Source organism: Apteryx mantelli, chromosome 1 (genome assembly GCF_036417845.1).
Source record: "Apteryx mantelli isolate bAptMan1 chromosome 1, bAptMan1.hap1, whole genome shotgun sequence".
NCBI lineage: Eukaryota > Metazoa > Chordata > Aves > Apterygiformes > Apterygidae > Apteryx > Apteryx mantelli.
The window spans coordinates 80,804,365-81,092,722 of record NC_089978.1 but is presented as its reverse complement, the minus strand read 5'-3'; the positions used below and the strand labels follow the sequence as shown (position 1 = coordinate 81,092,722).

General features: G+C 37.2%; 2 protein-coding genes and 1 long non-coding RNA gene across 21 annotated transcripts; 1 reads left to right on the top strand and 2 right to left on the bottom strand.

Moving 5' to 3' along the window:
- Nucleotides 1–45,389: 45,389 nt before the first annotated feature.
- Nucleotides 45,390–52,868, bottom strand: LOC106491508 (uncharacterized). Its single transcript, XR_010884140.1, has 3 exons — nucleotides 52,830–52,868; nucleotides 48,736–52,009; nucleotides 45,390–45,473 (listed from the first exon to the last, which is right to left on the bottom strand). It is a non-coding gene; the product is annotated as an uncharacterized lncRNA (long non-coding RNA).
- A 62-nt stretch (nucleotides 52,869–52,930) lies between these two features.
- Nucleotides 52,931–201,399, bottom strand: STS (steroid sulfatase). 16 transcript variants are annotated; one of them, XR_010884107.1, is made up of 17 exons: nucleotides 201,181–201,396; nucleotides 200,183–200,329; nucleotides 196,506–197,603; nucleotides 189,750–189,845; nucleotides 188,948–189,034; nucleotides 175,183–175,335; nucleotides 173,039–173,160; nucleotides 170,189–170,311; nucleotides 164,770–165,193; nucleotides 155,968–156,104; nucleotides 127,781–127,918; nucleotides 116,757–116,916; nucleotides 113,485–113,606; nucleotides 84,199–84,629; nucleotides 70,285–70,440; nucleotides 61,416–61,556; nucleotides 54,120–54,194 (listed from the first exon to the last, which is right to left on the bottom strand). XR_010884107.1 is itself a non-coding variant. In XM_067296265.1 (14 exons), exons 5-13 carry the CDS (start codon nucleotides 175,326–175,328, stop codon nucleotides 54,052–54,054), a joined length of 1,515 nt encoding a protein of 504 aa, XP_067152366.1. In that variant the 5' UTR covers nucleotides 175,329–175,335; nucleotides 189,750–189,845; nucleotides 196,506–197,603; nucleotides 200,183–200,329; nucleotides 201,181–201,399; the 3' UTR covers nucleotides 52,931–52,948; nucleotides 54,015–54,051. The 16 variants fall into 16 exon arrangements, 4 of the variants coding, with proteins under 4 accessions (XP_067152366.1, XP_067152351.1, XP_067152357.1 ...); XR_010884106.1 differs by lacking the exon at nucleotides 188,948–189,034 and adding an exon at nucleotides 177,477–177,582; XR_010884111.1 differs by lacking the exon at nucleotides 188,948–189,034 and adding an exon at nucleotides 63,545–63,682.
- Nucleotides 200,337–280,098, top strand: PUDP (pseudouridine 5'-phosphatase). 4 transcript variants are annotated; one of them, XM_067296282.1, is made up of 4 exons: nucleotides 200,337–201,211; nucleotides 230,468–230,686; nucleotides 246,434–246,663; nucleotides 279,412–280,098. In XM_067296282.1, exons 1-4 carry the CDS (start codon nucleotides 200,686–200,688, stop codon nucleotides 279,586–279,588), a joined length of 1,152 nt encoding a protein of 383 aa, XP_067152383.1. In that variant the 5' UTR covers nucleotides 200,337–200,685; the 3' UTR covers nucleotides 279,589–280,098. The 4 variants fall into 4 exon arrangements, with proteins under 4 accessions (XP_067152383.1, XP_067152389.1, XP_013806462.2 ...); XM_067296288.1 differs by lacking the exon at nucleotides 279,412–280,098 and adding an exon at nucleotides 247,607–247,654; XM_013951008.2 differs by lacking the exon at nucleotides 200,337–201,211 and adding an exon at nucleotides 201,652–201,762.
- The last annotated feature ends 8,260 nt before the right edge of the window (nucleotides 280,099–288,358 follow it).

The window sequence follows — 288,358 nt, the reverse complement described above, 5'->3', positions numbered from 1 at the left end:
CTTGCAGGCCCCTCATCTTGGAGCCTTGCAACACTGTTCACCAGAGCAGAGGGTGGGCAGGGGCTGGGAGTTTTCCAGAAGGCAGCAGTGCACACAGGTACAAAGGTGCATTCAGAGCAGGGAGCTCTCGGTGACATGAAGTCTGGGGAGAAGGTGAGGAGAGGCCCGTGTGGCTCCAGAGACAGAATCAGGTCCTTGCTGGCACGGTGGAAGGGCTTTGCTGTATGGAGGCTGTCAGGGAGCAGCTCAGCCAGGAAGAGTTGGGGTCAGGAAGCATGCGTGACCTGGAAGAGGAGAGAGCAGCTTCCCACCCTGGCACACAAGCTCCCCAGACATCTGCAATTGGCTCCATGACTGCAATGAATACATTTGTTCTCTGCGAGAGTCTCCCACATGCTTCCAGAGGAGCTCTCTCCCTGAGCACTGGCCCAGCTCCCATCTGGGGTCCCTCTCCCCAGGGCTGCCCCCAGGCCACTGGGTCCCATTAGCCCCACTGGGGAGGTGAGGAGCCCACTGGCAGTGAGGAGCCTGGCGATGCTCCCAGAGCTGGGGCTGGCCTCTTGCCAAAAAGAGGCCTGGGCTCCGCAGTCACTGCAGCAGTGACAGTCAGCACCGGCTGCAGGAAGAGCTGTGTGTCCAGGCAGGCCAGAGTCAGTGGCGCTGTCAGTGCAGCGGGGGTTTCCTCAGCTCCACACATGAGGGAAGGTGACATGGGCGGCGGCCGTGGTGGCAGAGAGGTGTACTGGCTGGGGACATGACTGCACCGCGGGGACCGTGTAAATAAACACATTGGCACTTGCCTGGCCACAACCCAGTGCACAGGGCACAGGCAGAGAGACGGGGCAGGTGGGCGACCTCAGGAGCTCTGCCACTAGGGAAAGAGCCTGGGCACTGCCCCAAGCCCGTGCAGTGGTGCTCATGGCACCGGGGTGCTGCACCTCGGGGGCTGGCACCCCCCGTTGTGGTCAGATCAGAGCCCCGGGCTCTGATACAGGCAATAGAGGAGCCAACGAGGAGCGGTGTGCTGCTGGAACTTGTACTTGCAAAGGAAGGGCTGGTTGGAGCTGTGAAGGTTGGGTGCAGCCTTGGCTGCAGTGACCATGAGATGGTGGAGTTCAGGATCCTGTGAGGAGGAAGCAGGGCCAAAAGTAGGATCACAAGCCTGGACTTCAGGAGAGCAAACTTTGGCCAATTCAGGGACTTTCTTGGAAGAATCCCATGGTCCCAGAGGGAAGGGGGTGTCTAAGAAAGCTGGTTAATATTCAAGGATCACCTCCTGCAAGCTCAAGAGCAGTGCATCCCAATGAGCAAGAAGTCGAGCAAAGAGGGCAGGACACCTGCATGGATGAACCCTGGCTCATGGTTGCACCCCTGGCAAAATTCAAGAGACGAAGGAAGTGTACAGAGGCTGCAAGCATGGACAGGTCACTTGGGATAAATAGAGGGATGTTCTCTGAGTATGCAAGGATGGGACTAAGAAGTTCCAAAGGTGGAGTTTAATGTGGGAAGGACATTGGATGTGAAGGCTGTGAAGGACAGCAAGAAGGGCTTCTTTCCTACAAGGAAAAGCTGAGAGAGCTGGCCCTGTTCAGCCTGGAGAAGAGAAGACTGAGGGGAGATCTTATCAATGTGTGTAAATATCTGAAGGGAGGATGTCAAGAAGACGAGGGCAGACTCTTTTCAGAGGTGCCCAGTGACAGGACGAGAGGCAACGGGCACAAACTGAAAGTTCCACAACAGGAAGCTCCCTTTGAACAGAAGGAGAAACTTCTTTCCTGTGAGGGTGACAGAGCACTGGAAGAGGTTGCCCGTGGAGGTGGTGGGGTCTCCATGCTTGGAGATACTCAAAAGCTGTCTGGACGTGATCCTGTGCAACGTGCTCTAGCTGACCCTGCTTGAGCAGGGGGGTTGGACTAGATGATCTCCAGAGGTCCCTTCCAACCTCAACCATTCTGTGATTCTGTGATAATATAATAAATAAGAACACTCTGAAATGATGATGGGTCATATTAGTTTCCAAAATGTCACTCCAATCATCTTCAATGAGATGATCCCACTAAACCCGGAAGAGACATCTCAAGAGAAAAGAGGTTAAAAAGTCACAGGAGAAAGGGAAGGGGGGAGCGAGTTGTCAGAAACTGTCTGAAGAGAGATATTGACAGAGAGAAGGACTCCAAAAGTCTTGCAGTAGGGTTTTTACAGGAAATGGTGAACCTTAGGGAGAAAGGAATAGACATGTACTTTCTGTTTTTTTGTCATTTGTCTGCATGCTTTAAAAGTCAAAAGGCTTTTTGCTTTACATAAACTGTACTTTCCTGAAGGAGACTGTGCTGTTAGCAGATACCATTCTTGTATCTCAGAAAGAACAGATTCACAGCATTGGAGTTATGGCAGACCTACCTGGTTACAGGATTGAGTGCCAATATTTCCCTGGCATCTGATATTCAGGGGATCAGTTCAGAGAGCTGAAGACTACATACAGCTCAGCCTTCCTTCAAAGGTGGTGACTTAAAGCCTGAGACCATGAGAGTGCAGCTTATACTTGCAGTTCATCAAGAAACTGATTAAAAACATGCTTCCAAGACAGCATAGACATTCATGTCAAAATAATATGGGAATGACACCTTCAGTTTCACCAGTCCTCAGTTAGCAGTTTTTTGAGCAAGACACATAATCAAATGATGTATTTTCCAAAGATCTCATCTTAAGTATTTTTTCTATGCTCATTAAAGAGCTACCACTAGAAAAGCATATGCTAACTAAGAGTATTTAGTAATTTGAAAAAGTAACTGGAGTATCATCCTTTGATTAAGGACAATGGATTCTTTAGATAATTGCCTATGTAAGGTGCATCTGTATTTTGTAAGCAATATCGATGTTGTGCAGCTATTGCATTCCTTTGCTTTGATGTAGTGCTCATCTTGAAACCAGCCAAGTCTATTTCAAGAGAGGGTATCTTGTGAACAATGATCGAAGTGTAAATTTATGCAAATTCAATGCTTCACCTTAATTACCTTGATGGCGCTTGTCAGCAGCCTTTTCCATGGTTTCACTGATTAGCAAACTATCACAAATAATTATTATTTCATCTGCAATTACAATGATGCTGTGCACTGGCTTATTGCCCAGGCACTGTATTGCATCCCACCCCTCAGCCTGCTCTTCTGGAGTTATGCCACACTGCACATCATGTATTAGCAACCCTATTTTATTCAATCAATCACCATAAACTCCTGAACTTTATGATCCCATAAGGCAGGTTCTCTCTAAACTGCTACAAGTAAAATTACTACATAAAACTGTTAAATATAGCCTTGGATAGAGTGCAAGGGCTAGAAGGCACTGTCTTCTGCATGTTCATTTTGCATCAGCCCCACTTTCTCTTGGATAAAATCTATTCTCCCCTCCCCTTTCTTTCTCATAGCAATTTATCTCAGCAAATCATATCCAGCAAAGTTTCAGCAAAATCATATTATGCTATTATTGGCAACTGAAATCTGAATTTTAGAGGTTGGTCTAGAAAGATTTCAAGTGTGTTAGTGAGACATGCAGACTAAGTTACCAAATTGCTTCCAGGCAGCTCAAGTTTATAGCTGCAAAGAAGGCTGTACAGGAAGGGAAAGGATTCAGTTCCATAGCTTTCAAGGCTTTGAGTAAACCCCAATACCAGGTGCTAACAAAGAACAACCCAGGAAGGAAATGAGTGCCTATTTCTTCCTTTCCCAGTTCAGTGATAAAGCAGAAAAACTAATGTAACTTAGTTCAGCCCCTGTTTCAAACAGTTTATTTGCCATTACACTGTCTATGCCTGCATGTACTGAGAAGGGCATGAAGAATGTGGTTAAAAGGGAATGGCTGGCTGGGTTTCTTTATTCATGCTTATACATAATCTTAAATCACTAGCAATGGGGTAGCAAGTAAAAAGAAAGCTAATAAAAAAGAAAAAGCAATTAACTAACAACATATGGCCAAATATGCCATCTTTTAAGGAAAGGATACAAAAGAAAAAAATTGGTAGACAAGACTGAAGCAGTATTTCCATATTTTAACTAGAAAACAGTGTTTATTGACTCTTCAAGGTCAGAAGGAAAACATCTGAAACATAAATAAATGCTGCAGCTGCATAAATCCTTTGTAAGAAAAGGAAACTGAGCATGATACAGAGAAACTGGAGTGAGTAGCAGCCATCAGCCCTGAAATCATAAATGGTCACTAGCTACCAATCATAAGACTAAATTCCATAAATGGAGAGATCAGATTTTTAAGTAGTCTCTGAAACACAAAACATACAATTCAAGCAACACATTGGAATCACTAACTTTGTAATGGTCAGAGCAAAGGAAAGAACTTTAATTAAATCTGCCATAAATTAAGGCAAAAACATTCTAACTTAAGCCAGAAACATCTGCTAGATATTAAAACACACTGCTTACTACCACACATTTTGAAACTACAAATCAATGTCACAGAATAACAAAAACAGATCACAGGATGGAAAAGAGAGCGCTAATTTTGTCTAGAAAACTTGAAAAAAGCACAAAGCTGAAAAAAACCATACCTATTCATCAATTTGAACTAATAAAGTAGGATAGGGTATTTCCAAGAGGCATATAAAAAAGAAAAAAGAGCCTCTTGACCAGATTCATATCAGAGTTGGAAAAATAAGTATATTGAAGATTCTGTTAAAGACTATGAATGCCACTTAATAGTTTGCAACAGAACAGACTTAAAAATCAATGTCAGGTCAAGAGGTCAGGTAGAGCTGATGAAAATTTCCCATTTGAAAACTGGAAGACAGAAAAGGGTTGCAAAACAGCTCTCCTAGTATAACTTTAAGTGAAACAATACTATTTTCTGGTAACATCTGAGCTCAGCTGAATCCACTGGATTCAAGAGAGCTGTTCAGCTGACCAAATATATACAGAAGGATGAGTTGAATAACTGTCTATGCTCTAATGACTGCATTGACCAGATTTCTGCTGGACATAATGGGAGCTTCTAGCACACGCACAGGCATCTAGGCTGGAATTCAGTTGCCTAAACACAAATGTCTAGTGCCAGCCAAGAAATCTGCACAGTCTGGCAGATGCAACACAGGACCTACAGGAGACTTACACATTCTGTTTTGGTATCTGTAGGCCAGGTTGGATTGCCTGTGTGATCTAAAATAAACACCTGATGTCTATCTCAGCTTAAATAACTGACTCCCACCTCAGTGTTGTAGATACTGGACTACCAACATCCTAAGCTGCATGTTGAATCCCTTCTCAAACATCTATTGGATTAAGTCAAAACTTGTAATAAGCCAAATTCTAATGCATGGCTGTATGTATTTGCTGTCCCAGCAGTCCAATTGGGTGAAAGGCTCAAAGCAGAGACAGATTTTCAGATATAAACTTAAATTATCAACAGAAACAGGAAGACACAAAACCCTATGTACACAGTCCTCTATAAGGAGTGACTGTGTAAACAGGAAAGCCTAGAGGAGGCTGGCAGAAAACAAAACACTGTACTCCAATATCTAAAAATCCCTCTATGTGGCAGTGATATCCTTTCAAATTAATAGCTTTTAGGAACCAGCCAACCATTCCATGCATATACCCAGAATAAAAGAGAAAGGCAGTAAAGCTAACCTTGTATTTGGTAGCAAACTGCTGCCACATTATTAATTGAGAGTAGTAATAAATAAAGATTACCATCCCAAATGTGTTTTTATTGCCTCATCATTCTGAAGCCATGTCCAATTATTATTTGAAGGGCTTTCTCTTACTTGTTGGAAATACTTACATTGGAATCATGCCAGAAAGTATTTATGGAACTGTAGAAGAAAAAAAAATGAACAGAAAATTAATTTCCTTTCCTGCCCCTGGGCAAAATTGATGGGATTTGCCTTTTATTGATGGAGAGTAGAATCCATTCTATTATTAAAGTGTTCCTGAATTAGCGAGCTCAATTAGAATGTGCTGGTACTTAAGATTTGTTTTGTCTAGTGTAAAATGCAGCTATGCGGATTTGAAGAGCTTTACCAAAAGATCAGTAATTTTACTTCATATCCTAGAACTGTGAAGGTTAGCAATAGAAAAGAACTATATAACCTAATTAAGCTAATTCAGAAGTTTTCTCTATCATACATTAACTAGGACTGTGGTCAGCCTACCTTCAAATGTGTTAATTATCTGCTGTGTTGGAAAATATTCCATTAGCTAACAGGATACAGGCAGGAAGTTTTTCTGGCTATTTTTGCCTCCATCATGTCATCTCATTTCTTCACTGTTATGCCCCATCAACAGCCATGAAGTAAAACATGAAGGTGCGGAATATTACTGTAACGCAGTCAGCATGTGTTGTATACATTACTGAAACTTTGTCATCACCCTTGACAAACCAAAATGTTTGCAGCTCAAGTGTTGCATGCGGGTGATCTTACATGGCATGGGATGAGAAGCACACTGCTAAACAGCTTTGCCCCGCTAGACTTGATTTGTAAAACATCACTACTGACTGATGTTCTTTGCAATGTGTAGTAACATACCTGTGGAGAAGAATTTTTATTAACAAGACCATTTAGATTAATGTTTGGTACTACGGGTATTGATTATATAACAATTTGCACATAATAAATGTGATTGACTGTTTGCTAATGGGATAATTTATGCTACTGATGAAAGAATGTTGCTGACTAAATCTAGTTCAAATAAATCTGTTCATTAAATCTGCTTTTGACTATCATTTGCTCATGTCCAAGTGCAGAAACCCTATCATTAAAAACCTAGGAATTAATGTATCTTCTCTGTCATATGTTTATACTGATGGATTTTATCTGTGGTTCACCCGCAAGTCAACTTGCAATCAGTTTTGTATTCTGTAGGCTTCACCTTTACTAAAGACTACAATAGCATTATGTGTGAATTTACTATTGCACTTGTCCTTGACCTACTGTCTTTATCTTCCCTCATCATCTGAAGGCAGAATTTTTCTTCTTAAACACTTTCCAACTGAAATTCACTTCTATTTTAATCATACAAGTACAATTCAATTCACCCAGTTTCAAAGAAAAAAAGAACTAACATAAAAATATAAATTGGATAAATGTAAACATCCTGCTGTCTAACACTGGTACAAATAGAGAAAACCTAGAGACCTGCAGACAGAATTAGGAAGTAATACCTTCAGCATGTCTGTAAATTTCTGTCCATCTCTTGCTTGCTTTGTCACACTACCTTGAGTTTCCTCGGTCAGAGACATTCAAGGATTTTTATTAAATCATCCCTCTTCCTGACTGTCTTTAAAAAAAAATCCATTATGAATATAATATTTGACCAGTGTAGTTTGTTAAGCACTTAATATTTCCCCTGTATCCCATACACAGGCTACAAGGCTGCATCTGTTCTGTCACATTATCTTGGAACCAACTGAGTCCTGGCCCACCAACCACTTACACTACCTACATCTGTCTTCCAACCTGGACCCAGCATGAAGTAAGCAAATGGCCCCCAGGAGAGGGTGCACCAATGATGGTGTGCCCGGTGTCCAAGGCAGGACCTGCTCCAACTATGTGTTGCTGCACACACAAGTCTGAGTTTGAGCATGGGTGCCAGAGGCAGCACAGAAATACCTCACATCACCCCTTGGTCCTGTCCCTCTATGGAAAGTGGCAACTTCTATTCCAAACATTCGAGCCACGGTTTTAGATGAGTATTAAGAGGCTCTTGTTCTGCACAGTCAGGCTGTAGATGATGTTGTCTGGGCAGATTCTCCATGTTCCCCTGGCGAGCTGTTTGCCTAGAAACACAGATAAAATTTATTCATACAGCTAGTGCAAAGAAGTTCAGACAAAAAAAATACAGAATTATAACACAGATATCCAGAAACAGCCATCTGTCACAGACAGCTCCTGGAAGCTATATGAACACTGTTGAACCTGAGTATCTGTTATCCCTTCATTTTGCTGTACTATCACAAAGACATCCTCTAGCACAGGTGCTTCGTGATGCTAGCCATATCCATTGGGAAGCCAAAATGTTCAAAGTGGCCCTTAACAAAAGCCACAGATATGGCCAGCTGCTTTCTACTGAATGCTAAATTTCCTCTGAGAATATTGCTATGAAATTATATCAGAACAAATGTCTTATCTTTTAGTGATGCAAACATTCAAGATCCTCCAGGATCACTTTCTAGAGAGACTTTCCTGGTATCCAAGAAAAAAAAAAAAAAAGGAAACAGTTTACAAGATTTCTGGTAATAGTTCAGCAAACCAAAATATAGCCTAGAATGACCTTGCTGATTGATTCACAACAGCATACCTGAGTATCTTCACAAATAATGATTCTGCCATAGATTGCACGAGTGAGATGCAGTACATCTCCTTACACAAAAATTTGAGCAAAGATGATAAAATGGAAAAGAACTGAAACAGAAGGAAGCCCAGCCCATCAGCAAGTATTGTGCTTTGGAAACAAAAGGGTATACTACTACTAAACTAATAAAGTAGTCTTGCTCTTACACATTCACTGAGGTATCCTCAGAAGCAAAAGAAGTAAATAATTTCATGTAATGCTCTGAAAATACTCCAAAAAATGGCTTCTTCTGGGCTTATAAGGTGGTAGTTCTAAATAAGTCTTAACACAATGGAGTTCCACTCTCCATACAATGTCTTCAAAGAACTATAGGAACATATGGGTAGAAGAAAATACATTCTTTTTCTTCAATATAATCTACTTAGTCTACAATTATGCTAACAGCCTAATACTAAAATTTGTACCTGTCCTTCCAAAACTTGCAATAAAAAAAAATCCATCTGACAAGAAAAACATTAGACCCCCAAAAACAATTTTGAGCAAGCATTCTTATCATTCATCAAACTGAAAACATTTCACTACGACTATTCATATTCAGTAAACTCCAAGGAGTTTGGTGGCATACATTTCTGGATTTTCAAAGTCTCTGGCCAGTGTTTACATTTCCACTTCAAAGCTGGATTGAAAGGACAGTAATTTTTCTCCTTCCACTAGAATGAAAGTCTCTGAGAAACAGAAGTCCTTCTTTCCCTTCCTTTATAATAAAAAGCCCCTGACTAGATGAGGCTGGAAAACCGTGTTTGGAAAAAATTAGAAGAAATACCACAGGTCAAAGCCCTGGAGTATGTCAGAATCCCATCTTTCATTTTCTATTCTAAGTTACATGACCATTATTATTGTGGTAAAGAAAAGCCTAAAACTTTGAATTAAGAGTAATGTAGATTTTGCAGGTGGTTTGAAACGGTAGCTCTGAAAAACAATATATGCTGTGCTGGTAGTCTGGACTGCTCCATCTTTGCAGGGTCTTTGTGTTGGAGAAAGAAGAGGAATCCTTTCTGAGGCCATACTTCTCAGGTATGCATAGATAAGCCTGCAACTCATTTATTTATTTAATTTTCTTGTTTCTACAAGCACCTGTCATCCTGACAGCTAAATGCTCTAATTACAGAAAATTAAAACACAAAACAAGAACCAAGCAAAAACAGTTAATCAAATACTAAACAAAATGAATAGGTCTTGCCTCCTGCCCTGAATTCATTTAAATTAATCATTGATTAGAGCCATAGCAAAATATAAACTATTCTATTTCATTGCCACCTGCTTACCAGTTAACAAGGCAATCCTTAGCAATTTTAAATTTTCAAGTTCCCGTTCCTAGGAATGGGGTGCAGTAGGCAATAAAAAGCAATTTAGAAAGCACCATTATCTCTACTAATTTATTAAAGGTGCTCTTGAATAGGCTCCCTTATTTCCCTTCCCATTTTTAGCCAGGCTTCCTAAGAGAATGAGGCTTATGTAATTAGGAGAGGTCTGTGTTTTGGAGGAGAAGGGAGAAAGTTGATGTATCTTTGGGTAGACCAGCTATTGAACCTAGTGGCTTCCAAATAAATTTGACAGCATCTTCACATTGGAAATTACACTGAGACCCCCTCCAGGTCTGAGAGAGAGACTGCTGTGGAAACTTGTATGTTGTTAAATAAGTTAATGAGCTCACGTAGGCAGAAGATCTTATGCCCCAGAGATAGGAAAAGCTTTAATCAAAGTTCACAATTCCAATATAAAAATCTGTAAGAATGTAAAAATCATTCATTCTGATACTCATGAAACCACTTACGCATTAATGTTCTGTTATTTCACAGAATCACAGAATGGTTCAGAACTGCTGGAGATCAGCCAGGCCAATCCCTTACTCAAAGCAGGGCCAAAGCTATTCTTTGTGAGTCATCTGCAGAGGAAATTGGGCTGCAGCGTAAGGCACATGGCTCCTGGGACATGAGAAATGGAGCTGGAATTGAAATTCACCTGAAGTTTGTAATGAAAATTATGTTCTATATATGATAAGCAGAAGCCAGAATGTTCTGGTTTAGCCTGTTGCAGTTTGAAAGTAACCATTGATATCCAATTTTGAAGGTTTCATCGCCAAATGTATTTGTATGCTTATTAAGTATACTGCTGAGACAATCTGTGTTGAACATAAATTCATGGCATGCTAACTATTACAACCATCATTAAAATACCATCAAAATATAAGGCATCTGTAGTGCATTTTTGTCAACAGAACAAGCAATTAAAAGTCTGTCTCATGCAGTTTAACATTCGTGAAGTGATAATGAACAGCACGTTATAAACTAGCAAATTCTGAGACTGTAGTAAAAAGTATTTAAATATGAGTAACTTTCAACCACTGGAACACTGGTTGGATTATAACATTTTATTAGAAAAAAAAGAAATCAATACATAATGATCAACAGGTAAGGCAGATGCTAATTTTTTCTTTACTGACTTGTAAAGTAGAAGAACTGTTTAAAGATTAATGCAGATGTAAAAAATCTCAGATATCTTAAACAGATCTACCATTAAAATGATCTTCTGTACCAGAGAGATCACTGTCAACTTTATCTTCATCCCCTGAATGCATTAACATGCCTGAATCTTTATAACATTCATATTTTAGCCTGCTGTGGTCATAGTTCTTCCTTTCTAGGATTGTTTATAAATAATTTCCTAAATTCCTAAAGCAATGTATATATCTTACAAGAAAGTCTGAAAATTAGCACACATTCTTATAATCTATAAATTTATATATTAGTATAAATGGATTACCCTTCCTTTATATTGATTTTGTACAAGGTTCTAAAATATCCCTTAAAATAAAAATAATGCTTTTTTCTATTTCTTCCTTGGATTTAATATAGCTTTAGTCTTCAGACATCTTGTCTTTGGAGCTTAGCATGTAATTCTGGAAAGATTTTGTGGATAAATGAATTAAAATAAAATGGATTGCATGTAGGGAAACTAAAAGAAATCTCACAATATCAAGCTATAAATACTACATTAAGAATCAGCAGACAATAAAGGTTCTACTGCCTAGATTTGTCCTCAAATGCACTGAGGTGCTTTATTTTCTACTCATTAGTTTAGACTTTGTGAATAGAAAATATGCCCATGTGACTCTATTTTATTCAATGTAGTTGCACAAGTGAGAATGAGAGAATTTAAAGATAATGGGGTTGAACAGCTGGTCTATAACTTGAATTAACTAACAAATCCTCTAACAACATTGTTGGTATTATAGCAGACAGACCTATTTTTTGTTTAACCAAACAAGAGCTAGGTCCTGAAAATATGGTTATTTAGCATATCACTAGTATAGTCTGTTTTATCTCTGTGTCTTTCTTTCTTATCTTGATTCCTCATGTATGCTGCTGTCTACAAGACCCATCTGCACAAATATAACATTGCACAGTGTCCAGAAGGGAAATAATGCATTTTTCCACCCCCAGAAATTGCTAATACCCACAAAATCCTGGTGCCTGTGTCCACAGAATAGCAAAGTACTCTCTTGAATGTAAACTAATATCATCTCTGTTTGAAGAATGAATGTTTTCCAATAACACTCCCACTTTCTCTCCACTTCTCTCCTAGAAGACAGGCTCAGGCAGGAAGGGGAACTAGCAACATTTTACACCAGTTGAGGGTATGCTCCATAAAGTTGTTGCAGACTGTAATGCTTTCTACAGGCTTATTATCTTTTAAAAAAGCTAAATATACTAGATTTCTTCTCTTTAAAGCAAACAAAAATGGACAGAAAAACACAGAACCACTCAATTTACTGTGGATATTGAAGGGAAAGAGGGAAGTGAGTTATTAATGGTACTTTTTTCACTTGGTGCTTAGATAGGCTTAACATAGTGACATACAATTTACTCAGAAATTCATGGTGTGTGATTCAAGAGCTTGAGCTGGGTTGCTTCAAAGGATTTCTGTGCAGCCATAGCTGCTGCTAGCTCTGAAATTACTTGTCCTAATACAACTGCTTTGCACATGGCGTGGAGAGAGTCAACTTGGTGAGTCGTGGTGGAGCAGGCTCAAGCTGCGCTCTAAGGCCCCACGGCAAGGGAACCGGGTGCTGCAAGCTGAGGGAATCAGAGTGAAAACCAGTGAGTAAGTGTGCAAGACCCAGTGCATAACTTTTGGTAGGTCTGTGCATTCAGGGAGAAAAACTGATGACTAAGAAGGTGTTTTCCCGCAGACACTGTGGAGACAGCATTGTAAGTGTCTTTTGACTAACCTTGAGGACTGCAGAAGCACATTAGCTGCTAAATGCTGCTTGCTTAGGATGAGTAATAAGAGATATTTCTTGCATAATAGTCTTTATTTGTTCTGTTGTATATCCTATAACCTATAGGTTAAGTTGGCTTCTGGGCACAAACTGTGTCTGGTGTCTCTCAGTGTCTTCTCAGAGCTGATACAACTCAACTTACAAGAAAGTAATTCACACTGGTAAGTCATTTTGCACTGGAAGGTACATTCCCTAGTTTATACATTAGAAAAGAACACAACATGAAAACTCATTGGTGCTGAAACACTGAATTGTAACAACCATAAATTATATATAAAATACTTTTCAGCCAATCATGCGCTATTTAAATATATATTTTCTTTTTTTAATCTTTCTAAATGGTAGAGATCTTGGTTATGTACCCTACATTCTAGATTAAGGATGTCACCACTTCAAAACCTCCAAAATAATCAAATCATATATTTTATCACTTCAAGGGAAAATAGTAAAAGTAGATGTGCTTTCTATTACATATCAAAATATACCTTCTGTTGCACAGCAAAATGAAACCAGGGACTGTGATTTTTTACCATTTACAAACAAAAGTATCCAATTTCTGTTATTAAAGAGAAAGGATGAAACCAGATGTTTTTCAGCTTGCCAGCCTGAGGGTAGCAAATATGAAAGGGCAATACTGAAATCACTTTCTTATAAAAAAGTGGTACAATAGTCGATAAGAATGGAAATCAGCGAAGGCCAGAATGGTGATTCTACCCCAGTGGTTTCCCTGAATACATAACAGTGTCTGCATAAAGATTTTAAATCTTTAGAGAGTTCATAAAATGGTTCTTGTTATTTATTTAGGTAGGAACACAGTCTGGAAGGTGCTGTTCTAAGTCAGAAGGTAAAGTCCTCTGTGACCTGTGGAAACTGGCTCCTAGGATGACTCCCTCATGTGCCTCGGACCAGGGAGCCTCTCACCCTCCAGCAATAAACAAAAGCCCTGTCACATGAGAGCAAAAGCCAACACTGAAATGTGCCCTAGAAAGAGACTAGGAGAGACTGAAAGCCATCAGCTTCACACCAAGATCCTCCTAGGACACTAAGAGCTATATTGTTGCAAGGAAAGCAATACAGCTTATGATGATGAAGGGACTGGAGCACCTGTCATATGAGGAAAGGCTGAGGGAGCTGGGACTCTTCAGCCTGGAGGAGAGAAGACTGAGGGGGGATCTTAACAATGCATATAAATATCTGAAGGGAGGGTGTCAAGAGGATGGGGCCAGACTCTTTTCAGTGGTGCCCAGCGACAGAACAAGAGGCAGCGGGCACAAACTGAAACACAGGCAGTTCCATCTGAACATGAGGAAAAACTTCTTCACTGTGAGGGTGACAGAGCACTGGAACAGGTTGCCCAGAGAGGCAGTGGAGTCTCCTTCCTCAGAGATATTCAAAAGCCATCTGAACACAATCCTGGGCAATGTGCTCTAGGTGACCCTGCTTGAGCAGGGGGGTTGGACTGGATGATCTCCAGAGGTCCCTTCCAACCTCAGCCATTCTGTGATTCTGTGAAAGGAAACCTCTTCCAAAAGAAGCCCTGCAGGCTTGGGAGATCAGGCCTGAGAGAAACCCCCACTCTCAGCCTCAGATCTGGAGAATGCTTAAACCCCAAGCAACTGGCAATTGACTATCTGGAAGTAGGATAGTATTTAATCACATTTAATTAATTGTTACCTAACTTTTCAGTAAAAGACAAGAATAGATAATACAGGTTGGGGAAAAAAAAAGTCCTTTCACCAGCTGCCACTTTTAAGAAGCAGTGGTACATTATCAATGCAACAGTGTACTCTAAATTATGGTCAGACTCTTCAGAGGCACAAAAACAGCGTTCAAAGGTTGTGTTACAGAGGGTTAAACTACTTCTCAGCACTCTTTAGGTTTATTTCTGGAAATGTTTTTATATTTAAAATCAGGGTTTGAAGGACAGCTTTGGGTAGAGTGGTGAAATTTCTAAAAGTAGACAACAGCTTTCCACTACTAAGCTCAAACTATTAAATAAGAGCTATTACTTTCAGAAGGCTATTTCACGCTCCATGTTGAAATGCATTGAACTCAATCTGTTTTCTAGTGGCCCTATTTTTCACATCAGAATATAAATAAAAAATAAAAGAAAATGCTATAACAGTTTGCATTTGTTAATAACTTGCCTGGCTTTCTCAGCACAAAAGGATAAGATGACTGAATGAAGCTGAGGAATAATTTGCTTTCACCCTTCATAAGTTCTCATCATTAGGGCAAATCATGACAGTAGGTCAGCTGGGAGAATCTTAATTCCTCTTATTACCTATTAGACTTAAAAAAAAAAAAAAGCCCCACGTGTTCCAATGTGGCAGCTGCCACAGAAAACAAAATTTGCTTTAAAAACAAACAACAAAAAGAAGAAAAAAAAGAGTGATTTAGATCTCCATAAAAATGACACAATGGCAGGTCTCAGAAAATTACCAAGAACAATGATAATATGAATTTATCATTGCCAGAAAACTGTACAAGTTATTTATGGCCTTAATCTCCTAGTTTAACTTAAAGTTGTTACTTAAAGAATTCTTGAATGAGGTAATCAAGCAATTTCATGCATTTGTTAACAAGGAGATTTACACTGTTTCGGTAAGCCTTAAATAGGAAAGCTATATATTATTTTGTCATGCCAAACATAAAAGAGGAGCAGAAAGGAGCAGAACACTTTCATATGATTCTTAAGGGAACATTAACGAACTGACAGAGTTTAAATGATGATGTCTGTATGGATACTACATCAAACTAAAACCAAAACCATTTATTGACTTCTGTGTTAGCATCCTAAAAAAACACTGTTATGGAGTCCAAAGTAGGGTGCCACAAATGAAGAAAACGTACCTTCATTCACATTTCATAGCCCCATCTTTAAGCATGGTGTGAATATAATAAAGGTCTTCCTTCATTGTCTACACGATTTCTTCTTCATCTGTCTTGTCAGAGCGCCTTCAGCCCATGCATTAGTGCTATGAGTGCATTCAGTACAAAGATGCTGTGGTGCCTGAATCAGCATTTTTTGTCTCAACAGAGAAAAAGTGAGAGAAGTGTTGCTCCTTGTTCTGAATACCAGTTTACAAGTTTCATGAATCATTGATTTCTTTTCATTGCACCTAGGAAACCTTGGTATAATGTTGGTTTATACAAGGAATACATGGTATCTGGAGGTATGCTTCATACATGTTTAATTTTTACCAGTCCGCTGGGGTGACTTGCAACTGTTTTCTATTACTGTTCATGAAATCCAACTTTCCTTTTGGAGATTAATATTAAAAAAAGGTCAGTGGAATATATTCTAATAGCTATAACTGCAGTACACAGGCAGTTTTCTTGTAAAGAGATTGCCAACTTGTTTTCAAGCTAAAAGCTTAATTTAACAGTAAAGAGTGATACAAAGGTATTTTTTAGTTCTTACCAGGCTAACCTTTACATAATGCACAGGCATCCAGACGCTGCAAACTGAATCTATTTTTGGAACAACTGACAAGCACTGCACCTCTTTGTTCTTACAGCATTCTCTGATAGTCTGAACCTATAAAACAGAAGAAGTTGTGGAGCAGAAGTAACACTCCAAATTCTAAACCAGCCAGCAATACTATTGTTATATTGCAATGAAGTCATTAAGGTAATCTCAGCAAGTTATTACAGATTGTAATATTATCAATAAAAATATTTTCTCATGGATATTTTTTATGAGATGTAGTTTGTGAATAGTTATGAGACCAGAAAACATTTCTCAATGCAAATCATATAGTCTGGAAAGGGAAAAGTCAGATAATATGTTAATTCAATCAATTGCTTAAACTGCACAGTAAACCCAAACTGAGAAATACTGTATTGAACATATTTCAATATTAACATGTTGAAAAATCTTTGTATAATTCAGATCTAGACAGACTTGAAACAGTGTTTTAACTTGGATTCTCCTACACACCAGAGATAATCAAAAAAGCTATATGATGAAGCTGTCTACGTTTATTACTGAGAGGTTAGAAGAAAGGTAGGAGGGTGTAGAGATCTCCAGGAATGGCTCTAAAGATTTATTTGCACACAGTGACATCACGACGACTCTAAAGTAGGATAGAGTGGGATAAGAGAGCCTCAAAACCTGCCCTGTTCCTAAAGGCAGCACTCTAGGCATCCATTATTGTTGAGTTGTTTAGGGCTGAGAAAAATGTCCTAGAGAAAGCCTAAATAAGAACTGAGAGAGATTAGTTTCAGATAAGTTACAGGATCCTTAGTTTTTTGTTTTGTAATAGTCTTTTCAATTTTGTCATCAGGAACTGAACCCTGTCTTTGCAGATTTATTTCTTCTTTTGAGCTTTCCTAGTGGTTTCAATAAATGCAGATGTATCTGACAGGAGAAGCGATATTTTTTATTTCTTGGAAGAAACAAATTTATATCAAGCCATGCTACACCAAAAAAAGCCTGCTGCTCAAAGTAAGCTTGATAAGATAAGATATTCCTGGGGCTCCCTAAGTTTGCTTTATAAACAATAATGACAAATAATGTTTTCAATAAAACATGCTAATTTTGATAAAAAGGGGGCAATATCGGCAACAGTCTCTGCAGCTTTTTTTCCTTTCCCTGTTTGCTTATCTTTAAAAAAAGCATTTAGAAAATTAGTGAACAAATGGAGGTAGTTATACATCTGGTAAATCAGAAGCAGAACATTAAATATTGGCAGTGTGGTAGTATCTTCTCAGGTCCTCCACCAAAGGGGAAAAAAAAATCTTGCAGAAATATGAGAGGAAGTTTTAACCTAGTTTAATCAACAGCACCTTGAATAATGCCAGACTGCAGCTAAAAGTGATTATAGAAAGTTATGGGGAGCTAGAGGGAAGTATTTTAAAATATATAAATTACAACAATAAAGATCTTTGATACTCCTTTCCTCACTTTATCTGATCCTCAGGTCATCTGAGTGCAAAGAAGAGCCTATATCTTAGTAAAGCTTCACAAAGCCTTTCTCTTAAAGCAGAGATTCATATTTATCTCTCTTTATTTGCAGAGCAAAATGGTCACCCAACATGAATTTCTCTGAAAGATTTTTTTGATGTATATAGAAGAGAAGTAAAGGCCTTGAGGTCTTCTGACAGATGATAACATGCATATTTCATTTATTTGTTCTTAGGGTTTTGTTGCACAGTACTCTGTGTTTGGAATCATCTTTGCAAAAGATGCCAGTTTCTTGGGGCTGACAGCCAAAAAGATGCAAAGTGAGTGGAAATGTACCTGATATTACAGCGTTTTTGAGGGAGGGAGGGTTGCTAAAAGTGGAGTTTTAAACTGTGGTGCAATATGATAACCTACAGCTAACCTCTTGCAGTAAGGCAGACTCCAAAATTATAGCTGCTTGTGAATGCTGTTACCATTTCAAATGATGATGGTGCTTTAAACTTTGAATTTGAGGGTCTGACTGCCAAATTAAAATCTCCCTTTGATTCTTTTTGTTTTAAAATGCTTCTGTTTATTGAAAGGTTTTATTTTGGTTTCAACATCTAATGATAAGATTTGTGTGGATAAATTAACAAAGGAAATAACTACTTTACCTGTGAGAATTCAGGTAACGACTTCTCAGAAATATACTGTAACTGTTACTATTATCTTTGTTTTCCATAACATATTATGGTAGAAATTCAACTACAGAGATAAGCAGAAATTTCTGTCTTTTATGATGATTATTTTGATTTTCAGGGAAAAAAATCTAGGCCACAGTAATTTTTCCCTCTGATGAGTACATTAGCTCTTAGCTGTGGACAGTGTATTGCACTTGAGAAGGCAAAAGTATTTAATAATAAAAGGATGGGGTGGAGGCTGGCTGCCGGAAAAGGTGGGATAGCTGGCAGCTGTGATGGATGGCCTAGTAATGAAGATGAAGAAGTCTTAGCAGAAATGAACAGAAAGAGAGAAAAAACACAGGATGTAAGGAGAAGAGACAAAAGGAGGAGAATGGATCTGAAGGGGCAGAAGGACAGTATTCAAAGGAGTAAGTGAAAAAAAGTAACACTTTATTTTCAGCAAATCAAAGAACAGAGTAGGGAAAAGTTGTCTTAGGAAATTGCCATGATTTTTTTAATTAGTTTTACCGATAAAAAAATAATGAAGACTATAATCAGGGAATTTAAATTAGCAGTTGAAGACAATCCATTAATGAGAAATAGAAGTAGCCTGGTTCACGAATCACACATTGTGTCTGACAGACACATGCTAATTCTTTTGATAGTCTTAAAAAGACAAAAGATGTACACCAAGTATATATATACTTTAGTAAGATACTGCAACTAACTCTGTCATGTGACTTTGCACAAAAAAATTGCATTCTACCATTCTGGAGGATATTCTTAAGGAATAATTTCCATACACGAGAATTTTTCATATCTTTACAACTAACACAGATGAGGGAAAAACTAGCATAGCTTTCAAGCTAAGAGAGATTAACACACCCTCATCCATTATGGGGAAAAAAAAAAGAATTAAGAGCATCTGGAAAAAAAAAAGGCATTGATGTTTTCAATGCAACTATGTTTACAGATATCCAGTATAATACAAAATGACCTGCTCTGGTATAGGAAGCAGTAAAGTTGTATTAGATCAGCATCTTGCTCCAGGCTAATTTCCCCCAAGAGAAGGTGTGTATATGCAGTATTATGTGAAAGGAGTCAAGGAATTTCAGCCTCTGTCTTCCCCCTGCTCCTTCCCACTGGCTGATGCATCACACACATTTGTATCACGTCATTCTGTCTTGACCATGTGTTTGCTCACCCCTGTATATGAGAATGGGGTCCACCTCTGAGTCACTTTTATAAACTTCACTATTATAAACTTGAGTATTATAAACAGTCTGTGTACATACTACACTCTTTTTTTCTCCACGCTCATCACCATAGAACTCATTTCATCTGTAGGCTAAATGAGTAAGTTGCAAGCCATTGCAAGCTTTGTCCATGCTTTATTTTTCATAGTACTTTTCCTATGAAGACATCAATTTACAGTTTATAGTTCCACATAACTTTTAAAAGGAAAACTAATCAAGAACTTCAAAAACAAAAACAAAACCGAAAACAGTATTTTGCTTAGGGTATCTTCCCTTCCTCTTTGCAATTAAAAGTAAAATTGGCCTTGAAGCATCAATCTGAATGGAAAGAAGTCCAGAAGGTTCATTTGAAAAAAAGCTGAACAAAGCCTCTGAGTTTGCTTTTAAAAACACAAAAAGCAGAATTCTGGTCTCACCAAAATTATATTTTTTCAGAAGATTAGTTTTCCACTAATAGGAAGACTTACTCTAATTGTAGCTGTTCCCCATGTCTGAACAGAGGAACTAAGAGTTTGTGTCCTCCTACAAAAGGACCTACTACATCGTGCCGTACATTGTACTCATTAAAAAACACTTAAAATATACAAATTATTCTTCTCCTTGATGAAATACGTGTAAAAGTTCAAAAGAATAGAGAAAATAAATGTAAAATGTAATATTGTTTACTTTTAATATAATCAAATTTTAAGGAAAATACTAAATAACCAACAATCTGGGGGAAAATGTTCAATCAAGAAAACAATGAGCCACTGCTCCTTGGTGTCAGTGCTTTTGTTACTGTTCACCTTTACCTTTCAAGTGTTACTCTTGGTTACCAGGTCTAAACATGATAGTTATTTCTCCCGTGCAGAAACCAAATGATTGTCATATTGATCAAGGGGAAAGTGGCTGCCTGAAAGGCTATCATGCAAACACTTGACTATGAAGACTACGAAACTTACAAAAAGCAGAACTAAAACAGGGGTGTCTTAGTTCTGAGTACTGAACTTGAATATGTTGTACACCTGGGCCAGTCAGTGAGTTTTATAACAGCACAGCTGACAAATACAAATTGAAAATTCAAGACAGCTTCTGCAGATTGGTAATGAGGTGTCTCTTCAAAGTCCAGCTTTGGGGAATGTTTTGACATAGATGAGGGCTAAACTCTGTCCTTTATATAAATGTTAAGATTCTCAGAAGTCTGTAAGTCAATGTTTAAGAAGTATGTCCAAGTACGAGGAAATTCATAGAAAAATGTAAAGAACTAGCAAGACTGTAACGGATGAATGTACTAAAGTACTGAGGGGTTTTACAGAGTGAGGTGGCATCTTTCATTAGACCGACTGATTTGCCTAGAAAAATTGGCAAGCTTTTAAACTCAGTGTCTTTCCATCAAGTCTGGCAAGCTGTAACAGAAGGCTAAATTTGGATTAGACAGTGTTACTCTCAATAAAATCCAGTTATGTTGACTATATACACTAATTGTAGTCATAAGTTTCAGTGGAACTGAAAGGGAAAGAAAGTTATTAGGACTTCTGTCATAGGAAGATATCATCAGGAAATTATAATGCACTGTAAAAAAAAAGTGTCTAATAAATCTCTGATTTTCGTATCCACTAGAGTTATGGATTGTAGTTGACAGGCTCACCTTTTGAAAGTATCCCAATGCTGTTCATTTAAGATGAGGACTGAAAGATCAGAAGTGGTATGGCTGTGAGTTTCTGTATTTCATCAGTTGTCTGCATATATTCATTCTTGTGCCTGCTGATTGTTGTGCTTTACTCATCCTTCTTCTGTTTCAAAATTTTCATGAGAACATTTAGGAAAAGAAAAAAACACACAGTCACAGCTCTTCCACCTCAGGATTCTTTTACAGGCTGTCGAAGATCAACAAGCAAAGAAATCTTGACAGACCTGTTACATCTAAAAACAACCTGCCACCCCTCAATAAATACCAGAATTGAAACAAGCAACCCTCAAAACTTTCACTGCTCAGAGTGTGTCTTTTCTGAAGCCCAACAAACCTCTTCCAGAAATTACAGACTAAACCACCTCCCTTCTCATGCTGTGGTCACCACTGTGGAAATTACTAGCCTATAAACTAGCACTTCCTTCCCTGACGCTGTTATTGGTTGTCTTTGCTAAAGAGTAGCCAATTCCAGCACATTTCAGGACCCAGTGGGTTCTTCCCTCCCAGCCCACTAGAGCCGAATCTGGTGTGCTCTGGGACACAGGAGGTCTCTCCCATGCCATGGTGGGCTGACAGATGGATGCAGCTGCCGTTTCCCTCTGCAGCTCTGGCCAGCAGTGAGGCTGAGCATGTGCTCCAAGAGGCAGATACACACAATTTGCACAATACACACAGGGCACTACACAGTCGGCCACACAGGCCAAGCCCAGGTGCCTTTATATGAGCATCAACAGCACTCACTGGGCAGGGACACAGACAGCCTGCTCCTGCTGCTCCTCACTGGCTGAGCAGGACTGAAGTTCACCTGGGAAATGTGCACACATCCTCACTCTCTGCACTCACAGTACCTCACAGGCATGGGTCCCTTCAATATGAGCTCGGGCTCTAGGTTCATCCGATCTCCATGCTCAAACCCCAAGCCCCTTATCTGGTCACCATTTCTGACCTTGGGCCTTTCCTAATGTGGGTCTCCTCCTATTCACTAGCTTGTCCAGCATGAACTTCAGTAGCGAGTTGCACACACACACACATGCATGTACACACACACACACACACACACACACACACACACAGAGGGGACTGAAGTAAGGAGTAAAACTCAGAGTCAGGTCACTCCAGCTGGCTGCCAGGCCTATGGACTGCTGTGACCCACAGCTCCTTCTCCATTTGCTGGCCCTTAGATGTCTACACACACACACACACACACACACACACACACACACACTAGAGAATGAGATCACACAGAAAATAGTTAAGAATAGGATTTAATGTGAAGATAGGACAGACTGTTGTGATCATGTGCAGGGCCTCGCCAGAGAAGTATACTGACCACCAGCTCACTTACGCTCATCTGCCCATTTTGTTCCTCCCCCTCTACCTGCTCCCAGGCTTATTCCTCCCCCATCCGCTTTGATCCCTCCATTTCTTCACTCTTGTCTTCTCCCAAATAAACAACCTGCCCCTAATTACTTTTTCTCCAGTTTTGCTGTGTCCATATCCAAATTTGGTATTACTGATATCCTTACCTAGATCATCTCTGCCTTATGTGATATTACTGACAGGGTTATCAGGGCCCTGCTGGCCTTGCAAGGCTCTGCTCCTTAAAAGGTCTCCTTTTGCACATTAGGACTGAAAGCACGGACTTTCTCTAGGACTTGTGCAACATGAGCATAATCAGTTGAAAACCTTGCTCTGAGATTCCATCTTCTATCACTGGAAAAAGGGGCTTTCCCCCTGACTGAAAATTAAAAGAAGAGAAGGAAAAATGTGTTGGGGTATGTTTATACGTTCTGTACTCTGAACTGTAACTTCTTACAAGGAAGCAAGAAAGGTGTGACTGTATTACCAGGTACTAAGTCTTCTGTATTATCTCATGCTTATGTCTGTTTCCATCTATTTTCAGAGTCAGATACCTTTGTCTTAGTCCAGCCTAGGCTGAGACTAAGTAATGAGACCTTCAGTAAGAACTGTTTCTCTCTGTATTTACTGAGGATCATATCAGCTCAGAGAAAAGGGTTATTTATCCCCTTGCAATGCAAGATTTTTCTTCATGGTATATCTGCTGTAGTTTGCCAAGGCCTCATTATCTGACATTCCTCTTACTCCTGACCATCCATACATTTCATTTCAGACTGCTTTTCTTTTCCTTCTCTGCATTGTATTTTTGCCTGGTGAGATCACGCTCTGAGACTGTGCTCATTGTTTGGATAAGATTGTGAAAGGCTTTGGCAAATAAGATTAGTGGGGCTCTGTGGGAGACAAGTGTGTGCTTGAACATGCTGTCTTATTTAGAAGTCTCATTTTTAGATACATCCTGTCTCATCAGTTCTGTAACAGAAGAGTGTACAGATGTATCAGCTTTAGAAAAATGAAAGGTAACAAAAAATCCCTATGAATTTTCTTGCAGTATGTACTGTATAGATGAGAAAAATAATACTTTTGAGCAATTTTTTATCAATAAACAGTATGGTGAAGCAACATAATTTTTCCTCCAAAAACAGCAGAAATCACAGTATAAATGGACAATAAAAATAAGTATTCATTATAATAGCTTATTGTCAAAATTATAGGATAAAAATATTTTCTCTCTCTCTTTTTTTTTTTAGGGACTTCACTAAGGCATTTAAGTTAGAAGCCAACTTACCCTAGCTGCTTAAATAGTATATAGAGAGACTACAGAAACCTCTGAAAGGAGACTTATCTCCTAAGATCTGTTTAAAATGAGTTTCAATTTGATCACATTTCTCTTTTTTCCAGCTTGATTTTTAAGAAGACTAGGAAATAATGCTGACCCATGCAAACTACAAAGGAGTGTAGAGATTTTTAGCCGAGCACCCTGTTAAGATCTGTCAAGATATCTGTTAAGATAGGACAGAACTGAGGTTGCCTATGCTCCCTATACATGGTCACATGCTATTTTCCTTCATTGAATGCACACAGTGGATCTCCTCTCTTAAGAAAACAGTATTATGTGGTGAAGAAAGCTGTTGATTGTAGGATTGTTTGTTGCTGAATTTAGAAAGAGTGTACTGAGTGACTAATGTGATTGCAAGAAGAGAGAAAAGGTCTCATTAGTCAAAGCAAATGAATGGTTCTCTGGAAAATTCCTATGTCAAATCATTTAATCTATACCTTTCACAGATGGTCATTATTATGTGTTTCCCATTTTCTGAATGCTCAGCTTGATGACCTGATATCTAATTGATGGACATGCTGCTCAGTCACAGTAACAAATGGGAATGAACGGGAGCTAAGTTTTGGACATAAAAAAACATTCTGAAAATAGTAGGTGCTAGAAATCTCAAATTAGGGAGCTAATCTTGCAGAACTTTTTCACGCTTTTCTGTTCTTATCTTTCAGTGACAAAATGGAGGTTCTTCCTTGACAGCAAAGTTATGGTGATACATTAAAGAAGGTTTTAATTTTCAAATACAATAGTGGTGAGTGCTGAAGAAAAGTCCAGGAGACAATTTTGATTAAAGTACCATAGAAGAAGGGGCAGAAACATATATTGAACACAGAGGGTAGGAAACATGGACATGCTCCTCTAAATATAGCATATGGTCATATCATTAAAACTTTTTCACAGCACGTAAGCATCCTTATATAAGCACTACCTAGCTTTTGACTTTGTTAGCTCTGTGGTTTAAAAAAGTTGAATCTAAGCACAAGGAGCTGATTTCTATGTACAATCTATTTTGAAGCAAGAGAGACAATATTCGCAAATGTAACCTGACATAAAATGCTACCTAGATTCCTAAATATTTGGTCTGAAGAGCCAGCAACTCTCATTGGTTTGCATGTAGTGAATGCTTAAGTTCTTGAAAACCAAGACACATGCTTAAGAGGCTGAACATGAATTTTGCATTCTAACTTTAAGATCTTGTTGTATCAGACCTTGACCATCTTATGTAAAGATACAAAACAAAAACTACATGCTTACAAAATGCCACATCTATGCTCACACCTCATTTTATGATGATAAATCTGCTGCAAATATTTGAGCACCAATTATGTCTCAAGCTCAAATACTTAAGTTATTTTCTCAGAAGTGATAAGTTTTTCCATGAAGTAGACAAAAAAATAAGGTAAATAGTGCCTAATTCTCCTCACCTTCACCTTCTCATAGAGCAAGTCAAGGAGCTAGACAATGATCTGCTTCCACCCTTTACAGGTCTGATCAGTTCTTTCACAGACAGAAATGTTGATACGAAATAAGCAGTTAAATGCAATTTTATCACTGTCTCTCTATCTCTGTCTCTGTTTCTCTCTATATATATATACATTATCTCTTTCTGGCTCTCACACACAAACTGTGTATGTATATATATATGTTTTATATACATATTATATATATAATAGCTATTTATGAATAAAGTTTAGTGAAGTATTTCAAACACTTTTGCATTCACTGTGGTTAAAACATTCAAAACATTTAATTGGGTTAACCAATTGACTTTATTTCCTCATCCCAATACTAAGTTAGGTTCATTAAGCTTGATGACCTAGATTTCCTCTCTCCATACCCAAGTTCTGAAGTCATTCAAAACCTTTCTGCGAAATAGACTGATTATGACATTTTAAATTGTAGGACATCTAGGACACCATAAAGGACACTGAGTTTAAAAGTGGTGCCAATTATTGTGATGCTGAAACATAGACTAGCAATTATACTGTGAAGTGTCTTAGCAAAACATATAAAAAATACATCATTAGATGGCTCCTGCCAGAAAAAGAAGAAAAAAAAAAGGGGGAGAGAAATGTTTAACCACAGAAGCTGCCACTGTTTAGTCACAGAATTTTCTCAATAAGTGCTTTTATGTCTCTCAAGTTTGCTTATGCGAAGTTCACATAACAGGTATATAATTATGAGAATTATCCTCTCTGGTATGGTTCCCCATTAGGCATTTTAGGTCCTAAAAATTATGCATATGTCTATTTCCACATGAGGGCTGTCATCACCAAATATCTTTCATAGAGCTGGTCAGCGGGAGTTACCTATATCCATTAAGCAGTCTTCATTCTGGGTCTGCTGCCAAGATCATTAACTGAACAATGTATTTAATCTCATAAACATTTGCTATGCTTGCAATTTGCTAATGTTAACTTGCTAAAGACTATAAAATTGCTATAATCTGTCCTGGGTTAAGCAAGTTCTGTCCTATTATCCTTAATCCTCAAAGACTGTACAGATGAACAATAAAAATATGAGACCATAAACTGGAACCTTTGAATTTCCCTTGCCAGACAAATGCCCTAATTGGTGATCTAGTAAGTCTTGTACATACTTTTGATCTCTGATGTCCTGAATGCTTTGTGCTCTTTTGCAGAGTGGAGTGGCTTCACAAAGGAGGAAGGGAGAGCTGACAATATCCCTGCACTCAGAACGGGCCCCAGCTTGTGATTACAGTGCTCTGCAGTGAGTGAAAGCTAAGACTTGGGCAAGGGAGGGAACTGAATGTTTCTCCTATATTTGAACCAAGTGCTTCAGATTTAAAGGTGTTTAATAATGAAGTGTAGGATATTCCTATGCTTTATCTGTCTCCATTTTACAAAGAAAGCTTTGAAAAATTCTAGGCTATAAATCCAGGATGTAAAGGATCCTTTCTGAGGCTTAGTAAAGCATCCAGGTGCAAAGGAGGGGCATTTATCCCATAATGATCTCATCAGTATTTTCAGTCAGTTACTGTAACAGGCTCTAGTTCTGAGGAGGTTAATTTTGGTGGGAACTACTAGGGATGCCTAGGTCTCAAAGCTAAAGAGTGGGCCTCGAAGTTAGACACTGCTGCTTAGCATCAACACATTTGAATTCCTGTTGCACTTTGGGTTGGATCTGACTTCACTGGACACATTCTCTTAAATGTATTCATATGAATTTGCAGGGTTTGTGCAGCAGCTGTGAATTACAGATGAGATTTTCAAAGTTGTCAGATTTAGTGTGGTGCCTAGCAAAAAGCATGTAGTTTGGGGGTCAAGGCTGCTTCAAAAAAACCTCATTCTGTCTTAATACAGTGTACCCACCGTATACGAAATCTTGGGCTTACTCATGTCAATAGGATGTTTGCTGTTGACTTCAAGGAGGCCAGTTCTTCCACCCAGAGAATTTTTCCTGTAAGATACTCAACCATGACAACTGATCAGGAGAGGGCTTTGGAGGACTCTCCTAACTATATTTCATATGTTTATTTTGGAACAAGCATAGTTCTAGCTGACATATTAGAGAAGATAATGATGAGTCTTTGGAGCTGCAAAATTCATTTGTGTTTTAATATATTTAACAAACACTGACCATGATCTTTGTCTTATGAAGGTAAAAGTTATATAGAAAGTGCATATGACGGAAAGAAGGCATTCAGAATGTATATGCACACTCACAAAGCTATTTAGACTTAGAAACATCAAGGAAGTATGTAACAGAGAGGTTTTTAAAAATGATGCTTTAAAGTGTTTTAAAAGTAAATGGTTATGCAGTCCTCTGACCCTAAAACTAGGATTAAAATAAGGTTCAATTTACCAGTGTAATTGGCAGATACAGATGTTAGCAGCCCTAAACATCAGTTCTTATTTTAGGTCTTGTCTTTAATGCAATACAAATTTGCAGTTCAAAAAAAAATTTGCATGATTGTTTACTGAGCCTTTCCCATAAAAACTTATTTCTCAACAAAAACAACCTGACATATAAATCTGAGCACATTTATAATCACATAAAATTTTATTAGGCAAACTAGCTCTGTTACAATCTCAAGAACTTTGCTGCTTTCCCTATATATTTTCCCAGAGAGTCAAGTTTGATTTAATGAAATAAGACTTTGATGAGTTGAGGCAATGCATTCTATCACTCAGGAAATTTTCTGTAATGTGTTCCTGACTCTATCATGGTTTATTGGAGCATTTCAATGACTGGCTCATGTAATGAGTATGAAAAAAGAAAATACAATGCCTTTTAAATGAGAAGCATCCTCTAAAAAAATATTGATTTCAGTTCAGTTCGATCGAGGTGCTAATAAAAGGCTGGGTTCCAACAGGACAAATTTATTTGTGAGAGATTAATTATAACCAAATTTTGTCTCTCATACACCTTTCAATCTCACTGTCTAACTTCAATTACTAACGTCAAAACAAGTCTAATGAGGTTTTTCTTTCCTTGAACAAAGCCATCCAAACACACTTTGGAAATTAATCCTGGATATGCTTGAGCTGTGTGATAGAGTATGAAGCGGGCATGTCTAAGTGAGTGGCACTGGAGCTATTCTGAATTTGGAGCATCTTTCCACTTTGAACCATATAGACATAACAGCTCAGGCAGGAGTATGTTTGTTCTAACTTGAGCATCTCCACCTTGCACAGTGTAGACATGTCAGACACTCCAGTTTCCAGGGAGTTTTACTAGAGTAAAACAAACTTTTGACTTACATGGGTCTGTGTTCTTTGGTGTTGATAAAACATGCTACATAATTTTTGACATTTCTTTTTCAACTGATCCTTTTATCTGTAGTCTTAGATTTTGGTTAATTAATGGTATGTAAAATATTTTTTTCTTCCATACAATGTGAAACTATTGCAGCCATTGAACTGGATCTCTAACTCAGGATAAAAAAATCCTGCATTTAATAAGATCTATAGGTTCAAGCTGGCAGGCAACAAAGAATTGATTTGTAAATGTATGTGTACATTTACACAATAAAAAATGTTAAATATTATTAAACATAGTACTTTTTAAACTTCTGTATGATGCCTTGCTCCCTGTCAACCTTATTTTCAGTAAGTTTTGAATATTCTCTTATTAACGTTAAAATAGATTTGCTTTATTTCACATTTTGCCAACAAAATGCAAAAAATTCCTTCTGGCTAACCTGCTCTTTTATCATTCATATATTTTTGGTAGAAAATAATTTGGTCTGAAAATCAAGCAACAGCTTGATCCTCTACTTATGTCAGATGCCAATGACATTGGTCATTTCCCCAACATGTTTGATCTCAGGTTAAATTTTGCCTTTTTTAGGGTAGCATTTGTAATATAGACACAGTGCAATGCAAATAGGTTTCTACTTTTGCTGAATTTGTGAGAAGTATAATGCTTATTTATTCCTTCTCAAATATTATTTTTCTTCTTTTTTGATCATAAATGGTTTTTTTTGACACAGTTTTCAAACTGTGTCAAAAGCAAATGAATAAAATAAGTTTGTGTTCTGATCTAGAAAGTTAGAAGGAAATAGTGACAAAAAAAGATATCATTGTGTAGGCCTGGTATCTGTGGCCTAATATGAAAGCAAAAATCGCAGATTCCCTGCACTACCCCCAACAAGAACTCGAAAAAGAAACTCAAAACACAGAGAGTTTTGTCCCTGTCTGGCGGTCAAAAGGTGACAGGACCAATGGACCAGCCTGAAATGTCTGTTTTACATGTTCTGTTTTGTATTGTGATTGAGAGGCAATACTATTAAAAATGGAGTCCTATCATCAAATGGGGAAAAATTTCTAATTGCAGTTTTGTACAGGAATCTAGTCCATTAATCATGCCTAAATGTATGTGGGATAAGTGGCCACATAAGATAATAGCTTTTAGCATTAGAGTTCAGAGGTTAGAACTTAGAAAGAATTCAAGACTTGTCTTTCGTGTGACTCAAAACAAGGAAAAAAATGTTGAAGAATTTTGTATGCTGTGGAAGATTGGATTTTGTTTTCAGTCCTTCATGACTGAGAAGGACTTCAGGACTTCATGTTTGCTCATATCTGAAATAAAATCTATTTAGATCTCTGCTAGGCTAACTAGCATGGTTAGCATCAAGGAGTAGAGCAAGGAATGGCTAGAAAGATATGACTGGAGCAAGCTGCTAGCAGTATAAGGAACAGTAAGCAGAAGTAATTCGGCTCACTGCAGAATAAAAGCGGTGTGGTTCAAATTGGGTCTTGCTACCCAGGAAGACCTGATGATCCTAAACTCTGATTGAAATGTTGCTTCAGGTGCTGAAGCGAACAGCTAGCTTAGCAGGTGACCCACTAGGGGAAATTATACTCTAAATTCATTATACTTATGTGTTAGGAATTAGGCATCCTGTTTATTTACCTTGCTGAATATATCTCCTTTTAATAAAAATAATGCTTTTTAAGCTAATTGAATAATGTCTGAAAATGAAAAAAGCTATTCATTAAACACTGGAAAGTTTTGGTTAATTTTTCCAGATTTCTGATTTCAGGTTTAAGCCAGTTTGTTAGTAATCACCCCTTTAAATTTAAACCCCTGGACTTTATATACTGCCAGTTATATCCTACAGAAACTCTCCTGTTTCTTTGTAAAGCCTTTTGGGGAGATATATCCTATCGTTTGTAAACATCAAGACATAGTATTGCTCTTATCTCCTCTGTAGACTGCTCCATGTAAGCCTACTCAATACTTGGCAGTAATCTGTCTTCTAAAAGCGAATGTCAACTTCAAAAATCGTATCCTCTGGCAATTAACTGGGGTGCCTGCACTTGGAACCAAGCCAAAGTTTGTTCTCTTTATAGCCAAAGACAATAGCTGAACACTTTTATAGAGCATTTCAAATCTTACATACTTTCTCTTCACTGTCTATACAACAAAACGAGGGCCTGAAAAGAGGTGATATAAGACTTCTCCAAAAATGCGTACAATCACAACAGCAGATTGCAGGGGTTTATACCAAGTTCATGGAAGAAAAATCCACAATGATTTTAAGAAATACATTAAACCATAGGTGGCAGAGATGAAAATGATGGAAGATTGGTGAAGTATTGGGAAAAAAATCATAAATGATTCACCCATTCTTATATTTTTCCCTTAACATCCATTTTTGACTGTTTTCAAAGAGCGACTACTGGACTGAACAGATTTTTGGTCTGACCCAATATGTTTTTTATTTCTATGAAAGAGTAAATTGGGAGACACACAGGGTCTTTGGCAAAGTCTCTGCACTGGAGACTTTGTGATGGAGTATAAGCGTATATTAGATATGAAGTGCAGATCCCTGTGTGAGACACTTCTCTTCTAAGATCAAAGCCTAGTTTTACAATTATGCTAATGAAGGTATGATTTACACTCACCATGCTTTAAATTACCTGTCTTTACTGCTTTTACTTCCTTCAAGGCACTCAGATCTTAAATAGATCTTGTCAGCCTACCATCTGCTTCCAGTGGCAGCCAAGGGGCAAAAACATTTATAACCACAGCAGTGAGGCTCAAAAATGACATCTCTTCCATAAGTATTCAACAACAATTAGGAAAAAAAGCCTGAATTGCAAGAAGAAATATTTTTGTTCTGAAAAAGAGTAGCTACTCTTGTCACTGAGTCACTGAGTGCGTGTTTGTGTTTATGCTTATATGTGTAAAAGGCTGATGTGAGATATTATCCCAGAGCTAGTGTGGGGATAATATTATAAGGACCAAAAAAATTGTTGACCAGAACAGGTTTGAATAGAAATAATAAGAACTATTATAGAGCCATTTCTACTGGGAACACTGTGACTGGAAAAATATGGCTAGGAATTAGAATTTTCATCCTTCAGCGAGGTCTGAAATTCTGAAAAACAAATGTCTTCTACATATCAGTTTCAAATCAACTAAATTTAGTAGAGGTTTGCAGAGTAGGGAAACCTACCAAAGAATTTCAGATGCCCTAGGAACCATAAAAGTCCTACAAACTGTAGCCAGACAAAGATTACCATGGTGTTTGGGAACTGAGGCTCATATGTTTATGGGATCAAGAGAGAACTCAGGGAGAAAGATAAGAGGGCTCAAAGGAAATAACAGTACGTGGCAGCCAAAGCACACCACCCTTTTGCGACATGAGTAACGAACTAGCTGGTGGAGGCCAGACAGTTTGTTCCAGCTGCACGGCAGAGGAGGGAGCGATACGGAGGTATCACGGTCTGCCCCGACCACAAAGGGTTGCATCCCAAAAAATAATTGCTGCTCACGGACTAACTGTTGCCCTATAGTACCCCTAGCCTCATTATCCCTGCTTACCATATTAAAAATCACGCCCTTTGCTGCATAACGCTATGTAAATAAGGGGGGGGCATACCCCCAACAACCGCGCGAATGGCAATCTGGCCAATGAAGTATGTCTGCCGCGCTTCCACATCCCACCGTCAGCAGCTATAAAACAGAGGACAGCTCACTAAAGTTTTTGGAAGGGAAGAAAACTGAACCCCCGACCTGTTCACTGGAGATCGCTGACGAGCGAGCCTCCTTCTCCCTCCCCCAAACAGGGACGCCTCTTTGGTAAGACTTGTGCCTCCGACAAACGTCGGACGTTACCCGGGAAAATATATCATTATTGAAAGCGCTTAATCGTTAGTTTGAGCTCATAGAAAGAAAAGCTGTAGCAGCAAGTGCATTTATCAACGGCAATTCCGAACCTGTTGTATCTGTCGCTTTAATAAAATCTTATTCTCTTTTACTTTGCGAAACTGTCTCAGGGAAAGTCCTCAAACAGGGGGGCTCTGGCAGGCAAACGTAAATTAACAAAGATAAGGAAGGGCCTTCCGTCCCTCCTTTTCATGCGACAATGTTCAAGTTTTTAATTTAAAGAATACACTGAGCTACAGAGTAATAGTTAGATAAAGAAAATTTTGTGGGAAATCATTGCAGGATTTCTTCCTATTAAACAGGAGTCTTCCTATTAAATTCAGGAATTTTTTGCCCATGCTTCATGATATCTGTCCTGCTGTTTCTCTACCTGTTAGCTCACAGACATTAAACACAATTTCATTTTTGCAGTCATTTCTGTGTTAAAATAATAAATATTTAAAAAATAAACAATCAAGCAAAAAATATTGCCATGGCAAAAATATCTACCAAAAATGAAACATTTATTTTCTTCTGCAAAATAAGTAGGCATATTTGCTTGTCTTGTATCAGGGGGGATTGGTATCCAGACAGTGGAGGACCAACAGAACAATTAGCCCTCACTATTAGGAAATCACTACAAAGCCATATTATTATGGCAGAGAACCATTTCTCCAGAGATCTCTCTGTGATTTAATTTTAACTGAAAACTTTTGCTGGATTCACCTTGTCCTAAATGAGCAAAATATTTTTTCCGAAACTCTGGATCTTTTGGATAAATGCAGATTGTGGGCAGCTGATGATTCATTCAGAGTTTTGACACTGAGGCAGTATATGTACATTTCCTAAGACCTAGGAGGAGAGTTGGTCATACCTATCTTCCTTGGGGACTCTGGTAAGGTTAGGCATCTGTTTTCAATATGAAACTAGATAATGTATTATAAAAGAAGACAACTGCTCAAAAATTTACACAAAATGGAAAATAATTAAAGGAACAGTCCTGTGTACTGTGTAACTACTAGTAGAGAAAAAAAAACAGCTGAAAAATATGTATTTTTTTCCAAATTAATCAGTCTTGATAGATCTAAATGCTACTGAAAGCTTTCAGGAGAAATTATTCTTTTTGCCTTTGTTGCAGGCAGAGGATCATCTTCACATAATTTATAAAGATACCTCTTCTGATGGTGACTTTTTTTTACCCACTTTTATAACAAATATTAGTGAACAAAAACTTCTCTATGAAGTCTGACCTAAAGCAATGCTGCAAGGGCTATATTTTCAACTAAATAAACAAACAAAAATAGTCCTCAGCTAATTGTAATGCTCCAAACATACTTTATGAAGTGGTAGACAGAGCACAAGAAGATTTTTGCAAAACCTTGAAGTGCGGTCCACTTCTCAGGGCTTATCTACACTTGTAATTAACTGAATTAACTTTCTCAGGTTAATTGTCTATGATTAACTCCATGAGTATGCTCTTCTTTAAGATAAACCCTTAGCAATTAGACAAATATCTGGGGGACTGTGTTTTTTTCTTGCGTGCATGTAATGTTGATTTTTGTAACCTGAAATAATTGGTCCCAAGTCAATGCTCAGAATGAGAAGCTGGAAACAAAACAGAGTATTTTATCCGTATCTGCTGTTTTGGGACAATTTTGTTCATATTTTTATCTCCTACATCCCAAATTATTTCATAGTAAAGGTATTATTCAGTGTGAACCCGCTTACTATTACTTTCAAAAATATGAGAGAAAAAACATCCAGGATTAAGCAAAAAATATAATTTACTATTTGGTATTTCATCTTACATTTCTGGATTCTTTTGTGTTTTTAGAAGAATGACATGCTTCTATTGCTCAGATAGTATATTGTTCCAGGACTGAGGAATGCAATTTGTCACACTGAAAATTAAAACAAAACCTATATTTCTGTTTCACCATTGTCTCATTCAGTTTTCATGTTGCATTGTTTTACTAAAAGAGAGTGGGTGTGATCTCTCTTTAAGTTAACCACATTCAGTCACCTGGAAAAGCAAATGTTTGCATTATATTTAAGTATAAGTACATCAAGCACGATAGCATTAACAAAGATGTAATTCTTTTTTTTCTCAGAATTTAAGGCATTCAAAAGTTGCCTGCATTTGCAGTACAACAACACATAGCAATGCATATTTGCCTCAAGGTCACTAGACTCTTCAGAAATCTAAATTGTACAAACTGTAGATCTTGCACAGGGATTTGAAAACACTCAGATTATGAGATAAAACAAGTTTCCTAGGAAATCAGGTAATTTAAACGTAAGGCCTCCATTTGATGTCAGAGTAAAGTATAGGGGATTGTGAGTAGATGCTTGGTGTGGCAACTAGTCACAGCAGGAAAGAAGGCACGGATTTTTATTCAGTTTTCAAACTCGGAATGCTTATTTCAAGTCAAAAACAAAAGATAAGCTGTTATTATGGAAGGATTTGTTGAAGATCGTGTAACCTGGGTGATCCTTTGAGTTTTTAAACAGTTAAGATATGATCATATATACTCTCTCTATATACAAGAAAAGCCCCAAGAAACAAAATCAACTGTTCCATGAGAATGACACTCAGTCCCATACATTTTGGTGTGTTTTCTGCTATGAATCAGCTAATAGCTTCTACCACACAGTATTACTTCTGGGAATGCAATTACAAGTACCCCAGTGGTCAGAGACCATTTTGTAACGCACAGAAAAATGACTTGTATTTTGACCTGCAGAATCAAATAAATGGACAATTAGAGTCAAAAGCTTTTATGCAAATTTACCATTCACCTTTCCTTCTCCCACTTCCAGCCACTTGTAGATCACTTACAAAAGCATCCATGGGCTGGTTCTTCACTGAGTGAAACTCAGAGACTTCTCCCATAATAGGCTGGAAAGGCAAATATCAAAGGAAAGAGAGGTATTGGATCTATGGGATGTGTGCCAGGTACAAAAGGATACCATAAACGTTTGTGTTTTAGGAAAGGACAGAGTTCCTCAAGCTTTCTCTAAGAATATGCATCTGTGGTAACAAAAAGTACTACAGTTAGTGCTGGTCTGGGGTATTAGAAGCTCAGTAAACAGACTTCTTATAGCTTTTTAGGAAGTAATTGCATGCAGTGGAAGAAAGCTGGGCTGGCTACTTTGGAAGGTCCCATCTTACTCTATATTCCTATGTCTGTACCTGCATGTTCTGTTTAAAAAAAAAAAAAAAAAAAAAAAAAAACCACGGGTCCAATTCACAATACAGCTTAAACAAGACCAGCAGACAAGTGTGATATTATTTCAAAATCAACATGGAAATGGACCAGCCAATGCACATAACCTGTTCAGCCACCCTTATCATATCAAAGAGAAGAATAACGAGCCTTTAGTCACTCATCCAAATTGATTAGTCTCTTCCAGGCAGCCAGGAGGCAGAATTTTATATTGCTCACATGCACTACTCTAGCTCACCTAGTATATGAACACTGTTGTGGTAGACAGACATCTGTTTTTACGTATCTGTTGATGTCGAGGAGAGATTTTTGAGCTGGATGGGAGATGGGCAAAAAGAGAGAGATGTTCAAACTTTTCTGGTCACACTGAGCTCTCTGAATATATTTTCTCTCCCTTAACCTTCTCAAATTCTGTTTATGTCATATTCTCTATTGTAAAGATGTACTTCTGTGGATAAGAATCACCATAATATTTTATGTCATTGCATGTAAATTATTCTGTAAGTTATCTGAAGAACACATTTTCATTTTAAGCTTTTGTTTTTGTTGAAGGCAGAGCAGAGATGACAGTCTAATTCAGCAACATCTCCAGTATAGTTTAGGTTCACTAGTACAATCTGATAGAGCTTTTTTGATATTTTTGTTGTTGCTTTTCTCTGTTACTATTTCTAACTCACATAATTCCACAACATGAACTGGCAGATCTAACAGTCTAAATACAGACCAAAATCTACTGAAATCAATTGAAAAAAATTTAGATCTTGATGAATCATGCTGCTGGATAAGACCATAAATAAGATCTGGAGTTGACACAAAGAAATGAGTTCTGATATTTTAGAACTGAATTTGCCAGATATTTTACCCTGTATTTGCCACTAGCTGTGAGCATTGCTTCCTTATGGTATGGGGTAATCTGTGGTGTCACAGTAATATTACTGTGTGCCTCTACCCTGTGTCTGTACTTTACATGAAAGCAGAACCGCAGAAATGCAAAATTCATTGCACTGGTTGATGTTAAAGACTTTACAGAGCTTGTTGAACTCCAGGCAGAACCCTTTATGATTATAACATTATATTTAAATCTCATATCATGTGTGCCAGTCAGATTCTTACTGTTCTTTTGCATTGTTCTCTTTCTTTTTCAAATGCAGACAGCAGTGAATAGCATGAACATTGTTGCTGAGCACTATTCTTTAGGAAGATAATTCTTGCTCCTTAGTGAACTTTCTTCTAATTTGCTAACAATAACATGGTTTAAAAATAAAATGATACACAATGCATGTTTTCAAAATACTTTCCTGTTTTCCACGAAACTCCATGATTCAGCTTGTCTCGCATAAAAACTGTCATGCTCTGCAACAAGCATTCAGCAAAGGTCCATTTAGGTGGAATTTAGACACCTCTGTTCAAGAGACCAACTCTAAAAAATACCATATAGTTCCAGCATGTAAAGTTTCGGATAATAACTACAACTGTACTACTTGGCATGCTCATCAGCCCTGTGCTCTTGGCTGAGCTGACTAGGGGCCTGTCTCCTGCCAAAAGCTTTGGAACACAGAAAGCAATTCTTCCTTTTCTTCTATGACTTTTAAAGCACCACATTTGTTAGGTGTGCTCAGACATCCAGTTTAGGGCTGCTTTGAATTAGAATGTTCATTTTTTAATAATCTCCCAGGACAGAAGATTCCACTGAGGTGCCCCCATGCTAGCTGTGGCATGAATTGTGGTGCACCATGAGACCCCTAGAAAATTGTCTCAACTAGCCAAACCTAAGGTGGTTTCACACAAGGCCAAGTGAAGCATCTCTTCCCTTTGTATCCAGATAGTGATAGTGCTATCACTAGTGCTAGTGAGTATGGAGCACAGACATAAGAGCAACTCAGGATGGGTTCAGCCAGGTCCTGACATGGTTTTTAGCTTCATCTTTGTGCAATTCTGCTAAGAATTGGCAGCAAAAATCAATGGCAAGAGAAGACAAAGGTAGGCAAGGGAAGCAACACTAAAGCCAGGTGGATAAGGTGAAGATGCAACAGGGGAGGTCAAAGAAATTGCAGTGGCAGCTGAAGAGAAGGAGAGGAGGGGAGAAGATGGGCAAAGGGAGTGTGCAAGCCAGAGGCTAGGAAGAAGGTCAAGAAGGCAGCAACAATGGATTGAGGAGTGGTGACAAAGCAACTGGAGCAGACACCCAGGTCCTGAAAGCTGCCTCCAGGTACTACTGCGTGAATAGTCCCTGGACAGTTTTCTCCCCACATCTGGGAAACTGGGTCCGTTTTAGCCCCTGGAACAGACTGCCCACTAACAGTCTCCCAGACAATTCTCAGACGTGGTTTATTAGCTGGCCTGGGCAGAAGCCCATCCAAAATAGTCAGTTTGGTTATGGCTATCTTGCTTTGGAGGCTATAGGAGTTTCTTAGTATGGACATAGACTATTCCATGGACTGTTGACCACACTCCTAGACAATGGTTTGAGGCACTTTCAATTTACTAGTGTAGCTGTATCCTGTGGCTGAGAAGGACTTGCATCATTTCACTACACCTTGATTTTTCTCCATTCCTAACCATCTCAGACCAAAAAAACCCTATTTGGAGACTATTCCTAGAATGGTAATGGTTATGCCTATGAAGAGTTCTCTTCTTCAAGAAGTGTGTTATGCTTTCAAACTAGGGAACCCAGTTTCTATCCCAAAATCATCAATACTTTGCCTGCCAGAAACTGAACAAGATGCCAGGAGGATATTTTGTATGAGTGGACAAAATGCAAATACAGGCATTAAAGCCTGCAATTACTTCTTTAATTGAGTTTTCAGTGGTTTCTCTGTAGTAGAAGTCCTTCCATTTCATTTGTGTTCATTTTCATTACACACAATATATATTGATTCTGAATAGTATGCCACTTTTGCTCATTTTCTATCATTTAGATATGTCCGAAGAAGTATGCTAACATCAAGAACCCTGCTACATAAGTACCAGATGTTTCTTCTTCATAGAGAAAACTACCATCTTAGCATGAAGAAGTATGACTTATTATTGCCTAGGTATGATTTATTCAGTCCTTAATTTACTTCCCTGCATGTACATATTTCTTTTCTTGCTTTAATTATGTGTCTTGAAACAAAAGGATAAAGCTTGTTGGATACTAGTTCGTCCCAAAGGAGAACAAACATGCACACACATATGTATATATATTTAATTCTAAATAAAATATGTACACTATGGGAGTGTGTTCAATCACTAAATACAATGATTCCTAAATGTTAGTAATGATTTTTGTTATGCTTTCTTTTTTATATTCCCTCTTCTGTTACTAATTTCTCTACTCTTAGTGCTATAGACTTCTCAGAACAAAGACATTTACAGAGAGAAATACTATGCTATTTTCAGTATAAACAGTTCGTGCAGGATAACCATGCTTTTGATACAATCCCAGTCCATTAGATTTGCACTCTTTTTAAGTTGGATCATTTTTGCATTTATTTAAAAATATAGCATTATAATCCAGTTGCTAGCACAATCCTTTATTTTAAGCACAGAGCATCAAATGCAAAAGACAATTCCGTGCTGTTCCTAAGAGACACTTTTACACACCCGGACTCATACTGTTTTGGCTGATGACATCGGTTTTGTTTTGTCTGAGATATAAAGTATTATCCTAAATTTAACATTGTCACTACTTAAAAGAGAGGAGGTTCACCATTCAAAGCTCTTCAGAGATCTCTTCTACTTGAAACGAGTTATAGGTAATAGTTATTTTATTCAGTGCTACATTGAAACTTCTCCTCATGCTCTTTCTGTTGAAACTATTTGTGTGTGTTTGTGTGTGTGTGTGTGTGTGTGTGTGTGTGAGAGTCAGGATCCAGAGTTCATTTTATTCCCTTCCTTGTACTTGTCAGTCTGAAGTCAGAATGCTGGTGTTGACCTACCTTAATAGGTTATTGTATACTAGTGCTAAAATGAAGTGACATCTATATTTTCATTTTTTTGAATTGTCACTTTCAGGATTGATTAGTAGTATGCAGTGATGCTTAGCTACTATCACAAAGGAAAAGACTGCTCTGCTCTGCATTTAATTTCTCCCTTTTTGAAGCATATTACAGTGCCTGCTTTAAGGGTAGTAGGGCTACTAGCTTTAGATGCTTACAAGATAGACCTCAACATATCAGTAAGGTCTCTAGGTTTCCACTATAGCAAATACAGTCAGCTGAGATTATGATGCAACCGTCTTACCAAATGTAGATGTCTGTGTTACGGTGAAAAGAATAAATCTCTGCAGGCCATGGATGGCATGGAATGGGTCTACACTGAAGAAAATAAAGGTGTAGATACTTAGCTGGAATGTTACACCTACACTGGACGCATATTAAGGTAAATTTGATACAGATTAAGATGCCACTCTCAATACCACAGATAAAAATTCAATGCCAAAAGATTTGTATTCTTTGTAGATATACTAGTTCAGTGGGTCAGCAGCTAAAATCTTTACTCATAAGTAGTATGTATTTAGCTATTCATTCTGACATTTCTATGTAATATGATGAAATAACCTTTAGTAAAACTAATCAAATTTTTATCAAGTTTAGTTTGAAATAAATTATTTATCAATTTGTTTAGTACCAGATGGAGAAGTATTTATCAGACATGCAATTTTAAAGGATTCAAAGTGCTTAATTGCCACTTGGTCAGGACTATTTTATACTATTTTAAAGGTAGCCATCTTTTTTTTCATTGTCAAGTTGAAATTATGTCTTTTGTTAATTTCTTGTATGACACTGTCAGACTGTATAGTATATCTTCACTTGTTAAATCAAAAGGATTAATGGGAAGAGAAGACATAGTTCCCGTACATGAGGTGGAGAATTCTTGCCAAATCTTGTTTGCTGGCATTCATACAAAATCTTTCATGTTAATAGGACTAATAATGACATTTCCCTTTTCAGCATTTATAGTAGTACAAAAATTCGTGAACTTACATAATTCAAATTTTGCAACCTATTTACAGTATTGTGCTTTTCTTTGAGTTGCTGGTGAAGCAGCCTATACACGGTATGGGCAAACATTGGCCTAATTTACACATGCATACATACAGAGATAAATGCAAAATAATTAATGCTCCTGTAGAATAAAGAATTAAAACCATGCATTTAGAAAAAATTGCGGGTGTGTATGTATGCATATATAGTTTTAAAGACCATTGGAAAAGTAAAATATTTCTTTCCTCTATTCTTTATATCTCTTTTAAAATATGGCTCTTCATTAGGCTGATGAGAAATTTTTAATATTTTTAACATATAAAGTGTTAGTAATATAAGGTAAATAACCAATGTCCTACATATTTCTTTTGTATTATGTATTATCCCATTATTGCCATTGGTCCAATGCATTCCTCATTCTAAAGCACATAAATGCTACTCATTTTTGCAGCTTATGGTCTAGGACTTGGGGCTGGATGTTTCTGCTGTGAAGTTTAACATGAAATGAACCAAGATGCTTACATAATGTGTTACATTTGTATTGTCATAACCTTGGCATAAATGTGTATTGTTAATTTTATAACAAAGACATTGTAAAGTGACAGCTCATTCTCTCTATTCATTTTCACACATCTTTCTGAATTGACCTTGTTTTGAAAAAGGAAACTTTCAAGGAAAATAATAATTAGCTGTCGGAGTTATTTGTCAAAGACTTTGCTCCCTAACATCTATTTAATCAAGCTGACTGTCAAGAAGCAGGTTGCTGTTAATATCTTAGTTTAATTTCCTCTATTTTTCAGCCTAATGCAGAATTTTATTGTCAGATCTTAAAGCAATGAAAATGTGTTGTTCTCTAACTCTAGGAAACTTCTTAGACACTTTCTGAATTAAGTATATTTTATTGTCATATAACCTCAAATATTCATTGCACTAAGCCTTCTTTTGTCAGCCATATTTTTTTTTATGGAATTCCTTTAGTGAAAGCATGACATTGCCACCTTCTTGCAACCTTTTAGTTATTATCACACTCTAATTTCTTATGTAAGAAACATAACAGGAGTTATTTCGCTCCCAATCCACTGAGAGCACCATTGGAAGGGCAGAATAATAATACCTAGAAATTTGTTCTGTGGCTCTTTTTGCTGTCCTGGGACCATTTAGTGGAAATTCTACTTAGTGGAAATAGGAACAGATCTTGCTGACTGAAGGGACCTTCCCGGGCTCTGTTGTTGAACACTTATGCAGCACCACAGCAAGCAGCTCTGCTGCCCAGATCCACCTCAACACTTCATTTTTCCACGCCTTAAAGACTCCTGGGCATTGAAAACCAAGGCTGCCGACAGCTCACCTTTTTCACCTCTGCTCCCCACTCCTCGCTGTTCCCCAAGTAATGTTGGATCAGCCCACTTTGTGGGTGGCAGCAGCAGAGACGGTCAGTTTTTGTGCTTTTACGCCACCAGAAAGCAGGTACCACCTGCCTCCTGAGCTGCAAGGAGGGTAGCTGTCTTCTTGTGTTGTCATTCATGCAATGCTGAAAAAGAGAGAGAGCTGTCTATCTTTCAGGTGTGGTACCAAGCTGTACCCAGAGGAATAAGTCCACCCCAATTCTCTATAGAAAGAAAGAGACTTACCTTAGCTAATGAGATTCCATTTTGGTGTGTGCCTTATCAACTTTCCAGTGGAGGTTAGTCATTTTTGTGCGGATTTTTGATTCGTAAGATTTCCAATTTATCAAGCCCCCCCCCCCCAAAAAAATCAATGAAGTATCAAGGTGATTGACAATCTTTTTATACTTTTGGTTATAATTTTTTTCCGTATATTGTCTAGCTCTTCTAGGTTTTCAGTTAGTAGAATTTTAAAGTTTGCTCTCTGTTCATACTGTGATATATAATTTCCTCTAATTGCATCTAGCACACTTTGAAAACAGCTTTGGAGCTGCAAAAGAATCCAGGCAGGTGTATGGACTTCAGTCAGCAAACACTCTGGGTTAATTTACAAATGTTCTTTCAGTTCAGGATGAAAAGTTATCCCAAATGCAACCAACTTAACACATTCAGTTGATTTTTTTTTTTTCCTGACAGGGAAGACAGAAAGACAAAAAAACTGTCAATGTCATAAAGCTCTCTAGTGCCTGTGGTTAATATTCTATTAGCATAAAAAAAGATCAAGACATATTTTTTACTTGACTTCTTTCCTAATTTACTTCCATAAGCTACTTTTTTCAATAACGACATCTTAACCCTACCAGTCAATAACACAACTGTGGATTTAACTGGAACAAGGATTTCATCTACCATTTATTTATGTGCTCCTTGTTTAAGTTATATCAACTTTCTTGAAGTCAGTAAGAAAACTCTCTGTTATTAGTTAGAACAGAATAATTTGTCTGAGGTAAGTTAAAGGAGAATCTTGAGAAATCTTCTTGAAAAAAAGAAGAATTTCATTCCTCATGAGAATTATGTAACATTGAAGACCAGTTGAGAATACACCAGTTTGTCACAACCACACCTTTCAGTGGAACTGACTTTCACTGAAGAGGTTCTTCGGTCTAGACTGGATGATTTCCTGGTAGAACTGGAACAACTCTTCAGTACAGATCACCAGGTAAGCCAACTATTTAAGTATGTCTAAAGGATGTGGAAGATTCAGTTAAAAGGCTTTTTTCCCATTAAAGTTTACAAAGAAGGAGGAGAGCCTTACTCCAGAAAAAGCAGTAGCCAAGGGGTCACATAGCCTCTGAGAGAGCAAATCAGGAAAGGAAATTGGAATCAGATGAAAATATAATAAAGTCCACCACACTTACGTAGCTCCAGAAATCCTACTTAATCTTGATTTCAGCTGATCCATGTCAGCATTTCTAATGTCTAATCTTCACTGGCTGGTCCTTTGCATACAGACTAGCCCCATGTTTCCAAGCTAGATCAGAGTCTCTTCACAGGGAACAGTTTTCAGCAGCTACAGTGTCTGTTTTAACATTTTGGAGGAATCATTTTTAAAAGGCAGTCCTTTTTTCTTTTTGTATCACAGAGGCTTAGAGACATCAAGAGAGGGCTTGAGGGAACTTGCTCATTTTTCAGCAGTGTTTTGATTTAAAAACCTGTGGATGATTGCAATCTAATTCACAGGTCTCTCCCAGTTTTATTTCCATAGCAACAAATATTTGTATAAGGAAATACAATTAACCTTCAGAGTCTGTCATTTTGCTTGAAACAATTCAAGCTGATCGATAATATTCATTTTGATTAAATGGTCATTTTTCATTAATGTGGGTAAATGTTCTCATCAATTTCTCCTCTGTACACTTATCTGCTACCATCCTGAATTCTGCAAACAACTGCTTTTTTCCTTTATCCTTAAAGAACTTTGCCAAGCCCAGCCTCCAGCACTCTTTCCTAAAAGGATAAATGTCTTCCGACACTTTTCCCTCAAAGCTGCTGTTTGCAGGTTGAATTACCTCCTGGAAAGTTTTTATTTGAGCAGATAGTATATTCCTTATTTCCTTTTATATCTGTTCTCACACTCTGCCAGCAGCAGCAAACAAGGCTTTTTGGTAGCCAGTGTGCTCTATCCAGCAGAGAGCAGGACTAGTCACCAGGACATCACAGGAGCGGGAGAAGGGAAACATTAAATTTAAGACTGAGCCGGAGACTTGTATCCATGTCAGCTGTTACTCATAGTGGTGGATTTTATGATGTTGCCATTTTAGATTTTTCTGGTTTAAGGACTTGATACTGTAGATGTTGTTTCCTGTCTTAGTAGCCCCTGGAGTGTCTCAGATATTACTTTAGGTTATTGATAGCAGACTTGGCCACAGTCTCTGTGGTTTATGGGACATTTCTGGAGAAATTGCTGTAATTTACTATTAAATCTAAATTGAGAAAAGAAGCCAACAGCCTCACACATTGTGTATATATTAGAAAAATAAAGGAACCAACACACTAATAACCCAAAATAATGGAAATAGTAGGGTTTCTTCTGTGGAATCACAGACTGCTGAATTACAAGCCCTTTAAATTGTGCCCAAGCTCCCCAGGCACCAGGGGTCTTCAGAAGGCCCTGCTGTGAATTTTTCTACTGTGAAACACAATAAAGTAATGTTCTTAAAAACAATGAAACCAATGTATTTCAATTTTTGTAACACACTAATAAAAATACATTTCATTTCCTTTAAGGTTCAAGAGTAGCAGTCACTGCTATACAGAGAATTGGTTAGGAAGTCCATAATCAGTATTATGTTCTAAAAGGGAAGTTTCAGCACTAAATCAAATAAAGTATTGACAGTAGGTGCATCAAGCTTTTTGACTTAAAATTTTGGTCTTTCATTCCTTGCAGTCCTCCAAAGCCTATTAAACAATATCACAGGTGTTTCAATCCACTCCATTTATTTCTTGTACCACTTTCCTATAAAGATAATCTTGACAAAAAGCAGCAGAGTTTTTAATTATTGCTTTTTCCCTGGAGAAGACAGTTATCCTGATGATGAAAATTAGATATAAAACAGTCCAAATCTAAATGTCCCCCAACACCACTCGAGTTTCATCTGTGATTAGACCAGAAATTAGACCAAACATTTAATGAAGGTCTGAAATATTCAGATAACATTTTATTTTTATGTATGCAAATTTTCCTTCTGGGTTCCAGATGGAACTGCAAATGATGAAATACCAACAAGGGTTGCTGCAATATTTCAGAACCAACAGAAGAACAGCTGTATATTTCCCAAGAAAATCTCTTCTTGTGAGATGTCCAGATTTGTTTTAAATGCTCAGACATTCCAAAGAGTTCAGATAAACTCTGGCTGTTCATCAAAATTTATACTATTTAGATGAATGGAACCTAAAACAAGAAGATTTGTAATTTAACACACTTTAATGAAAATCCATGTTGAATGTGTTTCCATTATCAACCAGCATGAAAAGTGAAAAAAATGAGATGTGAAATGACATGGAAAATTGGGGGGAAGGGGAAGAAGTGAGAATAATGAAACACAGCATTAGTCATAACGTTCTCATAGAAATAGGGAGGGAAAAGCTCTTACTCTGTGTGTTGTTGTGGTTTAAACCCATATCTGTCAAAATTAATGAGATTCTTACTTTAACAGGTGCTCAATCAAGTTCTTAGTGAACAGGAAGAAACAGAAAAAGATACAGAAAAGTTCTACTATCTGCCTTGCAAACGGTTGTGTGGAGGAAAAAGGATGAGCAGGGAGGCGCTGTGGGGCGGAACATGGGAAGGTCGTAACGGGCGGAGCACTGCTGCCGGAGAAGAAGGCGGGGCTTTACAGCATTATAAAAGAGCAGGACGCGCTTCATTAAACGCCATTTTGCCACTCCTCATATTGGTGTCTGTGTGGTGATGGTCTGGGGCCTGGGGAGAAGGCCCCGTGCCTCCTCAGTAAGAACGAGAACGGTAACAAGTGGTGACCCCGACGTGATACCGAGGAGGCGGCTCGGCCGGCGTAGGCACCGGGAGCGTGAGGAAGGGATCCGGATCCGGAACCATGGAGGCCATATGTAAGGTAGTGATGGCCTGCGCCAAGGAATGGCGGGCGCCGCTGAAGGCGGGCGCGATACGAGCGTGTGTAGAGAGGCTCGTAAAGGAGGGAGCGATTACTTCTCCTATGGAGATTCTGTGGGAGGAACTGTGGCTGCAATGCACAGCAGCGCTGGCGGAGTCCCCGATGAACGGGGGATCCGCGAGGGAGTTAAAGGTGTGGCGGCTGATAAGAATGCTCCTGCGGAGCGCGAGGGAGGCCCCGGCAAAAGAACGGGAGAGTGGGGGCGGGGAGGTTCCAGTGATCCTACCAGTGGAATCCCAGGAGCCTCCTCCGGTGTATCCCTGGCAAGATCTCGCACAAGACAGAGAGGGATGGGGGGTCGACGGGACCGAACCCGAGGATTGCGTGCCTGGCGCAGTTTTGAGGAAGACGCTTAGTGAGGAAGATAGGACCCTGCTGCCGTGGGCCCCGGCAGAGGAGGGTGCTGTAGGCGGGGAGAGTCAGGCACTGCAGCGAGGGAGGAAGGGTAACGGCCCATCAGAGCGGAGAGACCAGAGTTCGACCTTGAAAGGAGGGAGGAAGGTTCGGGTGAGATTGCCGGTTGAGGAGGAGAGCGGAGAAGATAGCAGCGACGAGGAAGGCGGGGGCTTGCGAGAAGTTACGCGCAGGCTGCGGGGGTGTGCAATAGGAGAGACACAGCCGAAAGGGAAGCCGAAGGGCGGAGAAGAAGTAACAACATCCCCAGTCGACACCCTATTGCGTGCATTAGAGGAAATACGGCGGGAGGTCATGGCCACAACAGAGGCTTCGCGGGCCGCGTATGAAGAACTCGGGAAGCTAGTAAAGGTAGAGCCACCCTGGACAAAGATAAAACAGACACACGCAGAGAGCTTCACTGAATTCTGTGACAGGCTCCAGCGGGCCATTGCAGAGTCAGACTTGCCCCCTGAGGCCCAGGGTCCGGTCATGATGGAGTGCCTCTGGCAGCAGAGTGATGCCATGACGCAGGACATCCTGAAAATGATCCCTAAAGGAACACCACTTTCGATTGTCATCCGCACGGTACTGCAAAAACAGAATCAGGGAACAGCAGCAGCGCAGGCTCTTGTCACGGCGGTGGACCAGATGAGAAAGGGACCACAGCGTTGCTTCTCTTGTGGATATCACAGGGAAGAGGGTATGCTGCGGTAAAACGGGAGGAGCAGATAAGATGGGTTCCAATGAAATGCATAAAACCTGACCTAAATGCACGTACGGGAGGGTCTGGGGTGTAACTAATCATTCTTGGTGAGATTCCATCCTGAACAGGGCGACGCCAGACGGGATGCTGCTGCATGGCTGCATTGATGTTTATCGCCGGCTTCATGATTCCGGGGACCGCAGAGTCATACTGGAGGAGATGAGCACAGGCGCACAGAGCAGCTCACTACTGCATCCCGTTCAACCCCGAGGCGGGGCCGACAGAGACTTTCCTGACGGGGAACAAGTCAACACAGGGGCGTGGATCTTGTTATGGTTTGATTAGAAATGGCTTATAACACTAGGCTTGATAGCACTCACAGTAGTAATAGCGATATGCTGCGGCTTGCTAATTCTGAATTATTGCTTACGGCATGTACGGCTTAACTGCTTGATAGACATGAGCATAGAGTATATCAATTAATAGTACAGGAAAAAGAGGTTCTAGACAAGATATTTGCATGAGAAGCGGTAGACTAGGCGTAGCGGAAGATCACGCGGTGTGACGCGCAGCCTAGGGGTGGAAACGAAGTGCACCTGTATGTAAGCTTGCACGCAGCCCACAATAAGCGCCATTAGACGAATGGCTAACTAACCTGTTTGGCAATCTACCACAGTGGCTAATAGGACTGCTCGCTGAAGGCTTGCGCATTGTGCTAGTAATGCAAGTAACCACCCGACAGCGGTCCCGTCGCGGCACACCGCACATACAGTAACCTTGAGCAGTAGCAGCAGTGCTACCAACGCAAGCTTCCGCCCAGCGGCCTGCTGTAGGTCTGCCATGCGATCAATGACGTCCGCCGTTGCTGTCGTCCAGCTGCCGGAATAAGATGGGCTCACTTTCGCTTGTTTTGTTGCGTCCCGCTCGATATAACGAAACAACGTTGATGGGAGAGGGGGAGATGTGGAGGAAAAAGGATGAGCAGGGAGGCACTGTGGGGCGGAACATGGGAAGGTCGTAACGGGCGGAGCACTGCTGCCGGAGAAGAAGGCGGGGCTTTACAGCATTATAAAAGAGCAGGACGCGCTTCATTAAACGCCATTTTGCCACTCCTCATATTGGTGTCTGTGTGGTGATGGTCCGGGGCCTGGGGAGAAGGCCCCGTGCCTCCTCGGTAAGAACGAGAACGGTAACACGGTTGTCACTGAACAAGTGTTTTTAAGATCCAAAAACACATGGATGCAAAAAAAAAAATGCAAAAACAGCTCATCAGATAATTTGAGCCCTTTACCTTAGAAACAGAACAGCCACATGCTAGCAGTTACTGAAGGAATTGAAGCTTAAAGGTACCATTAATTATGTGTTTTATTACATGATCTGAGGACAAAGAACTTAATGAAAGTATGTGAATAATTTCTCACCGTCTCAAGTCAAGGAAGTGGAAAGGCCAGAAAATGTAAAACTCTATCAGCAGGGCTTTGTTGCCTTTGTATGGTACATCAACCTTCTTACTCAGAAGCAAAGAAGCATGCACGAATATAAATAAACCAGAGTTAATTTGGTGAATGCAACCTTGTTAACCATTTTTAAAATGTGATTAAATATTGTACCCTAAGAAAGAATCAAGAAATCAATGCATACCTTTTAAAATAGCGGAATGCCACATGCCCAAGAAAACTTTAATAGGGCATGACTGTGTAATTTGTTATTTATAACTCCTAATTCTCTTCCCGCTTTGTCTAGAAACTGGACTACCTTCCATTTGCTCTTTGTAACTTGGGATAATTAAAAATCTATTGTATTTCCCTCTATGCAATGACAGTACATAAATTAAGCCTCAGCAGCGTTGAAACACATACAAAAAAGCAATATAACCCTTTCAAAGTGTCACTTATTTGCAATGCAAATTTCTCCTGGGCAATCAGAAATTCAGCAAATATTTTTCATTCAAAACTCAACCTTTTACGGCTAAGTAGCGTTCATTTGTTGATTCACAGTTCAGAAGTTATTGAGGTGTTTATTTTTGTTAATCAAATGTGCAGTTCTCCAGTTATTTTTACATTTTAGAGGTCCCAATACTTCAGCCTCAAGGATGCCTCAGTGCTCTTCACCACGGAGATCTGCAGAAACATGCAGCCAGGCTTTCCACTTAAGAAAGTGTCCATTTTCAGCAACCCAGTAAGATACCAATATGACACCAATTCTGCTAACTTATATGTGGTACTTTCTTTTTTTTTTTTCTTCCTTTTTATTTAGGTATTTCTATTGCAGATGTGGGAAATAAAAATTAACCTATCCTGGAGCTCTTCAGACCCCTTTGATTGACTCAGACATGATATCATCTGATTGAATCGAAACTTGCAATTAAGAAGCTGTGTGAATCCAGGGCACATAAAAGTGAAAAAACACTTGTGGTGACCATAGGTCCGATGTATGTGTATAAATTTCACAAGCATCTACCATTCTCTCTCAGTTTTGACTATTGGTTTTCATTTCCTTTGAAAAAATTTGCTTGCCTAAGCTTTTTTGAAGATGCTGCACAAGCTTTCCACTTCTCATTCTCAAACTCTGGCTGGTGCTATATAATATTCGTTTTGAAAATAATCATAGAAATGTTATTTGGAAGCAACCTCTGGAGGCTGTCTAGTCCAGCCTCCTGTTCAAAGTGGGACTGACCCCTGCACTGGACCAGATCAGCAAGGGCTTTGTCTAGCCAAATCTTGAAAACCTCCAGGGATGAAGATCCCACAGCTGCTCAGGGTAACTTGTTCCCATGCTGCCCTGCTCTCCTAGGGATTATTTTTCCCCTCTGACATCCAATTTGAACCTGACAAGCTACAATTCATTATCATTATCCCTCATTATATATTCTTCCACTTCTAACAGGAGTTTATCCCTGACATCTTTGTAGCTCCCTTTTAAGTAGTTGCAGGCTACTATTAGGCTGCCTTTGGTCTCCTCTTTGCTAAACAAAACAAGCCCAAGTCCACTACACACTCATACGTCATGAACTCTATGCCTCTGACTGCCTAGGCAGCTCTCCAACTTTCCAAAATCTCTCTTTAACTGGAGACCCCAAACTGGACATTACTCCAATAGTAGTTTTGCCAGCACTGAGTGGAAGGATATAATTTCCCTAAACCTGATGGCCACCCTCCTCTTAATGTAGTCCAACATTACTTTGCCTTTTTCATGATAAGAGCACATTCTTGTCTGGCATTCAGCCTGATGTCCACCATAACCATATTCTTATTCATACAAAGAGAAACATACCAAAAATCTGGTTTTATTGTATTTAAAAGAGTTCACAGAAATTTTTTAATTTGCAATCAACTAATACCTCTTCTTTCTCCCCCTTAATTTAAATTCAGAACCAAATTAAGCCATACCTTCCTTTCAACATTGCTTCTTCTAGTATACATGCTTGTAAAGAAATCTCCAAAGCAGAACACTTCAGAGAAGTTTACTAAAGGATAGGCAACACATCTATATCAAGGAAAGTTTTTTTCAATACAGTGTGAACTTATTGGTGTGTTTAGTCATGATATGACAGGGTATGACAGCAAAGATGCATCAAGCTGAAAATATCAAAAAAAAATTTTCAGAATTTTCTTTTCTTGACAAACCTAGTAATTATGTAAATACTAATAAATATCCAATTTCCATTTTTTTGGCTGTTTTCCCCTCAAGTTTTGTTTGAAAATCAAGATGGTGCCTGCCAGGTACTCTTCCACTAATAATGAAGCATTTTGTTCCTTTTACTGACTATGACAAACCAATAAAAAGTGGTGGCTCCTTCTGGGGCCCACTGATTGCAGCCTTCCCATGACACCGGGGCTGTCTGCCCATGCTCTGGCCAGCTGGGTAACCTGGGATAGCGCTGGTGGGAAAGAGCTGGAGCAGAAAGATTTGGGAGACACCTTTTGGGGGTACCCCTTCACTTGGGAAATGCACGTAAGCTGAGGTGAGTGCCTTGGCACCCTCAGTGTTTTCCTGAGCTACGCGGTGGGTGTGCTTGTGCCTGGCCTGCCACCTTTCTGACCCCAGCCCACAGGCTGGACATCGGCCTGGCCCCATCTGGGCACCTGGCTAGGTGGTGGCAGGTGTTGGGCTGTCCCAGGTCACTGTCCCTGGCCCGGTCCTGCTCACCTTGCTCAGGGCTGCAGGAGACCTCTTTGAAGACCATTGATTTTTGTCTTCATAAATATAAAGTCCATCTCATATGAGATCATGGGATCTTTATCTGGCTTCTTATCACAGCTGTCTTCTTCTTCTTCAATGAACCACACAATCAACAACTCAGTTAAAACAAAAATACAGAAAATTAGCTAATTCTGTGAGCGACTTTCTTCTTTTGTATTGACAGGATCCTGGGAAAAAATAGGAATTTGAAAAACCAAAAAATAAGTTTAAAAACTATGAACATTCACATAAAAAAAAAGAAAATCTTTGAATGCTGTCTTCATGACTAACAGTTATAATATTTTTTTAACTTTGCTTTTTGTTTGTGTAAATATACGAATAAATTTATCTTAACATGAAATGGAAACTTCCAAGCAAGCCCTTTCTTTTTCCTTATTTCTTTCAGTCATTGGCTTGTATCTTCCCCAAGGGGTGACTTGATTGAAGTGTCCACATTATTTTCTGGTGTATCAAACTCCTTGCAGTACTGGTGTGCAGTTAGATGAGTAAAGGCTAAGGGTAAATCCAAAGGAGTAGACATTCCTTAAGAGGCACTTACATCACTGCTGAGTCTCTGAAAACATTGTGTTCACATTTGGAAAGTTTTCTCTACATTTATTGTAGCAGCTAAAACCTTTTATTTTAGTTTAGTTACATTGTTTATTTTTTAATTAAATCTTACATTCTTCAAAAGGAGTTCATTATTGCAGTTATTATTTAAATTATTTTCATTCACCTTCTCACTTTTTAATGAATCTGCTCCCTGGTCTCATAATATGTTTTGTCTTGATGTATTTGTAAAGAACCCTTGGGCAACTTTAATTTATTCTCATTTATTTTTTGCTGCTCTTCACCTTTTTTTTTCTTGCATACTTGAAGCAACTCTAAGATTTCAGATTAATCTCCAGTGTTCAAGCAGCTATTATGATGTTATTGGCTGATTCTGGCACCATAGGTAAGATTCACCTTCATTCAGAAAGAACGAATAAGGCCTTAGTAGTAGTATTGCTCTTGTGTTCTCTTATATGTGGGATTCACCTGACTAAATGTAAAACTCTGGCTCTACGTCTTAATTTCCTGAAGCTCACTTTCTAGCTAACTGACTGTAATAGGAACTTCTAGGTCATGATTCTTCTTACTAATTAGGTAAAAGAGATCAGATTAATAGGAGCCTAGAAGTGCCTCCTTTTCTCCACTGACCATAGAAGGAGCCAATGACAATCACTTCAGCTGTAGAAATATATTTCATGGATATCTAAATGTAGGTGAGAAGAATCTTGTCAGACATGAGTTAAATAAAAATGATTTTGAACCAATGGAGTCTGATACTCACGCCTGTGTGGGTTTTTTCTTTTCTTTTCTTTTCTTTTCTTTTCTTTTCTTTTCTTTTCTTTTCTTTTCTTTTCTTTTTTCTTTTCTTTTCTTTTCTTTTTTCTTTTTTCTAATTTGATTCTGTTTGGAATTAGGGGAAAAATGTTTTAAGTTAAAAACATTTAGTGAAGCACTAGAAAAGAGTACTTAGGTATGTTGCAAAAGCCCAGTCACAAGGTAGACAAATATTTTTCTAGGATAAACTGAGGGACAGAGAAAGCAAAAGCCTCCTATAATTCAAATAACATATATATGGAAGGGTGATAAAAATGTGTGGGCATATATGGGTACTTTAGCATTGGTACAGGGACACATTGTGCAGAATTCTTCTATTCTTCCCATATAACAGGAGATTAAAGAGACTGGGAAAATGACCATGTTTGCTATGTCAGATACTATGAAAGAATTTTTGTTACACTGGATATTAGGAGTCCCACATCATTCTCTGTATTCTTGAGTAGATCTTTTTTTCTAATACACTTCCAATCACAGTTCTTCAGGGAGCCAAAATGTTGAACACTTTGCAAGTGGAGACAACATGAATCTTATAAACTACACACCATCCTATGCCATTCAGGGATAAAGACTCATTTTATCTGACGAGAAACTAGGACATCCTGAAACCTGTTTCTATTATGATCTCAAAGCTGGGGAGAAAGTGAAATTAATGAGGATTTTGAGAAACAGGCAAGCTGACCGCTTAGTCCTGATAAGGGGTACAATGGCAAACTGGTCTATACTTCACTTTCTGTCTAATCACTCAGCCAAAGAGTTCATAAGGAAGCTGAAACCCATAAGGAAAAAAGGAAATAGATGGGGGAACTGTTCTTAAAGGAGTTATAGATTGGTTTCCTTTTACCAGTTTAAATTCTCCAGTTTGGGATTTCACAGAGCAAATGTTTTTTCTCAACCCTGGCTTAACAATTTTTGAAGTGGTGGCAGGATGTCAGGAAAGGGGATAAGGCAAAGTTTGTGAAATGATAGCCAAAGCTTTACCCTGTGCTACTAGGACATTGGGAAGAAAGGACAGGAAAGGACTTTCAAGCATGAATGTTCCAGTGAGTACCAGAAAAAGAGTAAAAAACATATAACACCCTAGTCTTCCCAGCTGAAAGTTTGAAGAGGGAGAAAAATATTTTCTTCATACCATTTCTTGGTTGTGTCAGTGAGTTTATAGGACCTTGTCACACATTCCAACATATAATGCCAAGACCCACAGATATTCCATTGTGTGTGTGCAAAGTAATGGTCTTCTGCAGAGAGTAAACATTTTTCATGTTCAGAGTTACTTTGTTATAACTTGCTGCCTGCAGCCACCAGGTATCTCCTGGGAAATTAAGCAAACAATGGCAACGGACAAAATATCAACAAAATTAGAATCAGTAAAAGCAAACTCTGCATGCTCCTCCAAATAAGTGTCCTTTTAGCTAATAAAAGAACCCCTGTCTTGAATTCCTCCAGCTCCAATTCCTTTCTAAGTTGCCTTTTAATTTTGTATGCTTCTTTTCCTTCCCCCATGATTGTTCCCTATGTGCAGCTGTTAAAGATATTTTTAGGTACAGACTGAGATTGCCTGTAGCACCGACTAAATGAGACTGTCACATAGGAAGGCTGTAAATGCACACAAATAATAAAGCAAAATCTAGGACTTTGGCTACAGCCACCTGTTCCTAATATTCTTTCATGGCCTCTGGCAAAGATAGGAACAGAAGACAGAAGCAATACTTTCAATTGAGTAAGAGGGGTAGTTTTGCCTGGGTGGTACTATGCAAAGGGTTTATCACAAGAATCATTTTGGGAGGGGTGTAGAAGAGACTTAATGGGAATGTTGGTCAGTGTAAAAGCTCCCAGATAAAGCTTATAGAAAAGACCGCAATACCCTCCAAACAGAAGTGCTAGCATTCAGTTTGTTTAAAACTGAAACATGGATTTCATTAATATACTGCCAGAAGGAACAACTGGGCACTTGTAGGAGAACCAGCATGAACCATTACTCCTTCTGTTCCAGATAATCAGTATGTGAACTCACCCTTGGGCGCTGCTCAATAAGAAAAGCCATAAGAGGCCACAACCTCTTGCTGTAAGGACATTTTGTTTGCTCAGGAGAAAAGGAAGGGCCAGTGAAGTACCAAAACATTAAAGAATGAGAAAGATACCAAATGTAAAGCACTATAGTTAGCTATTCCTTACATGGCCCACTTCCCCTACCTTTCCCTAGGAAAGACCCCCCTGCCCTGGCCACTGTCAGCACTCCAGGACATTTCAGTAGCTCTGCCCTACTCATAGCAATCCAGGTGCAGCTGCTTGTCTGCAGGCCCCCGCTGTCTGGTTCACAGTTTACCTATAGTTCTACCTCCTTAAGGGAACGCATTCATTTAGCCCTTGACCAGCTTGACATTGGTTTTGTCAGTCAGATTTCTTTATCTGGGGGCAGTTGTGGTTCTTTATAAGCCTATAAATAGATCTGCAATCAAACAGCACAAAACTGGGTCTCCTTGCTAAGCGATCCAAATACAAAGAAACAAAACTACAATTTCTCTTTATACGAGTGATCAGCTCCTATGCATTACACAATGCATTTCCTATTGGCTGTCATCTTCCAACATGCATTTTCTAATTAGTTAATTATGCTATTTGTGTTCTGAGTATGTGCATAAGCTCAGGTTATTAGTAGCACTCTATTCAGTACACAGTATATATCTCTTAACGCTACATTTGAAGATCTCCCTCCATAAAATATCATGCGAGTCTTGTGTAGAGCTTTGCTAGTCCTTTAACAAACTACAACATCCTGCTCATTAGGCTAGTGTACAACTATTTATAAGTTTACTTTCAAATTCCTCACAATAATTAGCCATCATATTTTTCAGACCTTTAGCACTTTGGTTTAGCATAAAGTCATTGAACAAAGGGAAAAAAGGTAATTATTATTCACAGTCCTCCCATATCAGGGCTGGTTGACTGGGAACTGCGGTAGCATCTGCAACATGTTTATATGCATTTCCTGGGCTCTTCAGCCTTGACTTTTCCGAAGTTGAAATGCCTGACACTGATATCAAAAAGCTGTGTTGCCTCTTTCAGCTTCCCACTTGTCTGGGCTTTCCCTGAAAAAAGGATAGTTATTTCAGCAACTGCAAGGGTGTGTGTAAGCACTCCAACCAGCTGTGGGCTAGCGCAGATGAACAGCTGTCAAGCTCCAGACGGGTGCCTCCTTGGGGGCAGCACATGTCTACGTCTAAACTCAAGTGGGCAATAGTTTCAGGGAAGTCCTCTGAAACCTGTCCTTTTGGCAGCAGGGGCATATCCTGCCAGATACCTCGCAGAGCTCTGCTGCACTCCTGCACTGTGCAAAAATAAATAAATAAGGTACATTTCCCAAACTGATAAATTCAGGGCATGGAAAGGAGCTATCACTCACAGTTGATTGAGCACTTCTTCAGAGAACAAAATTCCCTCTCTTTTCTGACATGCTTTGGTGAACAGTGAAATAGTTAACAGTCTTGACATTTATAGATTCCCAAGAACAAGTACACTTACAAGAGCATACTGCCTCATGCTGGCCTTCAATGTCAGCATATACTTACAAGCTTACCGTGTGTTTGCATGGAAGGATTATTATGAAATTAATGTGAAGAAAAAATGAAAAATTTGAATGCCTCTAGCAGAAACATTTTATACACATATATGTATATGTATATGTAATGCTCTTCTGTTATATAAATACAGACAATGCTTTTTTTTTTTTTTTTTAATGTCATTCCTAGAGATGAACTCTCTTCAGTCAGAACTCTTTTCTAATCACATAAAAATATTAAGATTCAGTGAGCTTGTGTAGAAAGAATTTAAGACAAATTCCTGTGTTTCATTGCCTTAAACATCTGCTGGAGCAAGAGCAAAATAAACAGGAATATGGAATAGAAATAACTGGTACCTAAACTGAAAAAGTGTGTATGTGTGTGTGTGTGTGTGATCAAGTCAGAGACAGAAATCTGTAATGAACCCACATCTGTTCATTCCTTGCCCATCAATTAAATCTTCCCCTAAATCTCAGAATCAATATTGTTCTTTTCAACACCAACCCAGTAATCTGCTCCTCATTTAACTCTGTTTCTCAAGTAGTACCTAGGATTCTTTAACACTGTTTCTAAGGCTGGGAAGCTAGCCTACTGCTTGGTCCTCTTTCTGTTTTTGCGGAGTCTATATATGAGCATTTATTAAGGGTATTGGTAGTTAAGGAGCTGTCCTGTTGCTGTCAGACAGATAGATGGAGGAGGGTGTGGCAAAACCCTGGTTTATGCTTTATTTTTTTCCCTTCTTCCCTTGAGGTAAGAATGAAGGGAACTCATTTTATACTTTATAAGGTCCCAAATTGGCTGTTCTTCCCCTGGAGGTAAGGATTTGCAAAAGCATGCAGTCAAATCAGAGGGAAAGAAAGTGACACTAAATGTATGCATGACCTTCAGAAAGCAAAGATCACTTTGTAAGGATTGTGTAAGGATAGCTCTAAGGATTGTAAGGATTGTGATGCAAGCTGATGAACAAGTAAGGTATAATGATGTCCTTTCTCTAGGCTCCTCCTGAAACCTGCAATGATAGCCGAATAGTCTGAGCATCCTCTTTTCCAAATGTAATTTAGGGGATGAACCACTGAAAACCATAGAACTATAGAAGAACTAAATCAGAGAGTATTAGGCTTATCTTGTACCCACTGTTTGAGATAACTGGAAAACATCTGGGATTAATACCAGCTGGATAGTAAGCATACAGACCAGACAGTAAACTAGACCCTGCTGTAGGGGTCTATCAAGCCCATCAATGTCACTTGGGAGACACCAGGGGTTCCCTGAACTGACTGTTCCCAGCCCAAACTGCCAGTAGTCCCAGCGAGTCACCTTTACCGCCCTGCCTTGAACTCAGAAAAATACTTTTTTTTTTTTTTTTTTGCCTTTTGAGCTCAATAAATACATGTTGTTTTCTGAAACTTTACTTTTGTGAGAAATTTTTGGTTTACTCTCATGAAGATTTACAAATCCCTTGCCAATTCGGCAAAGGCAAGAGGAAATATGATTATTGTAGGGAAAGCAATCCAGCAGGAAGTGAGAGGAGACATCTGATAAAAAAGTAAGTGAATGCAAACAGTTAAGGGAGTATGAGAAGAAAAGGACAAGGAAGCAGACATAGCACAACACTACAGTGGTGTATACTACAAATAAATGTTCTTAGAATGAATCAATCAATCAAAGTTGAGGGCATAATATGATTATCATTCATAACTCTGCAAGCCTGATTTAATAACTCCATGTGTCTCAGCTGCTAGTATATAAGTTAATATTCTAGTTAACTGAGATCATATGGTTTGCAATACAAAACAGAAAGTTTTCATTTAAATGACCTTGTAACCCCATTGTAATCAAGTGTACAAATAAACCCTTAAACATTGCATAAAAACACTTTTAACTGATCGTTTTACAATCTCCCACTAAAATCTGTGGAAGTTCAGACCACAATTAAAAAGCTAATTGCCCTTGTTCATTTAATAGCCCCTCTGATACACAGCTATAAAGGGACATACCATGTCGTAATGGTTTTGGATGCTTCAGAACTGTACTGCAAAGTCTGACAATTAACTGTGTCAGAGCGGACTAATGCAGATAGTCTTTAGCCATAAACAAAAATATATACTAGCTAATCAGATGTATTCTGGCAAGTTATGAGGATAGTCAGTCAAGTATTAAAGGTGAAATATGAACTGTATTTTGAGGCTTGTATTTGGAAAGCACAATGTCTATTAATATTTAATTTCTAATATTACTGTCTTATAATCTGTGTTTACATAAAGCAGTAAGATGCTACAGTATAATAAAGAACTATGTTATATTTGTAATACAGACTATTTTTACAAAGGAAATTGAGGGTATGCTTACAGGATCACAGTACTCATAGATATTCATGCACTGAAAAGATAAGCTGTGTTTTGTTTAAAAGGGGTGTATGACTATATGTGGATCACTGTTCGAATTTCTGAAAATATGTGCATATATTTCTGACCCAACATTTCACAGAAAAGATTTGCATAGAAAAGTGCAGGGATTAATACTTTTTTTTAACATTATCAGTGAAAAATATGATAAACAAACTAAAGGATGGGGTGGATCTACAACAAACATTGTTCACTAGTTTGATTGTCACTCCTCACAGTCTTTCAATTGCCTTCTGATTACACGACACTGTGGCATTTCAATATTCCTTGTATTTATTATTATTTGTTTTACGGTATACCAATTACAAGAACTAAATTATGTAGTGAATGCCCTTTATTACATAAATATTTATTTGACTTTGTTGTCACTAATGTTAATTTCTTTAACTCAGATGTTTAAGTGTTTAAGGGATGAGAAGAGAATCTGAGTTAGGTAGAAAGTGATTTTATTGTTCTATATATTTTCTTAAGACTCCTACAGACTTTTTCTCTTCAAATAAAATTGAAAATAAAAAAGCTCATGCATTTTCTTCCAGTAAAATCCTAAGGTTTCCATAATTTTGTGCAACATATTTGATACTTATATTGCAACTATTGGAAAAAACACTACTTTCTTGATCTTTGTAAGTACAGAACTGGAAAGGATCTCAGAAGGTCATCAGCTCCCTCTGCTACATATAAAATACCTGAAGATGTGCTCTGACAACTTTTTAAATTGAAAAATACATCTAAATTTAGGGATGTTATAATCCTGAATCTTGCAATGCTCAGAGTTCTTGAAATGCCCTTTTAGACACTCTCTCAAGAGGAACATAGTACCAGAGATTTGAGGAAGAAATGCAGAATGACATATCTATATGTACTTTATTTTCTGAAGCATTTGACCTGAGGGTTGGGATTCACATTTTATCTATGATACCTAAATTTAAGTGTCTACATGTGGATATTTCCCTTTTGTTTTAATCTGGATTATTCTAACATATTGAAGTCAACACTTTTGGTTGGAAAGGATAGGTTAAGATGGCTGATGATACAAAACTGGGAGGAGTGGCCAATACACCGGAGGGCTGTGCTGCCATTCAGAGAGACCTGGACAGGCTGGAGAGGTGGGCGGAGAGGAACCTCGTGAAGTTCAACAAAGGCAAGTGCAGGGTCCTGCACCTAGGGAGGAATAACCCCATGCACCAGTACAGGCTGGGTGCTGATCTGCTGGAAAGAAGCTCTGTGGAGAAGGACCTGGGAGTGCTGGTGGACACCAAGTTAACCATGAGGCAGCAATGTGCCCTTGTGGCCAAGAAGGCCAATGGTATGCTGGGGTGCATTAGGAAGAGTGTTGCCAGCAGGTGGAGGGAGGTGATCCTCCCCCTCTCCTCAGCCCTGGTGAGGCCCCATCTGGAGTACTGTGTCCAGTTCTGGGCTCCCCAGTACAAGAGGGATGTGGCACTACTGGAGCAAGTCCAGCGAAGGGCTACAAAGATGATTAGGGGATGGGTCATCTCTTACATGAGGAGCGGCTGGGCCTGCTCAGCCTGGAGAAGAGAAGGCTGAGAGGGGATCTTATTAATGTATACAAGTATCTGAAGGGAGGGTGTCAAGAGGATGGAGCCAGACTCTTTCCAGTGGTGCCCAGCGACAGGACGTGAGGCAACGGGCACAAACTGAAACACAGGAAGTTCTGTCTGAACATGAGGAAAAACTTTTTTGCTGTGAGGGTGACAGAGCAGTGGAACAGGTTGCCCAGAGAGGTTGTGGAGTCTCCTTCTCTGGAGACATTCAAAACGCGCCTGGACGCGATCCTGTGCAATGTGCTCTAGGTGACCCTGCTTGAGCAGAGGGGTTGGACTAGATGATCTCCAGAGGTCCCTTCCAACCTCAACCATTCTGTGATTCTGTGATTCTGTGATTATCAATTTAAAAGAATTGTCAGAGCAAATCTTCAGACATTTTATAAGTAATGTAGGGGGCTGATGAGCTCCTTTCTAACACTGTATTTATAAAGATAAAAAAGTTGTATTTTTTTTCCAAAAATGGGAGCCTGAGAAAGTCTCAGAATGATTTAAAGTAACTAAACTATCACTAGGATGTGAGAAGACCAACCTAAAATCTGGCATTTCTGTCCATAGCAAAAGAAAGCAGGGGGGGCTTGAGTGAGTTTTATCCTTTTTCTTGCAGATGCACTGGAAATGAGGAGATGAGATCTTAGCAGAAGACCTCTGGATATTAGTGTCCTAAAACAGATTACAGGTTAAGACTTTATGGATATTCTGCCTCTCATTGGACTGTTTTCCTCCAAATTTCAGTAAGGGAAAGGACAGAACACACAGAAAGAAGACTGTTTAGTTCAGTATGCCAGCAGTAAAATGATTCAAGATATAGGATGTAGTAGATGCTTTGCCTAGAGATGTTTGGCCCTAATAGCCTCTTTCATGTCTGAGAGATCTGATAAGAAAACTTGCCCATGCGAGGAAAAGCACGTCATTAGCTGTCTATGTAGAGGCCACCTGGCCACCACACACTGCAATGAATCCCCTGCCCCAGCTGACTAGGAGGAGGGGGATGCTGGCTGACCTTCTTTTTCTTCAGCCTGTGTTTGGGCAGAGTGATTTCGCATGGTTGCAGAGACGACTTTGTCCTTCTGGTCCACGATTATGAATCTCAGAAATGCTCCAGTCTGGGCCTGGAACACTTGCCAAGGGTCAGCCTAATGCCCTGGAAACCAGAAAAATAGACTGTTCACTGATCCCAAGCAGTTAGTACTAAATTTTCTCAACAACAGATGATCTTTTTACAAGCTGTAGTATTCTCCAAGTGTTTCTAAGCGATCTCATTTTACATCTACAAAGGAGTCCTTAAAAATCAATTATTTTCTATGAGAATCTTTGAAATTGCCATGTATCATCTTCTGTTGGTAGGATAGTGTTTGCTGGCTTTTTGTTTGCTTTTCTAGCAGGGAGTTTAGAAATGATTTGGAGATTGTAAAGCAACACAGAGATGAAGACCAGCTTGGAAAGATAGCATATATTGCTCACTATGTTTTGTATGAACTAATCTCTAATGCCTCTTTGGGAGAAAACATTATCAATGGAAGCTTACAGTCCATTGCATACATTAGCAATGACTAGTTATTAATCTTATAACCTTTTCTAATTAACAGAGTAAATTCTAAAATGAATATAAATTGAATGTATCCAAGGGTAAAATATATTCAGCTACTAAATGTGCCCTTATGTTTGCCGAAATATTTATGAAGTAAGTGGCATGCCATAGGAATCATCTGTTTTATTTCTTTTTTGTTTGCTTATAGTCAATAAGAAAAGAAGTGCCAGCAGCTGGCATTTTGTAAGTAACACATCTGTGTCAATCTTATATATTATTATAGGCATGGCTAGTAAAATTGCATTGTTGTTGTTGCTGCTGTTGCCACTGCAGCTGTTGTTATATATTATTTGGTACAGCACTTTCTTCCAAATGCAGGACCAATGGAAAATAGAATAGGAATGTGAAGGACAAATTTAGCACAAACATCTTAAAGACAAAGTGCAACATGCAAACTAATCCCTGGGATAAGTGATGTTTATGAAAAAGATGTAAGTATAAATTGATACTCCATGGAAATTCTGCCATGCATGTTTCAGCTGAAAGTTTGTTCCATAAAATCCAGTGCAGACAAAAGATATTACACCTATGTACCATTATGATAAACAGAGGTATAAATGCCTATAGAGATCAGTACATGGCAAGATGCAAAAAAATGAGCTACAGTTATTTCCTAGCAGGAATCAAATCATTATAGTCACATAAATATGAAGCTAAAAATATACAGAGATTTGACTTAGTGATGAACAAAATTTTTACAATTTTGGTATTTCAAAGAAAAGAAAGAATTTATGTACAATTCTTTAGAGGAACCTGACTCTCATTTCATTATCTATATAGGAAACACAGGGGTTGTGCTATACAAACTAACTGAATTGTTCTTTCTCTTCCAAGAACCAAATCAAGTTCCTGGAGCACACATGACGCAGCACTTCAGTTGGCACCTATTTAGGCAGACTGGATACTACTATAAAATAGCTACTCTAGAATGAAAGCACTTGTTTCTTTGGGGGACAATAACACAAATTCCAGTACACATCTGCAGAACCAAAATGAATATTATACTGGGAAAAATTACTTAGAGGAAATGGGAAAGATGAAGCATCCAAACATAAAAACAGAATTCATTTTCATTTATACTTGCCATTCTGAAACTTCTAAAATTTCCAGTTAAGACAATGTTGAATTATAGTGATTTGACAAACAAGATAGGCAGCAAGAGACATAAATCTGACAATAATAACTGTGGGTATATGTGTGTCTTTAAATATATTTATGTGAGTGAGAATATATGTATATATGCAGATAGCACCATTAAATCACACATGATCAAAGTAAATGTCTCTCTTTCTATGATTTAATGAAGTTATTTGCTTAATTAACATAAGCAACTTCCATAGGAATGCTAGAGAGCAAAATTATGACTCCTTTGCAGTTGAGTAAGTTTATCCCAGAGCCGTTTTACAGATGTTAATTTGTGTGGCTGAATGTAACTGTTAAATATGTTGAGTGTCTTTGATCCACATCCTCAAAGGTATTTAGCTGCTAAAATTCCATGGACTGAAATTGATGAAATTATGATTATATTGAAATTAACTGACTTTTCACTGCCTGAATATCTCTGAGGTATTTGAACGCCTCTCTTTGACAGAAAAACATGTCAAACAGGAGAAGTCCACCACTACATAATTGCCTTTGTACATCTCTTCTTTGTTGAGCTGTATGACTAACTTTGTGTTCTGTAAAAGTTAACAAAATGAAAAAAATGACATCAGAATAACTGGTTTTAAAACAGAATTTTCTCTTCTTACTACCCCCCAAAAGGAATACATTTATCACCAAAACAATAGCTGGAAATTAAAGTAATACAGTCAGTGCACACATAGCCTTGTATTTGTACTTTCCTTCAAATGAGCAACTCCTTTACAACTTTCCTTGAACACTCTAAAAACATTAACAGAAATTCTACACTAGAAAAAGATTAACTAAGCACAGAAAACAAGAAAACCCAGTGAAAATGAAAGCTAAAATACAATAAAATGAACAACTTCTTGAATTTATCTGGCTCCCAAAGCTCACAGCACACTGGGAGACTTGTTTATGTTTTCTTAAGACTGTACTGTATGTACTATTGTATTACCAAGATTAGATGAGCATAACCATGCAGACCAACATTAATATCTATTTAACAATTCATAGAAAAAAAATAATAATTTTTAAATTATTCTCCACAAATATACAGCCAATATTCGTTCATCAAAAACATTATTTTAGCTTTTATTGTAAGCTATTGTGTACTGTACCCTACCACTAGTTTGGGAACATTGGGTATATCTGACATAATTAAAGGAAGGTTACCACAGCATACTTATGTTGCTTAGATACATCTATTAAAGTATTTTATATTAATTTGCCATGTGAAATAAGTAAGAAGACAGAGCTTTGGATGGTATGAAACAACTGTCAGACACAGAGGTCAAAATCTTAATTTTGTTCTTTGCAAGATCCAAGCAAACAAGCATAAAAGCATATTATTGCAGATGAGTACTCCCTTGTCTGGAAAAAAAAAAAAGAGAGCAAAAACACAAAGACGCACATTTTGAATACAGAGTAGAATATCTGCTGGAGGGGAATCAAAATATGGTAAGTATTATTTTAAGCAATACTAAACCCAGGTTTTGTCACTCACTTTTTAAAATAATGGAGCACTAGACAGATCTGGAACTACCACCACAGTAATGTAACCATCTTCGTAGCAGTTATTAACTTCTGGCATCAGCCTGTCTCCTTCCCAGCTGGAACCATGGCAGGCAACACCATACACCACTAACTTCTTTCGTTTTATGCTTCAAATATGTCTTCACTCTTAGAAAGATCTGTGTTCTTGTTTGGTGTTTTTTACAAGATTTTTGTAAAAGGCAACTGACTGTGGTGAGACAGAAATGTGGCAATACAGAAAAATCATCTCTCTGCAGTGAACTCTGGTTAGCTTCAGCTCCAGAGGCAGAGGGATCTCATAGGCTGTGATTCCTGGCTGAGCATTTGTATGCTTGCTGACTGGCAGGATCATTTCAGAAGCACATATGTGGGTAAATAGAGTTAATTATTCTCTGAGTATCATCAAGCTGTAGCTCACTTAGACTCATCTCACATTTCAGGAGTTTTTGTATCCTCTGGAAATCTGAGCTGCAAAATCGCAGGCATCTCCTACTGTTCAGCAAATGTGTTTAAATAGGACAAAAGTATTGGAAACACTAACAATATCCAAGCACTCTGTTTCAGCATACTCTCCCATCTGCAGTCTGCCATCCATTTCTAGTCTACTCTTCAAGAATCTGTTTTTTAAACAACATTTCATTTTGCTCTTTTATATGCAAACTAGCACCTTGTGCATACAAATTACCAGTAACTGTTGTGCACTCAGTTGTTTAATTTGTCTGTGCAATTGCAATGACAAACCACGCAACTGAAGAGTAAAGCTCCACACCTCCATTTTTATTTAAAACAAAGTATTTTAATATTGTATGTTTGTTAATTCCTCCTTGCTTGCTGCTTCCTGAGTTTGTCATATAAGTACCTCATTCCCACTGAGATCAAATTTCATTAAAATTTGTGTTTGATTGATAATGGTCTCACACAGCTGGAAAGCTGATTCTTCTGTCTCTGGCATCTTTATCAGAAAATCAAGTTGCTCTTTCCCCCTATATTAAGCTTACCACCATGCAATTATCAGCATGCATGCTTTTCCCTACAACACAGTTATCCCATTTTAATGGACTGGGTGCATTCCACCAAACTAACAAACAGTTACTAATTAAAGTTTTCATTCTCACAGATTCTGTTTCACACTGTCCTTTTGAGGAAAGGAGAGTTAAATACAACTACTAGCTGCTATATAAGGTTCCTAAACTATCACACTACCACTATCACTGGAGTTACCTCTCTTACTGTCTGAATTCATTCTGTTGCTTTGGAAAGAAATTACAGATGGTATTTTAAAGTCTTGCATTTCAGGAAGCATTTTTCCTTTGTTCCTGAGGAAATAATACTTTTCTGTCATCTGCTTTTTGTTATATTTAAGACATTTCCTACTTTCCCTACCCTCATTTTCAGATTTCTTTCATACTTCAGTTAACCTGATGGATCCCCCTTCAAACATAGGGTCAAGTTTCAAAAAACAACCCAAATTCTTTCTGGAATATATCCCACATCTGTATGGTAAAACACCACACTTCAGAGTCACCAGTTCTTGGGGTCTGGTCAGAAGAAATAACGCCATTTTGCTTCCTTCTGCAGGCCTTCTCCTTGTGATGGGAAAAACGTCAACCTCCAGCACTTTTAGACTGTGCTAGCAAGAAATATTTTGGTTGCTCCTCAATCTGTAGATGATACACAGCCAGTGAGAGATCTGGTGCAAAGTGTTTCGCCTCCCCTGAGGAGGTGACAAATAGGCACAGGTGCAGGAGAGGATCAGAGTCATCAGCCGACACCTTTTCCATGCAGTAGGTAGGGCCAAACAGAAAAAGCCCCCTTAGCTTCAGAGCCCTCTGCTCCCTGCCCTGCATCCCTTCATTTCGCTGCTCTGTCACACGAGGCCTCAAGAGGAACAGGTGAGTGTGAAGCTGAATGCTTCGAACGGGGAGGGGGATGGGGATCCCCTGGAGGTGCCCGCTCCAGGGATGGGATGGGATGGGAAGATGCACAGAAGCCTCCCAGGGACCAAAGCTGGGGGCTGGGGCGGGGAGGAATGGGTCCAAAACTGACCCTCTCCAGAAAACAGAAGAGGAGGAGGAGGAAGGGCAGGGGGAAGCAGGCGACGGGTGAAAAGGCTGGAAGTCACAACCTTGACTTTCAGGCTGGAGAAATGGCCCCACCTCATGTTACTGATGACTTGTTATATGACAAAGCTGGCAATTGCAATTGTCATGGATAGAAAGGGGCTGGCAGGAGACTTTAAATAAATAAATAAATAAATGAAAAAAGCTAAACCTACAACTTCACCTTGTTTATTTGTTTTTTAAACTCTTATGGCTGGGATGGTAAAGCGCCTCTTCTTTTGGGAGAACCCTAGCACTGGAGCGGTTCCAGAGTTCATACTGCTGCATTTATAAGAAGGCGATCCTGTGCACCATATCTGAATTACTGGAAAAATATAAGTGATATCATGATTGCTTGACTGATTGCAAAGAAGGTTGTGGTGAGTAGGTAAGACACTCAGAGTTCCTGCAGCACAACATGGAAGATTAATGCTAAACATACTGATATTGACATAGGCAGTAAATTAAACATAATAAACTGTTTTAAACAGCCTCAACAGTAAAAAATGGAAATGACAATGAGATTGGTGGCAAGGAACTCGCACTAACTGATAAAAAGTTGATTTTCAGAAGTTCTTTACAGATCAGCTGCACCACAGTAACGCAGAATAGTTATTGTTCAATTAGGAACTTCATCTTTGTTGTTTCAGTACTATAACAAAAAGACTTGCATTCCTAAATAAAAAAAAAAAGTCCAGAAGACCAAGAAAAACTCCCACACCATCCCTTCTTTCTCATCATTAGGAATTGATATTGTATCTGATGAACTTTTCCAGAATGAAGAATACAGTTGATTGGTATCTTGTACGTTTTATGTGAGAGGCCTTTGTACACCCTATAAATTCAGAGAGATAGATGTGGTAAAAGTACTACATATGATAGTGAGTAATTTCTTAGCTATATAGTTTTGCTCTGCTTCTGTAATCTTGTTCAAGAATCTGTTATCTAACACTGAGCTGACTGGGACCTATCTGTGCTCTGGCAGTAACAAAATACCTTACTGAATGTTGACTGAAACAAAAATACATCTTAAACACTGAAATAATGTATGCTTCAAAAACTTTTAGAGAAGGGCAGACTCCACAGTATGTTTCTAAAAGTAAGGTGTAGAGGGCAGGGAATACTCACTGAGCAGTAATGAATATTACAAAAAATCCCTCATCCTTTGGCTGAGGCAAAACTTTGTTTTCCCTGGAGAATAGAAATCTAAACTGGCTGAGAGATGCCTTTTTGAGCATTGTGTCCATGTTGCATTACAACAAATGTTATATCTGGTAGCAGAACATATGGTATGTAGCTCTGAGAGTTAAGTCACAGATAGCTGTGAGTACTTAGGATCGCTGAAAAACGATTCCCTCCTACTTATGAGTTGATATATGGACTTATATCTCTGATTGTAGGCACCAGAAGTACATCTTCCTTTTTAACTTGAAATAATGCTTTCAGGGCATTCACAATAGCAATGCCTCACAGAAAACAGAGGAATAGCAACACTAAGTGACTTACCAGCAAAGTTGGTTTTATAATTTCCATTAACAGAAGAAGCTCTTTTGGCAAAAAAATAAAGTGTTCATTAAAATATGTTCATGTTTGTCTCAAAAAGAGAAGGAGATGAGAAAAAAAAAGGCCAAATTAATATAATGTTAAAAATAAATCTCTCAAGAAAAAAGAGAGGAGAGGTGAAAAGAAAGAAAAAGGGAAAAAAAAATCCAAGAAGGAAGATTAATTTTGACAAAATATTTCATTTAGGACTAAAAAATCCAACCGAATTTATTTGACTGTGTTTTAGTCTAGAATTACACTAACAAAGACTTTATAATGAAAACAAAAGACACCTAGTCAACCTAACCCCTCGTGCCATGTTCACATCTTGTCCACCTGAAAATGAGTATTCTGCTTCACTACATATAGTTCTTTGAAAATACTGTGATTGCTGGGAAATATTTGCCACCACCACCACATATCCCACAGTTTGAATCTAAACTAGTGTAGTAAACATTTGCAAAAGACTTTAAAATATTTGCTTTCTAACTAGCAATCATGACTTTACAATTACCACAAGATATTGCAAAGCTTTCAATCACCTCCTGCAGCTCCAGCCTTTCATAGAAAAATATTTTCTGATATATTTTAAATTCTTTTTTTTCTGCAAAGAAAAGCTATTTACATCAAGAATCAGTTTATGTTCGTAGATTCCTAACATATAACATACATTTTATTTTTGTTGTATTTTGTTTATGATATTTCAAAGAGCACTTCATTCTGTGTGACAATAGTACGCACTTTACCATTCTTGCATCTGACAGAAAGATAGGTGCAGTATTTTGTTAAGGGATCAAAATTATTGATGAAAACTTATTAGAATCATTTTTATCTATAGGTACTGTGGGTAAAATGAAAAACCTATTGTCAGTGTCACTTGTTCTGGCACTTTGCAGGAAGCAATTCAACAGCAACTGTGGAAAATGAGTTTATAAAGGTTAAGAGGGTAGAGATCATAACAATCATTTTAATGGAGTTTTGGAGATTCAAGGTCCCTTCCCTTCCCTTTCCCTTTTTTCCAGAGGATATCCTGAAGGTTTACAAAGAAAACTTAATGATGTGCATGCTTGTGCATGAAAAGAGTTTGTGCATCAGTATTCCAGAACAGAAGGCACAACCAAGGACACTTCTTTGGAATATGTTAATTGTTGGTTTGCCTTTAGGGTAAAATACTTAAATTATTTTATCTGGGAGTCATGGCAACATGAAGGTGCAAGATCAAGTACAGACTGAGTTCAAAGGATCAAGTTGTCATGCAACATCTTAAATGAACTCAAGTATGGCATAGATCTCCAGATATATCTATGCAAGTTAAACCAAGGCTTTTTAACTGTCAGTGTTATTTTTCCTTGCAGTAACAAGGACACTGAGAAAGAAATGAGGACAATGTAGCTGAAGGGGAGATGTCACACAATGGCTTTATTACCTGCTCTAAAAGGGCTCCTAACAATATATGTTTAAATAAATGACAATTATTTCTAAGATTATTTCTCATTAAATAGTCTTTATTGTATGGAAAGCTACAGAGCCTTTCTTCCAGAACTTTTAGTGTTTGATGGCTCACATTAAATACAGTTATCATGATTCGGTATTTGCACAGAAAATATTCTGATACACCTTTCTGGGTTGGCGTGTGTGTGTGCATGTGTGTGCATGCTTTGAGGATTTTTTTTTTTTTTTTTATGTCATTCTTGCCTTGATTGAGGGATATTGCCCAGCCGTAAGCATGGTATGGAAAAAGTTCTATGTATTTTCATTATATACCTTTGAAGGATAAAAAAGCTTGTTTTGCCAGGGAAACTGTGTAACCCAAGCTTATTTATAAAAGGTGGCATTCAAAGGACTGATGGAAATATTCACACTACTTTTTAGGGCTGAGATATGACTCTGACCTTCCAGTTTGGTGGAAAAAGTGTCTTTTTTAGTATTGTGCTTTGTTTCTCTGCCATATTTGTTATTTTGTTCTGGTGTTTTGATCATACCTTCAAGTTGTTCTTCCCTCCCAGCTTCAGGTGCTTGCTCTTCTGCTCAGTCAGCTACTTGCCTACTCATGGCCATCCAGCCTCCCTCTGCACGCAGCTCCTTTGCTTCCTCAATTTTAGCTTCCTTATCTTCCCTTTCTTAGGTCTTGGAGATATCTATAGAGCAATATCAGTGTAGTGACAGATTTTAAATCAATCAGTAACACTACACAGATGTAAACTTCGTAGTACTTGACCTGATTAAAACCTACAGAAAAAGAACAAAGAGCAAAGAACAGAGAAAAAGAAAGAGGAAAAGAAAGAGAAAGAAAAGGCTTATATGAAATGGCACTGATTTAAGGGTGTTTATTAGGGGCTTCAATCGGTTAAGGGAGGTCAGCTGCAGATTCTTTTAATTACATTGGTGTATCTTCTGAAGCAGAGATTAAACCTTACTCCTGCACCCCATTCCCCCACTTCCTTATTTTTCACTCTGAAACTGTTACTTCTTCCTTAAAGTTGGTAACAGTATTCATCTCTTCTTTGGAAAATGCTGCTTCTCATTGATGATGAAAATGAGCAAAATCACAATCGCATAAGGAGGACAGAAATTTGATGGGTATTTTTTACATGGAAAAGACTTTTCTGTCATGCCATTCTCACCTCTTCCTACACTTTTCTTTGAAGGCTGAGAGTCCTTTCATATACTGCACTTAGGAATCATTTCTGGCCAATCAAAGTGACAATGACAAAAAGGCTCTTCACTTCAAGATACATCAATCATCTGCATTATTCATGGTTGGATAAGAATCTGAATGTGGAAGAACTTGAAAACTGCTTCTGGATTATTGTTGGACCTTAGTAGAACTTAAGGATTATGGGGAAAAAAAAAAAAAAACAGTTCAAATAATTGCTGTATTTGAGCAGTCAGGTTTGCAGAACTGACCAAATATATTAAAAAACACTAGACACTGCAGTGACTATTGTGCTGGACATTTCCACCAGCTGCTACAATAACTTTTAGAACGCACCTCAATTTATTGTGGGAGGAAGAAAAGAGCTGAGTAAAAATGTAATCTTTGTGCCTGCTTCCTTTGCATTGGCCTGTACTTGTCTCACCACTAGCATTACACAGATATGCATTGTAAGAGCAGGTAAGGACTTTCACAAGAAGGATCTATGGTAGGAAAAGGTGGAATTAGATCTTGCATTAAGTCCCAAATAAAAATCAGTTGCTGGGGTTTTTGGACACATAGCGCAAGTGCTTTTCTTCATGAATTAGCAGTCATATGGAAAGATATTTAGAAATCCTATAGGGCATGTGGTATGTGTTGAACTGAAGTACTTACTGTAATCATTATGACTTCTCCTTCCACTGTGATAACAGTATCTCCACAAATCACAGTATACACTGTATGGCCAATGGTATGTGACTATGAATTGGTCAGCTATAAATAATTTACATTTGAAATAAATAATTTACATTTTAAATAAATATTATGTTAATCACTTCTCTTACTGTAACATGAAAATCGAATAAAACCTGTCTTTGCTGTATGCCAGGCTTTCGCAGCCAGGGTTTATGGGTAGATGATGGTTGTCATATACCGTAAAAAGGGACCACAGGGCGAAAATAGAAGAAGAAAAATAGAGACAGGCTTTTCTGTGCAACTGAATTGAATCTTTCTGCTGCAATTAGGTTACTGACTTCTTAACTGTTTGTCACACATTTATTCCAATTAATTTCAATTAGGCAAAAACAGACATAAATGAATATTGAAACATAGATAAAGTAACCATACTCAGAGACTGTGATCATCAAACATGATTTTCATCTGAGGTGATTAGTGGAACTTGTAGACAGTCCACTAAAAATTGTAAATTATCTTTTCTAAACAATCAGTTACATTAGGTAGGCTTCATGATATGACAGGCCTTAAATAGATTATTATGTTTTAAAATTGCTAATGAATGTTGACATGTGCATGCTATTTTTGTTAAGATAATTAATAATGCATAAGAATGGAGAGAGTGCTGCTTCAATACTGAACTCTTTCACTATTTTATGTTTCAGAAAGATTCACCCACTACCATCTTTAGAAATACATACTTTTGTTCCCATTTAATGGAGATTCCTTGCTAAATTTTATATTGTGCTCTTTTGTGAATTAGGAATTGCAGACTACAGAAAGAAACAGTCCGGATCACAGCCCAATTAGACAGTCATCTAGTCCTTCCATCAAATAAGATCTTCATCATCCTTTGGATATATTGTTGTCCCTTGCTGCATTATATGCCTTCTATAGTGAAGGTAGCATCAATAATTCATGAAAATACATGAGGAAGTGTATGCTTGTAGTATTTTTGTAGAAAAAAAGGAAAGTGTGTTATAGGTCAGATGTTTTACTAATGTCAGTTTACTTCAGCTTTGAGAAACGTCTGCTTCAGACGTCAGCGTAGTTAATGTAGCTTTTACTGAGCTAACTCAGCCGTTGGTTGCAGTTTGGCGGCACAGAACTGAGCAAGGGTTAATTTATGCTTCTAAACAATGGTACTCATTATTCTCTTAAGAAGCTACATTTTAAAAACTTATGAGTTTTAAAAACTTACGAGAAAGTTTGGAGAGAAATGAGAAAATAGAATTAGTGACTAAGAGAGCATATAAAAAAAAATTACATTCCCTAAGCACAGATGTTCTTTAAACAAAATCAGAAACACACGTATATATTACATTTGCAGTTCTGTATTAGAGCATTTAGTCCTGCAAATCTAATTCTGCTATTGTTAATCTCTGTCATTCAGATAAAGACAGAAGCAAATGGAAGTAAGGCATTTGACCAAAAATAAAATATTTAGACCTAAGACTAATTATTTAGCCTATTTTAACATTGACCAGAATAGTTGGGTGAAATCATGTTTAAATGTTTATTTCCTTTTATTCAGAGAATAAGAAAAGGTCATAAAAGATCTTACTGACCCTGGAGGTTATCTTCTGTCCCAGATCTTTAGTGACTCCAAAACCACTACTTCTGGATTGCTTCTTTCTCTGAAATTAGCCTAGAGAGCTTCTGTTTCAGCACATCTGTGTGCTGAACCTATGTGTTTAACTTTGGTGCTTGCAATTAAAGCAAAAATGACCTTCCTCTGGCAACCTTTAAAGGCATTTCCATTTCTGCAACAAATACAGGTATGAAAAGTAGTCATTTGAAAATACTGAAAAGAGGTGCCTCCACTGGGCACCTAATGAAAGTACTGCGTAGGTTTCTAAATGAAACTGACTGTTTCCCAGCGAAGATTAAGATTAAACATGATTTACCAGGCATTTGCCTTTCCCTACTTACTGCAATGAGAAATGTTTCTCTTTAGTACACCACCCATATCAATAATTATGGTAGTGTTTTCTCATTTTGGTCTAGATCTTTTAATTTCATGTTTTTCTCTCTGTTCTGTTTATAAAGGTCAGCAGAGCTGGTGTGATTTTTGTATCTCTCTCTGGCTGCTTATCTAATTCATACACTTGATGCTTGCATCCAGTTTTTCTATCTTTTAGCTTATTTCCTGTCCTGACAACAGTGTTTTATTTCTATGGAGCAATAAGTTAATGTGAAGGTAGTTAATGCTGGGCTTAGCTGCTTTCTAGCTCTACATGAAAAATGCATCTTTTTCATCTCTCATTTAAATATTTGTTTTGCTCTGGTGATTAATTTAACAGATTTGGTGTTCTTTTTTGTGACCCATGTAAAAAAATATATTTTATAGCTGGATAGTGGTTGACCCTCCATGCATTTGGATTTATTCTTTCTGAAAGCTTTTCATTGTTCTGTTGTTGTATTTTTTTTCCTTCTCCAGTACATTCTACATCATGATCTTTATGGTAAACAGTATGCTAGTAACAGAAGTAATTGGCTGTTGAACTCAGAAAAAATATTAGTTTGCATTGTATTTTGAACAAAGAGAAAAGCTGGAGGCAAGGTTACAAATATCTGATGGACACAGCCTGCAAGTATGGACCAGGAAAGGCTGGAAAGGGAAACAACTGGTATTTAAAACATATTAGTTGTTAGATTTTTGCTTTAGAGTAAATTAAAGATATTAACAGGTGTAAATTGTTATACATGAATCAGTCTGTGTATCTTTTGTTGGGAAAGGGTCTCATCCAGCAAAGTTCATGACCACGGTGGAATGACTAAAATAGTTAAATTGCAGTCCTGTGTTTAAGTGCCTTGCTGAACTAGGATCTTGCTGCTCATGTTCTCTCTAGATACGTACTCAGACATATGATAATACAGAATATTAAAGAAATGTAATCCAGTAAGATGTTGTATCTAGTTTTATGCCCAATATGATGCAGGATAAACACTTTAAACTTAAGAAAAAACTGTAATAAATGCTTTGCAGGTAGAACCCCAAAGTAATTTTTTCATGTATAATTCAGTGCAGTTTATTTATTTGCTTGTCTAAGAAATATTTCAGCAAGATACAATAAGATGGAAAATGTAGGATATGTGTATAATGATGTAGGATTTTTAACATGCTAGGTAAGCATATACTATAGTAGAGATCAACAGCTATATATTAAATGGCGTAACTCTTTTCAGTTGAGCAGGGTTCTTCTAGTCCAGTTCATTCAACACAATTATAATTGATGTTAGCAGAAAATGTAAATTGGAAAAGATCTTAATTTACTGTTGGCAAAAATCTATTCTAATTGAAATATCTCATCCTAGTGCAATAATTAAAATGTTGGCATACAAAATGATTAATATGACCTTAAAAACAAATTGCTTGACCTGTACAATGATGGCACTTCTTTTAAATACATCCAACAGGATCTTTCCTCACTGATTTGCACAGCATGGTGGAAACAAAAAAAAAATAAAGGTCAGAACCAAAAAACAAACACTCAGATGAACAAACAGTCTCTTAAAGGGGGATTTGATTGAAATTTAGTCATTTTATTGCAAAATTCTGATTGTGAGGACCTATATTCAGATACTGTTGGAAGAATTTAAATTTCATACATTCCTTACTTTTTGATTTTAAAGCTACCAGGAGACAGAAGTGGGATTTGACTGCCTAAATGCAGATGTCTTGAGGCTTACCCTAGTTATGCTGGTTATCTTATGCTTCTTTTTTTAGTCTATGAAAAAAAAAAAAGATGATTCTTAGGCATGATTCATCTCATCTTCAAGTAGACATACAAGCTAGACTAGACACATCTTGATTTTCTCTCCCCTAGGTAGAAATGGAGGCTAGCTCAGCTCTAGCTATCTACTTTGTACTTGTCTAAACTTAAGTAAGATAAATCTCAGCCCTAGAACCGTACCTCTACCTTCACTGACTCATTTCTAAATCCTTCTGGAGCTAGGGACTAGGTTGTGCCAACAACATCTGAGGACTCTGATCCTATTTTTAGAATATTCCTGACACACTACTAGAATGAGGTTCTTCCTACACAAATACAGTTTTCTGTTAAATCTTGGGATCAGGATGATGATTCTTCTGTACATTTCCTCCTTGACATTTTTCTGGGTGGGACATGCAATTAAAACACAGCACCCAGAAGCAACTGGCTGGGTGTGAAAAGAGGGTGGGCAAGGAGAAGTGCAAATGCACTCTTTGCCCTGCCCCTGTAAGCTTTGCTGTTCTGCAGTAAAGAAATATAGATTCATTGGGTCAGGGAGCGAGTAACAGAGACAGCAAATGACTTTGTAGTCATAGGGTTATGTCTCGCTCTGCTCCAGAGGCAATCAGTGTACTTTGATTAAAAATACTTAATCAGTCCTGAAGTTTTGTAACAAAGCTGTCATCACAACCCAGGTGAGTGCGCTTACTACTAGGGAATCTCACCCTCTTCCTGGCTCCCTGGATTATAAATTGTTTGCTACTCAGTGGTATGGTTTCAACAGGAAGATGAAGAGTGATTTTTTCCCATTCCCTATCTCCAAACCTGTACATTTTCACAGATCTTGACTTCATCCCTCAACCTCCTGCTGACATTCTTGCCTCCTCTAAACTGACTTGCAGATGCATTCTGTGATGAGCTCTACAATCTTCATTTTTTTTCAGATTAGGCACCACATCAGGATGTGTGACAGCTCCCATTTGGTGCATGGACTCTGTCCTTTTTCCCCTAGTATAGCAAGGCATAGCAGTATGGAATAAAATTGTGACTGGGGCCTGCAACTGGTGTCAAGAGCTGAAAAGCATGCCCAAGGCACCAGTTCATTAGCATACTCTGGGTTCTCTGCAAAACATCATTATTATACCTCTTTCATGATTACTTATCCCTTCTGCTTTGTCAGATTAACATGACTACAAAGGCCTCTTTCAAGATAAAGTTTAGCACCCTGAGAATCAATTAGATAAAAAGGGCAGGGACTATTTAAGCCACAGCGTATGTTAGAGGGTTGGTGCCTTACAACTCTCCCTGCACTAATCAGAAGAGGTTTACTGATAGCAAGATTTCAGTGAATAGCAAAAATTCTGCTCCAGTTTGCATTACCTTCAAGACATACAAGGAACTATGTCACTAATCAGATGCTTCAGGAGGCTCCTACTGCACAGCTGCCTTTCTACCCTCCCCTTAGAGATTAAGGCCAGAGCCTGCATCTTAATGGGCAGTGACCTTGATCTTATCATATAACAACCTCCTTTCACCCCAAAAAGGGTTTGCATCCATAAAACATTCTTCTATAAATCTGCCAAGCCAAGCTTTTTTAAAAGAAAGTACATTCTCCAACATGGGTCTGGATAGCAAAGAGGAGAATCATGAGATGTGTGAAACTGAGCCTAAATTAAAAAAAACTATGAAGAAGAGCACCCCTTTACATAGTCTGGTATTGAGTGCTTAAAAATTGATGGGCAAAATAAGTATCTGCAGCATTCATATAGTGCACATTAAAGCAGCTGCCTGAGCTCCAGCAAAACACTTCTGTCACTGTCATTAATTTCCAGAAAGGGCAGAATGCCATCTAGCTGCTAGGGATGGCCTCTCACAACTGAATTTTGTTGAAAGATAATCAAAGAGGGCTGTCATTCAGTGCCATAAATCTTAGTATCAAAGAGGATTTCCCTTTATTTTTATAAGTATCACAGGAGAGAAGGCTGGAGCACCAAGCTGATCCTTTTGCAGAATAATACATCTTTTTAAAAGCCTACTGAGTGATAAAATGTCACTGGATAACTGTGCTTTTCATATGTATCAGACAGTGAGATGTTAGGATCTAAAACTGGTACTCTAACAATACCCTGGAGCTTAAACAGTTATATGGACAGCAGCATTCAATTGCTTCCCAATGCATTACATATGATAGTGTAAGATTTTCAGTTACAGACCAATTGGCACATTTTCCTAAACCTGATTATTTTGTCTTTTTTGAGGGGAGGAGAATTGCACAGAAGATAAAAATAAGAAAATAATATTGATGAAGTTTTTAAATACAATACAGACTTCTGGTAACCTTTTTATCACTGTGTCTCCAGGCAATCCATTTTGAAAGGTGGGATTTGGTTAGGAGGGTTTCATTAACCAACAATGAAGATCGTATTAAACTAAGGTTATTCTCCTGCAGCCCAGTCTGAGTCCATAAGGCTTTTGAGATGCTTTGACCCTAATATATTGTAATAAGTATTGTTACCCAAAGCAACTTCATATCAAATTTGGTTAAAATGCATGTCACAATAAAGTGTTCTATCTTATAATTTCAACTACTTCACAATATTTTTCACATGAATCAGGTGCGATAAAATATTATTCACATTAAAAGGTTTATTATTTAATAATAGTAGAATAAATGCTATTGGAGGGGTTTTTTTATAATTGAGTTGGCCATATATGCTGAATCTTTCCTTCCAATATAGTTTCTCTTTTCAAGGAAAATACACGAGGTACCATTCTGTTGCAGATAAGACTAATATTAATGTACACAGGGAATCTAGCATGATTAGTATTAAGGAGTATGATTGAATTTTTTTAAAGTATATAGGAGATGCTGTGTAAGCATTGCAACACCTACAATCCAGATCATTCAAGGTCTGCAAAGACTGAAGACTTTGACCATAGGGTTATTAAGCTAGTTTTTATCTTACTAGTTAGGATAGTGAAAATTTCAGTGGGAGTCTGGAATTCAGAACCTTCCCATATGCATAAGAAGCTGTGAGTTGCTGAAGCCTTTATTGGTGCAAGCTCACTGCTTTCAGTACTGAACTAGCAGATTCAAGCTATCTTGAATAGTCTTAAACATAATTTGTAGCATCCCTTGACTGCTGTATATGTTAAGTTTTAGGCAGATTCTTGTTGTTTTTAATGTAAATTAGGAATAAAAGTTGTAAAGAATACCAAAATGTTTTGAAAAAGCCATATGAACTATCAGAAGTGTTTCCAGGACTCACAGAATCACAGAATAAACAGAACGGTTGAAGTTGGAAGGGACCTCTGGAGATCATCTAAGACCAACACCCTGCTCAAGCAGGGTCACCTAGAGCACATTGCCCAGACACGTTGTGTCCAGACGGCTTTTGAATATCTCCAAGGAGGAAGCCTCTCTGGGCAACCTGTTCACCCTCACAGCAAAAAAGTTCTTCCTCATGTTCAGACAGAACTTCCTGTGTTTCAGTTTGTGCCCGTTGCCTCACGTCCTGTCGCTGGGCACCACTGGAAAGAGTCTGGCTCCATCCTCTTGACACCCTCCCTTCAGATACTTGTATACATTAATAAGATCCCCTCTCAGCCTTCTCTTCTCCAGGCTGAGCAGGCCCAGCCGCTCCTCATGTAAGAGATGACCCATCCCCTAATCATCTTTGTAGCCCTTCGCTGGACTTGCTCCAGTAGTGCCACATCTCTCTTGTACTGGGGAGCCCAGAACTGGACGCAGTACTCCAGATGGGGCCTTACCAGGGCTGAGTAGAGGGGGAGGATCACCTCCCTCCACCTGCTGGCAATGCTCTTCCTGATGCACCCCAGCATACCATTGGCCTTCTTGGCCACAAGGGCACATTGCTGCCTCATGGTTAACTTGGTGTCCACCAGCACTCCCAGGTCCTTCTCCACAGAGCTTCTTTCCAGCAGATCAGCACCCAGCCTGTACTGGTGCATGGGGTTATTCCTCCCTAGGTGCAGGACCCTGCACTTGCCTTTGTTGAACTTCATGAGGTTCCTCTCCGCCCACCTCTCCAGCCTGTCCAGGTCTCTCTGAATAGCAGCACAGCCCTCCAGGGTATTAGCCACTCCTCCCAGTTTTGTATCATCAGCAAACTTGCTGAGGGTGCACTCTGTTGCACCATCCAGGTCACTGATGAAGAAGTTGAACAGGATTGGAGGCAGTATTGACCCTTGGGGGTCAGCTGTCTACAACTAGCTACGGGCCTCCAAGCAGGCTTTGTGCCACTGATCACAACCCTCTGAGCTCTGTCATTCAGCCAGTTTTCAATCCAGCTCACTGTCTGTGCATCTAGCTGGGGAGAGTGAGCTCCTTGGAGTGTGTTTCAGATAGCAAAAGGGTCATTCCAGAGGAAAGAGAAATGACAGAGAAGATGCAAATATCAGTCTTATTTGCAGGATTAATGTCTTAATGTATGTAAAAAATGTATGTTTTAATATATGTCCCTAATGGCAACAGCTTTATCAACTGTAACAAATGTATTAGATGCCAAAGCCTTAGCCTTCATTTGATCACTGCAAAAAAGCAATATAGTAGCATAAGATATGCTTGCATACATGAAATTAGAATGCAGGATTCTTGTAGCTGGGTGTGCTTTCTTTTTCTTTCTTTTTACATTTGTCCCTATAGCAGTAAATATCTTATGTGAAATTTTCTACATTGCCCACATATCTGAACCACCAGATCTCACATTACTACAATGTGAGACGAACCTATTGCTGACAAGTGACAACTCCCACAGAGCTGTGAAGGATATGGACCATACTCATTTAGTTCCGAGCAAACTTTCAGTTGGATTTCAGTGTGCTGACATCTACCTCCAAAAGCCTGTATTTCCTTTTTGGGTTGTGTGGTGTTTTGGTTTGGTTTGGTTTGGTTTGCTTTTTTGACACATTGACTTTGAGGCCAGTCAAGACATCTCAACTTTTAAAAGCCAGGAATATATGACTTCCAGTCCAAAGGGGGAAATATTCAATTTACTCCATGTAGTCCCCTATGTCTGCTAAAAGAAGAAAACTTTGAGAATAAATATAATTAGAAAAATGTTATTAATATCCTTCTCTGAATCCCCAGTGTATATCTTTTTTAGCCATCTGTTCTTTCTCTTCTAGGTCCTGATCCCACACATGCTAACTGGTAAGCACAGAACCTATCTGGAGACCTGAAGTTAAGGATAACTATATAGTCTAGTTTTCCAGCTCCTAAACAGTATATTTTGTAGAGAGGTGACCTATTAACTAGGAAGTTCACCTTTATCAGCTCCTCGCTTTTATTATTATTTGTTCTTTCAATATTCCCAACAGTTAGAGAAATACTGTTATCTTTCTTTGGGCACAGATGAGGAACTGACAAACAGAGAATTAAATGACTTGCTCAGGGTCACACAGGGACTCTGTGACAAACTAGGATGTGAATCCAAAGCCAGATATTGCTAAATATTACTGTAGAGGAATACATTTTCTTCTGAAGCTTAACTCCCAATTTAAAGTGATGTATTCTACAATCAGGCACCATGTTACAATATAGATGCTACTTAAACAATAGACTGAAAGTCACAGTCTCCAAGTACAATAGCAGTACTTTCTCCTTGAGTCTTTCTGGTTAATAAACTGTGATTCATGTATATACCATCAACAACCTGTTGTGAAAAAAACAAAACTTTTTCTGTGTTAAACCAGGCAATACTATTATAAAAATGGTATATTGTGCTTCTCGTTTTATTTTGCAGATAAACAAGACTGCTTTAATTACTATGGTCTGACATGCTATCTCCAAAACATAAGGTACAGTACTGGAAGATATAATACATTTGCAATGTATTTGCAAAGGATTATTTCTCTAGGCATTAAATGAAATAGCATGTGCATAGAGAGTGAAGAAAAATGTTTTAGTCTTCATGGAATCTTTATTGAAGGAACAATTGTAAAAATGGAGTTAAGATTTATTGATCACATCAAAATATTAATTACTGAATTAAATTAGATTTTAGTAAATATGAATTTGTGCCACAAACAAGAAATAGCTTGTATTATTAAGGGTGTCCTGGGTGTGTTTTAATATCTTTGATTCTATAATGCACAGTTGATCCTTGCTAGACCTCAAGTAGGAATAAGTAGGCAGTTAGGAGAGTCAAGGAGCTCTAAAAAGCACATCTTTTCACAAAGAACAATTTTTATTTTTCGATTGATTAGGAGCAAAACAGCTATAGTGATTAATATGACAGACAAATGGTAGGACTGAATATGAAAGAAATAGGTTAAAAAGTATTGGGGTGTGGATGTTTTTAGAAAGGAAAGTAGAGAGATGATGCCAAAACCAAAGGAGGGCATAAAAGAAAGGCCGTATTCAGTCAGGAAGAAATCAGAGCAGTAGAAAAAACACCATTTTTGATATCTTAGTCAGGCAGCACAGACTAGCTGCTGTGCCTAACAGAAAGAACAATTATTGCAGCTGCAAAAAGAAAAGATATAATAGTAACATAGCAGCTTCCTAAGGAAAAGAAGTAGATGTGGATGTTCTTAAGAATATCCACTGAGATTCCTGTCAAGGTCACAGCCAAAAAAAAAGATCCAACAGCATAAAACACCTCATCTGAATTACTGCTGTATAATTAACAAATGTATTTTTGCCTATATGATTCAGCAGGAATGTTTGCTTGAAAAGTTTTTGTAAGCTGCACCTGAACTGTAAGACCTGGAGAAAGTATCCCTGCCCCCGAGCTCAGTGCCTGGGCAACCTGCACTCAGGCCACCGGTGGGGCTGCCCCCAGGGCGCAGCTCAGATTGGTCTTCCGGTGCCCACGGGCAGCAGGGCTGTAGACATGGAGGGACCAGCACTATGCTCCAGTGGCTGCTTGTTCTGAATGGCAGTGAACAGAAATTTGGGCTGTGTGGATCCTGCCTTGAAGTAGAGAGGCAGCCACAAAACACTGTGGAAGAATGCTTGCAATGAAACTGCAGGGATCTCTGTTTCTAAATTTATGTTGTACATTCAGTAATTAAATAAAGCAAAGGAGGAATTATGTTGAATGAATGGCCATCTGACAGCTTTCCAGATACAATACATACAGTTCTGAGCAGTTATCAGGGAGATATCCAAACTGTGTAACTTTTTCAGCACACATGATTTTGCTACCTGCAGACAGCTTGCAAAGCACATACTTAAGTAAAGATACACAATCATAAACACGAGGTGGAACATCAGAAATAGGACTTCAAGGAAAGAGTGCATCATTTCCCAGGACAGGCATTTGGATACTGTTAAGAATGAAATTTTGAATGAAACTGCAGCAGAAAAATCAGATAAAGCACAGATTTTACAGAGCGAGGAATATACCATATATCACAATATATTTTTACAGGACAGGCTTCAACAGCTCCCAAGAACTGGGTCACAACCTTAATGCTGGCTGACTGAAGCTATTGCATTATTATCAACCAAGATCATTTTTACATTAGGGATGTGCTAATACTACCAAACAGATTTTAATACATTATAATGCTGGAATTAACCATTTTTTTTCTGACAAGGAACAAGTCACCATCTATTATCAGGCATCAAATCATTTTAGTATTTTGCTGATACGTTCTCCTTCTTGTACAATCTGCCAAAGAAAATAGTTTGCCTGACTGTAGAGTGGAAAGAAGATGTGACTGAATAAGATGCAGATAAAAATGGATACATAAATTAGCCCTGAAGTACTGTAGATTTCCCAAGGCCTTGCTAAGAACTCAGAGACAATTATATTTGGCTTTGGGAAAATTTAAGCACTCAGGACCAGGTTTATTCTCAGAAAATGGTAGATCCTATTTGGATAGCTTAAAAGATGGCAAAAATACTTAAAGCAAGACTCTCAGTTTTATTTATTCAGGATGCAGCTTGCACTCATCAGTGGAAGAATAAGTATGGTATGTAGATACTGAAAGATACGGTTATAGTATAGTGTGACTTTGGAATTCAGATTTCAAACTTGGACCAAATCTTTCATTTGGCAACTAGGTTAAGAGTCTAAGAGTGTGCCTATATTAGTGATTGGGGGCAGGGGTTGTATGAATTTGGCTTGCATCTATACCTGGAGACTTCTTCTGCACCCTGAAGCACACCACTGATGCACTTGAAGTGGTTTCTCTCTTTCTGAAACAAAGATTGGTGTCATGCAATAGGGCGTTAGCTAGGGAGTACCATTTTCAGTGTGGGTGCAAGGTCCCCCACTGTATAACTCTCTAGGTTTGCATGGCACATGCAATGTTAGATTGTTGGCAATCTATTTATTGTTTTAGATTAGTGCTGCTTGTTGGTAGAGATACTGCTACAAATCTATTCTTTATCTGCCTATCAGTTATCAAAGTAGTCACAGATGGACGTCTCCACTATTATATCTCTTTTTAATTTCTTAGTGCAATGCCCTACTAATGGTGGATAACACTTACCAAAAAGAATAGGAGAGTGTGTGTATAATGGTTGTAGTCAACAGAAGCTAAAGGTAAATTCTTTGCTGGGTATGAGCAAAGCTGGAGCTGAGGATCTAGAAAATAATTTCATCTGGAAAATGACCGCAGCCTACCCAATTGTACATGTGGAACAACCTATGTTTCACGCTTTTCTTGTATTTCAAAGACAGAAAAGATGCATCTTGATTGCCTCTTGGCACAGGGCTTCTTGACTAAAATTTTCTTCTATCACAATAATGGCTTTAAAGATGAGTCATCTTACATAATAAAACCTTGTAATTTAGTTATAAAGGTTAGTACTGCAGTGGTTTGACTTGAGATACCTGTATACTCTTCTTGTTCCAATTTCCGTAAACAGAATTGCAGATCGTTTATCCAAAAGGCATCTCTGGCAGGTTCTCTTCTGACTCATAGTCACAGTAACAAGACTGAAAGAGGGATGAGCAACATGGCTGGAGCCATGGCTTCCAAAGAAGGTTGTCCCATGATAACTGGTCAGGGACAGCATGCAGTGATTTGGTGTGGTTATCTACTGCTCGCAGTATGACATGGAGGACTTCATAAAAACGACTCTCCGTTTCTGGAGTCAGTGGGACTTTCTCTTCAGGGTCTCTGGAGAGATCGAAGAGTAGTGGGGGATCATGGCGTGTAATGAAACTTCCATAGCAAAAGCAAACATGAGAATCATGGCAACCATTGGAGTCTTCAGGATTAAAGTTTGGAGTGAAGAAGAAGACTTTCCAAATGGATTCACCTGCAATTTACAGACGTAAAATAGCTGATGATAAGAGATAAACTAAAGGTCCCCTAATCTTATGAAAACCAAATTTATACCACAGGAAATCAATCTTTTGGTTCAACCTCACTGTGTACAGGCACTACAACATACTGAAACAGCAAAACAAAAGAAAGCAAAACATGGCAGTTGTGATGCTACACATATATATGATTCTGACCATTTCATTCCTTTGGAAGAATTCTGATTAATTAAATCACAGATGACTTAAAAGAACTTTGTGTTTTTACATAAATAGTGCTAAGAAGATCTGCATAAATATTTACTAAGCCATTGCACTGTCTTCCTTAAGACTCATTAGAGTGGACCTTTACCACTTGACCATATCTAGACATTGTTACTCTATGACCGTTGCTCATTGTGTGAATCAAAGCCATTTCATGTTTATCTTATTCTCTCCTCATCTCTTTTATGTATTAACCCAATGCCTTCTGTCATATGCTTAGATTGCAAATACCTTGAGACAGAGACTCTCATTTTATTAAATGTGATGACATGAACTGATCCTAATTCCTGTCTCAGGTCTCTAGATGCTTTTGCAAAAATAAGTAAGTGTTAGGGTGGTGTAATCTTGGGGTGAAATGCTGCTTTTTAATACAAGAATCAGACATGTCTTTATTTCATTTGTTTTGTGCAGAAACTGAACCATTTGCACTTGTGTAGCTTAATTCAGTATTTTTACTGTTTAATAATATGAATTAATTCTTGGATTAAGAATAAGCAAATATGAGTTGGTTCCTTCAAGCGGTAAACCTGAAAAGAAGACATATAGGAGAACCTGAAAATACTTAACAAGAAAGAAATCAAACAAGAAATGGCTAATATTTTGTTCAAGTATCACAGAGCAGATAATAATTTTATGGGAAGCATGTAGCTACAGTCCTCTAGAAATGGACTAGAGAATAAATAAGAGTCACAATCCATGCTTCATTCTTAACAAAAGTGGGATACTAAACAGCTGAGGTCTCTAGTCTAGGTCTATAATGTCTGATTACCTATCCATTTGAATGCATACAGATATCAAAAGTACATATTCACTAGGGTACATTCAGCACCCTAATGCTGAAACTATTTTCTTAACACCTCATTTTTTTAAATACTAGGGGAAACACTCATTTTGGTATTTCTGCATATAAAGAGGTAAAATTAATCTCAGCTGCAAAAATTCTGTTAATTTCATAGAAAGCTTTGTTAATCTAGTAAAAGGTTGTCTAGTATGTATTTATATGTGCTACAGCGGTTAATATTCACTAACCAAGTCAACAGAATGGAAATCACCACAAAAACGTGGGAAAGGCAGAGATAACTAGTACATCACATGCTGTAACTAGCTCATACTTGACTTTTAAAGATAAAAATAAGTTTAAAGAAAGACATGTTTCAGTAGAACAAAAGGAATCAGAGGCTGCAGGTCTAGTCTATAGCATGAATTCAAAAGACAGTACATGACCTCAAGATTCGTTACAGCTTCTTCTATCCTACAGCATTTTTCACTTTATAAGAGATTTTACCTTTAGGAACCTATTCAGCGATAGAACCTGGAGACTTCCAGTTCACTTAGTCTGCACTTAAATCCGGGTGGAAGAGGTGAAGGTTGTTACACACATTAGACTGTAAGTATCCTCTGAACATTGCTTGGAAGTCAGCAAAGGGGAAGGCGTTTTAAAGGCTGAGAGTCTCACACAGACAATAGGACGTGTCACTCTTTGAAAGGCACCGAAGGCTCTCACTGTGACAGCAGGTATGGCACATTCATACTGGGGGACGGGAAAGGGGAAGGAGAGGGAAGGATGCGTTCCTTCATCTACTTTTTCAGTAACATTTGAAAGGTTGATTCGAGACTTGAGTTCTTTGCTGTTTTCTCATGATTAAAAATAAACAAACACCAACATTCCCGTTAAATCTCTTTGAACTTCTGCATAGAACATTGTCCAGAGCAGGTATATGCCTCATTTCCTGAGATTTAAATCTTACATTCTGAGAAAGTATATGATTCTATACTAAATATTTCTTCAAGCTTTTTAAAAGTGTTTAATTGTCAAGATGGACAGTGAGGAACATAAAAAGACAAAGGGCTTTATTAATCAGTGCACTGTATGCTTTCATAAACATGCAGTATTTACCTCACCTGAAAATTTGATTCAGAGCATTACAGCATTGTGATATAAGAACAGAAAAAAATTATATAGCTATTAAAATGTCAGCTAAAAGAAATTCCAGTAAGACTATGCATATGAGAACTTTGTGGTCAGGCTGTCTTACCATAGATCTTTCTTTGAGGGTGCATTTGTGCTGAATGACATTAAAAAGAACTTTTCAGCCAACTTCTTTGTTGTTGGGCACTGCAGTACAGGGCCAGCTCAAGGGCTTGCACATAGCAATATTAAGTAGGGAATTCTGAGTTAATGCAAGTCATTATCAGCAGCTCATATAGGTAAGTATAAAGACATGGGGAAAAGAAAGAAAAAGATAAAGTTGTACCATGATTATTTTTTTCCCACAGAATAAAAAAATTGTTCAGATTTGCCTCTATCCAGAGCACATGGCATATTGCAAATGCATGTGTTGCGTGGGAGACAGAACATGTGTGATCTTCTATTGTATCTGAATTACATAGCTAGTTTTTTAAAGAGCTGATGGTAATTTATCAGTTATGCTGCTATATAATGTAATGGCTAGGCTGTGCAAAATACAGCTCTGGGAGAGGAAAGTGTCATTGTGCAATGATCATTTGTTGCACTGCAGTGATGTTTCACTGAGAATCTGGAACTTCATGTGATGCTGGAGGAAGAGCAGTACAGAGTTTAACCACTGATTTCCTAATCATTATAAAACTAAAGCATATCTGTCAGTGTCTGTAGCTGTAGAATGGACACTGTAATGTACTAGGAGACATAAAGAGCTGTCAGACTTCTAATCTGTAAAGCTGATGAACTGTATAAGGCTGGATATTAAAAAAGACAGAGTTCTTTCCCAGTGTCTCTCAGCTGGTATAAAATCTCATTTTGTCAGAGGGCTAACCAAAAGGATCAAATAATCTCTTGGTAATTAACAATACCTGTATTCTGCAAACCATCTGAATAGTGAGCTCTCTTTTTATATAAAGATAACTACATGCCTCTTCCTCAGTGAAGGCATTAGGAAAATTGCCAGGGTTCCCCAACAACAATGTCTATCAGATCCCTTCTAAAACACAGCCGGCAAGCCCTAATACTGCAGCACTCCTCAGGCCCCTTTCCAGATGCTTCCCAGATACTTTAATTAGCATCCATTTTTGCTACAAAGCTCCAGCTCTATGAATTGTCCAACAGTTTCACCTATTCACCTGCCACAATATCACTTTCCTCCCACTTTTAGAAAAATAAAAGGTACAAAGGTTGTACATGTAAACATTCTCAAATTAAAATAGGTTGCAGTTAGTTCAAGCAAATACATGAATGTAATCACTAAGAGTTTGATCTCCACGCCAGACTCCTCTTTTGCTTCATTCTTCACCCACCAGCCATCTATTCATCCTCGCATATTCATATGGACAACTGTAGCTCCAACAGATAGCTAGCAGCCATGGGATCAAATAAGAGTCTCTCAGTAAAATATATTAATCTTTCCATGATGCAGTGACACTCTGGATATGGATGTCATTTCTGTTATAGTAGCACTATTCTTAATCATTGATGGCTAAATCCTGTTTTCTGATAAGCAGTTCTTGAAGTGAATAGTAGCTATTGCTGTGTTATTGCCTAGACCTTATTTTTATTTTATTTTATCTATGAGAGCAGCTTTATAGGTTTGCTGCTATTGTTGTCTCCTTTGTTCATATTATTATGTTTCTTCTTTCAGCAGAAGTTGTTAAACAAACATGCTCATCATAAATTAGGGCATTCGTTGGACTCTCCTTGGCTTAGATGCCTTTAAGCACAACCCTTTGGGCCTAGTGTACTAATGTAAATTGCCCAAAGATATTTCCTTTATTTCAAGCATACTATGGAGCCATTGTGAGTTCTCAAGTTCTAACTTATATCAGCTCTTAAGCATTTTTACATAGTAGCAGATGAAAGCTGCCACTCACGTTAAAATGATTTTCTTCTGATAACTTATTGTTAAGTTGATTCCTTTCTTGTCGTTTCATATATTTTTAAGAGTCATTTAGAATTAACAGATTCTCTACTGATCTTATATAACGTAGGTATTGCAAATGTGTATAGATACGCTATATAGTCAACTCTTCAATAATTTAACAATTTGGGAAAGCTTTTGCTTGCTAAATTCTTGTAGAACTATATCTAGCATATTGAGAATACTATATGGTAACAATAAAGAAAATATATGTTTTCAAGAGTACATGCATGCCTCAAACAGATAATAAAAATCTGCTATTTGTATGAAAAGATTTTTAGCTTTATTGTTATTTTGGTGAAAATTTATATTTTTCAGATATTTGTTTTAAGTATCTCGGTACCTTACAATGTTATGTTGTTAAATCAGTCTAAAGACAGCACATGATATCCCAATGTAGGTGGAAAATAACTGAATGATATTCAAAGACATAATGTTAGTTTATGAGAATGGGTTGTTGCTAGAAAAGTCTTGCATAAAGCACTGTGGAGAACATGAAGTATTTGAGATAAAAATATAAAGAAAAATATTAATAGCAGTGATGTTCAAATCTTATGGATTTGAAACTGCAATGTTAAGTATCTGCTAAAACAAACAGGATTGCAGAGTGCTGGATATCTAATTATCATATTGAGCAACTGCTGGAGGAAAAATAGAAGACACAGTGAAACCATGCTCAGGCTGCTGGAGTCAAGACAGAAATCTCTTGACTGAGCTCTTGTATGAGTTAGTGCATGCAATTTAAAGTTTTGTGGTACGAGAAGGTTCCACTTAATTTTGTTCAAAAGTGAAGTTAATCTGCTGAACAGTAGCAGCTGAAAAAGAATTATCTTCCTGAAGTCTTCATCATCTTCAAAAAGAATTGACCGATCATTTGCACAGTTTTCTTTAATTGTTGAAGAAACTCCCAAGTGGGATGAATTTCCAGTAATTTCAATCTACTTGAATCCTTCTCCTGCATGAAATCAGTGGGTATAGAAACAATGCTGCTAAAATAGGAAGTACTGATGCAATGTCATGACTCATACTTGGAAGTCCAAATTTGGACTGTATTAACAGAAACATGGAAGAACATGTTATCCTAGAAAATTTTTCCATCCATGGTAATTTGATAGACATAATGCAGACACCTGCTAAAGATTTAGTTCAAGAGTCTCCTCACTTGTTGAATGTTCCATGTAATTTTCAGTTCATCCATGCAGCAGTTGATATCACGCTGGAAACAGAAGATAATGTTGGCACAAACAAAATTACTGGCCATTTTCCAAGCTATATTTGAAGGTCCTTTAAAACTGAAAAGCTCTATTTTATTGTTTGCGAGAGAAATAGTATTGATTTGCATGTACTGGTTTTCCACTGGAGTCAGTATGAGATACAGCTAGCAACTGAAAGAGCAACACACTTCAGAATGTGACAAAGCATAGGCACTTTGCCAAAGATGACAAAAAAACAAAGAGAAATATATTCAGAATTTTTTTTTCTTTTGTCCTTTCTGTCCTACAAAAAAAAATGCATTCTATTAATACAAAACAAATTGAGGACAATCATTCCTTTCCTACATAAAGTGGATGCAATCACCTTGAGTGAAATGAACAGATCTGCAAGATTCAGACAGCAGTTTTCCTGATACTGAGGCAACCATAAGAGACCAAAATGCAAAGGAATTATAAGCAACTTCATCAAATATTTTCAGACTAGTTTGAACCAACCAGAAATAAAACTGTCCCCAGGAATTTGCTCATAAATGGCTCTCTCCATCCATTTTTCAGAATTTGGATGTTAAAAAGAACTTTAAGACACACAATGTGCTAATGAAGTATTCCAAATTGTTAATCTGAAATTAGAAAGTGAGTTTGACCTTTACATGGCAAGAAATACACTTAAAAATAAAGAAATAGCCATGCAAAATAAAAGTGAAAAGCAGCAATTTCCTAAACTCAGTAGCCTGGAATTGCATGCACTGCCCAAGAACACTGAGCATTCATTTGGCTAATTTTAAAAAGTTCAGGACAAAGATGAATTAAGCTTCCATACAGGTGTCTCAAATAGTTGAATATTTTTACTTCACCAAAGTTACTAGCATACTTACAAATGTTTCTGTAAGGATCTTTTTGTTTTATTTTGAAAATTTCATCAGCTAAGCATGAATGACAACATAGCATATGGGGGTTTTTTTGTTAGACTCAAAAACTGGAATTAGAGAGAAGTAATGCTTCTAAATTATATGGTGCAAAAATTTCAGTATCTATCTTAAATATTAGAAAATAATTATTTCTGAATGCCTGAATTCCATTTTTATTGTACAGATTATAGTATGTGTAATTTAGCATCTGAAATATATTACATTAATTTTGGTCCCACTGATAGATAATGCATGTCACAGCCAAAAATATATGACAGTTCAATCCCCTTCTTTTTATTAGAAAGAAAAGTTGGAAAATGAGGAAAAATTGTGCGGGTATTAAACCAGTTAGAACTATAAGGGCTGTTATGTGACAGGCCCCAGGGGGAGTGGCCCAAGTTTCAGCTGGAAATTGAGTCATGGGAGGCAAAGAAAGTTCAAGTGTTATGTGCCTATCATTTGAAACCAATACACTTGAAGAAATGGAAAACAGTAGCCTACTTACAGTGTCTGTGATCCAGAATAATATGATTCACGAGTGTACATACAAACAGTGCAGCAGACCCTGCTCCCCCCCTTCCACCCCTAAAATCCTGCATTAACACTAAACACAGAAAGGACATATCACAGGATGTTCTCTTACAGATGACAAGCAGGGAATCTCACATAAATTTGTTCCTAGGAAGATTTCTAGAAGTCTATTATCTGTTCTCCCATAGACTTGTTCAAGTTTTAAGTATTTCACAGAAGTCCAGCAACCTGCCAGTGTGGACTTCTATGCAAAAATAAAAGTTTATTTTACAGTTCTCCAGACAGTATAAATGCTTGAGCTTGAACTGAAGACTAGTTTAAGAAAAGCAATGGGAATCTTTTTTTGTCCTTAGGCGATATGCAAGTTGGACACGGACTTCAGCAATTCTCTAGAGCAAACTTCAGCTGTTCTCCAGATCACAGTAAGGGATGGAAAAAGTAAACAGCCTTGACTCTGTCCCACTTTCCAGCTAAAGAAAGGCAGGGGAGTGGCAGAGTGGAAAACAGGCTTCACTCCTATCTGCTATAATCTACCTTCCTACTAAAGAGAAAGGTCTCCTGGAGGTCTAAATGGGGTGAATACATTTTAACCTTCCTTATTTAGGACTTAAATGAAGAAAGCTCAGCATCATTTCAATGAAAGGTTACTTCAGGTCTATCATTCAATTAATAAAAAATCCTTCTGTCTAGTGAACCCTCATTCAGTCATACATGAAGTAATCCACATAAGCAGTTTGTAATTTTTAGTTTGTTTTTTTCACGACGAATGGTACACTGGAGCTGTGTACTGCAGGCTTTGGCTTGTGACTTCCACATAGCGGCCATCCCTGCTCCTTAGTTTGTAATCTAAACCAGAAAAAAGGTGAGTGCAAAGTAAAAAAAAAAAAGAGAGAGAGAGAAAAAAGGAGAAAAAATGCAACTCCTTTTTATGTTTACTACTGCTTTAGTTAATAATTTAAAAAATGCTCTCATCATGGCAATCCCATGTATCCATACTTAGAACACCAGTTGAAATATTCTGATTCAGATATTTTATTTCCTCAACATTCTTTATGGACAATGCCAAGGAATTAAAAAGATACTAGTCAGGTGTCATAAAAACTGTTAAATTTAAGGAAAAATATTTTGAGAGTCTGTTATTGCCTCCTGGCTCTTGAGAGCTTAGATAATTCTCAGGTCAAGTTCTGACATTTTAACCTGGCTTACTGTGCAAGAAACTTTAAAGTCTTTTAAAAATCTGAGAAGCTTCATAAAATTCACTCAGAAAAGTCAACAAAAGGTTCAAAAGTATTTCTGATTAGCATTGGCCCAGCCAGAACTAAAACTGCTGGAAAAAGAAATTATTTTTTACCTTCATAAAACTTTTACTTTACTTTTGCTTTACTTCTGTTATTTAAAAATAGAAACAATGAGTACTTACAAAAATTGGGTAATGTCTCTTTTACTTGATGACACAGACACTGAGATGCTGAATTTCCAGCGACACAGCTAGGCCAGGATTCCTGATTCCCAGAAACCAAAAACTATCTATACAATGACGTGTTGCAAAAAGCATACCATTTCCAGTAGAGAAGGTCTCTATTTCAGCTTAACCCAAGTAACCTGGAAGTTGGGTTTATGTTCTTACTATGATTAGGAGCAGGGTAAATATTAAAAAAAACCACAACAACAACAATTTTTTTTCTTTTATTTAGTTTTCTCTCCCAGAGTAGGTGGGTGAATACTGGTACAGAATGGAGCAGTCTAAGTCGAAGGGTATAAATAGCTCTAACTGATAGCCTAACAATAACTCTGCCTCCACTGTCACAAAGCAGAGACAAGAAAATACTGTAAGAGTGTTTGTCATGCTTGTCAGAGGAAGCACTTTCCTACCTAAAATATTGTTAGCAGAAATGTGTATCAGTTGATTAGGTCAATTTTCTTGAGCTTGATATAAACAGTTTTACGGTGTCTGTTCAAGCTAGAAATGTTCTCCCTTTCTCAGTTACATTATTTCACACTTACCAAATAAGAAGCCCATACTATGTCACCCAAATTCAGCTGCAGCTGCTCTGATGTGAGGCTCAGATAGCAAATTAAAATACATAATGAGACAGCTTAGGTAAATGACACTTGATGCCTGTTCTGCTTCTTCCAGCTGTTGTGTTTGGTGAGTCAAACACAAACTAGGGATTTAGGAGTGAGTTTGGGATTTTTGGAGGCTTTGCTTGTTTGTGGTGCCTCCATGAAGGAAGGAAATGGACAAGATCAGGTGCAAAGAAAAAAAAAAGGACAAACAAGGAGTGAAGAGGATGCTTAGAAAGCAAGTTAGGAAGCAGGGGAAACAAAATGTCTTCAATAATCAAGAATAAGATGAAAAGATTCTAATGGACTTCAGCAAGAAACAATGAGTGACTCAAATGTTTTATACAGTGCAAAAAGATATGTCTTCTTGATGCCTTCAAAAAAGAAAACCAGGAACAACAGAAAAAAAAAACTGAAGAAAACTACTGGAAGAGAAAAGAAGTCTTTTAGAGAGGACATTGGAAGTGAATGGACTTGTGGAACTAAGAGAAAAAACACGACAGGAAAATTCTCATGAAGGTCAAAGTGTTTATTACAGTTTCTGCACTTGCAGAAAAGAAAGACTCACACAAGGACTTGATCTACTTAAGAGGATCAAAAAGAGGTTCACCTTAAGTGAGACTAGAAGCACAGAAATGGGAAAAAAAAGAGGAATAAACAGATGGGAAAAGGCACAGCTCAGAGGGGAGAAAGGAGCTGGCCTCTGTCCATCAAAAATGTGACATAAGTGAGCTGAAGACTCATGAATTACAACTGAATAAAGAGCGAGTTTTCTTCCTTGGCCTACACATTTTGAATTAGAAACTTATTGTTATTTAAGTCCTTTCTTCATGTGATTGTGTAGATGAAGCTGTGGGGAACAGACATAAATCCCCATCACACTGACACTTTAAGCTTTATCATGTATGGCGACCCTCAAAACCAGAAAAGTGGTCTGGAGCACTTGCCTTCTACTGTTCAGGAAATCTCAAGCAAAAATTTTGCAGTGGACTATAACATGTAAATATGTAAGCATCAGTAAAGTACATGTCTATGTGTCTATGGAATCTTGTTATGTATTGTTACACGTTTCTACCTGTTGTCCCTGTTAGATTACACTGCCACTGCATATTGGTACTAAGACAAAGGTTGGTGCCAAAGAATGAGGTTTTAGGAGGTTTATAAAGTATTTGTGGGGAAGGACCCCAATATCTCTACAGTAAGAGTTGCCCCAATCACCAGCAGCATTTATTTGTAAGAAAGAAAGAATAAAAAGATTCTCGGGGAGCTGATAGCTAATGGCTATAGTAAATGTCCTATTTTAGTTTTGTGTTAAAAGGAAGCAAGTGGCTCTTTCTTAATTATATTTTAAGTATCTTTATGCCATTGTAACTCAAACCAGAATTTGGATCTAATGCATCTTTGTCTTTTCTGACCATTCTTGTCAATTCTTTTATGACACTGAGGTATGGAAAAAATGCCGTTCTATACTGCAAAAACAAAACATTCTTTTTATTTCACTATGTGGTCTAAACTAACTTATTTCTTACATACCCTTAATTGAATCTCTGCTGATTAAAAGAAAAATGACACTAATCAAATTACATAATCTTAAAATTCCCAGTCAGAAAATTCAAACTTCAAAAGGAACAAGACTCCCATAGTATCATTCCTGATACTTAGCAAAATATTCATGTTTGATACATTGTGAAAAGGTGGCAAGGTGCTTCTAATTCTCAGTTCAAGGTACTCAGTAGGATATACTGCTCATCAGTATGCTGCTCCTTAGTATGCAGCTTGACAATTTGGTCATCTCACCGAATTTTGGGTATCTGCAATGCTGAGTTCTCTGTATAAGCTAGTTACCACCCTATATTGAGTCTGCTTCTTAACTTTGTTGAAAGTCTGCTTTAGAGACAGAAGAATTCTGCGTGTTTCTCTGTTGACTATGGTGATTAGCTCAGATATGTAGACATCTACATATCATCATCATCCTCAGAATTTGCAAGAAAACTGAGGTGCCTTGGCTGTGAGAGCACTGACTGCCCTTGCTGTCCCTGTCCTGCCTCCCTCCAGGCCTCCCCCCACTCCTCAGGCCCAGGCCCCCTTTTCAGCCCAGCCTGGGCTTGTCAGTCCCTGCCCCACGATGCCATAGAAGTACCAGTTCCCAGCCCTGTCACTGGATGGACCTAGGCTGTAGCCTTGTTTCCAGCTCTGTCTCTGGTCCCATCCCCTGCTGCTCCTGACTGGACTCCATAGATGGACCTTGGACCTGAATCATCCCCTCACCTTTTCGGGGACCATTGATGGACCCTGTCACCAGCACCCAGCTTTGCCCGCTCCTCTTGGGTGCTGCAGGACTGTGCCCTGGTCAGCGAGGGCACTGCTGGTGCTGGAGTCACTGCCGGCTCCTGGCTTGTCCCGCCTCGAGGAGCAGCCCCGCTCCTGCTGCTCCCTGACAAGAGGTAACCAGCTCTATAGCACTGTAATCCATACTACAATTACCTGTAAATAATTGTTCTTCAAAGACTTCCTTGAAACATGCTTTGTTTCAGGCATCAGAACTAATGATGTTTTTAAAATGATATGATTCATTTTCTTTCTTTTCAGCTCTCTGTGTAATTACTGTCTAGTGCCCTTTATGACTCAAATGCAAAGTCAGACCTTTTGCTCCTTAACTGTCTCTTTATACTGCAAAAATAACCTAGCAGAAATCAAAGATACTAGGAGAGCTTGTGTGCATTAACATCAGAGGAGTTCCAGTAAAAAGTATTATTCTTGTGGTCTTTCAGATAGTCACTTTTAGAGTGAGACAGCACCTTGAATCAGAGAGTCAAACTTCCTGTCACTCCAGCGTCCTCTAGTCCACCTTTAACTTAACTAAGACCAAATATCTATTTACAAGGTGATGCCGCTTGTGAAGGATCCCAAAGTGTTCACAGACAGTGGGTCAAATACCTCCTCCTCTCAAATATATGCAAAGTCTACGTATTTAACTGAGGTGGCTAGAAAATACAGAAGGAGGTTTGTGAACTTTTAAATAAAAGTTCCTTTTTCATATAGACTATTTGTGTACATTTTCTTAATGAGTCTTACTCATCCTTAAGAATCACTCAATGACCTTTGAAATACAGTCATGAGCTAAAGTCCACTCTGCTATGCTGAGTACATCTGAAGTGACTTTGCTCATGCAATGTCCATCTCTTTCTCATATAAATATATGCATTTTACTCTGTACCAGTTGTAGCAAATAAGAACAAAAAACTCATTTCAGATACTTAAAATTAATTTCCTTTTTGTCATTTAGTTCATCCCCCTGCCACTGTGTGATTGTTTCCTATAGTGTATTTTTAGAGTTGTCTTGATGGATGGTGTCTTCTATTGTAACTTTTGTGCTACTATCATTCACTTCTTTTATTGCAGAAGACAAAGACACATTTTATTGGCACACTCCTTTCACTTAATTTTTTATCTAGCAACTTTTTCAAATGCATATCCTCATCTTCATGAATTCTTGCTGCAGTTTAAATAAAGATTTTAGCAGAGGTAATTATCTCAGAGTTCCTCTGGATTGCCCCATTCCCTCATATACCCATTGCATTGTCTATTCTAAATTCCATTTCTATACCATCTGTAGAGCTGTGGTTCACTGAAATGCATGTTAAAATTCCCCTGAATTTATTGACAAGGTGATTTCTTGTGTGTTCTATTTGCTTTCAGTAAAACAAAGTATTTACATCTTAGCTTATGCATTCAGATAATAGTCTCATGGTTATACTTAGCAAAGTAGTGACTGAAGCTACTTTTGTGCTCAACTAATAGTTTACGCTCAAGTCCCAGCATATCTCCTGTTTCAAGTATCTTAGAAAAAAAAATAGTTAAAATTTTGAGTAAATTTATGTTTAAAGGGGTCTGTGCTGCTGCTTGCTTAAAACTATTTCCTTCACTACACTGATACTGATAGATATACTCTGAGTGATTTAATGTTTCAGAATCTGGAGGAAGAAGAAACCTGAATCTAGTTTTATCAAGTCTAAGGCAAGTGTCCTTCACTCTGGACAGCTCTTCCTTTTAAAAAATCAGTGTTCAGCATTCAAATCCTAGCTCTCTGAAGATTGAACTCATGTCTGCTTAGCAACATCTTCTATCAGTTTTTGTTGGTATAGTCTGGAGACAAAAGGTCATATCCGGATGGCCTAAACTCTATCAACCTCTGTCTGCTGAGGATATCAATCAAAATTTAGATTGCCTGAATGTGACCTACAACTTCAAGTACTTTCAGCTGAAAATACAGCAAACTTATTTGACACTGAATCTCTTATAAGGAGTTATATACAAGTCTTCTTAGATTATTAAACAATAGTTAAGCATCAAAGAATACTAAGAACTGAATAAACCAGATACATAATTTGGTTACTGAGGTGAAGTTATTGTTTAAATGTAGTTCTGTATTAGAGTTTTCTGGGCAAGTAATGCTGGGGAAAATAATGTTTTTATTATATGCCTGCATACACTTGAAAGTCAAACAGGCAAACATATCAGCCTCTGGGAAATTACATCCTGTCCTCAATAAATTGCCAATCCTTGTTTCGTCATGGATGTGCACTGAGGATTAGAGTGAATCAGAAAAACATGGCGATAACTGAAAATGATTCAGAAACTTATCTGTCACTTTCATATACCAAGATCCTTAAAATATTCATTGATGCCTAACTGTTAAAGTAAATTCCTTGGTTGTCCAAGCTCCCATCCGTAAAATCTTGTGGCCTTTTCTCCTTCTGGGATATACACGGATATATACAGCTATGTCCAGGGAAGTTCAGGTGTTACTAAGCTACATGGTGCATAAGCCTTGGTATAATATTTGGACAAAGCCTTTCCCGTCTCTTGGAGCTGCCACAAAAAAGAGCTAGGCTAGAGAGATTTGGCAATATAGAACAGTCCAACCTAATGGCCAGAGAGCTCAGCTGAGGTGTAACCAACACTGAATAGAGTTCATCAAAAACCAGAAACAAGCAGCAAAGGAGCTAGCAAATTCCAGAATTCTTGCTTCCCTAGCTATTGTCCTTCACCCTCTACGTTTACATCTCTTTACACTTTTATATGTAAAATAGAAAAATTTGCCTGAATTTCAGTCCTTCGGTTGATTTATTTCCTTTAAAAATGTCTATAATCCAGACTCTAATATAAGGCTTTTAGCTAATCACTTTCATGGGTCAGTAAGGATTTCTTTTCCACAATATGTGAGTGACAAAATGAATTCTGCTAACTTTATCCACTAATTCCTGAAGCACTTCAAGGAAGGACTTTCAAGTTTGTAGACCACTGCTGTGAAAGAGGTGGCAGGGATAATCTTTCTTAGCCAGTGTGCCTTGCCCATATATTCAAAGACATGTTTGCCAAGTTTACAGCTGAGCAGAAATGTCTTTCCTTTACAGAATCAGGGATAATTCTCCTTATGAGATCATACAGAGCACACTTCAACTTTTCCTGTCATTGTTAGAATCTGGAGAATTGATGACTTTTTGGTTTTCTCTTACCTGTTTTTGACACATAGATTAATTTCCTAAAGACTAAAATCCTTTAATCTCAATAATGTGAGATTATCTTGCAAAATGCAATGGTGCATGAGATATAGGAGTCCAGAATGAATCATTTAATGTTTTTTTCTAACCCCAAATATTATGAAAGTAGGAATTAGTTTGTGTAGGTTTTAAAGGTTCTCTCAGAATTCTGGCCAAGAATTTCTGAACTTTGCTTAATTAGCATTAATGGAGTCCATTACACTTAATTCTCTATAAATGAAAACATATGCATCCCAGAATAAATACTTGTAAAGTATCTTGCATTTAAAGGCACATTGGTTTTTTTCAGCTGAGATGCAACAAGACTGCAAACTCATCTCTCTCCATGTCTACTTTGGCAACTGTTTGATCTCTTCCTATCAGGAGCAGATTCTGATGAACACTTACCACACTTATTCCCCTTCTTCTGTTTGGCTTGCTCTTCTAATTTTAAAGAACTATTCATTGCAATAATTCTAGCATGCCTCAGAGTGTCTTTGAAGACAGTACTTACATCTCAAACCTAATTCAGGAGTTATTATTTATTGTGGCACTAAGAAGATCAGGCTCGGTTATACAAGACAGCGACAAAGTTGAACTAAACAAAGGCAGTTTCATCCCTGAGCATGAAATCCTGGGTCATTTTCTGGTCTAAGAATAGGCTCATGTAGATTATGTTTAGGATAAGGACCTTAACCCATCATTTTAGGAAATAATACATGTAAATAGAATAAATAACAGCTTGCAGTCTGAAGTTATCCACAGTTACAAATTGTACTTCCTCCAAACTATTGAAAGCGTTTTTGGCATTAAATGACAAGATATAAATTTTACGTATGCTCTCCTTTCCCACTGTAGTTAACGAGTGATGACAGCACTCAAAGGATATTCTGAAACACAAACATCTGCATACTGGTAGTTGTTTTTTGGCTTTTGAAGTTTACATTCAATTTTTAAATCATAGCTCAGCAAACTCAGTCCACATCTCTGAAGTGTAGCAGGTTCCTTTGCCAAAATACTCTCTGAAGATCTATGACAATAGTAATGGTCACAGGAAACACTAGAAAATGTTTTTCTGAAAGCTACCATCCTATTGAACTCACTGGCCTGGCTCCTTCTTCTACACACTTTTTCTATGCTGTTCTCCACAAGGCAAGCAACCATAAACACATCCCTCATCTGTTGCAATGGAAAGGAAAACAGAGTCCATAAATGATTTTCAGGTGTGTAACAGGTTTGTTTAAACATTCAGTAGAGGTTTGCAGTAACCCATTCTATTTTATATTATAGTGCATTGCACATTGAGAGGTGTTTGCTACAATTGCAGGTTAGGATCTAGTGACTAAAATATTTTAACCCAGGCAGTTTCTACAAGGTTGTTTAACTCTCTCTTAACAGTTCCCAAAAATGCCTCTGTCAGGCTTTCATTCACACTAATCATGCCCATGTTTAAGCTCTGTTTCTTTATTAATGCTTAGTCAGTGTTCTAAACCAAAGTCTTGGCACACAGGAGGCGCAGACATAAAAAGGAATCTAGATTTCGGTCAGGACTAGAGATTAGGAAATCTCTCAATAAAAGTGCATTCAAATGGAAGTCAGGCCAGGAAGACAGATTTAGTAAACAATTTCCTCATCACCCAAATCACCACCTCCCCTTCCAAAGGTCTTCCCACCTTGCTGATTCTCATCAGTCTATCTAGCTTTAACTTCATAGTTTTGGACCACTACTTTCTTCCTGTCTATCTAAAAACAAAAAAAAAAACAAAAAAAAATCCTAAATGTAAAAAAAGTTGTTTGCTTCCACAACCATCTTACCAAGAATAGGCCAAAATATATCAGAGGAGAAACAGGAGACTTCTATACAGGCATGTTACACTGCCATGTAGATCCATGGATGACCAAACAACGTTGGTGCTTAATGCCCTTCTAAATGTTCTCTTCTCCCTGCCTGAGTCATTACATGTTCTCAGATACCGTCTCACAATACATAACAACTGAAGTATGAAATATAACAAAGAGTAGGGGTAAGGATATATTTTGAGTTTATTTCATCCACAGACTGAATAAATTGCTTGAAACTGGCTTGGAAAGATGAAGTGTAATCACCATGGGAACTTATTTTCCTATGTCTAGGCAGAGACAGCACTGACTGGCTCAGTCTAGCACTGGGGTTCACATGTTAATGAGGTACAAAACCTTTAGCTGGCACTTTCTTGCCACAGCAATAGCCCTTCTCTGAGAGAAGCGGTATGATGTATATACAGATTTATCACGCTGTGATAATAAAAAGATATATTGAAGGAGGGAATACACAGGTAGTTGTGCATGCAGACACTGTCCTTGTTAGTTGTAATCATTTGCCCACATCCTAAACTTGAGGAGAACCCACTATTGGAATAATCCTTTGCAACATTCAAATAATTTAAATTTCATTTCCTCACTTCATTAGGAGATAATTTATAAACTTTTCCAAGATTAAGCTACGTTAAAGAAACACAGTAATATGCTGACTTTTGCACATTTTCTGTCTTCAGAGTACAAAGGTGTTACCACCTTATAATTGGGTTAAATGCTTTGAAAGATATGTGCTCAAAAATATTCTGCCAAATGCTAGTAATACACTTTTCTTTAGCTCAGCCTATTATTTGCTAAACATTTAAATATGCTTCTCAGAACTTAGCTTTATTCATTTTTTATTATTTTTTCATTCATTTTTTTGCCAAAAAATCAATATGTCATAACTCTATTTAAAAGCACTGGCACAAATTAAACACTTGCTAAATGGAGATCTGAAATATTTTGGCATATGAAAGGAAAAACAAAAAAACAAAAAACAAAAAAAAGAGGCCTTTGAGAATTCCTAGGAGTTAAAGACAATGTATAATAAGAATCTAGTTCCAGCATCCAAGTAAAACATTTCTGAGCACCTCTTCTTGATCATTATAGCCTCACTGTGAACACCAGCATGGTTTTCTAAGTCAACATTTGTACTGTTACTGTATAGTCCTGCTGTTTGGAGCTACTTGTTATTCTTGAGATCACCAGAACTTCTAAAAAGACCTAGCAACTCTGTTAGAGCAGAGCTGTATGGACTGAAGCAGAAGAACACACAACCTGTATTTTTGTACAATTTTTTGCAATTGCCAGTTGCTTTTCTATACACCGACTGATTACATTTCCATTGATATGCTCCTAAACTGAGACATTTGTGCTCAGTACTTATGCTTGTGCTAAAATAAGGTTATTGATGCACTTTGCAAAATTTTTGGAAAGGTAAACTTGCAAACCGTCAAAGGATGATATTCAAGTTAACTAATTTTATTTGTACAAAAAATTGTAAATGATACTAAATTTGACACACCCACCATATTTCAAATATCATAATCCATTTCCTACAACTAAAGGAATCATTCAGTTATTAGCCTTTTTTCCAATCTAAAGAGTCTCAAAGTGTTCTTTCAAAGTTTAAAAGACTCCAAACAAGACTCCAATAGAATTTTATGATTTCTATTTTTACTTGATTAAAAACAAAAAAAAAAGTCAGCTATTCAAACCCTAAGCTTCAGCATGACACAACGGCTACATTTTCTTCTCTCCCTCATTTGCTTGATTCTAGCTTTGGACTTCTTATGCTGACCAACTCTGTTATGCTGAATTCTTCGAGATGATTTTTAGTTTTTACAACAAATTCAAAGCTGTTACTGTAGGACTTCCTTCTCGCAGCACAGTTCAAACCTCCTTTACCTCTGTGAAACATACATTTATCCTAATACTTATGCGTATCCTCATGCCTTCACAGACTAAGTAAAAATGTTTCTAACTGCTGAAACTGATTTTGGCTGAAAAAAAGGAGTTCTTTAATTTTTGCCTTCTAAGTTTCTTTTTGAAAATGGACTCAAACTCTCATGGGCTACAGTTGCTTCTGAGTCATAAAGGTATGTGCTCTTAGACCCTCTTGCTACAGCTGAAAATTGGCTTTAGTCACAATCGCATTGTTTTTGGAGTCCATCAAAAACCTCTGTCAACTGTAAATACTACAAGCATGTTTCCACTAAGTATTAGAGAACTGCCAGCGTCATCACCTGTAGTTGAAAGTTAAACCTGCATATAACACTTCTGAACCGAAATTAAGCTTGGGGATTAGGCATTGAGAAATCAGACAATAAAAATGTGATTTCTTATAGTGTACCTGCTGCGGTATCAGATAAAAAATGGGAGGAGTTTTCATGCTAAAACTATCATTTTAACTTAAAGTTAGATTATTGTTAGTTAGGTATGCTGCATAAACCAGAAAGGTAAATGCTACAAAAAATTCCATAATTTACATAAATGTCTCGCATTCTTAGGATTCCTGAGGGACTTGCTAAATATCCACAGTTTACATCTTGTAGACAGGGACTGTTTATATCTTTAATGAAACATAGCCATATCTAGGATGAAAAGTAACAGTTGTTTAAAAACTCACAGCAGTGTGGTTGCAATGAAGCCCCATTAGCTAGGTTGAATGTTGGGGTAATTTGAGAGATGAAGAAGAGATGTAAAAAAAGGGCAAGAAAGTGCTTCTGTGGCCAATTGTACAAAAAAAGTGAACCAAGGCCATTGCTGGACTAAAGGATTTGGAATTCTAAGACATTGTGGTCATCAGGAATTAATACATCCTTATTTTAATGTTTGCATTAAAACATGCTAAAATTGGAGAAAAATGAATTCAAAAGAAACTCCACACAGCGTTGAGATACCTTTTTTGGAAAAATGAATGAGAAATTCTACACTTAGCTAGTTTTCTTTACTTACAGTTTCTGGTCTAGCATTTTTCTCTCTCTCTCTGTAGAGCTAGACTCAAAATTGTCCTGTGACCATGCATTCTTTACTATTCCAACTGTATGTTTTAATCTTGCATATATGTATCATGCTATTGTTTTATTAGCTTCAGTAAATGATTAATTAACACTGATTGCTTATGGGAAGATATTAATTATTTGCAGAGTTTGGGATTTTTGGTTTGGGATTTTGTCTGGTCAGGAAAATAATATGCAAATCAACTCAAACTTCCAAAGTGACAATTCTATAATGAAATATTAAGCAGAGAATTACATTTTATTTGGAATTAGAAACAGCACAGACTAAAGTCTTGCTGGCTAACTGGGTTTATTACTGAGGATATAAATCTATGTTAAGGCAGCTATAAAACTTTTAGGATGGAGCTTGTATCTCCACATGGCACTGAACAGAATCGTATGGACAGGTCAGAGCTATGGAGTGAAACTCTGCCTACCCATTGTGTTATGGCACTGAAGAGAGTCCAGATAATAATATAAAGTTAATCTTGAAGACTCTACTGAAGCAAGTGAGATTGAGAAGCTTGCCTCATTTCATATTGTTTAAAAATTAATGTACAACTGACAGATAAGTTGTAAATGAAAATGCACACACCTAGTAAGGACAGAATTATCTTACGGTATACATGGAGGGCTATTACCTCCTAATAATAAAAGATTTGGTCTTTCTTCACTTGTGCTACTTTCTTGCACTAGTGCTAATTCTAAGTATTAAAAAAAGCTTCATGCTCTTTTTTATGGTCCTGTTGAGTCTTAATGTTGTAACTGTGCTATGATTTCTAACCTCCCCCTTCTACTAGCAGCGCTAGAAACCTATTTTGTTTTACAAAATGAGATTTCCTTTTAAATGATATTCTTAATGAATCATGTGACTCCTGGAGCAGGAACTTTTGGGGAAGGTGTAGACAATCAAATATCATGGGTCTTGCATCAAAAATAAGCATTAGTGACAGTGTTATTTTATTTTGATCTGTGAGCACATGTTCATGATGTAAGATAATACAGAAAGTGATAAAACAGTGATCTTTAAGTGAATGCTGAAAAAAGTTGAAGAGTGAGTGAGTCTCTCATGTGTTTGCATTTGAGTCCCACATCTAGGAGACCACTGAGTCAATAAAAATAAATGCATAAACACATTATATTTATTATTCTGCTGAATAGCTTATCACTAATCTGCTGCTAAAGATTTATTTCCAAGAAATCATTGTGTAAAACTTTGAGCAATGAATAAATTTGAAAAATGTCACAATCTGCTTGTAGGGGCTTGATCTTTACTTCTTCGTGGACTGCATTTCTACTAACAACTCATTGAAATATCTATTACAAACACTGGAATACAGTCTTTTTCTGTTTGAAATAGCTTTTATACAAAACAAAGAACTAATTAAAGAAAGCTGGGTTTTGTTTTTCCTCCTTTCCATTTTGGGAAATTTTGGATATTTTAACAAAAGATACTGGAAAAAAATGTAATGCTTTATGTATCCTGTCATATTTTGAGACCAAATACAAAGCTCTGAAGTCAACAGGAAGCTCACATGAGTTTTTCTCAGCCTAAGGACATTACATTGATGACAAAAGATTGCTGGATGTGCTGGCTTTCCAAAATACTAATCAGGACTTATATTCAGAGAACACCTACACTATACAGAGTTCGCAAGAGTACACGTTGTCCACAGGCACACACACTGGCCTCCAGCATACCACTGTCCATGTGCACTCACTCTCTGAGCATCCAATATTTTCATCTACAGTTATTTGTTTTCTCCTTCCTGACACAGTCTCTTACGATATACTAAGAAATTATCCCGCTCTTGATGGTCAAGTTTCCAGAGAATTTGTCTAAGAAATAAATATTTTGCTGGTTTGCCAGGAGTTTGAGGATGTCAGAGGCTGTGGCTCAGAGAATACTCTATGTGGGTTGTGTATGCATTAACTACTTCCCTTGAAGAACATTGCCTAAGACAACATATGTCATTTGAATCCAATCTTGAAATTAGGATGAATCAGTGCTATGTTCTGAATGTAACATGCAGAATGCTGCAGGCTCAAAACCAACACTGAACTAAAGATATTTTTGGAAATGCAATGATCCAGAAATTGTAAAAGACCCACTTTTTATGTTCCTTGGTAAGCTGAAGTTCATTTCTGAAAGTTGCAACATATTTTTTCTACTCTTTTACGTAGTTGTTATTATTTATGTTTCTTTTGACTACTGATAACTTTCTAAATAGTTCATTAATTTTAATACACAGACAGCTGCTCTAACTCAGACCTTTTTTCCGTTTGAGTTTAACTGAGGAGTATACAGAATAAAAGCCATAAGATTTTTCTTTTTTTCCTCTCTTTTTTATTGTCACAAGTGCATGATACAGTATCTGACAGCAAGCCATTCATGCTGAAGTTTAAATAATACTGAATTACCTCTTTTAAATGCCTTTGCCTTTACGTGCTTATTGAAACCTGTCAGCCTTTCTCTGTTCAACAAGAACATTACTAATTTAGGTCAAGATATCTGGTATTCAATAGACCAGTATGTTATGGTTGCTATTTTTATACAAAAAAGCACTATGATATGATTGCTGAGAGAAAGGCTGTGTGTATAATGTCAGTGTCAGAGGACATTTACCACGGGTCTTTTACTGGGTGAACAGCTCTCTGAGACAAAACTGTTCCTACATCAAATTTACTATAACTAAAGAAGTCTATTCTTTCTAACTAGAAAGCTAAATTTTAAAGTAAAAGTAGGAAAATCTTATTCCTTCAAATGCTTTTCCTTTCTTTCTCATCCTCTCACATCTGTTCTTTTCTGAGAAAAGATATGAAGTTGGTATGATAAGATTTGATTAAAAAAAGATTGTAAGGTAACTGTAAGAAAACAAAATGGTTCCCTGACAACAGTTATAGTCACACAGTATTATTATTTATACTATTGAAGTATGCTGTGCAAAAGGAGATGGTCCCTTCCTGGATCAAATTTCTATTAAGTTTATCTTCCTTTGTATTGTTAAGCAATGAAAGCAAGTAACTATAACTGCTGGCATTCTCAGGATCAATGTGAATCCTTACTAACTTGTAATAGCTTCCTGTAAATCCTTTCACTACAGAAAAGGCAAATAAACCATAAATAGAAAAAGTTCCTCAGGGAAACAAGTAAAAGAATGGGAAAAAGCTAAGCATGGGTATGGGTTCCGTAAGTGGGTCTGCTGCGACAACCATATCTGACATTTTACATAGAAAGCTACCATAGCATTTATTCACCTTACGGCAAAGAAAACAATGAGCAAATCACCCTCCTATTATGAGGAAAGTAATGAGAAAGAGGGTGGGAAACCTACCCGCTATGAGGCATCAGTTAATGTATAAATTGAGATGTCTTCTGTATTTAAAAGAAGACAGAACAAATATTTAGAGATCTTTCTAAAATATCAAATATTTAGAGATATCTCCAAAACTTTATATTTTAGGGAAAATAGAACTGTTAATTTATTATTTGGATGTCTTAATGATTATGTTTCTTCAATGTTCTAAGAGGGCTGAATAAGAAAGGGGTGAATTTTCACATATATGTATACTGTCACTACTTACACTCCAAAATATGTCATATGCAAACTAACACATTTACATTTACTACTGACAACTGCTAGCTTCACCTACTTTCGCACTGATATCTTTATAGGAGAAAGAAGAGTTTCAGATTGATTCTATAGAGCTTCATAGACATTTCCCAGTTTTCAGTATCTGCCTGGACTTAATCTCCTGTACACTCTTTCCAGACAGCATTGTGTTCACAAGTTGGCATTCTTTAAGCGTATGAATTTAGTTTACATTTTTTAACTGTTAAGACTCAAAATGTTATTACTAAAAATGAAGCTAAACAATGGTATGTAAACAATGCAAGACCTGTTAAATAATTAACAGGTTAAGATATGGAAAAAAAGGACTATTTCATGGTCCTTTTGAAATGCATGGAAAGGTACAAGTTATTCCTCTTCTTAACCTCATTTTTTTTTCTGAAATGAGTCTTATTTTAATTCTATCGTACAAAAAAGGCTATATCAGTCCAAACCAGATGTTGTTTTAAAATGGTACTTCTGAATATATCTTTTCTGCTTTGTCCTCTCTGTGACTCTAATGTCTTTAATACTACTGAACCTGGACAAAGCTCTGTAAAAAAACCTATTCTATAAATTTATCCCACATATCCTGCCTGAAAACTGCAAAATACAAAATATCCCTCTCTTATCTTTTATTGTTTGTTTTTAACTTGTAACAGCTGATACTGCATAAAAGGTTAAATACATGACTGGAAATACCCCCTCACCCCTTTCTAAAAAACAAAATATCTCTCATGAAATACTGTAGGAAATTGAATGCTGGAGGACACTGCAATGGTTATGAATTCTATAATAATATAGAAAGAATTCCTGTTCAGTGAGTTTTATGGAATTCTGTTCAATAATTACAGTAGATGCCAAGATGCAAAAACTCAGAACAAACACTAATTGAAATGTATCATATTTTTAAAGTGAGGGAGAGTAGAAATTTTCTATTCTGAAATCCAGAAAGCTAAGCTTATATATGTACCTAATTAAAAGAAGAGCTGTTTGGAAACTTGCCTTTCAAAGACAATGGTCTGACACATTTTTGCCATTTGACCAACATCTTTTAAACTGAATTATGCTTTCCTCAAACTGAACAGCACTGAAGATCCACCTCTGGACTGAGGCTACTATTGCACTTTAAAGGAAGCATCATAATGTTCAAAACTGAGAGCAAAACCTTTATCTGGTAGTCTCCCAGATTAAGAATCTAATTCCAGCAAAAAAAAATTGGCTAAAATAACAGATGACAGTGGATGCTGCTATTTAGATATATTTTATCAGATTTTCGAAAAATGTTGAGCACTTATCCTCTGAAGGCTTTAAAGCCCTTCTGTTGATTACTGATACACCTAATCTTTACATTTGTGGCTAGGGTATTTTGTTCTTTGTAGAAGACTGTCTAACCATTTTTGTTTCATAATTTATGTGGTACATAGACAAGAACAATGTTAATAATGTACTTAGATTTTTGTTATGGATGATGTGGGAGATCTTTGCTTCACTTGCTGAAACAAACTTTTTTTTTTCATATAAACTAAAGTTTATCAGTGAACTTCTACCTTCTTTAAAAAGTCCTTATATTTGCATGATGAGCTAGTTTGGTTCTGTTGACTACTGTTCTTCAATTTAACTTGTCATAGCAAAGCTCCTTCTCATTTGTTTAGTGAATGAAAATTTTAGCATATGGAAGCAGATAATTCTAAGAGTGTAAAAGAGGCATTAAAAGGCTGATTTTTAATTCACTGTCTAGTAAAGAAGTTGTTCTAATTGACCTTAGACAAATCACTGAACAGTTTCATAAAAATACAAACATGCATTACATGTTTATATCCTTTCTTTTTCTTAGAATAAAAATATTTTCCACTGAATCATGAAATTAATTTTGAAATAGAAAAGGTGAACTGCTGTAACATTTATCAGAAAAATTATTATATTTTTATTAGTAGTACCAAACTACTGAGAAAATTTGTATTTCTTTATAATATATACTGTATCTCATTAAATTTTTCAGTGTTTATTACATAGGGTTACAATATATTTCCCACTTATCAAATGAAAATTTTGCTCACAATCAGAGGAGTCTGAAAGTTGCAATAGTCCCATTCAACTGCAGATTCACTCTTTATCTGACAAATTCTTTCCTTATAATTAAGTTGTCATTGCAATGCATTTTTAATAGTACTGATTCACAGGTTCTAGAGTTGGAGCTCCTGACATCTTTTCAGTATTCAGTTATGTTAAATTATATCTTTAGCAAATACATAAGTACCAGTCTACCTGCACTAGCAAAAGAACGTGTGATCAGAGTTAAATTAGGCCAAACTAATATTACATAAAACCTTGGGTGGCTTAGCTTAAGAAAGTCAAGGCCCACACCACCACTGACTGCCTTTTAAAAATGTTAAATGTTTCAAAAATTGGTTCAAAAACCTAAGTAATTAAACTATCATCTGACTAGGCAAAAAGTTGGGGTTTTTTTTAAGGTGTTGCTTTTGAATATCAGTACTTACATGGGACATCAGGCAGCCTTGGAGAATGTACATTGCTATATGGGAAATCACAGCACTTTGCTGAAGCTGTTTTAGCATTTCGTCTTTTCTATATACCTAACAGATCAAGAAATTACACATATTTATAAGGTTTCAGAAATAATGGGAAACCATACTCCAAGGACTTGGACTGTATGTCTTGATCATTTCCAAGGCACTGATAGCAAGTGACAGCATGCACATGTTTATGAGAGAGACAGAAATCATGAGCAAAGAAATTGTCTGATATTTCATTCCTTCTTCATTCAGGCTATGAAGAATAATGATGATATGCATCATATTTTAGTATCAAGCAAAATGTAAGTGAATCTAAGAGAGATGAAGAAGAAATAGTGTTGGTCTCTCTGTAGGTGAGAAAGAAGGAAAGTAGAAAAAAAGGACAGATTCTTTTCCTCAGGTCTCTCTAGAAAGGATAAGGCCTAAATTTTAAGAAGCTGGTTGAGAAGAGCATTATGTTGCACACATCCTCTAACTGCTCCTTCCAAGGGCTCACGAAGGGGAAAGTGTATTGTGAATGTAGTTACTGGCCTAATAAATATGTTTTAATGAAGGTGTCCATGTGCTTTGTGATTCAAAAAGTGCATCTTCAAAAAGTGTAATAGAAATTACATGTTTGAGGAAGAAGAGATCAGCAGTCTAGAAGGCAGTCTTATAGTAGTTGGACTACTGCATCCTTCTAATTGGGCCTAAAGTAACACAGTCTGTCACCAGAGCAGGGCAGAAGGTGCTGATCAGTACTGGGTCTTATTTATTCACACTGTCACAATGCCTTCACTAAGCCTCAGATCTCGCGCGAGGCTGAGCTGGTCAGCATCTAGTCCATATGTGCAGGCAGAGTCTGTAGGATTCATGTTTTTACAAAATTCCAAAGTAGTTGTAGTCAATCTAGTTAACTATCTGGGGAAATGCCTTCTAAACACAGATCAAGAACAGCACAGGCCTTTGCTGGTCTAAAAGATCAAGCACAACATACAGAAAAGAGACAAAGATTCCTGAGGTGTTTTATTTTTGCTGATTTTTCTTACATAATGAATATCACTTTAAGAGTATTATATCCTTAAGAGTATTAACTGTCTGGTTCTGGACATCCTCTGTGAATTGAGTGCGACTTGCCTGACTACCATCATTGGCAAGAGGCAAATAGAAAATGAGAGATGCCACAGCCATTTCTAGATACTGGGAAACGTGTGTGTGGAGGAAGGTGGTACTTATTTAGGCCATATGGTGTGTAAGACAGGGATACACACAGAGGTGGGAACTGTGCTCAGTCTCTACCAAAACCCTGAATACTTACTGCCTTGCAACTGATAATAATAGCATGCTGAGGTTAAGTGAAAGCTGTACAGTTTTCCAGCTTTCTAGTCTGCCAGTAGCGGACATGGCCTCATTCACTTTCTTGGATGTATTCCTGTGTAGGTACAGGGAATTAACTTTTGCCATAGGATACTTCTAATTTAGTTCTTTGCTGCTAGGCAAAATCCCCTCTGTGTTTTGAATTAAATGAGTGAATTCATTGCTTGTTCAGGAAAAAAAAGTGCATTGTGTTACATTTCTGTTTTATTTGTGGTCGTTTTCATACACTAAAATATCATTTAATAGTAGCAGAAATAGTGACTCTGAATGGACTCTGAGATCAGCTGTAAAGAATGATCTGAGAGGGGGAGGCTGGAGGACAATAATAAACTAACCAGTAATATAATGTACTTTGAACTTAGCAGTTGCTTCACATAAAGCTGCTGAGAAATCAGAAGAGAAAAAAAAAAGCAACTCATTTGTCCACATGAGTATCCATGGAACTACTGATAATATAAAGTGCATATAGCTGTAATGCAAGCATATTTTTCTGTACACAACAAAACCACACAGGAGAGAGAGAAACAGGAGCATTTTTTTGCTGACTTCAGCAAATATCTTTACAAATATGATTGTATTGTCTACATAGAAAAGACATTTTTGAAGATCTGAAATTGGACAAAAAAGGCAGAAGCAGACATTGAACCCTCTCAGGGGACTGATATACAAGAGAGAAGAGATTACTATTTAGCCATTGCTTGCCTTCTCTCCACTATATAGTAGGCTGACAAGGCAGAATATCAAATACACTTCCATACAAAAAAAATCCCCCAGTGTTATGGAGATATTATTGACAGATTTTGACTGGGCTTTCTGTCTTGCTTGTTTTGGAGGGAGAACAAAAGGAGAACCACAATCTAAATTGCTGTCCCTCAAGAAAATAGAAAACACTTCTCCCTTATCATTGCTCATCCTCTGCATTTCCCATTAACCTGCCATTCAGCAAATAACAAAGTTGACCCATTGCTCAGACAAGGGGTACTTCATCTTGCAAAAGGTGTGGTAGCGAGAAAAGCATCCTCTCTGCCTGCCCCAAGCTCTGCTTACTTCTCTCCTCACCATGAGGCTGAGTAATTTCATCCAACCTTGGATATAAAATGGTACTAAATAACCACATCTTCAGCTTGCTAGGTTCTTCATTATAATTATTTATCAAATGCCAGATATATAGGAAAAGTTGTGGTAAATAAATGTTATATGTAATATCTTGCCTTCTCTTTACCTGATTTCAATTACAAGTTAGGTAGACACTGAGCACCCACATGAGCTGGAAAACCAAGTTTCCAACTTAAAATAAGTTTGTAAATCTAATTATCAAGTCTTTTCCCAAAGAACTTAAAACCAAAAATACCACACCAAAAGTGTGTCTTGGATCAAGATTTTGAAGTTGTTTCATAATTTGTCACTTTGTGTGTCACCTGAGATGAGACAAATGTGTGTTTGACTTCCTTCAGCACAGAGATTTTTTATGGAAAGTGCAATGTGTTTTTGTTAATCTGGAAGTGGCTACCAGAAACTGTAAGCTGTTGGTTAAACAGAAGCAGATCAGTGGGCAATGTTTTCATCCTTGGCCTTCAAAATGCAATTATATTGTTCATAAAAATCATGAACAGGTCTCGTATAAGGCTGTACAAATTTACTGGAAAAACAAGACTTTGACTCAGTGGCACTTCTATACTCTGCTATTTCAATAATAAAAATTGCTAGGTTTGCATAATACCTATGCTGTTATTCAACAAACCATCGTATTATCTGCACATTTTTAGGAAGATGTAATGGTTAGCCTTAAATATTTCATTCTGCAAAAGAGACTATGTGCCAGACAAGTTTTTAAAAAATAGTTTCAGATACTATAAATCTCAGTATTGTATTGACAGGCAACATCAATGCACTGCAACAAATTAATGTCAAATAGTAAATTAGCTCTGTGAATAGGTGTGTTCCAGGAAAAAGAAAAGTGAAAAAGCAGGGAAAAATGGCTAGATATTTTAAACAATTTATTTGTGACTATAGCCTAAGGCTTTTTCCTGATTCTTTTCAAGTGCAATAAAAATTATATGAAATATTTAAAATGCAAACAGGCAAGTTTACTTACTGTTTCTTGGATGCCAGCGCACTGCATTTAAATATGCATTACAGTAATGGAAGAGAAATTCATGCTTGGATTGGATAATTTTTCCTTGAAGCAAGGGCATCAGATCATGTCCATCAATAATTCTGTGTAAGAAAGCATTTCAGAGTCAGAAGAATAACTCAAACCTCCCCTTACTGAGAAGATATTATAACTGTGCATTTTCACTTCTTAAAAAAGTAAATCTTCCTCTGAGGATCTGAAGGGCCACCTCCAGTTGGTCAATTTGGAGAAAAACCTTCAGACACTCTTCCCCTTTGATTTCCACATTATTTAAGGGAACATTAATTTTACATATTGCCATTAGGAAGGGTTGCTTCCTCATCCCTTTTTTCTCTGTTTTTGCTGTGAAAGTGACCAGGCATATACACCTGCTCAAGATGTTTGGGAGTAGTCTAGTCAAAGTAACTCTAAAACAAGAGAAATCTCTACTGTGCTGTGTTAGTATCCCCGAAGTAATGATAAGAACTCTATCCAGTAAATTATGGATGCCAAAATTAAAAACAGAATTAGTTATTTCAAAGCTGAAATGAACTATGTTTGAAGTACATGTTTATCAACTATATGTGTGTGTGTGTGTGTGTGTGTGTGTGTGTGAAAGTCTCTAACTGCTGATGGGCAATTATGATCATGCCCTGAAGGAACCAGTCAATTTACATCAAAATGGAGTTATAAAAAAGCAAGGCATGCCATAATAGATGCCATAAATGTCTCCATTAATTAAGCCATTGAATAGCTGGAACCAACTGACAGGAGGGAAAAATGTAATCTACAATTTTGACATGGTATGAATTTTAAATTTTACAAGGCACTTTAGAGGAAATTATTTTTTTCTGGTTTATGGATCCGCAGGTTATTATTTTTTAAGCATTTTGAGCAACATCGTGTATAAATATTGTTGAAATGTTTAAACTAATATCTATGCTAGTTTGCATTACCACGTGAAAATCTTTTCACATTACTGCAACTAATGTTTGACAACATTGCAAAACAGGTACTATCTTTACTTTTTAAAGTCATAAGCTAGGTATGAATATGCAATTCTTGGCAGCAAGTGGATGCAACACCACTATTTTGAGTAGTGCTTTTCTCAAAAGATTGGCAGGAAAACATGCTGATATACCTAAAGCACTGTTGTCCAATAATTCTGATTTCTGGTTATATTTTTAGCATTGATCCTTGTCTGTGGGGTTGATTAAATTAGGAACTATTCCACTTTCAATTTGCATGTTCTCTTGCCTGAGTAATGCACTTTTGTCTCACGCCTATAACCTTAGTCACTATCGCATTGAGAGAAGGACAGTTGCCTATTGCACACATTCTCTTCTTCAGCCTCTTGATTGGGAAAAGGGTGTCTCCAGTAACATGTCTGCAGTATTTCTGCCTTCCCACATTTGCTAATTACAGGGGGATATGTGAGCTTTTTTTTTTTTTCTGATGACCTATTTTTCTTCTTTAACAAGGAGTACCTCCTCCTTTCCTCCTTCACTGCCCCTCCCATTGACTTGAGTCCTAATCCTAATTATTTCTCTTATTTCTCAGGAAGAATTCAGTGGCATGGTATGGCACGATTCAGCTGCTAAATGAAAGATGCTTCAGGCTAGTCCATGACAACCCACTCTGATCTACACTGAAGCAGTGAATATGGCATCTAGTCTACACAGAAGAATCAGAGTGGAACAACTTGTAGGTGAAGGTTACACAAGTATATTGGGATTTCTATTGAGATCAAAATAAAACATCAGTACTTAGCCTCCACTCAAGGAATATGAAAATAAGGTGCACAAGATTTGCCCATGCTAAGAACTATATGAACTGCTTAGGTCTGACAGAGTTACGACTTGTAGGGGATGTCCCAGGACAAACCTGACTCATTTTCATGTCCTGCACCTGTCCTGCCCTGCCATTTCCTTCAAGCATTCAATGAATCATCATCAGCACAGTGTCTTGCCTCCCACTGTTTTTTCAGGGATTCTGGATGCTTTGTGCTCAAAAACTGCTTGTGTGTAGTAGATGTGTTCAAAGCTTATGCACAGCGGCAGGTTTCTCCAGATACTGGACTTGGATTGCAACAGAGTTTAGGTGAGACACAGACAACTTGCTGCTGAGACTGGGAAACTCCTGAACAAGCCAAAACAAGTGCCATGCAAATGTCAATAAAGCACCTTATGAATTTTAAAGACTAGTGAGTATTCTTATTAGACTGTAAAACTCTGTAAGGAATTAATTTCACTTACTTGGTAGAGAGAATAAATCCTAGCAGAAAAGCCTAGCTCAAACACATAAAGTTTAAAATAATTTACACTTTGTGGTCCTGTTTCCACAATATTCACTCATGCAGAAGAGTCTTTTTTGATGTGTTAATTTTAATTTCAATAAATAATTTTAGGCCATGTTTTGGCAGTATGTTCCTTTTGATGGTATACTCTCATCCTCTTGTTGCCTGCTGCTTGTCCCCTCCCCTGCATACTTGCCACACTGATTCTTGTGATGACACAACTGCTTGTGTTGCCATGTTCTGAGCTAGACCACAGAACTGATCATTACACAAAATGTCAAAAAAAGAAAAAAAAGGAACAGTTAGTGGGGAGGAGGAATAGCTTTTGTCAATATTAAAGGGTAATGAGAAGGCAAGGATTAGCAATCCTTGATAGACAATATGAACTAGTAATAGTGCTTGACATTGTATTCAACAGCAGCTAATATCTATCTCTTTATGAAATAGTAAGTTTCAAGCATTTTTGCATTTATGTAATAGGAAAGAAACTAAGAATGCAGAAGAGATATATATGTCTTAACTGCCATTTATCTTGCCAATTGCAGACTCATATCTGGTGCCCAGGTTTATGATCTGTCTTTTAGTTGCACTATTCCCTTTGACTATTTTGGTATTAGACCAAGCGATGGAAAAGAATTTGGAGTAAGGATTGATGAAGAGATGTAGGGGGAAAGGACTATTTTTGTTTAACATGAACAAAATAAACCCACTAAATTAACCGATAAGAACTAGCTCTAAAAGGCTGTCCTGCAGGTTCAGCTGTATTTGCATGCAATGTTTCTATAAAATGTATCAGAATGCCAATATGAAAAGAGACAACATACCACCGTAAGCAAAAATAATGATATTTAAATTCTAGTTTTTCTTTCCATGTTCACTTCTATCTTTGTAGACATTACCAGAATGTAGAAAACGATCATAAAACTTTCTATAGAACACAGACAATTACAGACCATACCTGTCGCAGGGTAACTGTGCTCCTGCAAGTTTGATGACAGTAGGAAATATATCCATGTTACTTGTTGGCTCATCAATATAGGTACCAGCCTGTATCACTCCAGGCCAAAGAAGAAGCCCTGGCACACGAATACCTCCTTCCCAGTTCATTGATTTTCCACCTGAAAAATGAAAGTGTTGTTTGATAAAAATTAACACTTTCTTCTTAGAAATAAATCCCCCTCCAAGATTCCATTTACAAATAGCGAGCATGCTACCTAGCTAGAATCATTATTATTATCATTTTTTTAATTAGTTAGGTTTACTCAGCTAGACTTTACATGTACAATCGGTATCATTTTCATAGCAAGTCTACTAATAGACATTAAACAGAGCTAACAGTATATTTAGTTTGTCAACAAAATTAAATAACTGTTGTAGGAGATAAGAAGGCATCTTGCAGGAATCTTCATAAGCAAATTTGGTCTAGATAATGTGTGACATAGATATGTGCATATTAAACCGGGAATCAAAAATAACTTGAGGTATATCCAGAGGTCTGAGGTATGAACACAGAAAAGATATATGATATATGATATTTTATTAAAAATAATGCTTAAGGACTTAAGAATGGAAAGAAGAAAGAGACTATTTTAACTATGTTACTGAACTCTAATTAAACGCATTAGGAAGAAATCTGCTACAATGACGCTGGATCTTAGGAAGATCTTTTCTATTTCTAAACCAACACAGTTGTATCAAATGCATTATCAGCTCATTGCATTCAACATTAAATTGCAACCAATTCCTTTGCTTGTACAATATCCATCACTGGCCTGTCCTCCAGATGTCTTTGGAGAAGGACGTTTATTATATTGACAACATCTCTACCATTACTTAACATGTGATTGACACATCTCTGTATGAAAAACTGTCACAAATACTATAATTAATGTCTTCACAGTAATGTGACTATGTACAGCACTCCAGGTTGTTTTAAAACATAATATATCACTTGGGAAAAAAATCTGGGTGAAAGGAGGGTTTGGGGATGTGGTTAAGCATAGCTTTGGGCAAGGCACTTATAACTACATTGAGACTGTTTCATATAATAATAGAAACGTTTGAAAGAAGAGAAATTTGTGCGTTGAACTCCTGCCATGAACTGAATCCAACAGCAATTCCTGGTTCAAACAAAAACATTATAAGCCTGTTTTTCCTGTATCATCCCCTTTCACGTAAAAAAAACAAACAAACAAACAAAAAACCCCCCACCAAAATATTACAACAAAATACTTTAATAGTTCTATCTTCTTTGCTTCTTAGATCTTCAAAGCACCACACAGATTTTAATCTCTTCAGTGCCAAGCCCTGGCCTTTCCATGTATACTCTCTTACTTACCAATTCTTCCATGATCTTTTCTATTTCAGAGTTGGGGGATTCAGAATCCACCTTTTTTTTTCTCCTATGTCCTACAGGTTTTTTACTGGTCAGTAAGAGTTCATAAGGTTAAGGGGCAACTTCAATAGAGACAAACATCTTTTGCATAGATCTTTACCCATTACATACACACAGTCTTGTGGCTGAAAAATCTTTAGCTCATGATTCTTTGCCTACCTTTTTCATGAGTTTTATAAGAATTCATAATACGGAACAGTCAGGGGTGCATAATTACATTGTCTGACATTAGAAAACTAAGGCTTTGTAATATAGAACATTATGCCAAGCAACAATACTTGCTTAAGGTGCTCTTGGAAAGCAGTGTCGAGTTCAGTTTTCAAGAAGACTATCAGTCTTTTAGAGCAGTCTTAACAACTGACTCCTGTCATAGCATCAAATGCAATTCCATTCTCTCCATGAAGCATTTGGATACTATCATGCCTATTCTCAAAGTAAGTAATGGGCTGCATGGATTATTTTTGGTCTCATTCTTGTAAAAAATGTGATTTTCCATATAAATATCTGAACAAAATGTAGATTTAATTTTATAAAGCTGTTATTCAGTGAGGTTTGAAATCCACATCACCTAGTAGACAGAAATGTTCACCCAACAGTACGCTAATTGGTTGTTAACACTGTTAGTTAAAGATCGGGGCAGATGTCAAGAGATTCTGTGCATCTTCTGTAGAAAAGATGACTCTACCTATCCATGTACAACAGTCATTAGCATTTAAAAAGTTAAGTAGGGATTATGCATTACCCAGCAGGAAAGTGTTGAGGTTAATACCCAAACTGAGTTATGGATCACAGAAAATCCTGCTAAGGGGGAATATTTAAGTCTGAATAAAACTCTGAGAAAAGTATAAGGATATAAAAATACAGACATCCTTAAACTAAGATACTTTTGTTGTGAAAAATTAAGCCAGGGAGAGGATTAGTTAATGAGCTGGATCCCAGTTCTGTGTAAATTTCCCACAGCTTGTTGGCTGGATAATACAGATGGATAGAAAACTCAAAGAGCTGATCTAAACTACAGGCAGCTTTAAGTGTGGGCTTCCTTTTATTCCTGTACATTTGTCTCTACCTAGTAATAGTTTTGTCCAGATTGGATTGTTTAATAAATTCTCTCTTTACTGTTGCATTGCTCTCTGTCCTGTGTAATCTGAAGACAGTAAAATCAAAGTAAGTGGTGAATCCCATTCCCTCACGTGTGCCAATTCTTAAAACCTAGACATTGGATCACTTTCACAGCTCCTAGGTTCACAATACATTTTTCCTGAATCATGACAGTATACCAGTAGAAAACTTCCACGTTACCCAGGAATAGAGGCAGCAGTCAACAAAATCTGCCTCCCTACAGGTACGAAAAGCAAAACGGACTCCACAGCAGGGTTATTGCCTCGCTTATGTCTACGAAGAAGTGACTGCTATTTTCCTTTGAAAGACTAATTGGAGCATAATTGTTTGATATCTCTCAAAGTTAGAAATATCAGGGAACCAGGGCAGGAATTACAGGTCAGTGTGGAAGACTGTCTTCTATTATCTGTGCCTACATGATTTTCATCTCTCTTAGAACTGTGTCTAATGACATCACTAGAGATGCTTAATCCCATGATATGATTACGAATCCCTTGATATACAGTCTTTAAAAATCTAGCTGTTAAACATTGTTCAAGATCTCTGCTTTCTTTTTTCTTTAAAAAATAAACCATGGTTTCAGAGAAGTGCTTGAAACATAAAACAAAAATGCAAATGGGTAAAAAACTAGAAGACAAATACAAATTCTGCAAAAGGTTATTATTTAAAAATAAAATCCCATGATATTTTAAGATCTGACTCATTAGTTTTGTATTTTTCTTGGACCTGACAGCACTGAAACAGAGAAAAGGCAGCAACTTGGGAGTCTGTGTGCCTGCAGTCCCTAGGCAGCATAGCTACATATTACTTTTGTTCGTTTAAAATTCTTCTAAGAATGTTTTTAAAACAGAATAAAACACCCCAGGCTGTATTTTCATTCTTAGCCATCTATGCTTTCTGAGTAGATGCACCTTTCAGTCTTATATTTAACAATAGCCTGTGTTCACCTTTCCTGAAAAAACTGCAGGAGCAGGCAAAGTACAGACATAACTCTCTGCAGTCATCCACAACATGATCTCAAAGTTCCATTTTCACCTCACTTCAAATCTCAGTTAAAAGAATATCTTTTTTTTTTCCTCCCTCTGGTTTAAATTGACTGCTATTACCTAACTCTGGGGATAGAGCTTGTACAAAAGGAGAATGAACTAAAGGAGAACTCTGTGGTATATCCCTATTAATATTTTGAATGATGAATGATGAAGACTATTTAAAAGAACTTTCTTAGCTCACTTGGATTATAAGCATACTACCCTTTCCTTCCTATAAAAGCAAGGACTCCACCATCTATTTATTCTCTTGGATGAAACACTAATAAATAGAAATTAATTACTCTGCCCAGCTGGACTTTAAGCTACAAATATTAAGAATCAAAACTGGTTACTATTGCATGCCCTATGAAACTGTCAAACAACTATTTATTTTTATTGGTAAGTCCACTTACTAGCCTCTTTACTTTATTGATTTTCAATCCATTTCATGTACTTTTTAAAATTTTCAACCTGAACTGTTCTCATATAGGTGAATCTAATAAACATAGCTCATGCAGACATCTCATACAATCTCTCAGGATGTTTTCTGCTTTATTCAAAATTACAAGATGGGTTGATTATTCCGAAAATCCGGAACATTTCAGAGAATATAAAAACACAGTGCATTGGAAACAAAGGAAAATTCCTGCTTCTCTCAAAAAGTGAAACTCCCACTTAATATCACTTAATATGCATTAGCATAGGCAAAAATAATGGTCAATTTGATTTTGCTGTTATTTACAGATAGGTAAAGACTTACTAATGACTTTGAAAAACACTGATGAATAAACTTATCTCTGCAGTACATTAAATTGTATAAAAATAATATATTTCAATAAAATACAAGGTAATTGGTTCTTCCAGTCCTTGTTTAGCTCTCACAGATCTATAACAGATCTGATTTAGAAAATCGGGGCCCAAGTCCTTAATAAACATTGATTTACTATTTTTCATGGATTAACAAATAAATTAATTATGAATATATTATTTCTAAGGCACAAAGCACTTAAGAAAATGAGTGTTGTTTAAATGGTTTGCCATTATCAGTGTTTCACCTCATATCCATTAGCATTAGAACTCATGACCCAATTTAGTAGCATAACAGGAGCCAAATGCCTCAGGTAGGATCCGTATCCATTGTGCTAAATGCTTCATAAATACAAAGACAGACAGTGTTCCTAAATTGGCAGTTCAAGGCACAATTAATATATATGTAGCTATGTATCTAAAAGAAACTGGCAGTAAGAATAACAAGAGATACAAGGACACTCAATGGAAAATCCCATAAGTAACAGAGTGAGATAATGTCAACAAGTGATAATGAGGCAGGACTTCCACTATCTGCAAATAAAGTTGTGAAATGGCATAATGAGGCACAGTCAAGAGAAAAGTTGTCAATGCATTCAGCGTTTGCTGCTATGAAGTATACAAAAGGAGAAACTTATTTTATAACATACTGAAGCTAATTCAAGAAACAAGTCACTAAGGAACTAAATAAAAATGACCACAAATTAATTGGATTCAATATCTCAGGGGTACCAAAGAAGAATAACAACAGTTGAGATTCATCAAAATGTATTTAGACATCCTTTAGACTAGTCATCTTAAGCTTCCTGTTTATTCAATGGAGAGAAATAGGTACATCTGATATTCTATTCATTTATCCTAGAGTAGATATCTAAAGCAGTTCAGAAAAACTAACCTTATTTCTACTCCTTAAGGAGAGCTAAGGTGATTAGCACAAATGGAGATATTTAAATTGTAGATGTCATACTAATGAGAAAGCTAGAGAAAAAGAGCTAAAAAGAAGTTAGTGCAGGTATTATGGATATCAAATAAGAAAACAATGTCTCAACGATCCATATCTCTTAACAGAAAAAGGACACAGTCTCTTTTAGGAAGAGCCTTCAATTAAACACAACCCTTTTCCTATTTCAATTTGGAAATGTTTATTTTGAGAGGATAAACAGGAGCATAATTTATATGTTATAAGTTATAATAAATTATATGTTATTAATAAATAGGTTGCAAGTTATATGTCACATACGTCAATATATGAATCACTGAGAGATCTGATATGGACTATAAAGAGCTAAATAGGAAAATGCATAGAAACAGAGAAGATTAAAAAAAATAGATTTCATGAACTGGAAACTTCCAAATGAACTAATAGCCCAGGACTTTTTTTTCTTTTTTGGATAATGAAGTTGATGTAGCCTTGGGCAGTGATTGTCAGAAGCAGTTTTCCGAGAGAAACTAGTCACTTAAAACCGCTAAGTAACCAGGAAAAATTATATTGTCATGTATGCACCAAAGAGTCCTTAAGGAACTCAAGAAAGAGGTACTTGAATTGTTGGGAAGAAATTCTAACTGAAAATAGCTACTACATTTTTGGTTTTGATGCTGTATCTAGATTTAAACCTTTGAAAGGTCTTTGACAAGGACCTTCAGGAAAAGTTTCTGGAACATTAATCATAGGGTAGGATACAAAAGGTTGTCATGAATCAAAATCTGACTAACAGGCAGGAAACAAAGAGATAAAATAAACAGCCTGTGTATGTCACTTGGCAAAAAAGTTAATAGCAAGTTACCTTGATGCTACTCTGTACTAAGTCCTTTGTTATTGTTATTCACTTCAATTTTGGAAGAGGACAGAGCTGTGAAATTGAAATCTGTGGATAAGACACAGTTACACAGGTTGAACACACTATGAAGAAAAGATAATGGACTTCATACCAAGCTGGATGAATGGGCAACAAGATGTAAGTTCAAATTCTGTATAAATGTCTGCAAGGTAATGCACATTAGAGGTAAAAATAACTGAACTAGACTCTATGCTATCAAACTATAAAATTAACTGTGCATTTAAGAAAAAAAAGCTAGGTGAAGACTTATGCTTAATGCACATCTGTAATTAATAACAAAGATTACAGGCAGTATATAGAATGAAATAGATAATATTAAAATGCAATTGTATAAATGGATAGTGATACTTCATGGCAAACACTAAATGGCAGTACCTGTCAAGCCATTTTAAAAGGATACATTGCACAATTAGAAATAGTTCAGGAAAAAAATAACAAGAACAAGAAATTAGGGGTGAAGAAAGATCGAACAGACAATTCTTTTCTGAATTAGGCATTAGGGGGAATGGAGGCATGATAAAAGCATAAAAAACAAAGGTTAGCTGGGGAAGGTATAATAAGTTATTCTACTATTCCTACCTCAGTGAGGAAAGAGCACTGCACTTCAAGGAGATGGTCAATGAAATTCACAAGAGCCCCACTTTAAAATATTAAATGAAAGAAACGTCTCATCTATATTATGGAATTAATTGCCAAATAATTCAGGCTGTGCTAAGAACTTGGAAAGACTTAGTGGGCTCTGATATTTAAGAAGAAAAGTTCTAACAGCTAAGGCTAAAACTCTTTATAGACTCTAAACTGTCAGGATTCATGTCTTAAACCAGATCATATTATTTAGGATTAGGAGGAGATCTTCCTAGGGATCTTCTTTATTCACTGAGGCTTCTGATCCTGACAACTGTCAGAAAAAGAACATTGGAAAAAAAGGCCATCAAGGCAATCCTTACACTTCTATATTACTATATAACATCTTCTAAAAAAGGATACTGAAGAGATAAGTCAGACTCAGTACTGACAGCAACTAATTAAACACTATGTAAACTCCAGTTTTTAATTTCAAGTGATATCCAAATTTATTGTGACTGTTCCACAGTCAGAATCAAGAGTAGTAAAAACCATGAAGAGAAATGTCCCTTTTTTTGCATTCAGTTTTGCAGTGCTAGCCTAACTCTCCAAACTCCTCTTAAGTATTATTATTGGTGCTGATCTGGCTGGATATCAAGACAAATTAGTGAGTTCAAATTATGGAGATCTGTTGAGAGCTTTTGATTTAGGACAGAGCCAATTATTGCTGAGTATCCTGCTCCAGCTCTGACAAGAGGGTTAACTGGCTTGACTCATATTTGCATTCATACAGAGCTCATACACACAAAGGTAAGTAATTGAGATTGTCTAGCAGAGGCAAGGAGAAAAGGATATACATGCCTCCCCATTTTGCAAACTACTCATCAGATGAAGCAAATTCACAGTGCATGCATACATGAGCACAAGCAGCATAAAAAGTGTCTCACTGCTTTTTTAGGCAAATTATTATATTGTGCCTGAGACTTCAGAACTTCACAGGCCTGGTTTTCATTAGATCAGTCAGAGATGTATACCGATTTAATACATCTCATTGTATTTGACTGTTAATATATATAAATCCTTATGTATTAAAATGAAAATTGCTAATTATGTTATTAATTGATCACTTCCACTTCTGCTGTTTTGAAATGATGCATAGCATACCTATTAAACTGAGGACTAATTTGGAGATGGAGAGAGTGGAAGATAAAATGGAATTTACTGTATTATTTTTAAATAGCAAAAGTATATTCAACTGATTGTATAGATCTTTAATTTTTTTATTTCATTAAGAATGTCTCTCAATACAATAATTATTATTAATACAATAATTATTTTGTTTCTTATATATTGATTCTTTTCTTTCCCGAAGTATATTACAGTATTTGCCAGCATAGCTTAAGTGACAACTGTAAACCATGCCATAATTCATTTTAAAAAGTTTTTTTTTTCTCCATAGCTAACTCTATCAATCAGATTTTCATTAATTCAGCTAAGATCTATTTCGAATTGTTCTCATTCTTTAAGTACAAATACCAAATTTTGCAAGGGTTGATAGAAAAGACTCCATTCAATCAAAGCTCCTCAGGAAAGCACATTCCCCAAAGTGTGTGTTTTCTTTTCTCCTCCTCATCATTTATCCTGTGTCTCATGCCTGACATTCTGCAAAGTAAATACTTTTTAGAGCTTCTAAAAGAAGCCTAGCTAAAATACCTCAGGCGGAGCCTACAGCTACAAAAATGTAACCATATGGTTTCTTAATTACATAAAGCACTACGCAAGGCCTAAGTACTAATGTTCAGGACACATTTCACTCAGGTGTTAGGCTTTGTAGCCCAAGGGGATCCATCTGATAGTTTGTAACCTCACAGCTTGGGCATTGCCTGCTATATATGTCTCTACCTTTCTTCCCTTTTGAGGTTTTGCAGATGATACAAAACTGGGAGGAGTGGCTGATACCCCAGAAGGCTGTGCTGCCATTCAGAGAGACCTGGACAGGCTGGAGAGGTGGGCGGAGAGGAACCTCATGAAGTTCAACAAAGGCAAGTGCAGGGTCCTGCACCTAGGGAGGAATAACCCCATGCACCAGTACAGGCTGGGGGGGGTGACCTGCTGGAAAGCAGCTCTGAAGAAGAGGACCTAGGGTCTTGGTGGACACCAAGTTAAGCATGAGCCAGCAATGTGCCCTTGTGGCAAAGAAGACCACCAATATCCTAGGATGCATTAGGAAAAGCAATGCCAGCAGGATGAGGGAGATGATCCTTCCCCTCTGCTTAGCCCTGGTGAGGTCATATCTGGAACACTGTGTCCACTGTTGGGCTGTATTCAGGCTGGAGAAGAGAGGGCTCGGGGGAGATCTTATAAATGACTATAAACACCTGTTTGGTGGGAATAAAAAGACAGAGCCAAACTCTCCTCAGTGGTATACAGTGAATGGACAAGAAGCAATGGGCACAACTTGAAATACAAGAAATTTGATATAAACACAAGAAAAATCTTTTTAATTTGAGAGAGGTCAAACACTGGAACAGGTTGCCCAGAGACGTTGTAGAATCTCCATCTTTGGAGATATTGAAAACCTGACTGGACACAGCCCTAAGGAGCCTGCTTTAGCTGACCCTGCTTTGAGTAGAGGGTTTGGACTAGATGATCTCCAGAACTGCCTTCTGACCTCAACTATTCTGTGATTCTGCAATAGTGGGTTTTTTTTGTTTGTTTGTTTGTTTTTTGCAATGATACCTAAAGACAATTTGCTTCTCTTTCTAAACAACTAAAAGTTGGAAGTTTGGTAAATGACTTTACAAAAATTGTTGGGTTTCTTAGGTTTTGTTCCCTGAAATATGAGGAAAAAAAATTACACAATCACTTTCTGATCACAGAATGAAAGGAACATTATCTCTGGTAAAAGGACAAGAATATTCACTGCATTATTAAAATAACAAAACCAAGCATTCCTTTCCTATTTCAATAAAATTGAAAGTTATTAAAAACTTTTTGAGGTTCATTTCCCAGATGCTATATGCTCACACTGGGCACTTTTCCACACTGAAAAACATTGTCTTCTGTAGTCTGTCACGGTGAATCCTTTACTTTGTATTTGAGTGTTGTCTATCTGTCTTTTGTTATGAGCAGTCCGTGACTGAATGTTGTAACTATGCATCAAACAGAATTCCTCAGTCTCCACATCCTTCATTCTCTCATCCCATTAATATCTCTTCTTGTTTTGCTATTCTCAAAAATATGTTGTTGACAATAATTATGTTCATCACCATGTTGACACCACATTCTCAAAGGTGTCCAATATTATATATTATATTACAGTCCTGATGACTTAAAGGATCATAATGCCAGGAATATGGGTATGGGTATGGACAAAATGAAAAAGGTTATTTACTAAGCTAGATTTTTTTCTACAAGATCACCATATTGCAACAAAACAATATCTTTCAGTGTTATCATGCAATATCACAGAGAAAAGTGCATTAAAATAAAGCAGACTTTAAACAGGCTTGAAGCCTCCACAGAATAATCAGAATTTGGAGTATTAATTGTCTTATGACCCATGCTGAAAGAAAACAACTAAACTCTTTCCTTTTAACTAAAGACTCCCCATCTTCAAATCAGTCCTGAATTTAATAGGTATGTTACACATCATTTTCAAAACTGTCTCCTCCAGCTCAGACTCTTCTGCTTGAAATCTTGTCCTCTTCTGGCTGTTGTGGTGCTTGCCCATCCCAGACTCAATCCAGCTCTTCATTTTTCCTATTTAACTTAAATGTCCTTTTTTACATCTTCTGTAAAAAATACACTGGACCCTGTCGTTGCTTCTGCCATCTTCTCTCTTTACACTCCCTTTGTGTGATCCCAATTACCCCACAGTACTTAGCTCCTTCTGATGATTTCTGATAACTCACAACCTTTTTCTTTTTCCTTCTTATTCTATTATCCAGTCATGATAGCAAAGTACTATGAACTAACATCTTTCCAAAGCTGGAACTCTGGCCAGTTTAACAGTATACTTGTTAGTGTTAAATCCCAACAGAGCTCTGGTTGAGTCACCATACTTGACAAGAAAGCCCTTGCCTTTGTTTAGACTTAGAATGACAGTCATGAGAAGCTTACTAGTAAGAAGAAGAGTTCAGAATTTTTTAGCCACAAAGTATATTAAGAATTTGGAGCAAAAACAAGTAGTTTTTGGCACACACTTTAAAAATCAACAGAGAACATTCACCTTTATAAATGCCATTATACCCTCCATGGACTTCTCCAGAACTAGAGATTTCTTCAACATGAGCCCCTTGGTCAGATGTAAAGTATACAAGAGTTTTATTGTTCAGATTACTTTTCTCCAAAACATCCAGAATCCGTCCTAAAAGAAAAAGGAAACAAGAAAAAAAGCACAGCTTTAATGTCTTTGGGTGGCTTTTTTGGTTAACTGTGGTGTATACAAATATCTTTTGTCCTTATGACTTTTTAGTTTACATAAAAATATTATTATAGATAGGCAAGTGGCACTATGCAACATACAGCAGGGGACAACTGCAAAAAGTCTGTTGCAATCAAGACTATGGTTCCATTGCTGCGGGGTTTCTGGAAGTATAAAATGAGAAGATTTGTGCACATCAGAGAAAAGGGCTGATCCACAGAGAGTCAGTGACCTTTGGAAGCAGTTGTTCTCAATCAAGAAAACCCCACAGCAAGAAGATTCAAACTGTTGAGGATATCTGAAAGAGTCACAGCATGCAGAACAGATCTGGGGGTGAAGCTGGGGGGTAAAGCTTTGCTGCCTAGCAACCTACAGAGGCAGCATGGCAAATATCTCAGTGTGAATGTTAGAATAAAACACTCCAAAAGAAAAATGAATTAATGAATGGAGTGCCTCCGGAAGCCTCATGGTTTCATTATCTAACCTAGTAATCAGTCACTAATTTCTGGTCATATACAAACAGACACTGACTAAGCTCAAAGTGTGTAAGGTAATAAACACACACATATGCACATATTTAAAAGAAGAATCCATATGGATATGCTGTGAGACTCCGAGGCACCGTGGGCTCACTTTTCATTTAAACAAAAGGCTCCTTACACTACTTTGGCACTGTAGAGGAGCCTTGCAGTGCACATAAATTACTTTTAAACCTATTTAGAGTGTCCGAGTTCTTTTAAGACGGCTTCTGTATGAATGAGAGTGAAGCCACTCTTTGTAACTTGCTCCAGTGAATTTTATACTGATTAGGAATGTAAAATTATTGGTCCTGGAAACTGACCAAAGTATAAGAATATACTTCTTCACATCACCCTCCAAATGAGCTTTAACCTTGTCCTTCAGATATCCCAGAGTGTATAAAGATAATTCTGTCTTCACAACCATTTTTTCTTTATCTTTTTTACTTAAACATCCAAGAATGGTCCAATCTGAATGTTAATTTTGACTTGCTCATCTGTCCACTAAGAATTAATTCATCAGCTGATGCATAATTACTGTGTCAAACAGGATGAGATAACTTAGAAAAACAGAGCTTGTTTCATAAGGAAGTAGCCTTCTTCAACTATTTTCAGATCATCATTTGGTTGCTATGCTCTTCTGGATGAGGAGTAGTTATCTCACCCTGTTTCTAATCACTTGTCTATTAATGCTATAGTATTCTAAAATTGCCTTTCTAAAAAAAGGTTGACTGCCTTCATTTCTCAGCAGCTCAAATGACTGGACTTTCAATAAAGGAACGTCAGCAGTTAAATAAGTGATGCTTATTGTTCTTGTTTGTAAACTAGGAGCAAAGAAGAAACTTAAGAGTAGGAGAATTTGTTTATGTAAATTTTGAAACCTCGTGGGAGTTGAAATTTCCCAACAGAGCTGAGGAAAATCTGTTTCAAAGGCTGACATTTTAAAGCTGGTGGGTTTGAGGGAAATTTGGGTAACGGCTCATGCATATCCATCTGACAAGTCATTTGCTTGCTGTAGCAGGTGGACTAAGCACCAGAAAAGGAAGAGGCAATTCATCATTGGCTTCTGAAATTGTTTGGACGTGATACTTACTAAGTGGTAAGTGGTACTTACTAAGTGTACTTACTAAGTGGGAAGGTGGCAGTAATGAGAAAAAAGTGAAGCATACAGGCAAGTTAGGACATTACATGAAGGTATTGGGCCATACGACCTCCAGAATTCCCTTTCAACCTATATAACTTTCTGATTTTCTGATGTTATGATGATAAAAATAATGAGATTGTACAAAGAAATAAATATGTAATGATATGCACAAATACATTTTTTATCTGCACAGTTTTCATTGATGAACCTGGAGTTTTTAATTCAGCCAGCATATAAAACAAAATGAAAATAAAACAAGAATTCCACTCACAATATATCATATTAAAATAAGCATATGATAAAAGACCAGTCAATGTCTCTGGTGATCAGGGACACCTGCTGTCATTCAATAATGGCCATTTTGATTTCCTAACTAATCTGGGAAAAATGAGAAGCAATGAAAAATGTCTCACTCTATCACAATTAATTAAATAAAAGTCATCATTATCTTTTTTTTTTTTTTTAACAAAACAAAGTTGAGTAGCTTGACTTGGGCTCAAAAAAGAATGAATAATTCTAACACTCAAGGAGTATCTATTTCAGAAAAAAACAATGTAGAGACAGTGTCATCCAAAGCTTGTTGATTTCAGTGGCAAAATTTCCATTATTTACTTTCTTTATTTTTTTTAACAGAAGGTGGCTTAGCTACATTAGGGTTAACTAATAAATACTAAAATGACAACTTATTTTAGCAACAATAATTTTCAGTAAAGATGGTGGTAATTCAAATAACACTGCTATGGGAGAATGGACATACAATGCAGTCACAGAAATGAAGCAAAACTTCCATTTCTATTTTCATCTTGAACACTGACACCTTTTAGAAGGAACACTGTATAAATAAGCAATAAAGTGTGTGCTACCATGAGATAAGGCCTATTAAAGTGCATTTGAATGCTGTGGTTAACATTAACACAAGCAATATATTAACATATTAGCATTTCTAAATGGTAACCAAAACAGAAGAAAAATAGAAAGAATGTATTGTGGATCTCTGTGAATAGGTACATCTAACACACAGTATTATATCAATTTTGGAAGCAAATACTACAAAACCAGCAAAATACATCTTTTACTGTTTTCTTATAATATTTTAAACTTCTTTTTTGACACTAACTCTTCCATTATTGTTATTTCTACAGATTTCAGTGAGACTTCAGAATTAAGCTGTTTGATGTATAACTATTCCTAGGAAACGCCACTCAATGGCTCCTCCAAACAAGGAGATTTATCTAACCTATTGTAGCTATCCACCCTTGGATGAGGTGAATCACAACCGTGAAATGGCCTTTTTTTTCCCCTGCTGCTAAAACAGGAAAGATAGGCAACTAGCTCAAAAATAAATACCTTTATATTAGATATCAGGGAAGGTAAGATGAATCCCACCCAAACTGCTGGATATGCAACTGCATGAGCTTTAACACATTTTTATCAGCATGTTGAACAGAAAAATGATGTCTCAGTAAGAGAAGATGGTAAAACTGTACTGCTTCACCCATAAAATATGACTGGAAGCGTATCTCATGTTATGTGCTCTTGAATTACAAGATGGAGCTTCAGCTGGCTTAGCTTCCCCTTTAAAACCATTTCTAGTTGCAGGAAGCAATAAAAAATTAAAAGGATTTTGTGGAAGCAAAGACCTTACACAGCTTATCAAACTACAGGAAGAATAAGTCAAAACACTAGGAAAACTATAGCTCTGTTAAAGCAGTAATGGTTTGTTATACCCAATGTCTGAAATTAATAATAAAATGGAAGGACTCTTGACTGAAAAGACTCACTTGAAAGTTATATTCTAAAAAATTAACAGCTGTAATGATCTCTACAGATGCCTCTGTTCACATGTTTTTTCTGATTTAAACAAAACAAAATTTGAAAGATAACATTCTGAACAGCAAAATCAATTCAACACTGAAGGAGCTGTATAATTGCTGAAACTGTTGAGCAATTAGAATTTAAGATTAAATTTATAGATATTGCCATTCTAGGAATGTATACCCAACCTAGCCCACATTTAGGTGGCTAATGTTGCAGAAGACAAAGGAATGAGATCACTGGACACTTTTCTTTCATTTGTAATTTTTAAAATTACAAAATATATTAATGAGAGAATTAAGATGTTAATTGTTTTAACAAATAAAACAACATTTCAAAATTTAGGTAAAGCTTCCTCCAAAATATGCAGCGCTCTACATTCTGCTGTCCACTCATCCTTCAAGGTATGTTAAATTATACAGAGTTCTTTCTCTCTTAAAGTGAAGATGACAATTTCTATAGAGTGATAGCCATGTGAAACTCACGAGCAACTGACTGCACTCTTTGGGAGGAAACAGAAGGCACCATGACATTGTTCAGCTTGTCGAACACAATATAAATGCTAGCTGAAGAAGCCTCTCTAATGCTGAACACAATTTCTGAGGTTTTGAACTGCATAAAACTCACACTATATTCATGCACGTTAGTATATAAGGATTATAAACAATGAAAATTCATTTGAGAAAACAAGGTACAAACGTGGAAAAACAATGAAGTGTTTACAAATTTGTTAGCGACTTAGAAATCCGTTCAAAGATTTAAGCAAGCAAGCACATGAAATAATGTTTTTGCTTCATAAATTAGCTTACTGTCATTTGAAATCAATAAGAGAGAAGTGTAAAATGCCTTAACTTGAAATAATTTGGCATCTTGATGATAATATGAGAAAAAAGCTCTAGAATCTAGAAAACCTCAGCAGATAATACTTTTGGTTAATCTCTGTTTCAGAATTGCCTGCTTTTGGTTAGTATTACTAACCAGAATCACAATTAACTTGTCACCAACTGAGGGGGTTTAGTTCTGACACTGGCAAGCTAGGAATGTTATGAATAATTAGATAAACTTCTAGAAATTATATGCATATGCATCTGGAAGCCAATATTCCTCGCAGAAAAGATATTGAAGCCATTCAACTATATAGCCACTACCTAGTAAACCCCTTGGGACTTTCCTCCTGCTACAGGAGTTAAATTAAGATAATTCCACCATTCATCATATCCTCAGGGCACAAGGGCTAAGATTTTCACCTTAAACTTAATGTTGCCATTTCTCAAACCATCATCCACAAGCTAACAATCAATTTAAACTCTGTGTTGATTTTTCAGAACCATTCACTCTTTAATGCACTGATCTGATTACAAAAATCCACTGACTAAAACCTTTGTATAAAAACAAGCTTAGTAACTAAGACCAAGACATCCATATCTTAATTTTAGCTTTTGTACATTTCAGGTTATAAATATGCAAATGTTTCTGTGGTATGCTCAGAGCCATCCAGTTTCCCCTTGATAAATATGTAAATCAGTTTGTCTCATCAGTGGGGAAGTAATTATCACTTTCAGACCTAGTCATTGAGCACAACACTTGAGGTAAAGATGGAAAATAATAAAACCATTGACAGCAAGACAAGAAGTTGCTGCACATATAGTGAACAGTACATCAACTCTGCATGCAACTCGTTTAACATTCAGAGCTAGAATACAACCACTGGCAAGTGGAAATTCTCAGAAGAAGCAACAGATTGATGTGATGGCACATTATTTAGCCAGTCAACAGAACACAGACACCAGGAGACAGGTGATTCTGTACAGAGGCAGCATAAACATATGAAGCTCAAAGGTGACAGTGAGCAATAATAAATATAACTTTGACTAAAGCAGAAAATCAATGCATGACTAATTACACAACATATAATAATTCCTGCAAAAGAAAGTGGAGTGTAGATTCAGTGGAAAGTCTTGTATCAGTTATACTATGCTACTATTGTTTTTAAACTCATGCTATGGAAACAGCCCATGTAATGAAGTCTTCTCAAAAGTACAAAGTTGGATTTTCAGATTTGCTGAGTTCCTAATATTATAAGTTAGTGGCATCTTCAATGTCAACAGGACATTCTGCCAAACAAGTAGCATCTGGTTCTGAAAAAGCACATCTACATTAGTGTTTTAATTAGGATCAGGAGTGCACATTCGAAGTAAATATGATCATCGCCACTTAATATACTACTGTTTGCAGAGCAAAGCACTCCTGGATTCTGTGAACCGGATTCCTTTCAAATGAAACTACACTGAAGGATGGACTCCAGTGCACCTAATGCACTCCAACTGCTGATAGGCATTTAGTCCCTGGGACCAGAGTAGAACTGGTCTGAAGTAACAGATTTCACATCTCTGCTGATATGCTGAAAGTCTGGACACTGAGCCCTCAGCACCAGCTGGCCCCCTTCTATTGTGCTACACTACTTGCTAATCTTGGAACCAGACTACAAAAGAAGATCAGGGTCACAGAGCTGGTAGGCATTGGTTTCTCTCCACATTGGGAGAGAGTTTTGTGTGTATGAGCCAAACCAGGCAGCAGAGTGAGAAAAAGTCAACCATGGAGTCAAGCACAGGAGGAGTAGCTGCAGCAGAGGGGATGGACCAAAAGGAGTGGAGGTTGTGTGATACTTCTTCAATAGCATTTTCTGCTGAAGTTGGCCAAGGTCTCTTCTGCAGCCCCAGATGCAGGAAAATATACAGCTGATGTCGCTTCTCATATATATCAGCTATAGGGATCTGGAGACCTATTTATAGGTTTATTTCAGTGGTGTTCCTCTCCTGTGCATGTCCTCTCCCTTTTCTTAAGCAGATGAGATTTAGATGATCTGTATGATATTTAGAAACTATAGCAGCAGGAGCAAAATATATAAATGTAGTTGCTGCAAAGACACTTGAGTAACACTGGCATATACTACCTGAGAATGTACCTCCTGGTATCTCTGAACAACTGAGGAATTAAGTAATCCATAAATTATGATTACATGACTCCCACATGAGTGATATATCATAATGTATGCATTACATATGTATCATTCTTTCAAATATATATAACAATATTTATATACAACACAATAATTTATTTGATGCTTTCTTTGGGTATGGGACACTGGCTGAAAAATCTGCAGTATTAATATGCTAACTATAAGTTAACTGCTTATCTTAATAACAGTTCCTTATCTATTCACTCATTTTAAAAGCTAATTTCTGGTTCTTTTTAACTTGGCCTATTCCATGGGGTACCTTGTAGCTTTTCTGGGATAGGAAAGTAGAAAGTGGAAAACAGCAAAGAAGAAGGATACATAGGAAGGTCATCTTGATCTACACTCCACATTAACTCTCCAGCTTGAAAGACAATCCAGACTTGCCAGTGTTGGCAGTTCAAAAAGAGGTAGGATTGATGTATCCCGCATTGAAACTACCGTGCTAACACAAATGATCTCCACATGTGCATAAGGACAGTACATTGTAGATATATAATGGGTGGGATTTACCTACAATGGACACATCCTCATCTCAGATACTGTAGTTTCTACAGACACCTTTTATAGTTGATGAAACAAAATATGCATTTTTATATGCAGCTGACATACCTTAAGATGAATGAATTTGGCCCCCAAAGTTCTTAATTCTTTTCATGATGAGGGAAAGTAACGGTAATTGCCTCAGGTTTAAATATCTACAGTGTAGGATAAATTACCATTCAAATCAGTATTTGGGAAGTCTGCGGAATATCAAGTTATTTTCTCTTGTTGGATTACACTAGACTTAGGGTTAGACGCATCAAATTAGCCTAAGGGCTTGAAGAAGGCCAGTCTTCTGCAAAAACCAAAGCTATCTTTGGTGTGTGGACAGTTAAGCTATTAGTATGAATTTGCTTTGTGTTTGGATTTGGATTGCCCTGTAAGTTTAAACTTGTAATTGGCTTGTGGCTGTTTTTACAGTCTTGTAAGTATAACATGCCTTTCAGACCCTCAGGATAAATTTTTAGCACAGTGCACAGCAGATTAGACACGCACTGCTTAGCAGCTATGAATATATCAACCAAATTTTGACTTACAATTATGCATAAGTTTTTCCTAGAAATAAGTACCACATCTCTTATTTTCAAAATCACATAGGATTTAAATTATTTTGTAAACCTGCAACTTGGAATGATATTTTATATGTATATAAATGGTACTTTTCATCCTCTTGTGGATTATAAAGTACAGAGTTAAGATGTGGTTATGAAGGTTGTGAAGAGCTCTAAGTGTAGCTGCAGTATAGACAATGCAGAACGGCAAGGTTTCCATAATTACATGACTGCTACACCACTGCAAAGATAAAGTTTTGGGGATCATTAAAGGTTAAAAGTATAGCTATTTGGTGGCTATCTGCTTATTAGTATTTAAATTAGCTAATAAACGTGTTGCTTGAAATTCACTTTTAGACCTTACATCTGTTCAACATAAGACTATGTATTTCTAATGTAAATCCTAATTTTTAGCCTGCTTAAAATGCTAAAATGAGAGATATGGTCATGCAACTTCAGAAGGGTCTATTGCATTTGCATTTTCCATGACAGCTGTGATAACTTTTTGGGTAAATTTACATCTTCATTCTGCACACATCTGAGAAAAAAGATGCCATTTCACACATATAAGTAAGATGCATAATGCAAAAGACACTGTCTACTTCCCCACTCTGAGGTTTCGCATGTTTTCCATCCAAATTTTGGAAATGTTTCCTTTGGGCAGGACCTAGGCAAACTGCAATGACAATTAAAGGATGCTATTCACTTTTGAACTAGACTGTCAGGTGGAGGCTTCAGATATTTGATCATTTCAATATATGCTGATTGATACAGTAATTGGAGATTATTAAAAGAAACTCTTCTCTATATCTTAATAGGTTTAAACATTTATTAGTGTCAGAGGGTCTATTTTGCAGTCAATTTTAAACCGAACATGTATATGCTCTTAGATCCAAATGCATAATACCAATATGACAGATTAAAGCATAAAGCATTTAAAACAAGATAAGAAATGTAACCCCATATTTTAATCCTCCACACTTTTTTGAAAATTTTCAAGCATTTGTCAATGTTTGTTTCATTTTTATAATTTTTATTAAACAAAATTGGCCCTGGAACTGGCATAAAATGTGTTGACATCAGAGCCTAGATGTTTGTTGTCTTTTAAGAGTCGATCATCTTTGCTGAATTTGGGAGCAAGGCTTAAACATTTACTGTAAATCACATACCATAAAATAAAGTGGATTTTTATCAAGATGGAATTAATATTCCTCATAAAATCTTAAGTCTTTTCATTTCCCAGCTTTCTGATTTTAACTGTGTGAATCTAATCTTACACAAATGTAGCTTATGTTGCATTAACTGACCCCAAAAGAGAAGACTCCTTTTGTTTTTCTCAAGATTTGACTGTCACCATGCACATTTGCCATTTAACTTACATTGCTAATTGCTATTGGGAATCTCAGTGGCTTTTGTGTCTGCTAGTACTGCTAGACACTTGAAGCCTACAATGCAGTTACCATCTCCAAACCAGGCAAGCTGTGAATAAATCTCTATACAGATATTATTAATACCAATAAGAGAGAAAGCCTAAGTGCGAAAACTGTCCTTGAAGAAGTTTCTCACCAATGACGGTAAACTCCAATCTGTCTTCTCTAGATGACATTCTGAATTTAGGAAACAACAGGAGGAAATAAATTTCAGGCCACAAACATCTCTTTTGATTTGACTTTTTTCAACTTATTCTCTCTTTTCTGTGTGTGTGTGTGCATGTGTGTTCAGTGTGACACTATCTAAGGCGATTTAAGCTCCAAAGGACTTTCAAAAGGGAAAAAATAATAATTTTTAGGACATCCTGGTTAACCATAGATGACTCAGAAACACACTCACTAGCTTATGGAATGGGACTTTGATTCCTTAAGTCATCTAAGTCATCTAAAAAATTCCCAGCCTATTCTGAAATAACTTCTTTTGAAGCTTCAGAGTAGTATTCAGTAGCACAGCAGAGGCCTACAAGAAAAGAAAAATTCTGCCTTTTTCTGGTCTGAGGCCTGGGAAAGAGAAATACACAATCTCTTCTTAAATTTAAATGGAAGTACTTGAGGTCTCAGCTTAGGCTATGATGTTTTTGCTGTCCCCAGACATGGTAGAATGAGGGCCCTGAGATCATCAAGCCCATTTCTTTGCCTGTTCTCTACCTAATTCTTACACATGAAAGAATCAAAGATGTGACATCTGTGAAACTACTAATATAGTTATCAATCTGAGTTTACAAAGGTTCAACAACAACATGAATACTATGTGTCATCTGACCTGTAAGGGGAAGTTACAAAACACTGAGTTATGAGGCTGTCTTGTGTGAAGACAGATTCCTAAAAGGGCTCTGCTTGCTTACAAGGATCTCAGTGAGGTGTGTATTTTAGGGTAAACTTGAAGGTAAATTTGATATGAGGAAGGATCACTTACATAGGAACACCAAGGATCAGCTCAAATATTAATGTGGATACAAGGGACAAATTAACCTAACTGTAAATAAGTAGTATTTGGGGAAAAAGGGGGATCCTTGCCAAGGTAAACTCCCCAGTGCATATGTGGGAAACAACCACTGGAAAGCTTCACTTAGCATGTTTCTTGCTTGTGGGAATGGCACTAGTCCTATGGACAGAGAGGCAGGCAGACGATTACTCTCCTTCCCCTGTCACCCCACACCATTAATCTTTTTTTAAAGGACTGCTGCTTTCTTCTTTCTGAACCTATAATAACAGATCTATGGAAGTTGTATACAGATAGACGTCCCTGAACAGGTAAGGTTTGAAATCTATACACTTCACATGAACATTTCCACAACAGACTGGTGTTTCAGTATCACATACAGAGAGAGGCAAGTACAGAGCAGCAAGTAATTTTCTGCTCTCAAAGACATTGGAAAAGCATGACTAGCTATACTCAGCAACTCACTGTAGCCATACCAAGATCCAACAGTTAAATATAAAAACAGTTGGATAGAGTATTTGCACTCTTATTTCCTGATATGGTATATTTATTATACCAGTGTCTCTTGTTTAAAACAATTCTCTTCTTTTCTACTTACTGTAGATTCCTAAAGATAATATGGAAAAAAGGAAGAAATTAAATGTCACATCAGAAAGTCGGGATACATTCTGAGGGGGAAATGTGACAGACCTCAAAGCTCTGTTTAACTGTTTAAATGAGCCATCTACCATTTATGAGCAGCACCTGGGGTTACTGCAACAACTGGTTGACGTACTATAGCAAAAACACACAAAAGTTTAAATAAGAATTGATCAAGAAATTTGGGATATGGAGCTTAACTACCTCAGCTCTAAACTGGCAAGAAAACGTAGGATAGTATCCAATAGAAATAGTTTAGGATTTTTTTTTTTTAAGACATCTGTCAATTTTGTGCCTTATCAAAATAATATTGATAAAAAGGCCATCATAGCGGAACATTGCCTTTAACACCATGTCCTGAACCGTGACTTTTTATGTGGTTGGAGACTTCAGCCCCAGTCAGGACTTCAAGAGACAGATGGGATATTTTGTCCCACTTCCAGCTGCACAGGCATAATCCTTACCTTTGGCCTGGGTCTTCTCTCTAATTTCCTACTAATCAATGTTTGACATTTGTATGTCATTGTTCCCTATCTGTCAGCTGCTGGCTGCCAACTCTGCTTTCCTTCTCTTCTTTGCCAACAACTGCTAGCCACATACTTGCCCTGTCTTGCACATATTAGAAGGATGCATTGTTTGTTTGCTACCTTTCTGGCAGTACAGTTAAACTTCGAAACAAAACATACTTGTCTTCAGCTACAAGGTCTTCACTTTATTTTTTTGTTTTATTAAAAAAAATTCTGAGTAAATACAATTTGTTTGGAAGGTTGTGATGCTTGTTTTGAAAAGAAGAATCACAACCTTTCCATACTGTAGTTCTATTAACTTCAAATCAGCCTGGTTCCATTGACTTCAATGCAGTTATATCATTCCATGCAAACAGAAGACCTAGCCCAGAATGCTTAAAAGGAATGGATATTTATCAGGATAATCCTCTTGCTCACTTGAATGACCACTTTCTTATTTTTCAACCAAGTCCCTTAAAAAAATCTTTCTCATTTATTTTTTAATAATTAGAGGGACCTGGGTATCTGCCAACCAGAAAGACTTCTATATTGCTACATAAAGATCCTGAAGTATTCTTCTTAATCTAATCTCATTCTCTATGGATTCAGCAGGATGCCTTCGGGAAGAAAAACTAATACCTGAGCTGCATGGAATTGAGCAATGTTTATATATAAAAGGAAAGGTTAATTTAAATACAAAAAGTTCTTTTAATTCATCTAAGAGATGCCTTCATAAAGGAGGTATAATATTAAAGTATGACAAATTGATATCTCCCTTTTTATCTCAATTGTATTACACTTTTGTTCCTCTTTCTTCACTGATAAGCTATTATTAACAGGGACTGATCATAGTAGGAGACACAAGGTAATGAAAAGCAGTCAAGTGGAGTGAAAAAAAATATAGTGTGATCCACTGTGACAATCCATTGGGAAAAACTAGAAAAGAGGATTTGCAAAGAAAAGGAATAAACTGTCTGCTCATGGTATCTGAGGAGCTGACAAGAATGAAGGCCAGATTCTACCCTAAGATGAAAGTGCACATCTTTCATATCAGGAAGGCAGAAAATTCTTTAAAGGAAGACAAAATTAGTATCACAGATATGGAGCTACATTAAAGCTGTCCTAACCATTGAGTTCAATGGGATTCTTGGCATCAATATGGGAAGGAGGAACCTGGTGTTAAGGTTCTAGTTTTGGACCACTGTATCATAATCGTATTTCTATATGTATACTACCGAACGGGCCAAGATTGCTTTTGACATCTACAGAAAGAAAAGGATCTACTAAAAGGGAAAGAAACCTCATGTTCAGAGAGACCAACAGACCTACTACAGACACTTTGTTAAAATCCTTTTCCCGACTGTCACTCAAGTAGCTCAAACAACTAAGTTACGTATACACTGAACTTTATAAACAGAACAGATCTGTTTTCAAAAGTCAGTTATCAAAGCTTTTGGTATTGTCAAGGTAGCGTATTTTATTTTGTTTCTCTATCCCTTCTTTCTGTTCTAAAGAAAATGCTATTTACTATCTAACTCTCCAAAGCAAACTTTTGAATACACTCATTAAAGGTTCCTTATTGATGTAATTGTCAGTGAGAAATTGAATCACAGACTTAGCTGACAAGGAAATTCTAACTTCAGGTTTACAAACTTCAGAGCTAAGACATCACAGAATTTTACAAACTGATCACCTAAAAATGTGATGACAATGGCTCTTTTGTACTTTCTGATTCATTACACATTACTAAATAATTCTGAAAGTCTTTGTATGATCTGATGATCTTACAGACTCAGATAAATTGTATCTATTCACATTACATTGTAAACACAAAAGAAAATATTGATGGATTACTTGCCTAACGTCTACCGTTTTGTGATGGCAAAATCTATTCCACTCTGGATTAGAAGCACTTTTATACCTGCCAGTATGCTGTTTCACACAGCCCAAATTAATATCTTTCATGTCTTTGCTAGAAATGCTGAGATATCCTGATTCCCTCATTTTATTTGAAACATCCAGGATTAAGTTATCTTTGGGGTTTGCAGGAAGATAAAACTTATATTGCTTTTTGGGGCCAGGCCATTCTTTTCATTAAGATTAAAGCACATTTACATTTTGTATTATTCCTTGTTTGCCTGCTTTGTTTTTAAATTCCAGTCTGCTTCAGCAGTGGAAATAAAATCTCTTCCACTAAAGTACAATCTAAGAGCCTAAAGCTTTTATCCTTGGTAACATAGAAGTGATATCTTTAAAGTCATATAGACAGAGGCACCTAAGGGCCAATTTAATCACATCTAATTTTAGGCAGACTAAGTATGAAGTTACACATGAGCCCACTTAGTAGCTTTCTAAAAGGGGGCTCCAGAAGATGCTTCTCCTCTTTCTTTTCCTTCCAGCGCTACCATCCTTCCCCTGCAAGCTGTCTAGCGGAAAGGAGGTATGGGAAGTGCTGTCTTCTCCCTTTTTGTAAAAACAAGCTGCTAGATCAGCTGAAGCTGTAGTATAGAACTCCATGCTGGTCTAGGATAGGGCTTTGATTATCCTAGAGTTTCTCTTTTATCATCTTAAGCAAGCAATTAATCTCTTTGGGGTCAGATGTTCCCTTGGATATTGAGCTTAATACTGTAACCTAAAATCTGCTGGGTGTTCTCTGCATTAGTACACTGTGCTCTCCAGGAGGATACGTTATGAAGAAACTGTGGTGGGGAGTGGTGGGGAGGGAGAGAGACTCATTTAAAAAGAGAAGTTTCCATATACAATATATAACAACAAAACCAAAGGAAAGAAAACAAAAGCAAAGCATTCAAAATGCCCTGAGTACATTAAATGAAATATGCAGAAAAAAATAAAAGTAACATTAACAAATAACAGGTAAGAAAATATAATAGGAATATTCAGTATCATTTTATTTTCTTAAACAGCACCCTGAAATGATACATTAATGTCCTATTTTACAATCAAGTAGCAAGGAAAAAAGCTGGAGAACACCAAAGTTGTAACTTTGTTTTACCAGCCTGCCTTTCACTAATCAGGGCATCATTTCTCTAATGTTTTCCCTAACCTTAAAAACCTCATTACTTATCTGTTGGTGTGATAAAAAGCTTTCTGTAACGCAAAATACATAATTGGTTTCTCCTAGAATAATGATCTTTGGTTGTATTACCAACCTGCCCGTAAGTAGTGTAGTTGTTTTAGCACTCAGATATACTATGGGGGGGAACAAAAAACAATAATAAAATACAATTTCTATCAACCTCATCAATAAGAGCTTATTACCACCTGGAATTTGAACCTTGTGATTCAGCAGTTTGAAATTTTTGCATGGCAATTCACTACCATGATCCAGTCTGCTGATGAACTAGAATCTACAACACAGAATCAATACTGTTACAAGCTTTATTGCGTGCTAATTGTTTTCACTGAGAATTAGTTTCCCACATTTTTAACAGTATGGTCTCAAAATAATTAACATACATTTCAGAAAAAGCATGAAAAAGCTGTATCTCTCTATCCAAAAAACAACAGTGATGATTTTAAAAGTTTCCCTAGGCTTCTCAGAATTACCACTGAGACTGAAATGCACATGGTCAGTTTTTTAAATTTTCTAAGTTAAATGAGATGCAGCCAGCTACGAATAAAGGGTAAAAGACTGGAAAGCATTTCCTGAATTATCACAGAAACTGTTCATATAATTTTAATTCATATGTTGGTAAAGATATTTCATTATCTTTAAAAAAAATACTGCTTAATTCCCAAGACCAGAAGTAACACTGACTTTCTGAGTCCAGCTGTACATTCTAACCATATCCCAGCCCCAACATGTATCAAGACCTGGAAGGCAAAATGGCTTTAGTCCTCCTCTTCCCCACTTCTGTGCACTAGTTAGCACAGAAAGTAAACCCATATGCCAGCTGAATGGAAATCCTAATGCTTTGCTATAGAGCCAGAATTGGATTAGTGTGTGACTGGAAGCAAAGCTATGCTGCAGTAGGTAAATCTGAACATCATCTGTGTGCCTCAGTTTTTCATCTGTAGAGAGATTAGTGAGATCTTTACCTTTCAAAGGCATTGTGGGAATTTTTATTTGTGAATCTGTTATATACTCTAGTGACATAATGCCACAGAAAACATCAGAGATGTAAAAAAAAAAACAACAAAAAACCTGTCTTCAAAACAGAACTTGAAGAATGTATGTTAAATAAAACATGAGAATTCATACTTAACAGTGAAGAATACACCTAGTGTTGAATAGCTGTTCATTAAGAAGGCACTTTGCAATAATGGGACAGGGTTCCACTGGAAAAAGAAATGGCGTGTACCCATATGATTAAAGACTATACCATAAGAGACATATGGGATAATTTTTCTCACCTTTGAGTGCTTGACTTTACAGCCTAATATGTTAATTTGTGCATTTTGTGTGTCTGTATGAATGTACAATTATTCATGGAATGTATCAGTTATATTAAGGTACAGGGTAAGCCACTACAAAACTACCTGAACATAAAAGAGGGGAATGCCCTGATAAAAAGTCTGGACATCTTTCATTTCTCTGCTCCTTTGTTTCATATTTAGGCTTCTTTCATAGAGATAAAAGTTATACCAGCACCATCCTTCACCTACTAGCTCAATTGCATTCTTTATTACAACAATGATTACATGCTCTATAAATACCTAGACAGATATTGCTTTCTGTGTCCAAGTGTTGAAGAAAAAGGATGGTAAAATCATGTTCATAAGTCAATGCTGAAGGTTTTAGGTTCACAACAGGGACACATTCACCAAAGTGGTCAAAGGCAGCTGTAAATCACATCTCTCTCTGTCATCCTGGTCCCGTGCTCTGGATGAATGACTTACTATATTCCTATACTTTTTCTCTGGGACAGGGCAAATGTAATTCCTCTTAGCAGCTTCAGAGTATCCATGCTAAAAAGGCTGTTAAGCAGAGGCACTCCATTAATGCATTCCTCAGTAGCTTCAGTTAGGCTGGTTTCCCAGTCTGTATTTTGAAGATCATCTACATTTTGGATAAAGTTAGCCCCATCCAGTCTCCTCATTTCTCCTTTCTTTTCAGCTCTGCCTTTTTATATGCAAACTTTATCCAAGTACACATAAAAATCACTGTATTCCTACAGGTCCGTTTTGGCTTAAATCTTTACTGTGTTCTTAATCCCATGGATAATGACTTTTCCCATCCACCTTAAAGCAAGCCACAAAATCCAAATATATCTTTTATATATTCAGTTAAACAACTATAGGAGGAAAGGTAAGGCAAAAGGTTGGTAATATATTTCATTACAGAACTCCATGTCCTTATTGTCTGGAGAGGTATCCACAAAGCTGCTAGGATTATTTTATCCCCAGGTGATCTAAGGCAAGTTTTGAGCCCTTTTCCACTAATGAAAATTAGCTTGTCTCGAGAGCAATGTTAGTTTTCTCATTGATTAGAGCATTTTGAACACAACGCTTCATGCCTGTTTTTGTATTGGGCCCAATTTTCATAACTAGCAGAAAAACTTTGTAATTTAGAAAGTTATATGAACTAAATATTTGTAAAGCAAAATGCATGATGTATTAAAATGTTTTGTGTTGATAATTTAACTCCTTCAATATCAGATGCAATGAAAGCCATTCAGTAGCTGGCAGCAAACTTTGAACAACACAGAGCTACTACCACAAGCTGCATTACAATGCAGTTTTCCACTGTGGAGTGTGCATTACTAAGACATTATTTAACCTTCACTGATTAAAAAAATGCTGTAGGAATGGCTCCTTAAAGATGTGTTTTGTAATCTTGTAAATAATGTTCTAAGAAGGAGCTTTGCTGTGTACAGAGATGTAATATAGAAAAAGAAAACTGCATTTAAGGAGGATTAGATAGCTCAGGAGGCTTATCATAGTGGAAATAGGAGTCTTTCATCACTTAGTCACCTCTTAAATTCAGCCCTGTTCAGTAGCAACTGAAAGTCATTACTGCTTAGTGACATATGAAATGAGTTTGGGTTTTAGCCCAGATCCTAACTGGAAAGCATCCACATCATAAAAGGCAGAACCACAAACATCTTTAATCTGCACCTTTATTGACAATTTTCCCAGATCTGACCTAAAGACTGAATGTGCTTCAAGAGTTTAACTATTGTCTTAGCTGAAGAAACAGTCTCTTAATCAGGTAAGATCAAGCTGGCACAACAGAGTGGGAAAATGCTGTTCTAGTCCTAATGTACCTGTACTGGCTGGATACTTTATACCTCAGGGATGCTGGCTGAACATCTTTCATGATAATCAAAACAACTTAAAAATAAACCTGCTAAACTTGTGGCATGCATCAGCATAAACTCAGGAAGGCAAAGTCAAGGAATCTATCTTCTATATCAGGCATTACTCCCTAGATTTTTAGTTCCATCTCTAAGTTATCAGGCTCAGCCAAACTTATGTCACACTCTTAATAGTTACCTGGACATGACACTCTAAGGCTGATTATCCTCATACTATGGTATCATTCTGCTTTGATCATCTTTTAAATCCACTTTGCATTGTTATAAATGACTACATCAGGTGAAAAGTAATGATAAACTTGGCCTACAGTCTCTATCTCTGTGATGATCTCTGGTACAGGAATACGTTCTGAAAAGAAAAATTAAGGACACCTCATTCATTTTTTTTCCAAAAGCCAATAGGAATTTATTTTTTTCCTTTCATATTATTAATGTTTGCTTTTTTTTTTTTTTTTTTTAGCATAATTCAGAACTCTCTGATGATTTATTCTGGATTTTAGGAAGGGACCGACAAAAGCTCCACCAAGTCAGCTCCAGATCTTTGTATACACATCTAATTTACTTGTTCTGGAATTATTTCTAGATTGATACTAATAGAGTAGGATTCTGAATAGAGGCTGAATGCACACAAAAACTGTAACTAAAATATAGCTGTGAGAATTCTCAATAACAGACAATAACAATTATGACTAAAAGAAGGAACACAGATTTCAGCTGAAACTTACCAAAACCATACTATTTCCCAGAAGGATAAAAGTTACTGCTCAATATAGGAAAGCACATTAAAAAAAAGATCTAGGAATGCAATTTCAGGGGAAAATAACTTGAAATAAATACTAAAAATATTTTAATTACTTTGTAATTAAATATAATGAGTCAAGTTTAAGAGTTCATAGGCATATAAGTTTAAAATAATTACTTTAAAATGAGAAAAAAAAACATTTCTACTAAGGAACTAAAGATACATCATATATGCTACTATGAAGGCACATAAAATCTAAGAAGCTGGGGGAATGTACTACATCTCAGCACCTCGAGAATTCTTTGGCTGTCATATTTAGACCCTCCTTTTCTTTTGGTGAATGCTTTAGACTTTATGACATCTTCATCAGAGGAAGAATTTTACTAAATGTTTTGTGGGCAAATTTCAGTTTTATGCCTCCAAAATATTATCATGCAATTTCCCACAAGTAGCTGTCAGTTTGTGTCTGAAAATGTTCTTATCATCTCTTACTAAAACAGTGGGGTCCGAGAAAAAAGCCATGGGAGAAGATAAAAACAGTTTATAATAAACTGGAAGGGTTTCCACTTGGACCTTTAATACATATCACTCCATAGCTGGAGTTACACCAGTAGTCAGCGGTAGAGGAAATGCTCAACACACACACACACAACATATATTATCTATTTAAACATGTGCACATTCATCAGATGAAAGGCATATCAGCATTTCATTTTTACCATGTCACATTTAGGCACTGCAAGAAATAAACCCATACCTGAACATATGTATTGACAGAATCTCTGTTACAACACTGTGAAATCTAATTACTGGACAAGTAAATAGATGTGTATACAAAGATTGGGAGTTGAGCTGGTGGAGCTTTTGTCCTTCCCTTCCTCTTTGAAAACTCTGTGCGAAGCCAGACCTGTTTATAGACATAATTCTTATTGTGGTAACAACTGAATCAAAGAAATACAGTGTGAAAAGTGGTCTGATTTTCAGTTAGCCCTACTAGATGAGACTTAGCTAGCATTTCTCAATGAACAGTATGTTACTTCTGCCTTGCTGTGTTCATTACAGGCCCCATTTTGTCCCATACATTTTGTCTCTGTGCTGCAGAGTACCACAAATGCTTTGACAAGTCTTAATTGTTCCTCAGGAAAGGTTCCGTTTATTCAGATATCCAAGGTTTTAGCTAGAAAAGTACTGTTAGTTAAAAAGTTAGGCACATCATTCACGATGACAGACCGTGATCCAGCACAGTGATCGAGGTATTAAAGATTTCCGTGCTGCTTACTCAGTCAAGGCAACAGTTTACCAAATTTTGCACCGTTGCTTTTGTCTTCAGAGTCATTTGGGCTAGATCAACAAGTGGTTTTAAGTCAACTAAGTCAAAGGAGCTTTATAGAGGATCAAGCTGAGAAATTTAAAAAGATCTGATCTGAAAATGATGAATGCGTGGACTGGCTTTAACAGCCATCTGAAAAACATAAATGAAGCCTTCTAGCAAGCTAGAAGAAAAAACAGGCGTTCCAAATACTGATGGTCAGTATGCTAGAAAGTGAGCCCTGTATGACTCCTATCATTGTCATCCCTATTTTCTAATTGTGATCAAACAAACAAACAAACACACAAAAAAAACTATCAAGCAAAGCAATGGCACAGTCTCCTCTCCATATTTGCATATCAAGTCTAGATGTCTTTCTAGGTTACGTGTTTTGGTAAAAGAAATTCTGTGAGTCAGTAGAGGAGAAACTAAATGCACTACTGAAGTCTTTGCTAAACAGGAACTCAGATTATATTCAATGCCATAAAACAATGTATAATCAGGGGGGACAAAAGAGAGAAATTTAATTCTTTTTCAGAATCTCTGCAAAAAGTTAAAGATACTCTTCTTCACAAGAAAAAGACCAACATTTAGATCACTGCACATAGCTTGTGCCAGATTCCAATTTATAAGATTTTTTTAAGCTTGAGCCATTCATTTGTGATTGCTCAACAAAGGATTAAAAACTTGTTCGTAGTCTTGCTACTCTTAACAAGGGCAGAAGAAGAAACATCTGGTTGTGAAACTGGTGTTGAAATAATGTATCTTCAAACAGCTTGCATGCAAGTCTACAGGGGGCTCCAAAACTCTTTGCAGTGATCTGTTTTGGATTAAATTAGTGTAATGCAATTTACAGTATAAATAATTTCTAAAAGGACAGAAAGATATATAAAGGAAGGAAGGAAGGAAAGAAGAATGGAAGGAAGAAAGAAAAGGATAATACTCCATTCATTCATCATTTCTTTTTCCATTTTTAGACTAAGATTATTTCATCTGCTCTCATATGAGTTATAATTAATAGTAATAATAAGGTACTTAGCCTACACTGAAGCAAAATTAATGTTATTAGCTAGCGAATAACTCTCTGAAGCTTGTCATATGCAGTGACATTATAACTGTAAATGCTTTAAACATTGAACTCTGTTAAATACACATCAGGATGCAAAGGCAGTAGAAATACATAGTCACAAAGAATCACAGAATCGCTGAGTTTGGAAGGGACCTCTGGAGATCACCTAGTCCAATCCCCCTGCTCAAGCAGGGTCACCTAGAGCATACTGCACAGGATCGCGTCCAGGCGCGTTTTGAATATCTCCAGAGAAGGAGACTCCACAACCTCTCTGGGCAACCTGTTCCACTGCTCTGTCACCCTCACAGCAAAAAAGTTTTTCCTCATGTTCAGACAGAACTTCCTGTGTTTCAGTTTGTGCCCGTTGCCTCACGTCCTGTCGCTGGGCACCACTGGAAAGAGTCTGGCTTCATCCTCTTGACACCCTCCCTTCAGATACTTGTATACATTAATAAGATCCCCTCTCAGCCTTCTCTTCTCCAGGCTGAGCAGGCCCAGCCGCTCCTCATGTAAGAGATGACCCATCCCCTAATCATCTTTGTAGCCCTTCGCTGGACTTGCTCCAGTAGTGCCACATCCCTCTTGTACTGGGGAGCCCAGAACTGGACGCAGTACTCCAGATGGGGCCTCGCCCGGGCTGAGTAGAGGGGGAGAATCACCTCCCTCCACCTGCTGGCAACACTCTTCCTGATGCACCCCAGCATACCATTGGCCTTCTTGGCCACAAGGGCACATTGCTGCCTCATGCTTAACTTGGTGTCCACCAGCACTCCCAGGTCCTTCTCCGCAGAGCTGCTTTCCAGCAGGTCAACCCCCAACCTGTCCTGGTGCATGGGGTTATTCCTCCCTAGGTGCAGGACCCTGCACTTGCCTTTGTTGAACTTCATGAGGTTCCTCCTCACCCACCTCTCCAGCCTGTCCAGGTCTCTCTGAATGGCAGCACAGCCCTCTGGTGTATCAGCCACTCCTCCCAGTTTTGTATTGTCAGCAAACTTGCTGAGGGTGCACTCTGTCCCTTCATCCAGGTCACTCATGAAGAAGCTGGATAAGACTGGACCCAGTACTGACCCCTGGGGGACACCGCTAGCTACAGGCCTCCAACTAGATTCTGCGCTGCTGATCACAACCCTCTGAGCTCTGCCATTCAGCCAGTTCTCAATCCACCAGTTCACTATCCACTCATCCAGCCCACACTTCCTGAGCTTGTCTATGAGGATGTTATGGGAGACAGTGTCAAAAGCCTTGCTGAAGTCTAGGTAGACAACATCCACTGCTCTCCCCTCATCTACCCAGCCAGGCATTCCATCACAGAAGGCTATCAGATTGGTTAGGCATGATTTCCCCTTGGTGAAGCCATGCTGACTACTCCTGATCACCTTCTTGTCCTCCACATGCTTAGAGATGACCTCCAGGATGAGCTGCTCCATCACCTTTCCAGGGATGGAGGTGAGGCTGACTGGCCTGTAGTTCCCTGGGTCCTCCTTCTTGCCCTTTTTGAAGGCTGGGGTGACATTGGCTTTCTTCCAGTCCTCAGGCACCTCTCCTGTTCTCCAGGACCTTTCAAAGATGATGGAGAGTGGCCTAGCAATAACATCCACCAGCTCCCTCATCACTTGCGGGTGCATCCCATCAGGGCCCATGGATCTGTGGGTGTCAAGTTTGCTTAAGTGATCTCTAACCCACTCCTCCTCCACCAAGGGAAAGTCTTCCTTTCTCCAGACTTTCTCTCTTGCCTCCAGGGTCTGGGGTTCCTGAGGGCTGGCCTGAGCAGTAAAGACTGAAGCAAAGGCGGCATTCAGTAACTCTGCCTTCTCTGCATCCTTCGTCACCAGGGCACCCACCTCATTCAGCAAAGGCCCCACATTTTCCCTAGTCTTCCTCTTGCTACTGATATATTTGAAGAAGCCCTTCTTGCTGTCCTTGACATCTCTCGCCAGATTTAATTCCAAATGGGCCTTAGCCTTCCTCGTCACATCCCTGCATACTCTGACAATGTTTCTATAATCCTCCCAAGTGACCTGTCCCCCTTTCCACCTTCTGTATACTTCCTTCTTCTGGTTGAGTTTTGCCAGGAGCTCCTTGCTCATCCATGCAGGTCTCCTCCCTCCTTTGCTTGACTTCCTACTCATAGGGATGCACCGCTCTTGAGCCTGGAGGAAGTGACGTTTGAATATTAACCAGCTCTCTTGGACCCCCCTTCCTTCTAGGGCCCTAACCCATGGGATTCCTCCAAGTAGCTCCCTGAAGAGGCCAAAGTTTGCTCCCCTGAAGTCCAGGGTTGTGATCCTACTTAGTGCCCTGCTGCCTCCTCGCAGGATCCTGAACTCCACCATCTCATGGTCACTGCAGCCAAGGCTGCCCCCGACCTTCACATCTTCAACCAGTCCTTCTTTGTTTGTTAGTACGAGGTCCAGCAGCACACCTCTCCTTGTTGGCTCCTCCACCACCTGTGTCAAGAAGTTGTCACCAATGCTCTGCAGGAACCTCCAGGACTGTTTGTGCCTTGCTGTGTTGTCTTTCCAGCAGATATCGGGGTGGCTGAAGTCCCCCATGAGAACCAGGGCCTGGGATTGTGAGGCTACTTCCAGCTGTCTGTAGAAGGCCTCATCGACTTCCTCTTCCTGATCAGGTGGCCTGTAGTAAACACCCTCAACAGTGTCACCCATGCTAGCCTGCCCTTTAATTCTTACCCATAAGCTCTCGACTCGCTCTTCATCCACCCCTAGGCACAGCTCAATACATTCCAGTTGCTCTCTCACATAAAGAGCAACTCCACCACCTCGCTTTCCTGGCCTGTCTTTCCTAAAAAGCATGTAGCCATCCATGACAGCACTCCAGTCATGCGAGCTATCCCACCATGTCTCTGTAATGGCAATGAGATCATGGCCCTGCGACCATACACAGATCTCTAGTTCTTCCTGTTTGTTCCCCATGCTGCGTGCATTGGTGTACAGGCATTTCAGAGAGGTGATCGAGCATGCAGGTTTCCCAGGAGGGATACAAGAGGATCCTCCATAGCCACATCCCATGCGCACTTCCCTGGGTTCGTTCACCTGCTGGAGGCATCCCAACTTGAGCTGTCTTTTGCCAGCTACCCTGTCTCTATAACTCTCCCCTTCCCCCGTCTTTCCTAGTTTAAAGCCCTCCTTACCAGGCTGGCCAGCCTGTTGGCAAAGACACGCATGCCCCACTTAGTGAGGTGGATCCCATCTCTCCCAAGCAGTTGTCGATCTTCAAACAGGGTCCCATGGTCATAGAAACCAAAACCCTGTTGCCAACACCAGCGGCGCAGCCAGTTGTTAACTTGGAATGTCCGTCTCCTCCTCCTCCCCTCCATCCCCCTCACTGGCAGGATTGAGGAGAAGATGACCTGGGCTCCCAGATCCTTGACCACCATCCACAGAGCTCTGAAGTCCTGCCTGATGGTCTCCAGTTTGCCCTTGGTGTCATTGGCGCCCACATGGAAGAGCAGCAGTGAGTAATAGTCCAAAGTGTGGACAAGCCTTGGCAGTCTTTCCATGACATCTCTCACACAAGCCCCCGGCAGGCCACAAACCTCTCTAGACATGAGGTCTGGTCAGCAGATAGATGCCTCCGTCCCCTGCAGCAGGGAGTCCCCCACGACAATCACCTGCCGCTTCTTCCGGGCGTTCCAGCAAGGCACAGGGTGTGTTGTCCCAGGTACTTCCCTTGCAGCCATGCCCAGCTCCTCCTCATGCTGGAGGGCACTAAACCTGTTCTTCAGCTGCAAGTCTTCGGGAGGAGTAGGAGCCTTTCTCCTCCCATGAGCAGTGACCAGTTTCCAGCCGCCTTCTACAGTGTTATGATGTACCGTTTCACACGGCACAGAGCCCTCCAGCAACTCCACTGCTGTGGGGGGTTGGGACTCCTGGAGCTGTACAGTCTCCGAGAATACCCTGTCTATCTCTTGCTCATCCTCTCGGATGCTGCGCAGCCTACTGACTTCCTCCTGTAACTCCCTTACCTGATGACACAACTCATCAACAGCAGCACACCTCCTGCAGGAGAGCTGACTGCCAGCACAGGCCTCCCAGAGAGGCCCCAAGCACTCCCTGCAGCCTGAGACCACCTGCATCTACTGTCAGAGGGTCGGTCTGGGTCCAAGCCTCTGACACAGCAACTCCAACAGCCACTGGGGAACGCGCTCTGTGGCGTGTAATGACCATACTTGAGGAAACGTACACCACAGGGAACAGAAACGAAGGTCCCTTTGCACACCCTTCTGCGCAAACTGCTGCCTCTGTTTGCTGCCTCTGTGAGCTGTGCTCTAGGCCTGGCTCTTATATAGGCCTCTCCCTAGCACTGGCTAAGAAGGAGCTTGACCTGCCCTAATCAAGGGCCACCGGGATCAAAGGCCCCAACTCCCTCTGGTCAGGGGCAACCAAGAGCTCGTTAGCAGCAGCCACTCCTAGCTAGAGCTTTTCCCAGGAGCTTTTCCCAGGAGAATTCAAGGCCTCCTGCAGTCGCAAAGCTTATCCAGAGATTTCATATTTAGTATTTTTGACATGGGCTGTAATCATACTCTTCAATATTGGTTTAACAAGTCACAAACATGAAACTTAAAGAAGTATTTCATTCATCTGTCTTTAGGTTTGTTCTCCTGCTAGCATGGAGATCGCCTTTTAATCGAATTATTGCCCAAATAGGTGATTGATTCTAAAAAAATAAATAAATGAAAATGGAGAATTTTCTTTTATTTAAGATTCTCAGTCTGAGTAGACTTCTCTGTCTTACTTTTAGAAAGGGTATTGCTTTTTGTCTTGCAAATGGAAGCTAAAGCCTTCTTTCTGATTCAAAGTGATCTCAAATTAGAGACAATTTTTCATTGCATTCATGGTTCCAATCTTGATACAACTTTTTCATCACTAGAACCTGACAGTCATAACTTTGGTTCTACTTTTCTCTCCTCCCTTTGTTTTTTACTTTACTCATCCACAAGGGATTTCCACATTTCCCACTCAGCAGATCATCTGCTTTAAGTCTCTTTTTGAATTGAGTTGAAGTTGGTGTTTCTGTTCCTACCAATTGCCCAACATTTCTGATGTTGTGCTATAATGTAGTTTTCCATACATTCATTTTTTCTTCCTATGCCTGCGTTGTCTTTAATTAGAGGATTTTGTAGCCTATGGTTATATCTGGGCTATTTTGTTCATATTGTCTTTGCAAATTACATTAAATCTATGCATAAATACTCATTTTAGTTTAACAAATGATAAAACTTTCCTTTGAAGAAAGCATATAGTTTTACTTTTCCAGCTTTTCCAGACAATTTTATTTGACTTTCCTAATGTAAATGATAGAGGTATTCCAAGAAAATGTTGGTAACTGACATCAGCAGTATGGTGAATAAATTACTTTGTCTGACAAACTTGAATGCATTAAGACTGGAATTTTCAGTGGAGGTTAATGGAAGTACTCCCTTCAACTGAAAAAAAAAAAAGCCACATTATTCCCTCAGTCTCCTTTGGAAATGTCAGCCATAATTCTTTTTCATCATTCTAATAACAGAGGAGAAAGTAACAGAGGACCTAAACATATTTTCTGCCTCCTGGAGCAAATACTTGTCAACACAAGAGTCTCACAAGACATAGGCCAAACTGAATAACCAGACCCTCAGCTGAAGCAAATTCGATGCTTGTACACTAGTTTCTAACAAATGAGGAATTCGTTCCTGATTAAGCAGCTCTGCTGCCCCTGATGCTCCTGTACACAATTGTAAAGGACAATACATGAGGAAACTCATGCATCTCCTCTTTAAGACTGTATCTACTTAATCTGCATTACACAAAATTTGAAATTCTTATGCTATTATTACTAGATTTGGATCTCCGATTTATCCCAAACATTTTTAATAATATGTTGCTGGCCTACAGTTTGTTATGTACGACACATCTCCTAAGAGTCTGTGGTCATTTTCGAAGAAAGTAGTGGCTTTAAATACAAAAGTTACCACTCCTGCATCATTAACTAAACCTCCACCTGTTGTTTAAAACCTCTCCTGAAGGAGGCAGCAAAACCTAATGACAGCAGCATATAATCAATTAGGTTGGGATAAGCTTACTACTGTGGAACAGTGGGGAAAAAAAATCAGACAGTAAAGACCAGCTAATGCTCAGTAGCTTACTACATAGTGGATGCAAATGGAAGTGACAGAATGCATGCATACATGAACCTAATGCAAGCCCTTGATCGACTACATGCTGATGGCCACTGACAGGAGTGATAAAGATTCAGGGTGTAACACAGCTTGAATGAAAGCCACTCTCTCTTTAGGAAATCTGATATATGGAAGTTTTTCTGTTTAATCCAGTTATCTCCCACACTGACAGATCTTCCTCTTAAGCGTCTCAGAGCTTTCCACAAAGTTTTTCAACATTTGTTAATTTTTGCAAATACTGCACTAAATACATTACAAACCACTAAATGTATTGTGCTGTCCATTCTTCCCCCAGCTTCTGTAGCTAGAATCTCTTGATGCAAAATATGAAAATAAATATACATAATTTTAACTGTATATGCTTGCATAGTTTAAAAATATGTATGCATCGAAGTTGTGTATCTGTTTATAGTAATCTAATAAACAAGAACTGTTTTCTTGAAGAAAGCCATTTTGTAGTGGGATGTACTGAAAACAGAATTTGCTTGGGGTATGTGGGAAGCAGGAAGCAAGTTTCTCTTTAGCTCTTAATACTGCTATACTCTATTAAGATTATTTCAAAAATGAACTTTGAATTGTTTTCAGAGGTGATACTTCTGGAATCAGAGAGCCATTCCAATATGTCTAGAGATAAAGGAAGCCTGTTCGAAGTTCTAAGGACTGGCTGTCCTCAAGCCTGAGAGAGAATGAAAGGCTCTGCAGGGCAAATTATTTGACTGTTTTTCATGGACAGAAGTGGACCTCACCTGACTGATTTTACTGATACAGAGAATTCACTAAAATAATCAGCAAATTATTTTGACTGCAGTCACTTTATTTGAAATTATTTTGATATCAGTACTATGTGGTCACTTTTAAAGTTAGTATACCCATTAATGAAGATAACCTGCAGAATTACAGTATCTTCAAGACCAGCTGACACCCAGAAGCTCATGGGGTTGGATTCAACTTTCTTTACTTTAAATGTCCACAGTTAAGATGTCTACATCTCTGCTAAGTCCACACAAGCTAGCTTTATAGTCAAAAAAGGGTAGGCATTTCTCAGACACAATTAATTTGATACTAAAGTAGATACTACAAGAGGTCAGATTAATCATGTCTCTAATCATGCATTTCTCTCCCCTAAGTATAAAGGGCAAGTAGCTCAGATACACTGTAAACATCCAGATTGAAGAAGACTACATTTAGTGGACATGAGTGAGAGTCTACCATGAATATTCTCCATCAATGTCAGAAGCACATGCAACATACCTACACTCCAGTCCATTTCCTCCACTGCATCCCCGTATAAGCCATGCTTGCTTTTTCCTATGAAATTTTTTGATGCATATAGAGCAGTATGGACATGAAGATAAGACAGGACAAGAAGAAATGGTGCATCTGTGTTCCTGGAAAAAACAAACAAACACACACACATACAAAAAAAAAAAATTAAAAAAAAGCAAAATAAATACTTAGCGTATTTTATAACAAAATTTCTACAAAGAAATCTTTCTACAGCAGAGCCCCCCTAAAAAAAGGAAAAGGAATAAAAGGTAGGATAAAGTAACTGATTACAGGGTAAACTAAACACACACAGTAAAAATGCCATTCTTAAGTGCTTACTGAATTGAAAGCAAAAATAAACATAGAAATGCAACTAAGTACTGTTTGCTATATATACTGAAAGAGTTGGTTAAAGCCAGGAACCTAGCAGCATCTCTTCCTTCATTTTACAATAACACATAAAAAGCCCAGAAACAATTGTTTAAGAACATATATCTTCAGAACTCCATATAATCTGAAACATAACTATCTTCCTTGCAAGGTCATTATATGGAAACTTATCAACTAATTAGACTTTTATGAGGACCAGGACCAAATATTCCATAATATCATTGAGAAAGTCAAACCCAGTACACTAGCACTTTTTCTCTGTCTTTACTCTGGAATAAGGTTCATGACAAAATCTTATCATTCAATGCTGTATTTGTACACAAGTGATCAGTACATAACACATATAAATATGCTGTATCAAAGCACAAACAATAATCTCAAAATACATGCTAACATAGAGATTTTTTTTCCTCTCACAGTAATGAACATGCTCTATTGTCTTCAGTCTGCTTCCTGAACTGAGAAAAAAGAAAATCAGAATGCAATAAATAGATTCTCTGTAAATTTTGTTGTTCATGTGATCTGTCAACAGGGTATTTATGATCAGTTCCAGTAGGCTGTGAAAGCAAAGCTCAGATGAGAACTTTTTCTTATGCATTATTTATAGAACTTCACTTACAAGTGTTGAGTGCTAGCCAAATTTACTGCTACACACTGTAACAGCATTTGTAGAACATTACACAAATTGTAAATTTCAGTTGAATCAGAAAAGCACTACTCAGAAAACCTATCCGGGTCTCACCTTAAAACACACAGGTAATTACAGAGTATTTTTGGTTTTATTTACCATATTGTCCCTCACCATCTTTGTGGTGGGTAATACCTGCAATTCATGTCCCATCCATATTTCCTCATACAGTTGATTCATCCATCTTCTAAAGGCAGGGAACACCACAAGATATGCACAAACAAACTGTTCCTTTAGAATGGAAAAAAAACAAACAAAAAAACCTAACTTTCAGCAATCAAAAACCTGAAAACTAAAAGTCTTTGAATAAAAGGGATTCATATGATATCAATATTTTATTCTCAAGTTAAGATAAGTAGGTCTAATCTAGTGTATTTATGATCTTTTTTTTTTCCTGTCTCCTTAGTTGGGTGTGTTGTTGTGGAAGTTGCATAGTTAAAGCTTTCCATTTTACTGGCATAGGCAGCCATGCTTAAACACAAAATAGGAGAATTTTATCCAGATTACTCACTTGATAAGTGTCTCAGTTTCTGACTGAGACTTTTTCTTCATAAAATGTTTCTGTTTTAGAAAATTGCTCTAATACTCACAGAACAAATAGAACACTTTTCATGTGAAAAATTAAAACAAAATTATTTGAATTTTCTTCATGGATTTCTGCATATATACTGTATTATCTTAATACTGGTAAACATTAATATCATAAACTACAGTTTCTAAAAAATAAAGTAAAACTTTTTCATAAAAGATTCACTTATTGCGAGGTTGTATTTGTTGCAAGTTGATAGAATACAAGTTAAGTCATATATGTAGAGAACCTTTCATTACTGTAGCAACAAATAATACAGTAGACTTCTGAGTCAAATAAACTGAAAACATGTCAGCATTTCAAGTCAAAAAGACACAATCATTTCATAAGTTTAATATTTAATATGGGTATTGATATAACACTGACCCTTCATTAAATAACATTTCTGCAAGGTAGCTGATTTTTTTTTCCAACCTGCATTTTTTATGGCTTTATATCTTTCCAGTATGAGATTATTTTTGACTTCTCCCACAAAAGCAGTTAATTGAATTGACAGTAATGTACAAGTTCTGGGGTAAACCACCACAAAAATTTAGTAAACACCTACAATAATGCAGGCACAATATATTTTTTCATGCAAACTGTCTTTTTCTAATGCCACAGAAATACTGCATACTTCTAAACGTATACAAGTATTGCTAAATGTGAGTGGCAAAAGTGTCCATTATAAATGTTATTTTCAAGAGATAATAATTCAGCTTTTTTTTTTTAATGGAACCGACACAAAGATTTAACTTTCATGAAGAGCCATCTAATCAATGATTGATATGGAAGGGCACTAAATCATTCTCTTCTTTGGAACTCAAACTGACAGGTTCTGATTGACAGTTCGCTGCCAGGTGGAGAAGTGTCTCACCTATTAATATCCTATAAAAAGATCTGAAGCAGCTATTTATCTCCTGCCAAAACTCTTTGAGAAGAATCATAACTGACTACTTTTACTGTGACCTTGAAAATGTAATGACAATATCAGCTAGTAGGTGGGAGAGAAATCTAACAATAACAGCTTAACGCTCCTTTTATTAACTGAAGCACTTCAGTAAACAGCTCCTTTGAAAATTTATTGCCACCATCTTTTGCACAGCTCAAAAAATTGGAACTTCATTTTCAGAAGATCTGAGATTCACTTGCTCAAATGTAGCACAGAATTTTTTTCCTAACATGAATCACACAGTCAGAGTGATTACACACATCTAACATAAGACATTCTTTAATGTATACTTAACGGCCCTTGATAACTTCTAAATGTACCTCTTGTTCTTTTCATTGTTGGTGATGCCTCTACATTGCATAGTACTCGGTTCTTTTTATTTACTGTGAGGACTCTACAATATGCAAGGATTTAGTTTAGGCTTGAGCTGTGAAACATAGCTTTAAAGTGGATGAAAGAGTAAGTTACAACTAATATAAGGTCCCTTTCACATAGAAATCCATAGCTTTTTCCAGCATTTTCTTCTAAATACTTGCCGCATTGAAACTGCCTGTATTTTTTTGGTTGCATTTCTGTGCATCAATGACAATCTAAGGCTTCCGCAGCAGAGCAACAAATGAGGCTCAGATTTTATAGGCCTGTGGTTCTCAAATCAAACTGACACTTCAAGAATGATTCCATACTGGAAATTAGTTGCAAACACGACATTACAGGGCTCCATGTTACTTTTCCACAATAAGCTCTAAATTCACATTTTATTGCTAGATATGAAATTATTTTCAAGTTCTGTCACAAAGTACATACACAAGTACATTTTCTACCCATTAGACAACTACATCCCTGTACCAGTGAAGACACCCTGATTCATAACAGCTGATTATGAGTTAGGAGAACACTGAGCTGTGTTAAATTTTGTTTAAAAAAATTTCTATAATCCCCAAAGTCTTATACAGTCTAGCTAATTTACCCATAACAGTGTAGTCTGAAAAGAACTATCTGAAATAGATATAGGAGTAAAATATATTTTTCTTACAAGGGTGTGTAAATAAGACTTGATAAGACTTATTGAATGAGAATGTGTCATTTTCACATAATCACAGTATACCAGAGACACAGTTAAAATGCTGATAATGGAAGAAAACAAAAACATCAAAGTATATAATCTGATGAGACATTTCCAGCATAAACATGCAAGTGTGTCAATACAGGTGGATGCAAGCCTAACTTTTCCTTTCATGTAACTTCTACTAAACTTTTGCTAAAAACATTCTTCTTATTCAAGTCTAATATCCACCCAGTGGATATGCTTATTGTCTCCTTTCTCTATTTCCAGATTAGATCACCAATTTGAGAGCGCTCTTTGTGACTAGTCTGATGAAGAGCATTCAACCAGTCTTTGTTCCTGCAGAAGAAAAAGGTCAGTTTTATTGAAGAAGGACTTTGTCCTTCAGTTTGGATTTTACTTTGTTCTGTTTGCCAATAGAGCTAACAGCATTGTTACTATCCATGAATGCATACTTGTGTCTTATTCTTTTAAAAGACACACCTTAAAACAAGCATCTTTTCATATTTTCAAAATTCTCATCCAAAAAAGGCCTCTTGACCACTTGGGAATAACTATCAAAAACAGAAAAGATGTAGAAAGAGGACTGAGAAAGGGAAAAAAAACATAAATATATGGAAAATCTGACTGTTCATAGAAGATACTCAATGGGGGATTTGCCTCCATTACCTCGGTATATGTGAAATGATTCTTACATGCAAATTGCCAAGACATCTTTGTTATCTATATTTTCTTGCCTATTTGATCCTTTAAACGCCTGAGGTACACAATTCATATGTTTTTATGCCCTTTGTATATAACCTTGTTTCTCCCCTTCAAAAAGTACATTCTTGTAAGCATGCTAAAAATTAAGTTTTTCACCTACTACAATTAATATTCATTACTAAATCCCTCTCCCACACATACACTTGAAATTCAGTATGCAGATCTACTGCTTTTAAAAAGTGTTCCATTCACAATGTAGTCTGCCTCTTACCAAATTACAGACTTAGTTACATCCTTAATCACTCTTAAATTAGTTTTATTCATTCTCAGATGGCCCTAATGCACATAAAATCCACAGCTTCTTCCTGCTAGGTCTTCTATTTAAAACTAACAAGCACAGGTCTGAGAAAAAGGGATGAAGATCCAGTAAAGTTGTTATGGCTTAGAAGTTACTAACTTTTTTAAATATATCTGCACATATACATTGTATGTATACAAAGATACATGAACTCTTCTCTATAATCTGTATTTTGCTATAAACTGATTTCAGAGCTCTAGCTCCTATTAATTCTTTGGTTCCAAATGAGACCTCTGCAACATTCCAGCTACCTGATCTTAACACCTACTGATATACAGCGAAACTCTAAACCACAGGTCTGTTACAGTAGAAGAAAATAAAAATGGATATATTTTGTATCACTGTTTCAAAGACTGAAATGGAATAGATAAAAAAATCACAAATTTATTAACTATCATCACAAACTTTTGAGCATTATGGATAGATAATCTATCACTATTTATCAGTAAATCTGCAAGAAATTTGTTCAAGTATCACTTTCACCATAACTTTCAATTGTAAGTATATGTTTATATGCAAATACTGTTTCCCAGAAGTCAGATTTCATTAGGCTTTTTTTTTTTTTTTTCTAATTATAATTATTAATGGTGGTCAGTTGTCTGTGTTTGTTAGGGAGGTATTCTGTAGTACAGAATGGTGCTTTCCTCTTGCTAATTTCTAAGAAGTTAAAAATAGCTCTTTGGCATTTTCAAAAATTGAATTGCTTGTGCAGCAGGTCATTTACTAAAGGATATGCTGAAGAGACATAAGTGGTAACCACATTGAACTTAACATAAAATAATTAGCCTCCATTTGACTTTCAAATATACTGTAATGTCTACAGAGTATTCTGAAAGGTTTACAATATGTGTACAGACTTGCTCTCGGGAAAAAGTAATTAGAATTAACATACACTGAGCTGACCTGTCCACATACAATGAGTGTGAGCAACTAAATTAGTACTTGTTTTCACACATTGGATCTGACACTTGTAATTGTACCTATTCCTCTCCAGTGTAGTTTCTGAGCATTAAATATTATACTTCCTGTCTTTCAGTCTGCCTATAAGCAAATTAAAATAGTAACACACACACATAGTAGAAGAAGGAAGAACAAATACAGTATCACCTTCCCAAAAGTAGACCAAGAATAGTAAGTATAACAGCTATCTGCTATGAAGAAATTCTAAAAAGGCTTGAAAAATATCAGATCCAATGCTATGAAGTCATACAGCTAGCAATATGACTGAGAAGTAACTAAACAAAGAACTAATACACAGGAAGTCTATCGACTTACAAAGGTCTAAAAAGACGTGTTATATGGTAGGGGCATCCAAATCAGGAAATATAGCATATATAGGATGTACCAGAGCTGTTGAAGATCAGAGATTTACCATATATTTATTGTAAAGATAATTAATCAATTACAATAGGCATGAAAACTGATGATTTTTAGTTGGATGACAGAAAGTATTAACATCTGGTTAAGGGGAATGACCATCTGAATTCAGGATTCTTTGAACCGGTATACTTGTGCACATGGATCACTGCTGTACAGTACTGAGCTTGCTACTTGCCACATTATTCAAACAAAAGAAACCTCTGTGAGAAATTCAGTGTTGAGTTGAACATGTGGCCAGACACAAGGGTGGAGTGAGCCTGCTCCATGAAAGAAGTGGAATCACACAAATACTTTGGATCAAGCAGCTGTGGCTTCCAAAAACATGGTGGCTATTTGCTTAAGAGGGCTGGATGTCTGCTGCTGCAGCCTGATTGCCTGTATACTGCCATCCCCCTACAAATGCCTGAGGTCAGTAAATTAAAAGCAATGGTCAACTGGTGGACTGGAATTGACAGGTATGAACTGTTTAATGTCAGAACCAGTGTGTGAAAACAAGTATTGATTTTGTTGTTCATACTATTATATGGGACAGGTCAGTTCAGTGTATATTAACCTATTTACTCTTTTCCCCAGGAGCAAGTTTTATAGCCATATACTTTGCATGTGAATTCACTACAGGGCACAGTTAAGATTGCTTGGATGGCCTACTTGTTTCTCAATACCTTAATATGCTTGGATATTTTTTAATTTAGCATTGACTCTGAATTGTGTGGGTTATAATTCTTAATATAATTGCAGCATTCCTGTAATGTAGTTTATTGCAAATTACCAATATGTGCCATTAACCTTTGCTTCAATTTAACATAATTTTTGCCTGGAAACCACACTGAGAATTGGGGGTAAGTGCCCAGCTGATCTAACTCCACTTACCTCTAGTTGAGTCAACAGGGCTATGCTGAGTTAGATCATATGCTGTTTTGCCAGCTCTAAACACTAACCTACACAATAATATTGTGCACATGATAAGTATTAGTAAAGTTAAGAAATTTACCAGTTTTCCAGCACCCATTCCCAGTCTTCAGCTCACCTGTTTTGGGGCTATCAATTTATTGCCATTACACTGAAATCAATGAAACATTCAGATATATCCAGAACATTATTAACCACTGTAGGCACATTATATGCTTGTAAATCATGGGAGAATCTGCCAGCATATAGTTAATGTGCTCTTTGAAGAATCTTTTACAAACCACCAAGTGCTTGGTCACTAAGCAAATAACCTCTGCCCAGCAATTTCCAAAGGGGTGTGTGTGTGTGTGTGTTTGTATATGTTTGTAGTAAATAAAATATTTTACTGTTAAAATAATTAGAACGTAGATTAGAAAGCATCTTTGCCTATCAGCATTGCTAAGGGGAAATAAAGATGCATGAGTTTATCTGTAAATATTTGTGAGAATGTTGATTGTTGGGAGGACTTGCTTATAGAAATTTGCTCCAAGAAACATTTTGTTTTGGTATCATGAGTACAGATGGCTATGTCAAATATTTATAATGACTGAAACAATATAAAATTTGCAGTAAAAGATCAGTATTTTAGATGAGCAGTTTTTCTAGCTAAAGGTCTTCATGAGTAGTCTAGTGAAATTTTCTCAAATTCTTTGTTATAAGTTTTCATTCAGTAATGACACTATGTGAATATATTCACATGTTACTATCTGGTACCTACTTTTCAGAACAGTAATTAAGGGACTTCTTATGTCTTAAAACATGATTTTATCTTTGATTAACTTTTTTTTTTAGAAATGGTGCAATCTGTTTCCAAAGTTACTTAGAAGAATTCACTGGCATGTTTTTCAAGAAGTTATATGGATGAAATATTTTTGCTTCAAATATTTTGATTTGCATTTTAAAAATCCACACGTATACTTTCATGCTTTGATCACACACACGTGCGCACACATGCACACACACAGAAGAAAACAGCTGAGTTAAGATAGGATATAAGGTTAATTAGACCAAAGTAGTTAACTTTGCAAAAATCATGAATGATTTGAGATGTTTTTATACACCCAATGTTTGGGTCACCCAGTGTGACCCATATTAAAAAAATGCCACTTTCAAAAAAAATTGATTTCCAAACTTCTGTAAATCAGATCTTTTCAAAATCAATGTGATGTAAAAATGGTCATTCAAAATCACAGTAACTTTACAAAACTGGCCTTACGAATGCAATTTAATGGATGCATCAAATCAGTGATAAAGAACAGTTTATCACTCCAGAAAACTCATCAGTTATGACTCTACATTGTGCTAACTTTTATATAATTAAGTCACACTAGAGAATATATTTCATATTGCTAAGTTATATGAAATTCTCAAGAATGAAAGTCCTAAAAAATGTTGAAAGTTCAATAAGTATTTTTAAGGAGACATTCTGAAAAAAGTAAACATGACTAGTTTGTAATTTTTATAGAGAAAATTATTATGTACCCCACAGAAAACACCACAGAGATTAAGATAAAGAGGAAGTGATATTTCTCCCCTAATGTATATCTACTTTCTACTGTAAAACGGTCACTTTCACTAAGCAGATTAACTATCATCTTCAGTTATCTTTTAAAGAAAGAAATCACGATAATGTATAATGACATTTTCCTCTTGCACACCAGTTCGCATGTTACTTTTTAAAAAGCGCAGTCATTGTGAAACGCCAGTGTATCTCCTAACACAGTTAAAAACCTACCTTCCTATAAACTGTACAGCTTCTTTTGTCAGTCTCTGAGTAAGGTTCTCGTAGGACAGTGGCTGCTGGATAATCTGATGGTTCCTCATTAAGAAGCAGTTCAGGTATCGAAAATTATAAAAGAAAAAAAGCAAAACCACAAGTAAAATAGCAGTTATTAACAAGCAATAGCCCAATGCTTGGAAAGGTACTTTGAGGAAGCCAATAAAATGCACTGTTGCCAAAGAGAGTAGAGTGATTCCAATGATTTGGATTGAGGTAACAATGGATTTTTCAGTTCCTTTCAAAAATACACTGCCTTGCCCAAGTTTGCAGTCTCTAAGATTGGTCATGGTAAGCCCATAGAAGTAATCAAATCCATGACTGAGGGGGTGGTGACAGAAGTCATTACTGCTTTCACAGTTCATCCCAAGATGCCACTTTCCTACAAAGAGATAGGAGAGAGAATATTTTTGCAGTTAAATCATCAGACTCCGAATGTGCACCCTTCCAAATATGAAACTGTTGCTATCTGACTGATATTCTGCACCCCTAACATTTATTGTGTGCATCCCTATTTTATCCCCAACCCTTTCTTTACACCTTCACCAAAGACTTTTTTTCAAGTCTGCTCTTCTTTTCAGTTAGAAATAGCTTGGCATAGCTCCTGACAGAGACCATTAAATTCTGAGTGGGCTAGCAGGTCACTGAAGAGCAACAGAGCTCTAGCAGATAGTTAACTTTGAAAATGAAGCCCTTCTGCATGTGTAGTCATAATAAATTACAGTTTTGTACCAGCTACCTCTTTCTTAGGAAGAACCAATATGGAACTATCCATATTTCTCAAATTTATCAGGTAAATCATTCACATTTGTCTAGCTTTAAAAAAGAAAACTGTAACAAAGAGGAAGTAAAACCAGAATGTTAAAATTACCAAGGCATTTATTACTCAAATGATTGTAAAATCTCCAAAATTGCCCATTGACACTATCAGCATTAATTATTGCTTCTTCTTGCCTTGGGTGCATAGAAGCAGGGGGAGGAGATAAGATAGATATATAAATACAAATAAATAAATAAGTATATTTGTATACAAAAAGAAAAAAAACCACTAACAAGTAAATTACCCCCAAATATTGCCTCTCATAGCATTTTGTCACACTGGGAAATAATTCAATTTCTGCAATGTGTTGGACACAGACTGGCATACGACAAACAGTGAGTCTGATTTGCATTACAGTGGCATAAACTATGTTCGTGCAGATTGCAGTATGTATTTAGGTAATTCACTCTGCAACACAGGTACAACCCCTTACTATATGGTTGTGCACTGCTTAGCACAACAGACCTAACTGTTTCCTAGCTGCTGTTTTAGTTCAAATGTATAATTAACAAAAACTATAAATTCATCTTGACTTAATGTAATAGACTGTAGTTAAGCCTATTGACATAAATCATGTTTGAACCAATGTTATTTGGTCTCAGAAAGGAAATGTGTCAAATACTTGACAAAAACTTTCAGTGTCACCCTCGATAATATAGATGACAATTTATATTGCCAGGCCAAATTTTATTTATTCTTTCTAAATCAAATAACTAAATATGACATAAATATGACCTCAGTAGCTAAATATGAGGACAAGGGTTGTGATCTTAAAAGAAATAAATAAGCAAAAAACCTCCAAAACCCAGTAAATCCTCACCCCCATAGCATAGCCCAAAGAAATCTGAAATATTTTGCTCTATAAGCTTTCAGAGTATAGTTGGTAGAAAATATATAAAATGGAATAAAGTATACATGGAATTTTTCCCTTTCCCTAGCCATCACTGAACCAAACCAATAAAAATACATTACAAGGTCATTTATTAGTTATAAAGAAGTTTGTTTAAACTGGATCTCTATAAAATTAAATATTAAACTAACATAAAACTAAAACATTTAAACAATTAAGCTAAACATAAAACTAAACACAAGCCAGGACAGAAGAATCTTGTAACAAGAAATTAAGGACAGGGCAAAATATAGGACCTATTTTTATCAAAAGGCTTTTAGCAAGCACAAGTTCTTCAATGTTAAAATGATCTTGGGCCTCAGAAAAGATTTGTTTAGAAGCAACTTAATCCAAACAAAGCAGAGAGAGTGCAGGTTAGCTGGGAAAAGCAACAGAAGCATTGGTACAAGTTATGCAGGCAACTGACTGAAAGACACAATTGCCATTTTTAAACGGACGGTGAGGTAGAAAGTTTCAATAGGTCCTGAACTGCTCTGAGAAGACAAGTGATGACTGGGCCCACAATACATATTTTATTAGTTTCTTTGACTTCTATACCATTCTTTGAGACAGTAAGTCCTACTTTGAACTAGCTTTTCAATAGATTATTGTAATGTGCTTTACATACTAGAACCTTTCTAAATCTGGGAGTAGTGCAAAATGCTCTCACCTCTTTACTAAGCCAAGCTACATATTATGGACTCTTCAGATAAGCATCATACAATTTTCAGCAGATTCTACAAAGCTTCTGAGTGAAATTTAAGCTGTTAATTGTATATTATGAGTACTTTAATAGTTTCAGACCTAGGTTTTTTCACTCTCCTGCCACAATTAAGATTTCTGCAGAGGAAAAGCAATGCAAAGAAAGGTAAATGAGAAGCAAGTTCTATCCATCTAAGAAACTTCATTTGGAACTTACTTCTCTAAGCCATAATTCTGGGCAGGCTACAAAAATCCATGCTTTTCCTCTATCTTTCCCTCACATAGTTGAAAAGAGAACAACGTGAAGACTCAGTTATATATATGTCATGCTACAAAGGTTTGACAGTAATATATTCATATTACATATTATAGTCAACATATTTATTGGTATTTCTTTTAGTACGGCTTTGTGCTCTTTAAATAAATGTTAAGGGCCTGCAGTGTAAGATGCAGGAAAATGTTTTATGCATTCAAAGAAATATATGATATGCATAGTAATATTAGTAATTTACAGTATATATGCATATATTATTAATATAGTAAGATTTTAAGCGGCTTTCAACTGAAATTCTGTCACCTCCTAATCTCTTCCAAATCGCTGTTCTGTTAATACTACTTCCTAGACTCAGCTGATCTTGCGTTCTCTACTATGGCCACAGTGTGTCCAAATACTACATTTCTCATTCTGGAGACAAAATACAATTCCCAATTTATGCATTAGTATTTTTGACTTTGGAGATAGGCTGCATAGGTGGACTTTAAACTCCTCTGGATGCTAAACAACATGCTGGATAGCAGTAGTGATGAAAAGCTGGCCTTTTCTCAACTCTGACCATGCATTTATAGCAGTAGTTAAAACAATATGGACCTACTTTCACAGGTTCTTTTGGATTAAGAGTCTGACACAGCTGTTTCCCCCAAAACACTGACATTTCTTGCTACCCTCCAGGATGCTAAACTGGTGAAATATTTCAGATTCAGTGCATCTGCATTTCTGAGAAAACTTGGTTTTCTTGAAGATTTTCCAACTGGGTCTCTTACTGCCAGATCTATTGCATGTCACCTTCTTTGTGTCACAGGAGAAAGACAATGGGGTAAAAAAGTGCATGCATAAAATAGATTTATAGCTAAAATATATTTAGGGACATAGTAAGCAAAAGAAAGTACATATTCAGAGGAGGAATAAAAAAGGAAAAGGAAAGGAGACTTCATTTGGAGAAGAAAAAAGTGCCCTTAGAGAGTAAAGGGGAGAGAAACTTGGCTAAAAAAGGAGTGATAGTACAGGCTTGAGAAACAGAAAGGCTTCGAATTATCCTTATGCCAATCCATCACAGGTGCAGAATTTGACAATTAACTGTTTGGGAATTGCTGAGTTAGACTGAACCAAGCAGTGACTCCCTGACCTAGACCAAGATGATGTGATAAGAATACCAGCAGAGGCAGAAAATGGACAGGCTGGGAATCAGAGTCTGCCTGTCTCTTCTTCAAATCTACATAATTTTTCTTTTTGTCATTTACATATGCTTTATACTTAATTTTAATACTCTTCTTGATTTTTTGGAAGGCTTCATTATACTCTAAGGGTATGGTAATATTACATTTTATGGTTTCATAGCTATCATTCAGGCCACTTGGAAGAACTGTTCATTAAGCATCATGGAGATAGCTTCTGGAGCTCTAAGTGGCAAGCTGTCATGTTGCGGGGAAAGTAGTTAAAAAAAGAACATTAACTAGGTCAGCCCCCAGAAAATGAGTTGTATTACAGTGCTTGTCACAAACAGAAGAATGAATTTTCTGCAGTCTTTAACTGAATATGGAGCAATAGGAAGTAATTCCATGATGAACATGACAAATTATTCTGTGAATGGCTTTGTTGTACTAAGGTTCAGATACACCTGCTCTAAATATATTTCTATTAACTGTCAGGACATGATGGTATTTTATACTTTCAAAGACTGGAGCACAGCTAAGTAGACTTGCTTAGTTAGGAACATCAACACTGAAGTAGCTACATGGTATGGATTTTTTTTTAAACAATGATGTGAATTGCTAGCCTTGCTAAACAGACTATTTTAAAATAAAAATTATGCCCGAAATTGCAAGCTTTTGTTACATTTACAAATCAAGTTGGGTGCATCCAGCTTTTAAAGGAACACAGTAACATTCCTGTACGATGCTTTCTAAAGAACTATTTCCTGACAATTTCAGTACAGAAAGACAATGTATATTAAGTAATATAAGCTGTATTTCACAAACATCTGCTGAAATGTAAGCAATGTGGAATACTTCAGTGGCAAAATTAGGAAAAAAAACCAACACCTTTCTCATTATTTAAATGCTATATCTTTATGACATTCATTTCAACTCTCTTTAATACTTATACAGTGGGGTCCCTCTTACCCATCATTGGACATTTATGTCCAAGCTGCTTGTCCAGACTATCTTTATAATGAGAGAGAAACATACATTTTTATATTAAACATCTACTACAGGATGAGACAAACTTCCTAGAAATGACCGTTTGCCTCCAATGACTAAGAGGAGAATCCAGACGGTTAGCTCAGGTATTAATCATCTACATTATGAAAATATCTGAAGACAGGTGAAATGAATCCCACTGCTGCCCTGACTTGTACCCTAATCTCTCACTGTCTCCCTGCTGCAATCAGACTCCTATTTTAAACTTATACTGAAAACTTTTCATGAGATGGACTGATTTTCAATGTTATGCATTTGTTCAGTACTTTGCACAATGAGACTACAACTAAACAAGTGAATTAGACATACTTACATGATTAGTGTTTCACATATGCATGGGAATGTGCTCAGCTTTGTATTAAAAAAATAAACTCATTATGCTGTGGGGAAAAAAGCTTAATGCAGACATTTAACACTTTACATGGAAAGTTAATGCACTTTTGATTCAAATGAATGAAAAATAACATTGTGTATTTGAGCAATTTTACCTATGAGAGCTGTTGAATAACCTCTCTGCTTCAGGAGTTTGGAAAAAGTTATTTCTTCAGAAGGAAGCCCTCCAGAAGAGGCAGAAAATAAGAAGACACCAACTCGTGAGTAGGCAGCCATTCCTAAATACCATGAAAATGAATGAGACCTGGATAACACAGTGAAACAGTTTTCATCTATTCCTTCTGTATGCACTTTCTTCTTTATGTGGTATCACTTAAATGACATATTGCCACCCATCACTATGAAATGTAAGTGGCAGACCCAATCATCCATTTAGCTGAGCGAGGTCATTTCCGTACTGTCACCAGAAATCGAGAAGTAGAAAAAAAGAAAAATCTCTACTTATAATTGCGCAGCCAGCTATCACATAAATAGCTGCAGCCCCTTCTGTGGACATTCTGAGGTATAACATATCTGAAAGAAGTTGAGGTTGCATAATTCATTTTTCTTCTGTAAAGGGAAGGAATGGAGCTAGGGACTAAGTGTGAGCACTTCCAAGTTCTATTCTCAGTATGTCCACTTTCCTTATACGTGGTTTTCTACAAGTCTATAAGACTATTTGAGAGAAGGCAATTGAAATGGAAATATTACAGCCAGGCACATAAAATATCATCATCAAAAATGAGCAGGAAAAAATCTGATTCAGGAACCTACCAGCTAGGGTACTCAGATTTTGTGGGAGAGGCCCCATGCTCAAATGGCATGAACAGACATTCTCAAGTTCCAGACTGGGTGCATTAAAGCAGCATCATGTATGAGCTAATAAGAAAATATCTAAATAAGGCACATTACTTTCTATACACCAAGAGTCTGAAAAACACAAACCTGAGCTTACAAACTCTACTCAGTATGAGGAACTTGGGAGTTCAGGTTTATGAAAATTAGATTACTGGGATTCCAGATGAGAGCTGGCTCAGAATATAGACAGAACCAAAAAGTATCTATGCAAATCTGTGCAGATATATCTTCAGGAAGTCTGAATTATGCAACTGGATAACTGCACTGCCAAAATTACATGCCTAATGTAGGCAACCAGAATCTTCCCTTGGGCATTCATTCTGGTTAGAAGAGAAAAAGACTTGTTAGACTAGTTTATTAAAGACAGCTCATCTACCCTTCAAATGTTGCCTTCAGTTTTTCACCCTTATTCAACATACTCGGTTTTATTGATCAACAGTTTAGGCAGTTTTAGTCATCTATATCTGTACTTTATTTGAAGGTGTATTTTGAACTCTCATAATTGAAATCAGTGTAATTCCACTAAGTTACTGGAATCAAAGTAATATACAGGATCATTTTTTTCATCCTTACCTTTCTCTGAGGTGTTTCATCAAGTTACTGCATTTTGGAATATTTTTCTTCATCTCTGTTAGCAGGATTTTTACATTTCTGTCCTTTTTTTTTTTCCCCTCCCCATTGTGATTCTAGTATCTTCCATAATAATCCTGTATTAGTTCCTCACTGATGTTTGGAAGTAGCCCACATTTAGCAATTCCTAATTTAATTAAGACAAAGCTCAATTTTTGTAGATACATGGAAATGATTAAGTATGACTGAGAGCAAATCAGTCAAGAAAAAAAAACAGTTCAAATGTCAATTTTTCAGAAATAAGAACGAGGATCATAATGGAAAGTGACCTGTGGCTTTACCTACAGCAAATATTAATAGTAGTATAGCTATAACACGTATATAAATTTTTCCTTTCAGCAGAATGTAATGGAAAATTTAGCAAGCTATATAAGCTGGCACTTCTGCAGCAGCTTGTTATTTGATTTGAATGAACACGAACATATCAAGTAGGCTCCAGAGTCTTGCTTTGCTTTCATTCCCAGAAGCAAGGACAGGATGTTTTATCACTAATGAACAAGTGATCTGATTAATGTATAATGATCCTTGCTAAAAATTACGTTAAGGGAATGTTAAAGTTGCATGGTTAACCACTGAGGGGCTTAGTCCCAGCCCATTAAAATAAACAGACGAATCTTTATCGTCTTAAACAGGCTTTGGATCAGGCCCTTTAAAAGTAACTAAAATTATTAAAGTTACATGTACTTGTAGGATTCTTAGCATTGTGAATGGGAAGATATGAAGCGAAAATACTTCAGAAGAAGGGAGGATTTTTGCTTTCTTCTCCCCAGTTTGAAGAGTGGCTGGAATATTTTAATGAACTTTCATCAGAAAAAAAATATTAATTCGTCTAAACCAAAAGGTTTTGAAGAAGCAGAAATATCTCAGCAAGAAGGTTTAAACTGAGTTCTGCCTTGTGTCTTCCTAGATGCTTGATGAGTAAATAAGTGTTGATTTTCCTAAGAAGGAACAATGGGCTTTCAATGTTCCCTTTTCTAGATGTTGCTCTCAAATACTAGTTTTCATGTTTCTACAGGAATAGATAAGAAATCTGGTTCAGTTTGAGGCCCCATGGAATCTTCTGTGATGTTCAACACTCATGCTGCCCTCACCACTCTGGAAGCAGCCTGAAGACAACTAGGGAAGCAAAGAGGCCTCCATCATTTAGACAGTGGACCAAGTCCATGAAATCTGGTTGTTACTTCCACTTTAAATAGCCACAATCAGATGCTTTCCCCAGTATTTTAAATTCCTTTTCTAAAAAAAAAAAAAGAAGAAAAAAAAAGCTTTATTTCTGTATATTTTTCTTCTGAAACCTGAGAATTTCCCATGTATAGCAGATTTTAAACGTTGACCAACTCTGCTGAGCTTGATTAGGTACTGACCTAAATACCCAACCTGATGATGATAAAGACATCAAAAAAGACAGAGAGGAAAATGCACATGGCTTATTGCAAATTAAATAAGGTAGACATATTAATAGAAATATGGGATTTTACCTGATCTGATAGGATATCGTCCTGTCAGGAAAGCAGCCCTGCTTGGAGTACACAGTGGGGACGCTGCTATATGCTGAGTAAGTGTCACACCTTCCTTAGCTAGCCTGTCAATATTAGGGGTTCTAGAAAAACATAATTGAAATAAAATTATTTAGAAACAGGCACGGTGAGATCAAAGCATCTGAGGCAAAAATTATTGAAAATATCAAGTTAAGACCAGTGTATGCAAATTATCAAAACCATGGTGGTGTTGCAAGTCTAAATACAATCGTAGCAAATACGTTTACATTTATTAGGTATTAATACCAAAATGGCTTTGTGGTATTGTGCTAAAAATCTTTTTCCCCACTTTCATCCCCTTGTCGTGGACAATACTAATCTGTAACACGTGGCCCTGTTGCATTTCAACCCCTTTTTATGCATTCATTGACCCAAAACTGTAATTCTGCTACTTGCATGGCCTTTCTGCTTCAGCCATGGGGAGGGGACAGACTGGAGAAAGTTGTTGCTTCCTTACTCCCTACTTGGTCGCGCTTATCCCTTTCCCCAGCAAAATTTCAAAGCAGAACAGAGACAATAATGAGGTCATTTGGGATCTGACTGTCCCAGAGAGAGAGTGAAAGCATCAGTTGCCCTGGATAATGAGATGAAAATCTCTGAGATAGGGAAGATAGATATAGCCCTCTCAGTGTCACTGCCATTGGCTCACCAATAAAATTACATCAGCTGAAGAATGAAGGGTTACATGGAAAAATGGAAAGTGCCTACCCAGAGAAAACCAAAATTCCACTGATCCCTTTTCAAAAAGGTTTAATAGCATCACAACACTATATGATATTATGGGTTTTTCTGAGGGGGGAGGGGAGAGGAAGATGGATATTATCACTTATTAAGAGAGATTCAAATGGTCATGACTCTTCATTCATCTCTATATTAATGATGTTTACAGACTACGTCTGTAATATTAGACCCAGGAGCACTTCTAAGTTTTCATATCTGCATGCGAACTTTGTCCTCATGCATATGAAAACTGGTTACTGCAGGATGAAATCCTGTGCCTTTGGTTCTACAGAAAAAAAAACCAACCCCCCCCCCCCAAAAAAAAAAAAAAACCTAGTCATGAACACTAGCCAGGAACTGCAGCTTGCTCTAGTAAGTCCCTGACCCGGGAGATTAATGACCATGACCTTAAGGCACAGTACGTCCTCCCGTTCTGACTGTGTTCTACCTGAATACAGTCAAAAACATTAATTTTCCATCTTTTTTGCTATAACATCACCTGTAGACAAAAAGAAGTGTGATGCAGTTTCTTCATTCTCTAAAATTTAATCCTGGACTTTCACATCAGAGAATACAGTTCTTTCAGTATTTCTGATCCTTTGTGGGAGAAGAAGGGGTAACACAAACATCTGTGTCACATATATTTTTTTCTTGTTTAAAACCAGAGGCAGTAAGATGAGCTGTTTTTGTGAGTTACGAGGAGCTTTCACTTCCAACTAACTTCAACAGGAACAAGGGCACTTAACATTCAAGAGGACAGTGCCTTTTGTCTGAATGGACTATTTAACTTGATCACAGCTTCATTTTGCACCACCGAAACACAATGAGCAGGCTCAACTTGTTGTGCTTTTTACACAAGCATCATACCTAACTTAGCAGTAATGATCACCCTGGGGAACACTGCTGCATTAGTCAGGTATATTAACATTGGTTTTAATTAATTTAAATTACTACAGTACAAAGACAAGTGAAAGGAAAAAAAATAGCACTTTTTTTCCAAATGGTTGGTGACAAGTTCTTCTCAAATCACAAGACTTCTTCAAAATATGCTTAATTCATATTTGTGCCAAATTAATTTTTAAAGAAAATTACTGATTATATTTTACTTCTCTGGATCTTAAAGTTAATTTGGTTGCTCAGTTATCTCTTTAAAATGCAATGCTTTAGCGGGATAAAGTACATCAGCTAAGCCTTTTCTTATTATTATTTAAAAAAAAGCAAAGATTGAATATGCTGCAGAAAGATTAGCTTGATTACATTTAAAGAACCTTATCAAAGCTCTCAACATTTGTGTTTTATTAACTTCACAAATCTATAGAAAAACTAAATACAAAGACACGATTCCCCCAAACATATCATCATACCGTAAGGTTCTGTTCCCATAACATCCCAGGTCTCCAATACCAAGATCATCAGCCATTAGTAAAATGACATTGGGATTCGAAGCACTGTGACTACTGAGACTCTTTATGGCACACTGGCAAATTATTAGAAATGAAAGAAGTCTCATCTTCTTCCTGGTGTGTAAAAGCAGGTGGAAACATTATAGATAAAGACCATACTTTTTGTTATTTGACCGTTCCTCTAATCTAGTCCTATTATTGCTCTGGATTCTATAGTAGAAGAGAAGGAGAAAATTAGATTGTCATTTTTTTGACTTTTTTCCTCAAGAGATTTTTTTTTTCCACTTTATTTCCTCTCCCCCATATTTTTTAAAATTAAAAATGCATTTAATATATATCTAATGTCCCTTTCCATCCCTTCCACCCAGAGACAAAGCCTTTAAATAAAAACAAACAGAACAGCAACAACCTCAGAGACAGTACTTCTGTAGAAACAGATAGCACTATCAATAAATCATGATAGCAAATAAGTCTTTTTTTTTTCTTTAGGCTTAAATTTATTTTGAGGAGCACAGAAACTAAAATCATTTAAGGCCACAATTTCCAATGTTCATTTAAGAAATAAGTTCATCGAATTCTGCCACTGAAGTAAATGATTGAACTTCTTTTCAACAAGGGGAAAAAAAATCTATCTGGAGTTTCTTGACAAGAATAAACATTATGGCAAAGGGGATGAAGGGGCATTACCAAATTATTGAAGTTTTATTAATTAATTATTGAATGTTTAAAAAAAAACCCAACTCTTCACAAATCTTTTAAAAACCAGGGCCTACAGCAAATATCTGATACCAAATCAAAATGGTCTATCAACAATGATGATGCTATATTCAACTTAAAGGAAGTAGAAAAATGTATTGCACACAACAGTACATACCATTATACTCTTTTATGATAAAAGCAGAGTTTCTTTGTCAATGTGAATATTATGAATACTATTTTACCTAAACAGGGATTGTCAAATCTCTATTTTAATCTTCATTGACAATGTTTTGGCTGAATTTGACTCCCTTTAGGATGTGATGTGGCACATGCTGTTGGAAAAATGGCACCGATAAGACTTGCTCAATGCAGGGTTGCCACAAACCTTCAATTTGCAAAAAATGCAATATCTGCGAAGTGCAATAAAACAAGGTATGCCTATACATTCTTCCACTTGTGTATCCTTCCAGCTTTTGGCAATGAGTATTTAAGGGTGGAAGATATATACATAGCACATTATTCAACCCCATGCACCTTTTCTTCCTGCATGAATTTGTTTCAGACCATTTTGAACCAATTTGCACTTTTTTGACCTCCATAACATCCTGCACAGGCTTCAGTTTTAAAGGATTACATTCTAGATTCAGGTGTCAACATTTTTCCTTAATTGCATGTTAGACATGTTAGTGCTATTTTGAATCCCTGCTTCACTTCCTCTATGGTAAAATAGGACTAATAATACATCTTTTCCTTCCAAGGTGGTTGCTAGCTTGAGATTTCTGATGGTGCTTAATTTCCTACAGCAATAGGAGCCACATAAGTATTTCAGTTCCATACATAGAATTATGCTATTTCAATCTACAAAAATGTAATCAATATATATGAACATATATACAAGCATACATAGAAAAATGTGCCCACATGCACATCTGCACATGCATGTGGCTGCATACACACATATACCATACTTTTTCTGCTTTTCTTCAAATTACAATATTGGTGTTCTAATATACATTGTTCACTCACGTTAAAACAAATTTAGTGTAAAATAAATGTGTAAGATAAAATGGATAAAAACAAATAATAGAAATTATCCATTATTTGTCCTTATTTTACAGGAATTTACCAAACACTTCTTCTCATTTCGTGTTTTAGTTTTCTGCATAAAAAATATAGGCAAATCATAAAGAAACCGAAATTTTTTTTTTTCTTTTTCCTCAAGCAAATTAGAATTATGGCTAGTTTTTTCATCAGTTAACTACACCTTATCCTGATTATTACAGACACATGTATCTTTTAAAAGAACTGTGATTATAAGAGAAACTCTTTCAACTCCATCTTCCCAACTGAACCATCCCAACTGTTTTATTCAGTTTGATTAAGCAATTTATCTGTAACTATTCTTTTAATATATGTCTGCAGAATCCTTTGAGAAAATGCTTAATATACTTTATCCTTGAAACCAAATTTTTGATGAAATAAGCAACATTTAAAGATATTCACCTCATTAAAAAACGCTGTGCTATCCTTAAGCTTTATGTAAAAAATTATTTTACCTGGCTTAAATGAATGTCAGAACTCCAAATTAGTTTCCCTAAGAGTCATTAAAAATTACACTGTCGACAAAGTGAAAGATGGCCCTCCTCTTCCCCCAATAAGACTCTGCAAAGATAAAATTTCTCAGCTTCAGGAGAACCAGAAATGTAAGTTTTTTAAATTGTAACAAATGGAGAAGTAATTTATACTATTAAGTAATAATTTTCTGGTATTGTCTTAAGACTCATTCAAATGTTTCAAATAATTCCTCTCTTACAGTCAGTCATACCTGTTGTATCTTTTATGTCATACGGCCTTGAAAAAAGAAAGAAAACCATATACTTTTAGCATGCTCCTAATGCTATTTCATTTAGACAAAAATTACTTTGCATTTGCAATGGGCTAAGACCAAGTCAGTTATGACATCCTAACTGATCAGTAGTAATTCAGTTTCAATTACATGATTGCTTCTAACCGTTTTTTGTAGTGTAAACTCACTATTTTGTAATGCTGATTTAAAAAAAATTGTGATTTCTCCTCCTTCATTGCAAGACCCCCTAGAATCCTCTCCAACCCTCTACAGCCAGTACTTTCTGTTCATTTCCAAGAAACACTTCTCATGTCCAGGCACATTTGACAGGCTTTTTACATGTTTCCCCTCCTCCCCCCAAAAAAACGTAAGTGACACAGGCATCTTGCATCTTACCTATAGGTTAGGCACTTCAGACTCAGTGCCAAACTAAGATGACTCTTTGTTTTCTAGGTTGGAAATGATTTGCATTCAGCCCTCTCACAGTGCGGGCAGAGAGGGCTGGGCATAACAGTTTGCATATACACATACTGGAACGCTTTTTTGAAAAGTTCCTTTAGATTTCAGTATGCATCTTTAGGTAATTATGTACATACATGAAAATCTGTATTTAAGTCATTAAAGGTTGTTTCTTGTTACACAAAAATTTCACTTAGTGTGAGCTGGGAAAAACACCGTAACAAAAAAACATGTTTCTTGCTTAATCATGATTACTAACTAGGACTGAATCATATCTAGACAAAACCACAAAGCTTTCACCAGATATAAGTTTGATTTAGCTATCTTTTTAAAATGGTGTCTCAAGAGTTTACTAGTTTAATCTCAACTAAATTCCAGAATTAATGGCAACATTAATAATAAATATTATTTCTGTAGTAAATTATAACATGAATGGAAGATAAGACTATCTTTTGTGACATACTAGCATTATTTTGTTAAATAAAAATGTGTAACTACATACACATATTAGTGGATATACTTTTTCCACAATTACTGTTTCACAACATTTCACCTGTTAGCCAAACGTTTATGAGTAATTTCATTTTCAATGTGGGCTCTGGTCAGTAGTATAATAAAGAAGAAACACAAGATAACACGGGTAGTCATCCTATTTGCCAGTTATCCACCTTCCTGAGAAAGAGAATTCCTTTAACTGCTGATTGTGTCATGTCACTTCCTTGAAACCAGAGAAAAGTGTTCTAAAGAATTTAAAAGAAATATTTCAGATTCAGTAATTGCACATTACTAAAATGTCTGAGCACATGCGAAGGATGCATCTCTGCTCTGTCTTTGCAATCCACCACTTCAAGAGAATTTTAGGTCAGTGCCTCTGAGCACACATTTAGTGTTTAGCTGAAATATATAATAAATTACCATTAGATGTTCATAGAACATAAACATGAGAGAGCTGAGAAAGATTCCTTTTTGAAATCCATATCAATCTCAATAAATATTACAAGATGCTGAGAAAATATGCAGAAGCTGTTGACATATACTATTATTAAATATCTGTTTTAATATGTGAGCCTATTAGAATAAGAACTTTATAACGCTGTATTAACCAACCTAACATGACACTTGCTTATGTACTTTGAGAGCTTAACTAAAACCTTCCCACAATTTCTAACTTCATTAATAGTTTTAAAAGCTGTCCACTCATGTTTTTGTTATATACCAGAGCCAAATCTGTGAAATGTCTGGTTTTAATGCTGCCTTTTTCAAGGGTGTCAAATGGACATGAGGAAGAAGTACTTGTGTGATAAAAATTACTTTTGTATCTCTGCTTTTATGATAAGCAAGCAGACAAAGACTGTACAGTTCTACAGGATGGTGAGTTCCACACATGGAATTAACATCAGAGTTAGGTTATATCCATTTGAATTGGACCAACATATATACCAAAAGCTTCATCTCTTTGACTGATTACAGTGTATTTATTTTCACCTAAAAAAGAGTCAAACTGGTGCCTCCCAGATTTTCATTCATATCCAAAGTAATAGACCACAAAATGTTTTAAAAGGACAAAAATTGTCTAATTACAGGCAATACAGTGGACTAAGGTAGTAAATTCCACCAATACACTGCCTTCCCAGGGATAGTGGACAGGACTGAAGGTTGGTATATAAATTGTGGTCTTCAAAGGGACAGTAAGACAAATGGCCAACCACTTCACACTAAACTTCAATTTCATCCAATTTGAAAGCAGTTTCTAGGCCTTTTTCCACCGGAATGGTAGTCTTCAAATGCTTGTTAGAGGAAAGACATGAAACCCAGTGAAAAAACCCCATATCCCTGCCCTGAGTTACTCACTAGCATCCTCTAGAGTCTATTAAGACCAAAGCTTTGGATCTTATAACATAATATCATTGCATTTCCTCTATCCACAATTACTTTTCTAGTCAAAGTTATTTCCTGGAGAAACTGCAGTGAAATAGCTAGCTAATATTGCTTTGCTATACAAGGCTAGCAAGGAACACATTGGTGAATAAATATAATTATCAGTCTTTTATATTATTTCTGAAAGGACATTCCATTTAAAGAAGAAAGAAGTTGCATTTGCATTAGTTTGTTCTCAAAGTGTGGAATTATGATTTTTAATACAGCTCTATTGTTATTTATACTTGCATTATGACAGCACTCACGGGTTCTCAGTAGAGCTCACTGTACCAGACACCAAAATAGAGATAAGCATGCATACAGCCAATATAATTTTACCCACATGGAAGTAAATGCCTAGATAGCCCCTATAGACTTGGCACTAATGGTGCAATCCAATCCATCTAAATTTATTCATCTTAAAGTTAGGCATTTAGTCTGAGCTAATTATCTAGTCTTCCTCTCTAATTAATAGAGACAGGCACCTTAAGAGGATGAGTCATCTCTTCTCAAGACTGGTGTAATGAAGTGTTGGAAGTGATGATCACAATCTTTTTCCACAGACTAGAAAGAGAGCCTAAACACCTAGGTTTGACTAGAGGCATAAGAAAGGAAGCCACCTTGATGGTGGGTATCTGTTCGCATGCGTTCAGCACAAGATGTGACCAAGCAACTTTGTGTGGCAAACAACCACTATAACTTCGCAAATAGTAGAATGTGCTCTACTAACCTTACTGCTGTAACAATTTCTTACTCTCTGAGTAATCCCACTGAACTCTGAGAACTAGGGACAATTCTTCATCAGTTTAAGTTGCAAAACTTTGCTCCAAGGGATGCATATAAGTATTTTGAGTTTCCAGATTGTATAGCAATCAGGTATATATTCTGTCTCAAATAAAAATACTTTATTTTTTCATTAGTCTTAATTAAAAATGTTTGATATAAGAGTGATAACATCCAACAGCAAAGTTTATGGTAATATTGGTGATCAGGTCTCTGAATGAAGTAAGCTATAGCCAACCCCGTATTTAGCTTATAAGCACAAATGTGATCAGGCAAATAAACTTTATCTCTGACAGAACAGAAATTACATTCCTCACTGTTATCTGACCAAAATGTTATTTCAAGGAAGCTCTTGTCAGAAGTGACCAGCCAACAAGCTATGAGCTCAGTCTGACTCTAGTCCATGGCCTCCTCCCTGCTGCTCTCTTGCTTAAAGACTAATGCAGACACTGGAAAACTAAAACATCCTGTGACCTGCCAACCACTTTGATCTTATTACCTCATTTCATGCAATCCTTGTACAAAAGAGCTCCTGACATATGACAGAAAGTCTGTTAATGTGCATGTGCACTGTTCAGTTATTCGTGTGGAAAGCGGACATTTGGCTCATTTCACTGGAATGCACTTATTCACGTGCTCCCGACCCCCATCACACAATGGGGGATGCATTCATTCTGCTTATGTGACAGTGATGCACATGCTTGTCTCTCACGTAAGGGGTAGGAAAAGAGAGATCAATGGTGTGCCTATCACACAGCACACTCAGATCAATTGATTGCTGCAAGTAGCCCTCGAGGCTCTCCACAAAAGCTGCTCAGTCTGTCCCATTGTAAAGACTGAGCACTGGTGTGTTAAGAAGGTAAGTAAACTAATCAAGAGGAAATGGCTGTCAGGAATACTACCTACTTTGAACGCTTGCACTGTTTCCCAGAAAGAGTAATAGAAAAAACAAGAAACAATCCCCTCCACCCCATCCCCCCCCATTTATCCTTACTGCAACACAGTATCACTTTGGTCTGCATTTGGATTATGTCCATTTACCAAGCTACTGAAATCAGCATCACTCTGGCTCTTTATGTTAAAATGAGAAGCGCTAGATGAATTCAGTATTGAACTACTTCCACTGGTTTCCATTAGCCAGAATATCCAGCGAATGATGTGTTCTTGTTCTGCAATAGTCATGAACATGTCTCAAGAAAAATTGGAATTTTTTAATATGATAACTTTTAGGGAGAAAAAAATAACCAAATTTAAAGCAAAAAGTAAGTTTTTAAAAATATCCCCAATTTAAAAAAAGACATTTTTCTCTTTTATTTTTACACCTGAAAAAATGGCCTGTCTAGCATTTACAAAGTGAAAGCAAACCACTCTTTGTTGCTCTTTTGGACAAGGAGATATTCTCACTACATTGAACAGGGTTAAAGATAACTGAAAGAGTTCAAGGCAAAACAGTATTTCTGCAGCTCTTAAGTGTTTTTCACTGACCTAACATGAAACTAGAACAAAGAGAATAGAATTCTCCATTCACAATTTTTACTCTGCCCCAATTAACATAGTAGAAAAAAACCAAACACCTAGATTAAAAGAATTAAAAGAATTAATAAAATGATAGAAAACCTTTTTCTAACTAGTTCTAATACAGATGGACTCTACTTGCATTAGTCACTGCAACCACTAAAAGCACAAAACAGCTTTAAAATCAAATACATTTATTGGAAAATATATTTGGAAACAAAAGGCAAGGATCACGAATTAAGGCAGTCTTAAAAAACAAAAAAATATTTACCTTGGAAAGAACACCTGTGCAATTAGGAAGAGAAGGATTTTGAGCTATGTGGTGGCTATAAAATTGTCTAATTACAAACTACATAGATCAGAAACTTCTCCTGAGAAATGTGCAAGCCAAAGGGCAAAGATATTAGCATATACTTGCATATTAGCCAATTTTTATCCCAATACCAAAGCCTTAATCATTTATTAATTTCAGTAAGCATAAAAAAGAACAGCTGACTTACTCCTCCATCAAGAAAAAAGAATTAATTGTGAATATACTTAGCTTGGCAGAATATTTCAAGGATGTAATTTAAACATAATGGGATTAAGCAACAAGTAGAATTCAAGTCTTAAAAAGAATGATATCTGAAACAGTAAATAATTCTAAAAGTATTTGCATACAGTACAAGAAGAGGCTAAGGAGGTCCTTAAGGGCCTGACAGAAGAAAAAAACAAAAACAGTGTAGATCATGTATATTGTATTACAGCAATACAGGAAAAACAGCAATCATCTAAGCCACAAAGGATTAAGAAAATCCTTCCGCTGTGTCTTAGTAGAACACGCCTGTCCCTTCCACTCCCCCTTCCTTCTCTCATACTTTGTCTCTCTTTCATGGGGACGATAGGAAACTTTAAGTTCTTACTGTTAAAACAGGACATCATGTCTTTGCACATACAAGCTAATAGGCAAAGTCTCAACACCACAAATGAATGAAATGTATTATTAGCTGAAGACTACATTCATTTCACTTCATTGTCATCTTATTTTTTATGATATTTTAAGGGTATTAAGAACTATAAGAATAAAAAGTATTTCAGAAAGGCATATTTCCATTTTCTTGTGGTACATCAGTATCAACTTTCTTTTAACATTTGAGCAGTTTCTCAACAATAGCTCCAGGGGTCTCCAGGCACAATTATCTTTTGACCTGGACTGGAGCATGCTGCAAGTAGGTTTGAAATGAATAACCTGCTTTTTAAATCATTTTCAGAATGTCTTTGACAGGCGAGTGAAGAGTTAATAGGACTGAAGTTTGTCAATTGATATGCAAAAGAACTGATATGCACAAGAACTGATGTGAGCAAAGCTGTTGAACAGAGGAGTTAACAGCACTAAAGAAGTCCACCAACCGATATGCGCAAGGATTGGTATGCGCAAGGCTGCGGAATGGAAGCACTGACAAGACTGAAGAAGTCTGCCACCTGGGATCTGCACGGACCCCCGGGGAGGGGAGAAGCGATACGGAGGTGTTGTGGTCTTGCCTCGCTAGCAGGGTCCTCCCAGCAGACAAACAGACAGTCCTGTGATTGTGAAACTTGCTAAAAGTCAGCAAAGGCAGTGTTTGCCCAGAGCCCCAGCCGTATGAAAAGAGACTTGGGAGCTAGGAGAGTTTGAGCAGGGACGGGAACGTGACCTGATCATCCTCTCCGGCTGGACCGTGAGTATTTTCCCCCCTCCCCTTTTCCTGGGACGCTGGGGTAAGGTAACTCCTCGAGGTTGAGAGCCCTCTCACTAGGAGAGTGAACAAGAAAGCTTTCAAGCAGGGATAAGCAGTGCTTCCAATTAAGAGCGCAGTAATCGACGGTTTCAGGTTATCCTTTCTAAATTAGTAACTGATGGTTTGGTGTTATCTTTTCTAAATTAGTAATCGCATTATTTTAATGGATGTTACTAATCCAAGAACTTGTGTGAGGAAATAAACATCTTTTTTATTATTATTATATTACTGTCTCAGTCGTTGCTATCGAACCTTCACTGTGTGACTGTGCGACAGTTTTGGCGTAGTCGGCAGGATAGGATAAGGATAGGATAGGATAGAGACTTAGTGGATACATAAGCTGGGGTAACCAGATAGAAACATTTTTGAACTATGTCGCTGTGTGAGTTATTGAGAAGGCACGGAAGCGGACCCTCAAGCTGTGGGATTGACTGGGCAAATGATAATTGGGAAAATGAAGCCTCTGTTGTGTGTAGGATAGAGGAAGTCAGAGGTAACCAAAGAGATGGGAAAGGAAAAGGTGGTATATGTGCCATCTTAGGGGCCTGTTTACTGGCGGCCCAACAAGCCAATCGGACCCATCAAAAAACTAAAGAACAGTTACAAGGAAAGGTGAAGGAGTGTGTAGATCTTGAAAGAAAATTGAAATTAGAGAAAGAGTGAAATCAGAAACTACAAAACAAGTTAGAACTCGTCCTTTCAACAGCAAGGAAGCCCCCCACAGCAGCTCAGATTAGAAAAATGTTGGTGGAGGACCTGGATGATTGGGACGGAGATATATGGGGAAACTGCAGTAGTTCAGAGGACGATGGTGATTTGTACCCTCCAGAACCCTCACCTCTGGATGTGCGGCCGGCTGTAAAAACCAAAACCGCAACAGGACCCCATGGGGGTAACGCTAGAACCACAGTTAGAACTACCCCTTACTCGGGAGACGAGATGGGAAAACTGCAAGAGAATTACTGCAGGCAACCTACAGAAACAGAAACTGAGTATTTGTGGCGGGTATCCTTAACAGGAGGTGATCGCATAATACTAAGTGAAGAGGAGGCATCAGGATATTGGGGACCAGGAGTTTTCCTGACGGGTAGAGCTGGGAATCGCTCTCTCGCCTCCCAAGTAGCCTATTGGGCAGGGGGACAAGACCCGAGGAACAGAGGAGAACCTTTGAGAATAGATATAAATACCCATAGTGAGCTTATAGAAGCCATACAAAAGGCAGCTTGTGTACAGCAGATATATGAGAGGGGAGCCTATGACGTCCCCATGCAAGCCCCGGTAAGCCCAAACAGCCTAACACCTTTAATACAGGGATACGAGATCGCATTGTAGCTGCAGAGGCACACAATCATAATAACCTCAATCCCCCCCCCCCACATGCCAATACCGACATGGGCGGATACCTTGTTAGAAGTGCATCGAACAGCGCAAGAGATGGGGATGGATACCAAACCACAGGAAAAGTGCATTAGACGGACTACTGCCTCATACGCCCCGAGGAGAGGACGTTCCCCACCCCAGGTGGCACGATAAGGAAATAGGAACTAAACAGGTAGACAGGGAGAAACGAAATAGATTGTGGCGACATGCCCTGGCATTAGGTGTCCCATGATCCACGCTACATAATCAGAAAACAGAGGACAGAACAGATAGTGAGTAAATTGGAACAAGTGAAAAGGGCGACTCTGCCATCTGCCCCACCTGGCTCACAAGATAGCAAACAAGAATCTAAGCCTAGTAACCCTTTCTCGGAGTTACGAGGAGAGTAGCATGATCTAAAAAACTAGGTAGTGCTGGTTGAAAATCAGGCCAACCGATCCGAGTACTATCAATAGCGCAGCAGCCTGAAAGTTTAGAACCCCGGATTGTGATTCTGGTTGGACCTAGAAAACACTAAGTTTCTTTTTTAATTGATACTGGTAAGCAAATACCAATTACCCTTAACAAGCCTTGCACCAGAAACAATACCAGGCTACCAAGATCTCCCATTGCAGTAGCTGAACCACTCACTGAAAAGTCTGACCTAAATGGAGTGTGGTTCACTGACACCTCTTCACACAGAAGAGCTGCGGGGTGGCAATCTAAACCCCGAGGGCCCCTTGCATGGGAAGCACTTGATGCCATGGAGAAAAAAAACACCAAATCAGTTCTCGGTGGATAATTCCTGATTATTAACCACTTATTCCGAGGCACCCCGCCTCGAGGAAAACATAAATGTGTTCTCTTACAGGATACCATGTGGAGACTTGTGTTCCTATTCCAGACAGCCCTGGTGACAACATTGATCTCAAACCCATGGGGCAGCAATGTCAATATTTGGGAAACAAAAGAGGAGGGAGACCTCATCCCTCAACCCTGAATGTAATTCAGAAGTAATCTTATTTTCAACATCACAAATCTCAGCTGCAGCATTCCTTACACCTGGGGTGGGAGTTGCTATGAACTATCAAGCTATAAAAAAGCTCCCATGTTCTTCAGCTAAGACTATCAACACCACTTCTGCTGCCTTATCAGCAATGCTTAAAGATGTGCAAGCCTTGCGTGCCAGTGTATTAGAAAACAGAGCGGCAGTTGACTATCTTCTTTTACAACACAACCATGGATGTGAAGAATTCAAAGGCATGTGCTGCTTCAACCTGAGTGACCATTTGACCCTCATTGAAGGGGAGATCACAAACCTTAAATGCATAGCTTTGGACATTAAACAGCATAATGATAACAGGTTTAATTGGCTGCAAAAATTGTTCCAAAATTTCAGACTCTCCGTATCAGCTTGACTCGCGTCAGGCTTACAAACTGTCATAATAATTGTACTCATGATAATCATTATATGTATTGCTTTTGCCTGCTTGAAAGCTTTAACATTACGCACAATCTTTGCTAAGGTAAATGCTTTAAACACAGGTTACTTGCCTTTGCAACAACAACACCAAACCCATGATTGTCCTTGAGGGGCAAAAAAGGGGGGGTGTACGGCTGTGACTCTGGTCACGGGGTGGACTGACAGGCAAGTGAAGAGTTAACAGGACTGAAGTTTGTCAATTGATATGCAAAAGAACTGATATGCACAAGAACTGATGTGAGCAAAGCTGTTGAACAGAGGAGTTAACAGCACTAAAGAAGTCCACCAACCGATATGCGCAAGGATTGATATGCGCAAGGCTGCGGAATGGCAGCATTAACGAGACTGAAGAAGTCTGCCACCTGGAATCTGCACGGACCCCCGGGGAGGGGAGAAGCGATACGGAGGTGTTGTGGTCTTGCCTCGCTAGCAGGGTCCTCCCAGCAGACAAACAGACAGTCCTGTGATTGTGAAACTCGCAAAAAGTGCGATAGTGCAAAAGTGCGACAGTGTGACAGTCTTTAAATAAGTTTTCAAGAAAGGTTATTACCTTTCTCCCTGTGTCTTTAGATACAATAGATACTTGTGTTTTTAAAGGATGGATTCTATTTATCACTGAGAAAGAATGTATGACGCTCTATGTCTACATGCTTTTTTCAAGATTAATACTCTACTGTTGTTAAGCTTCACATATCCAGTTGTCCATTATATAATAACTGGAGATGTGATGCTTCTTACATAGCTAAGAATAACTTTTGTAAATGGCTAATGCATGTCATCAGCTTCTAAATTTCTTCATCATAGTTTCCAGTGATGTTAGCTAGTGCAAATATAAACATTATGAAAAAAGAAGATGAAGTAGCTCATTGGTTTACTGACTTTAACTTCTAATTAAATAAATTTCATAACACTGGTGATTTCTACAGAAAGCATGTTTGCATAAGACACCATGTAACCCCGAATCTGGTTAGTTTAAGACAATGTCAGAGAAATTCAGGTCTGTGCACTGTGCCATCGCCTTTTAATTTAAAATATTCATCCAGGAAGTGGAAAATCCCAAAATCACTAACATTCTGAATCTGAAGCAATTCAAACTTGCATTTTCAGAGCCCTGAGTGCCACAGACACCAATTCTTGTTAAGCACTTCTTTGCAGCCCTTCTCAAATGGCCTAACTTCCTCCCATCCCTTTCTCACCTTAAATTTCCTCCCACTTCTCCTCATCCCCAAATTTCCTCTTACAAAATCAAGAAGCCACCCCACAAACTCTAACTTCTGTAAGCCTAACCTTTCTAAACCATACTCCAAACCCCTTTCTGCTCAAGATTCCCACATTACCATGTCATCCATCCAAACTCATGGACTGAATTCCTCTTGGATGTAGCGCTCGACTTCTCCAACTCTACTTGCCCATGCACTGCTATTATCATTGCTACTCCACTATTACTACTACTGCTGCTGCTGCATCTCTCTGCTTGCCTCCTCTACGACTTCTCTCACCTCAACACATGCTCTTCCACTGGTGAGTGGCACACAAAGCTTCCTATTGGCTACTGTGGCTTTCCCAGTATTAAAACTGCCCTAGCCACTGGTCGGACAGGGATTTAAAACCTAGATACAGGTCTGTGTTTACCAAAATCTGTCTAGAGAGTACCCTAAGGGCAGAAGGCAGAAAATACGCTTGTGAAAAAAACGGATGTATGGCATCTATATTATTATTGAGTCATTACAAAAATGTGCATAGCAATATGTGTGGTCAGATTCTGTTCAACACATTTTGGGGGTTAAATAGGCTTCACCTCTTTCATTTCCCTTCCTTTTTCTTGTCTCAGAGTAGTTGCTGAAATGTAGACTTTTGATATAAAACTGGCAGATATAACCTATTCAGAAGTGATCCATTTTTCCTTACCTTCTCTGTTTCTCTATTATTCCTTGCCATCCCCTCTCTCTCTGCGATTCCTCTAATGCATACTATCTCCTCCGTAACTGTGTTTACCTCCAGTTAGTAGGACAGATGTGTATGAGATTGCAAAGGAAGAGATTAGATTTATTTAATATAACTTAAACAAATATTTGTTTTGCTTGCTCCCTCCTTTGAATTAAAGGGATTTTGCTGCACCGCACATAACCCTGACTCACTTCAAAACAACAAGTTTATTTCAGAACCTCTCCCCCCTACCCCGCCAAAAAATTAATTTAACTATTCATTTGCATTTGATTCTTGAAATAGTTTGTAACAAAAAATGACATATACTATTAACATCCCTTTCTGAACATACAGAGCTTAAGTAGTGAGGAAAAAAACACTGCTGTAGAGCAGGAAAATGTTCTAACCTCAAATTCACTGCTTTCTTGTTTGTTCTAACTGCTGTCACAAGGCTTTATATGCCTTTTAACCCATTGTAAGCAGGGAATGTTCTAATCCATTGCAACACTTTTGTTAAAAAATTTTGCCTCTACAGTTGATAATATCCTATAGACAAGAGAAGACAGTATTTCTTACCACCCCTTTTTTTTGTTTATATAATATACGTTGCATTAAGTTAATGAGGAAAAGACAACACCAAGTATGTTACGACTTCTCATAATTGCTAATTTCCTGTCATGAAGAATTTGCTTTGAGCTGTAAAAGAATACAAACTCCAACTATATCTCACCTCGGTATTTAGAACAAAGCTATAGACAGGCATAGGGGCAGGAGGGCATTTTACCTTGCAGCACGGAATTGTTTCAGTTTCTGCCTCTAGCTTTCAAACAAGATGGCTCTGCACTTATCAGTTTATGGGTAGAAAGTCCAGTCACATGAACTGAAATAGAAAGGTGGAGGGGAAGAAAGAAGGACAACATTGAAAAAGATTTCTTCTTGATATACAACTTCTACTCTGTTTCTTGAAAAATAACTTATTTCACATGAGGAAATAATACAGACGTTTTCATAATAAATATACATGATTAACCAAGATATTAGTTTTAATTTGTTGCTCAAGATCGTGTTACGCTTTTCAAATGCTAACGACTTTGCATCATATTCTTGGAAAACAAGGATGGTGCAAGAATATCAAGTACATTTCCTCCTTCACTACACTTTACGCATTCCTGCATGATACCTATATAGTAACTTCTGAGAAACTGTGTTAAAGACACCTTTTGTAAGCATAACTTCAGACCAGTCATCTTCAAACTTTTCCATTGGAGGTGCCGACTTATTTAGAAATTCTCTCTATATTAATATTGTACACCACACACAATCCTATTTTTCTTGCTATGTATTCTTTCAGAAACTATACATAGACTTCCCAGGAAGTCCAAGAACTCCAAGATGAAAATTCATTCAACTTTGTCAAGTGCTACCTAGTTTATGTATTATTACCCTTCTCCTCTTGCCCTCCGTCTCCCTGGCCCATGTATTTATTTTTAACAAGGAAACTGAAGAAGAAAAAGAAAGATGCATGTCCAAAGATGAGTAGACAGCTGGTGCTATTGAAAGTGAACAGAGTCCAAGTCTTACACACTAAATACAAAATAAATATAAAATTTCATTTCTCTTCCAGGCATAATATTGAAACTAACTGAATGACTGGGGGAAATAAAAACCGAACCAATGCTTTTAAAGAGCTGTCTAAATACAAAGCTTAAGTTAAACCTTGCTTTGAGAAATCAGAAAAGCTTGTTCAGAGTTTTTTTCCTGTGATTTTTTTCCTCTATTTCAAGATAACATACTGCAAAATCTTTGAAACCATTTTAAATTGCCAACCTTTTCTCTCTCAGATACAACTCAGAAATGCTAGCTCTATATCATACCTTCATAAAACTCTGCAGCTACTGTCTTGCAGTTGTTAAAAGCATTAAAAACAGCAAATCAAAGCAACCAAATTTAAAAAATCTTGTCAACATCCCACAAATAAAGAAACAGCCAGTTTTTAATCTCTGTGATAAATCATATTTTTAGAAAGTACTGAAAAAAATCACTTCATATAGACTTAGGAAGCAGTACAAGAGTTGCAACATCCACTGAGGAAACTTGATACTTTACCTATTTTCTTATCTACATATACTGAAACTCTTCAGGGACATATAATAATAATATTTATTATTTAAATTAAAATTTACAGTGTATATTATTTGCGATAAATTTTATTAAAATTAATTATTAAACAATATTAGTAATTCAAGAACTTGTGGTGATGTAAATTAGAAGAAAGCAATAATAAAACAATTATGTTTGCCTAACTATAGATGGAGTGAATGAACAATAGAGCACAAGAACGCAGACCTGGTCATGAAATGAAATGCAGGCTTGTATGGCCTAATTAACATGACAATTCAAGCCATTTGATATGGTAAACCAAAAATGCAGCATAAAAAGACCCCATTCATTCTAACCACCACAGTATGCAAAGAAAAAAAAGAAAAAAAAAAGATGAACTAATGAGAGAAAAAACAAACATTCTCCTCCTCCTCCCATACAAATTTGCGCACAGAACAAAGATTGAATGGAGGTTTTTTTTGCTTGGGTTTATTCTCCATGTTTGATTAGAAATCACCAAGGGGTGCTAAAGTGACAATTACTGAATGGCTTCAAAGAATCAGTAGGATTGAAAATTTAGGTGCTAAAAGGAAGGTATTTAGGCTGTGGTTATGCCAGTAATGTAGTCTCTAATGATTCTGAATATATCTGTTACTTTAATAAATTACAGTATCTGTTGTGACTAACATTTTTTTTTCATATCGATATGAATGCAGAGCCCTCTTCTGGTTTGATTTGCATATTTGTTACAAACATTGTTTTTTAAGACGCTTTGGTCTTCAGATTGCTAGCTGGTAGTCAGTATCTATTAGTTCATACATAAACATCCTTGTATACAAAAGAGTTCAGCTCTTTGAATGGGTAGAGGAAATTATTTTTGAAGTATTGCTTGGGAAAAGGATAGAAATATCCATGATCAGGATCCTGTTATCTAGTGGATGGTGGCTGCAGTGGGGTAGACCTTTTGCCTCAATTCATCAAAACATCTCTGCTTTTAAATGTTTGGGCTTAAATGTAACCATACAAATAAATGCCCACCTACTTGGGGTAGTATGTAAGTCTACATGAAAGCAAAATATGATAAAGAACACTGCTATACAGGACTGCCTGTATGTTGGTGCATCACATCTAAAAGCTTATAAGTTTTCCACATAATATAAATGAAATACATTGATAACAGAGCTAAAAACTGAGAGAAGCATATTTGTTAACTTCTTATATATTTGCACTATTTTAATTTCTTTCATGCTGAAATCCATGGAACATAGATGGCTAATTTCAGAAGATAGTTGAGAAAGTCACAGACACCTGGAATGAAAAGACAGTTTTGCTGTTCCTAGGGACTTTGTACATACAAACTGGATATTGATTGTTACAGGATATTTATTCTGTAGCAAACCTTCAGTGAAAAAAAAATATTCTTTACAATCTGATCCATTCATTCTTCGTCTTAGTCCAATAACACCATTAAGAGGTTTCGCTGTAGGAATTCTGTCACCATCTATTTGCCCGAAAGAGTATAAGTGAATCATTATATGAAATGATTTTGTGAAATTTTTGGATTGCAGAGGACTTTGGGATACGCAATTCTGAGGAAGTTGCAATGACTTATGTATGGAACTCAGTAACATGTTACAGCAATTTTGACATTTTATGTAACGGCTGTGCTTAACTTTAGTTAATTATAGAAGTTTAACTGGAAGAAGATCATATTGGCTATGTTCATACAAGGAGAAAGATCCAGGTTTTGTAGCCACTATTAGCCTTAGTTTCTGACTGTCAAATAATGTTTGTCCAGGTTACCTGAAGTCACACACAGAACAAGATCTTTAAAGAAAGAAGGGCTTGACAAGACAGGAAAAATACATTTCATTGGATGTACTTCAGTATAGTTCCTAGATGTGATGTATTTGGAAAAGGCAGATGATCATGAAGGTCCCCAACATTTGTCAGGTCTTTCAAGAAGCAGCAGAATCCCAGCTGAATGAAATATTTGACAGTTGTGAGTGGCTTACTATCATATTTCCAAGTTTTAAAAAGCTTTAGCGCAGACACCAGCCCAGAGGATGCTGGGAGAGATTCAGTGACAAGAGTGCCACCTACTGACTGAAGCTCTATGCTTCCTGGAGTACTTGGGCTTTCTTGGAAGTTCTGCAACTGTAGAACACAGCATAACCCTACCTTATTTCATGACGGGAGGGCAAGATGGCACATGCTACTTAATTAGGATACATAGCCATCTTAATATTAGAAATTTGGTTAATAGCTTTTGGAAAGCTGCATTAGGCTAATTTTTCCAGATTCACCAGATAAGGACACAGTTGTAGGCCGAAAAAAGTCAGTTAAAAACTAATAAAATTATGGAGCCAGGTTATCAAACCTAGTTGTTAATACTTAGTACTCATTCCTCACAGCTTGTAGCAGCCACTGGTCTAAATAATGCACACAACATTTTTGAAATAATGACAAACCAATTAATTCTGGAACAGTTTCTTGTAGATAGCTGCCTCATTAGCCTTGCAAGAAAACTTAAGTCTTTCATACTTAAAAAAAAACAAAACACAAAAGACCTTTCAAACTCTATTAAGAGGTATTAAGCTCTTGAAATGCTATATATGTTGCCACTTATGTCTTTTAATAGAGCGCAACATTAACTACTCATAATTAACGCAAATCTAGATTGAAGTGATCCATAAAGAAAATGTTAAGTTGGACATGTGACATGAAAATAGTTTTCAGCTTTTGAAAGGAAACAGTAGATACTGACAGAAACAAAAAGAAATATATGGTTCAAGTAAAGAATGTACTCATAAAATAAGTTTGCTTGAATTCTGAACTACATCTGCAGTAAAATAAAACCAGATATACCAGGCTTTAAAATTCATTTTACCACTGACTGTAATAGCATCAGTGGCTTCATATCATTTCCAGTCCAGAATGTGTTTGTCCGCTGTTTAACAAATAATAAGCTGCTAGCCTTTTCCCTCCCCTTTGCTGAAATACACTGCTGTGATAAAAGTCCAGAGACATTTTTCAGTAATCTACATATGCAGTAATATTCACAGAACACTCAGCTGGTAATTTGATTGACCTCAAAACAGCCTTCCCATAACACAGAGAAAGGCTCCAACATCGGCTCCATTTCTTCACCATTTAACTGCTACAAGCATTTCTTCCTCCTGTGAACTACAATTCCTACACTCCTTTGTCTCAAGGAAGCTTTGGCACTAACTTGGTTTTTGCTGCCACAATAAGCTCTGCTTTGGAGAGAATAGGGTCAAAGGTATAAGAGGGAGAGGAGAAAGCCAAAGCATTTGGCTTGGTACAAAATGGGGAGAAACCTGACTAAGCAGCAGTCGTGACACATAATACATAGGAAATACAAATCACTTATTAGCGAACAAAGTTAGACTATGACAAAACAGTAATTTGGTTCTTATGTTAATTAAAAGGAATGCTGTATCTGGGGCTAAGAAGGTAGCCTATTAGTAGAAAGTGGCTTTTCTACTTGTCACTTCTAAAATGAGTGGCTACAGAACTTCACCTGAGTCTTAGACTTCTTAGGATACTGAAAAACTAGAGTCCTGAAGAGCGACCATAAATTATGATGAACAATTACAGGAATTGAGTTTAAATCCCAAAAGAGACTAGAGGAAGAACACAGGCTATCCAGGCAGAACAAAAGATTCAGTGAAAGTTTTAGATAATTTTAGGTAAATGCCTTTCTTGGACATTTTAAGTATATATAATTCTGTCTCAGTGCAAAGACTTCAGCTAGATCTTGAAAGTCTCTTGTAGTCTTACATGTAGTCTCGTGATTATTATCACAAGAAGTGGAAATCTAGGAATCTTTCAATCATGCAGTGTCACTGTGAGCATTCACTTTACAAAACGCAAGAGGAAATGTCTGGGATGCACTTAAAAGGTGGAGCTAGCTGGCTTTCAAAAAACAAACAAACAAAAAAAGGCTCTCACTGCCTTGACAGCCCTGGGACAACAATATTTCCTTCTAGGTATCCCTAATATATCAGTATCTACAAGTGTGTTTCCTGTTTTAAAAATGATTTAATGAAAGCAAATATGTTTTATTGATCTCCTGCTAAATAACAATTGTTTTCTCTGAAAGTATGAAATAGGAAATAAGTTTACATTATTTTTTTCATACATTCTCTCAAGGCATGTAAGCATATGCTTAATTTAAAGTTGGTAGACAACATAACGAAGGGAGTATTTCCTCACCCCAAAATTAGTCATATAGATTTGTGCCTTACGTGCTGGCACTCACAAAATATATTCGATGCTGGCAGTCAGCAACACCACTGTTTTGCAGTATACTACCAGCATGTGTTTGTGTGAGTGAAAGTGTAGGGAGGAAGAGACAGCAGTAGCTTCAGGAGGGAAGAGAGAAATTTCCAACAGGGAATTAAGACTCAGTTAGGAGGCAGACTAACTCCAGCAGCTAATGAAAAATCCCAGGTTCCCTAGTCAAGAACTGCCTACAGATTTAACTCAGCCGCATACAGGCTCAAAAAGCTAGCTAACGCTGCTTGGCACTGCCACCTCTACTCTCCCTTTCCCACTGTTTCCGCTCCCAAACCCAAGTTGCTACTTCGTATGTTCCCATGCAGTGTTATGGCTTCTATGACTAGACAGACCTAGCTACTCAAACTGTGAGAATCAATGCAGAAAAAGCATCTGCATTGTGGTACTGTACAACACGTGGACTCCAACAGCCTCCCTACACTACCCAAGCTGATGATATGTTTACCCCTAGTCATGTAGATATACCAGCCTGAGTGTCAGCTATCTTAGTTATCTCTACTCCACCATTAAGGGTAGATACAAGATTCTAATATCATGTACACAAAGTGCGCAGAGCGTGAACACTGAGATCTGTATATTCAACTCTCCAGCTTGTGGCATGCTGAATGGGGAACATGCATATAACACCTGAATCTGGAGCAGCACAGGTCAGTGGCTCAGAGGGCTTGTGACCCAGAGAATAAGTCTCTCTCTCTCTTCTCGTTCTGGAGATAAAATTACTGCAATCTTTGAAGGGGTTGAGCTTAAGAATGCAAGACCGAAAGGGACCACTGAAGGGTCACTGCATTCAGCTCCACCCCTATTGCAGGCAATGAAGTGATAGATGTCTAGCTCAGAAAGGTTGACAGAACATGCATTCCACGTGTCACTACAAATACAAAATGCTTCCTATGATCTGTAAAAACCAAGCTACAGTAAAAAACAACACCAAAAAAGTAACACTCACATGCAGACTAGAAAGAAAATCAAAAGCATAACTAGTATTTTAGGTTCCTGCAATAATGGAAAGTCAGCTAAATTAAAAAACAAAACAAAACAAAACCTTGGAAATGATCCTACAAAAGAAGCCCATATCATAAAGGAAAAGCAAAACAAGAGACAATACTTCAAATCTCACCTGGGGATGCATCTCCTTCTGCTCTAATCCTTCTGATAGTTTACAGCTAAGCAGGACCAGCCCATTAAGCACTTCAGGATTTCAATGGTAACTACACTGCTAATCATCTGCACATTTCTTCCCACAGCCTGTGTGCAGCCAATATTTTACTGGAAGGCCAAAAATAATGTTAAAAAGCTAATTCAAAAGCCATACAATACAGAGGAGAGAAAATGACTTTTGCTGACTTTAATGGCAAGAAAAAATGACCCTGAGGCATGATATTAAGCCTCAATTTTCTGACTTCAGAAACTGTTCATTCTGTTGTACAATGCTTTCAATAAGTTTACGGATTTCTACCTTAAAGCATCTTAAATATCTTTCTTTCTTGTCTTGTCTTGTTCTTTCTTGCGTGCTTGGTTGGTTTTTCTTTAATTCACCCCTCATCACTGCTTAAGAACTTTATTATAGTGCTTCATCTAAATTTATTGATGACCAATGTGTATCTTTTTAATGTGTTCTCCTGCACCATAATACACCATGTTTCCTTCCTTTGTAACTAACTCACTTGTACCTGGTGGCAAGTACCAAGGTCCAGAAAATACATGGCTTGCATGCCCAACTACATAGAAGACCCACATTATTGATGAAGGTAGGAGGATAGACTCCTTTTTGACTTACTATGTATTAATAAAACATGTCATGGATTAGCAGAGGTATGGTGTTATTTCACTGTCTTAAGCCCTATATGCTCATTTTCCCTTCTTCAACAGTAAAAACATGAACTGAAACAATAAAATTCACTTAATTCACATTCTTAAGGTGAAAAGCTCTTGTTTGGTGACATCCAGCATTGGGAAATGTTTCATTTTCTAAGGGCTTATCAGGCTCAACTATAGCAATTGTTGTGAATCACAGATGATACCTGAATTAAATTACATTTAACTATAAATCACTCCAAGTATTTCATTACTAATAGTGGGTTTAAAAGCTGTTCACGTAAATCATTGTGAAAGCTTCTAAATTACTTGATCTATTCAAGTCTTCAGTATTTGGGGTTTTTTTTAAATATTCAAACCAAAATGGGCTATAATCTGGTTATCCTCTTTGCCAAGGTGCCTGCAGAACAAGAAAAATAAAATCAGTCATTTCAGCATGAAACACAGTGCATGATGTTCCTATCAATGCTATAAAGAATATTTTAAGTGAAGCTATGTTCCAAGAACAGTGTGAAGTACTGAAATAGGAAATTGAAATTTTTGAGTCAGGTATATTACTCAGGAAAACACTTGTGCATATTCTGAAACTTTTACTCTCCAGCAAAAGAACTTATTAGCTTAAATTTCAGTGATGCAGAAAAGTTTTTAGCTTCAAGGGAAGGAAAATGACAAACATAGTATGGTTAAAAAACCCAAAAAATTATTTGGATTGTGTACCAAAAATGTGTTGCATACCCAATTTCATGAACCTGAATATTTTCAACTGATGTCACATGTAAGAGCAATAGAAATAAAGTAATTTTAACATATTATTAGAAAGGCAAATAAAATAGATATTTGGGGTATGAACAGTTAACGTTCAGTCATTAAAGAGAACTGAACATCCGGCATGCATACATACCACTTAACACCATACAATGTAAAACTCAAGAAAGATTTTTTCATCTGCTTTGGTATGTTCCCAGAGAGAAAGCTGGATTCATTAAAAAAAGTACATGAAGTTAATTGCGTCCTTCAGACTTTGCAGAAATCAAGACTACTTGCATGATTGCATCTCAGTAACTCAAGCTCACCTTCCTCAATAAGCAGACACCAGGTTAATAGGCACAACTTACTATTGGTTTTACTGGTCATTGCACCTCCACCACACAATATCTTCCATAACTCAGAAGTTACTAAAATAGGGTCCTCACCACTTAAAAAAGTTTAAAATAAACAAAATTAAAGTAGCAAACATAAAAGGCAATTACACCATTCCCACACCTCAGCTTGTTTTCATTCCTTCTTAAAAAAAGAAAAAACAAATAGTACTGCTCAGATGTTTGAGACAAATATTTAAGTGAGCTCCAATGAAACTTAGATCAGCAGTGTCACTTATTTGTGCATCTGAAACTATGGTCCACTGTGCGTTAGAATTTCTGACTTTCACCCTATTTTGTTCTTTTAGTAAGTAGACTTAGGCACACTGAATAAAGGTAAACAGTTTGTCTATATTGGAAAGCTTTTCTTGTGTTTGAATGCAGTTTGAAGAATTAACTAAGCTAACATTATACTGATTACAACTGATGAGCCAGAGTAAAGCAAGGCAAATTGAGGTCATCAGCATGTCAGCTAACCTGACTGTGTTCATATGCGCACAATACAATTTGTAACACAGACCACTTAACACTAAAAGGGTTCATCTCATGTAGGATAGTTCCGTTTTGTGTTTTTGTTTGTTTGTTTTTTAAATAGGCTGTCTTTAGGATTTATTTGCCTTTTAAACACTCAAAAGCCTTGCATGTGCCTGACATTCTATAACATGCATTGGCTGTTCACATTCTAAAAATGGTATGGTGTCACCTCTCTTTTTTTGGTGGGGGAAGAGGGGGAGAAGGCATTTTATGCTTTTCTCTAACTAGATCAGTGACTCAAGATATCTGTCCGACTGATATAGCTTTTTCTTGTCAACAAGTATAGATGTTACTGTGCTAACAAATACAACTAAAGCTAGATTTTTTTATAGTAACTTATAATTAGAAAATGAATGCATCTACTTCATGTACTACTGCCCTACAACCTACTCTCTAAGAAACCTTTGCCACAACAACTTACACTCTTACAGTAGAAACGTATTCTGAGTACTACTATTCTAAATATTGAAATGATTATAATGATTTTTTTCCTCATAAAAGATTTGCACTTTTTTTGGACATACTGTATTTGGGATTTGAGAATTTTTTTGTCTCTAGCTCTGCTCCCAGGTAACTGAATTACTAGAGAAACTAACATATGTTCTATCTGAAACAAAGTTTGAACATTGTCTTGTTGCACAGTATTTATTACAGAAGCAAAATTGCTGTGGGCATTCTTAATACCCATATTGTAATGTCAGACAGTTACAAAGAAAAACTTGATCTGGAAATATAGGACTCATTTTTTTTAAACTCTGCATGAGGACTAATAGACAATTATCCATGACATTTTAAGAGACATTTAAGGCACTGTGAATAGTCTTTTTCCCAATCTAGACAGGTAGGGCCTAAGCAGCATTATTAAACACAGTCATTACAATATAAGTAAAAACAAACAACCCCCCCCCAAAACAAACAAACAAAAAAATCAAACTCAAAAAAATTTTGGTTGAAAGAAAAGTTTTATTATTAAAAAAGTAAAGGCCGTGGATGTTTCATCTGTTTTCTTATTTCCAAGACTAGAGGAGGTACAAGGATTTTCCTTCCAGATTTCTCACAAACGTATCATAAGTTTTTATTTGGGGCGGGGGGATAGGCTTTGGGTGGGTGGGGAGATAAGATCTGTAAGAAGGTTAAATTAAAATTCTCATATAAACTGTAGAACACCCACAGTTAGGCCTTGAAAAAAAAAACCAATAACTTGCTAAAATGTTGAAATGGCACTGTGCAAGAAAATGAATTGCTGCAGAAATCTAACTACAGAGGAAAAGAGAAAGGACTTCAGTTATGAGAAGCCACAACTAACCATTGGTTTTGGACAGAACTGCACAGCCGTATAAATCTTCAAGTCACCATGTCACCTTGGGAGTCTGATGTAGCTGTTTTCATGTCTGCTTCTGCAACTGATGTTTCAGGCTGTAACTGCTGGTCTCGATGCCCAAAGGTGAGTTACCTGCATGGAAAAAGACAAGCAAAAAAGGAAAGACTGATGAGGACAGCCACCTCAGCCCCTCACGACTGCTGAGTCAAAATGAGCGGGTAGGTCTATGCAGGCAGAATCTCCTTCACTTCGGGAACACCGTGGTTCGTTTCTTGAACTTCAACAGTCTTCGACGGGGGGGGGAGAAAAAAAACACACAACAATTCACACACTCAACAACTGGTAAGAGGATTACTTTATGCTTTCCTCATAATAAGTTTCACGCGGGCTTGAGCCCTTTTGTTTATGGCTTCCAAGCAACTACACCACCAGTAATTTTATATCTTGTAAATCCCAGTAACTCTAGGCACGCAAAGTATTGGAAGAAAATGGTGCCTAAAATGCTAAACCGAGAGCAACTCCACACTCCCTCCTATAAGCAGCAGCAAATGGATTTAAAAAAAAAAAAAAAAAAGAACTTCACAAGAAGACGCTCATGTGAACAAACAGAGGAAGGAAAAAAGAAAAAAAAAAGAAAAAAGAAAGGGGTAGTAAGGCTTCTCTGTGCTGCCAAGACCTCCCCCTTGGCCGGGCTGGCTCTGGCCGCGCCGGCCTCCCCGCCGCGCCGCCCCGGCCCGAGCAGCTCAACGGCTTTCCTGTCAGCAACCGCCGCGGCCAACTGCCACGCCGCTCCGCTCCGCTCCGGCGCCGCCCCCGCGCCGCGGCCCCGGCCCGGGCCTCTCCTCCGCTCCCGCTCGGGTCGGCCCGCCGCGGCGGAGCGCGCTTGCGCCGCCGCCACAGGGGCTCTCAGCTGCGGCGGCCTCGCCATGTCTGCTCCGTCCCGCTCCTCCTCCTCCCCGGCCGCGCTGCGGCCGGCCACTCACCTCATCTTTGACATGGACGGCCTGCTGCTGGGTGTGTAGCCTTCGCCTCCTCTCCCCCCCCTCCGCCGCCGCCTCGCCGCCGCTTCCCCGGCGCTGTGAGGGGAGCGGAGGGGAGGGGAGGAGAGGGCAGCGGCGGGGCCGGAGCTGGAGGCGGCGGGGGGCGACACCGCCTCCGCGCCGCCCCTCCGTCCAGGCGCCTCCCGGGCCGGGGCAGCGGGGCCGGGCTCGCGGCCCCTCGGCAGCCAGCCGGCCTCCCCTGGGCCGGCGCTATTTAAGCCTGAAAAATGGGCACAAAGCAACAGGGAAGGATTTTTTTTCCTCCCTCTCCCTCCCTTTCGCCTGAAGTAACAGATCCGGGGATGAGGTTAAAAGAGGTGCTTGCCCTTAACGGTAGTGCCGTGACTGAGAGGAGGACGGCCTTCGGGCGAGGGGAGGTTGAGCGCGGTTAAACATTTGGGTGTAGGGCGTGAGTTTCCAGGAGGTGAGAGGTCCGCGGGCCGTGAGACTGCCCTGACTCTGTGGAGACCTGTAGAAGACAACCGAGCAAGTCCAGTATCAGGAGGGTTGCGTTTGCTATGCGAGGTACATGAAATAGTCTGAAATATTTTCAGGCGATGCCTTCAGTCTCCAACTGAAAAGGCTCGAAACCGTCTGATACAGTCATCTCCCAATTTTTGTGTTATTAGACTTTTATCTTGACAGGGATATCCTGAACTCTATCAGCCCTGTGCGGCACGTATATTGACTCTTGATATCTGAGTAGTCAGTGTGACTAGAAGAGTATTTAAGCCCGTTGTTACTTATTTGTTGAACCAGAGCCTTCTGCTGCCTGTAGTGTAAGGGAGTGGTTTTTTATGTGACTTGGGTTTTGAGATAGTCTGCTTGTATCTTAGCACAGGCTGCAGCTTTTGGTTTGGGTAAATTCTTAGCAGGTGTAAACTTGATGCGTGTGCCTTCCTTCTGCAAAACTCAAATTGTTGCACTTTCAGGGAAGACTGCTTGTAAAGTCTAAGGAATGATTCTGTTTCCAAGAAGTGCCTTTTTTTCTCTCCTTCACGTGCATAAAGGAGTAATGGAATTATTCTGCTTCCAAGAAATGTGCACTTTTCCATCCTTCACCTTTGTAACAGGATGAAAGAAATTAGGATACTATGTTTTAAAGCAAAAATGGCTTTGTTTGCATTATCAGGAATATTTTCAAGCATTTGGGGCCTCTGATTTCTTTCTGTTTGCTTCAGCTGTGCTCTCAACACACTATGCAAAGCAGTAATATTAAGATGAGTCGTTTCCTTTTGATTTCATTTTCAGTTTCAGTACTGGAGTCTCAGATAGCTTGGGGTTATGCTGAGTTATGCAGAACCAATTATTTTTATTTCATTTTTATTTAGAATTTTTTGTTTTCTGTTTTCAAGAAAGCCTTTTTAGTCACTACTGGTATTTTAAATATAATTTGAAAGCCTCCTTCACACAGAATGCTCACCTGAGCAGAAGAGTCTGGCTGAGCAATATGAGTATTTAGGCCTTGATAGTAGGAATACATATGATTTCTGTATCTGTATTAAGTGAACTTATTGTGCATAAGTATTTACAAGCTTTGATTTTGGACAGCATTCTAGGAACTAAAGAGATTTTTCTGAGATGCAATCCTGTGTCTATTTAAAATTTTCTGTAACATTCCAAGGAGGAAAAAAAAATAATGTAGGTTTTGAGTCATGTTTAATTCTCCAAACTCCTAGGGCTCATATAGTGAAGGAGCATTAAAAGTGCCCTAGATTATGAACTGTACATCATTCTGGGAAAGTAACTGTAAAGGATCCATAGTTCTTGGACCTAAGCTTGCCAAGATTGCAATACTCAAAGTATAAACCTACTTGTTGCTGTTATTAAATTTATCTACTTTAAAGTACAGCTACAGATAAATGCTGTGACACTTTCTGGATTTGTTCAAATAAAATACCAGACATAAATTATGGCATTTTATGTGCATATATGTGTAAATATATATATAAAAGGTACTTAGGTGAAGAGTTTATGCTTGCAGATCTAATTTATTTTTCTCCTTACGCATGAGGCATCCTTCAGTCTGATAAAGTATTTGTTGTGTCGTAGTTCTATTCCCCTCGTTACTTATGGATATGATTTCTTCTATTTAAAAAGTTGCATTGAAAGTGTTGTATTTCAGTAATTTTACAGTTGTGGTGAAAGCCCTAACTATATATAATTGAATTTAAAATACTGTAAGTGTCTTCCAGTACAGAGTCATAAAGGGGTACCACCTTATGACTTTTGTAAGGTATACCTCCTTTTAGAGGACTTATACTATGTTTCAACCTCTAAAAGCTTTGAGTTTTGTCACAACTTTAACATCATTTTTGATGAATCTGTTTGCTTTATGACGTGAGTCTTAGGAGCAAAAAAAGGTGTTGGGACTGTTTGGAATTCCCCTAGATTCCTAAATGCTCTATGAAATTTGCAGTAATTTTGGGAAGGGAGTGAAATAGGGGACACACACCAGATATATTCTGTCCTACCCATCTGCTGTAAATGTTCTGAATGAGACAAATACTTATATTGATGTAAACCTATTAACCTACATTACAAATTCCAATTCTTAATTTTTTACTCTGATTCTTAATTTTCTTACAATTTTTTTTAATGTATCATGTAATGTGCTTATGGAGGATGATAAAATGTATTACATACATGTTTCTAGAAGCCATATAAATGTGCATAAAATTACTTATTTTGAAAGAGAAAAATCTAAATTTTCAGTAGTGGATGTTTAAAACTCCACCTTTATAATCTTTTAAAGTAATTCCATAGCTGTGTATATTTTTCAGAATCAGAACTTTAGGCATTGCAATTATTTTCACTCCTAAGCAGTGTGTAAAAATATGTCACTGATTTTGGAAGTTTTCACCTAAACCTTGCCAATTTTGTAGAAGGAATATTAATTGATCCATAAATGATGGAAAATTGAACTTTTTAAATTGATCTTATGTAATGTTCCTTGAACTTTTTCCCTATTGCTGACATATTTGCTTCTGATTAAAAGTATAACATAAGAAGATTTGAAGACATTTATGAATACTTTAAAATGGTGAGTGTAAAATCCTTAAAAGAGGGCTGAGGCACTTACCAGATTCTTGACTTTGGAAATGGTCTAAGTGTTATCTTGTAGAACCTACATCCATAAACTTCAAATGGATACAGCTAGGCCTTATGAAAGTGTTGCTGAGTCTGATCTTTTGTGACTTTATCTTCCCCCATCTCTTTAACATAATTGAGTCTGATTAAGTTGCCCTTGAAATCCACCTTGGTACATCATCTTCAACTCACTAGGGAGGTTCTTGCCCCTGAGCTGCCAGTGGAACTGCTTCATTCCTTTCTGTTGGAGTCCCTCTGTATCATTATATGAAGCGTTATCTAACACCTTTTTGTTCAGCACTTAAAAGCAATGTGGTTCCCCCTCTGCAATTTTCTACTTTTGTATTACCTCCTTTTTGCCCTTGAGCTGCTGGACGAAATCTTAGTCTTTTTGTCCATCTTTCCAGTTGCCAGGAAATCAGCACACTGGAAAATAGTACCCTCATTTAGTAAATAAAATATGTGCACAGCACCTGTAGACAGTTTGCCATTTAACAGGTAAAATTAATAAATGGGTTATTTTGTTGGAAACTCCAGCAGTGCATGAACTACAATGGAATAAACTGTCTTTATATGCTAGTGTGTTGCAGTTACATCCTGTCACATTATACATATGCAGCAAGATTTAGTTAGGTAGTTTAAAAATGGTACACACTTCACTGTGCAGTATTACCCCAGAGAGACAGGAATAACTAAATTTTAATTTTTGTTGTGCTGCTGAATACTTTTTTTTTTTAAACAGCATTTTTACAGTATAAAGTTGCCGCATGCTCTCCTAGAGCAAAGGTGATTTGAATCCTAACAATAAATGCTCAGAACTTATATAGTAGGTTATTCTTATAATGCTTTAGTCTTTGCCTACAGAAGTATACTTTTCTAACTACCAGTTTATAGCATAATTAAAACTACCTAGGTATGTGTTTACCCTGCACATACTGTACAGAGATAGCTGGTTAGAATAATAATAATAAAAAATAGATAAAAAGTTAGAGATCTTAAATACCTGAATAGTGTTGATACAGTTTTACTGTTCAGGGCATGATGTTTCATATCTAATCCTGGCATCTTTGTATGTAAAAATGTACAAAAATAGCACGGAAGATATGGAAAACTGTTGAGTTTGTACATGATATGCAGCTAGGGTAACAGGCCCTCTAGGATCTATCTTCTCAACATAGTGCATATGTTGTCTTTTGAGCTGACAAGTGTTTTGTAATTGTAGATGATAGCTTTTCAATGTCAAGTGTTCATTATCATCCAGTGACTCCAAAGGGTAAAGATGCATTTGGGATTTCTTAAAACTGAGTGCCTAGTCTTGTGTCAGAGAAAAGGATTTTGCCATTTTCTCCACCCCCACTTTTCATCCCATTAATTTTTCAGCTGGCTGATATGATTATCTGTCTTCAGTGGCTGAAATGGAATTGTTACTGTTTTGTCTTTTAATAGAATTATTTGGTGTTTGAGTGTACAGACAAAAGAAAATAATGAAAAAAGTAACTAACATCTGGTCGCATGTAGTTGGTGACCAAATACAATTAGAAATACCTTTGTGGAATCATCATTGGGACTGCTTAAGCCACTGGCCAACAGTCTCAAATGTTTGGAAAGGGGTTGGGAGAGTGGTGTGTTTAAATATAAAGTAGACTTTTGTATAAAGTAGACAAAAATACTGTTTAAAGGTACAATGTACACTGAAGGGATTCTAGCAGTTCCCAGAAGATCAGTGTTTAGAAGAATCAGTTCTCAGCTGGACTATCTGATTCTCTCTATTGCCAACTTTAATCAGTGCAAGTTAATGGATTTCCATGGATTTCTGCTGCTATACATGGGAAGAGAGTTGGGCCAATACAGTTCTATAGAATTCCTGAACTGTAAACATCACTCTGATTAGAGCTTCTTGAATAATGGCAGAATTAGGTCCTATGGTGATGCTGAGAGGCAAAATGGATTTTCTAGCTGGAATGTTGAACTGATGGAACTATAGACATGGCATGAAATGAGTTCAGTAACAGTTTTTGGAAAGTCCCTCTCCAGAACCTGTGTTTGGAAAAAGAAGATGGGAAGCTTGAACGAAGTTTTTGATCAGTGAGTTTTTGAATGGTAACACTATATCTGAATTGTGCAGCAATGGTGTACACCTCTGAATAATCTGAAATTGCTGATGTCCTTAGAAGCATCACATGGCTGTGACTCGTGGGTCTTAGATTAACCATTCTGTTTGAAGTCTGAGTAGTTAATCATTCCCTTTTAGTAGATAGGATGTTTCAGCTGTAAGTAAGTTACTTGGTGAATTAATGAGCAATAAATAGCATTTCAAAAGGGAATGTGAGCAATTTCCTAACCAGGTGTGGTTTTACATTGAATCTCATGATTGTCAGCAGTGAAGTTAGTTATGTGCTGTGTTTTTCTTTGCTTTGTTATTCCTTTTTTTTTTTTCCTGATGCCAGAGAGATTTTCTCTATATGGTGCATGAGAATCTTGTGCAGTCTTTAAAAAAAAAAAAAAATCCTGTAGAAGGATGAATATAGGTGCTATGAGGCATAAGGGAGGAATTAAAGTTCTTAGACAGCCAGGTTTGGTAAAAATTGCCCTATTTTGGCTACAGAGGAATTTGAAGAAGACGGTCAGAAAATGTGTAGCACTTTGCAACTGGCAAATCTAAGAGGGCAAGACATTGTTCTGTACTGCTGAAAGTCAGCAAAAATGAGCAGCTATTGCTAACTGACAGAAGAACACCACATGGAATTGTGGTAAAATGAAAAACTAAGGTGACCCAGATTTTGAGTAGACTACAGCACACACTTCTGAAAACCCAGCTGGCAGTTTGGAATGGAGAATTATGCAGGGCACACATGTAAACAGTCTTTCAAAACTCTTAACATCTTCAATTAAGCCAAAAAAGGCAGTTTATTCTTGTTAGGAATTAATTAATAAGAAAAATAGGAAGGATGTTTGTCAAGGGAAAAGATGCCTTGTGTGAACTTATAAAATTAATAACCAGGAGCCTGCTGATCATAGTGTCTGTACTATTAATGACACTTCATTGGGAGGTACCTCAAATTGACAAATAACTTCCCAGAATTTAGTGCAGAAGGTGGAGAAACTGCAAGTGATTTTTTATTATTATTATTTTTTTAATCTTTTCTGTCATATGAGCATAGGATGACTATGGAAGATTATGGAAATAAACCACCGCCTAGCTAAGTAGTTTTAAGGGGGTTTCTTCTCATGGAACATTGGTCCACCTTCTTTGTGGAGAGTGGAGCTAAGGAATTTATAGGTCTTCTGCTTCAGTAGAAAGTGAGTTGCACTTTGTAAGATGAGCTGGTGGAAGAGTCGGAGGAATGCTGAACTAACAGTACAGGGAGACTGGAAAATATCATGAATGAATGCAGGATGCTTAGGGGTGGAAAAATAAGCAAGATGCCAGATCTTTAGTTGTCAATACACCAATGCTATCAGCCTTGGTAAAAAATAAAAAGAATCAAAATTGCCATTTAAACATAAATATGATTTAGTTAGCATTGCTGAAACCTTGTAATTGGATGACTTGTGGTTGGAATGACAAAAAACCCAGCCCCAACATATACATGGTTATACCTCATGTAGAAGCTAGTATTCAAAGGAAAAAGACATGAGGAGAAATCTATGTTACCATAGTAAGGAATTTTATTATTTTTGTTCTTAAAATACTGCAATAATTACATTGAAATTCAGTAGGAATGATGCATTTACTAGGACGGTTCAAAAGAAGGCTATACTGCTTTCTCAATTTGGAGAAATCAAATGAGAGAGCTCTATTACTGAGTTGTGAGGAAACATATTACAGTAGTAATTTAGAAAAATAATAAACAATGACTATAATAGTTAGACATTGTAAAATGCTTAGGACCAACTAATATGAATCCAGGAGCTTTAAAAGAAGTGGAAATAGAAATCACTGAACCGTTGATATTTGGTAACAGACCCACACTGGACATGCTTCAGAAGACTTCAAAATATTGATAGAGCATTTATTTACTTCCAAATAAATAAATGTGTATATATATATTTATCTGTACATCCAGAAACCCAGGTAACTACAGGATAGTGAGCCTGACATTAATCCCAGCTAATAAAATAGCTGATGAAGGACTCGATTAATCAAAAATTAAAGGGAGTTCGTATAATTAATGCCAAATGAACAGGGTATTACAGAGACTAGATCTTGACTAACCTTTTTGATCTTTTTTTCCCAAATGAGATAACAAGTTTTGTTGACAGACGTTTAAACTGTCATGCAAAAGGTAATTCATACAGTGCCTTTCTATATGGTATGTTACATGGCACTTCACAATATTTTGATTAATAAACTGGAAGGATGAAAGTTCACTATGGACTTAAAATGTTAAGAACAGTCATTAAGGACCTGTTTTTAGTAGAGCCGTGCAGATGTATTTTGGCTATATATATATATATATATTTTTTTTTTTTAAACAAAGACACAAGATAAAATAGACAAAAACTGGGAGAATGGTGAATGATGAAGAGGGGTGTGTGTTTGTGGGTCTGTGTGTCTGTGCAAGCAAGCAGTGTGTCCTGATGAGGAGGCTTCTCTTTTGCTGTCTTCTGAATCTTGAATTCCTGGTCAGTGTTCAACAAGTAGAAGATGGTGTCCTGGACTTTGGGTGCTGTCCTGGGAGGGAAATGCAGGTGAAAATGCTTTTGGGTTGAAAAGGCTTTCAGCTCAAGGCCTGTCAGTGGACACATTCTCTAACCATTTAAATCATGTGGAAAGTGAAAATTTGCTCAGTATAAAGTAAACAGAAGCGATAGAATAGATAATTAAGTTCAGGAGAAAGATTCAGTCTATAAATATGCATTTCATATAAATGCCTATTTCAGTGCTGTGTGAACATGCCTAATTTGAGGGAAGAAAAAGATTTTTAGACATGCCTGCTGCTTGATATTTTACACACAGTTCTTTTTCTTCTCCCCAAGAATGTTCTGTGGTTACTGGCTATACTGTACAGACATTTCTGACCCTCTAGACCTGAAACCTCTTCGGCTATATCTAAGCTGGGGGACTCAACTGAAAGCCTGAACTATGATGTGACTTGTGCTGGAGAGGAGCCTGGCACCGGTCTGTGACAGGCCCTGACTTCACAGAAAAGAAACCCAGGTTTAAGCACTTGAAATGAGTAGCAGAATGCTCCTGTAGGTATCTGAGCTGAGCTTTTGGGAGGCCAGAACATAGATGGGTTTAGATGTCACCTTTGTTGATCTGGGCCTAAATCTGTAGGAGGCTGAAAATCTTTAATATTATACTGTAGTATTTTACTATATTCTATATGGACTGAGAGTGCATAATGTTAATCTTTCCTGACTGAGAAACCAATTTAGGAAAACTGCTTCAAACATATATTTCTTGGCATTTTGCTTAAAGCTGAACTAAAGCTAAATTAACATACACAGAACATGACACCGTAATGGAGAAAATGTATTTTTGTTTTAAATTTGTCTTAAGAGTAGTGACAGTTTTTATGTAAATTACTACCCCGTTGATATCCCTTAGCATTATGAAGTTACTTCTTTCCATAAGATAATTCAGTCTGTTTAAGCAGATCTAAAGAAGTGGTTTCTAAAGCAGCAATTTACGAATTTATTTTTACAAGATACTATCACCATAACTGAGAAATCATGTTGTACTGTACAGGTCCAGAAGTGCCAGCTTGTTCTAGCCCTTTGCAGGAGGGAGAGGAGTAGTTTGGGCAATGGGGATCAGAAGTTTGCTGCATTTACAGCCACTGTCTCATTTTTGTGGAGAAAACAAGCGGATTCTTGTGTGCCACTTCTAAACATCTCGTGCATTACTAGTTGTACAGGGAGTCTGTGGTCTATAGTATAGAAGAAATTAACTCATTTACTGTAGTGTTGTGAGATTCACAAGTGTTTTTGCATGTTTTCTTTCTCTCCAGTGTTACCTGCCAACTGTTACAAGGTCAAAACTCAAGAATTTACTCTTACTTTCATTTCATTGCACAGGTTGCCTAGGAGATTGCTGTTAAATGAAAACTGATAAAAGCTTCATGCTGAAGTTTGCTTATGTGCATGCTATCTTCTATTTTACAGTGTGAACGGGAGGTTAAAACAGTCTCCTATTTCTTCTGCACAAGAGCAAATAGCACCAATTCAGCTAAACATCAGTTCTCCCTAGGTTGTCCTCTATTGTGGCCTGAGTGCAGGAATTAATCTTCTTAAGCTATAAACTGGCAATCTTGTAAGCCCATTTTCTGTTTCCTAGATATTTCCTTGCTTTCTTGCCATTTTCCATTTCTACCTGATTTGGGGGAAAAAAGGAGGAAACAAAAGTAGTCTTGCCCCTGTGTTCTGTACTTGCATCTTGGTGCAAAACAAAGAGGTTAAATTTTTTATTAGATTAAAATATTTCTAATATGCTTCTGGAGGAAATCTTGGTGGTAAGTAAAACAGCTCCTCATTGAGAATTAACTAATCATAAATAGAGTAAATAAGATTTGTCATATGCCTGAAAGCTAACATTTTAATTCAACAAGGAGAATTTTGGCAAAGAAATAACAACTTGTAGTAATCTAGAATCCAACTTTTATTATTCCTCTGATTGATTTGCAAATTGTCCATCCTGTTGTTTGTGGGTAGAATAATCCAGAATTGGAATTTCGTTCCAACATCTGTTGAATAATTTTCTTCATTTCTGTAATGGTTACCACATTTCAAAATGCCATGGGCAGCATTAGCAATGATCTTTTCTCCCTGGGGAATTAACAGAATGCTCCCAAGCTGAAAGACACATGATTTGGTCTTAATACTACACATAAATTACACACAAATGCAATGCACTTTTGGTGCTTGCTTCTGTATTTATTTTCTGTACCAGACCCAAAACATTAAAAAAAGAAAAAGAAAAAAAGAGAGAGAGAAAAAGATTTGCTAAAAAAATGAATCTGAAGTAATTTCAGATTTCCAGTGCTCACAATTTCATTTCTGCCTGTTACGAATCCAATTATTTAGAGGGTCTTTAGCAAGTCGAGAGGTATATTTCGAGGGTGCTAAGAGTCTAAAGGTTCTGTTTAATGTTTTTAAAGAAGCATACAGCAGTTTGCCAATTTATAAAAATTAGACTTTTTATGTGCTTAAATGGAGATGTTGGAAGCTGTTTGTAGGTGATAAGGTTTTATGCGTGTCAGCTACATACACTGTTTTGTGTGTGAAGCTGCAATTATTTTGCTTTGAATATAAATAATAAGGTGCTATAAATGGAACAATCTCACACAAAGAAAAAATGCATAGAATTTTCCCTTATAATGCACTATTTCCACCTGCCGTATTCCCATTTTCTTTTTACTTAAGAAAGAAAAAAACAACATTAACAACCATGAATTTATTGTTCTTGCTTACTGACTAGTTGTAATTCATTCAGGTAGTCTTATTGTGAGTTGGCTAATTGAACTCTTGAGAGGAATTTTTAAGGACACCTTAATTTATGTATAGAACAATATACCAGCAAATTTCTACTCCTTCAGTTGTATTGGTATACTTTCTCCTGAAGGTGATCTTATTCTTGAGTACTTACTTTTATATTCTGAATATGCTTTTTTAGCTTTTGGTGGCTATTATTTATTTATTTATTTTTGACTGGCAACAGACCTTTAATGTTGATCTTAGTTTTATCAAGATCATCTTTGCTCATTTGAAGACCAGTAACTGTACTAAATAACCATACAAAAAATATTAAACTAAATATCCTCTCTGTCCAAACTTATCTGTTGCTTTAATTATGGACGGCTGATTTTCTTTTGCAAGGTGTAGATACTGCTAGCATTCGCTGCTGTACGTCTAAGAGGATACTGCTTTTGCCCAACTTGGTTTTGCTGTTGCTGTATGCAACAGATGGTTCCTTTTTTAAAATACATTTTTATTTTTCCTCCTCCACTTTTGAGATGTGGGAAGTATTTTTGTAAAAGTTATCACATAAGTCCTACTCTTAGTGTACTGTCCCTGATGAAACAGACATCCATACTCTCTATTCCTTGTTCTTGAAAGCATTCCTTTGGGCACCAGTTATGTATAATCACTTAATAGTTTACTTTTTCCCTTCTGCTGTTTGTGTGTATGCCTGCTTGTTTTGGACAAGTTTCAGTGCAGTTTGTCTCAGGATAACCCAAGGCAACCAGGAAGAAAACTCATTTGACTATTTTTGTCAGCTCAGTCTTTCTAGCGAACATCTTTAGGAATTTACTCATGACCTTTCTCATTGCCTGGTATGTACAGTGTTATAAAATACCTCCTTTTCCCAGCTCATTAATACACGTTCTCTGGCCTGATGTCAGAGATGTTCCTGTAGCCCCTGCGTAACCTTTGCTCTCTGAAGGAGATGAGCTGGTCCTTTGCAGTGGTCCTTTACACTCGTGCTTGCCTGTGCTGAACTGGTTGAGTCGGCTGCCAAGGAGCTCAGTCCTCTGGTTTGCTCCTGGCGTTGACCATGTCCGGTGTATAAATATGGGCTCACTCAGCTTCTTTCTCATCTTGGCCAGGCACTGTGAACAGCTCTCTTGTGCTGGGCACCTGCTGGGTCGCCGTAGCTTTGAAATTGTGCTCTGTTTTAATCATTCCCTTTGGGTATAACATAAAATGCCACAGAGTACGTATTCAAACTGACCCGTGTTTGATTACTGACCAATCATCAGAGAAAGCCCCTTTGAAATTCGATTGCAAGAGCAAAATTATATGCTGATATTGAGAGAAGAGGGGAGCTAAAGACGATGTGTGTTTAATGATCAAATTGGGATTATAGTTTATCAGAAGGGCCGAAGTGGGAGAAATTACCGGTGTCAACATGAAGCATGAGTGTACTGAGGTATAATTTAATTTCAGTAAATAGTTTGTTCTGTGGGTGTTTTTTTTTTTTTTTTTTTTTTGACAGATGAATAAAACAGTTTTTGTAATTTATGTAAAGAAAGGTCCCTTGACCTGTCTGTTCAGGGCGAGAGAGTAGACCTCTGTATGCCTGTAAGGTGCTATAACCTTGGACATAACCTTCGATAATATCATCTCTCTGCTACAAGGCCATTGTTACAAAGAATTACGCTACATGAAGTGGTGGATCTTTTTGTGCTAGGAATGAATTCTTCTCTATAGCATTATATTATTACTGGGCTAACAAAAAGTTTGTTGCTTTGTGGTTCAGGGGTTACAGAGCAGCAAAGAGCGTATCACAGTACAATAAACTGCTAGTCTTTAAAAATTAAAAACAATATTTTATGGGAAACATATCTCAGGAAAATGAAAATATTTGGCCCACTGAGATGTTGTAATATATCCAGTCATTACTCTACTGCCTAATAACTTCCATTGTTATTATTGTCATAGATCATTTTTTATGATATTTATTCTTCTCCCATTTTTAATTTAAGCTACTTCACTTTCCATGAGTGAAGACATATAAGAAAAAATAAAGAGCAAGAAGTGTTGCTGTTATGCTACATTTATTTTTGTGTGTTCTAGAACTCTAAATATTTTATATGACAGATAATTGTGAATTGTACAATATTTTAAAATTTCATTTTTTAAAAATGTCTCTTTATACACCATGTTGTACCAGTACTAGCACATTTTTTTTCTTTGAACATAAAGACATTTTTAATTTCACCTGCTATTTGTATTCAAAATTTTAAGGGACTTCCAGTGCGTTTTTTTTAGATGCTTATTAGTTGAGTCTTCATACCTTTAGAAAAAGCTGCGTCTCCTAAAAATCTTGCATTATACCACTCCTAAATTTCAGGACAGCTATAATCTGTGGTGGACCGCCCAGCTCTGGTCCCTGAACTGTCCTAATGGGAAGGCTTTCCAGAAGCTGCAATAGCACAACCATTGCTCTGCAGGTAGAGGTTTTTTCTATGGAGAGCAGGATGGTGGAGGGGGGAGGTGGGCTACATGTATGTTGGGACAAGACTTGAAGTCAGATATGGCCAGAGTGCTTCTGAGTTTAGAGTAGCCTAGCAGAGTTTAGAAGTAGCCTATCGGTTCTCAAATGTGTACGTTGGACCTATGGGAGTAACTGTAGTTACTAATGGCAGTACTGACAACACAGAAGAGTTCCTCCCATAGTTCAAGTATATATTGTTTCAATTATATTTGGTAGAATTTAGCAGTTTTCATGTGACAACTTGCACTCTGAGAAAACTTTTGTGTTTTGATGGCATCTTAGGAAATGTCATAGGATTGGTATTTTTCTTCTTTGTTTTGTATTTATTTTTGTTTAAAAGATTCTTTCAGACTGTTCTCTGGACTGTGCAATTAGCATTGCTTGGAAAAATTATGATGATATTGCTTTTATCACAAATTTATTTCACAAATGGAGGAAAGTCTGTGAAGTGTTCAGCATAGTTTTTCAGAATTTGGGCTTTCCGTATTAGCTACGTTTTTGTATAGCTGTCCATTGTAAACTTGTTTCATGGACTTGAGATCTTTCAAATATTATTCGTTTAGTTTTGAAATTTCAACAGAAATTTTCCCCCCAAAAATTGCCAGAATTTTCTACAAAAACATACAATTCCTAGGTAAAGCTTAGAGATACAGGGAGTGTCTTTTCATGTGTGTGTATATATACAAAACAGGGGTCAGTAACTCCAAAATTGCCAAAGAAAAATGCCTTAAAAGGACATCTAGACTTTTGTGAAGAGGTCTTTTATCCATAATTGAAAGTTAACAATAAAACTGGATTATATGGTTTACGAATTAACTAGGTTTTGTTTTTCACTAGTCATAGCTCTTGGCTTTAAGAGTTTACAGTTCAGAATCTGTGTACCTGGTACAGGTCACATCTGCCTTACACTGTTAAAATCTGCTCTCTACAGAAATCTTTCTACATTTTTTTCCCCCCAAGTTATTGTACAAGGTAATTAAATAGTGTGTTAGTGGGGGTTTTTTTCCTCTCTCTTCCCTTCTCATTACCCTGATTAACTGAGAAATGGCTGTATGTTCTTAGAAAAAGTTTCTACTTGGTGGGGGGAAAAAAGAAAAGTCATATCCTAAGAATTCCTGCAAAACCATGGAAGTGATTACCCTCTTCATTCATACCTTTTTCTAATATGGTAGTTGTAATACAGAATGGATTCACATTTTCTTTTTCTTCCTTCTATCATAATTGCGGCTTTGGGAGAACTAAAACAAATGTTGCTCTTTGACCCAAATATTTGTGTATTTGTATATAAAGGAAAGAAAGGAAAACTCTTTTTTCCCTTGTGATATTTAGCTTACCTTTCACATACATTTGTCATAGTATCTTGCCTACTGAAATTATGAGCTTTAGTTCTCTGCTTTATATTTTAATTGTATTTACAGGGAATTGTATTTCCCTGATGTTCTCACTGAAGTCTTGAAATCTTCGTCTTATCTGAGTCTTCTTGACTTGACTGCTGATTTTGACAGCGCTTATCATAATTTTCCCCCTGAAACCTTGTTCTTTCTTGCCTTTCTTTTTGAGAGGTTAACACAGCATGGAAATGCATGATTCAAAAAGATTACTGTTAGAGTGGTTACAAGGTGCCCAATACATAGGTGTTGTACCGTATCAAAAGTGTAGTAAGGTGTACCTCATAGAGATTGCTTTTTCATTGACTGGAAGTCAAGGAGTTGACAGAGATGTTACAGAATGCTAAGGTGCTGTTTAAATGGCAGTGCATACTCCTTTCTTTCAAGCTATTAAAGTTTTTTTTCTTTTTTATTGAGAATATAGGCCCAGAAGCATAAATCAAATATTCAACAAAATAGTTTCTAGAGAACGATGATTACAGGTATTGGATAACTGTACTTAATGGTAGCCTAGTTTGAAAAAAAATACATTACTCACCTGAAGTGCCTATAATGAAGCCTTTTAGACAGCTGTAGACTACCAGGGAAGCTGTTTCACAAGCTGATGGTGATGCATTTTAATAGCTTCAATAGGGACAATGTAGCTGCTGCCCATTCCCAGTTGAGGACTTGCTTCAGCTCTTCTTCTTCAATAGGAAAGAATTAAATTCTCAAGAGACATGCTAGATTTTCCATTAGGAAAAATGATAATGAAAGAGAGTGCTCTTAGAAGAAATCCCTTTTCTAAAGGAAATAACTGTACTTAATGTTTGTTTCATTTCATTTCATTTCATTTATTTTCTACCAGCTAAGTTTTAAAGCTCTAAAAAATATGAGTTTACAACAGAAGCGATGACAGGCTGACAGACCTGTAGTAGTACCAACGTGAAAAGTGTCAACCTAATAAAAGAAAAAACATCCAAACTTTTAGCTTATGACAAGCTCAGTGACTAAAATTGTCCTTTAAATTTTATAGGGTGGACTCTGTAGCCATGTTTTACAGCGTTCAGCTATGTTTTCTTTGATGGCAATATTTCATACAATTGGATTCTGTAAACTATATTAATAGTTAGAATGCTCTTCAGACGAGTAATGGGGGGGGGGGGGAGCCATTTCAGCTTGTTGGTGGAGTAATAGATTTGCCTTTCTGTGCAGTTTTCCATCTCTTTGAAAACTCCTATCCAGAGGCCCTCAGAAGGGGATAGCCTATGGGTTGTCTCCTTTCAGAACAGAAAGGCCCCTGGTGACCTGCTGCTTTATTATTATTGCAACTTGTATACTTTCTAATTCTTTTTTTTTCTTTAGATAATAAAACATGTAAGTGACCCTGTCTAAAATAGATGCATGTCTAGGACATGCAGTTGTACCTTAACGGTTTCAAAACATGGTAGGTCAAAAGGTGTAGCTCTAGGACTTCATCTTTTTGTTTGAATGTCAGCTCAGTTCAGTTTATTCAGCAAATGAAATAGTAACATTTTATTTTGCTGATTGTAAGCCCGATTTTAAATCATGCAAAGGATGTTATTGTTAGGTGTTCAGAAAATATATGAAGAAGGCAAACAAACCAAAAAGAAAGATGGACACTCAACACGCAAACAAGCAACTAATAATTTTGGAGGAAACCTGTGAATAAAAGTATAAATGTCTAGAACTAATTAGGATTTCAAACATGGTAGCTGCTTCACAGTAACTGCAAATGTGCATTCTTCTCTCCAGATAAAAGTAAGGAGGCTTATTTCTCATGCTTGGTATGGTGAGCAGGCACAAAGATATTTGAGACTGAATATTTAATTGATAGGAAATCTGTATTCTGGCCTTGGAACTCACTTGTGTTTGATCATACATCCTGTCTGCAGGATTCGGGCCTGGAATAATAGACATCAGATCTTTGTTGGAACTGCTGTTCAGTACTGTAATAGGAAATTGTAATGGAACTGGACTTAGTTTAAGACCATGCTATTTGGAAACTACTGCCTGTGTGGGTAGAGAAGCCTAATACAAAAGGTCTGGAGAACATTAATTATACTTTCTATTTACTTACTTACCTATTTTAGACCATCTGAGGTTTCTTGTAATAAAAAACTAGTATGAGAACTTTCTGTGCAGTTATTCCATTCTTGTCATTGGAATTGAAAAATAAAAGTGGCAGTTTTTTAGGAAAGAATGGCATAAAGTTGCATAGATTATTCTTATTTTAATGATCTCTAGCTGTTATTTCTGCCACACCTTGGCAGGTGTTCATCAAAGAGACTAATTTTCTTCCTCATTTCCTGAAGCTTCTCACACATCTAACTATGAAGCTGCCTGATACTCACCTTCAAAAATAATTTTGCCATTTACAAGCAGAATAATTGCAGTGTGGGTTTTTTTTTTGTTTTGTTTTGTTGTTTGTTTTTTAAACCTAATTTCAGGTTAGTTGCTGTGGAATTGGTAATACATATCTTATTGAACGTATTTATGTTTAGAAACAGTGGGCTTGATTGTCTTTCTTGTGCTGTTGTCACTTCATGGATTTCAGTGGATTTGTTCCTAATGCTTACTAGTGAGAGAAAGACCACTGGGTATTGTAGGTTAAGCTGGGTTTTTTGGGGGGAGGTTTTTTGGCTTTAGTTTTTGATTGGAAGGAGGGAAGTTGGGGCTCCCTTGGAAGTAAAACAAAAATGCTGCTTTCATGTCCTTATTGAGCATATGTTTTACCAGGCTGTCTTCTGCAAGTGTTGTTGCAGTAGAACTAAGTGCACCACAGCAAAGTTGCTCCTGTGTCAGACTTATTAAATTTGAACTACAGGGGAGTGAAGCTGCTTGTGTCTCAAGACGTAAACTTTGGCCTCTGCTTGCAGAACTAAGGTAGGAAGGAAGAAAGATTGAGTGAGTGAAAAGGGAATGACACCTGGTTCAGTTCACAGCATCTGTTTTTGGTTTTTAGGACATTAATCACATGGAAGAATGAAATGATGGAATAAAATTTCTTGCACTCTTTGAGTCTCTGAACAAGTATTTTTTTATTTCATTTAATAGGATACACAGCAGTGTTTCTTGTACCTCTAAGCTGTCATTCAAAACAGTCATAACATTTCAATTATGTCCAGAACCACTCTCTAGCAAAATAAGACTCAGCCTCTCCCCTTTGAGATAGCTGAAAATATAACCTTAATAGCTACCGTCAGAGAGTCGTCTTCCAGCTTTGTGTTTCTCCTGCAGTCCTCATGTGATTTGGGTTCACTAACATATATATTTTTTCAAGTAAAAAATGAGATTCTCTGTCTAAACCCTCTTGTAATCACTGTATTCAATCAGGATTGTATATGTGGAAAAGTTTTATGTTGTCTTATAAAACATCTCTGGTACTGTTTTGTTATTTTTTCTATGTTTTAAACAAGAGATAGTACTTTATCTTAAATGCATTTTGATGGTTCAAAACCTTACACTAGTGTAGAATGGTCATAATGTGCTAAAATAATGCTATATTAGTTTGATCCAAGCATGGGACTAAGGGGTAGACCTGTTCTTAATCTCCTGCCTGCCTCCCAGGATACACCATTTTTAGAAAAGAATTAAAAATTAAGGTATCTATTCGACTGGGACTGGATCCATTGCCAGATAACTTTAGGTATCTGATGTGTGCCTAATTTTTAGGTGGTATTTTTAGCAGTCCTCCTAAAACAAAATCCTTTTTTGTGAGCAGTGGAGAGAGGTTGATGCTTTTTCAGGCCTCCAGATGGAGATCCCTCTGGTGGTTTCAAACTGAGGTGGTTTGAATCCCTCTCGCGAGTTTTTTGGATCAAATGTTCAATTTTGAAATGTCTCCTCCATGTCTTACAGGAACTGTAATAGATGCCTCATATTTGCTTTTGTTGTTCAGGCTTCCTGATCAGTCATCTGCCATAGCAAGTAGAGATTTTGTATGATGGGAGGTAGAATTCTTGGACAAGTCCCATAACCTGCATAAACTTTTGCAACAGAAACCTTGCTCACTGGTAAGATTTTCCAGTTAATAGAGGCTCTATTACTGGTATTGTTAATATAATACTATATTAATATTACTGGGTATACTTCATTATATATCTGGAGAGTCTGAAGATTTCCTATATTGGGAAGAAAACTGTACAGCTGTTTAGCAGCAGGGAATGGGCTGTCCTGAAAATTAATGTGTAAATATTCATGAAGGCAATAAGAGGAATCCTGTTAAACAGCTGTTATTGCATACTGAGCTCTGTAGGTGGCAGTCTATTTGGGAATATTAATACAAAGATCTGCTACTGATACAGTCTGACTGCTATTGAGTAGCAGTTGCAGAAGGGCTTCATTTCCTGAAAGCAGGAAGCGTTGCTTTCTGCCAAAGCTGGTATAGGGATACCTGCACGCAGCATCCGCTGTTCAGGCGTGATAGGTGATAGTCCGTTATTCAGCTTTGAGTGCTCTGAGCTGCGGCTGTATCTGATCTGGGAGTCAGTTCTGACTTGCCTCCTGCAGAGTCTGGAGATGGGGGAGTGGGAGAAAATCCTCGCTGTCACAGCGTGAAGTTTTCCCATGGCCTTTTGGAAATGCTGCATACTCTGAACCTCGTCCCCACGTGGGAGAAGAGGGTCGTGATCGCATGGCTTCAGAAAGCTCTACGGCATGCCAGGTTCAAGGTCCACACTCTGGATATGGTGTTGGAAGTACCTTAAATTTGGTATCTGTCCAACAGTTTTGAGATTTCCTACACTGTTTTCACATAAAGTGTGATTACAGCTCATAAGACATAATTTTCAGTTTGCTCTATCACACATGCCCCATGAACCTCAAAGGTCTGACTCTTTCTGTGTTTTGGTTTTTGGTTGTAGTTAGGAGTTCTTAGCATACTGTTACTAAAGAGATACTGTCATCAGGTCTTGCAGTATTTCTGAAGCTTTTCCTCTGAATGTAGGCAGTCAGCCAGCATGAAATTTTCTCTTTTTTGGAAAATCAAGCATGCACACACTGCATTTGGTTTTCTCTTCCACCACAGAGAAATTACTGCATCAGCAGATTTACTTCAAATTTTTTAAACACTCCTGATAGAGAAGGAAGGGATTAGCTCTATTAATCTATAGGGGTTTTTTATACTTCCTTTGTGGTAGTAATTGTTTGACAAATTGCTGCAATTAAGTTTAGAACATTGTCCAAGGCCACATTGGAAAAATAATATTTCTATTTTCTAATAAAAGTCACTCTGTCTTTTGAAATATATCCACTGTTTAGAAAACTGACTGAGCTATTTGGACAGTATTCCAGGAAGCGATTTAGAAACATGCAATCCTGAAAGTCAGATGAGTTTCCAACTTTCCTAAGTCTTAAAAAAATATATGTGTGTGTGTGTGTGTGTGTAATCTCCTTCTGGGCCAGCAAAAACTTGCTGATATTAAGGAAATCAGTATTTGAAAAGAACTGTGATGTGCTAAAGAGAATTTTCTTTTTGATCTTATTTTGGGCTTTTTTGGAGGGAGGAAGATGATTGTCTGTCTTCCCTCCTACCCCCCCGCCCCCCTCCCCAAGACTCTCTCCCCACTCCCCCCCCCCCCCCTTTGTTGCCTACTTTAGGTTGTGGGTTAAACAGACCAGCTTTGGTACATTTTTGCAGGGAAGGTTATGTTTCTTATAGCTTTTCCTTGAGAAAGTACATGTTAATTAGGATATATTTGGTTATTCCTCTGCTAACTTTGATAACATAGTGACCTTTTTGCTTTCGTTTACCTTCTGTAGTAATTTTATCCATGTGCATTGGGGTATCTCATTTCAAAACAACTTTTTAAACCCTGTGTTGCATTGCTCAGGTCAGTAAACTGTATAGCCATATATTGTCAGCAATGTATCAAGAAGAAGAGATATCTCCTTAGTGAAAGGCTAAATTTCTCCTAAACATGCTAAAAGCTGTTCTTCCAAGAGCTGGTAACTGCTCCTCTGGATGAGTATAGTCCGTATATAATACTGGTGCCATGTTGTAGTAACTCATACGCTAGCGACTCTGTATCTGTTGCCAGACATGGGCCTTGTCGTATGCATTTTAAGAAGCTACGCCTCTGCTAGCCGTAGGCTCGACCCCAGCAAGCACAAGTGTCTAGGCACCACATCAGCTGCTGTTTGCCTTGTTCTGTTTTTAATGGCTGTTTTCAAGACCTGTGTGAATGCCTAACAAAGCAAAGACGTCAGTTACTGTGATGCAGTTACTAGCATTTGTTATTTTTAAACTAATGAGGCTGTCCTCATTACGTGCACATAATTGATGTTTAATCAGGATAGTTTTAGAATGTTTAAAATCATATATATTGTCTGTTTTTTTCAAAGTCAGGTTCCCTGGTGCCCCAGAATTGAAATGTAGACTTTCCCTTACTTTTGCATGTGCAATTCTGTATTGGTGGCAGCACAGCATTGGCATGGCTTATACTTGAGAGCTTTCATTCACCTCCCTGTGGCATTAAAAGGAAGGGCAAGATGTATATGTGAATAAGACAGCATTAAGAGATGTCTGCTGTATTAATGTAAACCAAGAGGCATTTGAATTTGTTGGGATGCTTCTTCACCTCCCCCATTGCAGTAAAATGTTTCTTTGCATATAAAATAGGAAATTGGCTTCCAGTGTAGCTGCCATAGAAGAATTGTCCTAGTACTATAAGCCTAAAGGGACAAATATGTGATAATCCTTTGGAAATGGTTCTGTGCAGCTATTATTTTGGGGCACTAAACTTAGTTTCCTTTTAAGCCTCTTAGCAGTAACTTGAATACATGGTAGTATGTCTAGTATCAGAGAAGAGCAAGCAGACCGACAGTGCTTTGGATGAGTTAGCCAGTGGCAGTGTTTCTCTGGACTTACTGAAGTAATCACTGCATAGCGTATTCATTTATCTTGGAGTGTACTTATATTAACATTCTAGTACAACAGATGAAAAAAGTAGTAGATATGCAAAAATTAAAGCTTCAAAACAGACTTCTACCTACTCCCTACTAAAATGAATAATGGATCCTGTTAGTGAATTATTCTAAATGCTAATCAAAAATATAATGACTTGTAAATCATTTCTCAATTAAATGGGAAGCAGTAATTTTAACTTTTAGCAATTATAGTCATTATTTTTTCTTTACCTTTCAAAAGTTATTGTTTATCAATCACATAAAGTGGTTTACCAAATAACTTGCTCTTAAAACTAGCTTATGATTCTGAAGCAGCAATAAGTTGGTGCTTGCTAATTATTTTAATGCAGTCTTTACCTTCCTTAACTTTCAGATAAGAGTAACATGGACTTATTTAGCACAGGTTATGAAAGTAGGTCAGTCCAAGAGACAAAACATGAATACTGCAGTTGAGTTTCAGCTGATTGCTTTCATGGGCCAGTCTGCTTATAGGTTCAGCCTGCCTGGCTGGGGACAGCAGTAGACACCATGTGCCTTGAGACTGAAACATGGCCAAATAGTTTGAGCACGCATAAGCAATGTGTCTAGATTTCCGTCGTTGTCAGTTAGTGAAATGGGTGTCTCTGTAAGGTGATCAAATTTAGAATTCGTTTTTCTTCATAAGCAAGTTATTTTGGAAGGAACGGGGGGGGGGAATAATCTAGCAAAGAATAACATCCTTGTTCCTCATCTCAGGAGGCCCTCTTTGCTAAGGGGTTTGAGCCCACGTCTCAGGAATGAGCCCTTAAGCCAACAATCTCCAGGCTGGTTTGGGTTCACCATCCATCACTCATCCCGGTGTCAAGGACTGTCTATTCCATTTAAAATACAAAACAAAAAGAAGAAAACATATATATCATAAAAAATCTCTTGGGATGTTAAAGTAGGCTTAGACCCTAAAGGGAGATTAGAAGCAAAGTATCATTTTCTGGACCACTGCTGTAACTGTTAGGCTATTCTGCAAAAAGTAATTTATGTTGCCTGCCTTCCTCATCCACACACTGATTCCTCATCCCTACTGCTCTAAGTGATTCTGAGGTCAGCTATTAAACTGCTGGGTTTGTTCTCTTAGCCATCTTAGGTTAATATAGCCATGCAATTTTAAACTAGCTTTTACAGTACTGAAAGGGTGAATGGGAGGATGTTGGGAGGGAACTGCAAGATTAAGACATCTTGCCACAGGTTGCAAGATAGTGGTCTACTAAAGATAGTTTATTTAAAAAAGGCTTAAAAATCCCCTTTTCCTGATTGTTCTGCTAACTCAGGAGCTTTTGCTTCAAATTCTTCAGTTGTTCTGGGTGGCTTAAGATTATTTTTGCACTTTCAGACCTGCTGCAGAGACAGCTGTATAGTTGTTTGATAGTGTTTTACATTGTTTATACTAATTTTTTCGGTTGTGTTTGAGTGCTGAGATCTTAAGTGGAAAGGCAGGTCGAGCTGTGCTTTTCTTCTGTGCTTCATGGACAGCCTGTTATCCCTTGGCTGCACAGGTTTCTCTCGCTTACGTTGCAAATGGACAAAAACCTCTGCCACTTTCAAAAGCCTTACATACATTGATTGCTTGCTTTTACTTGTTAAAAATGCAAATTTGGCTATTATTTGTGTAGCTGGCTGTAGTTTGGCAATATATAGAAGTGTCACTTCTTTTTTTTTTAAGGATAGGAGTAGGCAGTGCTTGAATAGATGTGGAAAAAATTCTTAGCCAGTGTTTCTATTTTGGTTTTTAACTTAGATAAGGTTCTAAGAACACATGTAGGTAAGCTACCCGTGAGAAGCTGCAGTATAGCTAATCTGCCAAGTCTAAAAGTAATGCAATGAAAAAAAAAAAAAAAGGTTCTTATGACTTGCTTCTGTTTTCAGCAGTTTTTGGCTGTGAGGGTCAAAGCAGTTGTGTTTTTTCAGTTGGATTGGAATAGTGGGTTTTTTTGTTTGGTTGGTTTTTTGCTTGCTTGAGATGAATGCTGAGCTTCTCTTGCAACAGCTTGATTCCACCAGTTGGAACTTCTATCTACTCAAATGTTCTAAAAGCAAATACCACAAGAAATGTCATAAAAGTTTGCAACCTTGCTTGATGCTGTCTTGCATGTTAGAACCCAACAGGAGTTCATGAAGCTATGCTTAAGCCCCTGGAAGTGAAACATGCTGTTAGTCTGATCCCTAAAGCCTGTTTGTTTTAAAGGAATATGGAGAGAAGTCAAAGGAAGAAGCTATTTGTTTATATCTGGTATAAGTAGATGAATATTTAGATCTGGCCCTAATGTTATGGAATGGTTGTATTATCAATGATATGTATTGTCTATATATTTTGTAATTGGAAGGGGAATGCGGTTAAAGAAGGGTAATATTCAAATGGCAGAATGCTTTTAATCTGGGCTTTATTGTTTTATAGGATAAGCACGCCAGATTCTCACTGAAGGAAATCGTAAAGATAGAAAAAGAGTGGAGAATGAATTATGCACCATGCTTTATTCAATGGAATAGACTATTGCTCCTTCAGTGACTGGTTTTTACAACTCTTTTGGATTTTTTTTTTAGTCTGCCATAATGTATAATTCTCTTCTTTACTAAATTGCTTGAGTTGGAGCTGTAATTGATGTACTTTTTCTGGATAGTAATATCTTGAGTCATTTTCTGGGTCAGGAAGATGTTCTGTGTTCCTTTCGAACTTTACTGTCCAAAGGCCATTGCGTTCCCAGCCTTTCTTTGCTTTCTTCTTTTTTTTTTTTTTTTCCTCTCTCCACATACCATAAGCACCAGCAGGTTTCTGTGAGTTTTGTGGCTAGTTTTTATGGGTTTTATCTTGGCAGTGGCATTTCCTAAATTCTGTGATAGCCTACGTACTGTTTGGAAATGTAGTGAGGGTACTACTCTTTGCTCATATCCTCAGTTATATGGACCTTGCAACTCTTTGTTTGTGTGATCAAACAAATGAAGAGCCCGTACAGCCTGTGGGAAGTGCTTAATGTCACCAATCGAACTGCAAAAAGCAAAGCAAAATCGTCCACTTATTATATTCTGGTTTATAATCATATTTATCTCTCGCCCCAAATGCCCCAAATGAGCATTTCAGTAATTTGTATGCCTTCTTACACTGTTGTATATCCCAAGGGGTTTAAAGGAACATTGTCAGAGACTGATAGTAAAACAAAAAGTCGTAGTAATCTGTATTTAATTCAGTATCGATAGGAGATTTTCTCATTCTTGGGCCAAAATCTTTTTAAGAATGACTGGTTGTATTTGAAGTTTCTAAATTGAATACCAAAGACAGTTCCATTCCACTTATGGATAGAAATCTGCTTCAGAGCTATAGACTCAAGAAACCTATTGTTTGAATTTAACTTCTCTTTACATACCCATCTCTTTGTCCCCCACCAAAATAAAAATCTTGTTGAGTTTAGGCATCTGGGATCTGATTTTGACTTTTTAGAAAGTACTGGGTGCATATGATTGAAATCCTGTTTAGATTTTTTAGCAGAGGAATAAATCATGAATATGTTTCTTCAGGGAAGCTTGGAGTAAAGATGGGATAGATGATTCAAACAAAGAAGAATTCAGAACCAATAGCTAAGATGAGCTTTCATGCCTACTAGCTTCATGTCCTTGATAAGCTGGAAATTGTTTTATAATTATAATAAATTCATTATAATAAATTCAAAAGGCATGTAAATAACTAAAAAATCAAGTTCCTGATTCATTTGTGAGGTCATAATTTTTTGTCTTAAGCCAACTTCTTGATTTGCGAGTGGTTGATAAAGCTGAGATTTAGATACTACTTTGATTGCTGTAGTCCTAACCTGGATAGATTTGCACTTCTAATTCTGACTCTGCTGTGATTTGAGCAGATCATAAACACTCAAGTTTTCCACTGTGGTCTGATGCCAAGTTACCTTTTAGGCTTTTCTGAACATGCTTCAGCATATTTTTGTGCTGGATCACAAGTTGAGCAATCCAGCGCCCCTGTCATTCTTGTCACTGTGTCTGTATTTATTGTGACTGGCTTTTATACACTGTAAACAGCACCAGTGGAGCTGCCTGTGCTTTCTACATAGAAGGAGAATTGCTATAAAAATGACTATGAGATGATATGTGGCAAGGGAATGAGTATCACTCATTCCCAGTGAAATGCAGTGAGTAGATGGACAGTACGTCGTGCTGATGATGTCCATGTAAAAGATATGTCAAGGAATGAGAGCCGCAAAGATGGAGAATATTTTGAAAGGCACAAGAGAATATTTACTGTAAGTAGCAGGGACTAAGAAGTCTGCTGCTTTTCCTTCCCACTGTTAGAACAGGTCACTGCCACATGCATCTCTCTGTTTTCAGCTTACGTTTCTAATGGGAGCTGGGGCCTGATTCATTTGCTTAAATGTATGCGGTTATTACAGTCTGAGATGCTGTAGGGCATCCAGCCAAGCCTCCAGCTGCTTTTGCAGTAAGGTGTGCATCTCACACAGTTCCTTTTTTGAATGTCAGCTATGTGTAGATTTCTTGGACATATTAGGGTGTCTTAGATATCATCAGGTGCCCATGTTTAGGCATTTGAATTGAGCCTCCAATTCCTCTGGGTTATAAAACATAAATGTAATAAAATATTTTTCTCTGAATATTAGGTTTAGTTTTTCTTTGTATTGCAGATTTATGTTAGTATGAAAATATTGCTTGTTATGCTTAACACTGTTTAGTCAGTTGTGCTATGGATTATTTCATGATATCAAGGAGGAAGAAAGCTAGCCCAGCTCTCACTTCTTCAGCACTTTTTTTGAGTTACCCCATTTCAACAGGAATAAGAAATCTTGAAGTTGTATTGGTATTTAGTAGTTAGTTACTGCTATAAGGGGGATGGATAGATTTTACTTAGTCTTCAGCCAAAAGGAATATAGGTCCTTATCTGTTATACATATATGCAAGAAGCGTGGTTTCTTCAGTAGTGGTCTCCTCAGATTGTGACTGGAAATTAGTGTGTGTGTGTGTGTGTGTGTGTGTGTGTGTGTGTTATTCCCCCCCCCTTCCCCTGATTTCTGCTTTTATTGATGTGCTGTAGCAGGACATACCTACTCGAGCAAGTGTCCATAATTGTGAAGAATTTTTCCAAACTATAGCTTTAGGCACAGTAAGAGTTACACACTCCTTCATAATGGAGCAGTAAGGCTCGACAAATCTTTTATCATCAAATCATGAGAATGAAAATCTCTTTGCTTCTCAAGAATTAAATACCTAAAGTTTTGCAGGAGGTCACAAAACTCGGGATGATGATAATTTTTGTTGCGACTGAGTTGGTGTCCAGAGTCCAAAAGTTACAACTTCAGGCAGAGTGGAAGAAGTGATCTCTTTGAAACAAAAGTCTTGGTTTTTGTAAGCAAGTTCTTTTAGCAGGTAATTAATGAGTAAAGGGAAGGAAAAAAGGGATTTTGAGATCTTGGTTTTCTTAAGCATTTACCTCACTTTAAGCACGAGTAGTGTCAGTAGAGTAGCTCACATTTAAAATAGATTTATGCAGTGATATATTTTTTATTTTTTTGCTCAGCACAGTGAGATCTAAGTTTGGACATAATATGAATGTGATAATAAAATTATTTTAATAGATCTTACTCAGAATTGGTCATGAGTGCTGTTTAGTTTGCAAACTGCAACACTGCATAGCAGATTATTTTTATGTCAGCAATTTGGAGATTATTAAGAATTTCTTTACAAAGAAAAAGAAAAGTCTGTACACAAGTCTGGTATATGATATTTAAAATGCAGGAGGCTATTTAATTGAGTGTTTTTAGCTACATAGCTGAATCATTCACTTTTGAATAGATTAACACATAATTATTTTAGAACTCTGTAGAATTTTCATGTTCTACAATTAGGCTTTTCGATTCCTTGTTTTGTTTTATTTCTGCTTAGTTGGGCATTCATTACTGAATAGGATGAGGAATAATTTTCAATTTCAGTTTTTAACTTCAGGAGAGAGGTTTGTGTCCTTCACCTGATGAATGTGAGATCTAAAAGAAAAATCAATGCATCAGAAACAAGGAAGGAGAGAACTGTGAAATTTTAAACAGTGCACTGTCAACCCACCTTCTCAGCTTGCTGGGAATACCACCTGGCAGTGTCAAGTGAAGGGGCTGCTTTTTTTTCTTTTTTTTCCTTTTTTCTTCTTCTTGGCAGCTTGGCATTTTTCAAAGCCAAGTCTCTTGTGTTTCTGCTGATTCAGAACAGTATTGTGATATATTTCCTGTGCTTTACAGGTCCCCAGGATTGCTCTTTTTTTCTTAAGTATAGCTCTTTGAGAAGCATCTGCAAACAGTAGTACAGCTGCTGCTGTTTTTAAGCTGCGAGATTGTTGTGACCCATTTGCTGGCCTGTTAAACAGTGCGGACAAGTAAGTTGGATCAAGTAAGCTGGATCTTTAGCAGATCCTTTGGCTCAACTTCCCTTCTAGTTACTGGAGTGGAACCTGGACAGGAGCGTTCTAGCAGGCAGCAGAGTGCGTCTTCTGTGCTGTTGTGTGTTCACATGATGCTAGGTGAGATGATGGGAAACAGCCCATATGTTTCGCATTTGATTTCAAATCGGAACCATCTGCTGATCTGAGGACAAGCAGATTACTGTGGTTAAGCAGCGAGCATTTGTCAGAGTGCAGGTACACTGTAATCATGGGCTCTGCTGCTCTTTCTTCAGTCTTTTGTCTCCATAGTTTTCTATGTTAAAGCTTGCAGTTTAAACTCTCTGTTGCGTAGTTCTCACCAATTCAGAAAATGAGACAATATGCTCATGAATAATTTCAGTTTTTATTTTCTCTCTAATAAAATATTTTTTCCAAGGCAAAGAAATGTGCTGATAAGTGAAGTCCCTAATCTCTCTGAACAGATCCCATTGACTACTTTGTTTCCTCATTTTTGCCTTTTATTGCTAAAGTAATAATATTGCTTTTACCTTTAAAGATACAGAAGGCAAAGAAATGCCTCCTTTAGGATGGTTAACAGCAGTAGTTAGTGCTTTAAAGGAGACTCTTTTTTTAAAAAGAAGTGGTGGAGAAAGCTACTATTCAGGATCTTTGCTAAAATGAAGCCAGACTATAAGGTCAAAGATGAAGGGACTTCTTCACTGCCCCCCCTTTTGGTATCAAATCGAGTGTTACTGACCTTATTTAAAGATTTGTCTAGTGGGAAGACAGGAAGGCTTGTTAGCTTCTTTTTAATAAAACAAGTTTAAAAAACAAAAACACCTTTCACATAGAAACTCAGAGTTTCACCGGCAAAATTCAGCCTGAAGCTTACTCTTGCCAGAACTCCCCCTAGAAATGCAAGTGGGTGCGTTCTGCTTGAATAATCACATGGAAATGCAGAGGTGCCAGCAGCACTGTAATAATGAATGTAGTGGCTTTTGAAGGCACTGTGAAGCTTCTGTTCAAAGACATTCTTAAATATTTAACTTTTTTTTTTTTTTTTTTCAGTTTACATGGAATATGTAATGACATCTCTGGAGTACTAGATTTCCTTCCCTGCTTTTTTTTCTCAGTCAAAGAATAAATAGAGTATTTTAGTTAAGACGTTGCTTGCTTACCTGTATGGTAAACTGCCAATGCAAAACAGAGATGATAAGAGAACACGTCCAGATAGTTCTTTATTGTGACCCTCAGTAGCCTTCTCTTAACACAGAAGTGGCAGCTCAAAAAATGAGGTGCCTCTGAGTAACCTGAGGAAGTCTGGCTTCCCCTCTGCAAATATGGTGAGGCAGTTTTGTCTACTTTGATATAACTGTTGGCTCCTAGCAGATAATCCTGTGGCCGTTTATGTGGTCTGTCTTGTAAGCTTGGCTGTTCAGCTGGCTGCACGTTTCTGATCTTTTTTTTATTATTATTATTTTTTGGCAGATACTGAACGTCTCTATACGGTGGTGTTCCAAGAAATCTGCGGGCGTTTTGGAAAGAGCTATACCTGGGATGTGAAATCCTTGGTCATGGGTAAAAAAGCCCTAGAAGGGGCACAGATTATTCGAGATGTTCTAGACCTTCCAATAACCAAAGAAGAGTTACTACATGAAAGTAAAATAAAGCAGGAGAGAATATTCCATACTGCTGAACTGATGCCAGGTATGCTTCTCTTCAGTATCTGTAAACTGCTTATGGAATTACTTAAATACTAACCAAGGTAGAAGTTTTTAAACTATCTTTCACATAAGTTTCTCTTACAGATTCGGTTTCATCACTCTTGGTTTAGCAAGTTTTACTGAAATCTGTCTGTTATTTACCTGTTAAGGAGTTACGTGGGATACGGAAAACTTTTCTTGTACATTTGGAGAACAGCTGCTTTTTATACATCTTTTAAAGAAAAAAGAACAAATACTGGATAAATATGCATGAATTCCCTTAGTTTCATAGTCCAGACATGCTTTAAAATGGTTGTTGGCAGCTGTGTAACTTAGCAAGTTAGTTTTCTCTGGCTGTGTGTGTAGTCTGGCTTTATGTTAAGCACAAGTACACCTGTACATGTACAGGCAAATGTATGTGGGCATGTGTTTTTTCAGGTGAGATTTATCTCACTTAAATTGAACACTGAAAGTTAGGCATGGCATGTGAGCTAGGTGTTTGTCAGGTTGTCCTAAGACAGTTGAGCTTACTTACCCTCTGAAGATGTTTGTTCTGGCAATCTCTACAATACATTAATGATAACATTTTAATTTTTTTAGATGCGTGTTTATATCTAGTTTCATAATGCATTAAGAGGATGAAAGCTAAAAATACATGATATGTTAGGAACAAGTAAAGAGAAACAAAAATAAAAGGTATAATTTGTGTAGGCAGCTTAAAAACTCGAGAATCTTTTGCAGCCAATTTATCTAGATATCTCTCTTCTGTCTTTTATATGCTAGATTTTTCAAATTGTATCTTTCCTAGTGACAGGCCTGCATAAAGCTGTAAGCCTAGTTAAACTCTGTAGGAAAACAAGAAAGATGAGGGCAATTGGTTTTCATTTTTCATGTCAGACTTCTGGGACTAATTTTGCAGATATTTCTTTTGTAAGACAAACAAAACACCTTAGTCTGGGTTTAGCAAATGCCAGATGGACAGACTGGGGAAGCATTACGAGGCACAGAGAAGAGTCACAGTAATGGAGCAGTGCAGGTAATAGTTGCCATTAAGCAGATATCCTGTGTCTGCTGAAGGCTGTGATAATGTGGCTGAGCTGGCTCGAACAGAAATTCAGAGAGGTGATAGAACAGGATAGGCAAATAAAACATTAAGTTTTGCATTTTTACTGCCTTCAAAAAGTGAATTCCAGGCTCGCTTAAGCTGGGCTATTGTAGATGAAGCAAGCAAAATTTTTGCTAGGACAAGCATATAAACACTTTTATCAAAGTCAGAATTGTTCAACTGATTATCCTTTCAATTCAACTGTATATGTACAATAATTTTCTTTGGGCTATATTCTAATGCAAAGTTTATTTGAATTTAAACACTTTATGCTTATTGGCCATTGTGGGGAGCAAAGGCAGCTTTGGTCACTGAAGTAATGGGATCTGTCCTTTACTTGATAGCAAAATACAAGATACAAGTTGAATTGCCATGTATTTTGAGGAAAACCAGCTTGATATCAACTGGCAATCTGAAGTGGCACTAGTTATTTATTATTTAGTTTCTTTAATGATTGATTTGAGCTTAAATCTGATAACTAGATTTTTTTTACCTGGTAGCTTTCCCCTGCCTCTTGTATCTTCTGCAGATGTTAATTAATGTAATCTTTGTAGATTTATTCTACAGCCTCTTGTTGTTCTTTAATTAAGAGTGGACTTCACGCAGGTGTTGTGTAAGACATGGGGCTGCCAGGGATGTGAAAAAACAGTGGTGACATTTTGGGCTTAGAATGTTCTCTGACTAGACTGATGTTTCAGATTTGTTATGGGGAAATACAGGAAAGTGAAAATTAATTGTCTTTGTTTATTAATGACTCAAGATGACTCTCGCATGCTGAGCCTCACTGGCCGTCTTTGGGCAGATAATAGGCAGGTGAGGTTCTACATTTAAGCAATTTCTACAGGTTTTCCAAAAAATAAGATTCAAAGTTGGATTTGTGTAGAGCAATGCTGAATGACAGCCAATGAAGTTTAAAATGTTACTGAAGCAGAGCAGCACTTGTTTCTTTGCAGGGAAGACAGAGAATGAACTGTTACATGTTCATGCCAGTTACAGCAGTGATAACTGCATTAATTTCCAAATCAAGTAATTGACAGTTAGGTCAGTGCTGGTTAAGGATGGGATGGAAGTTGCATGAACATACAGTTGCCAAAGCAGTTCTTCATCTGAGAGTCTGTATCGGAGCTGTATCATCTAATATACAACAGTCTTCTGAGATGTTAGTGGTCGAAGACACAAGTTTGAAGATTTCAGTATGGCTGAAGTGACTGGCAGTGCATTTCAGTACATCAAGCTGTGGTCAAAATACAGGTTTCATCTATGAAGAGTATATATCTGTTTCTCATTTGGAATTTCCAGCAAGTACTTGAGAGTTTTTCACTGTTAGATTTAATTTTGTTTCTGAGTGAATCATAGGGTAGGCTAGGTTTGATACAATATAGTAAGGAATTATCCAAGACAATGCTGACAAAGTGACAGGGCTGGCACTTGTGCTGCATATCTAAATATTGCTCTCAGAGTACAGACATTGTCACTTGCAAGGAAAATGTAGCAGGCTTTCTGTTTCTGCAAACAGGCTGTTACATTGCAGTGAAGTGGTTTGTCAGACAAATGAGGACTGTAAAGGAAGGGAAGAATAAGGATGGAACATGAGAAAACTGCCTATGTACATTTGCCTGAACATGTATAGGTGTGCTTGTGCTTAACATAAATCCAGGATATACACGCAGCCAGAAAAAAACTTGCTTGTTGAGTTACACAGCTGTCAACAACTCCTATAATCATGTCTGGCTTATGAAATTAATGTCATTCTTTGATAGCAATCTCTGTTTTTTCCACTCATATCATCATCACAAAGCACAGGTGCTTAAGAATCGTGTGATCCAGGGACTGTGCACCTTTGAGAAGTTTCCACTCCTGGGAGGTCTTCGAGATAGCTGAAATATCGTTGTCACAGTTCCTGTTAGAGAATATAGGACTGAAGCTGTCTAGAATTAATTGCTTAGCATAACTTGCTTAGCATTAGTAGCTAAATTTGCTGAAGCCTTAGGCCTCAGGCTGTGAACTTTTACTTAGATAAGTAAAAGGGGGCCCCAGAGCCGGTTCAAGCTGGAGAGATAAAGAAGTTGCACGCACGGCAGGAGTAGCTAACCTTGAAGATAAGAAGCAGCCTGCCTAGAGACAATGAAGGGGCCAGTGAAGAAGGGGAAGAACACAGACCTACCTATTATTATTGGTCCAAACTATCGCTTAAGGGGTGGGGAATTTAGATTGTAAGAGTATAATTGCCCAGGGATTTCTTTGTTCGGGGTTCCTCTTCGGAGGCACCCAGCTCGAGCTGTAATTACCGCACGTGTATCATTAAATTTTATTTTTCTTCAATCTGACTTCGAACTTCTGCCTCAGCAGGAACCTAAGGTCAGACCCTGTTATGGAGGCCGGCGAGCCTGATTTTCCATAACAGTTCCTATTCAGCCAGTGTAGAATGTGATGTGCAAGCTGTATTCAAGTTCAAGTACTGCTGATTGTTTTTTTGCAGACACAAGGAGGTAATGTCATAGCTTAACTTTAGTACAAACTGAAACCAATCAGAAATTAAAAAAAGAGAAAAAAGAAAAACAGTTGAAGTTCTAGGGGAAACTCACCATAAAGCCTTGTATCTTCTTTCCTTGAGCTGTTCCACTCAAACACCAGTCTAGTTTGCACTACCTTGAACTGCTGTTCCTTGATTCATGTTTGTGCCCCTAACAGTTAAACAGACTTCCTACCATATTATCTTTTATATTCCTTGTTCTTTTTGTTTTAATGGAAGGAAAGTCTAGTGAATCCATGCTGGGCTCTGTGAGTTTGTAACCCCCTGAGATCAGTCAGTCGCTTACAAACTTGGAATGCTCCTCTCTGGCTGACTTCAACCATTTGGCCTCTGTAGTAAGTCATAAAGGATAGCAACCTAGAAATGCTTTTACCAGAAAATCACCATTGCCGTTGGCAGAGGTTCTGAATTATGCTTTTATTTTTGCCATGGTCAAACATGTCAGGGTGTCCAGACAAAGGTGGAATTCTTGATTTGATAATCAAGGAGACTCTGTGCCACCAGAAAGATCTTTGATACTCTAAATTTAGAGCAGGAAAGCGAGAACCAAATTCTTTGCTAGTAACCAATTATCTTCCAAGTTAAGGAGTATGATATTTGTTTCCACCTCAACTTTTGTAGCTTGGTGAAAGGATAACATACCATTGCAGATAATGTCTTTAAGCAATATCTCAGAACAAAAAAGAAACAGGTGGATACAAGAGTTATGTTTCCAAGGTCTCATAAGACTCATAGCAATTACAGCAAGTGGTAGATGGCCCCACCTCTGTCACTCTATCACCATCACAGCAGCAATGCTGACTTCGCTTGAGGATTGAGAGTGTGTGCAGATAATGAATAGCTCTGTGCTGCTGGGCTTGCAACTGTTATAGCATGCCAGGCTACATCAAAAATATTTTTTAAATCAGTTTGTGACTTAGATGAACAAACAGTTTCTCCTTGGGTTGTGAGATTTTGTTTTTCTTTGTTGGATATTTTCTTGTGTTCAAAGACTGACAAGGTTTTTACTGTAGAATTGCTTTTATGGTCATAAAGGATTGTAACTGAATCAGCTAGAAATCCAATCAAATTGACAAAGCTCCGAATGCTAATGTTAGCTTTTCTTTGATTAAGAAGAGTGATGAAATCTTGAAGAGCTTTAAGTTTGGTCTGACATCAGATTCAATGTGGGGACTATAAAGGATTTTGAAAGAGAGGAGCAATCTCTTCATACAGAGGTTATATTTATCCCTACGATTTCCATTTGCTCACAGCTGGACGTAAATCATACAAGATATGCATAATACATGTACATAGTTTAAACAATGCACAGAGTATTTTGGTTTCCTCTAGTCTTTTTCTAAGCAGAAAACCTTTTCTTTCAAATACATACAGAAGGCTCACAGACTGCTTGTTTTGAGTAACATGTTGTTATAGTAAAATGAAGTGGACATGAATATGGGTCTCTGAAGAGCCACGATTTTGGTGCCCCAGGGGTCGGGTGTCCTCTGCTCTCATGCTGTTAGCGTGCATAGAAAGCTAACTGTATGGATAAAGAGAAGTGGTGAATGAGGAGCAACAGTGTGATAGATGCATATGAAGTTCTTGGAGTGAATGCTTAAAGTCTGCGAAAGGAGTGTGAGGAGTATTTGGGTTCATAACTTGCTGGCAAGCCCCATGAAGAAGCCACATAGTGGCCAACATTATTCCTTCAATAAAAATTTGAGTTCACAAGGCAGAAGTCTGACTGAGACAGTGTTCTCTAGAAAAGTCTGTAGCTGTGCTGTTTCTTCCACAGCATATGCTGCATCTCAGCTACAAGACTTTGCAAGCATAGCTTTATTAGCACAGGCTACACTGTGTAGACAGACTCCAAAAGTATAGCAGAGAAAAGAGAAACAAAACAGATACATATGCCAGTGAAGGAAAATGGAAACGGTAAAAGAGATAGTAAATTAACCGGTCAAGCATGACACAAAAAAGAAAAGAAAAATGAAGACTTTTGAAAGGAAGTAAGTAGTTTGGGTTTAAAAAAAGGTGAAGAAAAAAAGAAAAGAAAACCCAAGCATGTGTAGATACAACAATATATACACAGGAAAATATTTAATTGCCAATGAGACAAAGAATTTTTCCTCCATTAAAAAGAACTGTGTGAGATGTTTTTCTGTTTCAGTGTCCCATCCCCCAAAATTTCTGTTGTCCTTTATCAAGCAATTTGAAAGTAAAAAGGAAGCTATCTGGATAAATAATCAGATAATCAATAGTTGCTTTGGGGTGAAAGAAAGAAGACAATTTCATGAGTGAAATGTCATAAGTAATTCACTTTTGCTAAAATATTTTTGTAGTCCTCAAACCTATGTCAAAGGGTAACCGGCAGTTGTAAATAGCAGTAATTTTACCATCTGTATCATAATCTGGAGCATATGAAAGAGAAGGTTTGAAAGAAGAACTAATTTTTCATTAAACCAACTGAACTGACTGAAAATGTTGGAGAAGCTTTTGGGCCTAGAAGCTCTGCTTCAGACCAGCTTTAAAATATCCATCGGCCTTTGGGGTTTTTTAGGAGTATTGCCTCCTGTATTTGCCTGTATAAGGCATGTATTTGCCTTATGAAAGGAAATAAGAGGAAGACAAAAAGTACTCATTTTAAGTAAATCTGAAGCTTTTATCATTTTTCATACATGTAATCTCTAGCTTTTTGTAACACTAACTTTCATCTGAATCTGAAAATAAGCTGTCAGAATCTATGAAAACTCCCCAGTATATAACCTGATGTCACTGATGACCTGATGCTTACATGTAATTAGTATAAAGAATATACTGTATTTATGGTTCTTTCCCCCCACCCCCAGTATTTACTATTCTGAGTTAAAGGAATCCTATGTTATACCATTTCTCTGACTGTTAGAAGTCTGTCTAACACTATTTTTTTGAATAGTGACCAAACTCATTTGGAGGAATGTAAGATATTAGTATTTATGATGGTTCCATGTTTCAACTTGCCAAAACCTTTCTTAAATTAGATAGCATATCTTAGATGGATCAGTTAGAAACCATAAAGGGGTGCTTGGCCCAAAACTGAAACTGCTGTGAGTTGTTCAGGTTTTGTTTGAGGGTAGGAAAGGGGGCGAGACATCCACTAAATGTCCTTCTGTTCTAGCAAAATGTGTTAACTTTGAAATAACAAGTTAAAAAAAAAAAAATACCCCCCCTCCACACAAAAAAATAAAAAATAAAAAAAATACATATATACATATACGCTCACATGTGTATATACACACACTCCTCTCTACTGGTCACTGATTTCCCATTTCTCTTCCTGGGATTGCATAATGCTTAAAATGCTATTAATTAGTATTTAGATGTAAGGTGACATAGGTGCCACATAGGTGGCACTCAAGGAAGGAATAAAGAGATAAATGAGAGGTATGGTATGCTGCGATATTCATGAAAGGATTTGCCACCCAAGATGCCTCTGTTTGTTAAATTGAGGCCTTCCAATCCAGAAAAGAGGTCCTATAATGTGATTTTGAAGTAACTTGAATAAACTTGAATAAAGGCTAGCTTTGTAACTGTATTATGATGCTAACTTCTTGTGGTCCCACAGTTTATGCTTTTGCTTAAGAGAAGGCGTTGGGGAATTCCAGTCATTTCTAAAGCTTTTTTTCTTGCATGCATTAGGCTAATATTTTTAGGTATGAAACAGACTTTTAGAAAAGACTGTGTGATTGTCTTTCTTGGCCAGGGCATTTACGTGATACTGTGACTGCACTCTGTGCTGGCAGTATGCAAGCCAGCTGTATTCCTTAAATCATAAGACTGTAGGATTTTGTTCATGCTAATAAGCCCATCTAAAAGTGAATTTTCAGGCTAAGGCACTGGCCAAGCTAGTGTGTGATTGTCCACCTTGCCTATATAGGTATGCCTATGCAGATGAATAGACAGCAAGCAGAAATGTGAAAACCAGAAATTATTCAATTAATTGGTGAACAGAGAAAACTGAAATTATGGTTTCATGACAAAGTGGCATAAAAATCCACCACTTCATCTCATATGTTTGCCCAATTTATAATGGAGATCATTTTCTTTTCTGTCTTGAAAAACCTTGTTATAGTCTACTATGACACGTTAATAGAAGCCTCACTGAAAGAAAGAGGAAAAATCAAATCAAATCAGACTTTACAAGACAAAAGTTTGGCTGGTGACTTGTATTAGAAAAAACAGAACAGTTTTAATATTATCTCTGTATTAGTCTGGAGACATTCCCCCAGAAACAGATCTGAATCTGAAATTCCAGAAGTGATGCAAGTTAAGAATACTGTATTCTGTTCAGTGATGGACAAACACAGGAAAAAGGAAGATAAGAAAATTGGAAAGTATAGCAAATAAAATGTAGCAAAAATACACACATTGTTCACCATTCTGAAGTATAAAGTTAAAAAGGAAAATCAGAATTCCCATTATTTTCCATCAAATTGAAGAAGCTTTCGGGAGTTTTGAGTGTTTTATTAAATTTGACTTCATAATGAATAATACCATTTGATTATAAAATGTGATAACTTAAAAAAAAAATCCTATGGAAAACAGTGTCATAACACCACATAAATAATTAGAAAGGGACTATCCCTAGACAGCTGTTTTAGTGTAGCGCTCTTTTGGTTTCCTGAACTTTTGCTGTATAAGTTTGTATTGGTCAATGAAAAAGAAAAAGCCAAAGTAGCACAAGGGTCTTCTGTTGTTCAGTACACATCTTACCTTTAGTTTGTCCGTTGATTCAATTTATTACAGTCACCTTGGTTTCAGCTGGATCCAAAGAGAATGAGGAGAACACTGGTAGAATAACGGAGCAAAAATACTTCCCCTTTTTTTTTTTTTTAATTTTGTGGGGGGGTTTTTTGAAATTTTCAGAGCAAAAGTGCTGATCTCTTCCTTTCAAATGCCTCTGTGGTCTCGAGAGAAATAACTGTTTTCCCTTGGTTTAGTCAGGTTTTTTTTCTTTTTTTTTCTTTTCAAAGTTGTTAATTTCATTGGCATTTGTGATTAATTGTGCTTTAAAGATGCTGATGTGTAAAGTTAATCCTTTTTTTCAGCTTGCTTAACTAAATTCAGCTTACGGTTTAATTTTTTCCACTTAATTTTCTTTCCATTAGCCAGCAGTGTGTAACTATTACATGTAGAATACACTAAGCTTCTGTCTCTGTTTTAAAACTTAACATTGAAAGAGATGGAGGAAAGAAATTTGTTTACCTTTTTCACTGTTTGAAAGAGTGCATTTGGAAATGAAGTGTAGCAATGTTGGTTATTTCCTCCTGCTTTTCCTGATTTTTTATTTTTTTATGATTACCTGAAGAAATGATGATGTACTGCTATTGTATGTGTACCACATGAGGAATGTATCCTCATGCTGAAGAAGAGAACCTTATTCCTTTTGATTTTTTTTCTTTTTTTGTTTTTAATTGATGACTGCTTGATGGCAAAAAAAAAAAAAAAAAAAGCTGCATGTGGGCTAGCTTTTGGTAGGAGGAATGGAGGTTGGTCCAAACAAGCCTGCCAGGGATGTCACTCTGTGAGGGGTGGGCCTGAATCCCTTACGTGGTAATTACAAGTAAGGTAGAAGTTAATGAGTTCACAGGAATTTTCGCTGCATATCTTCATGGCTATGGAGTTTTCAGGTGGCTGTTTTCAATGTAATCAAAGTCTTCATTTGATTGAAGTCTATGTAGCTGTGGCGGATACAACAGTGAAGCGCAGTTCAGTGGAAGCTTCTTCCAGGTCTCCTTTAAATTGGTTCCCCACTTCCCCTTCTATTGGCTTTTTCTCAAAAAAAGTACAAGAAAGATACCAACAAAGATACTGTCTTCCTAATAAAAGACTGTATGCGGAATTAGTAAATTACTTGTATTAGTAATTGGATATGTTGGCAAAGTTTCTAGAGCTAGTGTGGTGGTAATTGATGCAAACAAAAATGGATTTTGTTGTTCTATAGCTTTTACAAAGAAATAACAAAAAAAAAAAAACTTGAATGCAAACATTTTTCCGCTGCTACTGTCTTGAGCATCTTAAGTCATGCAATTGTTTCATATGCAGTTTCATTTTTTCCCCCGCACAGCTGATTTACCCATTGTATATTTATTTTTCTATCCTGCCTTGCTGTGTTTTCACATATGCAAATAATCATTTTAAAAATTAAATATTTTTATTAAAGGAGGTTTTCTGAAAAATGTAAATCTTTGCTCTCTGGAGGTATTAGGAACAGCTGCATTCTAGCTCCCTTATACCTAGGGAAGCCAAACAGCCAGAGAACGCAAACGCACACAAGTATTCACACACTGAAATCATGACATGTGTCAGGGGAGTATAAGAGAGAACCCTGAAGAAATAACCTTTCCACAACAGTGCTTTTCCATAGCCGGCTACCTCCAATAAAAACTTAGAGTAAACATAGCCTGTGACAAATGAACTGAAACTCTGATGCAGTGGGACTGAAGAAAATAAGCTATTTGAAGAGAGCACAGTTTTGGGGAAAACTAACCATATTATAGCAAGGACATAGGAGTTAAGGAAAGACTTCTTACCTGTGTAATCTTTAGACTTTTTTTTTATATATATATTTCTACCCACACATGATATGCTGCAGATTATTTACATTAAATTCCTTTGAAGGAATGCATTTTATTAAAAAAGACATTTAGACCACTGCTTTATGTTAACAGCTCTTTATTTCCATTAGTTTACTATGGCCTTACTTCAAATGTTTTCAGAATCAAGAAATCTATATCTGGAATAAAAGGTTGACCTGTATTTAGAATCGCATTTCAATGATAGAACAGGTTAGCATTTTGGGGGAAGAAAATGGGCTTGCTTATTAGTATAAACATTTAAGGGGGCATAAGATAGCTTTTAAATGAGAGATGTATTGACGTTAAAGGAGGAGGAGGTTTACACTCCTTGTCTTGCTGTCCAGCTGGAAATCTAGCAAGACAAGAGTGCATGCATTTACATTTTAAAGGCTGTCTTCAAAAATAATGGAACTTCAGCTTCCAATTGACTGACTAGATTCTGAAAAATAGAGCAGAAATTTGTGCAGGGGCACATGGACAGATTGATCATGTTTCCAGATGAATGGGTTAGGTGATACACCTATTTACTAATCTACACACGTTATTAGCAGTAATAATTCCAGTTCCTGTAAGTTGGGCATGTGACTCCACTTGGAAAAAAAAATGTATTGCAGATGAGATTGCTGTTTATAGAGATTGTCAAAACAGCTGAGACAGCTGTGAATGCTGTGTTAAGATGCAATAAGCAAAATATGTCAGACTTCTTGCATTGTAAGTAATTGTAGAAACTTGTCCGTTGGGGAATAATGATGATGCACAAAGAAGAAATAATCCCTGAACTCAGCATGTGGAATGAGAGCAAGTTTCCAGAGCCAAAACTTCAGTTTTGTATGTTTGCACCTGAAGTCCCAGTAAAACAACTGTTATTTTAACAGTGTCAGTGAATGTGGGAATATTTGGAGATGATGACATAAGTGATAGCAAAAATGTACAAGGCATGTTTTCTTCTTCTCTCTCATTTATATTATTAACTGTAGTAAGGAACAATGTCTGACAGGTTAACTTGGCATAGTTGGCTATGGACTGAAGCTAGAAATAAACATGTTCTATGAATTCTTGTCTTTGGAAAATTTCTCACTTTTTGATCTCATCCTTCATAAGTGATTAAATCTGTATCTTGAGCCTAGCATTTTTTAAGCAATGTTTTAAAGCGTTTCCTAGCTGGTCATTATGAAGTTTTTCATTCAGATTAATTCTTGAAAGAAACAAAGAAAATATCAATGAGATATGTTACTGCTAGAGAAGATATATACTCCGCGGACCAGTTTTTCATTTCTGACAATTTGTCAAGTGGCTGCTGTCGCCCATACATGAAGTACTTCTTTCCCCAGCCCCACTTTCTTTCCTGGCAGGAACTTCTTCATATTGCCAGGATGTTACTATTCTCTTCCTCTGCCCGTTGTGCTTCTTTTTTTTCCTTCTTCTTCTTTTTAATGTTTTCTCTCCTGTCGTACCCGCTCTTTGAGTTAACCTTGGAGGTGGGGATCATGTTTGACAATTTCAGAGTCAGATTTTTCTCTGTTATTGTTGTGAGGGCTCTTTCTTTTGTCTCTTCTGCCTTCCTGAGGCGTTTCATGCTAAAAATGTCGTAACTCTTACCTTCCCTATTCGAGTCCTTTTAAATTGTTTTTGTCCATCACTGCTTGTGGAGGGTTAAAATAATTTTCAGAATGGGTTATTTTAGTAAAAGGGGAAAAAAATGTAATAAAAATACCCCAAAGGCAGGACTAGGAGAGAAGTTGGAATCAAATTGAAAGCAGTTTTGTACTGACAGGAAAGCGATTGATTCCCTACTGGCCAGCAGCATACAAAGCACTTCTCTGCAGCTCTAGGAGTGCCTAAAGCAGTGGGCCTTGCAATTATCAGTGTTATACATATTAAAGCTATATTAAATATGGTTGCTTGCTTGACCGTTTCCAAGTTTTAGTTAATATTTTTTTCAATTGTAAACTAAAATATAAGGGGGTTGATTATATTTCTCCTGTACAGAAGAGAAGATCAAATGGCTAGAAATGTTTTTTGGCATTCCCACAAGATTAGCTAACTAACAGAGCCTTGCTATTGCCAACTTCATATGAAGTCATACATTACAAATTAAAAAAACAAAAACCTCATCAGAATGCATCTTTTATAGTAATCAGACATTTCCCTGCAAGCATGTTTCAGACTAAACATTGAGCAGTATATTTGTACTGTACATATATACAAACGTGTTACTAAAATATCTATATCGTGCAGTCATGTATTCCATAATTATCTGCTTGATAAAACTATCATTGTCTGACCCTTTTGTTTATTGTGGCTTATAATAACTTGGACTTTAAATTTGTGTTCTAGGATGTTCTTTCCTGGTACAACCTATAACTGATGCAAGTAACTTGTCTCCCTTCTACTTTGCCTTTTCCTCCTCTGGGGCAGAAGGCAGGAGTGACTAGGCAGGAGCAAGGAGTCTGATTTGCCTGAGACTGTTGCTTGGAGTCAGTGGAGCAAAAAGGCTGGGTCATGTGGGAAATACATATCAGAGAAGTTGGGATGTCAAAGAAAAGAATTAGCTGGACTAGGGATTTTTTTTTTAGGAACAGGAGACCAGACATAGGTATTCAGGATGCAGGGATTACTTTAAAGTAGCCAGGCATGGAAAGTAGGATAAGGATTCAAGCAGTTGGAAGATAAGAACAAAGAATTGAACACCTCGTAGAGAAACTGAGATAGTGACTTGAATGAAGTGTCTACAAACTTGTATGTATCTCTACTACATGATGTGATACTGTCTTGACACACATTTGTGCTGCTTCAGGTACTAAAAGCTAAACTCACTTTCATTTTTATGAAAGGCAAGGTTCTTCAGGGAACTCCATGCTACTGCAGTTAGACAGCTTTTATCAGAGTTAACTAACATGCTTTAAAAAGTAGCTTAAGTGTTCAGCATAGACAATTTTCGGAATAGTAGCCAAATGCCTCAAAACACAGAGAAGGAGTAGAGGCACTGAGAATTTCCGCAAGATGCTGAAATCTATGGTGAGCAACCAAAATGACAGTTAAGGCACTGGGAATGGAGCAGTAGGGCAGGAGAGGCTCTACGAGAGCACGCAGCTTGGTGGAGGAAAGCACAGGAAGAGAGAGTCGCGCTACGTGGCCACAAAGAGTGAGACGAGAGCTAGGACAGCAAACTGGGATAAGAATTTGGTTAAAGCTTTTGGTTCAGAAAGCATCACGCTTATGGGGAACAGAGGATAGAATTTGTGTGTGTCACACACTCCTTTCTGGGACTTTCTGTCTCTAAGAATCCCTGTCCTTTGCTGCCAGCATAAATCTGCAAAACTCGACAGCAGTTTGTGTCTTCTCATTCTCTAATACTGGTTGAAATAGAAGAAATCAACTAGCTGCTATTATCAGCTTTGATATATTAGCTATAGTGGTTTCATTTTACATGACAGATTTAAAAATTCTGGAACTACTGGTGGCCTTGTGAGATGCCATAGGATGTCATGCAATGGATTTTGTTTCTTTTAGTTTGTGTTTCTAGAAAACTGCACACACAAAGTAAAGAAATATGAAAATAGGGTCATGATATAATTTTAATTGTCCCCTTGTGTGTATTCTGGGATAACATCTTAATTTTCTGATGTGCTATTCTGAGATGCTGATTGCTGTGGTATTTGAATGTTTTGCAAAAACAGAATAACTTATTGTTTCAGTACATCTCTAGAGTAACTGAGAGTTATACCTGTTGTATAGTGGGCAGTGAGATTCAGGAGATTAAAGCTGTGTGCTTTCTCATTATGTATGTCTAATTTGAGACTTGATTTTTCAAGTACTGCAGTTTAGTATGATATACGTGCTCTTATCTACTTACTGCATTTTGAAAAATTGAATGTAGCAACCTAGAAAATAAGGTACATGTGGTTAATTCAAAACATTATTTTAAAAACAGTTACTACTAATCAAAACAATGTAATCACACCAGCACAGCTCTCTGCCAAGTCTAACTTACCTGCTCCTTTGCTTTATTGTGGAATCTACATATACCTTAAATCATCACATGGGAATGCTGTGGCAGAAGTCGTGCCACCATGAATATGTGAATGCAGGGTAAAGAAAAAAGACGAGACGGAACAAAAAACTTAACTCTGGAATCTTTTTCAACCTTATGACTTAAATTTATAAAACAGTGTAGTTGTCTCGGTCTAATTATGTATGTAATTATGGAATGTATTACACTGGGAAGAAAAGAGAGGGAATTCTGCCCCCTTTGAACTTAATACCAAAATTTACTGCATTTGCTCATGCAGTACTAAGTTTTTGATACCCTAAAGGAGTTTCTGTCAATCATTACAAGTTAACCTTTTTGTTTTGTGAAATCAGCCTATTAAGGAAAGAATCATCTTTGTTTTCTTTTAAATGAGAAGCAATGAAAAGAAGCAAAATGTATGAAGTGTTAGTTGGTTGTTGCCCGCTGACTGCAAGTTTGGAAAACCGAGACAAAAGTCAATTGGAAGGTTATCTACCTGAAATTAATATCCTGTGTCCAGCACAGTCTGTATTCATGATAGAAAACAGAGCTGAAACGATTTTACAGATATGGAGGGGTGTTCTCCTATGAACTGGTAAAGAACAGACATCCAGTCTCATTCTCCGTTAGACCCTGGTGGTTGTTTTGTCTGGGAGAGGTGTCCTGCATTCAGAGTGCTGCAGTTAAAAACGATCAAATCCTTTGCGTAGGGAGCTCAAACTTGTACAGGATAATGAAGTGTGTTTCCTTCTTACACAGGCAGCTGTGTTTTCACGATTCCCTGCATTAGCCTTCCATAGAAGATTGAATCAGGTTGAAGGTTTCTGACCATTAGGTTTGAGGTGTTCATTGCTTTGGGTTCATAGCATCAGTAGATAAAGCTCTGGTATTAACAACTGTGACTGACAGCTCCCCTTCTCTTTCCAATGTTCCTTTCTGTGGTAATTGCACAAGAGAGAAACTGAGCTCTCTTAGGGACTACTTTAAGCCAGCTGGATACCTGCTACAGAAACTAAAGCCCATACCTCTCAGTGAGAAGAGCCGTTCTTTGATCTTGATTTTTCTCTAGCAGAAGCATAGCTTCATATATGTGTTTATAAAAAAAAAAAATTCCCCTATATGCATTTCTCCCACTTATGGAGAGTTTGAAAGGATAAACATGTATAATGTTAGAGACATTGTTTAATGAGCTTCTGGTGGGTGGTTGGGGCAATGATGTTGAACTCATTTTGACATATTTTGAGATAAGCATTATTTGATTCTAGAATAAGTATGTACCTTGAGGAACATTTTTCGTGTGTGTGCATGTGGAATGGGAACATTTCAGATATTGCAAGAGTTCTCTTCCATACTGATCGAAATACGTTATGTTCGATAAGAAGGCATTGTTAAGATACTGCTAAATTTGTATTGTAAATAGGCATAAATATTAATACATATGTATGTGTGTGTATATATATATATATATAAAATATATTATATAAAATATTTTTGTCTTGCAGGGGTTGACAAGCTGATCCGTCATTTACACAAACACAGGATACCCATTGCTGTCGCCACTAGCTCAGCTGAAGTGACATTTCAGATGAAAACAGCCAGACACAAAGACTTCTTTGGTCTTTTTCATCATATTGTGTTGGGAGATGACCCTGAGGTAAAGCATGGCAAGCCACAGCCTGATGCATTTCTAGTTTGTGCAAAGAGATTTGACCATCCTGCGCCTCCAGAAAAGGTAAGGAGGGAACAAATTAGCTGAAAAGTTGTCAATGAACTGTCCAGATTACATTTGTTTTTGTTTTTTTTAACATGATAAATATTTATATTATATTGTATTTATAAGAATTGATACCAACATTTAAAAAATCATCAACCTGTTTTCAAAAATGTTTATATTGTTGAAGCAAGAGATCATTCGAAAGTATCATTTTCCTTCACTATACATAATGCAGATTGCTCTTATTTACCACATGGCACTCTGCAGTAATAGGAGAGTGTAATAATTTCCACTCTGTGCATAAATCTGAAAGCTTTACTTGCCTACTCAAAGTTTAGAGAAAATTATTTAAACATAGATCAGTTTACTTTTTGTTCATTTGTGGCTGATCTACCTCTTAAGTGTCTAAACATTAAAGATAACTTTTTTGTAAAGAGGGCATATATTTTTTTCTAAACCATCTCTTTCCTCTTGCATTCTAAATCTCTGAGAGAATAATTCCTGTTTTCTGATTTAAAACCTATCGGTTTGAGAAATCTGAAACAGTAGAAGTGTTTTCTTTCTCTCTCTGATATGTAACTTGCAAAACTTGATTCCTGACTGGAAATCTGTAGGGAGAATGTCTGAAAGATAAACTGATAGTTAGTTAAGGTAATGTGTTCACTTCTATTTAAATTAAGTTCCCTTTCTCCTTAAAATATTTTTTTTCACTTCTTGCATGTCTTGTGCAAAACAGAAGTTCTTAAGTTTTGGAGTTTCATTATTGCATAAAAACACATTACATACAAATTTTTACGCAACACCTTTAAGTGGATTAGACTGCAATTATTATTTCCTCAATAGGATTGTTGAGGAAAAAATAGGTATACAAATATATCTGGAATGGTTAGCTAAGATCCTTCAATCTTTCATGCTTCTTCAAGTTCTGATCCTGAGCCTATGTGATATTTTTGTTGGCTAGGAATCCAAAGTGATACAAGCTTGATGCAGACTGGCATACTATGAACAGTGTTAGCCAAACTACTGTTTTTCTGTTGTCCTCTTATCATTTTTTGTGCATGCATCAGCTCTGTTTGGAAACTTGGATATTCAAGGTGAGCAGTGAAATAAAGAAACTGTACCATATTTTGCTTATTTATCATGTAAAGTTTGTCTAGAGAAAAAGAATATGCATAAATGTTTGTGTGTAAGTGGATTATATAAAATCTATGTTGTGATTTATTTTAACTCTTGAGAAATTATGAAAGCATGCTGTCACATTTCCTTGTCACCAGTAGATGCTCAGAAAAGATAACCTAAATTTGCATCATTGTGTTGATGCAGATGGCTGTTGCGTGGATGTGTTAGGTTCTTGTGCGAGTAGGCTTTGTATGATATGTTCTAAATGTTGAGGAAGCTGAGTAGCAAAGCTGTAAATCTCAGCTTAGAATCCACTAATTATGAATTTTCATTATGTTAATTCTCAATTTAGAACAAATGTTGGGAGAAGAATGTTTTGGGGGGAGTGAGAGGGGAGTTGAAAACAGGGAACAAGTTTTGTTAAACTATTTTGTTAAACTATTTGCTCCATCCAGAAACCAAAGTTTAATGTTGCTATCATATAAAATTATTCTGTCTTGCATAACTATATGTCCAGGGAATATAAAACCAGGACATGCAATGTTGTATGGTGTGGTTTTGGTGAAACAGGATCACAGAGGTGTTTAATGCATACTTTTCATTTTGATAGGTACATGTCTATAAGATGTTTTATAATTCAGAAAACAGGAGAGTAGAAGGCATTGATAATTGATATGAAGCTGGGTCATACCTGGTATCGTATCTGAAGGAGTAAGGAGACGGAACGTCGGTTGTGTTGGTGACAAATTAAATGTTATTATTTGATGTGAGGGGCCTAATAGCAATGTCTAGAGGGACAGCATTTCCAAAGATCATAGTTTTTTTGGCTCTATTTCAGAAAAGTCACAAGGTGATCATTATTTAAAAGGACAAAAATTAAAAAAAAAGAAAGAAAAAAAACCAAACCCTGACACTGTGTTGTAAATATTTTTATTTATTCAGCTGTAAGTAGCTATAACTCTGTTTACAATGAAAATATTTAACACAGTAGTAACTACATTACACTCAATGATTTTAAACTTTAAAGGTGTGTTAGACAAACAAAAATTCAGTGTTCACAGTAGTTTTGTATAGTTCTTGTTTGTTCTTTAACCTTTCCTTGAAGAAGAACAGAATTAAAGCTGTGGCTGAATGTTTGAACCCATGCTTCTTCGTTGCAGGAAGTTGAGTTCCTTCAACTGAGATGCCCCTCAGTGCAAATAATTCAGCTGGTTTTTTTTAGATATTTTTTAGATGTTTAGGTTTTGTGGGGTTTGGGGTTTTTTTGTTTTGTTTTTTTTTGTTTTTTTGTAGATGGTCACATCTACAAAAGTCACAAATATCAGAGCATGGGGATTTAACACAAGACAAAATTCCAAGAGCAGCAGAATCAAAAAAGTACAGGCAAAACAATCTAAAACATTCATGACCAAACTGCAGTTTAGTGATGGCATGTGCAGTGTTTAATCCCAAGCGGTAGAGTAACGGAGCTACAGATTTGGAGTTCATGCTGAAAATCAGTAACATGCAAGTTTGCAGCAGTATATCAGGATGTACAGGCAATGTCTGCATAAGTAGATAATTGGGCTCAACAGGATCAGATTATTAGATCTAAGTATTTGGTATTCAGGCTCATGTATCTCTGCAGGACGTGATTTGGATGTTTTCCATTAAGTTTAGTCTGATCCCTGGACTGAACACCAAGTGGCTGAAAGCTATGTGAGGTTCTTTGGACCTCTGTGTCCCCTTTAGGGTTGGAGATTGATTGATGTGCGCCTAGGAGGACTTCCAGTTTCGCTTCCTGCAAAAGTAGTCAAGTGCACAACAGAACTGCTCTGTGAAACAAACCATCATGTAGTGATTGAGGACTGCCGGGAGGTTTGCTTCAAAACTTCACTACTGCTCCAAACCAAAATATTATGTAGCCATAGAAGGCCAAAACCAGAACTTGGCAGTAGTGGCATATCAGCCTCTGACTCTTGCTATAGAGGCATACATCTACAGGAAGGCCATTCTAAAATCATATAAAAATGGATATGATGTCTACTTTAATCATTGGAGGGCGTAATAATTGTCCATTGGGCAATTTCTTAAATGTTGACTTTTTGATTTACAGTATCTGGTGAACTAGGAATTTAGTAAGCATAAAGGTGAGACTCATCACAGTGCAGGAATTTGAAACAAGATACACCCTGTAAATTCACCATAAATCTTAGTGTCTTATGATCTATGAAGTTTCGTATGAACTTCCAACACTAAAAATACATGCACCATCATGTGAGTAATTAATTAAATCAGTCAAGTAATCAAAATGTGATCAGCAGTTTAAATACTAGCAATTTTGTCTTAAACTCAAATAGTGTTAAAAAATTTGGGGGAGAAATATGTGCCAAATTCTGCTCTCAAATATACAAATGCAACTCTTGTCAAAACCAGCTGGAGAAACAATTTGTGCTTGACTGTTGTAGAGATTTCCTGCCATAATGTTCAAAACATTGTGTTCTTTTTATGTATTTTATTTAGGTAATTGGGAAAAAAAAGTACAGAGAGTATTATTTTTGCACATGTTTTGTTATTTTCCTGCCTTTATACGGTCATAATTTAGAAAGTAAGTTGTTTCATATTTTTCTAGAATTAGTTACTTAGTATTTTGCTGTTTTTCAAATTTATACAAAGGGAATTTCTCTTCCCTGCTGTGAAATGGATCCTTTAAAATGTGCTGCAAAGGCAGAATCAGAATTTAATTGATGACACATCTGTGAAATTTGATAAATTCAGCTATGTGCTTCACAAATCTGATCTGTAGAAAAACAAGGAAACAAAAGTGCTTTCACCACATAATGTTTCTCTGTTGGATTCTGAATTAAAGGGCTTAAAAGATTTTAAAGCATGCTTTTGGACTTTATAAATATGATTTTAGAATATTAATCTTTGTTTTTAATGAGCATGTTTTAAGAGTTCATTTTAAAAAAATGCTCTCTGTGTGTGTTTGTGTGTGTACATGTATATAAAGTATGTATATCAACTGTAACTTTTCAATGGAATCTTGAAGCAATTTTGTTTCATAGTGACAAAAACATTATGTTGCTACGTGCATTTCAAATATGGTTTTATCCCAGAGGATTTCAGCCATTCATATGCAAACATTTAAATACATACTTCCAATATACTCATATCAGTATATACAGGTGAGTTAATTATTTGCCTACCTCAGGATCCGGAGGGTCAAGGCCTTTCTTTCCAGTATTTTGGGTTTTTTTGCTTTTCTGTAAAAATGAAGGACCTGACTAGTCATGGACATTAAAAACAAGCAAATGCCATTTATATCCATTGTATAAAAGAAAATAAGGCTGCAGTAATACAAATGTTTTTAATTCTCTTATGAAGAATCAATATGTTATAACTATTATGATCTGTATAATCTCTACCATTATATAAGCTAATCTATATAATCTATTATAACTATTTAAAAAATTCCAAGTCACTTTTAAATTATTGCCTTAATTTAAACTCTTTCTTTGCAGTTTCTTCCTTTTCTAATTAATTAATGGATCCGATAGTTACCAAGATTAGCGAGAGTTCATTAAAAATTTTCGGACTGAATAAATGACACTAGGATTTATGAGTCTCAGTGGGCTTTTTGTGTCATTAAAAAAAAAAGAACTTCAAAGATAAGCTTTTGGAGACATTTTGCTACAAAAGATGTTGCAGAAGAGTAATAGAAAATCAGGACATTGTGACCAGGGGGTAATATTAGTTTATATTGTACAAGGAAAAGATAAGGTGAAGGAGGCTGATTTGGCGCTTAATGTGAACATCATTATTGTGAGCTTGTGTAAAACTGGTTGCCAAAACCTGATTTTTTATTTCTAATCCCTCCCATGCAATTTTCTTTATGTTTCTCTCCTCTCCTCTCCTCCCCCTCACAACTTCACCACTTTTAGTATATGTCATATGTACTTATTATGGTTTTCAGATAAGCAATTATTTTTAGAGGTGTTTCTGTTATTCCTTATGTATACTTGGAGGTTGAATTTGTTAGGAGTACTTTAAAAAAGGTACAGAAATTACAAAGGCATGAACCACATTTCTAAGTGGTGCACTGAGCTATGAGTTGGATGCCTGTTGTCGAAATCATTCATTTTAGTCATCATAAGTCTGTCCCTTTCTATTTTGTAAATAAATTGACTTCTAGTCTTTCCTGAATGTTTACAGTCCACAAATTAGACATTTTATTAGAGAAATGCTGAAAACGTTAGATGGAAAAACACATAGACATTTTTCAACTTACAGTTCAAACCTGTATCAATGGCAGTATTTTCAAACTTGTCTGTAGGCTGTTCTTTAAATAGGCATGCATTACTGATTTTTCCCTAACTGAAACACTCTTCTAAACAGATGTTCATAGTATAAACAATTTTGATGCACCTGTGCTCTGCTATTTTATCTCCTTGAACTCATCCTTTTTACCAGTCATTTTAGAATATCATTAGATATTCACCTTTCCAGTGGTATAGCCATAATCATAAAAATCATAATCATTTTTAAAATGTTAGGCTGCAATCAGTGGCGCACACACAAAGCAGAGTTTGTATGTAAAGGACAGATCGCTTTCCTTTACATACGTTGTGTTCTGTACATAAGCAAATGCAGAATGTGCTACCACCTGCTTACTAAGTGAAGAGACAATAGTATTATTGCACAACTCTTCCTAGCTGCCAGTACGTTTTGTGGTGGATCACAGTGGTTTGGGTATTCTTTCTTGAAGAAACTTGACTTTCCTGTCTGTACTGATGTAACTGCAGTTCATTAATGTATTCAAATTAGGCAGTTAATGGGTTATAGCCAATAAAGAACTTACTGTGTCACCTGAGTTGTTAGTGCCGACTCCTGCCTAGCTAGGTTCTTAGTACATTCAGTGAAGGTATGGGGCAGCTGGGTTCTGGTTGCTATGTTTGGGATAGTTCAGTGGTGGGGTTTTTGATGTTTGGGGATTTTTTTGTTTGTTCACTTTATTTGGTGATTGCTTAATCACTGCTTGAACAGAGTGTGTGTTTGGAGTCACTTTTCTGCAAGGCTGTGCTACATCAGTATTCCTCCTGTTCTTGCATCCTATGTACTTCACAGTGACCAACAGTAGAGAAGTAGAGAACACTCTCCCATGGCAGCAGTGTGTTGTGTGGTGGTGAGGGCGTTCCTTGTGAGGTGGCAGATCTTCTGAGTAGCTGATTCAGTGCTACAGATCTCTGCATGAGAGCTTGTACCACCACTGTTCATGTGGCATGCTCACGTTTGTAATGAGAGCCAAGTCCACTCCCTTGACAAGTTTATTTTACGTATGACAGATTTTACTGTTGGTGTGTGAGATGAATGAAGTATGTCACAGTATTTGTGTGTAGTTTAGTTGTTCCACGCAGACATACCTTTTAGTGATTAAAGTGATAAATAGAGGGTATTGACCTGAGATCAGGACATTTACTCTTGTCTGCCTTCTAACCAAGATGAGATGCCAAACTCAGTAGAAGCCTTCTTCTCTGACTTTAAAGTTTTCTGAGAAACTAGTTTTTTGCTTTCTTGAGTGTCCAGTGTTGTCCAATCTGAGCAGTTTATGTCTGTTTCTCAGGAACTAAACATCTCTTCTAGATAATCTTTTGTAAAGAATAATTTGAAAAATAGTCCCAGAGTACTCCTGAAATATCAAGAAAAATAGGCTCCATAAAGAACACAGCAGCAATCTGGGATTTTTGTTTTGTTTTTTAAAGCAGACCAGAGGAGAGCGTTGTGCTTATCTTGTTCATTGTGTAGAATACTTGCTCAAAAAAAATTGGTAAACCAGCTTTTGGAGCTCTCTCCAACCTGAGGTCAAACTTCTAGTTCTTACACCTCCCAGAGGAGTGTCCTAGTTATCACACGCTACATCAGCTGCCTGGTGTTTCCTCAGGAAGGTTCTTGACTAGAGCTTATTTTTCTTGTACTTTTCTTGCTCTGCAGTGTGGCTGAAGACTTATTTCTAGAAGGCATTTGAGCAAATTGTAATTTGGGTATTTAGTAAGTTTTGCTGGCATAGCACTTGAATTCCTTCTATTATGAGACAACCTGACATCATAGCATAGGTTTAAAATCTTTTATTCCTGTTGAAGAGAAGCTACTGATTTCAGATAGACGTTGGAGAAATTTAAAAGAATGAATTACTGACCATTTGTTATACCTTGTGAGCATGCCCTCAAGAACTGTGAAAAGTATATGTGTATGACATTTAGAAGCCTGAACTAGAAGTGCACAGCCACAGAACTGCTTTTTCACTTTTTTATTTAAGCTACTCTATGGCATGGTTCTTCTGTACTCTGACAGGAGGTAGCTTAACTGTCAAGGCTGTAGGCTGAGCTTAGTCTACAAGGTATCAGGGAATATCAGTGAGTGGTTACTGTGTGTTAGCTGAAAAAGTTGGATAGGTAGGAATAATGCATATGTAATTACTTTTTCCTCATGATTCAGTTGGTCTTCCTTTAAAATGTTAATAGAAGGTCCTCTATTGAAACTTACTCCTTATTCTGTTTTTCAAAAGCTCTAGGCACATGTGTAACTTATTACTTCTTCTGTAATCTATCAGAAACATGTAGTCTTTCAAGTTGTCAGTCAGAGCCAATGGAATCATCTCACTCACTCTCTCTTTTTTTTTAATCCTCCCACACTGGTTTGTGTTTTTTTGTTTTTTTTTGTTTGTTTTTTGAACTGTGCTAATGTTGCCCTGGTGGGAATTAATTCAAAGCCTGATGCCTGTTAATCAAAAAAAGCCAATAAACAAACAAAACCCCCTATGTCCACTTTTCAGTGTTAAAAATCAGAAAAACTTTAGCTTTAATGCTCTACTTATCTACAAATTTTGGTGTCATGAAGGAAGGCAATTTAAAGTAAGTAGGTATTGAACAACGTAGTGTTTGGTGTGTTAGAGCCACCACCTTGAAATACTACTAGAAGCTTACAGCTTGGGATGTGAAGATCACAGCAGCCTTGTGGAATGGACTTTTTGTGTGATACAGCACTGAACAAGCTAGTGACTGAACCCTGTACCAGCCTCAGCTTCTAAGCGGTCTGAGACTGACCCTTCATTGTGTCTCCCGGGCTAGGCGGTGAGGTCTGTGATTGGGAAGCGCAGTTCTCTAAGCGTAGTGCACGTGGATACAGGGGGAGGAATGCTAGATACTTGACCACATCTAGCAGTGGGGAACTTCTGAAGATAGGCTATAAACATACTCCTTTTCCCTAAATACGTAACAAGCCTTTATTTGATGTGAACAAGGTAATTAAAGGAAAGTGACAGTTATAAAGTTTCTTTCAGTTATCATGCTCTCAGTTCACAAGGGTTTATTTCCTTCCTCCCCCCTCTCCTGAGGCATACATGCTCACAGACAGACACACCATGCCAGCAGCGTTTATTATATATTTGTGGAAGAAAAATGAGATGTTGCATGGCTTGAAAGTAATTTACCTCTTAAGTGGTCCAGACATTGCCCTTGTTATTGCACTGCATGTTTATTTATGGGTGTATTTGTCTTGCAGAGATGAAGAAAGTCATTCAAACTCTATAGAAAAAATAACCTGGTCAAGGCTTGCTTTCACTTAGTGTACCTGACTGGAAGAAGAAAGAAGGATTATAATTGGTTCTTAGTCTTTGGGGTATCCTGGGGGAGCAGGGGGGGTTAAGGGGGAAGGATTTTTTTTTTTTCTTGCTTGCATTTGTCTTGATAATGTTTCAAGTAGCTGCTAAGGGACGTGATGAAATGTGATGCAGAATAATAAATTATGTTCTGCAGCCGCCTTTGCTTCTGCGTGAGGTGAGTGTGTAAGCACAAAGAGACTGGTACACCTCCAGATTCTAAAAACATTATATACAGATTAGCAGGTCACTGGAGATGTGTTACAAATTGTTTTAGGGAACTCATTATGGGTATTATCACATATTAATTATGCATGGTAAGTAGCAAAAAAGAGGGGGAAAAATCCTTCTTTTATGATAAATTGCTCACTGAGTTATCTTTTCTTTCTTTCAAGACCTTGAGCCTTTTTTGGAGATGCCAAACAGAGCAATCATTGAATAATTAGGTTTTAATTAACAAGAATTTTCACAAAAATGTTTTTTTAATGTGTTTTGGGTTATAGCAAGCATGAATAAATCCTCTTTCAAAAAGATCTAGTGCACTGATCCTCTCTGTATCTCAAGTTACTTTTGTAATTACCCCGGAGCTTGTTGCAACAATGCTTTTCCACAGTTTCAGAACAAAGAGCGAAGACTGAAACAAGGAATCGCATTGTTATCAGCATTTTGTTGTTGTTGCTTCTTTGTGACTTATTATCATAGGGAGACCCCGGGAAACCTTTGAAAGGCTGAGTAGGTTGTTCTGTTGCACTACAGCTGGGGATGCGGGGCAGGCAGGGAGGTCCTCTGTTTATTTCTTTTTGTTCTTTAAGTCACTGTCTTCCTGTTTGTGGAGATGCACTAGTAGGTAGTCTTCATGGAGACAGCATTTGAGGCAGGATCCTGTTTATTCTGTTATGCAGTAAAGAATTTGTAAAAGTCTGTATTTTTTGGCACGGTTGCAGAAGAGCTACGTATAGGACCATCAATTAGCACTTACAAATTATTTATAGTCTAAACAGGGCAAGGCATTTTGTTCAGGTTGATTGCTGTATCGCACAATAAGTGCACTTATAAGATGATTACAAAACGTACCCCGTAAAGCAATGTGTTTGGGAATTTTCTTTTATCATCATTATTATTATTGTGATAGACTGGTATTATAAAGGTGAAAGACCTTGTAGCACACAGAAAAGTTGAAGAAATTACAGCTTTATCTGCTAAAAAAAAAAAAAAGCACGCTTAACATTTCATTCCAGCATCTCTTTATCTTAGAATAATAGCGTGATTCAAAGCCAAGAAGGAAATGGTTCAAGTTAAGCCTCAATAAGGCTGAAGTGATTCTGATTTGGAGTAGCAAACACTTCCAGGTAATGGTAGAAATGCTGTCCTCCTATTCTATCAAAGATATCTTTTCTTTCCTGTCACTTAAAATAGTGCAGAATATAAAAATTGTTCAGGCTCAGATTTGATGCCTGTCTTACTCACTACCATCTCTGAGAATGGCTCTGACAATACCAGATGCTTAAGAATCCCCTATTAGATAGAAGGGGTTAATTTATCCACTTAAATTCCCTCATTCTCTTATCCAGAAGACTAGTTTTTGACAAAAAAAAAAAAGACTTTTAGTATTCATTTCATAATATTTGTTTTTTTTCTTGATACTGATGACTTCCTGGGATAATGAGTTCTGTATATATTTTGCATATGTTCTGAATTTCTCACCTTTTAAATTCCTTGCATTTCAGCTTTTTTATGTTCTGAGGTAGAAAGACAAGAAGCAAGTGATCTGCCACGCAGTATTCTAAGTTCTTCTTATCGCATTCCTTTTTATTTCCTTCTCCATAGGTAAACATTTTCCAATCTTTTCAGACTCTCACTGTATGAAGCAGTTGTGTTTGGGTTTTGGGTTTTTTTCCCCATAATCATTCTGATTGCATTTTGTCAGACCCTTCCTAACAAAAGAATTTTAAGATAAAATACTGTTTGTGGCATAGACTATTCCAGATGAGACTGTATTACATATTTCTATGTATACAATATGAACCATATTATTTATTTTCCTGTCTTGTAGCATTTTGTGTATTTGTTATTGTCTTTGTACATTAAGTACTGATTTTCACTGAGCTGTGATGTCTTGTACTTAAACCAAATGTTACAAGATGCACAAGTAATTCATTTTTTCCAGCTAATGTGTATTACTTACATTTATTGACCATTTTATTTCATTTGCCACTTCACTGCACAGTAAACTACCTTGCCACTTTACATTTCTTACAGGCATTTCTTACCCAGCTAACCTACATAACGTTGTGTCATCAGCAGATCTTACCAAGTATAGATGTAAGGCTTACTAGTCAGTAATTCCCTGGGTAACACTAGAATCCTTTTAAAATGCTTCTACAACTACTTTCTAAAACAGTTGCCTTTTAATGAGAAATGTTTTTTAATTTTTAGTAGCTCCTTCACTTCATACTTAAGTTGCTTCAAAGCCTCAGGGCCTTGCTGACTAGCCAGGACTAGCTGATGAGATTTCATCCATTTTCGAAAATGCCTTCCGTTACAGAAAATGCCTTCCTCCATTAGGAAATTGTCCTCTTCCTCCTAAACAGATACCTGGTCACAGTGATCCATTCAGTTGCTGTTTCCATAGCACATTATTGCATCCTGCAGCTCCAGACTAAAGAGTGCGAGCATTAGAGGTTGCAGCCTATTGTCCTGAGCTTCAAAGCTATTACAGCCTCAAAATATTACTGATTCAAAAAAGTGCCATGGGCAAAAAATATAATAGCAAGTAATTTATCTTATTGCTCTCTACTTGCAATAATGTGGTTATCCCAAGAGAATGCCAACAAAACCTTTTATTCTACAAAGAATGATAATGTATTTTAGGTTGAATGCATTTGCAGTTTTAAGATTAGCTACGATATATCCTTTGAAGACTCTGCTTTCAGTTGCAGCTTTTAATTGTTCAGGCATAACGTTTTCAGTGAAAGATGGGGGGGGTTATCTTCAGCAAAAAAACAGTGTTTGCACTTGGGTTTTTTAAAGTTTTTCTCAGAAAATAGTTACCTTTTCTAATTATACTAATAACTGCTACAACAGTAATCTGATAATTTATATGGAGAGTGTGAGCAGGTGGAGCAGGTATCTGAAAGGGAAGGTGTTTGAATTAGGAAGCTTGGAATCAGGTGAAGCCAGGAGGGATCCCATGACTCTACCATACTATGACCATTACTAGACCTAGGAATGCTTCTGAGTTTCCCGATTTTTGTGTGCACCCTGCCTGATCAATGATTCTTTATTCTGTTGCTATGCATTGTGTACATCATATTGATATTTAAGTGCACATTAACCTGTGAAGAAAAAAAAAAGATAACGAATGTGGTCACATAAGCTGAATGAGAATCATGGAGCCTGGTCTGGTCAACTGGCGGAACAGTATGGTAGGCTTAATCGTATAAGATTATAAGAAGTACAGATACAGCTTGTGGAAGCTAGCCACTTTTTTTTCCTTCTGATTGGTGTTCATTTAATGAACTTCATGCCTTTTTTTAGTGAACAAGTTTCCAAGTTCTTATTTTAGAAGATAGGCAAGCATCGTCCCTCAATTTTCCGCAGGGTTAAAGTTAACAGTGGTCATTTTTGGTAGAATTAAGAACTGAATCAGCCAGCTCTGCATTAGCTTTCAGCTGTATTCTCTGCTGCCCTGGTCCAGCAAGGAGCAAAAGTGGTTTAAGCAAGACAAATTTCAGTTAATAGCTCAGCAACAAGAAGGGGAGGAAGAAGAGAATGTACCAGTGATTCCTGAAAGTGGTTGTTTTTTGTTTGTTTTTTTTTTTAAGATACTGCTAAAGAAGGGTGAAGAGTGCAAGTATGGAGATTGTGCGAGGCACCAGAGGTCAGCATGATATAAGACACACAGCTGAAAGTGGGAGAAGGAGATAAAGAATACAATTAAGTGAAAGGATAGAAGATGCCTAGGGAGTAGAAGGAAATAAAAGCAAGCCATACAGTAATTGTGGGTAAGATAATATAGGGCTTTGAAGGTGAAAATGAAAAACTTGAATTTGTGACTGCATTAAAATAATCTATATAACTTCATTATAAATTATGAAGAGTTAATAGTGCGCAGTAGCCCATTTGTTCTTAATGCTTTCCCAACCATTTTTTAGGGAGTGTAGATGAAGAGTCAGGAAACAGTAGATTAAGTTAATGACTTATATACTAAAATAGTAAAAGCATTGACTTTTTTAAGGCTAAGCGCTCTATCTCAAGAGGATTGGTAGATGATGTGACAGGGCTCACATCACAGCAAAAAACTCTTCAAACATTTAGGATGTTACATGTCTAAATTTAAAATCTCATGAAGAGAGTAAAAAGAAAGAGTCAGCTGCAAATGTATTCTTTGGCATGTCTGTCTCAAAGCAAAGAGGTTTTCTTTAGGAGCACTGATGTTGGAGTTTCATCCTCTATTCTGTCTTGCATTAAATAGTAATTCTAAGGCATTTGGACAATCTGTTACTGTCCTTTTCTCTCTCCTGTCGCTTGATTTTTCATCTTGTGTTACAGTTAGGTGAAGAGTAAGTGTGCTTGAAAGATGATGGTTTTCTTTGAATAAGCTAATGAAAGACTGTTTTACTGATATTTTGTTGTAAGCCTAATTTTTATGTTGCTTTACAGCTACTCTTTATGACTGTGGTGCTAGCCTTAAATTTCCTTAATATGGTTAATATTATGTATAATATCTATCCTTTTGTTTGGGACTGGTTTTGTTTTACTAATACAATATTAATGAAGGATGAATATAAGTTAAAATATTCGATAAGTGGGCTATTTAGAAAAGGCATTCAACGGTTTCTCACAGAAATTTGGAAATGGAACCATTCTTTGAAGCAACTAGTCAGTCTCACCTGCTTTCACACCATTTTTAAAAATCTGTGAATTGAGTCCTTAGCTTCCCTGTCTGAGTTGAGTATGTGATCTGGCTTTGTGTAAAGTGATTGCTAGTAAGAGCTTTAGGCTCAATGTCACTGTGAGGATGGAGAAATCCATCACAGAATGCTGTATTTTAATAAAAGGATTTCAGTTACTCTGCAGTACGAAGACATAATACTTGTGACATGCTGTGCTGTATTGCTTTAGGATCAGACTGAGCATTGGAACACCAACAGCATGGAAAAGAAAAAATAAGATGCTTGAATTGAGTCTCACCTTTCTTTTTTTCTTGTTGATTTCTATATTTAGTGTATGGTGTGCAAGTCCCCAGTCTTATAAAGACCTGTGAAAGAAACTAATTGGATTCCTGGTCCTGCCTGTTAGGAATCAAACAGCATGTGATACATAAACTTGAAAAGAATTAGATAGATCATAAGAAAGATCTGCCACAGTGTGCAGTGACTCATTCTCTAGGATTGCATGTTTCTATCCCTAAAGAGAAACTAGATGGCTAGTTCAAGCTTTGTGGATATCTTAGTACTTCTATTTCAGTCTACTAATAAATACCTTCATTCTAAACATTTGTCAGAGCCATTTAAGTTTGTCAGGCTAGTTTCCTTGCAGGTCATGGGGTTTGATCTACAATATCTTCTCCCATATTTTCTAATGCAGTTCTTCTGAAACAAGTCTTTGCCCTGTTTGGCTTCTGGGAACATCTCCTTGCTGTTACTACTTTCCCTACCCTCTGATTCAGGAAATAGGATGTGCTTACAGTCTAGGCATAGACTAAGAGATCGAAAGATGTCTAAAATTAATATTGATTATATTGCCATAGAATCATCATATTTTATGGTAGAGCTATACTAGAAAAATCTTTTAGTTCTTCAAATATTTATTGATTTTTCCCTAGTATTGCAGAGATTCCAGGAAATGGAGTGTACAAGAAAGAAAACATTTCCCTTTGGCCTACAGTCAGGCATTCTTTTAGGTATTAAATGATTGAACATACAGTAGATATGAAAGACCATTATCCAGTGTACTGATATTATTCAAGGAATTATTTTAATGCTTTGAGGGATTGGAAAGTGAAGCAGAGGGATGCTTAAGGATACTGAGTACATTATGTTTTACTCTTCCATAGAAGAGAAGGGACCTCGTAAACTATCTAGTCCAGCCCTCTAATAGCAGGTCAATATTGGATTCAAATCAGGTTGCTCAGGGCTTTGTCTAGTCAGGTCTTAAAAACCTCCAAGGATGGAGACTACATGACTTCTCTGGGCAACCAGTTCCAGTGCTTAACCATCCTTGTTGTGATTTTTTTTTTTTTCCCTTAAATTTAATCAGAACCTCTCTTGTTTCAGTTTATGACCATCTTCACATGTTTCTACTGTACACCTTAATAAAGAGACTGACTCCATCTTCTCAGTAACCTCTTCAGAGGTATTGGGCACCTGCTATTAGGTCCTCCTGAAGTCTTCCATCCTCCGGGCTGAACAAGCCCAGTTCCCTTAGCATCTCCTCATAAGTCACGTGCCTCAGCCCCCAACTTGATCTCCCTCCGCTGCACTTGCTGAAGTTCTTTAACATCCTTCTTCTGTTTTCTTCTTTCATAATTCTAATGCATGGTGAACTTTTCAAACATATTCCTTGCATATTTGAGAAGTGTTAGCAATTAGAATACTAAATAGTAACAGAAATTCATAATCAAGCTTTTTCTCAACAGATATGTTATATACTTAAGTTATGAACCAACTAGCCTTCCACAATTGCTTAGATTTCCTTGGAGGAGGAGTTTTGTTCTGTGTTTAAAGATTTATGTACAGAAACCTAATACTTGTTTTAGCTTTAACTTACAGTTAGGGAGTTGCATAGCTTACACAAAGTAAACAAGGAACTATAGCCTGTTTCTGCCTCCCTTACCCCTTCCATCAGTATTGTCCAAATGTGGGGGGTGTTCTACATCACCTGCTGGGGCAGAGGTCATTCTCTCCTCAGTATTGTGACCACCTTTAATCTAAACCATTTCTCATAAGCTTCTGTGTCCTATTTGAGTTGACATAAGTTATAGACACCAAAGATTTTTTTTTTCTTAATAGAGGTAATCACTATGAAAATCTGTTTTAACTTTATGCTTTTCATATCTTAAAAAATGTATATAGGTTCATGAATACTTCTTCCTTTCTGTTTCTGTGTCACTTAGGATTTCCTTATGTCTAACATGCTTTCCCTTCTGATTCAAGGAGAAAAAAGGGACAGACTGTTTAAGGAGATCCTGGGTTTTCTGTTTACAGAGCAATAAATGTTTTGGAATGAACTTCAATTGTATGTGTTGTAAAATTGCTTTTGTTTGACAGGTTAATAAATCTCAATCGATGGTCTGAATGACTAGAGATATTAAAAGCTCGTGCTGCCTTACAAAACAAAACAAAATAACCCACCTTTTTGATTTCTTTATAAACACAGCATAGGTCTCAGTACTATTCCACTTGAGTGTGTGTCTCATTTTATTTGCAAATGCCTTTATTTATGGATCTTTTGCAGAGTTTGCTTTTTTTTTTTTTTTGTGGCGCGTACAAACAAAAATCACCCTAATTGGCAAAAAGCTAAAAATACTGTCATTCTTCAACAAGTGCACGTGTTCATGGTACAAACAGTGAAGTGCAAAACCTTCTGTTGAGTTTGTAAGCTTTTGCTAGTATCAATTATCTTATGAGGTTTTGAGAGCTTAAATCTGCCACTTTCAGACTCTCACCTGTGTTGATCCTGTGGAGGCGTTTGTTTTGTCGCTTCCATGCACGGGTACACGAAACAGGTCTGCCCTGTATTCCAACTGGAACAACAAAGCTGACCAGGATTTCTTTAGAAAAAGGGCTCAGGAAGCAACACTGTAAAAGTATTTAGAGCTTGGCTACTGATACAATCATCAGTTAAAAAGTGTGGAAAATTATTTGGGTCCAAAGTAATTCCTCCAATTCCTCAGTTAATTGCTCAGATATAGATTTTAGTAGACTACAGAAGGGCCCTTGAAACAACAAAAGTGAAAGCAGAAATCTACCTAATTTTTCCTGAATGCTCTCTTCAGATTCAGCAAGAGTTTCTAGGATGGAAGCATTTGGAGAAGAAACAGGCAACTGGTACAAATATCACCTATACTTTGTCTGATACACTATGCTTTGTCTGATACATGAATTCAGTCATGTTGGAGATATGTTAGCATGAATCAGCACTGTTGCACAGAAATATGGAATGTGAATTACTACTTATTTTGTTGAATCAGTTAGGAAATTTAGCAGGGAGCTCACCCATTGCATTTTTCAATTATAAATCAATCAGGCAGGCAAAGTGTCACTGCATATGTTTGAATTACATTGAACATTTAGTGACAATGAAAACTTACTAATACTGAGAATATTAGATAATGTAGAACTTAAGATTTTGCATTCTATTTCTAAATTGTGTTTATTAATACCCTCCCAACAATGCTGGATGCTGTCTTGGTGGTACTTGTATACTGAATTGAAGAACAGCATTTTTAGTTCCTGCCAAATCCCCATCACCTTGGGGTTTCATTTCAGTCCTTACAAAGTATCATAGACGCCTTTTTCTCCCCAGCCCTTTCTGAATTATTTGTATTGCCATTTTATTGCATTTGCTGTTAGATATATAAAACATATATTTTTATGTATACATTCAGTATATAGCATAAAATATATATACCTTTTATATTAAAGTGTGTGTTTTTAGGCAACTGCTGAACCTGATAACCCAGCAGAGGTGAGGCTGCTACAGCTCTGTGGCCCTAGGTCCAACTGGGAGTGAGACTGAGCATGTACTCCCAGTAGTCACACAAACAAACGCACATTTACAATATACATATAGGCATATACACATGGCCAGCCACATAGAACAGCACAAACAAAAAGCACAGCACCACACAAACACAAACAGCACCTGTGGCCTCATCCTGTTCCCCTATCTGATGAGGATGAAGGTCTATTAGTGCAAAATATACACATGTACACAATGTGGATCCCTCCAGTAACCGTGCTTAGACATTCGATGCAGTGCCTGGGGAGAGCTTCTCCTGCCTCGCAGGGCAGGGGGTGTCCCCTGGCCCCTGGGAATGGGGGCTCCTGTGATGCCCCAGGAGGGGCCAGGACAGAGGGCTCCACTGTTGAGCCTTCTTGGGCTGGTGTCTCTCCTGTGATGGGCCTGGGAGTAGCGGGGCCAGGTATTATTTGGGTTTCCTCTTCTGCTGTTGTCTCTCTGTGTTCCTTTGCATGTGTGGAGATGAGCTTTTCATCACATGGCCTAACATCATGTGCGTGTATATATATGTGTATACATATATATTTGTATATATGAAAATGTGTATATGTCTCTCTGTAGAAACAATTTTTACTTCTAATGTTCCATAAATCTTATTTGGGCTTACTGTTAGTAACATTATTTTTCTTAACCATAAAAGATTTGGAAGGAAGGCTTTTCGTTAATTAAAAACTGTCCACCCAAGCTCTGCATCTTCTTTACAAGAAGGGTGGTTAGGAAGGCACCCAAAGCAGAGCGGAGAACTCTTTTAGGGGTTAAGGAAAGTAGGGAATAACACTGGAATGAAGAAAGCCTTGGTTGACACACTGCAGTACGTGGATTTGTAAAGGGAAACTGCCACTGCTTAACACAACAAGAATATCTGATTGAGAAAAGCAGTTAGTGTCATGAGCAAAGTTCTTGCTCTCCATCTATGTATAAGATACTGGAAATCTAAAGGAACTCAGAATGATAGAAGTGTCACTTGATTCAAAAAGATTCTCTTTGATTCTTTTGGTAACAGGTTAAACCTTTACCTAGCTGAGATTATCAGAAATGTAATTCTAGAACGAATAATTGTTTCTTTCTGGTTTTAATACATTATCTCTTTATATTCCATAAAACTCTTACTCCTTTACTTTGTCATTGAGGAGACTGTTCTTTGATAGTATTGAAGTGTTTTATCTGCAGGTGCAGGGTCAACAGAGAAAATAGAAGTTTTAGTGCTGTTTCTTGCATTGTTTTCCTTACTAAGATAAGAGCTTACAAACCTTTGAAGAATACAAAAGCAGATATGTTTAGCTACACCTTCAAGACCCGTAGACCAGAAACATATATTCCCAAGATAATCTTAATGTTTTCAAGAGAAATTTCAGTCCTCATTCTTTAGGTCTTATTTGTCTTATAAATTTTTTCTAGTCAGTAATTAACCTTACCTGCATCTTATTAGAATAGTTGAAATCAATTAGCAAAGTTTTAAAATATGATAGAGAGAAAACACTACCGCTTCTAATCAGATGCAATTGGAAGAAATGACAACCTGTCCTCCTCCTCTTTTCTTTTTCTTTTTTTTTTCTTTTTTTTTCCCTAGTAGCCAGAACATTTCTTCGACTGGATTGTGTGGCAGTGATACTTTGTCACCTTGACATACCTGCTGCAGTCTGGTTTCCCCTGGGAATCCTTATATTCTGTCTGGGAGCTGAAGCTTCCAAGTTATCAGCAAAATGCTGCTCATACCACTCAGCTGCCTGTCGATTTATCCAGATTCTTGGCAATACTTGTGGCAGTGTCTATTTCAGGACTGATCATGTTGCTGTAATAGGGGTGGTTCCTCTCAGTTCATGTGTCATGACGGTTAGAATGGTGTGAAATCACTGTTTGCAGTATGCCACTGTAGTCATGCTAGTATATAAATGGACATAATTTGATTTTTAAAAGGAAAAAAGGGGAGTTGGCAAGGCTTTGGAGAGAATACTTAACTTTTCCCACAAAACAAATGCTGGTTGTAATCATGTAAACCCTTATTCAGGTGCATACTTAATCAGCTGCAACTTGATGTAAATTGCAGTTGACTTCAGTAGTTTTATTCATATATTTAGAGTTAGGCTGACACACAAGAATTTATAGGGAAGTGAATTTGTTATTGACTTAGCTGAAGAAATGCAGTGTGCTTATATGGGCATTGGGGTGATTGAGCCACTTTCCTAATGGAACAGTTTATCCCCTCATCATAGGTTCTGTAATGGCAACTTAGCAATATATTTTGTCTTTATTTTTGCACATTTGTCATTCTAACCTTTAAATGTAGGAAGTTCCATTACAGGGCCATTTGTCTCTACACCACTGGGTGTGACTGCATACTTTTTGAACAGAAAAGTACAGCAAATTGATCCTGTACTCTTAAGAAACATATTCATGATAATTGTTATACTTTGTTTTCCCCAAAGAAAACATTTTATTGTGAGTTCAGTGCCCCTGAATAATCTGAAGACACTTTCCCTTTTCTTTTTCTTACCACTTGTACATACATAAGCTAAATTTTATTATCTTAATAGCTATAGGAAAATGAAGAGTAGGTATAAACAAGACACCTTGTAGCAAGTCCATAGGAGATTCATGTAGCGTGTTTACTTTGTGTGTGCATGTATATGTACATTATGTATGCACATCTGTGTGCCATAACATAACAGCACAATAATACAGCAGCAGCTTTACAGTAACAGTTTCAACAGAGTCACAGACTGCTGCAGCCAAGGTTGCCTCCAATCTTCACATCCCCAACCAGCCCTTCCTTGTTCATAAGTACAAGGTCCAGCAGAGCACCTCTTTTCCTTGACCCTTCCATCACCTGTATCAGGAAGTTGTCATCGATGCTCTCCAGGAACCTCCTGGATTGCTTGTGCCTTGCTGTGTTGTTCCTCCAGCAGATATCGACATGGTTAAAGTCCCCCATAAGGACCAGGGCCTGAGAACTTGAGGCTACTTTCAGCTGTCTGTAGAAGGCCTTATCTACTTCTTGATCAGGTGGCCTGCAGCAAACACCCACAACAGTGTCACCCATGTTAATCTGCCCCTTAATCCTTACCCATAAGGTCTCAGTCAGCCCATCATCCACCCTTAGGCAGAGCTCCATACATTCCAGTTGCTCTCTCACATAAAGGGTGACTCCCCCACCTTGCCTTCCTGGCCTGTCCTTCCTAAAGAGCATGTAGCCATCCATGGCAGCATTCCAGTCATGCCAGCTATCCCACCATGTTTCTGTAATCTCAATGAGAGATGCAGAGCCCTGCAGCTGCACACAGATCTCCATTTCCTCCTGTTTATTCCCCATTTGTGTACAGGTGCTTCGGAGAGGCATCTGTGTGTGCTGATTTCCCAGAAGGATTGTAAGAAGTTTTCCCCATAGTGTTGTCTTTTAGGCACTTCCTTGCCTGCATGCAAATGCTTGAGGTACCTCCACTTAAGCCCTGTTTTGCTGCCTGCATGGTCCCTATAACTCTCCTCTTCCCCCATCTTTCCTAGTTTAAAGTCCTCTTTACCAGGTTGGCCAGCCTGCTGGCAAAGATGCTTGTGCCCCACTTAGTGAGGTGGATCCCATCTCTCCCAAGCAGATGTTGATCTTCAAGTAGGGTCCCACGGTCATAGAAACCAAAACCCTGTTGCCAACATCAGCTGTGCAGCCAACTATTGACTCATGGTATCTTTCCACTCCTCCTCTCATACTTCCCCCTCACTGGCAGGAGGGGGATCGAGGCAGGAGGATCAAGGAGAAAAAACACAGAAGGGCACACAAGCACAACATCTCTCACAAGAAAAAAGATTGAAACAAACATCTGTTAACAGGGATTAACGAAAAGGAAGGAAGGAGTATCTCTACCTTTCGCTGGCAACAAACCATTAGGTTGGCTTAGCTACTTTTGAAGCTACCTCCCAAGAAGTAGTTAGGAATCTTTTGAGGATATCTGACCAGGAGAAAATTGTCTAAGGGCCTTTGCTGACCTTCCTTTTAATCATGTACATGGGGTTTAATCTAATTGCATGTGATGTAAATATATTAAATTGAAACATGTTATCCTTTGCATAGATGTAACACTCTACTTTTACAATTATTATTATTATTATTATTATTACTATTACTCTTTGGGAAGTCAGTACTTTAGTAGAAATAGAACTGTGAATATAAATAATTTCCAAAGAAAGTATTGAAGTAAATCTGTTTTAGCAAATGTCCCCCAAATGACCCAGAGTTGAGTTTTCATACCATTGTGTTTCATATTCTGGAACTTTACAGGTTTATATCTCTTTACTGTGTTAACTCTTTTTCTTTTTTAAAATTGTGTGTTTATTTCTGACTCTAATATGTCATCTGGGTGGTTTTTATCTTCTTAAGTTATTCCTCTTCTTTAGCTTTTTCGTATCTTATTTTTCTAACCCTCTTATGAGAGGTGACTCTCTCCAAGATATTACTGCATTTTTAAGATTTTAGGAGTTGTTTGGGGATTGGTTAGTACTGGAGTAGGGGATTATATGCTTTGAATTTCCTGGTTTCATTCTGTTGTTTGTTGTGAAACTAGTGCTAATGTATTATTCTTCCAAGCAGTGTCATTAAAATTGGCTTAGTGTCTTCTTTAAAAAGTTAAAAAAATACCAATTTCCACCAGATCTTTAAAGTTAAGGTGTTTACCCAAATTAAACAAGTTGGGAGTTCATATTTTTTTCAACTTGGTTTATTTTTGTACCTTGTTTTCTTCCTTCCTCTTCTGAAATCTATATTCAGAACAGGCAATTGTTATTTTTATTATAAGTAAAATTATTTATTTCCTATAGTTGAAATATGTAGATAAATGTAATTAAAGTTTTGTTAGTGTTTTGTTTATTTTATGGACAGAGCTGCACTTAGCTGGTTTCTGGCTTCATGCTTGAAACTTTATTCTGTTGAGCTTCAATATTCTCTGAAAGATCCTTTAAGCTGTTTGAAGTTTGAAAGAAAATTGTTTTTCTTCATGAGCACAAAGAGTTAAAATGTAAGACAGCTACATCTCCCCGATTCACTGTAGACCAGTGGCACTGTGTAGTGTACAGTTCAGTGAGAAGGCTGTACTGGAAAGAAAAAAAAGTCCTTTTTCCATGGCTTTCTCCACACCCAATGAGAGCCTGTCTGAAGGTGGATGCTTCTTTTCAACCATTCTTTCTTTATTGAAGAAATTAGGAAATGACTTTGTTTGAAGCATGCGTGGTGCTCACAGGTCATTTTAAAAATTTCTGTCAAAGAGGATACAATAATTAAACATTACAGATGATGTTTAAATCAGCTTACATTTCAGTATGCAAACTCATCTTTTTGGGGGGAAACACTATTTAAGGAGAGATCATAAAACAAAATGAGATTATTGCCAAAAAAAAATGTAGCTTGAAAAAATTGGATAGGAAAATCTTTTCCAAAACACACATCAAACAGGTATGTTACTCTTTCAAATCTCGAGCTTGTTTGCTGTTTGGAAATAGTTTTATTTGTGTTCCTGTTCTGGAATACTTTTTGATTTTTTTTTTCCTTTTCTTATTTGTGTATTACCTTCATGTTTACATCCATAGAATGTTGCCACTTACAAACAAAACACTTTGGTTTCACATGCATTACAAAAAGACTATCCTTACTTTAAATAAGATGTAAATTATTTTGAAAATGATATTGTTTGCTATACATATGTGATTTTTTTTTCCACAGTGTCAAATTATTTTCATCGACAAATAAGGCTTTAACAGTTTCTCACTGGTTTTGAACTGGAAGAAGTGAGAAATGAAATGGAAGTACTCTGTAAAGCAGAATAAGAATGTAATATCCCCTATAGCAGAGCAGTTGTTTTTAAAAGACAAAAAGAAAAGGTAAATAAGTAAGCTTTTCAGTAATAAAACTGAAAGCTGTCAGGACAGAATATAATGCTCTCCTATACTTGTTAAGACAAAACCAACACAACTATTTATTCAGAAATTCTGCAATAGGAATAATGCAAAAATAAACAAATAGAAGTCCCAAATGCACATGTTAAAAAGATGCCTGAATATGTATCTGAATAAGTATCTGAATATGAGGGTTACAGGTGCAAAGTAGTGCTTTGTCTGCTCCTTGTTAGGAGTAATTTTCCCATGCTGAGCTGAGTGTCTTCTTTCTGGAGAAGCCATCTGATTCTGCATGAGGTGTAGTTCTTCTGGAGAGCTCCGTGTGGATCAGCTGTCAGAAATTCTGCAGCTCCTGCAAGTAGCAATGTGCAGTTACAGAAAATGAGCAGGGTACCTGGTCATTGTCAGCCGTTTGTGCCATGGCTGTGAGCTTGTAGACATTCCCTGGGACAAAAAGATTGTTGTGTTTATTCAGGAAATGCTTTTGATACCTACTCCCAGCTTCAGTGTGAGACTTAGTTTGGATTCATCAAAATGGCTCCAGCTTTGATCTTACCTGGTTGGTATCTCTGATCTGTTTGTTCATGAGGCGTAGTGCATATATGTCTGTCTCTAGCTGTACACAAGTGGAAGGCCACCAGGAAGATTAGGGGCTTGAAGCACATGAGATACAAAGAGAGACTGGGAGAACTGGGTTTGTTCAGCCTTAGAAAGAGATGGCTGTGGGGAGATCTTGCTCGTGTCTGCAGTTATCATTAGAATTTATAGAGGAGATGAGGTCAGACTCTTCTCAAAGGTGCAAAGTGATAGGGACAGTAAGGAACAGATCTGAGCTGGAACACAGGAGATTCTGGTTGAATATTAGGAAAGCTGTTTTCACCATGAGGATGGTGAAATACGGGAACAGGCTGCTGAGCAGGGGTGTGGAACCTCCATCTTTGGAGGTGCTAAAAACTCAGCTGGTCAAGGCCCTGAGCAGCCTGCTCTATCTGGAACTGCTCTGAGTAGGGGGTAGGACTAGATGACCTCCAGTGGTCCCTTCCAGTGTAGATTATTCTATGATTCTGAGCTCGGCATTCAAGATGCAGTTACGTGTATGTGTTGTACTTGCCACAAAAATTCAGTGGTTTTAGTACATTTATAAAGTGTACTTTTATGTGGAAGGGAAGGCAACACAGATTAACTATTTCATTGCACAGAACTCCTTTATTAGGCTACTTTTAGAGATAAGTAACACATTTAAAAAATGTGTTAAACAGTATCAGTAGCCCTCAATACAGAGCATCTTGAGTATTTGCCTTGTGTCCTCCATAAACGAACAATACTCTTCTGTTGCTATTCCAAGCTGCAGTTGATTGAGTTAGATTTCTGCTGTTGAGATAATTGGACACTGTTTCAGAAATGCCTGGGAATTTCTTGAGGCCCGTAACACAAGATGCCTGACAAAGTTCTTAATGTGTTGTCCTCTAAACGCACAATCCTCTATGAAGAGAATGCTCCAGCCATCCGGAATGATCAGAATAACCCCGCATGTAAATGTGACCTTCTCTGTGCTTCACAGAGTCGCAGTGTCTGGGTCCAGCTGTCAGTCACAGAAGCACTTTCTTTCACTTGATTGAGTCTTGAATAGAAGCAAGAAACTCGAAATTTCTCCGTGTTCTTCCCCTTCCAAACTGTTTTACTCCTTCTGGCCCACCTTAGGATACTGTTCTATGAACTGGTTTGTGAGAGAGTAACTGCTGATGTGTGCTTAAAATAAACTGACATTTATGCAAGAAATGCAGAGTACTTTACCAACCCACTGAAGGGCATTTAAGATGTGCAGATGTAATACACTGCTTTTTTTTTTTCTTTGGAATCCTACTTGTGATTTTTGTTTTAAACTTGTACCTCTTCTGGTAACTAGTTGATTCTTGTACTGACACCTGCACTATCACTCCTAGCAGTAAGTTAATAAAAACCTGAATTAAAAAAAATTGTGCATGTATTTTCCAAACAGTTCTTAATAGGAATTTCTGAGTCGTAAAGAATGGTGACTGGTAGTTAGTATTCTGGGTACTGGTATGCTTAATTCATTTGCTTACAAATAAGTTCCCAGCTTGTTTGTTCATTTGTATAGCATTTAAAAACATCTTAGCTTACTGCTCATTTTCCTTAATAGGACTAATGTGGGGGTCTGTAAGCTGCATAACTTCCTTAAACAATGTATTTAATATGATTCTGTTATCCATGGCTAGTTAAATTGGCATATGTCCTTAAAATAAAATGTAGGGTAATTCATTATTGCTACTGAAACTTTTCCCAACTATTTCTGGAAGGAGCAGAAGTCCAAAAATTGGAGAGATTCATTAATCAAATTATTTCATTATTGTTTTTTGTTGATTCTTCAGACAGTTAAAACAGTAGGAGGCCAAAATTGCAAATACTGTAGCTGCTTAAAATACATGTAGTCAATAATATTTAAGTCAGTCTTCTGGTAAATGGGTCACCCAGAAATCCATTTTTCTCTTGTTCCTAGATATTTTGTATATCAAAGAGTGGGAAAAAAGAAAACACAAATAACCTAAACAATAGCGCAGCAGCTATGCTATGACATATTAGTGAAGGTGGTGGTGGTGTTCTCCCTCTCTTTGCGAGTTTCCACCACCTCACATAAATCATAAACAGACTTTTTGAGCCTCCCACCATTTAGTAAAGGATGTAGATGGATCTGCATTGTGTTCTGCATTATGCTGTGGTTCACGAAAATCCCTAGATCACTCACACTAGTAAAAGTTCATCAGTAACGGAGCTCTTCCAAAAGTTAGAAAAAGTTGAGTCATCAAGGAAAAAAATTAAAAGTTGTTGAACAAAAGGTGTAATTACAGTAGTATTGTCTTTCAGACTAATAATTTCTTTCTTAGATGCTGCTTAGTTTTGAATTATGACCACAGGCTATGAGCTGGAGAAAGTAAAAATACATGTTTGGCATTGAAAAGTCAGTGAGTTACCTTTAAAAATGAAAGACCTGAATAGTTAAACAACAGCATTTTAGAGATGAACAACCCAGTTCTGAAAGCAATTTGGTAACCACAATCACGAGGATTTCAAAATCCGGAGATAGCTGTACTTGGTGGATTTCTTCCTGAGGCTCTTTTATGGGCTCACTTCAAAGTCCATTGAAGTCAATGGGGATTTTTATTTTATTTATTTTTATTATTTTTTTTTTTATGATGTGATAGGATTTGAATTAGGCATTAAATTCTTATTTGCAGAAGGCTGCATTGTGCATGTATACATAAATGCAAATAACATCACAATGGACCTACATATTTTTGGCTTAGCGGTGTGGATACACAAAGGTATTTGAAAGCTACAATATTTGCATTTAGAATGTCTCCAGTAAACCCTGTAAAACCAAGGGAAAGCACACAGGTAAAGTTATAAGGTGAGTAGTCTTCTGAGATTTAGCACAATAGTAGGATCTTCCAGAGATCTCCAAAAAAGAAACAAACAAACAACAAAAAAAACCAAACAGTTGTTGGTGTCCATAATGTTATCTAAACTTTTTTCCAGTCAAGTAACTTTTGAATCAAGGTATTCTAAAGGGAAACTGCAGAATATGTGGTGAAGGTTATGGAAGGAAATGTTTCCCATATAATGTTACCGAATATTTCCAGACTGTAAATTTACAACTAGCATTTGTCATCTTTTTGCCCCATTGATTTGATAATGAAGGAGAATAATCTATGATGGTAAACAGTGAAGTTATGGAAGTATAAGATGCAATCCATAAGAAGCACCAAATGTAACATGTTGCATTCTGATACCTTTTGTTTCTGTGTCATTTGAGGACAGAAGATGTAATAGTCTTCTACTGTACCTTATCACTAAGCGCAGAAGGAGACTAATCCTGTTTAGAAGTCAAGAAAGGACATAGGATAACCTCTCAAAGGTCTAACCAAAGGGCTATGAATCAGTTGCTCTAAAATGTTTTTCTAGATGTGGCTGCCATATGGTCATCTGTGTATGTTCCATGTCGGGGGGGGGGGGGGGGAACTCGACGACCAGCATCAATAGTTTATCTGTTATTTGATTAATGAGGCAGAATTCATCTCTTCCACTTTATCCAGCTTTTCATGGGACTTCTGTAAGGCTACTTCCCATTTAGGATTTAGATTAGCAAGTGACCTGATGTTTTGAAATTTCATTAGTTATTTTTCCTTTCTAAACTTTGAAGCCTCAAAATTCTACTATTTTCCCCTTTTGCTTTGATTCAGCAGGAATTAAATTATTAATCTTCTTTTTTTCCTCTTTTTTCTTTTTAATCAGAGTATATTTTTTCCCCAGACCTGCAATGGTTTTGAAATGGATTTTATGGATGCAGGGAGAGTCATTCTCATATTAAGCCCTCAGAAGGCAGGCTAGTGTTAATTTAGCTCTGTCTAAGCCTCAATAGTATAGAAGATCTTTGAGGTATATTTTTCCCAGTGTGAAAGACTTACCCATGTTGGTATCAGTTTGAACAGACCACAAGGCAAGATAAGAGTAACTGATAGCAGGAGAAATAAAAACTGAAGTTGAATGTTTTCCCATCAATTTCCATAGTAGCTATTTCCCATGGAGCATATAGTAAATACAAAGTAATAATAATAAATTAAAAGAATATGTTTAGGGAAGAGAAGGTTGGAGTTAACAAGTACGCAGTTCCTGTTCTGCTCACTTTTTTATCAAAATAAAATGAAATATTCGATACTCTTACCAGCAAGACCCTGGTTGAAAGGCAAAGTGCTGAAATACATGTTTTAGTCCCAGCATCTGCAAATACTTTGAATTATATGAGATTAAGAGCCTAAATTGAGACTAGAACCTGCAAACAGGACATTTTTCTCACTGAAATACAGAATTCTTTACAGAGAAATAGATGGTAGTGTTTAATTTGCCAACAAGTCACCTGTGTATAAATGACACCATCTTTAGTTTCATTCTTCTTCTATTTTAGGATTGATATGATTATATCATATATGATCAAGGATATTTGTTCGATAAGGATTCCCTGTTCCTCACCTCTGGCCCGTTCATATTATCTGCACATGTTTTTCAAGGTCTTAATATCAAAACTGTATTTTTTTTTTCTTAAGTGAAATGATTTTTTTTTTATAGACATGTAGAGTGAAATGTAAATTAGTGTACTTTATTACCTTATTTTGTTTTAAGCATCTAGTTCATTCCAAAGTAAAAATTGTCCTACCATAGTAGTACTCTTTGAGAGATTTCATAGTAGCAGTATTGATTGGTGCCACAAGGTTTAGAAATAATGCCAAAATCTCACAGCTAAAGTCTGTATACATCTCATCTGTCTCTCTCAATTGGAGTGATGCTGATGTTGCAATATTTATGCAAAACAGGGAAGAACTTGGCTGCTTTCATATCTCTAAATTTAGTATGTGGGTGGGCCAGGGCAGTGGACAGTTTCTAACATCTCTATGCAGCCAAGTTAATAAATCCATTTTGTATGTGACCTTTGTAAACCTTTTGTCATCCATTAAAAATGTTGCTGTGCTGTTGACAATTAAGTGTCAGTAGCAAGAAAGACTGGAGGAAGACCTAGTACACTGATTTCCTGTAACATTAAAGCCACTGTAATTATGGGTCATTTGCCTGGCTTCTTTGGTAATTAAGAGTTTTAATTGCTTCTAGTTCCAGGGAATTAGTTAAGCTTTTCATTATGCATATTGCCTTCCGTAATCATTGGCTTCTCTCCTGCAGCAGGCTTGGTGACATCACGGGAGTCAGTCAGGTCTTCCGAGGCAGAACGGTGAAGTACACTTCTTTGTCCGAGGTGGATTAGAAAAAGTTTCTGAAAAGCCTTGATAATGCTGTTTGTGCAACGTTTAAGCTTACTCTTTAAAAGGCAGAGCGTGTCGGGGTTTCATTCACGGTTTCAGCATGCACAGAGAGCCTAGAGACTAGGGATTTAGGTCACAAAGCAACGCGTTGTTAAGAACAAAACCAATAGGCAGGGCCCTGCTTCAGTTCAGATAGCTGGATCAGCTGGATGTGTCCTTGTAGTTGGTAGCAGTGATAATATTCAACAGATTGAAAATGCCAGTGTTCAAACTGGGGGGGGGGGGGGAATGGAATTTAGTGACTGAATAAAGGAAATTAGCACCAGAGAGATTAGTTTCTTCCATTGCTCTCTAAAAATCACTAATTAAGGTTTACTTTATTAAATGCAAGGTAGAAGGCACCTCTTACTTTCCCTTGACTGACTCCAGGTTGAGATCTTGACAGACATTTTAAAAAGAAAAGAAGACAGGGAGAAAGGATACATTCCTTCTTTCTGTTCTACAGTCTGCAATATAAATATGTGTACATAGTGCAGCCATTAAATATGTCTTGCCAAAATGTTTTCTTTGAATGAAATAAAGTTTTGACAGGTTGCAACATGGTTCTCTTAGAGCACAGCCAAAGCAGGTAAACTTTGTGCATCACTAATCTTTCCTGGTGAGAGTTGTGTGTTAGGGAACCTAAAAGATGCAGTATTCTGCTGTATATTCTCCCACTGCTTCACATCGGGATTCAGTCAAAAGTTAAACAAAGTTTAGCAATTCATTGCTGTTACCCTCATGGCTATTAGTTGCCATGTCTATTGTGTTGTGAAGAAAAGGACAAGAAAACTCATCTTGAGTATGGAGGAAGGGATTTGACACATCAGTAATGACGGTAGCAAAGGGCGTAATGTGTAAGAGAGAGGCATGTGATAAGGCAGAGCCAAGTTGCACTGTCTGAAGTGTGGGGGGAAAATTGTACAAACCATCTCAAACCTGCTTTGAATTATCAAAATGACTTGTGTTAATAATTTTAATATTAATCGTAGTAGCACAGCTAATAAAAATGATAATAATTGCAGTCAAAACTGCAGAGGTGTTTGAAGCCACTTAGTGTGGGTCAGAATTTTCAGATGCTTGGCAATACCAAAGGTTGCTCCAGATTATACATGACCAAAAATTCAAACTTCAGACTGTGTAATGTCAGGAAGAGATGCTTTATTTTCTACAGGAATGAATTCCATAAGATTCATCTCATATTATAATAAAAGATCAGACTAGATGGTCTGCCTGATTTTGTATAAGTTGCTGAAAATCCAGTTGAAATTTGTTTGTGTTTGTAAAATTTCTAGGAACTTGTGTTTTCAATGTGTGGCTGTCTTCGGTTGTTTGGCCTATTTCATTTATTTACTTTGATCCTCAGCTTGTGCTGCCTCAGCAATGTTATATTTTCTTACCATGCATGTTTGATGATGTCTTTCTTACTCTTTATGTTGAAAAGCAAAATTTTATCTTCAACATTACTGGTTACTGACCATTTAAAAAAAAAAAAAAGTTCACTCTACCACTGTAGCACAATCTGAAATATGCAAATTAGAAAATTCCATTATATTTCTTTATCCTTCTCCTTACAGAGAACACTTACATCAGTCACATCTTTGTAAAAGTACCGAGGTACTAAATAAGTCATTTCATTTTTTGATTTTTTTGCCTTAGCTACCAACATTTAATAATAATAATAATAATTTTTAAAAGTTAACTTAATTTCAAATACCATTGGCAAAACCTGCCTGTACTTTGTAGTTTGCTTAAGTGTATTCCCCTGGTAATGCATAACAGCCTTGGAAGCATTCTTAGGATGTTATTCTACAATGCGATAAAGTTAATCTACTTAATATTTTGAAAATGTTTGTATTTTACTGAAATGTACCTTAGCTACAGAAAAATGGAAAAGTTAAGTTCTGTAAAATGGTACACAGCCCAATTGCAGAAGCCCAAGTATTATGCAGATATATACATAAAAGGTGAGAGGTGGTAAACAGACGAACTTTCTCAGCGTTTTAGTTGTTCATGTCTCTCTATATTTTTGAGATCTGAACACTTAGCTACACTATAAAATATTCCAGCAGTGGGCAGGATAAAGAAGCAGTATGGGTCAAGTCTAACTGTAAGCCAGATGTTAAAAGGAGCTTTTCAGATTTCCTAAACTCACCAGGAATTAGGCAAATCAAACATATACTAAAGGTGGGATTGTAACCTTACCTTTGGTATAGGTTACCTTTGGTATAATAAATGTTTCCTATTGTATCTGCTAAAGTTTATTAAGTAGTTGACTGAGCTCATGATTGTTTCCCTAAAGCATCCATAAATAGTTTTTTCGTGTAAATATGTGGAATTTGTAGCCCTAAAAGATACCTAAGTATACCTTTGATTATTTTTGTCAAAGTTTTTCCAGCCTTTATGTATTTGTTATAAATGTATACCTACACAAATAGTGTGTACCATATAGGTATAAAGTGGTAGGATAACACACCTCCGCTATTTTGGTTTGATTTATAACATTTCAATTTTTACATTTACTATTGTCATCAAACCAGAATAGTGAAAGTATCTTTACATAAAGACTTTTAAATAGATTATTAATTTTAACTCTTTGTGTCAGAAAAACAATTTCTAATTCTGTAATCAAAAACTACAATAATTTATCCACATTAGTATTAAATGCTGAAAGACTGAAAAAGAATGGAATTTTTAACAAAATAGTATTTTGAAAATTAAATGGCTATACTATGTTGTATATTTATTATTCTATATTATAATGTTAAACTACAAAATTCACATAAATACTACATTAATTAAAAAAAAAAAACCTGCTTCCAAACTGAGATTTCAAATGATTATGACTATGTAGGACATGGAATTTTTACTGACTAAACTGTCTTATCTCTAAGAGTAGCCTTGCGGTGTAATTGCTTTTGATTTTCTTTTTTGATTTTCTTTGTCCCCATTACTTTGGAAGAAATTAAGCAAGCAGTACATGAATTTAACAGCACTATTCTGACAATTAACTTCTGTCTTACTTTCTACATTCTCCCTAAATCCTAATATTGACCTAGATATTGTAGTCTTGTTCCCTCTAATGTATATAAGAAATGTCACACCTTAAGTGAAGGCACTGCTTTTGCCATTTTACAAGTTGTAAAATTGGTCTGGAAGGGTTAAATTGCCTTCTTATCAAGGTATTTAAGCACATGCTTAACTTTATTTTAAGCTTGTGTTTAAACCCATCCGGATAAAACAAATCACTTAGGAGCATCTGGGTAACCAGTTGTTGGGATTTAAATATATGGGTAGATGCTTTTTTGAAGTGAAATGAATTTAAGGTTAATTACCATGCAGATGTTCAAATTGAGAGGTTTACGCTTGTTCTAATTAGGGGTGTCTGAGCCAGGAATTGAATTTAGCTCTCCTGCTAAGTTGTATGCAGGATCATTCTCTCTTTGGTAAAACAAACAATAAAAAGTTTGTAGTAACACTATTCTTCTTTCTCTTCATTCCCCTCACCTCCTTGTTTCCCAGTGTCTTGTGTTTGAAGATTCACCACTTGGAGTCAAAGGAGCACTGGCAGCAGGAATGCAAGTGGTTATGATTCCAGATGAAAATTTAAATCCAGATCTTAAAAAGGAAGCAACTCTAGTGCTGAACTCTATGGAGGACTTCAAACCAGAACTGTTCGGTTTACCAGCATATGATTAATGCCTAAAGTCTATGAACATGCAGTTGACTGGAGATCGGGAAAGTGGAATGAAATCTTGTTAAGATTTTATGATTGTTTTGAACCTTTCCTTCCAGTCCTCAAAACTAGAGCACAGAAATACTGTTAACACCAAGTCTTCCACACTACTGTTAAAGTTGACTGGAATGTTTATCATTTGTCCTCCATGATGAATGCTAAGTTAAAGCAGCATTTCTTCTTGTGAAGTGAATCCAGCTTTGTTCTATGCACGTCATAATGTTTTCTCGGAATGCTATGAAACTATTTAGACAATTTATTGAAACTGCACTTGAAGCTTCCTGTTCTGTTTCCACTTGAATGACTTGTTTAGCTCTTAACCAGAAATCTGTTCTGGGCTGGCTGTTGTCCCATTACATAGTTTTTGATCCAGTTATTGCTATCAACATGTTTATCCTTTTCCTCTTCCTATACTTGACCATGTATTCCCTCTTGTATCCCCTTCTCTCTTTTTTTTTTTTTTGCAATTATTTTGTTGTACTTTCTGTGTTTTCTTGTTTCATTTTCTTGTTGGGGGTTGAACGAGGTGACTTCCAGAGGCCCCTTAAAACCTACATTATTCTGTAATTCTGTGCTTATTTTTTGTGACATGGTGAATGCCTGCAAGGAGCTATACAAGGTTATGCGATCCTACACTTTACCCAAAGTACTTTGCATTCTGTGCTCTCTTTGTGTTCTTATTTTCCATTTTGCCATGTTGCATTTCATTCCTGTGAAATGAATCCATCTTGTCTCCCTGTTTTCATTCTGATGAAGTTTCTGATAAAGCTTTAACTCCCTGACATTCAAGTTCCTTTTCTGGGTCATCCTTAGTATTTCATTCTTATCATTTTCTCAAGCCTTTTTCATGCAAAATTCCCTATAGACAGTTTTGCTGTCTGTTTTTAGCAAGAATTATAGTTTATTTAAATTCCTTAAATTTATTTTGCCCAGCTACCATAATTTCCACAAAAATTTTATTTTGTAACCTTTCTTTCTTACCTCTGTCTGTTTCTGGCAGCTCATCAGGACAAGGGTGAGGGTCTTTTTAGAAAATACTAGACGTTGATAGATTTTGGTGGAATCCACATATATATATATATATATGTATTGTATGGTGAAAATAATGTTTTACTTTTTTTTTGTCACTTGGATATCCCTGACGATTTTACCTCAATCCTTAGATCTAAAAAAGCTATACTGTGCAGAGTTTATGTCAGTTGTATAAAATTAATGGAAACATTCAACATTTAAAAGCTAAATTTCTAATTGAGTGGCTACAAGGTACACCAAAATTGCAGTAAAATATCTGCCTCCATAATGAGTGTGATGTTATGTCAAATAAGAGATTTTCTATTTATTGTGAGAAGACTTCTCTGAACTCTTTGTAGTTTTTTTTTTAATATTGTGTGTTTATCTATGGTCATCCTCACAAGAGATAAATTATGTATGAGAAGGGTCAAGTGGCCGGTATCCATGCTTTTTAAGATCGAGCTACTGTAAGATACCATATAATAACTCCATTAATTCTTTAATTTCCAGGTAAAATCATTTTCAGGCATTTCTGGTGTTTACTATTTTAGGTGGAAGGTTGTTTCAATCAGGAGCAAAAATAAATGAATCTTAGATGCTTCAATATTCTGGATGAGTTTCCTTGTGGTATTTTTTCCTCCAAGAATAAATTAAAAAAAAAATTACTTTTTCATCTTAGAAGTAGACTGTTACTGTTTTCTGTTATTGTAGTCTATTCCTACCTCAAAAAATTAAGAAAATTTTATTCCCTCCTGTCAGCCGAATATGATCTATATGGTATGAGAAGATTTTTAGCATGTACAATATAATAGTTTGCAGTTTAATGCTTTTTATCCAAAAATCTGACAGCATTTTTTTTTGAAAGTGTAAATATTGTTTCTGTGTAGTTATTTTGTATATTATATAATTTCTTTAAGTCCATGGAGGTTGTAGTCCCAGTATTCATACAGCGGTAGAAAAACATCCCATCCGCTATAAATTCCATTTCTGTTTTTTCCAGTCAAGATATGTTGCTACGTAATTTCTTCCTTGACTTATGTAACGTAACACAAAGTGCTACTGTAGAGCAATAATTCTGAGCTTTCAAGTGTAAAACAGGTGCCTGTTGGAATCCCCTTCGTTTGTAATTACTGAATTCCAGCAGGGAAGTTACTAGGTAGAACAAGCTCTAGTAAGTTGTAATTAGTAACTTTTTCAAAGTTTGGCATATATTTACTTTAACTTGGGAGTTTTACAAAAAAATAAAAATGAAGCACGTCTCATTTACAGTGTGCTTTCAAGGAACCACCATCAAAGTCTTGCATTTGCTTTTTAAAGATGCGGAGACACTAATAGCAAATATCACTGACAATATCAGAGTTATTTTATCATGACAATCATGTGATCAGTGTACCCTTCCATTCTAATTTAATAATCTCATCTTTTGCTAAGAATTAAGAGTCAGAAAACTTTCATTTAACTCCACAGTAAATCCTGTCCCACACAGGTATTCTTTCCTGCATTTAATATCACAACTAACAGTTTTCAGTGAGATTATTGCCCCAAACTGGAATCTGTCAAACAGAGCCATATGATATATCCTTCACCTCCTTTTAGTAAAATGCCATTCCACTATTTTACTGCTTGTTGTTACTTACTTCCTGGTCATGTCTCAATTGACTCTTACTAAAGCAAATATTGTACTGTGGTTAGCTCTTCTCTTGACTGAATGAGAAGTCAAAAAATTAAACAAAATAAAATTACTCAGTTATAATAATCTGAAAAATCTTGTCATCTCCACCAGATGAGAGGTGGATATTCATGGCAGCCTTAGGTGACTGTAGTCTGCCTGATTAACTATATACCAAATATCAGCATATGTTAGTATATATTTCTTTACCCCTTTTTTTGGTTGAATTTGTGGCTCTGTAGCTCAGTCATCTCAACAACATCTGTTTGGACAAAAAAAGATCAAAAATTTGGATCCTTTGCCTTCCTTCCATCTGCTACCCTCCAGATGAAGTCCTGTTTTGACTGGCCTAAAAAAATCCATACCAGATCCTGGCTACAGATCGTCAGGACATCTGAGCAATCAGGACATTTGAATGCTCCATCTGTGTTTCTGTGAAGAGGACTGTAATCCAAAAAGTAATCTAAAAAATCTATACTCTCTAACTCAGCAAGCAGGCTTCAATTCAGAAGAGTACTTAAGCACATGGTAAGGTCTTTTTTTATTAAGCATATCAAATAAGCGCATGCTTAGTTTTAAGGATACATTTAGTTTTATTTGATTTAAAATAAAGCATGTGCTTCAGTCATGTCCAGAAAAGAAGAGTTCTCTAGAATATAGAACTTAATGCTACGGCCAGAAAGTCATATTCTCAGATTATGGGTGTAGGACAATTCTGCTTCTGTATCAAACAAACAAATAAAACAAGAAAAGAGTTATGACAGGTAAATGGTAGCCATTGCACACATCATTATTTGATCTTAGTGATGCTCTATATTTCTTTGCCATTGTCAAATATCTCCTGTATTGTGCTAATTGAACATTACACAGCTGTTTGGCTGTTTACCTTTGTAAAATTAAATAAATAAATTCCAGCCTTCACAGACAAAAGGCAAAACTTTGTGGCCACGTTTTTGTCATTGGAGTACAGAAAATAGGATATGTGCAACAAGATGGAGCCAAATTCAGACACGTAGTTAAAAAAGCAGGTCAGTGATATATAAAGTGTTGTACTGGAATTTAAACTTTCTCCTGCCTCACAAGTGAATTAGGTTCTCCATTTACTGGAACTCTACTGGGATTCATCATGACAAAATTTTCAGGACTGTCATTCTAGGTTGCAAAGATGGGTTTAAACAGGAGCTTCATTGAATGTATTTAGAAGAAAATACATAGCACTGGAACAGGAATAATTTCAAAACATAATCTGACTTCTGTGAAGCTTGGCATTTGCATTCACAAATAAAATCAGAAAAAGCTGTAGATGTTCATTCTCATTTAGATTAGATGTCTTTCTAAAGAATGCTATAGTTAAACCATAGAAACTTCTGCCCAGAATCAAGCTCACAGGCCAAATATTCAAAAAATTGTCTTTAGCAGAAGCCAAACTAGATAAATCAGAAAAAAATGCAAGAAACTTCATAGTAAGAAGGCATGAACTAATTTTCCACTGCATTAAGATTTATTCTTATCTTTAATAATTAGAGATTGGCTTAACTGAAGCTTAAGACATACCGCTTTATTACGAGCTCTAGATATTGGTTATCCATACAGAAGTTCATTTATTTTTTTTTTAATCTTGATAAATTTGAACACCAAGAACATTCCCTGGGCCGTAGATTCTACAATTCCATAAGCTATATAAAAAATATTTCCATTTATTTGTTTCTAATTTACCACTTTGAAATTTCAATGAACTTCTTGTGTTTTGACATTGAGAGGATAGAACAGGTTTGTGCCAAATTGGTAGAAATAAATAGAAATACTGGAGTGGAGGAAAAGGAGCTCTCTCAGAACACTCCTCTTTCCCAAGGAAAATATGACTGTCATCCTCACATTATGTTAACTTTCCCTTTGGCAGATCGTTCATAAATTGGGGGTTTAATCTCTCCTTACTAAAGTGGTCATTTAATTGTTTTCACTAGCTTATGTACCTGGAGAGTGAGGAAGGTGTTTAAACAGTAGCATTATCCAATCTAAATCAATGAATGACTGCAGGTAGATAAAACTGCTAAATTACCCTCAAATATTAAAAATTCAAAGATTTAGGAACTTCAAACTAGTGGTTCATTGTCCAATTTATCCTCCTGTGAACTGTGATCCTTCTATTAGGAAGTGTTTATAGGGGATCGTGTAGTCCTACAATTGCTTGTCTTAAAAGTACACTCACCATGGGATCCTCATACAAAGATGTAATGTAAGAATACAAAGAATGTAATATGTTAGTTTCACAGAATAGTTTTAATCCTAATGACTTTTTCCAAAGCAGGGCAGGAATGTGGACAGGCAGGAGGAAGAGACATATGGATCAATCATGCTGAGCCTCCTTTGACTCGCCAGGAGGAGGTGCAAGAGACCAAGGGAAGGAGAGGAAGAGTTGTTCTAGCTATTGGCCAAAGTATTGCTTTGGCAGAACAAATTTCCCGAGTATTTCAGATGCACAAATTTTATCTCTATTCTCACAGCTTTATCTATTGCATGCAGACTTTTAAGGTAAACAAAAATATCTCAAATACAGTTAGCCTTCACTTGCAGAGAACTCTCTTTATACATTGCCAGAAATGCAAACAAGCATCTGTTTGACACCTAGCAAAACATACAAAAGCCTGATTCCAGTTCTCAGTGGTTGCCCCAATTGCAGCTTCTCATGTTCTTTAATTACCCAGTTAAGACACTCAGCACCTCAAGCACTGGACCATGGTTGTTAAGCTCAAGAAAGAGAAGGTAAGTGCTACACTAGGCAAAAAATGAAAGAATGTTTCTCCTTTTCAGAAAATGCTAAAGATATTCAATTCAGAACTTCATTGTATCTTGTGAAATGTCTTCCTGCTGTAGCAGAATGTAAATTCAGCAAAAAGTAGTTTTAGCATGTAGGAATATTTCATGTTTAACCTGCTGCATACTGGCTATATAGTCATGGATTTCATACGCCAGTTTTAATTAGGGAGAGCACAATTTTCACTGCAGTATCAAAAAAAAGGAGGGACAAGGGGGATACACAAGATGGGGGAGAAAAAAGAGAAAACTAAATGTTAATGTTCGCTAAAATACCATCTTGATTTAAAAAATGTGAAGACTGTGCAAGCTGTATTGAACCATTTTGTTGCTGTATCTTCACTGCTTGGATATAATCCAGAAGTGCTATATTTTACCCGAAAAATAGGAAAGCTGATTAAATCAAAATGGATTTCATGGTGGCCTATGTCTGCAGGCTTGTAAAGTTATTGATTATGGCCCTCAACATTGTTCTTATTGATGGCTGCATCCTAAACGTTGTAAAACCCATGACATTCACTTTTTCAGACCAAACACATCAGGAAAGTAACTTTATTTTTTCAATGCAATATGAGGCAGGAAAACATTGTGCTTTTTTTTCCCATCTCTGAATCGCATTTGGCTTTAAGGAAATTTGTTAATCATATAATTTCATCCTGGCATATGTCCTTAGCCTATGTAATTTTTGTTAATAGTTATTTTACAAAATTATAGGGCATATATGATAACTTTGAAATTTTTGGCAGGAAGTGCATTTATTTATCTGTAATATACTAAATCTATGGCTATCTTATCAAGTTATTGATACTTTTTTTGTGGGTATGGTTGAAGGGAGATGGTTTGTGAAACTGTGTATGCAACATAAAAGTCCTTTCAGTTCTGATTTTCTAGTAAAGACTCAACCTTATTAAGAACAGCTTACAAGCCCTTCTTATAAGGACTCCTTGAAATCTAAGTGTTTTCTATGCACTTCTTAAAACTATTGCTGTATTTGATGTGAAATACTCCTCCTTACAAACTCAGACGAGATTGCTTTATCTTTAGTGAAGTTCGCACCTGTATGAAATCTTGCTGGGGAAAACCGAACAGCTAAAACTATGGGCCCTACGAGACAAACAGCACCCACTTCCATCACCCTTACTGCACGGGTTTAAAAAGCTCAGTATCCTGTCTTGTTCCCTCTGACTTCAGTACTGTTCTGTTAATTAAAATCATGAGAGATTGCAGGTTTATAATATTGTATTGTATCAATATGTCAATCTCATAAAGCTGCTCCTTACTACCTTCATCTATTATGACCCATGTCTGAAAGAAAGCAGATTGGAGATCTCCTTTTAATCTCTCTAAAGACTGAGTATATTGTGTCAGTTGGGATATTGGCTCTGACTCCTTGCTCCTAGAAATTCTGTTTATCAGTGGGGAGACTGCAATGACTACTTTTCACCAAGGTGTTCAAAGCGATAGGCTTGAGCTGAATTCATCCCTGGTATTGGACATACTGCCAGAGAGGTAAGGTATAGTTTCTGATGCATTCAAGTGGCAAGGAAACCCATATATCGTTCCCAGTCACTGCAGCTATATTTTACTTCTATTCATTAGAGTATAGTATCTAGCCGTACCCATTGCTAAACATAACTGCATGAAGAAAGATGGATCCAGGACTCCAGGATATGTGTCCTATCCACTAAAGCTCATGTGGATGTGTAACTCCTGTGTTTCTTAAGCATGTTTTAGCACTATATTACAAAGCTTTTAGCTAATGAGAAACTAGTTACCCCTGTACTTTTCAAAGTCTGCTAAGTCTATCTATTCCAGAGGACTGTAGAGGTGAGGGAAGAAGTATGCCTGCTTATATGATCAATTCAAAGGGCAACTGTGACTCTAGCTCTTACAGAAATCTTACAGAAAGGGAGGTGGCAGTGGTTTTGTAACATCACCTGCTAATCATTGAGATCCTGGAGCAAGCAAGAATGTGTTGCTTTGAGTTTTCTTTAACTCTAATTTTGTCTGATATTTGTAGAGGGCACAAAAATGAAAAAGTAGAATATTATAGATCCAGAGGTCAACATGAAGAAGAAAGAAAAAAGAGCAGTGGAACTCTGCCCTGCCCACCAAGTTAACTCCAAGCCTTCTCAGTCAAGCAAACCATCACTTTGAACATGAAAGACATATATGATTATGAGATCTGTTTGTCTCTTCTCCTTCAGTGCTAAGAATCCAAGGGCTTTAGAAATACAGGACTTTTCTCAAATGACATTTACTTAGATTACCAACCTACCCGAGGAAATGAAGTAAGACCTAATCACCATAAATTCTTCTTTAGAATTCTGCTTTAAAGAGAAAGATGGTTTAAAGGACTAAATACTTAGTTTGAGCACCTGGTTTACATTCCCTTTTCTGAAGATACTGGACTATATGTAAACTACCTAGCCTGAGGTTTAACAAGTAACTGCCTAATATGTAGCAGCTTTTTTTTTTTTTTTCAGAGTAAGGTAACGACATTAATATTTACCTAGTTCCTAGTCTACGCTTTATAGCTACATTTACCTCTATGGTTCCATGGTAGTAGCGGTACCCAGTCTAGTTATTCTATGCATTATATCAACTTCTAATTGGTATTATGACCACAATAAAGACTGCGCACTTGAAAGAGTGTATCTGTGAGTGATTACATGCTGAGTATCTGAGCTGTGCTCTCAAAAAGCTGACTGAGACCATCCATCTGAGATTACCAGAGATATTTGTTCTAGGCTATCTGTGACCTTTTATAAAATTCCCTGCATTCTTAATTCATTAGTTTACAAATCTTTTCTGCTTAGAACCTTCCTTCCATTAACCCATCTGTGCTTACCACCCCAGTATTGGCCAGTTGGTTCTTATTACAAATGTCTTTTTCACAATAATAGCTGTTGAAGGCGCTTTTTTTTTTTTTTTAATAAAAGCTAAGTAGCTGTAGATCAAAGTAGTAGCTTCAGAGAAATGCCAGTAAAGTATATTGGCTCAGATAAACTGTTTCTAAGATCTGGTTAGGAGTAAATGAACACTAGAGACTAAGCAAGCCTCTAACTCCAGGCGGATTAGGTTATCCTGGAAAGACTTCTGATATTGCTTGCACTGAATTTGTTCTAAAGCTAAATGTCCAATTCACCTCATGCCATGAAGCTAGGTAAATTTCATCAGCATTTAATTGATGTAAATTAACATGTAATATATCATTGTTCATGCAATCTTATAGAAAA

Excerpts from the sequence above, each read along its gene's own strand:
- STS (XM_067296250.1), bottom strand. The coding sequence starts at position 175,328 with ATGAGACTTCTTTCATTTCTAATAATTTGCCAGTGTGCCATAAAGAGT. Across the intron at positions 173,161-175,182 it reads TATGGGAACAGAACCTTACG|AACCCCTAATATTGACAGGC; the intron begins GTATGATGATAT and ends ATGTTTTTCTAG. Across the intron at positions 113,607-116,756 it reads GCACAGTTACCCTGCGACAG|AATTATTGATGGACATGATC; the intron begins GTATGGTCTGTA and ends TTTCTTACACAG.
- PUDP (XM_067296282.1), top strand. The coding sequence starts at position 200,686 with ATGGTGCCTAAAATGCTAAACCGAGAGCAACTCCACACTCCCTCCTAT. Across the intron at positions 201,212-230,467 it reads CATGGACGGCCTGCTGCTGG|ATACTGAACGTCTCTATACG; the intron begins GTGTGTAGCCTT and ends ATTTTTTGGCAG. Across the intron at positions 246,664-279,411 it reads ATCCTGCGCCTCCAGAAAAG|TGTCTTGTGTTTGAAGATTC; the intron begins GTAAGGAGGGAA and ends CTTGTTTCCCAG.